This window comes from Saimiri boliviensis, chromosome 4, assembly GCF_048565385.1.
Source record: "Saimiri boliviensis isolate mSaiBol1 chromosome 4, mSaiBol1.pri, whole genome shotgun sequence".
Classification (NCBI taxonomy): domain Eukaryota; kingdom Metazoa; phylum Chordata; class Mammalia; order Primates; family Cebidae; genus Saimiri; species Saimiri boliviensis.
Genome location: NC_133452.1, coordinates 142,386,935 through 142,675,292, shown reverse-complemented (window position 1 = coordinate 142,675,292; position 288,358 = coordinate 142,386,935). Strand labels below are relative to the sequence as shown.

Below are 288,358 nucleotides of genomic sequence, written 5' to 3'. Positions count from 1 at the left end.
CCACACTTTAAGATGCAATGACACAGATACGTTTAAGGTTTACTAAACAGGAACAGGGACTGGTGGCAAACTTTTCAATAAGCCATGCCAGTTATACAAAGTTACTCTTCCCGTCTCCTCTGATCAATCCTTTAATAAATACTCGTGGAACTTCCATCTAACTGTACACATGCAATGTGCAACATGCTGAGATATTAAAGAAAATAAATAATATTGGAGACCTCTCCTCCAGGAGCTCAAAATCTAAATGTGGAAATTATCTTACAACCAAAGATGGTGATGGTTGTGGGATCACTCAGCTACTGGGGTGAGCTATTTATCTGCACAAGTCCTCCTGGGGGGAAACAATGACTTAGAGCACTAGTATTCACTCTCAAACAAGGGTCCACAAGTGATGTTCTTAACTTGGGGAAGTATCCTAAGAAAAAACTACCCACTTGCCTTTAAGTGATATCAAGCTTCATAAGCTTCACTGTGACACAAAGTCTTGTGTTAATCTCCCAAAGCTGCTATTGCTCTCCTGGCAATATTCCAATGGTCCACCAAGCAAGCCGGGACTTTGGACACTGAATCAGTTAAGCCTCACTTTTTAAGCCCTATGTACCATGTAAGGCCTAAGCACTTTAGCAAGTCAGAAGGCTAAAGTTTAGAAATCAAAATTCAATTAACTATGCATTAAATAGTCAATTGGCATGGACCTCAAATAGATCTAAATCTCTGACACTCAAATTCCAAGTCCTGATTTTTATATATTGTATACATTTATTATATTAAAATCAGTTAACCCTTCAACTGCCTTTTCTGCACTCCCATTCCAACAGTAACTACTATGTTTGGTTTACCATACACAAGGCTTTTATTTAATTTATTTATTACCATTTATTATCATACTGTTGATGTTACCAAAACTCCAGGGGTTAGGTCTAGGTCGGGCTGCTCACTGCACAGAAAGCCAATCACTGAGATGGCCAGTATTGCGAAAGAAGAATGCTTTAATCAGGTGCTGCCACTGAGGAGATGGGAGCTCAGTCTCAAATCCATCTCCTGGACTGACCAAAACTAGGGGTTTATAGAGCTTGGAGGAAATTTAACAATGTGTAAGAAAACAGGAACTAGGGAGGGGCAAGGAGGCCTCTAGTACAGATCTGGTGAATTTCAGTTCTTTGATACTTCCTGAAGGTCCCTTCCTGAGGAAGGAACTCATAAAATAAATACAAGTTTCCACTGGGTATGGTGGCCCACACCTGTAATCCCAGCACTTTGGGAGGCTGAGGTGGGCAGATCAGGAGGTCAGGAGTTCAAGACCAGATTGACCATCATGGTGAAATACAGAAATTAGTCGGGCGTGGTGACACAAACCTGTAATCCCAGCTACTCAGGAGGCTGAGGCAGGAGAATCACTTGAACCCGAGGCAGGGGCTGCAGTGAGCTGAGATCGCCCCACTGCACTCCAGCCTGGGGGACAGAGCAAGCCTCTGTCTCAAAACAAAACAAAACAAATACAAGTTTCTAGCTTTAACAGCAAAAGGGTTAGTTTCCATGTTTATCCCAAAACAACTGTCTATGGGACTATTGGGCCCATTTCATTGAGGAGATATTGCCATGGTGATACTGAAACACATTTGTACAAAATTTGGCTACAATAAACTTATAGGTTCTCAAGCATGCATTCTAGGGCCAATTCATCCATTTCTGAGATTCAGTAAGTCAGAAGAGTGGTTGGGTGTTTATCTCCTGCATCTGTGTGTTTTATAGGTGAAGCAAAGCTAAATCTACTGGATTTGAGAACTTAGCAATACACAGTTTAGGGCAAGAACTTTTTGAAGATTTTTGTTGTTGCCATGAACCTATTTGCCCAACATATTCATGAAGGCTTCCCATAGCCGTGAGATTGGCACGGAGGAACAGTTCTGGGGCCATCCTTAGGTGGTGCTATCCAAATGTCCTCAATTCAACTGGGAGAAAACCTGTCTCAAAGGAATCAGCTATAGGCAGGGGCTGCACAAATGAAAGAATGTATTGACTACTGTGCAGAAACTGTTCCCGCCAAAAGTTCTTGCCACCTGACTCTTAAAACAGTTCCACTTATTAATTTGGAAGGAAAGTCTGGCCCTCACCAGATAACCCGTTAGTAGTAACTTGGGCAAAAAAGAGCAAGTTAATAATGACAAATAGCGGAACTCTCATTTGGCCAGTCATACTTATTGTAAGCCTACTATATGCCAGGCAATGGGTAGGTACGGAGGCCACAGAATTGTCACTTTGGGCTGGTAAGAAAGAAGAAAACAGAAAGTCAAGAACTGTACAGCAAGAACATTCTTAAGACTGCAGAGGCAAAGCAAAATCAGAACCCAGGGTAAAAGGAAGATTTTTTTAAAAGGGCTTAGGGAAGCTGGGGCTCCCTGGAGAGTGGTGCTATGGGTAACCCTGAGTGTGTCCATGTACACGATCTGGGGAAATGGGAGACAAGTGGGTAATTCTAACTCAGTGTGGCCAGTGCTATTTATAGAGGCAGGAACAGGGTGGTATGCAAGCACAAAGAAGTTTCTCCTTCATCCTTAGGGAGAAGATAGCAAGAAAATCTTGCGTTTTGCATTTAACAGTGATGGCCCCTGATGCCCATGTGAAACCCCAGAATGCAGATGAGACTTGCTCAAAAAGTTGCACAGATATTACGTGTGGCAACATGGTAACTGTCAATGGCCTGCAGAGGTCCTCAGGTGAATGCAAACCTACTGCTTCAAACCCTTACAAAAATTGCTGTTGGACATGGCCTAAAAAGTATTTAACTCCCAGGTCTCTGCCACCACCTTTCAATTATCTGAAAAAGAATCCCTTACTCTTTAATTATAGCGCTTTGGAGTCCACAGGGCTTTTCAAAATAGTCTCTGCATGTAGTTGGAATCAGGACCCTTCCTTGGGATAAAAGTGTAATTTAAAACACCAGGAACAGGAAAGGGAGCTAGGAATGCCACAGGGCCCCCAGCTCTGCACCCTCAGGCACTCGTTGCTATGCCTGCCACAGAAGAGTTCAAGGAGGAGATCCCAGAGCTCCCCACAGAGGAAACTCAAAGGGACAACTCTGGCCAGTTTGCTGTTTAGATTTAAATGACACATAATATTGTAGCCAAGATCCTTCCTGGAAAAATGTAAACGAAAATCATTTTTTTTAAAGTCTATAACTGGCCAGGCACAGTGGCTCATGACTGTAGTCACAGCACTTTGGGAGGCAGAGGTGGGAGGATCACTTGAGCCCAGAAGTTCGAGACCAGCCTAGGCAGTATAGTGAAACCTCATCTCTATAAAAAATTTTAAAATTAGCAAGGTGTGGTAGCATGTGCCTGTAGTCTCGGCTACTTGGGAGGCTGAGGTAGGAGGATCACTTGAGCTTAGGAGGTTGAGGCTGTAGTGAGGTGAAGATAGTACCACTGCACTTGAGCCTGGGTGACAGAGAGAAAGAGAAAGAAAGAGAGAGAGAGAGACCCTGTCTCAAAAATAAAAATTTTTAAAAAGTCTTTAAAAAACTTTGGGAAAGCAGAGTACATGAATGGATTCTCCAGCAATGTGCAAAAATAAATAAGCAGAGAAAAAGGAAGGAAGGGAGGGAGGGAGGATGAAACTGAAGCTAACTTTGCACACATATATAAAATAAGCAATACCCATATGTCTATGTCAAAAACAATGTTTATTGCAGATAAACAACAACATAGCCACCTATAAAAAACAGGTCAGAGAAAAGCTTAAGACTGACTCTGTCAGATTTACTGCTCGATTTGGAGTCATAGCTTATTCCATACTCTCTGTAGCCTAACTAAGCCACACTCAGGGCAGGGAAAGATCACATCGTAGAGTTCAGAAAGAAACAACTGAAAGCAAAAATTGGACAGAATCAGAGTTCTTAAAAAATAAGCTCTTTCCAATATGCTCAAAACTTGACCAAATGATGTATTAGGTGGTTCTTCTTGACCTTTAATTTTTCTGGCCTTCACCGTATCAGTCCCTCCCTGATATTAATACCACCTTCTGGAATTGTATGGTCACTTTTTTAAAAATATTTTTTACCACTATGGTAGTAATGTACATTTCTCTCAGACAGAAGGAAATACAAAATACTAAGGTAAGAAATCTATGTGAAGGCTATTTTCCAGGTTTTGCTTCAGTGGGACTTTAGAATTTTTAACTATAATTTTTGAGGTAGGGTCTGTAGGATCCAGACATTACATTTAATAATTATTATAGGAGTATTTTTTAAATACCATAAGCAATCAAAGTATTAGTTGACAATGATTACACTTACAACTGTAATAAGAATTATATTCTAATCATGACATGATTACAAGAATTATACAGAAAGTTCTGAAATAAATTTTTAAACCCTCCAAAGAAACTAGAGATAATTATCTAAGTGACCTCCAAGTGTTTATCTCCCACACTGTTCCCCAGTGCTCTGATATGAAGAATGGCTCATCAGAAAGTTCTAGGCCACACTGCTTCAGTGAGGTAGGAGTGGAAGGTGAATGAGAGAAAAGTAGAAAAATACATGTAATTAACCAAGTAGATTGTGAAATCAATGCACAGTTACTTGTTTGTTACAGTAGAAGTGCAACTTTTTCTTCAAGTTGCAATAAACCCAAGAAGGACCCTAAGGGGACCCATGTAAATAACAACCAATCATCTGCATTCTTTTCCGTCTCCAGTTTTATTTCTTTTTTTCATGATGGACCTGATTATGCGAAAGTTAAGCAAGGAGCTAAAGACCACAGCATGAAGGAAAATTCACATTATCTCAAGTGAAGCAGGTCTAAAGTCACAGGAGAAAAATGATGCTGCACTGACTGTGAGGGTAAAGAACCAGGTGACACAAGTCTGGGGGCAGGAGAATCAAAACGAGGGCAGAACGCTAAGGCTAAGATGTGACAGCACACAGCAGAAGACAAAGTTCAGGATCACTGGAGGGTTTTGGCAGTCTGTTCTTATGTCAACCTGCTATGTGACACACACAGGGGTGAGTCCAATTACTTTGAAAAGTGGAATGCCTCAGGCCAGGCATAGTGACTCATGCCTGTAATCCCAGCACTTTGAGAGACTGAAGTGGGAGGACTGTTTAAGCTGAGAAGTTTGAGACCAGCCTGGACAAAAGAGTGAGACCCCACCTCTACAAAAATTTTTTTTTAACTTTAAAATTACTCGGGCGTGGTAGCATGCACCAGTAGTCCCAGCTACCTGAGAGGCTGAGACAGGAGGATTGCTTAAGCCTGGGAGTTTGAGGTTGCAGTGAGCTACATGACTGCACCACTGCATTCTACCTGGGTGACATTTAAAAACAAAAAACAAACAAACAAAAAAAAAAGCTGGCCGGGTGCGGTGGCTCAAGCCTGTATCTCTACTAAAAATACAAAAAATTAGCTGGGCATGGTGGCGCATGCCTGTAATCCCAGCTACTCAGAAGGCTGAGGCAGGAGAATTGCCTGAACCCAGGAGGTGGAGGTTGCGGTGAGCCGAGATCGCGCCATTGCACTCCAGCCTGGGTAACAAGAGCGAAACTCCATCTCAAAAAAAAAAAAAAAAAAAAAAAAGCTGAGTGCCTCTAGAACAAGGGAACAGAATAGAGATTATTTGGGAGGTATAAGGAAATGAGACAGGGAGGAAGTAGCCTGTAAAGGGTGAAACAGCTGAGCGAGCTACAACAATGGGCTATGAAACTATTTCCCATGGGAAAACTCTGGGAAAGGTCTAAACTTTGTCTCAGAATTATCCTACCTGAGGAGGCAGGAGCTGTGATTTCATGAGGCAACTCTCTTTTGGCTTCTGTTGTGAGCTGCTCCCACAGGATGCTGAATCCCAGCACTTTTAGCCTCTGTGGTTCTGTAAAAGTCGTCGGCACAGAGATAAAATAATGGCAGTTGGAAGTCATCAGGACCATGGTGATAAGGTAGACTGCATGTATGTTACATTTGGTGTATGACAGTGGTAACCCTACAAACAAGTGAGAAAAACAATGGACTCTTCAATAAATGATGTTCAGACAAATGACTACCCATATGGCAAAAAATAAAATTATTTCCCTATCTCATCCCATACGCAAAAATAAAATACAGATGGATTAAAGAGCTAGATATAAAAAAAAAAAGAAAAGAAAAATATGCAAAAAAAAAACTATGGGCAAATATCTTTGTGACCTCCAGATATGAAAGGATTTCTTAAAGGATGAAGATCACAAACAATAAAGAAAAAATACATATTAATTTGCTTTTCTTAAAAATTAAAATGTCTAGAAAATGTTCTAGAGATCCATTTCATAGTGCTTTGACTCTACTCTACTGAACTGTAAACTAAAAGATGATTAAATGGGTACCAAAAAAAAGTTTGACAGAATGAATAATACCTAGTATTTTATAGCACAGCAGGATGATTATAGTCAAAATAATTTAACTGTACATTTTAAAATACATAAAAGAGTATAATTGAATGGTTTGTAATGCAAAGGTTAAATGCTTGAGGTGATGGATACCCCATTTTCCATGATGTGATATTTACGCATTGCATGCCTGTATCAAAACATCTCATGTACCCCAGAAATATAGATACCTACTTTGGACCCACAAATATTAAAAGTTTTAATTAGTAAGATGATAAATTTAATGTTATGTGTTTTTACCGTAATAAATACATATAATAAAGGAATCAGAAACAGCCTGAAAAAAAAAAAAAAAACAGCCTACAGATTTAATGAATTTTGGCAGCCAATAAATACAATTAAAGATTAATGTCTAGAACATACACTAATCCTTTTAGTTGATAAAAAGACGGCAATGATCCAGGTAGTAAATGAGCAAATGATGTAAACAAGATTCATGCAGAAAATCCGTGTCTTATATATTTTAAATGTTCCATTTCAATAAAACTCAGAGAAATTAAAATTAAAATGACAATAAAATAACATGACACGCCTATCAGATGGGCAGAAATTAATGTCTGATGACATAAAGTATTAGCAAGAATATGGAGAAGTAAAAATTTCCATATATGGCTGGTGGGAGAGTGAGAAAGCAATTTCATAGTAGCCAGTGTGGTGAAGATGAACAGTGAAGTTAAGATGCTCTGTAACTGAGCAATTACACTTCTAAAGAAACGTTCTAGGGAAACTCTCACACACATAGTTAAGGAGACATTCAAGAGGATGTCCATTGCTGTGTGCAATAGAAAAGGAAAGAAAAGGATGAAGACAGAGAGGCAGAAAGTAGAGAGGAAGAAAGGATCTAAATGTCAGTGAGTAGGAGGAATACATACATAAACCCCCCAAAAATTTATTCAGACTTATGGAGAAATAAATAAACCACATTGAATTATATGAGAAATACTGTTCAGCAATTAAAATGACTGAGGTAGTTATATGTATATGAACATGATTAAGTCTCAAATGCATATTGTTGAGTGAAAAATATATAATTTGCAAAGTATATTTAGATTATATATCATTATACCATCTATTTAAATTTTTTAAACAAATCAAACAAATGGTGTAATTGTTTATGGACATAAAAAGCCAAAACAATGTTCACAAATGTTTTAAAGCTTCTTAAAAGGATCTAAAAAATCTGGCAAAACATATATATTTAACATCAGTGGTGGACATACGGGGGCTTCAGAAAGTTCATGGAAAAAAGTAAAATTAAAAGATTAAAAAAAATTTTTAAACCCCCACTTATTTCTCAGTATAAACTCCATCAAGGTCAAGACACTTTTGTTAAGTGATGATATCAGCCATTTAATCCCTCCCTAAAGAACCAAGGGTCCTGGAAATTTAATTATGTCAATGCAGTCTTTCTTACATTATTAATTGAAAAAAAAATAGGTGCCTTTTAACACTTTAAGATTAAGAAACAAAAAGAAATTAGAAGGAGCCAAATAAGGACTGTAGGGAAGATGCCTAATGACTGACTTCCTATTAAAACTCTCACAAAATTGCTCATTTGAGGAAAGGAATGAGCAGGAGCATTGTCTGGTGGAGAAGGACTCTCTGGTGAAGCTTTCCTGGGCATTTTTTTTGCTAAAACTTTGGCTAACTTTCTCAAAAAATTCTCACAATAAGTAGCTGTTATCATTTTTTTGCCCTCTAGAAAATAAACAAGCAAAATGCCTTGAGTGTCCAAAAAACCTTTTGCCATGGCCTTTGCTCTTGACTGGTCTGCTTTTGCTTTGACTGGAGCACATGGCCCTCTTGGTAACCACTGCTTTGATTGTGCTTTGTCTTCAGGGTTGAAATGAAAGCTGTGTTTCATTCATTTCCTGTCATAATTCTTTGAAGAAATGCTTCAGGATCTTGATCCCACTAGTTTAAAATTTCTATTGAAAGCTCTTCTCTTGTTTGCAACTGGTCTGCATGCAATGGTTTTGGTATACATTGAGTGGAAAGTTTGCTCAACTTTAATTTTTCAGTCATAATTGTGTAAACTGAACCAACTAAGATGTCTATGGCATTGGCTATTGTTTCTGCCATTAAATCCTCTTCAAAGCTTGATGTAGATGGTCTGCTGCTGTAAGCTTCATCTTCAACATTCTCATCCCTTTTTGAAATGAGTTATCTGTTTGTAAACTGCTGATTTCTTTGCAGCATTATCTTCATTATGATTGTCTTAAATCATCAGTGATTTCACTATTTTTCCACTCAAGCTTCACCATAAAGTTCATGTTTGGTCCTGCACCAATTTTAGCAGAATTCATATTGCTCTGATAGGTGCTATTTTCAAACTGATGTCTTATTCTTTTCAGTGTCTCAAACCAGATGCTCTTCAGACATGTAAGAAGTTAGTGTGAGTTTATTTTGGTGCAAAACAATTTTGAAATCCATGCATAGTTTTTTCATAATACTCACTTTTCACGAACCTTCTGAAGACCCTTCATAAAAGTGTCTATTATTTTTGTGCTTTGGGAGATGTCTGGAATATTTCATAGTTTAAAATGTAAAAGATAAACTATTAGTAAGTCATAAAAGCAGCTGTGAAGTCTAGAGCAGTCTGCCATAGTGGTCTACAGTGTTAATTACCCACAAAAATGTCACCATTATTGTCAATTATAAAGGTCCCTGTTACACATGTCTCAAACCTTGTCAAAGATTATTCTTTATCTCCAAAAGCAGATCGATGTAAATCAGGTTGATTTGCTAAGCTTGGAAGAAGCCAATCTTGTGATTTATAAAATTATTTTATTAATAAGTAGCCAAATGATAACAGCTAACATTGACTCTTCTTAGCAATTATTATACATATAATTATATATCACAGACTTTTCTCAGTATCCATGGGCTATTGGTTCTACGACCCTTGTGGATACTAAAATACATAAATACTCAAGTTCCTGATATAAAATGGCATATTTGCATAAAACCTTACATACAACCTATGCAATCCTCCTACATACTTCAAATCATCTCTTAGATTAGTTTTAAGATCTAATAGAATGTAAATGCTCTGTAAATAGTTGTTCTACTCTATTGTTTAGGAGATAGATAAAAAGTTACAAGAAGAAAAAGTCTGTACCTCTTCAGTACAAACTATAGACTCAACCATCCTTTTTTTTTTTTCTTTTTTGAGACCAGGTCTCACTTTGTCACCCAGGCTAGAATGCAGTGGTACAATCTCAGCTCACTGCCTACTTACTGGCTCAAGCAGTTCATCCATCTCAGCCTCCAGAGTAGCTGGGACTACAGACGTGCACCACAAGGCCTGGTTATTTTTGTATTTTTAGTAGAGACAGGGTTTTGTCATGTTGCCCAGGCTGGTCTCAAACTTCTGGACTCAATCAATCCACCTGCCTCAGCCTCTTAAAGTGCTGAGATTACAGGTGTGAGCCACCATGCCTGGCCTTAAAGATCTATTTTTTAAAAAATAATACTTTCAATCCACATTGAATTTTTTTTGAACAAAGTGTCTTTTTGTGACATACAAATACAACAGATACAAAAAGAGATCACTTTTTCCCTTTGATTCCAGTGATAACAAGCTGCTAAAGAAAAAATATATATATCAAGGAGTTTATCTTCCAAGTTTCTTCTAAAAAAAAAAAACCAGAAAAAATTAAAAAGAACCATTCACGTCTCATACACATGTGACGCCAACAAAAATAACCTGAAATAAGGTGGATACAACTAAAATTTTTTAAATCTTCCAAAATATTTTAACAGGCTTCAAATAAAAAACAACAAAAAGTTTGGTACAAAAGGCCTGCTGTGTTTCTCAAAACCAAGACCTGGGGGAAGTGAAGAAAGGCTGATGTTTTAGAAATTAATGGACTCAACACCAACGAGAGTGATTGCAGGTCTCAGACAGTGCTCTCTCCCACTCCAGCCCCAACCTCCTGAAAAGCCCTTTGGGCTATGAACTGCCAAGACTTCAGTGAGCAGGGAATGGCACCAAGCCCCTACTAACCAGTTGGTGCCAGGAGTCCAGTGACTGGAGAATTCGTACACTGGGGGGTTTCTTTTGGTCTCCTTAAGAGAAAGGTATCAGAAATCTATGATCTAAGAAAATAAATATTGCATTCTGTGTCCTTTGAGAGCCAAAGACCAGAGGAAAATCTCTTCCTAAACATGCATCTGGTTTCAGGAGTGTTAGGAGTCCACCAAAAAGCTCTCAGCAATGTTAACTCTCCCTTGGGTGACAACTCCAGGAGTCAGCAGGGTGAGGCAAAGGCAGACTTATTCGAGTGTAAAGCCACAAGGCCCTCTCCCAAAGAGTGCCCAGTCCACCACTACCAGGAACAAGAGCAGCACAGAGCGTTCAGCAGGGGGACCAGGCTGTGCAAGGGAGGTCCTGTGTACACAGGCATCTGCACAATTAGGAATCCAGGTGAGAAGCAAGACCCACTCTGGGGAGATCTACCAGAACATACTGCCTGAGTTGAGGAGCGGATGGAGCAGATGCTAAGGTCAGAGAGACCAACAGACCTCCAGCAAAGCAACTTCACAAAGGCTAGAACCTTTATGATACCCCTCAAAGCAGAGCTCAGGGATCCAAGGGGAGATGCTGAGTGATTTTTCCTTGATAAGGATTTTTCTTACCTGAAAGAGGACAAGGCCTAGAGATCAAGATGAGTATTAGTTCTGAGGCTGCATCCTCTTTACCTATAAGAGAAGAGGAAGGCCTTCTCCCCCTGCTCCAGCCTGTTGCCACAGGGTGACCTCAGAAAGAAAAGCAGCTGTTTTGGCCACTGGGAGGCATTCCTGCTGCAGCCAGAACTATGGCCTAGCTGGCTCATGGCAGTGGCACTAGTGCCTCACTAAGGCAGTGAGGGGCAAGGCTGGAGAGTGAGGGCAGGGGGCCTGCTGCTGTCTGGGGGCTCTCTGAAGAGCGAGGGTGGTGGTGGGGAGGCATGCCGTTACCCTCAGAGAGCTATCAACACCAACAGATGAGAGGAAAAGGCGTTAACTAACCCATGAATGAGGCGTCCCTCTAGGGGAAGATGAGGGGCCCCCTAACGTTATTCTCCCCTGGAGACTAAGAACAGAGGTGTCTGGGGTACAAGAAGCAGAGGAGAAAGAATGGTGAGGACTGGCAGAGAGAAGCAAGCAGAACCTCGGTTTTCTTCTATGAATAAAAGCTCAAGTCACTGCCATGAGACCAAGAGGCGAATGCAGCAACAACCAAGAGCCTAGAGTAGCAGTCATCCCCATGGCGGGTCCCATACAACACATCCTCCTTTCAGCCTCTCTCAACACTCACAGCGATGGAGAGAGAGCCAGCCTTCCTCCCAGAGGCTGCTGGTCCCAGGCTGCATCCACTCCATGGATCCATAAAAACAGCAGGAAAGAGCTTTCCTCACTTCCCTGCATCCTGGCACAAACGATCTTCCCACAGTATCCATCAGAGCATTCCACCTGCAAGAGCCTTAGTCTCTCTGAAGCCTCTCTATGCCCAGATCTTACATCCAATGTGTTCCTCTTTGGGTTTCCAAACCACAGACCCAGGACTCCTGGACTTTCATAATGGTGGACATAAACATTCCATTTTCCCAAGTGTGTATGTGGGAGAGGGGAGGTTGCCAGAAATCTAGGAGCTACAGAGAAGTGGGGCAACCTCCACCCCAGGAGCCAGGTGAGAAGGCACCCACTGTGTGAGAATGAGCTTCACAGCCAAGCCTCCACCCACTCTTCCCTCTCCTCATTTCCCTCCTGGCATTATTGTCTTCCAGGAGAGAGGAAGAAGAGAAAAGCAGCTCATACCATTTCTCTCAGGGTTCTGTGTTCTCGGGGTGCAGCCCGGCAGGTGCAGGGCTGAAGAGATCACACATCGGATGACAACCGGCAAATGGTGAGACCAGGGGAGAGGACACGCCTTAGAAGAGAACACTGTTACTTGCAAGTGGCTGTGGGAGACGAGTGGCAGCAGCCACTACAGTGCCCACCTGTGTGGGCATGCTGGCTGTCCCCAACCTTGGTCCTTCAGCTCAGGATCTTATAGAAGCAGTCCTCCCCACAGCAAGCGGACATGCTGGGGGAAGAGTCATCAATTCAAACTGCAGCCCTTCTCTGAAGAACTGGTAGGCGCCGCGATTGTGCCTGAACACCATTATCATAACCTCCTTCATCTGTGTGGTCCTGGCCGTGAGCTGCAGGCTCTATAGGAGAAAATTCCCCGGGGCCTTCCGCCTTGCTTCCCACCTGCCTTTCACAGCAAAGCAGGACTCCATTCCGCTCCCCCACTCACGCCCCATCAAACCGGAAGTGAGAAAAGGCAACAGGAGGGAGCTGTTTTCCCAAATGACGAGGTATCGGGCTGGGTCATTATCGTTTCTCCCGTTTCTCTCGGTCCTTCCAGCCCCACTCCCTCTGCTCATACATGGTCTGCCTATCGGTTTTGGTCAGGTCGAAGGCCCAATCCAGGGTGGCTGACTCCCGTCCAGACCCTCGCCTACACTCAATAGAGACATTCAACCCATTTCGATCAGATTTCCTGTGCACCAGGAAAGCCCCCAGAGGGCCTGCAAACCTGTCCGCGGCATCCCCTTTGGCACAAACTGCATCCATGGCCGCTCGCGCCTCCAACCACTTCTGTTTCCTCTCCTCGGCTTTGCTCCACTTTCTTCCCACAGCGCCGGCTCCCCTCAGCTCCTCAAACACTTGCTGGCAGGCACTCCGCGATCCGCGGGCAAAATGGCGGGGTCCCGCACTGCGCATGTGCTGCGTGTCCCTCCCTCACCCTTCCCACCACTCCCTGGTGCCCACTCACATCCCCGCCCCAGCCACACTGGTTCAATTCATGAATGCTGGACACAGAGGGCCTGTGGATGCAGAGGGCTGACTGGATATAAAAGTTTATTATATAATTTTGTTTGTAAATTATGATTTAATTCTATTTATAACTTATTTTTTTGTTGTTGTTTTACACGCCTATAGAATTACATATAATTATTGTAGTTTATCCTTATTTCTATTTCACGGAGAGGTAAATGATGACCAGGGAGTTACAGGGCTTCCTGAGGTTCTTGTTCTTGTACTTGGTACTACCAAGTAGCAGAGCCAGGATCTAAACCCAAGTCTGCCTTTGTCTGAACCCGGAGTCCTCTTGTTTACACCAAGCTGCTCTACAGAAAGAGCATTCTCAGGCCAGGCGCGGTGGGTCACGCCTGTAATCCCAACATTTTGGGAGGCCAACGCAGGTGGATCACCTGAAGTCAGGAGTTCGAGACCAGCCTGTTCAATATGGTGAAACCCGATCTCTACTAAAAATAGAAAAATTAGCCGGGCATCATAGCGTGTGCCTGCAATCCCAGCTACTCAGGAGGCGGAGGTAGGAGAATCGCTTGAACCCGGGAGGTGGAGGTTGCCCTGAGCCAGGATCGCCCCACTGCACTCCAGCCTGAGCGACCGAGCCAGACTCCTCTAAAAAAAAAAAAAAAAAAAAAAAAAAAAAAGTAAAATAAAAAATATGGAAAGGGCATTCTCAGAGAAGCTCAGTTCCAAACTTCGACCTCAATTTTTTTTATCACTTTTATGTTTTTTATTTAGGGAATGTGTATTGAAGAAAAAGTAACGGAGTCTGGCTAAAGAGATGAAGAGCTCATAAGGCCTTGTCTCAATTTAATCAAGACTAGCATTGCAACTGTTGTTCTTATCAGCAGCTGGCAAGGCAGAATTGGCGCTGCACTGCTCATGACTACCTCTACTCCCCACTAGGGTAGGGGCTCGAGTCACCCAAGCCCTCAGGATAAGAAAAGCCCAATTTGGAACCTGATGATAGGGAATGTTTAAACTGTCAGTTCCTGCCTTAATCTTATCCCTTATTCCCCCTTATTACACCATTTTTGTTACCCTAACAACTGAGGGCTTTTCCAAGCTCTGAGACAATTCTCACCTCGAGCAGAATTTTGAAAGCTTCTTTCCAACACCATGGTACTCAACAAGCCCCCTTTGCTGCCACCACGGCCCAGCACATGTTCCCAAAGCCTGAAAGCTCTCTTGTTTGTGGTTGAGCCCCTGCCAGGCACCCTGGGGCCTGATAGCTTTTATCTGGGGTACCTCATCAGCTCATAGGTCCTACTGGGTGCTGCTCATGAGCCAGATTTGGGCAAGAACATTTTCAGTTTTATTCTGGGTTTCTATTCCTACTTACAAGCTGTCAAAGAACAAGGCAGCATCCAGCCTCCTACAACATGGAAGGGAGCTCCACTTAGCGGAGCAGAGAAGGCAGGCTTCATAGGCAGAAAAGGCTGAAGAAAGCAGAAACAAGGAACATGAGGGGGACTTGTCATTTCAAAGTTACTTTCCTTACAGAGCGTCTTGTTGGCTTAGTGAGATTTAGCTATCATATCTCTCCTGATTTCTGAAAAAAATCAGACTTTACAAGTAAACAGCTTAGCATTTGGTTTGGTGATGTGGAACCATAGCATGAGTAACTCTATTTTGGGTAGGTCTGTTGGGGCCTAGTGCAGGAATTCAGTCGAAATCAATGGCCTCCCAAAAACTTTATTTAACAGAGCTCTATGATGCTGAGAAAGTTACTTCGCTTCTCTGGACCACAGCTTCCTCATTTGGGAATGGAGATTGTGATGCTAGCTACCTCCTAGGCTTATTGTGAGGAGTAAATACATAGGGATGGAAAGCGCGTACAATGCCTGTCACTGAAGGGCTCATTAAGTGTTAGCTGTTAGACTGTAGCTATTGTGAATATCAGGCTTCCCCTCTGTGTTTACTAGGACTTCTGAATGTCACCTTCTCCTGAGTTTCCCATTGTCCTGTTTGTCCCCTGCAAGGCCCTTCTACCACACTGTGTGAGAACCCCCAGAATACATGCTTCTCCATGCTCTTCAATTGCTGTTTTATTTCTACAGCTGGACCTGCAGGTACTGAAGTCCTCTCAGCAGCTGCAGTATCCCAGAGGGCAAAGACAGGGCCAAATATGGGATTCTGCATTCTCTTCAGCGTTGTCCCCCTGCAAGCATAAAGGTATCCAGGCTGGGCCTTGTCCTAAGATATGATGGAATTGAACTCTCCCGGCAAGCATATGAGCTTAGAAGAGAACACCAGGCTCCACACAAGAATGCATACTGGCCAACACCCTGGGCAAAGATCCAGAGAAACTGTGTTCAGACTCCTGACTTATGAAACTAGTGAATTTATAAATGTGTATTGTTTTAAGATGCTAAATTTGTGGTGATTTGTTACATGGCAATAGAAAACTAATAGGAATAAAACGTGACATTTGAAGTGCATCACATCATGAAATTAGTAGATGAAAATCTCTCAAGAAACAAGTAAAATTTTGAGTTAAAATGAAGAGACTGAACATATAAATTCCTTGTCCTTCCAAAATCCCAGGAAATGAGTAGTAAAATATATATAGTATTTATTTGTAATGTTACAAGATAAGAACAACAAGCAGAGTTGCTTGAAATAGGAGCTGACTCTTCCTCACTCCCTTTTTTATGTAACTGAAGGTTCTCACACTTGAGGAGAAGTATATTTCCCTGCTCCTTGACCTTCAACTAAGTCATGTGGCTTGCTTTGGCCAATGAGTTATAGGTAGATATGATGTGACCGGAGGCTTAATTCCTAACTTAGATCTTGAAACCACCTTTGCAAAATTATGACTGAGACAGTGAAAGAGATCTAACTTAACTGACTCCCCCTTCTTCTAATCTCCAAGCTGTGCTTGTTCATTCTGGGTGTAGGCTGAACTAACTTTGGGAGAAACTTAGTTTACAGTTTAAAACAAAGATGATAAAACCACCCTTTCCCAAAGCAGACCTCCTTCTTGCCTGGGGACTAGACTGCCTTTGTAGGACTGACAGTAGCCACAAAATTAGAAATTATGGTTTAAGAATCATGCAGCTGGAGGCTACAAGATGCCGACCCTCCCTAAATTTCTCCTAAGATCAATGGTTGAAATCTTTTGTAGACCCTGTACTTGATGGCACCACCCAAATCAATAAACTGGTTCATCTGAGCTTGTGTCCCCCTACCCAGGAACTGACTCATCACAAGACAGCTTCAACTCCCTATGATTTCATCTCTGACCAATCAGCACTCCTGGCTCACTGGCTTCCCCCACACCCACCAAGTTGTTCTTAAAACCTCTTCTCGCCGGGCGCGGTGGCTCAAGCCTGTAATCCCAGCACTTTGGGAGGCCGAGGTGGGTGGATCACGAGGTCGAGAGATCGAGACCATCCTGGTCAACATGGTGAAACCCCGTCTCTACTAAAAATACAAAAAAATTAGCTGGGCATGGTGGCACGTGCCTGTAATCCCAGCTACTCAGGAGGCTGAGGCAGGAGAATTGCCTGAGCCCAGGAGGCGGAGGTTGCGGTGAGCCGAGATCGCGCCATTGCACTCCAGCCTGGGTAACAAAAGTGAAACTCCGTCTCAAAAAAAAAAAAAAAAAAAAAAAAAAAAACTCTTCTCCCCTAATGCTCAGGGAGATTGATTTGAGTAATAATAAAACTCCTCCCACACAGCCAGCTCTGTGTGAATAACCCTTTTCCCTATTGCAATATCCCTGTCTTGATAAATTGCTTCGGTCTAGGGAGGAGGAAAGGTGAATCCACTGGATGGTTACAATCTTGCCTTTTATGCATATACCATCACCATGTGAAGAGCTGTACTGGTTAGCATTCTGGTCCAAGTGGAATGGGAAATACATTGAGTAGATCTGGACAATCTGCTGCTTAGAATACATCCCAGCTAAGCTCAACATGAATTAAATGACCCCAAGCCAATGTGCAACCATCTGAGAGAAAATAAGTGATTGTTTTCTTAAGCCAACAAAATTTGCAGTTGTTATTCAGTAACATCGTGAAAATAGGTGACTACAGGAGAAGAAAGAACAGTAAAAAAAAAAAAAAATTCGGACATGTAAAAGCAGATGGTCATGTCCACTTTCATTTCTGATAGTATACCATATCAAAACGAATGCAAGTTCTAGAACTGAGAAATAAAACATCTAAAATTAAAAATGTAATAGGTGGTTTTGAAAGCCAAGAAGAAGATTATTGAATTGGAAGATAGGTTAATAGAAAAAGAAAATATCCAAACAGAAGCAGAGAAAGAAAAAAAAATAAAAATATAGGGAGAAGTATATGTGAAACACAAGCAGTCTAAAATTAATGTAAAGAGAGTTCCAAAAGAAAAGGGAAAAATGGAAGAAATAAGATTTGAAAAGAAATTTTCAAAACTGACAAAAAACATCAAAACTCAGATTTAAGAGACTCAGGAACCCCAAGCAGGACAAAGTCAACAAAATTTGCAGATAAACCCATCGAGATAAAACAGCTAACAACCAAAGACAAAGAGAAAAATCTAAACAACTGCTGAGGGTGGGGGTAGAGGATGCTGGGAAGCACACCACCTTCACACCCCCAAAAATAAGGCTGAAAGCTTACTTCTCAACAGAAATGCAGGAAGAAGGAAAATATATCTGGAAGAGTTTTTCCAAAATATTTGAAATAGTTTCTCTAAAATATTCCAAAGGAATATCTTTAAAGTATTTTGAAAGAAAATATTTGCCAAGTTACAATTCCAAACTCAACAAAAAATGAAGCAAAATAAACAATCACCTGCTGGCCTGTACTGAAAAAAACACTGAAGGGAATTCTTCAGGAAAATGTTATCCCACAGAAATGAAAAAATGCAGGTGGAAATGAAGAGCACTGAAAAGGGCATATGTATTTAAAATACAAATGAATATTGACCCTACAAAACAAGAATAATTATGTCTTTTGACGTTTCAAATACGGTTTGAGTATTTCTTCTTTGATATGCTTGGGACCAGAAGTGTTTTGGTCCAAATTTGGGATTTTTAAAAATATTCACACATTCATAATGAGGTAGCTATTTTCCCACAGTTCTGGAGGCTGGAAGTCCAAGATCAAGGGGTCAGCAGGGTTGGCTTCTTCTGAGCCCTCTCTGCCTGGCTTTCAAAGGACTGTCATCTCCCTGAGCTCTCACATGTTCTTTTCTCTGCATGTGCACATTTCCTTTGTTTTCTTTCTTTTCCTGAAAGTAATTGGCTCGTGTCTTTATTTAGCTTTCTTTGTGCTCAGTGCTCATTCTTTGCACACATCTCATAGCCTCACAGTGTAATTTTCCTCGAGCTGATTTTCATCAGGGAATACATCAATCCCATTTTTCTTCCCTGAGGGCCCTTCCTTGGAAGCTTCCATTCTCCTCCCTGTACTGCTTGCTCCCTGGGATTCCCAGCCAGGTGTTATCCTGGGATTTCTGTTTGCTGTAATCCTTGGAATTCCCCTTATCTCTGTCCTGTGCTGTATTTCTGTTTTTCTGGATCTCATGCCTTTCTTTCTTGCTGTACAGTTAATGCTGTTGTGAACATTAATGTTTATGTCTTTTGGTGTACGTGTGTGCCTTTCTCTTGAGTGGATATATAGAAAGGGGATTTCTGGGTCTTAGGGGATGGGTTTTTCCAGTTGTAGCTGATACTGCCAGTTTTCTAAAGTAACTGCACGAATTTATGCTCCTACTGGCAGTTTCACTGACCCCACATCCTCACCAATACTTGATATTGTTCATTTTAAAATGTGAGCCATTCTAACTGGGTGCATGGTATTTCATTGCAGTTTTAATTTGTATCTTTTGATGACTTATGATGATAAATGTTTCTGGTCATTTGTATGTCTTATTCAGAGAGTGCCTATTTAAGTTTCTATTTTTCTATTGGCTTACCTGCCATTTTCTTACCAATAAATAATAGTTTGTTTTTTCTAGATAAAAATTTGTTTTTTAATCAGATAAAACATTTTAAATATTTTTCTGACTTTTGATGACATGCTTTTTCACAATGTACACAAATTCTTCACTTTTCCAATTCATTAATCTTTTCCTTTAGGGATGATTTTTAAAAAATCTTTAATAAGTCTTTGTCTATTCAAGGGTTATGAATGTATCTCCCTATTTTATTTCTAAGAAGATTTATTTGTGTCACCTCTCAGATTTAGATTTACCTAGAGTTTTAAAAATTCTCCCTGGGCATTATTTTGTGTATGGTGTGAGGCAGTGGCCCAGGTTAATTTTTTTCCCTAAATATATGTAATATTGAAGAATTTATATATTATTGGCATTACTTCTTCCTAATTATCTGGAATACTTCACCAATGAATTTTAGGGAGTTTTCATTTCATTGTATTCTGCCATTGTTGGACATAGTGTTCTGTATTAATATACAGCTGTGAAGATTATTTGTATATGTATATTAATATTCTGAATATTGTCTCCAACAATTTGGAATGACCATGTTGGGAGGATAGGGAAGGGATTCAGAGATGGAGATATTGTAAGAAAGCTAAATCTTCATTTGCTACAATAGGAAGTCAGTAGGTAATGTCTAAATTTTGGAAATAGTTAGATGTGTAAGGGCTAGAAGAGACAGATAAAAAAAAAAAAAAATTGAAAGTGCTTGTCCTTACAGTGGAAATGTGGAGGGAGTGGAGAAGGTAGAGATGGAACCATTGCATTTTACAAAAGCCTGTTAGAATTATTTGAGTGTTTGCAATTCTGTGCTCCTATTACTTTGATAAAATAAAAATCAAGTAACTAAACAATGAAAGAGTGAAATGAGAAAAAAAGTCTAAAACAACATAACCCAAAATAGTAAGTGTCTCTAAGTAATGCAATTTTAAGTTATTCATTTTTCTTTTTTCTCCTCTGATTTTTCTACAATGAACATTTTTAAAGTTAAAGATCCAGTCAGTTCTTAAGCAGAGTATTTTATTTATCTAAGGTCATAATCGTCTTACTTTTGTGAACTCCTGAGAGAACTGTTCGAGATTGCTCAGCAATGAAATCAGAGGCTCAGGAAGCTCCAAGCTGAGGCCTGGCAGAAGTGACGCTGCTGGGCCAGAACAGAGCAACCAAGTGGTCTAAGCAGTATCCTTAAGGGCAGGCCAGGCTCTTATTCCCAAAGTGGTCAGTGAACAAGTCTGATGGGGAGGCATGTGCATAGGGTGTGGGTGAGCACATGTGGAAGCTGGGCAGAGTTTGGGCGCCTAGAAGCCCAGCAGCAATCACAATTCACATATATAAGAGGCTTTACCTTTTAGACTGTAGACACTCAAGCAAGATCTGGTTTGAGGGAGCATCCCTTAAGCTGGGGACAGGTGAGGCTTCAGTCTTACCAGGAGAAACTAGATGGTTGGGCAAGCAACCAGTCTGCCCTCAATGAGTTCAGAAAAAGCCAATATGGGAAACTGGGGGATCTCTCTGGGGTCCAAACTCTAGAATTCCTGGCAGTGAGAGACTTGAGGGTAACTCAGAGAGCCCAGCCATTGCAACTGAGCCCTTGGGCACTGTGCACAGAGGAGTCAATTCGTTACACCCTGTGTTCGTTTCCTAGAGCTGCTGTAACAAAGTACCACAAACAGAGCATGTAAACAACAGCAATCTATTGCCTCATGGTTCTGGAGGCTAGAAGTTCAATATCAAGGTGTCAGAAGAGCCATGCCCCACTGAAGGTCCACAGAAAGATCTGTTGCAATCATGTCTCCTAGCTCTGGTAGTTCCTTGGCTTGTGGCAGCATAACTGCAATCTTCACGTGATTGCTCGCTCACTCTCTTTCTCTCTGTCTCTCTCTCTCTCTCTCTCTCTCTCTCTCTCTGTGTGTGTGTGTATGTGTGTGTGTGTGTGTGTGCATGTGTGTGTGTGTGTGCACGTGTGTGTGTGTGTATCTGTCTTCATGTCTAAATTTCACCTTCTCATAAGGACACCTGTCATATTTGGATTAATGGCCCACGCTATTTCAGTATGACCTCATTTCAACTTTATTAATTACGTTAATGCAGTAACCCTGTATTTACAGTAACTCTGTACTCAGACAAGGTCACATTCTGAGGTCATGGGTGTTAGGACTTCAATATATAAATTTGGGGATGTGGGGCCACAGTACAACCCATAATACAGCCCCAGAGTGATATAGGTGTTAGAGTTTGGATTCAGCCTCAACCAGAAAGTGGGGCATACCAGTGGATCTAATTTCAAGGAGCTGAGGGAAATTGAGGCAGGATAAAAGATCAAAGCCATACCACCCTTCGGTGCATATATGAGAATGAATGAAGCGACAGCATTACCCATTTGACTTCAGGTGTGACATGGAAGTATGGCACAGTGGATGACACAAAGGAGTTGTCATTAGCATCACTGCTGTGGTCATGGTCAAAATCACAGCCAGCAAGTCCTGAGCACCTACCTAAATGAACTGTTTTACATAACTTGACACCACTAATCCTCAACTCAGACCAATGGAATGGGTATGACTATTATCCTGTGAACAAAAGTTCTCTGAAAAGGAATTTAGAGAAAAGAGACTTAATCCAGTTACAGCTGGCAAACTGAAAAGACACAGCCTTCATTAAAAATTGAAGGTACATTTCAGAGACCCAAGGGAAATTTCTTCTTTTATAATGAAAGATCCCCTCCAGATTTCCATTCAGGTCCACTTAGTTAAATAAACTTGCTTAGTTCTGACCGGCTGATGTTTGGTGAGTGCCGATTGGTCAACACTTGCAGAATTCTGATTGGTTGACATCGGTCACAGCCTACTGGTTGGCTCAGGCAGCATAAATATGAACAGGCAGCTATGAAAGCTCCCTATGTTGAGCAAACATGCAGGTTTTCCAGGAACTCTAGGTAGCAAATAGCCACTTGGCTCTTTTGAATTTAGGCTGTTAGCCACTCAGGATTCATCTGAGGGATTGGCTCTTTCAAGATTCACATTCTGTCCCTCCTTTTTAACAAAAGCTGTCAGTAGACAGCCGTGATGATGGTTTAGGTTGGTTGCATCTCATCATCGTGCTGGAGTGGCGGGCAACCTGTTCCAGGTTCTTCTAGTCCTGTGCAGAGATCTTTTGACAAGGCAGTGACCAACTAAGCAACTAGACCCATTTACTTAGGAGAGGCACTCAGGCATCTGTTCAATTTGAATTAACATCTCTTGGCTTAAGTTGGCTTCAGTTTCCAGCTGGAATGAGTCTAAAGTCTCGAGGTGTTGGGCCAGCATGATCCTGGTGAGAGTCTCTTGCAGGCTTCTGTTAAAACAGGCTGGAGTGATTTTAAAGAGGAGCCAAATAGTCCAAGGAGGTTCATTAAGATTTGTAGGGCAGAACACAGAAAGAATCTTGGAAGAAGCTGGCTGAAAATATCTGGAAATTGGAATTCTAATCCAGCAAGTCCAGCCAGGAGGCTTTCTGGTGTCCTTTTCAGACAGCCAGCTGCAGGATTTGGCCAACTTAGGATCTCAGATGTTTCTAATTCAATCTGACGGGAAGTATTTACCCAGGTACAACAGGAAGTGTTAGTGACAGCATAAACAACACCATGTGCAATGAGATAGTCTAATGCAACGTGGTTGTCCAAGACCACATGGGCAAGGGAATCTACAAATCTCTGTTGTGCCCTGATGGTACAGGCAGTGGAACAGGCAATTCTGCTAACAGTGCAGGAAAGGTTTCTGATCCTATATTCATTCCAAGCAGGGCCTAGCCCAAACCAAGACCCCAGAATCCTTTCCAATTTAGATCCTTCACTAGGGTTAAGCCCACCAGGGAAGTCACATCCTTGGGAGTATCCACAGCTATCATCTTCATCATCTGAGGGGTTATCACCAGCATAGTCATCAACTATTGGTAGAGCTCTTTTGGCCCTGGGATGTAGATTCAATATTCCCTGAGTTAGAGATTGAATAATGGTGACAGGAGCAACAACTTGACCCAGAAAGCAAATGCCTGTGTTTTTTCAGGACCTGAAGCAGGGGTAGAAAAAAGTAGTTTTGGCTGACATAACTGCAGCCAAAAACACAGCTTGAAAGGGGCACATAATTAGAGGTCATAAAAATTCAAGGAGCTGTCAGATGGGTAGATTGCAAAATTTTTTTCCCATTCTCCAGAATCTACAAAGAACTAAAGCAGATTTACAAGGAAAAAAACAAACAAACAAACCCATTCAAAAGTGGGTGAAAGATATGAACAGAAACTTTTCAAGGGAAGACATTTATGAAGCCAACGAACATATGAAAAAATGTTTATCATCACTGGTCATTAGAGAAATGCAAATCAAAACCACATTGAGATACCATCTCACCCCAGTTAGAACGGTGATCATTAAAAAATCTGGAGAAAACAGATGCTGGAGAGGATGTGGAGAAACAGGAACACTTTTACACTGTTGTGGGGAGTGTAAATCAGTTCAAGCATTGTGGAAGACAGTGTGGCAATTCCTCAAGGATCTAGAAATAGAAATTCCATTTGACCCAGCAATCCCATTACTGGGTATATACCCAAAGGATTATAAATCGTTCTATTATAAAGACACATGCACACATATGTTCATTGAGGCACTGTTTACCATAGCAAAGACCTGGAAGCAACCCAAATGCCCATCAATGATAGACTGGACAAAGAAAATGTGGCACATATACACCACGGAATGCTATGCAGCCATAAAGAAAGGATGAGTTCGTGTCCTTTGTAGGGACATGGATGAATCTGGAAACCATCATTCTCAGCAAACTGACACAAGAACAAAAAACCAAACACCTCATGTTCTTGCTCATAGGTGGGTGTTGAACAATAAAAACATGTGGACACAGGGAGGGGAACATCACACACTGGGGTCTGTTGGAGGTGGGGGCTAGGGGGAGGGACAGCAGGGCATAGGGAGTTTGGGGAGGGATAACATTGGGAGAAATGCCTGATGTAGGTGATGGGGGGATGGAGACAGCAAATCACTATGGCATGTGTGTACTATGCAACAATCCTACAAGATCTGCACATGTACCCCAGAACTTAAAGTACAATAATTTTTTTTTTTAATTCAAGGAGCTGTTTATAGGCAAGAGAGGGTATGTGGTCAAACTGAGTATCCGTATTAGGTAATGACAGAATGGTATGATCCAACTGGCAGATTTGGGGAACCAAGGAGGAGACTCTTGGGCTTTCTTTGGTACATGCTGCAGAGAGGAGTCTTACTAAGTGGTCTGTTTCTATGGGATTTTTGCAAGTTATGAAGTAGAGGGGGTGGGGAGTATTCAGAATTAGGGGAGGAAATGCAAGGTAGGGTAATAGGAAGATATTTATGGTATATAAAAAACAGTGAAGAAAAAACAAAGTTGAACCTCAGGAGCATGGCTGTGCACCCAATAGGCAACAGCCTGTGGATCAAACAGGGATACCAAGCAACTGTGCACATTAGGGAAGCTGCTCACCGGGATGATTTTAGGATTCTTGTTTCCTCCAATAGATTTGTCAGGGAGAAAGGTGATGTATCCAACACTCAGGTTGCCTGTAGAGACAAGGGATTGGGATTGTTGTATGTAGGCGTTACCTTCCCATGAGTAGGAAGAACTGGCACGGAGAGTTGAAAAAGAAAGGAGGCCGGGTGAGGTGACTCATGCCTGTAATCCAGCACTTTGGGAGGCTGAGGAGGGTGGATCACAAGATCAGGAGTTTGAGACCAGCCTAGCCAAGATAATGAAACCCCGTCTCTACTAAAAATACAAAAAATTTAGCCATGGGCGCAGTGGCAGGTGTCTGTAATCCCAGCTACTCAAGAGGCTGAGGCAGGAGAATGCTTGAACCCTGGAGGCGGAGGTTGCAATGAGCCGAGATCATGCCACTGCACTGTGGCCCGGGTGACAGAGCGAGATTCCATCTCGAAAAAAAAAAAAAAAGAGAGAGAGAAAGGAAAATGAAGAAGTACAGCATGTTGTAAAAAGAGGGGACTATAAAGAGTCTGGTAAGGCAATATGAATCCCACGGTGTGTCTAAATAGTAGAATACATGGAACTACCCCAGAGTGGCATAAGATGCCCAGGATGCGTAAGATTCTCAAAGCTCTGATAACTAAAATAATTACCAAGTAGACAGAAGGACTAGGCATGTTAGCTCAAGACAAGAGGTTATACAGGCCTGCTCTGGTGTCTTGGGAGAAAGTGTCTACCTCAGATGTTGTCCTTCCTCTTGTCCCAGGTGGTTGTAGTTTGATTAACTTGAGCTTGTTATCAGTGACCAGTTGGGAGATTCACTTGGTACAAGGATCAAAAGCCTTCTTTTTAAATGAGAACTATGGATCCGTGACTCAGTGTCCTATAATTTAGCAGCACATAGGTTGGTTAAAATTACCTGATACGGTCCCCTCCCAGTGAGTCTGGAGGGAAGTCTTAAGTTGGTGTCTTTTCCATGAATTTCCTTGAAGCAGCAGTTAATTTTGGACTATAACTGATCATAAACAGCTTTTTTAGAACAATCAAAGTAAAACCATAATTGTCAGTAGATTGCACAAAACTTAGAATGGCCATAGTTAAAGATGCAATTGAGAAAGAAACTTGATTATTTCTGTGACATACAAGTTAATATAATAACCAAAATCATGACTGATAGTACATATTATAACAGATCAGAACCTTTGGAATCTCATATAATTTTGGAACAGGTGTTAATAATGTATTACACAAATATAACTTAAAAGAAATTAAACACTATTTCTTGTTTGCCAATGTTTCCCATATGACTTGCCCAATAAGCTTAATGATTTACTATCTCTACAAGATGAAAAATACATTCTTTGATGCTCTCCAGGGACCCTACTGGGAAATCCTAAGTTAATTTTAGGTCAAAAATACTTAATTTAGAATCTTGTTCCTGGGGAAAATCCACCAAAGATGTAAAAAGATTCAAAATAGTTGATCAAAACAGAATCACAAGTCACTACTAAATAGTAACTATTCATTTAACCAGGCACACACCACCATACCCAGCTAATTTTTGTGTTTTTAGTAGAGATGGGGTTTTGCCATTTTGGCCAGTCTGGTCTCGAACTCCTGACCTCAGGTGATCAGAGATGGGATTTCGCCATGTTGGCCAGTCTGATCTTGAGCTCCTGACCTCAGGTGATCAGCCCACCTTGGCCTCCCAAAGTGCTGGGATTACAGGCATGAGCCACTATGCCCAGCCAGTTTTTCTTTTCTTTTTTTTTTCTTTTTTTTTTTTTTTTTTTTTTTTCGAGATGGAGTTTCGCTCTTGTTGCCCAGGCTGGAGTGCAATGGTGTGATCTCAGCTCACTGCAACCGCCACCTCCTGAGTTCAAGCAATTCTCCTGCCTCAGCCTCCTGAGTAGCTGGGATTACAGGCACGTGCCACCACTCCCGGGTAATTTTTTTGGATTTATTTTTTAGCAGAGATGGGGTTTTTCCATGTTGGTCAGGATGGTCTCAAACTCCCAACCTCAGGTGATCTGCCCACCTCAGCCTTCCAAAGTGCTGGGATTACAAGCGTGAACCACCACACCTGGCCAGTTTTCCTTTTTTTTTCAGAGACAGGGTCTCGCTCTGTCACCCAGGCTGGAGTTCAGTGGTGTGTTCACTGCAGCCTCAAACTCCTAGGTTCAAGTGATCCTTCTGCCTCAGCCTCCCAAGCAGTGATTTGTTTTCCTAAGTAACCAAAAATTCAATAAAGATAACATGAAACACAGGAAATTATCTTGGTAAACACAGAATCTTTGTTTTCTAGGTCAGTTACCTCAAGGGTAAAGAAAAAAACTCCTATAGGTTTTTTAGATAAACTGAAAGTTAATGTGGTACTTGAATTTAATCAGACACAGGAAGAGTGTGTCCAGGGTTATGAATGTACTCATATTATAGATGGATGTAAACAAGAAAATTAGTACCTTGAAGAGAGAAATTCATGGCTCTTAGTAACAGCATGGGAAGTTTCCTGGTTACATGGAACAACTCGGAAGCATCACAAAAACTCAAGAATACAGAATCAAGTTACATTGGAGGAAATATTGTTTCTCTTGACCTTCAAATATTGTTTCTCTAGGTTCACTGCAAGCTCCACCTCCCAGATTCAAGCGATTCTCCTGCCTCAGCCTCCTGGTAGCTGGGATCACAGACACGTGGCACCACACCCAGCTAATTTTTGTATTTTTTGTAGAGATGGAGTTTCACTATGTTGTCCAGACTGGTCTCAAACTCCTGACCTCTGGTGATCCACCCGCCTCAACCTCCCAAAGTGTTAGGATTACAGGCATGAGCCACCATGCCCAGCCCTCTTCTCTCTTTCTTAAATAACCAGACATTTTACTCCAGGACAAAAATTTGCCACACACAATTCTCTGTCACATAAAATTATTATTTTTTCTTTACCTTTCTAACCAAAAATATACCCCACCTTCCTTGTACACTTTACATACAGAATTGTTTCTCTTCTATCTAGTAGTTTTAATTACATATATTAATTACAATGCTAACTCTTAGTAACCCTAATTTTCAGTGAAAACCTAGGAAATAAGGAATTTTAACTGTTAGTCACATACTAATCATTTATGGATACACATTTAATAATTTTTAGAGACATAGGTTTTCTAATAGAGTAATTTGCAGTGTAGAACAGGGCATATTTACTACTGATCTAAATAACTTTTGTTTCTATGAAATAAGAACCCAAAAGTATATGAGCTGAAACTCATTTTTAGTAATTAATGTCTTAGCATTATATCTTATTTGGGAATGATCTAGATATTCAATGAATATTCATCATTTAATTTAGCTTAGCAAAACTCTAAGGGTAGAGTTACCAAAAGATTTGAGAAAACCTTTTAAAGTAAATGTGTTATAAAACATAGCTAATATCAAAAGTTTATTTAGAAACTTTTATCCCATTTACCTGTATTTAATGTATTCATTCTTTTTTTTTTTTTTTTTTTTTTTTTTTTTTTTTTTTTGAGACGGAGTTTCGCTCTTGTTACCCAGGCTGGAGTGCAATGGCGCGATCTCGGCTCACCGCAACCTCCGCCTCCTGGGTTCAAGCAATTCTCCTGCCTCAGCCTCCTGAGTAGCTGGGATTACAGGCAAGCGCCACCATGCCCAGCTAATGTTTTGTATTTTTAGTAGAGACGGGGTTTCACCATGTTGACCAGGATGGTCTTGATCTCTCGACCTCGTGATCCACCCGCCTCGGCCTCCCAAAGTGCTGGGATTACAGGCTTGAGCCACCGCGCCCGGCTAATGTATTCATTCTTAACAATTATGTTTGGAAATTTCCATGAGACATTAGACAATTCTAGCCATCATCTCAACTTAAATTTTCTAGTAACCATTCTTATATGACCTGTCTGTTAGGCACATATAGTGAAAGCAAGAATAATTAAAGTTAAATACATGCATATTTTGCTGGTAACTCAGAAGATCTGGTTACTTTTTTTTTTTGAGACAGAGTCTTGCTCTGTCACCAGGAGCCAGGCTGGAAAGCAGTGGTGTGATCTCAGCTCTCTGCAACCTCTGCCTCCCGGGTTCAAGCAATTCTCCTGCCTCAGCCTCCCGAGTAGCTGGGACTACAGGCACGTGCCACCACGCCCAGCTAATTTTTGTATTTTTTAGTACAGACCGGGTTTCACCATGTTGGCCAGGATGGTTTCAATCTCTTGACCTCGTGATCCACCCACCTCGGCCTCCCAAAGTCCTGGGATCACAGGCTTGAGCCACCACACCTGGCCAATCTGGTTACTTTTATTAAACAAACAATATTAAACTAGTGTTACTTGCCAAAAGTTTACTAAAAAGTCACATGAACTTGAAAAACATTTGGGCTTATTTCTTAATTTATGAATACTCACATTTATCTAAAAGTCAATTTGGGGCCAGGCACAGTGGCTCATGCCTGTAATCCCAGCACTTTGAGAGACTGAGGTGGGTGGATCACTTGTGCCCAGGAGTTCAAGACCTGCCTGACCAACATGGTGAAATCCTGTCTCTACTAAAAATACAAAAATAAGTCAGACGTGGTCATGGGTGCCCGTAATCCAAGCTACTCGAGAGGCTGAGGCAGGAGAATCGCTTGAACCTGGGGAGGAGGAGGTTGCAGTGAGCGGAGATCTTGCCACTGCACTCCGGCCTGGGTTACAGAGCAAGACTGTGTCTCAAAAAACAAAAACAAACAAACAAGTCAACTTTGTATTATGTAGACAATAAAACAGGGCAGCAATTTACATCTGAAAGAACTGACGGAATCTAAGCTTTTTCAAGGAGGAGTTTGGGTGTGTTAGAGGAGGATTACAATGGGTGCCAAGGTAACATGAAATTATAGGAATTTATCACAGAATTTTATGAGGAAAAATAAAGATGAGCCTAGAGAAAATTTAGAAATCTCTTCAAAATAGCCAGCTGAAAGCCAAAGAGTCATATCCTGGAGACCAATTTTGTTATGTGATTTCTTAGTCTCCATTTTCTAATGGTACTGCTGAGCTCAGGGCTATCAATTCAAGCATTATTCCCCCGCTTCAAGAGAAGGAAACATGGGCTTGAAAGGCTTCTGAGGAGTTCCTTTCCAGGAGGTGTATTGTATGGTAGCTGATGGGACACACAGAAACCAGTGATTGTCAGTGAGGAACCCCCAGTTGGAGGGGATAGAGATTTAGGAATCATCACAGGTTGGTTGGTTGGCTCCTGCAATCATCCAGATGACTTCAGAACTCTGGGCAGGGACACTCCAGAGTATTCAGGGCTAAGGACAGAGTGGCTCAATGTCAACTAGAGCTCTAGTCCCAGAATGTCCCTGGAGCATCAGCATCCCTTGTCCTGCTTGAGGGAAGAGGCCTAGGGACTTTATCAAGATTTAATTGCAGCCATCATTTGTATTTGGGGCAATCCTTTTAAAAATGTCTGGAACATCTTCTGAAAACACACTTTGTTTTTCACATTTTGGTTTTGAGGAGTGGGCATGTTTGTTGTAACCAAAGGACCATTAACTTAGCAGTCTTCTCTTGACAGTCTAATGCTCAAGTAGCCCTAGATTCTTTATTCTTTTCCAAAGTTTTGGATAATGCATTGGCCAAAGAGGCTATTTCATAAGGTTACTTTGCAGCCTAATTAAAGTCATAGTGTTTTATCAGGGTACTGAGGGTTCAGAAAGCCCAGCCACAAAAAAAAAAAAAAAAAAAAAAAAAAATGAAATTAAACACCTCGAGTGTTTCATCATTTAAATATTTGATCTCCAAATTTTGTTGGAAAGTCTGTTCGAATCTATCAAAATAATCAAGGACAGTCTCATCCTTTTTTTGTATATAACACGGTGTGGCTTTCTAGTTTATCTGATGGGGAAAAAATAGGGGAATGGCTTTTAGTAATTTGGTATCCCATTTCTGTGCCTTGTCAAATCCTTGGGTTCCAGTCCACTTAAAGTCCTCAAAGGGTCTTTTCCAGTCAGCAGCTAACAGCTGATAAAGATTGCAGAACCCAGGCTGATGAGCCCTGATGATTAGGCTGCAACATTACTCAAATTCAAGGGAGTTTGTCTTCAAGGAATTAGAGAAATGTTTTACTAGGGCCAAAAGTACTGACGTGGACGAAGGAGCATACAGAATTTGCCAACCTCTACTCCCCATTGTTTGGGCCTTAAAGGGGGTTATTAAGAAGGGCTGGAAGAGTCTAGAGGCAGTGGAAATGGCAGGAGAAGAGAAAAAGGGGCGTTCAGAAGGAGTGAAAGAGGAAGGAGGGAGTAAAGGATAAAGCAGATGCCTTGTAAAAGGTGCAGAAGAAGGCAAGGTGGCAGGAAAGGTGAGCTAGCAGAAGTGTCTTAGAGAGGTTTATCTGTAGCTTCCGTTTCAGTCTCCCAAAGGCTAATCTCTTTTTAATTCATTAAGATATTTGCCTAATTTGGAATTGTTTTCTTTAAGGGAAGCATAGTAGCTCTTGATTTTATTTGAAACTTTAAAAGTAACAATTGCAAAAGGCTTTTCACTGTCTCTAGGCAGTCAACTATTTTCTTTGTTCTAATGGTGAGCACAGATAGGCAAGTTTTGGAATTTCAAAGGAACCCCATCTTGGCCTGGAAAGTTTTTAGATCATTCCAGGTAATTTCATTCCAGAGATGTAGCCAATTACATCTCTCTGGGCCATAATTTTTCTCATAAAGCCAGCTGGAGTGCCAGAGGGAGGCTGATCAGCAGGGAAAGACGGAGGTTACCCACTGCACTAACCTGATGAAAGCATTCCTCTAGTGCACCTTAGAGTGTCCTCACAAAACCTGATGGAACAGCTGGGTCTGCAACCTTATGAAGAGGCCACCTCTGCAAACCAGATGGAGAGGACCCCTTTCTGGGGAGGTCTCTTTCCGGATCCAGATGGAGAGGACTGGCAGAGGAGATGAAATAAAGGCTCTGAGACTTCAATCAAAAGTGTATGAGGAGCCGGGCACAGTGGTTCACACCTGTAATCCCAGCACTTTGGGAGGCTGACGTGAGTGGATCACCTGAGGTCAGGAGTTCGAGACCAGCCTGATCAACATGGTAAAACCCTGTCTCTACTAAAAATACAAAAATTAGCCAGGCATGGTAGTGCATGCCTGTAATTTCAGCTATCTGTGAAGCTGAGGCACAAGAATCACTTGAACTTGGGAGGCAGAGGTTGCAGTGAGCTGAGATTGTGCCCCTTCACTCCAGCCTGGGTGACAAGAGTAAAATTCCATCTCAAAAAACAAACAAAAAAAAGCGTGGGAGGTATGAATTCAGGAGGGCTTACCTGAGGCTTCCTGGTGTCTCTGAGAAGACAACTGAACTCAAGGGACCCTTGCAGGTACCCATGTGTTGGTTCAGAACAGTGTCAGGAGAAGAATTTGGTGTTGCTTTGAATTCCATTTCTGATGCCAAAGAATGTGAACAAAAGTTCTCTGAAAAGGTATTTAGAGGAAAGAGACTTTATTTCAGTAACAGTTTTCATACCAAAGAGACACAGCTTTCATGTAAAATGAAGGTGCAGTCCAGAGAACAATGGGAAATTTAACTTTTATAGAGGAAGTTCCGACCCAGGTTCCCTCTCAAGTCCACATATCCACATGGAGCATTTAAATTTACTGAGCTGCCGGGCGCGGTGGCTCAAGCCTGTAATCCCAGCACTTTGGGAGGCCAAGACGGGTGGATCATGAGGTCAAGAGATCGAGAACACCTGGTCGACACGGTGAAACCCCGTCTCTGCTAAAAATACAAAAAATTAGCTGGGCGTGGTGGCGTGTGCCTGTAATCCCAGCTACTGAGGAAGCTGAGGCAGGAGAATTGCCTGAACCCAGGAGACAGAGGTTGCGGTGAGCCGAGATCGTGCCATGGCACTCCAGCCTGGGTAACAAGAGCGAAACTCAGTCTCAAAAAACAAACAAACAAACAAAAAATAAATAAATAAATAAATAAATAATTTACTGAGCTCTGATTGGTTGATGTAGGTCACAGCTGATTGGCTGGTTCAGGCAACATAAATAGGAACAGGCAGCTATGAAAGTCCCAGAGTTACGCAGACATGCAGGCTTTCGTGGAACTCAGAGCACATACGTTACCTCTAGTCAACAAAGGGTCACTTGGATCTTACTGAATTTAAGCCCAGTCAGCCACTCCGGCTTCATCTTGAAGGACTGGCTCTTTCAAGGTTTACAATCCCCCATTTCATAAATGAGGAAACTGAGACTCAGAAAGATGGAGTAGTTTTGTCTACTCCCCCAGTAGTTAATGACATAACGCAGGATTTCACTCTGTCTGTCTGACTCTACAGCCTGTACTCACCACAGCCACTCTGCTTGTGTGGACTCCCATTGAGGTGTATGGCTGCCTGCATCTCTGAAGGAAGAAGCGACACTGAATGGAGGCCATGCTGGGATTGATTGTGGATGTCTGCCATGGACAGGAATGTGGGAACTGGGGGGGGGGGAGGGTGTGCTGTGTTTATGCCACGCGGTGGAAAGAGCTCTAGACAAGGACTCCAGACAGCTTGATTCTAGATCTGACTCTCAGTTTATGGGCTACAGGTTCCACTTATCTGTGTATCAATGACCTCAGTAAACAAACAAAAAAAAAACATGATTTCAAAATTTCCTTTTTTGCCCTAAAATTCTATGGCTTTTATATGTTCATTTATTTTATTTATTTGTTTATTTATTTATTGAGACGGTGTCTTACTCTGTCGACCAGGCTCTAACGAAGTGGCACGATCTGGGCTCACTGCAACCTCTACCCCCCGGGCATGAGCAGTCCTCCTGCCTCAGCCTCCTAATTGCTGTGAGTACAAGCACACACCACCCACAAAGCCAATTATGTAAGGTTTTTGGAGAGACAACATCTCACTATATTGCCCAGGTTGGTATTGTACTCCTGGGCTCAGGCCATCCTACTGCCTCAGCTTCTCAGAGTGCTGGGATTACAGGCCTGAGCCACCCGGCCACGCCTGTGGCTTTTATAACGAAAATAATTGAACTACTCCTCCTTTCTACTGAGAAACAATTTATAAATATGTTAAATTTAGATATAGGTGCATAGCTGTACATAAAAGAAAAAGAGGTTTTTATAGAGAAGAAAACAAATATTTCTATCTGAACAGGATTAACTAGAAAAGTTGCAGGATGTCTTTCTAAAAAAAAGTTTAAGTTTGTAAGAGAAATACCTGTCTGCCAGTTAACAAAAGCCTTCTGGACGACCAGCATTCAGAATCACGTGGATGGCAGGTGTTCTTGGGTAAGAGCTCTGAAGTGCTCATCAATACCCCATGGGCACTTAAGAATGAATTCCACTATCATTCATTGTTCAGTTTGGGGATGAGTGAGCCTAGGTGGGAGGCCATTTGCATGCATCCAAACCCTACTGTATTCTTCATTTCACAGGGGTGCTGGAAGGATTAATAACTGTCAGGAAATGTAACATTTGTAAAGTATTTTGTAATCCTTGAAGAAAAGACATCAGATACATGTGAGTTCATTGGCAGCCTGAAATAACAACGTTGTCTTTCCCTCTCTCTTCCAGAACCTGCCAATAAACTTTTTATATAAATGCTGTCATCCTGCTGTGAAGAAATTTCAAAGAAAAGCCATGGGAACTTCTCCCAACCTTTCTCCCTGTGATTGATTCACCATTGTTCTCTAAACAACTGTTTTTATGTCTGAAACGTTCAGAGCTTGAGAACTCAAGGCAGAATTTGACCGTTATCTTTCCACTTGGAAGTTGGCACACACACTATTCAACACGCCCTGGTCCAAAACTCCCCGTAATAAAAGGGCAGGCTGCTTCTCTCTTGCCCATCCTACATGCTCTGCTCTGCCCTAAGGGGTGCTTCTCCAGACCCCACCTGGGGACAGGCAAATCCAGGCAGCATGAGTTGAGTGGGTACAAGCTGGAAATGGGGTTGGGAGACACTCTGCTCACTCAGGCTCAGCCCCTTATTCAGAGTGGTTAAGAGCACATCACGAGACACTTAGCCCTAATAAACATTAAAACATATTGCAACTCCCCAGTCATTAAAACGATATGCTATTGGCATGGATCAAAGTATTGTGATGTAGAACAGTCGAAACAATTTTGTCAAGGAAGAGCAAATTAGAGGACTCACTCCACATAATTTCAAGACTTATTATAAATATACAATAATCAAAACATTGTAGTTTTTTTAACTGCATTTTAGGTTTTGGGGTACATGTGAAGAGCATGCAAGATTGTTGCATAGGTACACACATGGCAGTGTGATTTGCTGCCTTCCTCCCCTTCACCTATATCTGGCATTTCTCCCCATGCTATCTCTCCCTGACTCCCCACACCCCGCTGTCCCTCCCCTATTTCCCCCCAACAGACCCCAGTGTGTAGTGCTCCCCTCCCTGTGTCCATGTGTTCTCATTGTTCAACACCCACCTATGAGTGAGAACATGCGGTGTTTGATTTTCTGCTCTTGTGCCAGTTTGCTGAGAATGATGGTTTCCAGGTTCATTCATGTCCCTACAAAGGACACACACTCATTGCTTTTGATGGCTGCATAGTATTCCATGGTGTATATGTGCCACATTTTCCCTGTCCAGTCTATCATCGATGGGCATTTGGGTTGGCTCCTGGTCTTTGCTATTGTAAACAGTGCTGCAATGAACATTCGTGTGCACGTGTCCTTATAGCAGAATGATTTATAATCCTTTGGATATATACCCAGTAATGGGATTGCTGGGTCCGATGGGATTTCTATTTCTAGGTGACATTGTAGTTTTAATATAAAGACAAACTCATTTCTAAAACAGAAGATTTCAGAAATAGATTAAAATAAACAGGGTTAATTGAGTTTTGACAATAGTACCAAGGAAATTCAATGGGAAAAGAATAGTCTTTTTAACAAATGGTGCTAGAACAATTAGATAGTCATATGCAAAAGAATCAACCTTGACCTTTAGCTGATACCATACGCAACAATTACCTGAAAATGGAGCATGGACCCATTTGTACACCTAAATGTCAGAGTTAAAACTGTAACATTTCTAGAAGAAAACAAAAGAGAAAATCTTACTGATCTTGGTTTGGGCAACAGTTTCTTAAATACGAAACAAAAAGCACAAAGTATGAAACAGAAAAAAAGTTTGACTTCATTAAAGTTAAAATGTTTGCCCTTCTAAAGGATGTGAATATAAAAGTAAAATGGTAAGACACTGTGAGAAACTATTTACAAAACATATGCAACTTTTATCTAGATTACATAAAGAACACTTTCAAATCCATTATAAGAATTCAAGGAGCGGGGCACGGTGGCTCAAGCCTGTAATCCCAGCACTTTAGGAGGCTGAGGCGGATGGATCATGAGGTCAAGAGATTGAGACAGTCCTGGTCAACATGGTGAAACCCCATCTCTACTAAAAATACAAAAAATTAGCTGGGCATGGTGGTGCGAGCCTGTAATCCCAGCTACTCAGGAGGCTGAGGCAGGAGAATTGCCTGAACCCAGGAGGCAGAGGTTGCGGTGAGCCGAGATGGCGCCATTGCACTCCAGCCTGGCTAACAGGAGCAAAACTCCGTCTCAAAAAAAAAAAAAAAAAAAAAAAGAATTCAAGTAAATCAATGAGAAAAAAATACCCAAAAGATTTGAACATGCACTTCAACAAAGTAGACTGACTGATGGCAAATACACACATTAAAAAAATGCTCATTATCTGAAGTCATTAGGTAAGTGTATATTAAAACTACAATAAGATGCCTCTCTACTCTGACTAGAATGGATAAAAGGCTAACCATACTAAGTGCTGCCAAAGACATGGGCAATTAAAGTTCTTATACACTGTTGGTGAGAATGTAAAATGGTACAACCACTTTGGAAGACATTTTTTTTTTCTTAAAAAATCAAACACACGCATACCATATAGCACAGCCATTCAACCAATACACAAGTAGACATGAATGTTCATAGCAACTTTTTTTGTAATAACAGCCAAAACTGAAAACAACCCAAATGTTCATCAACAGATGGATGGATAAATACACAGCATTATAGCATCCATAAATGAGTATTACTCAACAATAAAAAGAAATAAATTATTGATACATGTAAAAATATGGCAGAATCTTAAAATCGTAATGCTGAGTGAAAGAAGTCAGACAAAAAAGGCTACATGCTGTATTATTTCACTTATAAAATTTTAGAGGCTGGGCATGGTGGCTCATGCCTGTAATCCCAGCACTTTCAAAGGCTGAGACTGGAGGGTCACTTAAGGCCAGTAGTTCGAGACCAGCCTAGCCAACATGGTAAAACCCTATCTCTACTAAAAACACAAAAATTAGGTGGGCATAGTGGAAAACACCTGTAGTTCCAGCTATTCAGGTGGCTGAGGCACAAGAATCGCTTGGACCTGGAAGGTGGAGGCTGCAGTGAGCAAAGATTGTGCCATTGCACTCCAGCCTGGGCGACACAGTGAGATTCTGTCTCAAAAAAAAAAAAAAATGTAGAAAATGCAAACACATCTAAAGTGATAGAAAGCTGACTGGTGGTTGCTTGGGGAGGGAAGTTTCCCAGGAGGAATGAAGAAACCTTTGCGGGTGATGGTGTGTTCATTATCTTGGTTGTGGTGATGGCTTCACAGGTGTTTACAGATATATCACTGAATTGTATAATTTAAACATGTAGTTTATTGTATGTCAATGTTAGTCTTTTAAAAATGCTGTCTTGATCCAGCTTTGAGACCCAAGCTAGAGGCCTGTCATTTCCCTTTCTTGAGCAGCTAATTTAATTCCACACCCCAACCAACTTCCTTAATGGGCCCTCACACTTCAAGCCACTATTTCTCTTCCCTAATCAACCCAAGGCTGAGTACCAGACAACCAAGGACAGCCCATATGCCACAGAGCCCTGAAATTATTCCAGTTGGTCAATCCTAAGCCTGCCAGCCCTGCGTCGCCTGTTCCTTCCTGCAGAAACCACAATAAAGATGCTTGCCCCCTCCCTCTGCCTTCTGACCAACCCAAGTGCTTCCCGCAAGCGGCCTTCCTGTGCACAAACAAACCTGTAACACTTTCTGCTTCCTTTCCGATGATCTGTGTCAGGCCTCATACTTCATCCAAGGTCGTTTAGGTTAAAACGGTCCATTGTACCTTCATGAAGCTAATTAAAAACTTCTTCCTATCCTTGGGTTGTGTACCCATGGGTTGGGCACCCGCAGGTTCCACGAAACTCGGATCAAAGATATTCAAATAATAAAAATAATACAACACTAAAAAATGATGCAGGCCGAACACAGTGGCTCACGCCTGTAATCCCAACACTTTGGGAGGCTGCAGCAGGAGGATCACCTGAGGTCAGGAGTTCGAGACCAGCCTGGCCAAAATGACAAAACCCCATCATTAGCGAAAAGACAAAAATTAGCCAGGTGTGGTGGTGAGTGCCTGCAGTCCTGGCTTCTCAGGAAGCTGAAGCAGGAGAATCACTTGAACCTGGGAAGCAGAGGTTGCAGTGAGCCGACGTCGCGCCATTGCACTCCAGCCTGGGCAACAAAAAGAGACTCTGATTCAAAAAAAAAAAAAAAAAGGCAAATAGAAAACAATACTTCATAACATTTACGTTGTATTAAGGTATTATAGGTAATCTAGAGATGGATGCAAAAGAAGAAAGCATGCACACAGATTATCCGCACATGCAATATCATTTTATATCAGGGACTTGAGCATTAGCTGATACTGCTATCCTGAAGGTCCCGGACCCAATCCCCTCTGGATATGCAGGGATGACTATAAAACAAAAACAGGCGTGTAAAGATGACACGAATCTACTGCCATCATTTTACAAAGGAGAAAGACGAGGAATGGAGAAAGCCACCTTCCTGCCTGTTTACCAACTCATCAGCTGTACAAGCGGGAGAATCTTTTAACTGGAAGTGTCTGATTTTATCGGATGAGGGGAGAAATGAGTGGGGGAGATGTAGGCCTTTGGGAATAGAAAACGTCTCTTTGCAAAGAAAATGACAGCGACAAACCCCAGAACAAATAGAATAGAACTGGTCGGCCGGGCGCGGTGGCTCAAGCCTGTAATCCCAGCACTTTGGGAGGCCGAGGCGGGTGGATCACAAGGTCGAGAGATCGAGACCATCCTGGTCAACATGGTGAAACCCCGTCTCTACTAAAAATACAAAAAGTTAGCTGGGAATGGTGGCGCGTGCCTGTAATCCCAGCTACTCAGGAGACTGAGGCAGGAGAATTGCCTGAACCCAGGAGGCGGAGGTTGCGGTGAGCCGAGATCGCGCCATTGCACTCCAGCCTGGGTAACAAGAGCGAAACTCCGTCTCAAAAAAAAAAAAAAAAAAAAAAAGAATAGAACTGGTATGTGAAGAGGCCATCCGGTGGCAAACGTCCGCGTATGAATAAGTGAAGGGAGGAGAGGTGGAGCCCCGGAATCAATACCGAGCGAGGCCGCTAGAGGGAGCCCACACAGACAGCGGTCGGGGAGCCCAGACAAGCCTGGCAGGGCCCCACCGGCCAGAGGAGCCTCTTCCCTTAGGGGAGACTCGGGCAGCCTCATTGTCTCTGATAATGATGGTCTTGGCAAGCAAAGGGCAGCAAATGCGTGGATGTTGAGCAGGACCACAGGTGACCCACCACACACCCACCGCAGCCGCGGAGACACAGAGTGCTCTGTCTGAACTCTCCCGCTCCCAGTGGCCATTCAAACTGTCCCCTTTCTTCTTGTCCCCAACACCCTCACAATGTCGTTTCCCAGAGGCCGCCTTCTCACCTGCAGATTTTGCCCCCTGACTTGTGTAGCAGCCCAGCCCTGCCTCGGGGTGGAGGATTGCAGGGCAGAGAGGCCTCGGGACAATTCTGCCCACCTGCCACACGGCGCTTTTCAACGCCGGCTCACAGAGCCTGAGCACGGCTGCTCTGTCCATCTACCCTTTCTACCCAACTGCCTTCACGGGCTGTGAGACGGGCCCTGGAGGGTTCCTGCTCATTCTTCCGAAAATCGATGCTGCAAAAACCAATTTACCAAATGACCACATTCACCAAAGGACTGATTCACTAAAAACCGATTTGCTGAGTTGTTGACTGGGACTCACAATTACTGATTGGGACTCAGCAGGCCAAGGCCAGGGGCTCCGCACAGGGTTGGAGCCAAAGCCGCAAAGAAACAGGGATTTGGCCTTGGGCATCCACTCATTCATTCATTCTCCCTGGACAACTCTGTTGGTGGCCTGTGGATTGCATCGACTCCTGGTTCAAGTAGCTGGGGACCCTGGGTCCCCACTGTTGCTTTCTCAGCCTCTTGCCCAGGACCAGTGGTCTCCTGAATGGCTCTGATGTCATTTGTAGCAGCCCCACCAGTTTCTGGGTTAGAGGTCCAGGCTGCTGATAACCAAGGGTGAGCAGGCACAAAGCCTCCATTTGTACTCTAGCCTGTGCAGATACAGGCAGGCACCTGCTCTTCTTGACAGATAAACCCCAGGAAACACAGGGTTATCTGCTGCAACCAAGGCAGCTTCCCCAGCTGCCTCTGGCCTTTATACTCCTGCACCCTCTACACACCAGTCTCAATATTGCAAGACAAAAGCCTGTCTATAATTTAAATGATAATATTGAAGTATGCCCTTATCTGTACTGGAAATACATTCTATTGATTTTCTTGTGGCCTGCTTGGAACACTGTCCCTTTCCCCTGGAAATTAGAAGGGATTTTGTCACTTGGAGCCATTATGTCTAGATTTCACCAGTATCAAACTAGCTGGCTTCCTACAGCCAGAGCTGCATGGAGGCCGATTCTCTTTCAACCCAATTCAAGCTGCAGACCCTTGGTGAGGACGAGCTCACACTGTCTGTGCCACCTCCTTTAAGGCTTTTGTGGAGACTTTTAGAATCTGTTTTACTGACTTTTCATGGTGATCATTCATCATGCAGCATTTCAGCATTATTCAACTTTTTATAACCTATTCTAGCGCCAATGTTTCATTCATTCCAGGATTGATTCCCAGGCTGTTTCGGCTGCCTCTGTTTCCCTCCAGCTGCCGTCTTCCAGCCTTGCCGCTGCTCAGTGTTGCTGAGGGCCATCACCCAAGAGGAGACCTCCCTGCTTTCCTGTAGCAGGCCCCAGGTTTCCGGGTTGGAGGTCAAGGCTGCTGGCAACCGAGAGGTGAATGAGCACAAAGCCTGCATTTGCACTCTAGCCTGAGAAGAGTCCAGCCTGGGCTCCTCCCACCTCAGAAAAGGGAGAGCTGACTCTATATTTAAAAGGTGTGTCATCAAAAATAGCTCGTCTCTGATCTCTCATCCAAATTTCTTACAGGAAAAGAATGAACTTGGTCGCGTACTGGAATCAGTAAGAGTGCCCGCCACTTAAAAGTGTTGAGGAAAATCAAGGGCAAGTTGCTGGGTCAGAATCTCTGTTACTCCTCATTCTATCCATTAAGGTGCTTTTCCAGAAAACCTTTCCGAGCAGTGAGAAAGCTTTTTATGTTTTCCTATGAGAGACTGAAAAGGAACAGGGGCATCCATGGCCGCATGCTTCCTGCTGGGTGAATGTGGCCACTGAAAACCTGTCACCTCGGCACTTCGAGATGAGTGTCTTGAAGACCTACTGTTTCCCTGATCCTGGCAGTGTTCCTGAGAGGACAAAGTTGAAGTGAGAGGGCAAAGTTCAAGGACAACCAGCATGGATATCGGTATTGAAATTAGACTGGGTATTATTCCCACCATCAGGACTGGGACCAATGCCTTTGTTGATCTTTGTCACTAACCAGGACTCGGGGCTGAGCTCTAGCTTTGGGAGTAGGAGCTCTTTCTGGGATGCCTGGGGAAAAACATCAAAACATAGACTAATCTAAGTCTCATTTTTCCCAGGCCATGCCCATGTTGGGACAATCAAGGACTTGGATGACAATCCCACTAGGGTTTGTCCCCAGCAGCCACCTAGACTGCCCCATCCCCTACCTTCTACTTGCCCTCAGATGGGAAACTGAAATGTCTCTCCTTTCAGCTGTTTTCACATTGCACTTTTCAAAAATTTTATTATCATTCCTTCTGCCCAGGGCCTGGTGGGCCTCTGCTGTTCCCAAAAGTCAAGAAAAATGCCTTTAAATCCTAAAAATCAAGAAGGATTCCTTTAAATCATGACAGGCCTTCCAGCAATGAGTGCCATCTGGCTGGCCTTTGAGTAACTCCTGTGCTCGATTGAGCCCTCTTGTGGCTCAGGGGGCCCTTTGAGTTTTCAGCTTGGACACAAAAAGGCAAAGCACACGTCACAGAGAAAGTCATACACAGCTGGCCTTCTGAATCCGTGGGTTCCACATCCACAGATTCAACCAACCACAGTTAGAAAATATGCTGAAAAGAACGTTTTCACAAAGTTTCCAAAAAGCGAAACTTGTATTTGCTGCATGCCAAGTACTCCATTGCCTCCGCTTGAATGAAGTAATGTGTAGGGGTTGTATTCCGTATTATAAACATGCTTGAGAGGATTTAAAACACATGGGAGGATTGCATAGGTTATATGCAAATACTATGCCATTTGTTTATAGGAGACTTGAGCATCTGCAGATTTGGACATCAATGCTCCTGGATCCAATACCCGACAGACCCCAAGGGATGACTGAACTAGAAAATGTAAGCAGGTCATTAACGGCTACACCAGAGAAATAGGTCGACACTAAGAAGTAGCAGGTAGCTCTAATCTGAGGGTGGTGATGTCCTAATCCAAGGCCACGGGCAGGCTGCGATCAGAGGTGACAGGGCTCAAGAAATGGGAAGGGCAGAGAAGGAGGTTCCTAGTGGGTGGCCTGAAGGAAAGGCACAGGTGTCGGACTCAGAATCTGACAGCCCGTCCTCTGATGATCTAGCCTGCATGGTTACTGCCTCCAAAACTCTTAATATTCTCAATATGCTCTCACAGTTCAGATTTCTAAATCTATCTGCTGAGAACCCTCAAGCATTGTTCCTAGAACAATCCCTCTGTAATGTAGCCGAGTTTCTAAGCAAGAGAGCTTGTCCTTTGGCTCTTACTGACTCATGGCAAGTGACGCCCCAGAGATGAGGACACTACATTTATTTAAATGTTTTTTGGTTACAGATGACAGAAGCCCCACAAAGAATAGCTTAGGCCATTTCTTAGGAACTTAGTTATTTACTATAAATTCTTTATCAGATAATTAAGAATTTGCCGGGCGTGGTGGTTCACACGAGACTGAAGCAGGTGGATTGCTTGAGGCCAGGGGTTTGAGACCAGCCTGGCCAACATGGTGAAACCCCATCTCTACTAAAATTATAAAAACTAGACAGGAGTTGTGGTGCACACCTGTAATCCCAACTACTCGGGAGGTAGAGACACAAGAAACACTTGAACCCAGCAGGTGGAGGTTGCAATGAGCCGAGATCGCTCCACTGTACTCCAGCCTGGGCAACAGAGTGAGACTCTCTCTCAACAAAGAAAAAAAAATACTGGAAGGTATTAGAATGCATTGTGGGATCCAGGAAAGGGTGGCCCAGCAAGCTGTGAGAACAGGGATGCATTTGGGTCTCAGGGATAACCAGAGTCATGGTCTAGATGCCCTCAGGACTCCTCGTCTCCATCTGTGCCTCCCTTCAGAAGCCTGCGTTCTCCCTCTCTGCAGGACAGCCTTCTCCAAAGGCAAGAAACATGAAGGCCAACTCGTGAATCTCACATGTTATTGCCATTACTGCCAGAAAGAAACTGTTTCACTAACAATCCAAAGTATTCTGGGGAAAGATTCTATAGGCTCAGTGTGGCAGTGTGCCCACCTGAACGCTGACTTTTAGCCGCTTAGCCCACTCATAATACCAGTTTAGCCGTGGGGGCAGGGGAGAGCGTGCCATGAACGCAGCAGCTCCCAGGAGTGCCTTGGAGTAGAAGCACAACCCGTGTTCCCAGGAGAAGCAGAGGAACTAGGTGTCTTGTAACATGGATGTCCAGAAGGTTTAAAAAATGCTTCTTCACCTGGGTAATGCCCATTTCCCCCAAGGCTCATCTCAGGTAACACCTCTAGAAAACGTTCTCTGACCCCAGTGGATCAGTTGTCTTACCTACATGCCCCGAGCACACAGCACATGCACCCATTACTAGCCTATATTTTTGGTCCCCTCCTTACCTGTGCCGTCCTTGAGAAAGCAGCAGTGGCTGTGCATCTTGGCATTTCTACTACCTAATCCAGTGTCTGCCCCATGGCGTGCTTTCAATTAGCATTTCTTAAAACATGCATCAAAGAAATGTTGAAAAATAGGAAATAACATCATAGTGACAGAAACAGGCTATAGACAAAAAACAACAACAAAATAACAAAAAAAAAAAAAAAAAGAAGAAGAAGAAGAAGAAAGAAAGGCTATAGAACCACTGTATGAGGCGGTTCTCACACTGCTATACAGACAGACCTGAGCCTGGGTGATTTATGAAGGAAAGAAGCTTAATTGGCTCATGGTTCCACAGACTGTACAGGAATCCTGGCTAGGGAGACTTCTGGGAACTTTCTTTTTTTTTTTTTTTTTTCCAGCAGAGTCTTGCTCTGTTGCCCAGGCTGGAATGGCACAATCTCAGCTCACTGCAACCTCTGCTTCCGAGGTTCAAGTGATTCTCCTGCCTCAGCCTCCTGAGTAGCTGGGATTACAGGCATGCGCCACTACGCCCAGCTAATTTTGTATTCTTGCTAGTGACAGGGTTTCACCTTGTTGGTCAAGCTGGTCTCGAACTCCTGACCTCATGATCCACCTGCCTCAACCTCCCAAAGTGCTAGAATTACAGGTGTGAGCCACCGCACCCGGCCAAAAACTTTCAATCATGGTGGAAGGCGAAGGGAAAGGAGGCCAGGTCTTACATGGTGGAAGCAGGAGGAAAAGCGTGAAGGCAGAGATGCTGTACACTTTTAAACAACCAGATCTTGTGAGAACTCACTACCAAGAGCACAACAAGGGGGAACTCTGCTCCCATAATCCAATCGCCTCCCACCAGGCCCCTCCTCCAACATTAGGAATTACAATTCTATATGAGATTTGGGAGGGGACACAAATCTAAACCATGTCACCCACCAAGTTTACGTAATGTGGCTTGCGGGCTACTGGGTACAGAAGCTGAGGCATGTGAGGAAGTCCTGGGCAGCATCGCACACCAGCCCAGAGCAACTGAGGCCACTCACGGAGGCACCAAAAAAGGCTGAGTTTGTTCAGTTTATGTTGTTTAAAGAAGAGAATGTATATGTATATTTTCAAGATTTTTCATTAAAATTGTTTTAAAATTTTTTATTCAATCTCTGGAAATATCAATTTCCTTCTGTGATTTCTGTGAAGCTGCACTCTCTGGATTCTTTTTTGTTTATTTTGAATGAGGGAATGCAGCAAGCATTTATCACATGCCAATTATGAGGCAGGAACTGTGCTGGATGCCGGCACTATCAAGACGTTCACGGCGCTCAGACACCAGCGATCAAATCGGAATCACGCTGTCAGTGCTTTGCTAGAAGCACCCAAAGGGCCTTTGAGAGCAGAGGAGGGAGAATTCTCAGCTGGGCTGGGAATCTGGGATCTTCCAGAAGCTGCACTGTGGTGAGTGGGAGGTGTGTTGATTTGAGTTTTTGGATTGCAGTGCAGAATCTGACTCTGGCCAACTCAAGCAAGATGAAACCATATTAGAAAGAATCTATAGGGCCGGGCGCAGTGGCTCAAGCCTGTAATCCCAGCACTTTGGGAGGCCGAGGCGGGTGGATCATGAGGTCAAGAGATCGAGACCATCCGGGTCAACATGGTGAAACCCCGTCTCTACTAAAAATACAAGAAATTAGCTGGGCATGGTGGCACGTGCCTGTAATCCCAGCTACTCAGGAGGCTGAGGCAGGAGAATTGCCTGAACCCAGGAGGCGGAGGTTGCGGTGAGCCGAGATCGCGCCATTGCACTCCAGCCTGGGTAACAAGAGCGAAACTCCGTCTCAAAAAAAAAAAAAAAGAAAGAAAGAATCTATGAAGACAGATTCAGCAAAGGCAGGAGTCACAGCAAGTCTAGGAATCTGGCCAGCAAGGACTCACAGGTAACCCAGATGGAGCTGCAGAGCCGGCTGAATGAGCTCCTCGCAATTCTTGTCTTTCCTTATGTCCCTTCCGTCACATTTCCAAATCCTGAGGATCCAGAGGCCGAGCTGAATGACACCCCTTCCCCTTGGCCAGGAGAGGACAGAGGGTGTCATTGACACCCCCCACACTGTTGCACAGGATGGTGAAGAGAAATGTCCCCTGAAGAATAAGGAAAAAGAGACGCTGATAGTAAAACAAGAAATGATCAGTAAAGCAAAAATTAGTTAAGTGAGGAGGTAGGGAAGAGCCTTGCAATTTTACAGAAATACAATTGCTTATATGATTGGAGCCAGAGCCTAGTAACAGAGAGCCACAGGAGTTAGCGAGATGAGTTGGCAGGGGTTGAACTCAAAGTACTTCCTGAACCAGGCCACAGTCTGTGCCCTCTCCCGACAGACTGGAGAACCACTGCCAGGTTTGAGGAAGGAAAGACACATTTGCATTCATTCATTCATTCATTTGACGGAGTCTCACTCTGTTGCCAAACTGGAATGCAGTGGTGTAATCTCAGCTCACTGCCACCTCTGCCTCCAAGTTCAAGCGATTCTCTCGCGTCAGCCTCCAGAGTAGCTGGGATTACAGGTGTGCGCCACCACACCCAGCTAATTTTTGTATTTTTAGTAGAGACGGGGTTTCACCATGTTGACCAGGATGGTCTCGATCTTTTGACCTCGTGATCTGCCTGCCTTGGCCTTCCAAAGTGCTGGGATTACAGGCGTGAGCCACCGTTGCATTTTTAAAAGATCTCTGGCAGAGATGGAACTGGTTGGGAGGAGGCAGAACTACCAGAAGCTGCTTCGGGATCCAGGTGGTGAGTGAGGCATTCAGGCGGGAGGTGGGAGCAGGAAAAGGCCAAGAACTACGGAAGGGGAGAATCCTAGGACTGGTCGGCTGAACATGGAAAATGGGTGGAGGGCAGCCAAAGGATAAGGGATTTCTGGCTTGATGATAAGTGTGTATTGGAGGGGAGGGATACAAGGTGAGCTCAGTTGAGTCTGAGATTCTTATGAGGCTTCCCAGACTCTTAATACCCCAAATCCTTCCAACTTCCAAGGATAAATAACAGCAAAAAATAATAAACAATATTGTTCCTTCATTCATTTATTCATCAAGCATTTGGCGATCACCCATAATGTGCAGGCGTTGGGAATATACCATGTAACACTGTCTCTCTGTAAGGATTCTCCATCCAGTGCAGATGAGTGAGCATACGAATACAGTACAGTGTAACATTCTGCTCTGTATCATAAGAGACTGAAGTAATTTTTTTCTTTTGCTATGAGACTTAGGTGGAAAGAAAGAATAGTGATCATTTTAAATATGAAGGTAGTCCTGAAGTCATTCTCTTACAATCCCCAAACTGTACATATTCAAGTCTCCAAATGGCTTTAATGTTTACATTATGAAAATATAAAATTATCCAAAAATTCTTCCTCCACAATTCCTTTTAGTTTGTTTCTATTAAATAAGTATATTTATGTTTACACATGAAGATATACTACACTGTTGAACACCAAGTAAGTGAAGAGAGATTCAAAGAGCTGGAGTAGGCCGGGTGCGGTAGATCAAGCCTCTCAGCACTTTGGGAGGCCGAGGCAGGTGGATCACGAGGTCAAGAGATCGAGACCATCCTGGTCAACATGGTGAAACCCCGTCTCTACTAAAAATACAAAAAATTACCTGGGCATGGTGGCACGTGCCTGTAATTCCAGCTACTCAGGAGGCTGAGGCAGGAGAATTGCCTGAACCCAGGAGGCGGAGGTTGCGGTGAGCCGAGATCGCGCCATTGCACTCCAGCCTGGGTAACAAGAGCGAAACTCCGTCTCAAAAAAAAAAAAAAAAGAAGCTGGGCTGCAAGAGCACAACAGTGTGGGCCGGGAAACCACGTGCTCAGGCCTTATGTGAGCCTTTCTGCCCCCAACGTCCACCTCAACCCAACTAAGAAAACTGGGGCTTCCTTTTTTTTTTTTTCTTAATATTTTTTTTTCTATTTCTACTCTATTCAGTAACTGGATTTTATTTCCTTACTTTTATTTTTATTTTTTTTTCTGTTTCTGGGGCTTCCAGTTGTGCTGCATTTAATTTGAAGGAGTGGCAGAGCGAGACCATACAGGGAAGCTCCAATTGAACCCTGGTCATCAATGCAGCCCCTATAAGGGGTCAAGGCATGCCAGCCCCTTGCCCCTCTGCATTCATCAGTGCTGGTTGAATACCTGCTGTGACTGTCCGGGGTTGGTACAGCGGACACAGAGATTAATAAGACACAGCTACTGCACCCTGGGAGCCAAAATTTCATGTCCCTTTTCTTGTATTCTTCCACAAAACTGGAAACATCATCCAGACATTAGAATTTCAAGATTTTTTTGTATTTTCAATCCTTTCAGAAACCACTTAAAGGGAAAACTACTGATTGAGAGCTGACTTGTGACCGTCCCTAGCCTCCAGGTGACTATTCCTAGGGGAATAACAGAATTCAAGTGCTAAGGAACCACAGGCATTTTAAAGATAAATTTAGTAGCATTTTTAGGGACTGCTGTTAAGCCTGTCTTTGTTGTAGTCCCTGAATTGGGGGCATAGCTTTTAGGTTCTTGAAAGTGAGGCTACATCCATTACAGGGCAGATTCTTAAAAAGGGATATGCATAAAAGTGTATAGAGTTTTTTAAAAAATATATTTTAAAACTGCAGTCAAAATAGCATACTCAGAGGGAATTGCAGGCTTCCCTCCGAAGAGGTAAATGCGGTTCAAAACTTTCCCCGGAGGCTGTGTAGTTGTATTCACATTGTCGTCACTAGGTGGCAGCAGAGGGACTTCCGTGACTTGCAACCACTTGTTTTGGAAGGGATGGAGGAGGGGAGACTTCATTTTGTTGTAGGTGAGTGTGGGGCTTTTCCTCTGGGCATCAAACCACCATAGTATCTGTTAATGTCCAAATAAGTACCCCACAGTGTAGAATTGATTGTTAATACATCATGCAATTTGCCAGATCTCAGATGCGCTTCGTTCCACTTGTGTGGCATTTCCTTGGTGTTCCTGAATAGCAGAGATAATATAGTTTTAAAGCTGGTCCTTTTGTGAACGTGAACTTTCATAGCTCCACGTCTCAGGCACCCCTAGAGTATTCACTTAGAATACTAAGTGAATAATACGTAATATCTCCAGGTGTATTCACGTCTCTCTTCTCAGGCTGCCTTGATGCAGACAAAGATACTGTCCCCAACTTCCTGCCTTGTGCCCCAAGAAGTCTTACTAAAAGAGTGCATATGGAAGCAGCAGAATTTGACTCTATTCTCTGTCTGGAAATGAATGGATCAACCCCCAGTTAGGGATCCTGTAGGGATGTTTCCTGGGTTGAGAAAGATGAATATTGAATTAGAAGGTAACCAAAGTTCCTTCTAATGCTAGGATTCCATTACTTATAAACACATGGCAATTACAATAAACCAGCACTCCACAGTACCTCCTAACCAGCACACTCTGGGGATACCCTCCTTAAGGCATGCTCAGATCATGCAGTAGCTACAGTTTATACCACTCAGCCTTGGGCTGGAAGAGCTGCTCCACCAGCCCCCTGCCTCTGTTTCCTGCCCCTGCATGGCCCCTTCCTCCATGGCCTCTATCACTGCCTGATCTTACATTTACTTGGGTGTTTGCTGCATCAATGTCTGCCTCCTATCCTTCACTGAAAGCTGCAAAGGACAGAGACTCGGTCTGTCTGTGCTCACCACTGTATCCCCAAGACTTTGCACACAGTAGAAGCACAATCGTTGGATGAATGACTGCATGCCAGTCCCCCTCGGGCCCATCACTTTTGGGGATGGAAACCACCTGCAGACCTCGGCATCTTCGTGTCCGTTTCTCAGTTCAGTGAGCTGGTCCTGGCTTTTTGCAGCTCTACTTGGTGTTCACAGGAGAGCTTGGGAACTCTAGAGAAGCAGGTGACTGGCCCTCTGAGTAAGTTTCCAGATTTCCAGCAAAGTTGACATGGTTAGAACTGCCAGAACAAAGACTTGACTTGGACTGTTCCAACATATTATAATTCCAGTATCTTCGGCTGTGCCCCTATTCAGAAGAGAGTTCTTTCTGTCTGCAATAGACCCTATACCTCTCTACCTTTAATCAAAACCATCAGAACACTGCTACTTTTGTTCTGCTTCCAAAATTCCCAAAATGGGTGATTTTGTCCCCAAAAGACTCACATATCAGTGTAGCCCTAGTGGGAAGCAGGACAGAGGGCATTTCCCAAGCATATCTGACAGGACAGAGGAAAAGGATGCCAACACAAAGTTAGGATGTGACTTGATGTGACCCAATATGACCCTTGATGGGTTCTGACTTCATGTGCTGGCTTTAGCGTCTTCTTCTGTAAAAACAGAAGGTTTGGTCAGATAGAAAAAATAATGTTATTAGGATTATAGCATTAATAATTAATAAATAATTTTATGTGACAGAGAATTGTGTGTGGTAAATTTTTGTCCAGGAGTAAAATGTCTGGTTATTTAAGAAAGAGGAAAGAAGCCCGGGCATGGTGGCTCATGCCTGTAATTCTAACACTTTGGGAGGTTGAGGCAGTTGGATCACCTGAGGTCAGGAGTTCAAGACCAGCCTGACCACCGTGGAGAAACCCCATCTCTATTTATTAAAGATTTATCATTCATTTCCATAGTTGACAGGACCCATTATCATTAAAGTGGCCACTTTATCACATACAAGTATTTTGCCTTAAATTCAACCTTGACTGCCATTAATATCAAGGTGTCTACTTGGACTTCAAGTGCTAAGGAATGACTGATTGACCACATAGAATAATATCTAACTTCTCAAGGAATCTCATTAAAATTAAAAATAAAAAAATTGGGCCGGGCGCGGTGGCTCAAGCCTGTAATCCCAGCACTTTGGGAGGCCGAGGCGGGTGGATCACGAGGTCAAGAGATCGAGACCATCCTGGTCAACATGGTGAAACCCCGTCTCTACTAAAAATACTAAAAATTAGCTGGGCATGGTGGCTCATGCCTGTAATCCCAGCTACTCAGGAGGCTGAGGCAGGAGAATTGCCTGAACCCAGGAGGCGGAGGTTGCGGTGAGCCGAGAACGCGCCATTGCACTCCAGCTTGGGCAACAAGAGCAAAACTCCGTCTCAAAAAAAAAATAATAATAAATAAATAAATAAAAATAAGAAAATTTTAAAATGCATAAATAAATGAGAAAGTTAGAAAGGAAACACTAGTGGACTATTGATTTCTACAAATTTCTTGAAAGAAGGAAAGCAGATAGAGGAAAAGTAAATGATATGGCTGGAAGTTGAAAGCTGTGAAATAAAACTGTAAGTAAGACCCCAAGCTCTCCAGATTAGGTGGATTCCCTGTTGCTGATAGAGGTGCCCAAAATTTAGATAACAGCTCCAAGCAGCTGTGAGAGAAGAGCAGTCAGGTGCCTCTGGTTTTTGGAAGAAGCAACTCTTGACAAACATCTTGCTTTACCCACTTCAGCCAGAACAGTTTCCTGGAACAGAGCCAAGAAAAACTGCAGCCAGACGTGACCCTCCTCCTCACCAATGAGTGGCATTTGGAAGAAACATCTGACAGAGACACTTCTGGTTTGGAGCCTGGGAAGCCACCCAATCAGAATATCAACTGTGTTGGCCAGGCACAGTGACTCACGTCTATAATCCCAGCACTTTGGGAGGCCGAGGCGGGTGGATCACAAGGTAAAGAGATCGAGACCATCCTGGTCAACAAGGTAAAACCCCTTCTCTACTAAAAAGAAAAATACAAAAATTAGCTGGGCATGGTGGCGCGTGCCTGTAATCCCAGCTACCCTGGAGGCTGAGGCAGGAGAATTGATTGAACCCGGGAGGCAGAGGTTGCTGTCAGCCGAGATCGCGCCATTGCACTCCAGCCTGGGTAACAAGAGCGAAACTCCGTCTCAAAAAAAAAAAAAAAAAAAAAGAACTAGAGAAGCAAGAGTAAACAAATTTGAAAGCTAGCAATAAACTAGAAAATCTAGAAGAAATGGATAAATTCCTAGACACATACACCCCCCTCCAACAGTAAACCAGGAAGAAGTTGAATCCTTGAACACAGCAATAAGTTCTAAAATGGAGGCAGTAAATAATAACCTACCAACCAAAAAAAAAAAAAAAAAAAAAAAAGCCCAGGATCAGACCAATTCACAGCCGAATTCTACCAGAGGTACAAAGAGGAGCTGGTACCATTCCTTCTGAAACTATTCCAAATAACAGAAAAAGGCGAGATTCTCCCTAACTCATTTTATGAAGCCAGCATCATCCTGACCCCCAAAACTGGCAGAGACACAACAAAAAAAGAAAATTTCAGGCCAATATCTATGATGAACATCAATGCAAAAATCTTCAATAAAATACTGACAAAATCCAGCAGCACATCAGGAAGCTTATCCACCACAGTCAAGTTGGTTTCACCTCTGGGATTCAAGGCTGGTTCAACATATGCTAATCGATAAACGTAATCCACCACATAAACAAAATCAAAGACAAAAACCACATCATTATCTCAATCGATGCAGAAAAGACCTTCAATACAACTTAACACCCCTTCATGCTAAAAACACTCAATAAACCAGGTATTGATGGAACATATCTCAAAATAATAAGAGTTATTTATGACAAACCCACAGCCGATATCACACTGAATGGGCAAAAACTGGAAGCATTCCTTTTGAAAACCGGCACAACACAAGGATGTCCTCTCTCACCACTCCTATTCAACATAGTATTGGAAGTTCTGGCCAGGGCAATCAGGCAAGAGAAAGAAATAACTGGTATTCGAACAGGAAGAGAAGAAGTCAAATTGTCTCTGTTTGCTGATGACATGATCATATATTTAGAAAACCCCATTGTCTCAGCCCAAAAACTCCTTAAGCTAATAAGCAACTTCAGCAAAGTCTCAGGATACAAAATCAATGTGCAAAGCTCACAAGCATTCCTATACACCAATAATAGACAAACAAAGAGCCAAATCCTGAGTTAATTCCCATTCACAGTTGCTACAAATAGAATAAAATACCTAGATATACAACATACAAGGGATATGAAGGGCCTCTTCAAGGAGAACTACTAACCACTGCTCAAGGAAATGAGAGAGAACATAAACAAATAGGAAAACCTTCCATGGTCATGGATAGGAAGAATCAATATTGTCAAAATGGCCACAATGCCCAAAGTAATTTATGGGTTCAAAACTACTGCCATCAAGCCACCATTGACTTTCTTCACAGAATTAGAAAAAATTACTTTAAACTCCATGTGAACTAAAAAAGAGCCCGTATAGCCAAGACAATCCCAAGCAAAAAGAACAAACTGGGAGGCATCACCCTACTTGACCTCAAACTATACTACAAGGCTACAGTAACCAAAACAGCATGGTAGTGGTACCAAAACAGATACATAGACCAGTGGAACAGAACAGAGGCCTCAGAAATAACGCCACAGATCTACAACCATCTGATCTTTGACAAACCTGACAAAAACAAGAAATGGGGAAAGGATTCTTTATTTAATAAATGGTGCTGTAATCACGCCTGTAATCCCAGCACTTTGGGAGGCCGAGGCGGGTAGATCACCTGAGGTCAGGAGTTTGAGACCAGCCTGACCAACATGGAGTCCTGGAGAAATGGAGATATGTGACCTTTCAGACAGAGAATTTAAAGTAGCTGTGTGAGGAAACTCAAAGAAATTCAAGATAACACAGAGAAGGAATTCACAATTCTGTCAGATAAATTTAACAAAGAGACTGAAATAATCAAGAATCAAGCAGAAATTCTGGATTTGGAAAATGGAATCAGCACACTGAAGAATGCATCAGAATCTCTTAATAGCAGAATTGATAGAGAAGAAGAAGAATTAGTAAGCTTGAAGACAGGCTATTTGAAAATACACATTCAGAGGAAGCAAAAGAAAAAAAGAATAAAAAGCAATGAAGCATGCCTACGGGTTATAGAAAATGGCCTCAAAATGACAAATCTAAAACTTACTGGCCTTAAAAAAGAAGAGAGAAAAAGACAGGGCTACATTGTTTATTCAAAGGAATGATAACAGAGAACTGCCCAAGACTAGAGTGAGATACCAATATCCAAGTACAAAAAGGTTATAGACACAAGAAACAGGTAAGAGTTGCATTTATAGTAGGGAAAAGAAAGAATATGTCATTGTTTGTAGGCAGTTTTTCTAGTGATCTAAAAGCATATTCTATGGTTTACAGAGAACCCTTCTTTCTCTTCATCTCCCCTCCCCCCACCTTGATTCAAGTTCATCTTTTATCTGAACATTTATCACTTTTTTTTTTTTTTTTTTTTTTTTTTTTTTGAGATGGAGTTTCTCTCTTGTTACCCAGGCTGGAGTGCAATGGCGCAATCTCGGCTCAACGCAACCTCCGCCTCCTGGGTTCAGGCAATTCTCCTGCCTCAGCCTCCTGAGTAGCTGGGATTACAGGCACGTGCCACCATGCCCAGCTAATTTTTTGTATTTTTAGTAGAGACGGGGTTTCACCATGTTGACCAGGATGGTCTCGATCTCTTGACCTCGTGATCCACCCGCCTTGGCCTCCCAGAGTGCTGGGATTACAGGCTTGAAGCCACCGCACCCGGCCCATTTATCACTTTTAATTACTCTTTGTTGCCTTAACCCATTTTTAAATATTGCAGCCAGTTTGAACTTGTAAAGACTTCTTTCTACAGACAGTTATCTAGGTAACTTTGAATCAACCCAGTTCTTCTATCTTTCTCATTTGTAGTTTTCAAGAATAAGTATAAAGTGTGCTGGGGGGCTGGGTGCAGTAGCTCACACCTGTAATCCCAGCACTTTGGGAGGTCAAGGCTGGCGGATGACCTGAGGTCAGGAGTTCAAGACCAGCCTGACCAACATGGAGAAACCCAGTCTCTAGTAAAAATATAAAATTAGCAGGGCGTGGTGGTGCACACCAGTAATTGCAGCTACTCAGAAGGCTGAGGCAGGGGAATTGCTCGAACCTGGGAAACAGAGATTATGGTGAGCCAAGATTGCACCATTGTACTCCAGCCCATACTGAAATGCAATGTCCTGAGTTAAGAAGAAGCTGGCCACAACAGCCTGGGCTCTATTCCAGTTCCTCTCCAGAAACAGGATGTCCTTCAGTGCTTTGGCCCAGCAACGCTCAGAACCCCAGAGTGTAAAACACAGAGTGGGATGCTTTCTGGGGTCCTTCACCTGCATTGCAAGTGGATGTACAGGCAAGACTCCATCTGCCGAGGGCAGATTTCCTGTGCCTTGAGGGACCAGCTTACAGTGGACCTTAGGCTTCAGTTGCTCCTGGCTACCTTTCTGTGAGTAATAAACCCACTTCAGGTAACCTGATGTGTAGGTGGGTGATAACGTTGATAACCAGTGTATAGTGAACCTGCTTATACTTTCCACTTTAAATTCACAGTAACTTCTCTTTGTTCTCAGAATAAAATCCAAACTCTGTTTGTTTGGTGTGTTTACACCCCAGAAGGTTTTAAATAAGCTGATCATTTTCTACATAATATTTAATACCTGAAATTATTTTATGCACTTGTCCACCTATTATTTTTGCTTATATTCACTGGTATGTGAACTCCATAAAAGCAAGGCATTTATGTGTCTGATTCACCCCCATCTCCCGAGTACCTAGGACAGGCCTGGTACATAGTAACCACTCAACAAACACCTCTTGGATACATAAAAGAATGAATTCCAGGGCACACGCGGTGGCCTACGCCTGTAATCCCAGCACTTTGGGAGGCCAAGTCAGGCAAATCATGAGGTCAGGAGATCGAGACCATCCTGGCCAACATGGTGAAACCCTGACTCTACTAAAAATGTAAAAATTAGCTGGATGTGGTGGCACATGCTTATAGTCCCCGCTACTCAGGAGGCTGAGTCAGGAGAATCACTTGAACCCAGGAGGCAGAGGCTGCAGTGAGCTGAGATCGTGCCATTGCACTCCAGCCTGGGTGACAAAGCAAAACTCTTTCTCAAAAAAGAGAAAGAAAAAAAAAGAATGAATTTCAATTCTGAGCATCTGTAATTTATGAAATAAAGTTTTTTCTCTAGAAAGTTTCATAGGGAAAGGTTTCATCACAGCACTCAATAGGCAAACATTTCAACTTTAAATTAAAGAAAAATAATGAAATTACCCAGAAGACAATGGAATATTTTTAAATGGGTTTGAGATCGGCAATTCGTACTTAACATGAGTTTTTCAAAGTATGACAGCTACAGAAAAGTTGATCTTAGCTTATCAAGGTTAATAAAGCTAAACACAAAGTTTAAGAAATTACTGCCTAGAACTTCACAATTAATCAAATTAACTCCAGCTCCGTTAAATAGATTTGTGGCCTTAGACATATCCACCATTACTTTATTTAAGTTAGGAAGGAATTTATTGCTTTTCAGTACGCCAGGTCAGTGAAAGAAAAGGCTGAAACATCCATGGATCATCTCATGTTTTTAACCATCTATTTCTTTTGAATGAACAAGTAGATGTTGTCGATTTGCCACTCGTATAGTTTGGATACGGTTTGTATGTCCCCTCTGAGTCTCATGTTGAAATGTGATCCCCAGTGTTGACGGCGGGGCCTAATGAGAGGTATATGGACCATGGGGGCAGACCCTCCATGACGAGATGGAGGATGGGGGTGGTAGGTATCAGTGAGTTCTTACTCTATTAGCTCCCAAGATAACTGGTTGTTAAAAAGAGCCTGGCACCTCCCACCTCTCTCTCTTGATTTCCCTCTTGGATGTCATCTCTGCATATGCCAGTTCCCCTTTTCCTTCCACCAGGAATGGAAGTAGCCTGAGCTGTTCACCAGAAGCAGATGCTGGTGCCATGCTTCTTGTATAGCCTGCAGAACCAAGAGCCAAAGAAACCTCTTTTCTTTATAAACTACCAGCTTCATGCATTCTTTTATAGCAACAAAAACAGACTGCAACACCAGCCTTGCTAAATGCTGCCAATACCTTAATGAAGTAGGTGATTACAGCAGATAAGTGGCAGATCATTTTACAAAATCATGTTAATATATTATTTGTCTTACTCTCACATGATTAATAGCAGCACGAATATATTAATTCCATCTGGCCTGGGTACCTGTGGAGTCACTTATGTGACATGTAATTAGATTTATAAGGGCTGTCCGCAATCATAATTTGGCTTAAAACATTTGGAGGTATGAAATGTCCACTACATTTGTGCTCCATGAAATTCTACTTCAGATGCTTCAGAATGCAAACAGTTATTCAAGAGAATAATCACATTGTATTATTGTAATAAAGTGTTACATTGGCTGGATTGAACCTGCGATTTTTCTGCCATTTTTCTATCAATGAATGCATTTAATTCAGCGTGCCCAGCATGATCAAAGACATTGTTGGGGAAGAGGAAATAGCAACGATACTAGCCTAGCTGGGGACTCAAGACATGACTTTGACATGATAGTGTCAATTGCAGGCCACAGCAGTGAGGGTGGGGAAGTCCAATGGACAAGTGAAGTCCCAAAGCAGGTGCACTGGAGCCACAAAGAATCCAAGGGGTCAAGTGCAAGAGACCAAATGCATAGGAGTCAATAATTTCAAGCAGTCATTATGCCTTTTTTCTATGAGGTGAATGTAAGCACTTCCAAATTGAAAAGAGACATGAGTAGTAAGCAGCGACAAAGAAACTATAAAAAAAGAGCCAAAGAGAAATTTAAGAATTGAAAAGTAGAATAGCTGAAATTTAAAAATACACTGAGTGGGCTCAATAGCAGAATTGAGATGAGAGAGAATAATGTCAGTGAATTTAAAGATAAATCAGTAAAAATTACCTACCTGTAAAACAAAGAGAAAAAGGATTAAAAGTAGGTAAATAGCCATGGGAATCTGTGGGACAATCTCAGTATCATTGGAGTCCCTGAAGCAGAGATGAAAGATATCAGGACAGACAAAATATTTGACAAAATAATAAACAAAAACTCCTCAAATATGGCAAAAGACATAAATTCATAGATTCAAGAAGTCTAGAAAACCCAAACAAAATAAACTCAAAAGAAAACTATGCTATCACACATCAAAATTAAACTGCCGAAAACCAAAGATAAAGAAAAATATCTAGAAAGCAGCCATAGCAAAATGATATATTTTATATAGGAGAGCAACGACTCAAATACTACAAGTACTAGTGAATACTAATGATTCCTCATCAGGAACTATAAAGGCAGTGGAACAAAATCTTTGAAGTGCTGAAAGAAAAAAAATGTCAACTCAGAATTCTCTATTCAGTGAAAGTATCCTTCAGGAATGAATGCAAAATAAAGATATTCTCAAATGAAGGAAAACAAAGAGAATTCATTGCCAATATTTCTAAGAAAAATTGCTAAAGAAGCTAATGTGGAAGAAAGATGTTCCCAGAATAAAACTTGAAACTTCAGGAATGAATAAAAAACAGTAGAAATGATAAATATTTACTTAAATAATACTTCTCTTTTTTAACTTATTGAAACTGTGTGTGAAGTTTGAAAGCAAAAACTGTGACATTGTTTGAGAGGGTGTCAATGTATCCAAATGTAATACAGATAACAACTAAAGCAAAAAGAGGGAAGATAAAGAAATCTATACGGTTGCTAATCTTCAACATTTGACTTGAAGTTGTTAAATATTAAATCCAGGTAAATTAAGAGAATATATATACACACGTATTTATAATATTATATACATATATTCCCTAGAACAACCACTAGAAAAAAATACAAGGAGATTGATGCGGTTTGGCTCCATGTCCCCACCCAAATCTCATGTTGAACTGTAATTCCCATGTGTTGAAGAAGGGGCCTAGTGGGAAGTGATTGGATCATGGGGGTAGACATTTCCCTTGCTGTTCTTGTGATGGTAAATTAGTTCTCATGAGATCTCGTTGTTTAAAGGTGTGTAGTGCTTCCCTTTTCATTCTCTCTCTCCTGCTCTGCCATGTGAAGATGTACCAGCTTCTCCTTCACTTTCTGCCATAATTGTAAGTTTCCTGAGGCCTCCCCAGCCATGTTTCCTCTAAAACCTGCAGAACCATTAAACCTCTTTTATTTATAAATTCCCCAGTCCCAGGTAGGTTGTTGGCTTGGGTTTCTTTTTGTTGTTGTTGTTGCTGTTTCTGTTTTGTTTTGTTTCGGAGTCTTGCCTGTCTCCCAGGCTGGAATGCAGTGCCACAATCTGAGCTTGACTCAAGTTGACTTTGCCTCCTGGGCCTAAGCAATCCTCTGCCTTAGTCTTCTTAGTAGCTGGGAGTACAGACATGTGCCACCATATCTGGCTAATTTTCTTGTATTTTTTGTAGGGATGGGGTTTCACCATATTACCCAGGCTGGTCTTGAACTCCTGAGCTCAAGCAATCCACTCAGCCTCCCAGAGTGCTGGGATTTACAGGTCAGGTAGTTCTTTACAGCAGTGTGAGAATGGACTAATACAGACATAGGCAAAAAAAAGAAAGAAAGAAAGGGAAAAAAAACCTAATGAATAAATTAAAATGGAATACTAAAAATAATTCAAAGAAGGTAAGGAAGGAGAAGAGCAAAAACAAACAAAAATAACAAAATAGGAGTTCTAAATCCAATTATATCAGTAATCACATTAAATGTAAATGGTCTGAATATATCATTTAAAAAACAAAGATTGTCAGATTGGATTTTTAAAAAAACTGTATGTTGTCTACAAGAAATTTACTTTAAATATAATGATATACATATGTTAAAAGTGAAAAAATGAAAACAAACCATGCCAACACTAATCAAAAGAAATCTATGTTGTCTACAGTAACAAAAAAGTAGACTTCATATAAAGGAAAATTACCAAGGATAAAAAGGGACAGTACAAAATGATAAAGGTCAATTTACCCAGAAGACATACGGTTATCAGTTTGTATCTACCCAACAACAGAGTTCCAAAAGGCATGAAGCAAAAACTGATTGAACTCATAGAGAAATAGACACATTTACAACTATATATGGCGACATCAACATTCCTCCCAGCTACTTGGGAGGCTGAGGCAAGAGAATTGCTTTAACCTAGGAGGTGGAGGCTGCGGTGAGCTGAGATCATGCCACTGCACTCCAGCCTGGGTGAGAGAGCAAGACTCCATCTCAAAGAAAAAATAAATACAAATAAATAAAATAAAATTTACAAATAAATTTCAGCAAGTAGGCAAATTCTCAAATATACAAACTGCAAAAAATGAGGATTGACTATGTTTTTCTAATCACATTTAAAGTCAAGCTGGTGATTTATTAATGGAATTTCAAATTTACTTATTTCTTTTACAGAACGGAGAAGGCAAGGTCACCTCTGCTGAGTCAACAAGGGTACCATCTGCTTCTACCAAACATGGATGCCATTCTCGAACATTCTTCTCGGCCCTTAAACGTGTGTAAATTATATAACATTGTGCTGAGTACATATAATTGTCTTTATGGCTCTCTGTGGTTGACTAAATTGTAGGTATTGTTCTTGTTCTTATGTATACATAAGGACAGGTAAATTAAGCTAAGCTGTGCTGTAAACAAGAAAAAGTAGAATGACTCCAGAAAAAAACAGCCATTTCTTACACAGTGTATCTATCACTTCCAATCATTTTCAGGGGGGATTCCTCCAAAAATGATTTTTTTTTTGCTACAGAAGGATAGTTGAAAAGTAATCCTCAAGTACAAAGTCAGCTCAATGCTTGTGCAACATACAGAAAGAGTGGATAAAAGTAGCTTGGATGAGGCCGGGCTTGGTGGCTCACACCTCTAATCCCAGCACTTTGGGAGGCCAAGGCGGGTGGATCACGAGGTCAAGAGATTGAGACCATCCTGGTCAACATGGTGAAACCCCGTCTCTACTAAAAATACAAAAAATTAGCTGGGCATGGTGGCACATGCCTGTAATCCCAGCTACTCAGGAGGCTGAAGCAGGAGAATTGCCTGAACCCAGGAGGCGGAGGTTGCGGTGAGCCGAGATCGCGCCATTGCACTCCAGCCTGGGTAACAAGAGCGAAACTCCGTCTCTAAAAAAAAAGTAGCTTGGATGAATGAACAAATGATGCAGGTGTAAAGCACTTAGGCAGAGGTGATAAATGAGTCAAATGTTTACTTTTGAAATGACTTTCTTCTCTAAATTATAACAATGGGAAATAAAAAAAAACCCCAAAGCAGGTAATATTCCAGCATATTATTTTTAATATCTCTGACATACAACACTGTGTAGGAAGGTGATACAAAGCCTAGCTAGGAAGTGAAAAGAAGAATTAATTTTGCAAAGAAAGCATAATAATGGCACAGGTTTAATTTAGCTCAAGCAATGTCATTCAACCAAAGCAGGAAACAATTATGATACAGAACATTGAATGTGGAGTAATCATTTGAATGACTAACGGAAAAAGCTATAATAGATTCTTTACCCAGAAATTTATAGAGTTAAATAACACCACCATTTCCTTCGTACCACTTTTCCCAGTTCATTTCAGCACAGGAACTTAGCAGTAGTCAAATTCCTTTGCCTTTAGCTACCACTCACTGAAAAAGCAACATTTCAAACCACAAAAACATTCATGTTAACACCTTCTTACAACTTAATACAAACGTAGCAATTGACTCACAACTTTTTATCAAATGTGGAAAACCAAGCTCTAGAAGGAACTTCCAACAGCTCATCCATCATCCAGCAAAACTTCAGAGAGTACAGTATTTTGTGTCAAGCAGTATGTCCGGAAATGAGAAATGGAGTTGAATATAGGATAGAATTCTTCCCAGGATGTGCCCTTTGTAATGAAATAGATTACTAATCAGACGTAAAACACAGTAACATAGGGGCCAGAAGGAAGAGAAGCCCAGAAGACTGTAGGAGCTCAGAAGGATAGAGCTCACCAGTGAGTGGGTCACAGGAGATTCCTGGATATGACAGTCCCTGGAATGAGAGAATCTGGAAAGTCAGAGAAACTGAGTATCCCAAGTTCACCTGAAATAGGAAGTTAACTTGTGGGGCTGTAAAAAGGTGCCTGGGAAGGTAGGCAAGGGCAAATCTTGTGGGCCTTATTTGCCAGTGCTAAGCAGCTTGGGTTTGCTTAGCGGGCAAAGGGGACTCACTAAGAGATTTTCAGTCATGGGGAAAGATTGGGGAGAATTGTGCGTAGTGTAAGATTTAAAATTAAAAGAAATCAGCCAGGAAGCAGGGAGAGAATGGACTGCAGAGGTAGTACTAAATTAGCAAAACTGGGAAGTGGCTTCTGCAGGTATCCATGTAACAGTCATCTCAAAATCAATGAGGATGAATTAAGACCATGTAGATGGGTATGAGACAAGGGGGAAAAATAAAAAATATTTAGAAGACAGAATCGCTAGTTGTAAGGGTTATTGCCGAGTTTAAAATGAGGAAACTGAGGCCAGCATAAGAAAATTAAACGCCAATTTATTCAGCTCTTGGGTGAGGTTCTATGGTCCCAGGGAAAGGGGGCCAGAGAAGTCACACTGACTTCCTGGGGCATGGGGTTTTTATGGTTTTTATGGCTATGAAGAAGCCAACATCTGGGTGCCCTGATTGGCTCCAGGGGAGCCGGATTGGGACAGGGCAGGCTGCTATTGGTTGGTGGGTTGTTGGGCGGGTTTTCTGGTGCCAGAGCTGGCCAGGGTTGCATCAGCCAGAGCCTTCCAGGGGAGCCATGCAGCAGAGCTAGTTGCTGAGTGCAGAGTCAGGTGCTGAGTGCAGAGGTGAGTGTGTCCAACCTCCCAGCGAGGCAACCGGCCTTACACTACTATTTGGTGAATGATAGATGTGAGGTGTCAGTGAGGTAAAGGAAGTCAAGACTCTTCCAGATTTCTAGCTTGTACTCTTAATTGGACAGTGTATCAGAATTGTTCCTCAAGACTGAATGTGATAGACTTTTTATATGTTGTAATAACAGTATCTGATGTAAATATTGGATACCGATGTAATATCAGTATGCTATTACGATGTAAATGTCAGAAATGAAAATTATGACTGAGAGAGTCATCATGTTACATTCTACTCTGATATAATCTACTCTGTGATCTGAAAAAAGAAACATTCACCCTACCACTGAGCACAACACTGTGAAGTTGATACCCTGACAACAAAGATTCATTATAGTCAGAGAAAACATCTCCTGGGCACCTGGTAGGAGAGTCTGAGATTCTCTGAACCCAAAGCACATCAACTGCCTTCCTAGGCAGCAACAATCCCCTGCAATCAATTAGACAGGATCTAGCTGGACTGGAGGACCCCCTCCCAAGATCTTCAGAAGCTCTAAGGGAAGCTGATTATGTAACAGGTTGAAGATTAGAGCTTTAGAGAGGTCTTGACTGAGCTTCTGCCTTTCCTACTCTTACCCCGAAGCATTATACCCTGAAGATATACCTGGGGTCCAGGATTTCACTGAGAACCGGATAGCTAGGCATGTCAATTATATCTTCAGTGGCTCTCCACTTGCTCTCAGCACAGAATCCAAACTCCTTAGCACAGATACAATAATCTTTAAACTAGGTGGAGCATCTACCCAAATCACAATGGTTCCCTGTTGCTGTAACTAGCCCTCCCACCCACAGGGCTATGGCAGCCATGTTTACAAGGCATGATCTGGACTCCTCTTAACAGTTTAGTAAACCAAACATGGACCCAAGATGACCCTCTGCCAGGGATATCTGTCTCTGCAACCATTTCCTTTCTCTCAAATGCTAGATATAATGAGGCTTCAATAAATAACAGCTGGTAGAGATGCAAATAATTCACCCAACTGGAAAAACATTCCTCCAGAGGTTATGGTTCTATTGCTCTATAGGGTATTAACCAGTTTTATTTCTAACTTTGCAATCTATTCCAGCATTCTTTTCTTACACTGAGTATATTAACTAGTCTTTTAACATCTTCTTTAGTGCCCTACTGGTTCCCTAATTAATAAGCTAAGTAGATGTTTGACACACGCTCTTTCTATATATTTTAAATTACATTTTGAAAAAGGCAAGCTAATTTCCCACACCCCACTCTTTTCTGTGGTAGGTATAAGCCTGAGAGTAGTTCATTTGTATTGCAAAAGGTTTCACCATCAAAATATGCTTACCAGTAAGAGATTTAAAAAATATTTCCATGAGAGCTGTTTCATCTTCTGGAGATGAATGAGTCTTGTATTATCTGCAATTTCTGATTATTCCATTTCCATCACCTGTGAGGGTCACCTAACAGCCTTGGAGAGGATCAAGGTCTTTGAGACATGGCTCAGCCTACCAACTACCACTTTGTAATATCTGAAGAGGGCGGTGTGGTGACTCTCGCCTGTAATCCCAGCACTTTGGAAGGCCAAGGTGGGTGGATCACCTGAGGTCAGGAGTTCAAGACCAGACTGACCAACATGGTGAAACCACATCTCTGCTACATAAAAAAAAATTAGCCAGGCCTAGTGGTGCATGCCTGTAATCCCAACTATTCCGGAAGCTGAGGCAGAAGAATCACTTGAACCCATGAGGCGGAGGTTGCAGTGAGCTGAGATTGTGCCACTGAACTCTACCCTAGGCAACAAGAGAGAAACTCCATCTAAAAAAAAAAAAAAAATCTGGAGAAAGGTTTTCAGATAAGCCCAACTTGTTCTACTTGACTTTCAGTGTTGCTGCACCTACACTGTTACCCAGATGTACCTGATGAAACTTAAGCAATGATAAAGTTACTTAAGACTTGGACTCTGCTGAGCTTGCCCATCTTCTGTTAGAAAGCGGGGGAGGGGAGATAAAATAACACAAAGTTGAATTCAGCAGTCAGGTGGCTACCGGCCCAACCACAGTGGGGCCCAAGGGCTGAGAAAATAACTCCCCTCTCTGTAACTGGTGCCTATGTTATCTATCAGCCTTGAAAATGTTGCAAAATAATGTTTTTCCTGGAGCCCAAGGACCTGCTCTGAGACACATAGTCCACGTTTGTACAATCTAGACCCAACCCTTAGAAATACCTCTGTCACTGAGTGGCTTACTGTCTTTAACTTCTGTAATTCTTCTTCTTTTCCCTTCCACATGTAAATTAGCAAATCAATGAAAGCCAACGACTGTAAGGTCAGATGTCCAGCCAATGGGCAATGACACAGTTTTACCTTTGCTCCTCCTTGGGTTTTATGTCTTTAAACAGAGGGAAAACCCTGCTTCTCGGGGAGTTCTGTTTCTGGACTCGAGTCCACCAATGCTCCACAGCTAGCTGAATAAAGTCTCTTCCTTCCTCACTGCCGTGTCTGAGGGGCTCTGTCAGCGGCTCAACCTGCAACATGCCCACCTGCAAGTGTCATGTCTTTGGGCAAGTCACCGGATTAATCTTTTTGGGTCTCAGTTTCCACATCAGTTCAACAGGGCAATATCATTTTCCTTACAGTGTTGTTGAAAGAATTACAATTAGCCTGGCTCACTATAGGTAGTCCACAAGTGTCAGCTGCATAAATCTAAAACGCCTAGGCATGCTTGAATAGGACACCTGGGGCACTGGATTTAGAAGGGTGGTTTTGTTTTGTTGTTTGGTTCTCTGGGAACTGGACAAGGTGGCACAGCCAAGGCCCTTCCAACTCTTAAGAATTCTTCCCCAAAGAAAATACTTTGCAAATGCCTCAGCAGAACTCAAAACTATCCACTAACTCTGACACTAAAAAAGTTGGATATCTCAGAAATTACTTCGGATCCTCCGGCGTCCTACCAGGTCTGCAAGCCTTCGATTTGGGGGTGCATGACACAGCCGCTTTTAAGCACACGCCCTCAATTGTTATCCCACCTCCCGGCTCACGGCTGGCCCTCAGGACGCAGAGACCCCTCCTCGCCAGGTTCCCCAGGGCCCCGGGCAGGGGGCTCCGAGCTCTGGCAGCCGCAGAGTTCGCAGAGCTGAGGTCCGCCCGAGGGAGCAGCCGGGCCTCCAGCTCGCAGATCCTCGGAGGCAGGCCGGGAAGCATTTGTGCCCTGCCCCACGCGGCGCTCAGGTCCTTCCCGGGTCACTGTCCCGGTGCCCGCGCCCTTCTTCCACTCGCGGGCGACACCCGACGCCGCTCCGGCCCCGCCCCCGCATCTCAGCCCCGCCCCCGCATCTCAGCCCCGCCTCCTAACCGCCTAGAGCCCCGGCCCCGCCCACGCCCCGCCTCAGGTTCCGGCTTCGATTTCAGCCTGGCCCCGCCCTCAACCCTGGCCGTTCTCCGCCCGACCCCACCCCCGAGCCCCGGCAGTCCCAGACTCCCGGCCCCGCCCCCGAACCCCGTCCCCGCCCCCGAGTCCCGCCGCCTTGGAGCCCCGGACGCCCAAGGTCGGGGCTAGACATGGCGAACGCGGCCTGGAGACTGGCGCAGCGTTCGTGTCCGAGGTAAGCTTGGAGCCCCGGCCGCCGGCCCAAGGTCGCCCACAGGAGACGGCTGTCCAGGCGAAGGTCGCCGCCGGTGGGAGCCCCCGCTCCCTGTTATCTTGTCTGGGTGGCAACAGAATTTTGTTTTGCCGGTTTTCCAGCGAGAGTTCGCTGGAGTGACCACCTAACGCGCGCGCCCTCCTGCACCGCTGGGCCCAGAGTGGTCAGGAGGGACGCGTCGTGAGGTCAGGGCTGCGGCTGCCTGTCCCCAGTCCCCAAAGTCTCCGCCGGCGTCCGCGCAGCGCTCCCATCCTCTTGGGGCCGGACTGCGGGCCCTTGAGCCGCCCCCGCTGGGCACAGTGCTTCCTCCGGCGCCCGGGCCTGCACTTCCCAGCCGGATGCTTCTGGGGTGCAAAGCGTTACTTGCTGAAAGTGAGGTAAACGTAAGCAGTTATCACCCGTGTGGACTCACGCTCTTTGCTTTTTGGAGAACACGTATGCAATGAAGCGAAGTGGCCGTGTGCGCAGTGACTGCTGAGAAGCGCGCTCCACCTCCCTGGGATGCCGGGAACCCAGCAGGAATCTGTGTATAGGGAACAAAACCGGAACACGATGGTGGCCTTGAAGTGGTGGAATTATAAGTGATTTTCCAGACTTTAGGTATTTTCTTATATGGTCGTGTTTTTGCAATTTGTTTTTAAAACTCACGCATTGTTTAAAAATAAATTTGTGGCTGGGCGCGGTGGCTCACGCCTTTAGTCCCAGCACTTTGGGAGGCCAAGGCGGGTGGATCACGAGGTCAAGAGATCGAGACCGTCCTGGTCAACATGGTGAAACCCCGTCTCTACTAAAAATATAAAATATTAGCGGGGCATGGTGGCACGTGCCTGTAATCCCAGCTACTCAGGAGGCTGAGGCAGGAGAATTGCCTGAACCCAGAAGGCGGAGGTTGCGGTGAGCGAGATCGCGCCATTGCACTCCAGCCTGGGTAACAAGAGCGAAACTCCGTCTCAAAATAAGTAAATAAGTAAATAAATAAATAAATAAATAAATAAATAAATAAATTTGTTCCACATTTTGTGGAAACTTGCACATTTCGGCTTTCTGTGGACACTTTAAATTTTACTTTCGTTTTCTACTTGGAATTTGTCATGTAGGTTGCAGTTTTTCCCTTTACAGAAAGGCAGTTTAATATAAAACTTACTGTAGGCTGGGCGTGGTGGCTCACGCCTGTAATCCAAGCACTTGGGAGGCCAAGGCGGGCGGATCACCTGAGGCCGGGAGTTCAAGACCAGCCTGACCAACATGGTGAAACCCCGTCTTTAAAAAATGTAGAAAAAAAAACTTACTGTAGACTGATCTTACTGAATCAATTATTAACTCCAAGGTTTGAACCTAGAGTTCATTGTACCATTTTCGAGTTACGTAATTGTGTTTGGGGAGTGATACATGTTAGGTTTGGGCTTTGTAACCTGTATTATTTTAATCATCTTTGATGCCATTAACTCCATTATTCAGGGTCATCGTCGTGAACATCCATGTTTTGCTTGTGGCCTGAGTCCTTTGAAGTTTGCCACCCCACCCCCGCTCACTGTGTGTGCTTAAAAACGTGCTGATCACCCCGCGGTGCTTGCTGTTTCTGCTCTGCTCCTGGCTGGCTGGTTGAACATACCCACAGAACGGGACAAGCCTGCTGAGCCCGCTTCACTGACTCCCTTGCGCTGCGGGTAGATTCCCTCCCACCTGCTGAGAAGGCTGCGGCTCTGTCTGGAATGCCAGCATCTGTACATATGTCCTTTTGAACATTTCTTGTATGTTCAGCCATTCTCCCCGCCTTCCACCTGTGTCCATGTTGGAACACCGGTTTTGCCAGCAAAGAGGGAAAAATTGACCTGATATTAGTTTATGGCTTGTTTAGCAGTGAGTGCAGAAGCTGTTTTAGGACTTTGGGACACTGTGCTGATTTCTGTGCGCTTAGCTGTTCACTATCTTGCATGCTCTTCATTTACTTCTGTCTATGGCAAAATGTACATAGTCATTCCTGTTCTGGCTGCTTTTATCTTTAATTGCTTACAAATACCTCACTGGATGGTTATTTACTTTTCCCTTTATTTATTTATTTTATTTACCGTTAGCTTCTGTATTGATTTCTTGTCTTGAAATCCTTACAGCCAATTATTTGCAGCCAGTTTGCTGGGGCAGGTATAAAGAAAACATTTACGGACAAACATGGAATTTTGCTATGTATGGGCTGGGAACAATTAGAAATCAGGCTGCAGAAATGTGAGGGTTGGGAACAAGTAGAAATCAGTGTGCCTCATTGTAGTCATCTGCAGGTCATTAGTTTCCCAGTAGTTCAGCTGCACATGAATAGAACAGCAATGAGAGCCAGTCAGAAGGACTTTGAAAATGCAATGAATCAGGTGAAACTCTTGAAGAAGGATCCAGGAAACGAAGTGAAGCTAAAACTCTACGCACTATATAAGCAGGTAAATAAATGCCTCCTGTCTGACATTATTTAAAGAATGTTGGGCAAATGACTCCTTAAATAGATACACTGTGTGTTTACTAAAATGTCGCCTTAATATTTTGGGTTTGTCTTGCTCCCTCTTCTCTGAAGAGTATATATATATGTCATTTTTTTAATATTATCTTGAAATACTATTCATAAAGTAACTCCTCTGTGTCATGCCAGAGTAAAAGAGACTTATGAAATACAATATTCGCATTTGTAGACCTTACTTGGCTCTTGATTAGAATAAATCAATTGCAAAAGGTATTTTTAAGACAATTGGGGAAGTTTTGAATAAGGACAGAGTATGAGAAGATGCCTAGAAATCATTGTTAATGGTGTCAAGGTTACATAAATGTTGATATTTTCAAGAAATGGGTACTAAGGATATAGAGGTGAAATAGCATGGATGGTTGAAGTTCTCTAAGTACAAAAAGAAAGAAAAGGACAGATGAGGCCAGGCATGGTGGCTCACACCTAATTCCAGCACTTTGGGAGGCTGAGGTGGGTTGATCCCTTGAGGTCAGGAGTTTGAGACCAGCCTGGCCAACATGGTGAAGCTCTGTCTGTACTAAAAATACAAAATTTAGCTGGGCATGGTGGCACAGGCCTGTAATCCCAACTACTTGGGAAGCTGAGGTGGAAGAATTGCTTGAACCTCGGAGGTGGAGGTTGCAGTGAGTAATTGTACCACTGCACTCCATCCTGGGTGACAGAGTGAGACTCCGTCTCAAAAAGAAAAAAAAAAAAAGAAAAGGATAGATGAAGTAAGCAAGGCAATTTGATAATTGTTGAACTCGGGGGATGAGTATTGGGAATTCATTATAATAGTCTATTTTGCAATGTTTGGAAATTTTTGTAACAAAATTTAGAAATGGAAGCTTTTAAGTTCCAATGCCAAAGCCTTCCCTGTCACGTCTGCCTCTCTGGGCTCCTATTTTTCTGTTTTATGTTATGTATTTTGCTGTTTTATGATGGGTATGAGTTTCTCTTTCATATGGGTATGTATAGTAAAAAATTTAACCTTGCCCCAAAAGAGGTGTGGGTTTTCCCTCAGCTTCTGGGAAGTTAATCTCTAAAACCTGATAGGAGTGTCTTTGTTTGCCTGGATTGTCTTCACGATGTTTAGGGTGGGGGCTTCAGGTTACACAATCATACACAGGTAATGGAGCCCCACTAAAAACTCTGGACACTGAGACTGGATGAACTGAGTGTCTCTGGTTGGCAGGACTCCCTGGGTATTGTCACATCAATTCTGGGAGAGGGGTCCTGTCCTGACTCCATGGGGAGAGGACAAGGAAACTCCACATTTGCTACTGCCCCAGACTCCATCCTGTGTGTGTCCTCCAATGACTGATTTTAATATCTATCCTTTCCCTTAATAAACTATTATCTGTGCATTTAACAGCTTGCAATGAGTTCTGGGTGTCTTTCTAGCAAATTATTGCACCTGAGGGTGGTCCTGGGGCCCCTCCAGCCTTGCAGTTGGTGTGAGCATTGAGGACAAGCCCTTATCCTGTGGGCTGTGTCCCCTCTAACTTTTAGGCTGGCTGACTCTTGCCAGGTGACACTATCTCTGTCTATAGAAATTCATAGCCCCCTTTTCAGCCCTTTTTTTTTCTTCTTTTTTAAGACAACATTTCACTTTGTGGCCCAGGCTGGAGAGCAGTGGCACCATCTCAGCTCACTGCAACCTCTGCCTCCCAGGTTCAAGCAATCCTTCTGCCTCAGCCTCACAAGTAGCTGGGATTACAGGCGTCCACCACTATACTCGGCTAATTTTTGTATTTTTAGTAGAGACAGGGTTTCATCATATTGGTCAGGCTGGTCTCGAACTCCTGACCTCCGGTGATCCACTAGTCCTGGCCTCCCAAAGTGCTAGGATTACAGGTGTGAGCCATTGCACCCAGCCTGTTTTTCAAAGACTTTCTTCTTTCCTCTTTTAGCCAACTGTATTATAAAATTTTAAACATTTTAAGTGGAATTTTAAATTGCCTTTTCTAAGAAGTGGTGAGTGGGATATTTTTCCATATCAAAACACCCACTCCACCTGGCCTCAAAAATAAAATTTAATTGCTTTTTGCTTTTACTTACGTGTTCTTCAGTCAGGTTTCCTAAGACCAGTGGCTCTGACAGCCCCCACCCTTGCTGAGGCGTCAGCTACCGTTTTGTTGCCTAGGTACCAAAAGTGCACACTGAATTCGTGGTGTTTTTTTGTACTTTCAGATGGGCTTTTGGAATATGCTGTGCCTTTCCAAATATTTGTTGGCTACTTCCCTTTAAAGATTGTTTGCTTGAATATTTTGATTGATTGTGGAAAATATAAAACTAATGAACCGTTAGATTTTTTTAGAAAGTACTTTCCCAAAACCTTTATCCAGCATTATTTTCATAGACAGTTATAATTTATTTCCAGTCTTTTTTCTGTTGTTTGTGCATTTTCACCAACAACATCAAAGAGACTGGAGGGGAAAATACAGATCAATTTAAGTACTGAGAAAGGAAAGGATTTGGGGAAAACATTCATGTGCCTGTGGATTTTATGGATCTTGAATATTTAGGGCTTCAGTTTACATGGATATTTGACCATTAATTGCCCCTCTCCTTTTCACAGGCCACTGAAGGACCTTGTAATATGCCCAAACCAGGTGTATTTGACTTGATCAACAAGGCCAAATGGGATGCGTGGAATACCCTTGGCAGCCTGCCAAAGGTGAATTTACTAGTTACTCTGCTTTTATTTGCTGTATTTCTAAAGAAGTTTGGTGCTTCTCATTAAGCCGTTATAAATGGAGCCTTCGAGGTCTTGATGTGCGTCTATTCTTCATTGCAAGGTGCTATTTATTAGTATAGTAACTTTCTCAAAGCGCTTATTCGTTGACCATGGGCTAAGGCTGTTTGTCATCTTCCTGTCAGGAAACTGCTCGGCAGAACTATGTGGATTTGGTGTCCAGTTTGAGTTCGTCATTGGAATCCTCTAGTCAGGTGGAGCCTGGAACAGACAGGAAATCAACTGGATATGAAACTCTGATGGTGACCTCCGAAGATGGCATCACAAAGATCACATTAAATCGGCCTGCAAAGAAAAATGCCATAAACGTTGAGGTAATATTACCTGCCCTTGGAGTTTGTCTTGTTTTTCTTTTCTTCTTCTATGTGTTTCATACAAAAGCTGTAGAGTTTCAGCATCATTCCTATTTTATCGTATCACTTGTTTGATTTCTGCAGGAAGGTTGGTAATTGTGGCTACTTCATACAACAGAGTTGAGTATTCATTGTTTATAGTTTACGAACTTCAGGTAGGTTCTGATATACCCAAAAGGCACTGTGACTTTCCTAATAATGGAAGCACAAATAAATTAATATAAATGAAACATGTTGCTATGAGAGAATTTGCATAGAAGCCCTCTAAGGTTGGTGTAGACTGCTCCCAGAAGTATCTTCATGTCACTTAGACTAGAAAGTAGGTCTTTCTGCTTGCCTGGGGGCTTCATGTTTTATTAGTAGAGGGAGAAAGGGAAGAAGGACTTCCCCTTAAACAAATCATAACCCAACTCTGCTTTAAAGTAGCTGCTTCACTCGGCAACTTTAGAATTTAAATCCCTCATTGAATTAGAATGACAATAACCACTTTAGCCCCTTCTCCTTGAAAAAAAAGTATAGAGAATTGGATGCTTGGTGCTCAACTGGCACTAAAATTTTGAAAGGACAGTGACCACTGGGTTAATAATCGCCCCTGTGATGCCGGGTGTGGTGGCTCACACCTGTAATCCCAGCACTTTGGGAGGCCGAAGCAGGCAGATCACCTGAGTTCGGGAGTTTGAGACCAGCCTGACCAACATGGAGAAACCCTATCTCTACTAAAAATACAGAATTACCTGGGCATAGTGACACATGCCTATAGTCCCAGCTACTGAGGAGGCTGATGCAGGAGAATCGCTTGAACCCAGGAGGTGGAGGTTGCAGTGAGTTGAGATCGTACATTGCACTCCAGCCTGGGCAACAGGAGGGAAACTCGGTCTCAAGTAACAATCATCATCATCATCGCCATTGTAGCAGAAAGAGCATACTCACTTTAAAATCATCTTCAGAATTTCATGAAGTGGGATATGTCATTCAACTAATAAAGCATTTAATTCTCAAACTTCGTTTCCACTTTCCCCTGACTCATTTCTCTACAAACATGGTAATAATAGCTATTCTGTACAGAGTGCCTAATGAGTGCCAGCACTCTCCACACAGAGGTTTATTTAATTCTCATAAGGAGCCTATTGTTGTCATTACTCAACAATAAAATAGTTTAAGAAGTAACTTGTTCAACTTTACATAACAAATAAACAGCAAAACCTAAATTGAAACCCTGATAGTCGGGCATGGTGGCTCACACCTGCAATTCCAGCAATTTGGAGGCCAAGGTGGGCAGATCACTTGAGGTTGGAGTTCAAGACCAGCCTGGCCAATATGGTGAAACCCTGTCTATACTAAAAACACAAAAAAATTAGCTAGGCGTGGTGGTACACGGATGTAGTCACAGCTACTCAGGAGGCTGGGGCAGGAGGTGGAGGTTGAGCCAAGATCACGCCATTCCACTCTAGCCTGGATCCTGCAGCAAGACTCCATCTCAAAAAAAAAAAAAAAAAAAAGTAAAGAAACCCTGATAATCTGTCTCCTAATCCTGGTCTCACCAGTCGCCCTGCTGTGTTGTGTTATCACAACTATAATAATGGTGGAATGAGTTTCTTGTCACTTCCATCAAGAGAAATGCTTAGATGCTTATTTATACACAGTCATCCCTCTGTACCCAATGGGAATTGGTTCCAGGACCTCCTTATGGACACCAAAATCCTCAGAACCTGAAGTCCTTCATAAAAAGGCATAATATTTGCATATAACCTTTCTATAAACTCCCATATACTTTAAATTATCTCTAGAGTACTTATAATACTGAACATAATGTAAATGCTATGTTAAATAGTTGTTTTAGTGTATTGTTTAGGGACTAATGATAAGAAAAAAAGTACATGTTCAGTGTAAATAGAGAATTCTTTTCCAGATTTTTTTGATCTGTGATTGGTAGAATCCATGGATATAGAACCTGTGGATACAGAGGGCCAGCTGTTTTATGTAAAGTCCATGTTTGTTTTCCAGTATATTTGTATCTATAAGTATCAGCCCTCTTCATCATTCTTCCCTCATTGAAATCTCATCTAAGATTTCAATCAAAATTGCACCTGTTTTAAATGCATTAAAAGCTATATAGCTGCATATCCAAGATTTTCAGAAGTGTTGCTGATTTAAAATTTTGAGTCACCTTCCTTGAATACCATTGCAGTGTCTTGAAAAGTCCAGCCTTTTGGTAGTCACTTAACGGTCCCCAGACTGCCAGGGACTTCCTTGAGGTCACAACAGAGATGTTGTTTTATGGAAAGTTCTCTCTGACCACCTCCCACTCGGCCCACCCTAGATAAGCCTCAGCACCTCCTCTTGAGTTCCCTGCTGCTTCGAACGTTCCATCCCCCACCTCATTTGAACATTGTTGTCCTCTGTTAATTCCAAAAGCTCAAGGACTATGTCTTTCTTGTTCCCTTTTGGAAAAAAAGTGGTTTATAGCCGCCAGCTCCTACCATAGCACCAGGTACATAGTATGCACCAAGTAATCGTAAAAGGAATGAAAATTATTTTTGGTGTATTGGTCCACTGTTTTGGTTATAAAATACAACCAAAATAAATGTTAGGCACTTTGCTGAGAGCAGGCTTTCAGCCTAACATTTAGTGAGTCCACTGGTTAATGATTCCTGTGTTCAGAGTTCTTTTCTTTGACTTCCCATTACACAGATGTATCATGAAATTATGCGTGCACTTAAAGCTGCAAGCAAGGATGACTCATCCATCACTGTTTTAACAGGTAAGACATTTTCTCAGACGTCCTAATTATATTTCTATTTTGAGGAGGTCTCTTAATAGATAGGAAATTGAGTTTAAAAGCTCCAAGATTGGGAGGCCATGGCAGGCAGATCACGAGGTCAGGAGTTCCAGACCAGCCTAACCAACATGGTGAAACCTCATTTCTACTAAAAATACAAAAATTAGCTGGGTTTGGTGACACATGCCTGCAATCAGAGCTACTCAGGAGGCTGAGGCAGGAGAATGGCTTGAACCTAGGAGGTGGAGGTTGCAGTGAGCTGAGATTGTGCCACTCTACTCTACCCTGGGTGACAGAGTGAGACTTCTTCTCAAAAAAAAATTTTTTTTGTCCAGTACTGTTATACTCCAATTTATAAATATACAAAACATGTAAGAAACACAGATATCCACTCCTTCGCAATTACCCAACATAAATTAAAATACATATATCCACAAAAAGACTTTCATAGGAGCAGTCATGGTAACCTGATTTATAATTGCCAAAACCAGAAAACAACTCAAATGTTCAAAAACAAATGGATTCCAAAAGTAACTGCGGTTAAAAAAAGTAAAAAAAATAAAATTCAAAAACACATGTCTGAATAAATTAATTGTTGACTATACAGCGGAATACTCAGCAATACAGTGGAATAAATGATACAAGAATATGGATGCATCTTTAAAACACAGTTCAGGCCGGGCGCGGTGGCTCAAGCCTGTAATCCCAGCACTTTGGGAGGCCGAGGCGGGTGGATCACGAGGTCGAGAGATCGAGACCATCCTGGTCAACATAGTGAAACTCCGTCTCTACTAAAAATACAAAAAACTAGCTGGGTGTGGTGGCGTGTGCCTGTAATCCCAGCTACTCAGGAGGCTGAGGCAGGAGAATTGCCTGAGCCCAGGAGGCGGAGGTTGTGGTGAGCCGAGATCGCGCCATTGCACTCCAGCCTGGGTAATAAGAGCGAAACTCCGTCTCAAAAAAAAAAAAAAGAAAACACAGTTCAGCTGCCAGGCGCAGTGGCTCAAGCCTGTAATCCCAGCACTTTGGGAGGCTGAGGCAAGTGGATCACGAGGTCAAGAGATCGAGACCATCCTGGTCAACATGGTGAAACCCTGTCTCTACTAAAAATACAAAAAATCAGCTGGGCATGGTGGCACGTGCCTGTAATCCCAGCTACTCAGGAGGCTGAGGCAGGAGAATTGCCTGAACCCAGGAGGCGGAGGTTGCAGTGAGCCGAGATCGTGCCATTGCACTCCAGCCTGAGTAACAAGAGCGAAACTCCGTCTCAAAAAAAAAAAAAAAAAAAAACACACAGTTCAGCAAAATAATGACAGGAGTGTACATATTGTATAAGTCTATTCATAGGAAGTTCTACAGTAGGCAAAAGTTCTTATCTGTGGAAATTGAAGTCAGGTGATTGCCTTGGGGCAGGTGGGATAGTATGGCTAGAAAGGAGCCTACAGGAAACCTCTAGAGTGATGGAGATGTTCTGTGTCTTGTTTTGGATGGTGATCTTGTGGACATTTAAAATTATCAAAATTCCTCTAAATGAACATTTAAAAGCTGGTTGTTTTATTGTATATAAATTATTCTTTAATTAAACACACACACACATTCAGATACACACTTTCAGTGGCTCTGAGAATAAAGAAAAAACTTCCTCATGGGATCTACAAAGCCCCATCAGGTCTAATCTGCTGGTCCTTATCCTGCACCAACTTCCCCCTGGCTTTCTCTGAGTCATGCACAATGGCTCTTATTTCATGTATACTGGGGATAACCTCTCCAAAGAGCCTTTGCACAGGCTGTTCCTTGGTGTGAACTGTTCTTCCTAGCCCTCTTTTTTCTAGCCAACCTGGTCTCTCCTTCAGATCTCAATTCAGTTGCCCCTTCCTTGGGAAAATCCCCTCCTGAACTCCCTGATTAGACCAACCCCCACCTCCAGTACCTACCCTCATTTGATGATGCACCTCTCCTCTATTTCAGCAGTTGCATTAGCTACATTTATCTGTGTGTTTTTATAGATCAGCGTCCAGCATACTCACTAGTTTGTAAGTTAGGGCAAGAACCATCGCTGGTTCTCCAATGTATTTCCCATGCCTAATCATAGAGCTTGACATGCAGTAGATACTCAAGAACTATAGAATGAATGAATGAGGGATCTGTTGATTTTATTATTTATAGGAAATGGGGACTATTACAGTAGTGGGAACGATCTGACTAACTTCACTGATATTCCCCCTGGTGGAGTAGAGGAGAAAGCTAAAAATAGTGCCATTTTACTGAGGTAAGAGTAATTGACATTTGTCTGGTCTCAGAGGGCCCATTCTTAGTCATCAAAGTGGAATTTAGTTGAGCAGACGTGAAATATCTATTTCTCTGTGTCGATCCAATTAATTGTGACTTTGAACAAGCATATTTCTCCAAACTGCCTGTATCCATAGGTGGGCATTCATTCTCTCTCTTTGACCTCTGTTACCTTTTCATCCTGCTGGTCTCATGAGATTTGACTGGAAAACATAAAAGTTAGCTATAGTTGTAAACACAATTATCTTGCTTTAAGACAGAGGAATTTAGCAAACTCTCATCAGCCAGAGGAATGGACGATTGCCATGAATGCTGAAAGTAGGAGACTTGGAGGAACCTTATAAAACACGGGAGGAGGTCATGAAGGCTTTATTCCTGCCACATCTATAATTCTCACTTGCTGTAATATTCCAGTGTGTGCTCAGTCACCCACCCTAATCTCTAAGACTGTGGCTGGTTTCCGGCCCAAACTCACAGCCCAGAATACAAGATTTGACCCAGGGTTGACCCGTAGGTCTCCCTGTTTGGTTTTTCATCCACCGCCATTCAAATGGATGTCCTGGATGAATCTGGTGTGGAAGACCAGAGAAGTGGCAGGACAGGGAGGCACTGTCCATGGTGGCTGTGGAAATACCCAGCCGGCCAGAAACCTTTGTTATCTCAGAGCCAGACTGCCTTGCCCATGCTTCAGTCATGCTGCTTTGGCACATTTAATGATTTTGTGTTTCCATTTCTATAGGGAATTTGTGGGCTGTTTTATAGATTTTCCTAAGCCTCTGATTGCAGTGGTCAATGGTCCAGCTGTCGGCATCTCTGTCACCATCCTCGGGCTATTTGATGCTGTGTATGCATCTGACAGGGTAAGTCAGCTCCCAGAAAGCAAGAGGTCAGGCAAGCAGAGCGAGCCGAGAGACTTTGAATCCTCCTTCAGCGTTGCCAGTCATAAGCAGATTACATGTGGTTTGCAGTAAAATTAACTGAATTTAGATTTTCTCAAAGCATTAGTCTAATTTGACTGATTTTATTTTTCCTTCATTATTAACTTGCATTTTGTTGTGAACACTGTTCCAACTCCAATTATTCCAGTTTCTAATCAAATTCCACAATAGGTATTCAGTTTTCATATCACTCTGAAATACTCAGGAGACACTTGAAAATGTGTTATGGGAGGGAGGAATGGCATATTTGCAGGTTGTGCAAGTGGAGATTATTTGATCCTTTTTTCTAAGTAAATGGATTAGAATTTTAGAATAAGAAGGAACTGTGAGCATTATCTACTCTCACTCCCTCCTTTGCCGATAAGGAAACTGAAGCTCTGAGAAGTTCCTTGCCCAGAACACAATTCAGCCTTGTGTTCACCATTGCATTATATAGATTTTAGTTTTGATTTTTACTATAATATTAATATCTATGTCATAGTGCAAGATAAAATTTTGAAAGATAGGAAAAAGTACCAAGAAAAGCTGCAAGATAAAAATCACTCCTTACCACCTAGAGGTAACCAGTCCTAACATTTGTGTTATTAACTTATCTTGTTTAACCAGTTCCTGACTGCTGGACCCTAGGCTGTTTCCAATTTTTATCATTTCAAGCACCTAATAACCACCTTTAGGGTTATCAGATTGTTCAAGTGACTTATGCTTATGTGATGGTAAAATGTACTGATTACAGCCTTCTAGGAAACATAGGGTTTTTACCACTGAAGAGATTTCTAGTTTTGTTTAGAGATACTTTCCCCACCAATAGATAGGACCGTATTTTAGCGTCCTTAATTCTTTGAATTTTCTTTTGCTGGATTCCACTGAACCAGATTGGATGCACTGACAGACCTAATTCTTATGAATAATTTTCCCATAAAAATAGCAAATGAGATTCTAGGTGCCAGGCTGCCCAACCTTTGTAGATGGAGGTTTATGTTCAAAGGCAGATATTAGTGTCTTCATTCACATTCTGTGTGTTAGATGACTGATTAGGCATTGACCTGCTTTTAACAGGGTCTGGGTCAATGGTTCCTGACCTAAAATTGGATGTATATTGCATATATACATACATATATATGTATATAAAATGCTAAAAAATTTGGCCCAAAGTAAAATTTATTTGTCAAATAGCATCTACTGATAAAAGTTTACCCAACCAAATAAACCAAGCATCAATTTAAAATAAAGTAAATTGAGGTGGGCAGATCACCTGAGGTCAGGAGTTCAAGACCAGCTTGGCCAACATGGTGAAACATTGTCACTACTAAAAATACAAAAATTAGCTGGGCTTGGTGGCAGCCACCTGTAATCCCAGTGACATTGGAGGCTGAGGCAGGAGAATCACTTAAACCAGGAGGTAGAGGTTGCCGTAAGCAGAGATCGCACCACTGCACTCCAGCCTGGGCAATTGAGCAAGACTCCATCTCAAAAAATAAATAAATAAATAAAATAAAGGAAATAAGCTAAAAGAAAAGGCTGTAGAAAAAAATTGTTTTTATAGGATTTATCATTATTGGCTTCATGAATAAATAGCATATTAAATGGTGGGTTAATATGTAACCCATATAACCAAAATATTAATCAGTACATTTTATCTATTTTTTAATGTGGGCAATGGTTAATAATGCCTATTAGCTCTGTCAGCAAATGATACATTTCTTGTATGAGTTAAGAAAAAGGTATAAATCATAATAACAAATCTTTGAGTGCTTACTGTTGAGACACTCTGTTAATATGTATTATAGATATTATAAATATATGCACACACACATATTCACATAATGTACACAGCAGTCCTACATGAGGACTCAGCGGGGCATGGTGGTTCACTCCTGTAATCCTGGCACTTTGAGTGGCTGAGGCAGGTGGATCACCTGATGTTGGACGTTCAAGACCAGCCTGGCCAACGTGGTGAAACCCTGTCTTTACTAGAAATACAAAAATGAGCTGGATGTGGTAGCATGCTCCTGTAATCACAGCTACTAGGGAGGCTGAGGCAGGAGAATCACTTGAACCCGGGAGGCAGAGGTTGCAATGAGCTGAGATCGTGCCACTGCACTCAAGGCTGGGCAACAAGAGGGATACTCCATCTCAATTAAAAAAAAAAAAAAAAGAAAGAAAGACTGGTTCCCATTTTACAAATGAGAAAACCATGACACAGAGAAGATAAGAAAGTTTCCCAAAGTCACTAAGTATTCTGATCCCAGAGCCTAAGCCCTTAACTCCATCTACTGTTTTCTTTCTGAAAATAAGCATTTTAAATGCCTCTTATTGGCAACTTTGCATGTACCTGTTTGTGTCCCTTTAGCTGCTGTTGGCAGTTTTCTCAGTTTCCTGCTTATATTCCTTCGGCTGTGTCTTCTGGGTACATTTTTTTGAATAAGTTTTCTTTTGGATAAAAAAATGATATATGACATTAACAAAAACTTTTTTTACTATTTTGATTAAAATTTTTATTTCTATGCTGCATATATTATACATCTTCTAACAGTTATGCATTAAAAATAACACCGTGTCTAATTATAGGAAATGAAATCTAAATATTCTTTTACATATTGTAAATTTTAAATTAACATGCTTTCATAATTTATTCATCAAGAAACAGAAAAATGGCCAGGCGCGGTGGCTCACGCCTGTAATCCCAGCACTTTGGGAGGCTGAGGCGGGTGGATCACGAGGTCAAGAGATCGAGACCATCCTGGTCAACATGGTGAAACCCCGTCTCTACTAAAAATACAAAAAATTAGCTGGGAATGGTGGCGTGTGCCTGTAATCCCAGCTACTCAGGAGGCTGAGGCAGGAGAATTGCCTGAACCCAGGAGGCAGATGTTGCGGTGAGCCGAGATCGCGCCATTGCACTCCAGCCTGGGAAAAGAAAAAAAGAAAAAGAAAAGAAACAGAAAAATATGTCTTAAATGTAACAACAACAGAAAACTAAAAATGACAATATACTAAATAACCAATACTGAATTAATTCCAGTAGTTAAAGCCAATCAAAAAACCACTGGGGCAAAATCAAGACAAATGACAGATTGAGGAAACAATTTTTCAACTCATGTAGCAAAGGCTGATCTCTCTACAGTATGTTTTGAAGTTTGTCTATAAAGCGATAGAGCAACAAGCTAATATAAAAATGGGCAATGGTGAGGAATGGATAGGCCACCAAAAAAATGAAATGTAAAGGGCTACTAAAATCATATGAGAGAAACCATTGAGGAAATGAAAAGATAAGCCACAGACCAGGAGAAAAGATTGGCCTCACACTCATCTAATAAAAGACTTGCAACCTGAATGTGTATCTTACAACTAGATAATAAGAAGGTAAACACCCTAACTTAAAAAATAATGGACAAAATATCTTAACAGTTGCTTCACCAAAGAAGATATAAATATGTCTAATAAGTACATGATACGAGACTCAATATTATTAATTGTTAGGGACATGTAAATTAAAACCACAGTGAGACCCCACTACACACCTACTAGCAGGGTTAAAATGAAAAAAACTTTTAATAGCTAGGTTTAGTGAGGATGTGGAGCAATCGAAACTTTCATACATTGCTGGTGGCAATGTCAAATGGTACAACCACTCTAGAAAAGAGTTGAGCAGCTTCTAAGTTAAATATACCTTTACCACACAATCCAGCTATTCAACCACTTAGGTATTTACCTGTGATAACTGAAAACATGTTCACCCAGAGACCTGCACACAAATGTTCCTAATTACCTTTTTGTTAAAATTATCTGAATAGTTTTATTTTTAATTTTTTTTTCAGTTTCATTGTGGTATAATTGACAAATAAGAATTGTAAAGTCGGGTGCTACATAACATTTTAGTCAATGACAGACTGCATGTACAATGGTGGTCCCCTAAGATATACCATATTTTACTATATCTTTTCTATTCTTTTTTTTTTTTTTAATTGAGATGAAGTATCACTCTGTCACCCAGGCTGGAGTGCAGTGGCACGATCTTGGCTCACTGCAACCTCCTCTTCCAGGTTCAGGTAATTCTTGTGCCTCAGCCTCCCGAGTAGCTGGGACTACAGGTGGATACCACCATGCCAGGCCAATTTTTGTATTTCTACTAGAGACAGGGTTTCACCATGTTGGCCAGGCTGGTCTCGAACTCCTGACCTCAGGTGATCTGCCCACCTCAGCCTCCCAAAGTGCTGGGATTACAGACATGAGCCACCACACCCAGCCTACCTTTTCTATGTTTAATATGTTTAGATACACAAATGCCACTTGTTACAACTGCCTAGAGTATTAAGTATAGAAACATGCTGTGCAAGTTGGTAACCTGGAAGCAGTAGGTTCTACCACATAGCAAGATGTGCAGTAGGCTGTACCATCCAAGTATACTCCATGATATTTGCACAATGACAAAATTGCCTAATTATGTATTTCTCAGAACATACCTCCATTGTTAAGCAACACACGACTATATATATTTAAGGTGTTCAACTTGTTTTTCATAGCAGCCTTCTTCATAACAAACTGCTAATATATACAACAGCATGGTGACTTTCAGAAGTCAGACTCAAAAGGCTACAGAATGTAGGATTCCACTTATACAACATTCTATAAAAGTCAAAACTGTAGGGACAGAAAACAGATTAGCAGCTGCGTTGGGTGGGAGGGAGGGACTGGCTACTGAAGGGCCTAGGGAACCTTTTGGGGTTGTGGAAATGTTCTGCATCTCAGTATCAGTGGTAGCTATATAACTGTATTTGTTAAAACTCATCCAATTAGGCACTTTTAAATGGTGAATTGTGTGTGCATATTAACCACATAATCTTAAAATAAATTTTATTAAGCATTGTGAAGTTATAAACAAATCATGATTTTTTAAAATCACACATGATGCTGGGAAGCAAATCATGATTTTTTAAGATCACACATGATGCTGGGTGCAGTGGCTCATGCCTGTAATCCTAGCACTTTGGGAGGCTGAGGCAGGTGGATCACTAGAGGTCAGTTTGAGACCAGCCTGGCCAACACGGCGAAACCCCATCTCTACTAAAAATACAAAAATTAGCTAGGTGTAGCGGCACATGCCTGTAATCCCAGGTACTTGGGAGGCCGAGGTAGGAGAATCACTTGAACCCAGCAGGTTGCAGTGAGCCGAGATTGTACCACTTCACTGCTGCCTGGGCAAAAGAGCGAAACTCCATCTCAAAAAAAAAAAAAAAAGTCACACATTAAAAAGATGGTTTTCTTTTCTCTCCTACCCCCACAGGCAACATTTCATACACCGTTTAGTCACCTAGGCCAAAGTCCAGAAGGATGCTCCTCTTACACTTTTCTGAAGATAATGGGCCCAGCCAAGGTAACTTTCGCAACGTTTAAAAATAGAACATTTTTATGAGTCATCTCAAGAACGAAGGAAGGGTAATCTCATATATTCTCCCTTCTTTCCCTAATATGGACAAAAGATAAGCAAATTATTTGCTCTTCAACTCTAAGAGTTTTACCTGTGGAGGAATCAGGCTATGGGAAGTATCTGCTCTGCAGGAAAATTAGAATTTATCTCTGCACCTCCCAGAACTGGGATCCTTCTCCCAGCTGATTGCTTAGTGCTAGCTGCATGCAAGCAGCACAACACCTCAGCCTTGCAGCTGTGTGGCATTAGTCACTTGAAGGATCAGGGCTGTGCTAACCTCCCTTGGTCTCCTGAGTTTGGAGGCCACTCGGTTGCTTTATGGATGACCAGTATCCCCTAAGGAGAGATATGATATGATGGCACCTTCACTTTCAGAGTTATAGTGAGTATCAGCAGACGAGAGGTTTCATGGGGGCTCACCACTGCCAGAGCCAGTCCCAATCGCAGCAGCCCTTCCATCAGCCTGCCTCACTGGTGTATTAGCTCCCAGGCTGGTTAAGTGGCTGCTTGGGTCTTTCACTGTGTTTCCTAGTTGCCCATGCCCTGTGGCATGACTCAAAGGGGATCATGACAAGACTAGAAGCTGAGAGTGGCTTAGCAAATATTCTTCAAGATCTCAAAGTAGGGCAATGGGATTTGAGCCTGTTTTCATTGCCTACTAGGATTTTGTTAAAAACGTGTATATGTATGTATTTAACCTCATTAGGCTATCACATACCCTGAATTGAACTTGGGAAAAGGGCAGAACTGATTCTAAAAGTCTTAGAGCATTTGGCTATTAGAGCATTCCTTGGCTGGGCACAATGGCCCATGCATGTAATCCTAGCACTTTGGGAGGCCGAGGCCAGTGAATCACTTTAGATCAGGAATTCAAGACCAGCCTGACCAACATGGTGAAACCCCATTTCTACTAAAAATACAAAAAATTAGCCGAGCGTGGTGATGTGTGCCTGTAATCCCAGCTACCCAGGAAGCTGAGGCAGAAGAACTTGAACCCAGGAGGGAGAGGTTTCAGTGAGCTGAGATCATGCCATTGTACTCCAGCCTGGGTGAAAGAGTGAGACTCTGTCTCAAAAAAAAAAACCAAAAAACAAAAATTAGCCAGGTGTGGTGACAGGCACTTGTAATCCCAGTTACTCAAGAGGCTAAGGCAGGAGAATCATTTGAACCCAGGAGGTGGAGGTTGCAGTGAGATTGTGCCACTGCACTCCAGCCTGGGCACCAGAGCAAGACTCTTTGTCGCAAAAAAATAAATAAATAAAAGTGTTTCTTTTCTGGAAGAGAAATTGCAAATGTAGAGAGGATATCCACTTAGTGTCCTCAGTTTTTCTGGAAGCTAACTATACGTCTTTGCTTTCCTTCAGTCAAATAGAACTAATTTGAGTACCAATGCAGGTAAAGAAAACTCTCAGAGCCAGATCACTGGGTAGAGTTTCTAGGGAATGGAATTTCAAAAGTTTCTAAAGATTAACTCAATGACTGTGATTTTTCTTTCCTTTTTTCCTCTTTAAAATAGGAGTTTATAGTGTAGAAAATGGAAAAATCATAGCTGCTCTGGATTATAGAATCAAGCATCTGCTTCAGGTCATTTCTCCCGTGGGCCCCCTAGTCTTGCCTCTCCAGCAACGACACACACGGAAGCAGCAGCCCTTAACAGACCTTCCAGGGAGCCTGCCAATAGTCTCAGCACACAGTTTGCAAACCATTGCCTGTTGAGGCTGTCAGCTTTTCCCTTTCTGGGAATAACAGCAACCTCAAAAGACCTTTAATAAATCTCTCTATGCCTCCTGAAAGCAGTTAACTGAAGCCTTGTTTTATTAAGTTAATATCTTAACCTTGCTTCCTGCTTTTCATTTCAGGCAACAGAGATGCTTGTTTTTGGAAAGAAGTTAACAGCAGGAGAAGCATGTGCTCAAGGACTTGTTACTGAAGTTTTTCCTGACAGCACTTTTCAGAAAGAAGTCTGGACCAGGCTGAAGGCATTTGCAAAGCTTCCTCCAAATGTTAGTATTCATCTTTTACTTTTAAGAACCTTGAAAATAATTTCCTAAGGGAAAAATTTATTTGCCTTCAGAGAATAAGTTATAAAAACACAAGACAGGCCAGGTGCAGCAGCTCATGCCTGTAATCCCAGCACTTTGGGAGACTGAGGCAAGCAGATTACCTGAGGTCAGGAGTTCGAGAGCAGCCTGACCAACATGGTGAAACCCTGTCTCAAAAAAGAAAACACACACACAAGACACATCTTTAGTTAGCTTTAAGCACATCTAAATTTGGGCTTAAAAAATAACTGTAGTAGTGTTATAAATGTAGTAATGTATTTTTTTTGTAAAAATACAGTACTGATTTTTACAAAACTTACCAAATATACCTTCCATTTCTGTGTAGGGACAGAGGGGCACTTCTCTATGGGGGTTGCTTGAGCAGGATGCTAGGCAGTATTTGCTGAGCACTTTCACTTTGGAATCCAGGTGAGAAGCCAGGCAGGTTAGCTACTTTACGAAAGTCTTACCGTATAACATTTTTGTTTTTATATGTGGTAGTAAGTGACTGATTGCTTTTATATTCTTGATATTCAAAATGTAGTCCTAGAACCAGAAGCTTGAGCAGCTACCTGGGGCTTTTTGGAAATGTATTATCACAGGCCTGCCCCACACTTACTGAAGTGATTTATATGCACACCAAAGTTTAAGAAGCACTGTCTTATATTACACACGTGGCTTAAGATTTAACAGGATTAGGGCCCGGCACCGTGGCTCATGCCTGTAATTCGAACACTTTGGGAGGCCAAGGCGGGTAGATCACCTGAGGTCAGGAGTTCAAGACCAGCCTGGCCAACATCACAAAACCCCTTCTCTACTAAAAAAATACAAAAATTAGCTGGTGGTGGGTGCCTGTATTCCCAGCTACTCAGGAGGCTGAGACAGGGAGAATTGCTTGAACCAGGGAGGCAGAGGCTGCAGTGAGCCAAAATCGCACCACTGCACCTGGGCAACAGAGTAAGACTGTATCTTAGACAAATAAAAAAGAGTTAACAGGAGTAGTTAAATGAACGTGGGAGAAACAAGAACCAGAATCATAGAATAATCCCACTCCTATTAGATTAACTTTTTTTTTGAGACAGAGTCTTGCTCTTGTCACCCAGGCTGGAGTGTAATGGCATGATCTCAGCTCACTGCAACCTCTGCCTCCCGCGTTCAAGCAATTCTCCTGACTCAGCCTCCTGAGTAGCTGGGATCACAGGCATGTGCCGCCACAACTGGCCAATTTTTTTGTTTTTAGTAGAGATGGGGTTTCACCATGTTGGCCAGGCTGGTCTCAAACTCCTGACCTCAGCCTCCCAAAGTGCTGGTATTACAGGCATGAGCCACCACACCCAGCCTAGATTAACTCTTAACCTTATCGTTGGTTTTATTTTTCCAGGCCATGAGAATTTCAAAAGAGGTAATCAGGAATAGAGAGAAAGAAAAACTACACGCTGTTAACGCTGAAGAATGCAGTGTCCTTCAGGAAAGATGGCTGTCGGATGAATGCATGAATGCAGTGGTGAACTTCTTATCCAGAAAATCAAAACTGTGATGACTACTATAACAGAGTGAAGCAAGTCCAAGGAAGGATGTGCTGTTTCTTCTGATTTCCAGTACTTGAACTAAATAAGCTTCATTGTGCCTTTTGCAGTGCTAAAATGTCAATTACAGTGATGATATTTCACAACAGCCCTAATGAATAAAAAATTTTGTAAAGCAAGCTTAAGAATTCACATAGGTGGGAGTGTAAATTAGTTCAACCATTGTGGAAGACAGTGTGGTGATTCCTCAAGGACCTAGAAATAGAAATTCATTTTGACCCAGCAATCCCATTACTGGGTATATATCCAAAGGATTATAAATCGTTCTACTATAAGGACACATGCACACAAATGTTCATTGCAGCACAGTTTACAATAGCAAAGACCTGGAACCAACCCAAATGCCCATCGATGATAGACTGGACAGGGAAAATGTGGCACATATATACCATGGAATGTTATACAGCCATCAAAAATGATGAGTTCGTGTCCTTTGTAGGGACATGGATGAACCTGGAAACCATGATTCTCAGCAAACTGACACAAGAGCAGAGAATCAAACACTGCATGTTCTCACTCAGGCAGGTGTTGAACAGTGAGAACACATGGACACAGGGAGGGGAGCACTACACACTGGGGTCTGTTGGGGGGGAATGGGGGAGGGACAGTGGGGGGTGGGGAGTCAGGGAGAGATAGCATGGGGAGAAATGCCAGATATAGGTGAAGGGGAGGAAGGCAGCAAATCACACTGCCACATATGTACCTATGCAAAAATCTTGCATGTTCTTCACATGTACCCCAAAACCTAAAATGCAATTAAAAAATAATAATTTTAAAAGAAGAATTCACATAGGTTTTTGGTAAGAGTCTTACATCTTTTGACATGAATCGTTGTTGCCAGGAACACTGGAACATGTTGCCTGGGATCCTACTTTGAAAAGCACTCACAGCATTACAGGCTGAAGTCATGTCTTTGAATGCCACTATAGCACTTTGACGTCCACAAACAGTTACTGACTGAATTGGGCCGAATGCTGACAGCCTGCAGATCACTGACTTGAGGTCTTCAGCGGGCTGCATGTTCTTTTTCAGCCATCTAGCAAGGGAGCAAAATGGAAGGAATTGTATTACTAGAAAACAAATCATCTTAGTTGTTTCTTTTCTTTTCTTTTTTTTTTTTTGTACAGTTTTACACTGTACAAAACAGGGTCATTTCATTGGAAAGCAATGTTCTGTATCGGTAATTGTTTTCTTATTTGTTAGAGAGTCCCATTCTTGTTTAATGTGATACTTAATGGACATCATACCTGCAAGCTGCCTTGATTGTCCTTGCAGCATCCTGTTTTGGTTAATGTCATAGCTATCACTTAACAAGGACTGAGGGTGTAATTCCAAGGGCTACAGAAAAGGATGGGATATTTTTCTTTTCCAAATACTGGTCTTCCTTTTGACCTTTCCTTCAAGGTCAAAGTTAGCAAACTCACCAAATCTCTAACTTTTTAGTTCTAAATTTTTTTTTATTTATTTATTTTTGAGAGGGAGTCTCACTCTGTCACCCAGGCTGGAGTGCAGTGGTGCAATCTTGGCTTACTGCGATCTCTGCCTCCCAGGTTCAAACAATTTTCCTGCCTCAGCCTCCTGAGTAGCTGGGACTACAGGCACGTGACATCATACCTGGCTAATTTTTTTATTTTTAGTAGAGACAGGGTTTCAACATGTTGGCCAGGGCTGGTCTCGAACTCCTGACCTAAGGTGATCCACCCGCCTCAGCCTCCCAAAGTGCTGGGATTACAGGTGTGAGCCACCGCTCCCAGCTAGTTCTAAATTTTTTATTCCAGTAATTGTAATCCAAAATGTTCAGTTTTATAGAAAATATAGGAATAGAAATAAGCATTAGTTTTGATTGAGCAGTTACTAGTGCTTAATGCCCACGATCATATTTTATTCACCAAAAACTGCCAAAAATTAAAAATGAGGTAGGTCTGTTGCTACTAACCGTTTTCAACTAGGCGTCCCAAGGCATGGAGATTAAAGTAGCCTATCCAGAGTGAAACTCGCAGTAAATGTCAAAATGAAGATAAAAATGCAGGCAGAGTTCTCCTTCCACGACGACAGCACAAGCCAACTACTGCCCACTCCTCCCACTAATTACAGCTAAAATCTCTAGATGAAATATGAAAAAGAACTACTTGAGCATCCTGAAATTAATCAAAAGCTGGTGGATTATGGAAGGGTGTCAAAAAACACAGAAGCAACTGCACAAGGATAAGTTTCCCAGATTACGAGAAATAAACACAATTGCTGGAATCTATCTCCTGAGCGTGGTATTAGAAGTAATGGCAAAAACTGTGATTGCTTTTGCATCAGACTAATATTTTGGCCTCAAAGGCACACCCTTATTGTGGAGCAGTGCTTTGATGACCATGGAGTGGCCAGCCAAACAGGAGTTGAGGAAAACAACACCTTGAAAATAAAAAAGGCCCTCGGGGCTAAAGAGTGAAAGCAAGAAGACAATTCCAGAGCAGAGAAGAAAACATTCCAATTCTGCATATGAACCCATGCAAGTCTGATTCCTAAGTGAGACAGACTCAAACCAGCAGAGCAAAGGCTTTGCGAAGGATACTGGGATTTTAAACACCACCCACAGAAGATCAAGACAGCTTACAGTCTGAACCTAACCAGATTTATTACTTGCTAAAACAAAAACAGCATTTTCTAGATGATCATAACATGATCCACAAAAACATAACTTCCATCCAATGCCACAATATAGTAAATATTATACTGTGTGGATCCTGGGATCCCTGTCCAGTTGTTTCTGTGTCTATTATGTCATATGGATCATAATATTTACAACATTGTGTGACATACAAAAAAAAAAAAAAAAAAACATGGAAATCTGAATGCTTGGGTGAAACAGACAATCAGCACATGTCAATCCTCTGATGACCTGGACTTCGGAATTGTCACACACAGTCTTTAGTTCTTATAACCACATTCCATGAGGTAAAGAAAAATACAATAGAAATGATTTTAAAATATATGAATTTATTTGCTTCTTGGCCTTTTGGCTAAGATCAAGTGTAAAATATATGAATTTTCAACAGAGAAACAACTATTGAAAAGAGAACTAAACAGAAAATTTAGAACTAAAACTGTAAAAAATAAAAATTCGCTGAATAGACTCACTAGATGCAAACTAAATGAAAAAGGAAGGAGTCAATGAACCTTGAAGATGTATCAGTAGGATCTGCCGCCAGGCGGGGCTGGTGAAGAAATCCAAGGCTGTGCTGGATTACCACGATGACAACTTCGCCATCGTCTTTGCAGCCATTGGGGTGAACATGGAGACAGCCAGGTTCTTCAAGTCTGACTTTGAGCAGAATGGAACCATGGGGAAAGCCTGCCTCTTCCTGAACTTGGCCAATGACTCCACGATTGAGCGGATCATCACCCCGCGCCTGGCACTCACCACTGCTGAATTCCTCGCCTACCAGTGTGAGAAGCATGTGCTGGTCATGCTGACGGACATGAGTTCTTATACAGAGGCCTTGCGGGAGGTCTCTGGTGCTGGAGAGCAGGTGCCTGGGCGCCGATGCTTTCCTGGATATATGTACACAGACCTGGCCACCATCTACGAGAGGGCGGGCCGCGTGGAGGGTCGGGGCGGATCCATCACGCAAATCCCCATCCTCACCATGCCCAACAACGGTATCACCCACCCCATCCCAGACTTGACGGGCTTCATCACAGAGGGACAGATCTACGTGGACAGACAGCTTCATAAAAGACAGGTCTACCCTCCCATCAACGTGCTCCCTTCACTGTCTCGGCTGATGAAGTCAGCCATTGGGGAGGGCATGACAAGAAAGGACCATGGAGAGGTCTCCAACCAGCTGTTCGCCTGCTATGCCATCGGGAAGGGCGTGCAGGCCATGAAGGCAGTGGTTGGGGAGGAGGCGCTCACCTCCGAGGACCTGCTCTACCTGGAATTCCTGCAGAAGTTTGAGAAGAACTTCATCAACCAGGGCCCCGACGAGAACCGCTCGGTGTTCGAGTCGCTGGACCTGGGCTGGAAGCTGCTGCGCATCTTCCCCAAGGAGATGATGAAGCGCATCCCGCAGGCGGTGATTGATGAGTTCTGCTCTCGGGAGGGGGCGCCGCAGGACCCCGCGCCGGACACTGCGCTCTAGCCCGGCTCGCTGACACCCGCCGGGACCCTGCTTTCGGCGCCCGGGTCTCCCCTCCATCGCCACCCCAACCAGCAGCTTCTGCGCCGCCCTCCGCCCTCGGCCGGCTCCGACGTGCGGGGGCCGCGCGCTTTATCCCTTTCCTTCTCTCGGTTCCTTTCCCAAGCGCCCCAACCTCCCCCTCCACTCCCGGCGCTGCTGAAGATCCGAAGGTTGTTATGTCTTGCTCTGAGGGGAGAATCTGTATTTTTATGTTAAAAGCCCACTAAATAAAAATAATAAGTAAGTGAAAAAAAAAAGATATTCCATGCCAATAGTAATAGAGCAGAAATGTCTATACTAATTGACAAAATAGACTTTAAGTCAAAAACTGTTAAAAGAGACAAAGACATAATATGATGATAAAAGGCTCAATTTACCAAGAAGATGTGACAATTACAAACATATGCACTAAATAGTGAAATATATGAAGCAAACACTGACAGGATTGAAGAAAAAATAGCTCTGCAATAATAGAAGAAAACTTCAATATCTCCACTTTCTTCAGTGGATAGAAAACCAGGGAAAAGATCACAGGGGAATATAGGACTTGAAAAACACTGCAGACCAACTGGACCCAGCAGGCACATAAGGTACACTCCACCCAACAAAAACAGAATATGAATTTTTCAAGTTCACATGGAGCATTTTCCAAGAAAAACCGTATGTTAAGCCATAGGACATCTTAACAGATTTAAAAATTGAAATACAAAATATCATTTCTGATCACAATGAAATGAAACTAGAAGTGAACAGCAAAAACCTGGACAATTCACAAGCATGTAGAAATTAAACAACACGCTTTTAAGTAACCAGTGGATCAGGAAAGAAATCACAAGGAAAAAATTTAAAAATATTCGGACACAAATAAAAACACAACAAACCAAAACTTATGAGAGGATGTGAAGGAAGTGTTAAAATAGAAATTTGCAGCTGCAAGCACATTAAGAAAATAGATTTCAAATAAACAGCCTAGCTTTACACCACAAGAAACTAAAAAAAGAACAAACTAAACCCAAAACTAGCAGAAAGAAGGAAAAAATAAAGATTAAAGATAAATAAATACTAGCAATGAGCATTCCAAAAAGGAAATTGAGAAAAACCATTCAATTTATAATAACATCAAAAATCACCAAATTGAGGAATAATTTTAGCCAAGAAGGCAAAGGATTTAGTAAAAACTACAGAACATTACTGAAATAAATTACAGAAGACATTAAAAAATGGGAAGACTATATGTTCACAGATTAAAAGATAGTATTATTGAGATATTGATACTATCCAAAGTGATTTGCAGATTTAATGTAATTATATCAATATCCCAACAATGTGTTTGCAGATATATAAAATGTATTACATATAAAATCTTAAGGGATCCCAAATAGGCATAATTACCATAGGATTCCACAATTCCACTTCTGGATATGTCTTAGTCCATTTTTGTTGCTATGTTAGAACACCAAAAACTGAATAATTTATAAAGAAAATATATGTATTTGGTTCATGGTTCTGGAGGCTTGGAATCCAAGATTGAGGGGCCACATCTGATAAGGGTCTTCTTGCTGCATCATAACATTGTCAAAGGCATAGCATGTCAAGGAAGCACCCATGTGAAACAGACAGGAAAAGGCAGTTGACCCTCTGACATCCTAACCCACTCCCACAGCATTATTCCATTCATGAGGGCAAAACTCCCATAACCTAATTGCATCCTAAAGGACTCACCTTTGAATACGTAACAGGGCAATTAAATTTCACCATGAGTTTTGCAGAATACATTTAAACCATAGCAGAGCATATACCCAAAATAACTGACTAGCAGAGATTTGAACAGGTATTTGCATATGAAGCATTATTCACAACATAGCAAAGTAAAAGCAACCCAAATGTCCATCAACAGATGAGTGGGTAAACGAAACGTGGTCTATACGTAGAATGAAATATTATCAGCCTTAAAAAGAATAAACTTCTGATACATGCTACAACACAGATGAACCTTAAAGACATTATGCCAAGTGAAAGATGCCAGGCCACACACCAAAGGACAAATATTGTATGATGTGATTTAGTTGAGGTACCAAGGATAGGCAAATTCGTAGAGTAAGAAAACAGAATCATGGCTGGGCGTGGTGGCTGACACCTGTAATCCCAGCACTTTGGGAGGCCGAGCCGGGCGGATCCCCTGAGGTCAGGAGTTCGAGACCAACCTGGCCAATATGGCAGAACCCCATCTCTACTAAAATTACAAAAATTAGCCAGCCATGGTGGCAGGTGCCTGTAATCCCAGCTACTTAGGAGGCAGAGGCAGGAGAATTGCTTGGACCTGGTAGGCAGAGGTTGCAGTGAGCTGAGATTGCAGTACTACATTCCAGCCTGGGTGACAAGAGCAAGAGGAAAAAAAGACAGAGAGAGAGAAAGAGAAAAGGAAGGAAAGAAAGAAGGAAGGGAGGGAGGGTGGGGGGAGAGAAAGAAGGAAGGAAGGAAGGAAAGAAAAAGAAAAAGAAAGAGAAAGAAGGAAAGAAAGAAAGAAAAGAAAGAGAAAGAAGAAAGGAAGAAAGAAAGGAGGGAGGGAGGGAGGAAGGGAGGAAGGCAGGCAGGCAGGGCAGACAGGAAGAAAGGAAGAAAAGAAGGAAGGAAAAGGGAAGGGGAGGGGAGGGAACAGAAAGGAGAGAAGGAAGGAAGGAAGGAAAGAAAGAAAGAGAAGGAAAGAAAGAAAGAAAGGAAAGGCAGGAAGGAAGAAAAGAAAAAAGGAAGGAAAGAAAGAAGGGAGGGAGGGAAGGAAGGAAGGAAGTAGGGAAGGAAATAGAATAATGGTTACCAGGTGCTGGGAAGTAGGAAATTATTGTTTAAAGGAGAAAGAGTCTCATTATGGAATGATGAGAATGTTCGGAGGATAGTGACGATGGTCACGTAACAATGTGAATGTACTTAATGCCACTAACTTAATTACACTTAAGCAGTTAAAATGGTAAATCTTCTTATGCACATTTTACTATAAGATATATTTTTAGAAGCAATACAATTCACCATATTAATAGAATTAAAACGTGATTAATTCGATAGATTCAAAGAAAACATTTGACAAAATTCTACATTCATGTGTGATACAAACAAGCTAGATACGGTAGGGAATTTTCTCACTTATAAAGGGAATCTGCAGAAATCTAGAGTAAACAAAACACTGAATCGTTTTTTCTCTAAGATTGAGAAAAAAGAAAGAAAGATGCCTGCTTTTACCACATCTGTTCAACATTGTGTTGAAAATCTTCATCATTGCAATAAGGCAAAGCAAGGAAATAAAAGAATAAAGAGTGGAAAGGAAGATGTAAGAATGTTTCTCTATTTGCAGATAATATGACTATTTACATAGAAAAATCCCAGGGAATTATATTATCCAGCAATCCTACTTCTGGGTGTTTAGCCAAAAGAATTGAAATCAAAATCTTTAAGAGACGTTAACACCTCTATATTCATTGCGGCTCCATTCACAAGAGCCAAAGTATGGGAAAAATGTAAATGTCCTTTGACAGAGAAGTGGATAAAGAAAATGTGGTCTATACATACAGTGAAATACTATTCAGCCTTGGCCAGGCATGGTGGCTTAGCCTGTAATCCCAGTTACTTGGCAGGCTGAGGCAGGAGAATTACCGGAACCCAGGAGGCGGAGGTTGCAGTGAGCCAAGATCCTACCGTTTTGCTCCAGCCTGGGTGACGGGGCGAGACTTGGTCTCAGACAAAAAAAAAAAAAGAAAAAAAGCAGTACTATGCAGGCTTTTTTTTTTTTTTTTTTTTTTTTTTTTTTTTTTTTTTTTGGTGAGACAGAGTTTCACTCTTGTTACCCAGGCTGGAGTGCAATGGCACAATCTCGGCTCACCACAACCTCCGCCCCCTGGGTTCAGGCAATTCTCCTGCCTCAGCCTCCTGAGCAGCTGGGATTACAGGCATGCACCACCATGCCCAGCTAATTTTTTGTATTTTTAGTAGAGACAGGGTTTCACCATGTTGACCAGGATGGTCTCGATCTCTTGACCTTGTGATCCTCCTGCCTCAACCTCCCAAAGTGCTGGGATTACAGGCTTGAGCCACTGCGCCCGGCTATGCAGGCTTTTAAAAGACAGAAGTTCTATAATATGTGACAACATAGGTGAACCTTGAGGACATTATGCTAAGTGAAATAAGCCAGTCTCAGAAATAGTGCATGTTTCCATTTATATGAGACATCTAAAGCAGCTGAATTCATAGAATCAAAGAATGGAATGATGATTACCAGGGCCTTGTGGGAGAGGGAAATGGGAGTTAATAATCAATAGGCTTAAAGTTTCAGGCAATCAAGATGAATAAGCTCTAAATATCTGCCTACAGCACTGTCCACAATAATGTATTACATGCTTAAAAATTGTTGAGAGGTTTGTGAAGACTTCATATAAAATGCTCTTATCACAGTTAAAGAATTACAGGGAATCTAAAAAACAGCCACTAGAATTGATAAATTAATGTCCAAGTTTGCATTACACCACAACAATAAACAAAAATCAATTGTATCCTTATATTTAATATTTTTCATTTACAGTGGTGCTATAAACTATAAAATACCTAACGGTGAGACTCAGAAAATGATACTCTAGAGTAAGGCACTTTGGCATGCTGAATGCTTTGAATTAAATGGAAGGCCTCGGACTCTGCCTCCAAATCGAGGTCTCTCTGACATTCCCTTGTTTCTTCCCACAAGTGCAGGGACAGGCTCTCTCTGAAGTTCCCGTATCTAACTGAGGGAAGTTATTCTCAAAGAAAAACAATATTGCCTTTAATATTCTGTCTGGGCCAGGAGCGGTGGCTCACGCCTGTAATCCCAGCACTTTGGGAGGCCAAGGTGGATGGATCATGAGGTCAAGAGATCGAGACCATCCTGGTCAACATGGTGAAACCCCATCTCTACTAAAAATACAAAAAATTAGCTGGGCATGGTGGCACATGCCTGTAATCCCAGCTACTCAGGAGGCTGAGGCAGGAGAATTGCCTGAACCCAGGAGGCGGAGGTTGCAGTGAGCCGAGATCGCGCCATGGCACTCCAGCCTGGACAACAAAGTCGAAACTCCATCTCAAAAAAAAAAAAAAATATATATATATATATATATATATTCTGTCTGAACTCTCATGAACCAGGAAAGATTAATCACCAAAGAAAAACTAAAAGTTGTCACCATGTACTCTTCTGTGGGCGATTCCGAGAGATTTTATCTGTATAAGGCAAACTGCTCATGGTGCAGTTCCACACCTCACCTTCCCATAACTTGTTGCCACCTCTCCCAGAGCTCAGAGGGACTTTGTCCCAGGCTATTGTCTGGTTTTTGGGTCCAGTCATTTCTCCTAAATATAATTGACTTTTCCTCCCAAATTCCTTACATTAAATGTTCCCTTCCTCTACCCTATGAAGGTGGCATTTAGTCTTCAACCACCTGCCCTTCTTTGAATTTTCATACCTTGTATGATTCTCATGTACGTGTACCTTAATAAATCTGTATGCCTTTTCTCCTGTTAATCTGTCTGTTGTCAAGTTTAGCAGACTCCTTTCATCAACCTTCAGAGGAAAAAAGGAGAGCTCCTTTTACCCCTGGGCTAGTAATAAATATAACAAAAGATATCCAAGACTTCTTCACTGAAAACTACAAAACATTGGTAGGAGACATTAAAGATGGCCTAACCAGAAGGGCAAATATATCCGTGTTGAAAGTCTCAATATTATTAAGATGGAAGTTCTTCCCTATTGATCTATAGATTCAATTCAATCCCCAAAAATTATAGTAGTCTTTTTGTAGAAACTAACAAATTGGTTCTAAATTTTCATGGCAGTGCAAATAACCTAAAATAATCAAAGGAATTTTTAAAGCAGAAGATCAAAGTCAGGTGCCTAACACTACCTTATTTCAGGACCTCCTATATGGCCACAATAAGAAAGTCTTGTTTGGGCAAAGACATAGAGATAAATGGAGCAAAATAGGGTCCAGAAATACACTCAAATATATGTGGAAATTCATTTTTTGTGAATGTGCCAAAACAGGCCGGGTGCAGTGGCTCATGCCTGTAATCCCAGCATTTTGAGATGCTAAGGTAGGTGGATCACTTGAGGTCAAGAGTTCGAGACCAGCCTGGCCAACATGGTGAAACCCCTTCTCTACTAAAAATACAAAAATTAGTTGGGTATGGCGGTGGGCACCTGTAATCTCAGCTACTCTGGAGGCTGAGGCAGGAGAATTGCTTGAAGCTGGAAGGTAGAGGTTGCAGTGAGTCAAGATTGCACCACTGCACTCCAGCCTGGGTGGCAGAGCAAGACTCCTACTCAAAAGAAAAAAAAAAAATTGCCAAAACAATTCAATTGAGAAAGGAATATCTTTTGAACACATGCCAATGGATCAACTAGATAGACAAATTTAAAAAAGAAATTAACATCAAACCAATGAATATCCAACCCTATATTATAAAAAACTAAAATGACCTGCCAACCTAAATTTAAAGCTTAAAACTACAAAACTTCAGTATGGAAATATAGGAGCAAATCTTTGCAACTTTGGGCTAGTCAAAGGATTCTTAGAATGTAAAATGCAAAAACTGTAAAGGAAAAAAATTGATGAATTGGAAATGTAAGACCTTTGTTCTTCTGCATCATGATGAAATAATGAAAGGCAAGCCACCATCTGGGAGAAAATATTTGCAATGCTTAAATCAAAGAATTTTTTATTGAAAACATGACAAGAACTCTCACAACTTAAAAAGATAAAGAAAATTTAAAGTAAGCAGAAGAGGTGAACCAGTCACGTCACAGAAAATGTTTGAGACATCTTTTTTAGTAGGAACATGGAGTGATGCCCTCCAAGATCAGAACATACAGACATCCCTTTCATTCATATCAGCAGGGATATGTGAAAGTCAACAGGTGTACAAAGTGTCAGTAAGCATTTGCCAAGACCTGCCTCTAAATTCCAGAGGAATAACACACGCCCTGACCAGCCCAATCACATCCATTCATACATAAAATCCAGTGCCAAGTCCCCAGAAGGAGCCTGGAAATCACTTGCCAGGTCTTTTTTTCGAAACATGTCTCAGTTCCCTTGCATGCAGGCACTCAAGCCTTGTTTTCCTGTCTTTCCACATAGATTGGCTTGTGGCTACTGCTTCGGGATTTCTGGCCCCACTTCTAAGGGAGGTCTTTCAGACACTTTATCGAGGTCTAGTCTTTCAAAATCCTTTTCCCCTCTTCTGTACTTTTTTTCCTCAAAAACTTCTGATGCTAAATTTGACTTCCCAGGACATCAGGACTCTAGGGTTTTTTTTTTTTTTCCTGGATCATTCTTCCCATTTTGTGGGACCCCTTTATTCTCATTAGTGGCCTCAAGGACAGAAAAGTATTTATCAGGCTTACTTTTCCCTGCCAGCAGTCAGGCCCGCTGTGATTGTTAGTGAAATGCTGAAAATGGCAGATCTACACATCGCAGGAAAATGATTTCCTCCTGACTTGGAAGGGGTCCATGGTTCTCACTGCTGGCTGTGCATTATCATCTCACCTGGGGAGCACTCTAAAAACAGCGAGGCCTGGCCCCCCAACCCTGAGATGATGATTCCGTTGGTCTGGATGGGCCAGCGGTATGCGTGACGCTCATATGCAGCCAGAGTTCAGAGCCACTAGAGGATTGGCAATGAATGACTTCCTCTGACAAAGAGTCTTTGCTTGGGCAAAATCTAGTCAGTTTCAGAACCTTCTCCTTGGCCCATGTACCCATCTTGTTAAATCCAGTATTAGCAACCTGCCAAGACAGTCTAGCAAGAATCCCCCACCCTTGATACCCAATCACCCTCAATATTTGATCAAAATTCTTCACTTCCCATCTTTGGTGTCTGATTACCCTGGCCTGCCTTCAGCAGGAATTCTGTGAGGCTGATTCAGCCAGAATATCTCCTAGACTTGATATCGCCTCTTAGCAATTTTTCATCCACCAATCTCCTGCTCCTTGGCTACAAATTTCCCCAAATCCCTGGTGTATTTGAAATGGAGCAAAGTTTTATACCTGATATCTCTCTTCCCCTGTTGCAATAGTTTTTTTGTGTTTTTTGTTTTTTTTTTGAGACGGAGTTTCGATCTTGTTACCCAGGCTGGAGTGCAACGGCGCGACCTCGGCTCACCGCAACCTCCGCCTCCTGGGCTCAGGCAATTCTCCTGCCTCAGCCTCCTGAGTAGCTGGGATTACAGGCACGCACCACCATGCCCAGCTAACTTTTTGTATTTTTAGTAGAGACGGGGTTTCACCTTGTTGACCAGGATGGTCTCGATCTCTCGACCTCGTGATCCACCCGCCTCGGCCTCCCAAAGTGCTGGGATTACAGGCTTGAGCCACCGCGCCCGGCCCTGCAATAGTTTTTAATCAAGTTGTCTTCACAACTTTAACTTCTATCCAGCTCTGGTTTCCTTTGACGCCTTCTAGATCTTTCTGCACACTTCCCAAGTCAGGCCTGAGATATCTCTTTACAAAACCTTTCTCCAGAGGGTTCTAGTTAGTTACTCTTCATCTCAGCACTGTGCCCAGGAGACTGCTGCTGCCTCCAGGTAGACAACGGGTCATGGAGGAGAGAGGTGTCACAAGAGTCCTTTCCTTCTTCCTTCACAAATGCACACTCCTCAATCATCAGTCTTCCCCAGACAATTTTGTCTATGTGATTAATTTCCATAATGAGCTCATTCTTCTTATTTTTTTTTTTTTGAGACAGAGTTTCGCTGTTGTTACCCAGGCTGGAGTGCAATGGCACAATCTTGGCTCACCGCAACCTCCGCCTCCTGGGTTCAAACAATTCTCTTTCCTCAGCCTCCCGAGTAGCTGGAATTACAGGCGTGCACCACCATGCCCGGCTAATTTTTGTATTTTTAGTAGAGACGGGGTTTCACCTTGCTGACCAAGATGGTCTCGATCTCTTGACCTCGTGATCCACCTGCCTCGGCCTCCCAAAGTGCTGGGATTACAGGCGTGAGCCACTGCGCCCGGCTCATTCTTCTTAAACTATGCAAAAAACTTTACTGAAGCCCCTTTGGAATTCCACAAATGCTGAATGTATGGAATGTGTAAGGCTTCTCCAGAGAGACAAAACCAGTAGAATATGTTTATCTATCTATATCTATGTGGAGAGAGAAAAAGAGAGGGAGAAAAAGAAAGACTGTAAGGAATCAACTGATGCAATTGGGACCGACAAGTCTTGACATTTGTAGGGCTGGCAAACAGGCTGGAAATTGCAGCAAGGAGTCAGTGTTGCAGTCCTGTGTCCAAAGGCCCTTGGGAGGCAGAATTCCTTCCCCTTCAGGGGACCTCAGCCTTTTTTCTTACAGCCCTTAATTGATAGAATGAGGCCTATCCACATTATGGAAAGTAATCTGCTTTTTTCAAAGTTAGCTGACTTAAATGTTTATCTTGTGAAAAACACCATTACGGCAACATCTTTACTAGTGTTTGACCAAACTGGATACAGTGGCCTAGCCAAGCCGACACATAAATTAAACCATCACGTGGAACGTCCACCAGCGCAAGCCTGGCCTGCAGATAAACCCAAGGGCCCTGAGGGACATATCAGTGTTGGTGAGTCAGAGTAGACGAGGAACTCAACACGCTCAAGGGTGGGTCTAGTCCTTGCTCTGCCACTCTTCGATGTGTGCCCCTGAGAAGGCATCTGGTTCTCTTGGACTCAGTCTCCTTTTCATTTCACAAGGACCAGATGGCTGTGCCAAGAGCTTTTACAGCTCCCAGGGCATATGTGTCCTGTCTAGGTTGAAGGAGCAAGTAGCAAAAGAGAGGGAAAAAGACGTGAGCGCCTTTCATTTGGCTACATATAGTCAGTTATATTTTTTACTTATGTTATGGTACTAGTTTGCTGTAGAAAACATTTAATGTGTTGGGTGCAGTGCCTCATGCTTGTAATCCCAGCACTTTGGGAGGCCGAGGTGGGCGGATCACATGAGGTCAGGAGTTTGAAACCAGCCTGGCCGACTTGGTGAAACCCTGTCTCTACTGAAAATACAAAAATTACCCAGGCATGGTGGTGCATACCTGTAATTCCAGCTATTTGGGGGGCTGAGGCAGGAAAATAGCTTGAACCTGGGAGGCACAGGTTGCAGTGAGCTGAGATCACACCACAGTACTCCAGCCTGGGTGACAGAGCAAGACTCCATCTCAAAAACACCACCATCACCACCAACAACAACAATAGAACAGCCAGTCATGGTGGCTCATACCTATAATCCTAGCACTTTGGGAGGTCAAGGTGAAAGAGTCGTCTGAGGTCAGGAGTTTGAAACCAGTCTGGCTAACATGGTAAAACCCCATCTCTACTAAAAATACAAATATTAGCTAGATATGGTGGTGCAAACCTGTAAGCTCAACTACTCAGGAGGCTGGGGCAGGAGAATCGCTTGAACCTGAGAGGCAGAGGTTGCAGTGGGCCAAGATCACGTCATTGCACTCCAGCCTGGGCCAAGAGTGAAACTTCATCTCAGAAACAAAAAAAGAAGAAACATTAAACCTTTTTCTTGAATGCTTACCCAGCATACAAGTGGAGTAGCAAATCAACACCCAGACACTATAGTATGGTGTACAATAGAAGATGAATTTTGGTATAGAGGAGGGGTGGGCCCAAGTCAGGATAAATTGCAAATGTCTATGGCAGAGAGGTGGGCAAAATAAAACCCACTGACCACTAGCCCCTGTCTTCAGTTGCTACCGCGTTGATGCGACAAAAACATTATGGAATCTAAACTAAAGTTCTCATATGGAACAAACAGCCCTTTTCTATTCAAGTACTGTTTTTGTCACACTTATCAAGAGAAAAAAAAATGAATCCCCAGAGTCCATATGAAAATGGCATATTGAGCCAATAAATACAGTTTATAAGTAATTATAATTTACATGCAGTATCCAGTAGGGATTTACAGTGTTACAGAACTGGGGATTGGAATCCTGCCAGGCTCTCCAACAGGGATAAGACACCACCATCTGCAGCTCTAGACTCAGAAAATCTGTTTAGCAGCATGGTCCTGGGACTCCTGGCTTTTGTGCCTGCTGATTTATTTACATAGCATAGCATTGAAGGAACTTTGTCAAAGCCAACAGGCCTCATGTATGGTTTGCCTGTTCTGTGACCCTAAAACTGCTGTTGTCTGGCCGGGCACGGTGGCTCAAGCCTGTAATCCCAGCACTTTGGGAGGACGAGGAGGGTGGATCACGAGGTCAAGAGATCGAGACCATCTTGGTCAACATCGTGAAACCCCGTCTCCACTAAAAATACAAAAAATTAGCTGGGCATGGTGGCGCGTGCCTGTAATCCCAGCTACTCAGGAGGCTGAGGCAGGAGAATTGCCTGAACCCAGGAGGCGGAGGTTGCGGTGAGCCGAGATCGCACCATTGCACTCCAGCCTGGGCAACAAGAGCGAAACTCCGTCTCAAAAAAAAAAAAAAAAAACTGCTATTGTCATGTGAGAGAAAGACGTCATCCTCTCTGTGCTAGTGGGAACACACAGCATAAACTGAGCAAATGTTTGCCAAGGCAAGTTTAAGATTAGGGCCTACAGTTGACTCAATCTAACATGTGAACATACTGTACAATGCATTCAAGTAATACTTTGTATTTGTCAAAACTCAATTTCACAGTCATTTTGCTATCAGTGTCACAACTCTATGTGATACAGTATGAGATGTTAGCAGCACTGCTTTGCAGGTGGTCAAGGGCATGAATCAGTAGTGTTATCAGTAGATCTCAGACAAAAACAAAGCTATTTGTCTATTCAATTGACATGATAATTGCACATATTTATGGGATACAGTGTGATGCTTTAATACATGTTTACAATGTGTAATGCTCAAATCAAGATAATTAGCATATCATCACCTCAAACAATTTTCATTTCTTTGTGTTGGGAATATTCAAGATGCCCTCTTCTAGCTATTTGAAAATAAACAATAAATTATTGTTGGCTACAATCACCCTACAGTGTTACAGAACACCAGAACTTACTCCTCCTGTCTAGGTGTACTTTTGTATCTGATAACTAACCTCTGGCTATCCACCCCTCCCTGTGACCCCTTCCCAATCTCTGGCAACCCTTGTTAAACTCTCTACTTCTGTGAGATTAGCTTTTTTTTTTTTTTTTTTTTTGAGATGGAGTCTTGTTCTGTTGCCCAGGCTGGAGTGCAACGGTACGATCTCAGCTCACAGCAGCCTCTGCCTCCTGGGTTCAAGCGATTCTCCTGCCTCAGCCTCCAGAGTTGCTGGGATTACAGGCACCCGCCACCACAACCGGTTAATTTTTGTATTTTTAGTAGAGATGGGGTTTCACCAGGTTGGCCAGGCTGGTCTCGAACCCCTGACCTCATGATCCGTCTGCCTCAGCCTCCCAAAATGCTGGGATTACAGGCGTGAGCAACTGCGCCAGGCCGAGATCAGGTTTTCTTAGCTTCCACATATGAACGAGAACATGCAGTATTCTTTCTTTCTTCCTCCTACCCCCAACTCCCCTTCCCAGCCTCTGGAAACCATCCTTCTACTCTGTACCTCCATGAGTACAATTGTTTTAATTTTTTTTTTTCTTTTTTTGAAAACTTTTATTTTAGGTTCAGGGAAACGTGCCGGTTTGTTACATAGGTATATTCGATTCACAGTCTCTTTTTAATTCTACCTGGGGCAACATTAGGATAATCATGAAATCCCTTCTGGGGGCTCTGGTGTGTGAGGGAGGGGCTGCAGAGTCTCCTGCTCAGAGCACGCTTTCTGAAGGCTGTGTACTTCACAGGATGGTCAGAGAGGTGGACAATGAGCTGCTCAATGACCTGTAATAGGGCTGTGACAGGTCAGACACTACTTTGGTGTTCAGCAGTGAGCTCCCAGCCCATCCAGCCTCAGCCTGATTGAACTTGCTCAGGGTTGAAGGTATTTCTCTCTGATCCCCCACTGAAGTGCCCAGAGCATGAGAATCTCTTAATGTTGTACAGATTATTACATCACCCTGGTATTAAGCCCAGTACCCAACAGTTACCTTTTCTGCTCTTCTCCCTCCTCCCACTCTCCATTCTCAAATAGGCCCCAGCGTCTGTCGTTTCCTTCTTTGAAACACCCGTTTCTAACAAACTCATCCCATGACAACAGCATTAATTCATTCACTAAGGCAGAGCCCTGATGGCTTCATCACCTCTTAAAGCTCTCACCTCTTAAAACTGTTATAATGGGCCGGGCGCGGTGACTCAAGCCTGTAATCCCAGCACTTTGGGAGGCCGAGGTGGGTGGATCACGAGGTCGAGAGATCGAGACCATCCTGGTCAACATGGTGAAACCCCGTCTCTACTAAAAATACAAAAAAATTAGCTGGGCATGGTGGCACGTGCCTGTAATCCCAGCTACTCAGGAGGCTGAGGCAGGAGAATTGCCTGAACCCAGGAGGCGGAGGTTGCGGTGAGCCGAGATCGCACCATTGCACTCCAGCCTGGGTAATAAGAGCGAAACTCCGTCTCAAAAAAAAAAAAAAAAAAAACTGTTATAATGACAATTAAACTTCAACATGAATTTTGGAGAAGACAAAGCTTCAAACCACAGTACCAGGTAAACATAAATGTTATAATTTCATGTACTTATAAGTATTACTAACAAAACCTGAATAAGACCAGAGATATTTCTGATAATGAGGACATCTCTAAGGAGGCATCCTCTTCCATTTAGCAATTTCTGCTTGAAATTTAATGGTGTATAATTTGGCACCTAGAGGATTATGACAATTAGCTTTGTGATATTATCATGGAATCCCCCAGTGTCTTCCCATTCTGTCCACGTGGGTCTCTACACTGTCCCTCTCTGTTCACCTTCCTGACTGCTTTGCTGGGAAGCCCCCATTTATGTAGCACATAGTAATTTTGACCCCAGTTGCATTTATCTTATTTGCAAATCTTGTGAAGGCAGATGTATTTGCTATTACTTTCATCCTCTTATGCCTCATTTTATATTTCTGCCAGTGGTTATTTCTATTTTCCACATTTTGATAAACGGTCTATAGTTTCTTTGCTTTTTTTTTTTTTTTTGGTCCTAGTAATATGGAAGGCACACAGTCTCTCTCTCTCTCTCTCTCTCTCTCTCTCTCTCTCTCTCTCTCTCTCTCTCTCCCTCTCCCACCCCCCGCCCTTTTGAGTCAGAGTCTTGTTCTGTTGTGCAGGCTGGAGCACAGTGGCACAATCTCAGCTCCCTGCCACCTCTGCCTCCCAGGCTCAAATGGTTCTCCTGCCTCAGCCTCCTGAGTAGCTGGCATTACGGAAGTGCGCCACCACACCTAGCTAATTTTTGTATTTTTAGTAGAGACAGCGTTTCGCCACGTTGGCCAGGCTGGTCTTGAACTCCTGACCTCTAGTGATCCACCTGTCTCAGCCACCTAATGTGCTGGGAATTACAGGCATGAACCATCGCACCCAGCCACACAGTCTCTTTTTTTAGTTCTATGTGGGGTAACATTAGGACAATCATGAAATCCCTTCTGGGGGCTCTGGTGTGTGAGGGAGGGGCTGCAGAGTGTCCTGCTCAGAGCACACTTTCTGGAGGCTATGCACTTCACAGGATGGTCAGAGAGGTGGAAAACGAGCCACTCAATGACCTGTAACAGGACTGCCGACAGGTCAGATGGTGACCCCGAGCCTGGGAACACACTACTTTGGTGTTCAGCAGTGAGCTCCCAACCCATCCAGCCCTAGCCTGACTGAGCAGCACAGGGTTAAAGGTGTTTCTCTGTGATCCCTCGCTGGAGTGTCCAGAGCATGAGAATCTCTTAATGGAGGCTGCCATGGCTAAGCCTCCCTGGTGAGGGATGCTCTGGACTAAGGAGACAGCTATATCCATGGGTGCCACCTGGAAACCTTACCACCACCCCTGCTGGTGCACTCACAACGCCAGACCATGGACTCCAGGTGGTGAGGACCGTTCCATGTGCTTTCCTGTAACCCAGCATGCCCTCACCCTACCTAACGTGCAGCACAGGCAGGGAGGATCCTGGGAAACAGACACTACCTCCTCACTTCTCTCTTCAGTGCAAACCAGGATATTCCCAGGAGCACAGACTGTATGTGACTGTGCCGCCATCGCCAAGCACACTGGCCAGTGGCAGGAGGACTTGCTGCCAAATAAAGGTTTGGAGTTCCGAGGGTCGTGATCTGGGCCATGGTGGGAGGTGAAGAGGGTGGATCATCTCTGGGAGGTGTAAGCTGAGGCGCCAGGCAGGAGGGAGATGGTGCACTGGGGGCTTCCTGGGGGAGGTGGGGATGGGCAGTGGGGCTGGAAGAGTAGGAGGTGCTAGATCTGACCTGGGAGATACACTTTTGAGAACCCAGATTGGACACAGCATCTGTGATGAGGGGACCATTGTATCCAAGAGGAAAAATGTTGGAATGAATGAAGGCTGTGGAAATGGGGAAGGAGAAGGGGCATGTTTTAGAAATCCAAAAGTAAGGAACATGAAAGGATCAGGAAACCGATTGAAAGCCAGGCTGAGGGAGGAAATGCCAGGGAACATGGGGGCTGGTGGTGCCATTTGCTGTGGAAGGGGGCATGGGGTGGGACATCGAGAGAGAGGAATCTGGAGCCAGGGTGGCCTCATGGGAAGGATCTCGACCGGGCAGGTGGGAACCGTAGGCCTTGCCACCACCATGCCTGCCTCACTGAGTTCTGGGGCTGTCCCGTGAGTGGTTCCCTGGGTGTGGTGTGAGAACCAGGGAGGGCAAGAGCCCCAGAGCTGCCACGGCCCGTCCTCCTGGAAAGTGGCTGTGCCAGCAGCTGCCAAGGCCAGAACTGCTTCCAGGAGACACTGCTGATAAAGACGAACAAAAAGAATGAATGAGTGAAAGAAAAGGAAGAGCAGCAGGAGTGAATGGAGGAAAGAAGGAAGGAGGAAGGGGGAGAGACTGTGGCTGCTTCCTATGGGCTGGGGTGCTGTTTATGCGATATGCCCCACACATTCTTATTTACTCCTTGGGGTAATCTGATGTTTTTGTCCTCATTTTAAAGATGAGGAAACAGAAGCTTCATGGGGATAAGCAATGGCCAGGCCAGAATCAAACTCTGGCAATGAGACTTGTGTCTCTTAGCTCCATTGTCTCTAAGCGGAGACAATGAATGAAACGTGGGGGTTAGGACAGACAACATATTCACTTACTGACTGAACGTGTAATAACAAGGTGATTGTGCTCTGAGTGGTCTCTCCTGGATTGATCTGTGCTGTTAGAAGTCAGGACAGGGGCTACTCCTGAAAGATGTGGGGGACAGGCACACAGAGGGCTTCTGTGGTGCAAGTCACTCGTGTCTCAGGCTGGGTGCTAGGGGCCGGGCCTGGGCGGGGTGGGAGGGAGAAGCCTTTATAATGTAAATCTGGAGTCCTATAGTCACAGCATCTTTGGGTAATTGAGACAAGGGCTGATGCAATCAGTAGAATAATAGAATGTGTCACTAAGTTAATGGACACAGTGTGCCTGGAATGCACATTGCCCTAAACTCGGGGATAGATCCACTGCCATGGGTGTGGAATTCGTTAGAACTCTCCAAGCTCATGGGCCTCGAGACTCCAGTGCCAATGTGGGATGGGTTTGTGGCTTCAGCTTGCTGAGATGCAGCTGCCAGCCTCCCCTCATCCAGCTGGCTTCTTGCTGGTTGAGATTGGAGGCTCATCCATGAAAAAGAGGCTTCTGGACACAGATGCTTTGGCTCCAGTCTTTGGTTCAATCAAAAGGCATTTTCATAAGCCTCTGTCTTCTTGCCCTGCTTTAAGTAAGTTCAGTTCAAATTCTGAGTTGCTTTTGGCTCTGGCCAAATTCTGCTGTTCTTGGAGGTTTGCTTTGTTTCTTTCTGATGCTCTACAAGTCAATAATTGTAACATACACCAAGGAGAGAACACGTGGCGAAGACAATGAAAAACAGATCCTTGCCTGCCAAAGAAAGGTGGAAAGACAGAACCTGTCAGTTCTGTACGTCGAGCAGCTCAGGGCGCACCACTCCAGAGCTAACATGCTGGCCTGTGGGTGAAATTCCTCCTGAGTGAGCCCTGCTTTTTAAATCTGGGTTCAATAAAGTTAATTCTCTTCATCCCAGTGTAATCTTCAGGTGTTCCATGGCTTTTTTCTTCAAGATCTTTCACCTACTTCACATATATATATATCCACATCACCTATATCTGGCATTTCTCTTCATATTATCCCTCCCCAACTCCCCACCCCCCCATCCCTCCCCTATTTCCCCCCAACAGACTCCAGTGTGTGATGCTCCCCTCCCTGTGTCCATGTGTTCTCATTGTTCAACACCTGCCTATGAGTGAGAACATGCAGTATTTGATTTCATGTTCTTGTATCAGTTTGCTGAGAACGATGGTTTCCAGGTTCATCCATGTCCCTATAAAGGACACAAACTCATCATTTTTTACGGCTGCATAGTATTCCATGGTGTATATGTGCCACATTTTCCCTGTCCAGTCTATCATCCATGGGCATTTGGGTTGGTTCCAGGTCTTTGCTATTGTAAGCAGTGCTGCAATGAACATATGTGTGCATGTGTCTTTATAATGGAATGATTTATAATCCTTTAGATATATACCTAGTAATGGGATTGCTGGGTCAAATGGAATTTCTATTTCTAGGTCCTTGAGGAATTGCTACACTGTCTTCCACAGTAGTTGAATTAATTTACACTCCCAACAGTGTAAAAGGGTTCCTATTTCTCCACATCCTCTCCAGGGTCTATTGCCTCCAGATTTTTTAATAATCGCCATTCTAACTGGCGTGAGATGGTATCTCAACGTGGTTTTGATTTGCATTTCTCTAATGACCAGTGATGATGAGCATTTTTTCATATGTTTTGTTGGCCTCATATACGTCTTCTTTTGAAAATGCCTGTTCATATCCTTCACCTACTTTTGAATGGATTTGTTTGTTTTTTTCTTGTATATCTGTTTTAGTTCTTTGTAGATTCTGCATATTAGCCCTTTGTCAGATGAGTAGATTACAAAAAATTTTTCCCATTCTGTTGGTTGCTGGTACACTCTAATGGTTGTTTCTTTTGCTGTATAGAAGCTCTGGAGTTTAATTAGATCCCATTTGTTTATTTTGGCTTTTGTTGCCAATGCTTTTGGTGTTTTAGTCATGAAGTCCTTGCTTATGCCTATGTGCTGAATGATTTTGATTAGATTTTCTTCTAGAGTTTTTATGGTGTTAGGTCTTACATTTAAGTCTTTAATCCATCTGGAATTAATTTTAGTGTAATGTGTCAGGAAGGGGTCCAGTTTCTGCTTTCTGCACATGGCTAGCCAGTTTTCCCAACAGCATTTATTAAACAGGGAATCCTTTCCCCACTGCTTGTTTTTGTCAGGTTTGTCAAAGATCAGATGGCTGTAGATGTGTGGTGTTGCCTCTGAGGCCTCTGTTCTGTTCCATTGGTCTATATCTCTGTTTTGGTACCAGTACCATGCTGTTTTGATTACTGTAGCCTTGTAGTATAGTTTGAAGTCAGAAAGTGTGATACCTCCAGCTTTGTTCTTTTTGCTTAGAATTGACTTGGCTATGCAGGCTCTCTTTTGGTTCCATATGAAGTTTAAGGTGTTTTTTTTTCCAATTCTGTGAAGAGGATCATAGGTAGCTTGATGGGTATAGCATTGAATCTACGAATTATTTTGGGCAGTATGGCCATTTTCACAGTACTGATTCTTTCTAACCATTAGCGTGGAATGTTTTTCCATCTGTTTGTGTACTCTCTTATTTCCTTGAGCAGTGGTTTGTAGTTCTCCTTGAAGAGGTCCTTTACATCCTTTGTTAGTTGTATTCGTAGGTATTTTATTCTCTTTGTAGCAATTGTGAATGGCAGTTCGTTCTTGATTTGGCTCTCTTTAAGTCTGTTATTGGTGTATGCGAATGCTTGTGATTTCTGCACATTGATTTTGTATCCTGAGACTTTGCTGAAGCTGCTTATCAATTTAAGAAGACTTTGGGCTGAGACAATGGGGTCTTCTAAATATACAATGTTGTCTGCAAATAGAGACAACTTTATTTCCTCCTTTCCTAATTGAATACCCTTTATTTCTTTTTCTTGCGTGATTGCTCTGGCTAGAACTTCTGTAGGAGTGGTGAGAGAGGACATCCTTGTCTAGTGCCAGATTTCACAGGGAATGCTTCCAGTTTTTGCCCATTCAGCATGATATTGGCTGCAGGTTTGTCATAAATAGCTTTTATTATTTTGAGGTACATTCCATCAATACCTAGTTTATTGAGAGTTTTTAGCATAAAGGGCTGTTGAATTTTGCTGAAGGCCTTCTCTGCATCTGTTGAGATAATCATGTAGTTTTTGCCTTTGGTTCTGTTTATGTGGTGAATTACGTTTATAGACTTGTGTATGTTGAACCAGCCTTGCATCCCCAGGATGAAGCCTACTTGATGGTGATGGATAAGCTTTTTGATGTGCTGTTGCGATCAGTTTGCCAGTATTTTATTGAAGATTTTTGCATCTATGTTCATCACGGATATTGGCCTGAAATTTTCTTTTCTTGTTGAGTCTCCGTGGGTTTTGGCATCAGGGTGATGTTGGTCTCATTAAATGATTTGGGAAGGATTCCCTCTTTTTGGATTGTTTGGAATAGTTTCAGAAGGAGTAGTACCAGTTCCTCTTTGTATATCTTGCAGAGTTCAGCTGTGAACCCATCTGGACCTGGGCTTTTTTTTATTAGTAGGCTATTAATTGCTGATTCAACTTCAGCCCTTGTTATTGGTCTATTCAGGGTTTTGACTTCTTCCTGGTTTAGGCTTGGGAGGGTGCAAGCGTCCAGGAATTTATCATTTCTTCCAGGTTTATTGGTTTACGTGCATAGGGTTGTTTGTAGTAATCTCTGATGGTAGTTTGTATTTCTGTGGAATCTGTGGTGATATCCCCTTATCGTTTTTTATTGCATCTATTTGATTCTTCTCTCTTTTCTTTTTTATTAGTCTGGCTGGTGGTCTGTCAATTTTGTTGATCTTTTCAAAAAAACCCGCTCCTGCATTTATGAATTTTTTGAAGAGTTTTTTTTGTGTCTCTGTCTCCTTCAGTTCTGCTCTGATCTTAGTTATTTCTTGTCTTCTGCTAGCTTCTCAGTTTTTTTTTTATCTTGCTCCTCTGGCTCTTTCAATTTTGATGATAGGGTGTCGATTTTAGATCTTTCCTTGCTTCTCATGTGGGCATTTATTGCTATAAATGTGCCTCAGAGATTCTAGTATGTTGTGTCTTCATTCTCGTTGTTTTCTAAGAACATCTTTATTTCTGCCTTCATTTTATTGTTTATCCAGTCAACATTCAAAAGCCAGTTGTTCAGTTTCCAGGAAGTTGTGTGGTTCTGAGTTAGTTTCTTAATCCTGAGTTCTAATTTGATTGCACTGTGTTCTGACAGACTGTTTGTTATGATTTCTGTTCTTTTGCATTTGCTGAGGAGTGATTTACTTCCAATTATGTGGTTAATTTTAGACTAGGTGTGGTGTGATACTGAGAAGAACATATATTCTGTGGATTTAGGGTGGAGAGTTCTGTAAATGTCTATCATATATTCTGTGGATTTAGGATGGAGAGTTCTGTAAATGTCTATCAGGTTTGCTCTCCTTTATGAGGTGTCTCTTTGGATATATGGGGGTTGGGGAGCTGCTTGAGGAGACAATCTGTCCCTTATAGGAGCTCAAGTGCTGAGCTGTGAGCTCTGTTGTTCCATTCAGAGCTGCTGGGCAAGTATGTTTAAGTCTGCTGCAGTGGAACTCATAACCGCTTTTTTCCCCCAGAGGGTCTGTCCTGGGAAGGTGGGGCTTTATTTATAAATTTCTGACATGCTGCTGCTTTTTTTTAGAGATGCCCTGCCCAGCGAAGAGGTAGCCAAGTAACAGGCTGCCAGCAGAGGCATTGCTAAGCTGCTGTGGACTCTGCCCAGCTGCTGTGTGAACTTTCTTGCAGTTTTGTTTATAGAGATATAGTTAGAACTGCCTCAGTAATGGCAGTCTGCCTCAGTAATGGAGGACTGTCTCTGTAATGGCGGATTGCCTCAGTAATGGCAGACAGCCTCGGTAGAGGTGGACTGCCTTGGTAGAGGTGGACTGCCTTGGTAATGGCAGACACATTTCCCCCCCACAGAGCTGGACCATCCTGGATCCAGCTGTCCTTGCTGTGAAACTCTCAATCCAGAGCATTTCAGATTGCTGGTCTTTGTGGGGGTGGGATCCGCCGAGCCAGATCACCTGGCTCCCTGTTTCAGCTTCCTTTTTTTCAGTTGAATGGGCAACTCTGTCTCCCAGGCATTCTGGGTGCCAGTTGAAATGGTGCCCAGATTTGTGTGTGTTTTTGTGCGGAGACCCACTCTCCGCCTGGGAATCTCCTGGTCTGCGTGCAGTAAAAGTCCATTTGGAAATGCAGTGATCACTCACCCTCTGCATTCTCACTGGGAACTGCACTCCAGAGCTGTTTCTATTCAGCCGTCTTGGATTGTCTCCAATTGTTTTAATTTTTAGGGCCCACAAATGAGTGAGAACCACGTGAAGTTAGTCTTTCTGTGCCTGGTTTATTTCACTTAATATAATGTCCTCTAGGCTCATCCATGTTTCCTCAAATGACAGAATTTTGTTCTTTTTGATGCTAAAAAGTATTCTTTTGTGTATATGCATCACATTTTTTAATTCATTCATCTGTCGATGGAAACCTAGGTTGATGTCCTATCTTGGCTGTTGTGAATAGTGTTGCAATGCACATGGGAGGGCACAGAGCTCTTTGACATACTGTTTTACTTCTTTTTTTTTTTTTTCTTTTCTTGAAAAACAAAGAAATTCCATCTATCTGATATAAGCAGGGAAAGAAGTGCACCAAAAAAGATAATTTGCCAAGGAACCAAAGCTTGTGACTTTGGGCACCAGAATCCAGCCAATTCCACATCCTCACCACTACCACCTGGGCCACCACCCCTTACCTGCAGAGCTGTAAAAGCTCCCAACAGCTCTCCTCCACCCATGCATTCCTTGGGAGGCCAGAGAGGATTTGAGTCAGATCGCATCACTCACTTTCTTAACGCTGTCCAATGGTGTTCCAGTTCTCTCCATGTAAAATCTGGCAGACCAGGTATAAAGCCGAAGCTCTGCCATGTCCTACTATGGTATCCTAGCCCCTGGGCATGCCAGTGGTGGACCTGCTGCTTCTCGACTTATGCAGCCAAAAAGCCCCACAGCTCAGTGATTGGATTTGTCTCCAAGAATTCCACTCTGGCCTTAATAGATTTCCGCTCACTATTCTAGACCACAATGGCCCATGGGCGACCCACACCTCTGCTCCTATCTCCATGAGTTTGTTCCCAATGAGAATTCTTCCAGCAGCTTGCAGATGGGTAAAAATGGGGCCCACGTGCTTTTATATAGAGCAGTGCTCATTTTCTGTGGAGAAGCTCAACATTCTCAAATGTTCCTGACTACTTCTTACTGCAGGTTCCCAGAAGTACGAGGTCATAGGTTGAAACACACTTTTGATAAGAGGTTCTGGATGAACTTAGCAATTACAGACTTGGCCAGAACTCGAGACTGCTGAGTACCCTATAGAAGTGTTGATGTTCTGAGAAGACACATTTGCTTTCCATTAAAACTCCTCTGCTAAGGAACATTGCCTGAACCTTTGTCCTTAATAGTTTATAATCAGATTAATTATGAATTAGGCTCTTCTTGTATCCTCAATAAACATGCTGTGGAACAAATAGTTGAGGTCAGTCCTCGGTGGGACTGTCCACTACTTCACTGTTTCTCTCTGTCTTGTTTTTCTTTACCCAGGGACTGTGGGCTATGATAGTTGGTGCCCAAACAGGGACCCTCCCTCCGTGGCCCTCCCGCAGATATCCTCTCCAAGCCTGGCACAGGAAATCAGACGTCCATTTCGCCAGGTACCATAGCTTTGAAAGCCTGTGGCAGAGGTATCCTTTGTTTTTTCAAGGGCATGGGTCATTCTTTCTCAGCTTTGCAAACCGCTCACAAGCGACACCTTGCTCTTTTGCTACACAAAACAGGATGTTGGGTTTCTGATGTTGAATTATCTTCCCTTTTAAAAATAATTTACAATCGGTGCCCATGGTACCCTGAGGAAGGGTCCACGGACTCTTGGGACTGGGAGTGAATAGAAAGATGGCTGCAAAAAGATACACAGGTTGTAACTGTAGCATAGTTGCATACTTGGCATCTTTGTGGAGTGGCAGTAGGATCCTTAGTGGAAAGAGAAACACCCTGGGCAGATTTAATACCAAAAATGTCTCCCATAGAAAAGAAGCAGTCCAGGCTGTACAGTGAAACTGCTCCAGGTGAGGAAGGGCAAGAACCACGCTGGGTTATTGAAAATCTCATAAAGGAAGTACAAAAGGAAGAAGGTATCGTAGCATTTTCAGTTATAAGAGCCACTAACCAACCCCCACCCCCAGCATGAGCAACTGCCTTTTATGGTTTTTAAGGAGTTGAAAAGGAGTATTAGAGAAAACGGAGTTTCTAGTTCCTTTATGAAAGGCATAATAGACGGTATAGGAGGAAGGTGTGAGATGACCCCTTGGGACTGGAAAACATTGATAAAGATGGTGTTACCGGTCCAATATTCTGTTTGGTTGCATGAGTATTATAACCAATGTGCTATGTTTGCCGTGGAAAATTTAAATCATAATATCCCTATTTCGGTTGATATGCTTAAGGGGGAAGGTAATTACCTGAGCCCTGCACGACAAGCTGCTTTAGATCGGTGGGCTTTTTCTCAAATTGCCCAAGCTGTTCTACACACCTGGAATAAAATCCCTGAAGTGGGTGCCCCACAGGGGTCCTTCTCCACAATTCATCAGGGAGCCATAGAGCCTTACACGCGTTTTACAGAAAGATTACAAGGAGCCTTAGAGAAGCAAGCTAATAATTTTGATGCATGCAATATGTTGCTAATGCAATCGGCCTATAGAAATGCTAATGAAAGGCCGGGCGCGGTGGCTCAAGCCTGTAATCCCAGCACTTTGGGAGGCTGAGGCGGGTGGATCATGAGGTCAAGAGATCGAGACCATCCTGGTCAACATGGTGAAACCCCGTCTCTACTAAAAATACAAAAAATTAGCTGGGCGTGGTGGCGCGTGCCTGTAATCCCAGCTACTCAGGAGGCTGAGGCAGGAGAATTGCTTGAACCCAGGAGGCGGAGGCTGCGGTGAGCCGAGATCGCGCCATTGCACTCCAGCCTGGGTAACAAGAGCGAAACTCCGTCTCAAAAAAAAAAAAAAAAAAAAAAAAAAATGCTAATGAAAATTGCAAAAATGCCTTGTTATCAGTTAAAAATACCCCCAGGAGTGAGTCTTGCTGAATGTATATGGGCTTGTCAGAACATAGACACAAAAATCCAGAAGGCCCGCTTGCTGGCTGTGGCCCTCTGCCCTTCTGCTCAGTGCTTTCAATGCGGTAGTGACATAGGCAAAAGGAATGCAGATCAGAGATTAAACGCCCAACCCATAAACGTCCTGAATGTCAAAAGGGTTATCATTGGGCTAATCAATGTCGGTCCAAAGAAAGCCAGGACCAGGAAAACTTGAGGAGGGGCTTGTCCCTGGCCCAGAACACCAAACAGGGACCCTCAGCTATGGCCCATACTTGGCCAGTCCTGGAGCCCCAAGGAATCTCCAAAGTAACAGAAACCTCGTCTCCTGGCAATCCATTTCACAGTTAACTGCAGCAACAGTTGGTAGTGCAGGTCTAGACCTAATTCTAGCTAAAGAATGTGTAATTGAGGTACCAGGAGAAGCACAGGTAATTTCTACTCTTACCGAAGGTCTGCTGCCCTCTGGGTATTGTGGCCTGTTATGAGGGAAATCCCACATGGTAAAAATGACACGGTTGGGCCGGGCGCGGTGGCTCAAGCCTGTAATCCCAGCACTTTGGGAGGCCGAGGCGGGTGGATCACAAGGTCGAGAGATCGAGACCATCCTGGTCAACATGGTGAAACCCCGTCTCTACTAAAAATACAAAAAAATTAGCTGGGCATGGTGGCACGTGCCTGTAATCCCAGCTACTCAGGAGGCTGAGGCAGGAGAATTGCCTGAGCCCAGGAGGCGGAGATTGCGGTGAGCCGAGATCGCGCCATTACACTCCAGCCTGGGTAACAAGAGCGAAACTCCGTCTCAAAAAAAAAAAAAAAAAAAATGACACGGTTGTCCCAGGATTAATTAACTCTGATTATACCAGAATAATAAAAGTTCAGGCATGGGCTCATCATGATCTAAAATTAGAAAAGGGAATGTCCATTGCACAGCTAGTTTTAATATCTTACCGGGTTCCCAAAGCAATGGAGGCTTTAGACAAACGGTTTGGTTCTACAACTGTCAACTGGATTGTAAACCTGGGGGAAATCAACTAATAATGTTGAGAAACATTAAGTTTACCCTGTCCCCATGGCTCCTTTGTGGAGAACACCTTTTAGTTTGTAATTAGTGGTAGGCGGGTAACAGCTGCCTACTTGGTATATTCTTGCATTATGAGTAAACATGGAACACCTGTGTATTAATAAGACTACCTGTCTAAGAGCAAATAAATACACGGATGAGAATCTGCTCAGGGCCTTCAGCCTGCTACACTGTTAGCCTCTCAGCTCTCAGGCTGTTGGTCCCGCAGATAGATCCACTCTGTTGTTCTATTTGGTTGTCTGCCTCTCAATACCATCAGCGCCAGCTGGGTGGGAGTCTCCCGACTGAGCTGGTACTAATGTACAATAGTGACATTATCTGTAAATAATGTACAATTTCCTGGACTCATAGACACAGGGGTGGATGTAACTATAATCACCCTATCTCATTGGCCTCCGGCGTGGCCCTTATACCTGGTACGTAATAGACTGCTGAGGATTGGAGGTACCCAGCAGGCCTATCGGAGCGGCAAATCCCTATGCTTTGTTGATAAAGATAATAATAAAGGATAGGTAATGCTTTTTGTTATGGATACTCCTCTAAGCATTCGGGGAGGGGATTTGCTAGCTCAATTTAATATATCTGTTCAAACAAATTCATCCTAAGGGCCACTGCTCCTATTAAACCCATTAAGCTTAGTTGGAAAGAAGGCCCTCCTGTATGAGTGGAGCAGTGGCCCCTTCCTTGGCACAAAATTTAAATTATCCAACAGTTGGTACAAAAACGATTGAGGCAGGTCACACAGAAATATCCAACAGCCCTTGGAATTCCCTTAGCTTTACTATCCCTCAAAAATCTGGTAAGTGGCAGTGGTTGCATAATTTGAGAGCTATAAATGCACAATTAAATCCTATGGTCCCCCTACAATTAGGTGTCCCGAATCCAAGTTTAATTCCCCGCACCTATTCTTTAGTTGTTATTAAAGAACTTTTTTTTTTTTTTTAACATTCTCCTATATCCAGAAGATGGACCACACTTTGCCTTTTCTGTTCCTGGATACAGTAACTCTCAGCCTACTCAACGCTATCATTGAATCGTGTTCCTCAAGGTATAATGAATTCTCCCAGTCTTTGTCAATATTACAATAGTGTGGCTTTAAAACCTTTTCAACAGTTATATCCTCACCTTCTATTATGTCATTACTGTAAGGCCGGTTGCCTCGCTGGGAGCAGGATGTACAACACCCACCCCTCTCCATGTCTGATAACAGCGTTATCATTCCGGACGCCTTACTCAGCATCTGGCTTCTCCATGCGGGCTCCCCTCACCCATTTCTGCATTCTGCTTCCAGATCTATATCCAGCACTGGACTATGCACTCTCAGCACTAAACTATGCATTTGAACCCGCCAAAATTTTAAAAGAATCCCGCCATGCCTTACCCAATGGCAGCTTGCTTCATACATCCTTAGCCAGCCCACCCCCAAAAAGTCCCACCTCCCTACCTATAGTGGCTCAACTGTCTGGGCCCTGTCTGCCTACAACTAATGAAATTGCCTATGCTTTGTTTCCCCAATATCCAATCAATCGCCTCTAACCCCTATAAAACCCCCTGCCCTGAGAAGTGCAACTTCTCTGGCCCCATCCCAGACCACAGAACCTTGCCCGGAAGCTGAATAAATTGAATTTTCATTTTCGTATACTGGCCTCAGTTTCCTGTTTCCACTCGGCAATATACCTTACAAGTTTAATTGAATCTAATTAAGACCTCCCAATGCAAGAATTACAACAGGTCCTTATAAGGGCAGGGCTGCATATAGCCCCGGGAAAGGTTCAATACAAAGAACCTTATTCTTATTTGGGGTTTCAATTCATGGGCATCACAGTTCACCCAACCTTGCCATCTCTGGGTATTCCATCTCCATTAACATCATCTCAGCTCCAGCACGTATTGGGACATACCAATTGGTTACGGCCCTCTTTGGGTATTCCTACCTATTTGTTAAAACATTTATTTCTATTGCTGGCAGGAGCCTCCTCCCCTGCCTCCATACACGTCCTTAATGAACAACATCAGAAATTATTGCAACTGGCTAAGGAAAAGTTCTTTTTAGCATTTTTGGATCATTCCTTACACCTCTTTATTTTGTTAACACCTTTAAGCCCTGTAGCACTATTGGGTCAAATAACCAACAAGAACCAACTGTTGATCATTAAATGGTGCCACTTGCTATCACAGCCTAAACACCGTATTCCCACTCCATGTGCCTCCATTATTTCCCTAATTTCTCTTGGCTGTCATTACGTTTTGTATTTACAGGGCTGTGATGTCATAAAAATCCATTTACCTTTTCCAATGGAACAAATGACACCAGTTTATACTCATAATTTATCCTTTCGAATAGCAGCATCTAATTACATAAAACACTTTCCTTCCCATTTTCCTTCAGACTTTTATCTCCAAGCCTCAAAACCCTTACCCTGAAAGCAACAAACTATAATTGTAGCAGGAGCGGCTGCAGGAAACGGATCTCTTGGACACCGAATATTGGAGGAAGGAGTTTATTCTGCCAGGAGCCAGGTGGCATATTTGCCTAAGAGCCAAGCTCCCCTAGCAAAGGAAGGTTCCTTTTTTATATAGGCTTATACTTTAGATGTTACCCGTGGAAGAATCTTAGGTTTATAGCTTAACATATGAAAAGGGTCTCAGTTTATGGTCTTAGGAATTACATATGAAAAGGGTTTCAGTTTACAGTCTTAGGAATTACATATGAAAAGGGTTTCAGTTTACAGTCTTAGGAATTACATATGAAAAGGGTTTCAGTTTACAGTCTTAGGAATGAAAAGGGGGAGTTGATCTGAGATGCCTGGGTCTCCCTCTTCATAATCAGCTTGCATCCTATTCCAAATGCTCTCAGTTTTTACTAATAGTAAGTAAGCCACATCAGGAAGTCATGGTTTGGTGTGCAAATAACCAATGGAATAAACGCTTTTTTCCCATAAACATCCTCAACTCAAAAAGCAGAAGTCGGAGCTCTAATATTGGCTCTTCAAAAATTCCCCCATCGTGTGCTTAATATTATCCCTAATTCCTCATACATTGCCAATCTTGTTCCCCTATTGCCTCAGGCCACTATAAAGGACAATATTTCAACTCATCTGCTGCCCTTATTTCTAACTGTTCAAATATTGCCGTCCCGCCGCACTAAAACCATCTTCCTAACACATATTCACAGCTACTGCCATCTTCCAGGGCCCTTGGCAACTGCGAACAAAATTGCAAATACCAGTCTGCAGCCGATTAATTCTTTATTTACCAATCCTTTTTCTTCTCATCAATTTTTCCATCAAAATGCCCATTCACTAATAAAATATTTTTCTATTTCTAAGCAACAAGCTCAGCAAATTGTCCATTCTTGCCCTACTTGTCAGGCATTAACATTTTCTAGCGCTGCCACGGGCACTCATCCCAGAGGCCCCGCTCCAGATGAGCTACGGCAAATGGATGTTACTCGGATCCCCAATCTTAAACCTCTCCCGGATGTTCGTGTTTCTATTAATACTTTTCCAACGCTACCTGGGCTTCTCCTCAAAAAGGTGAGTGTGTTAATCACGTTCGTAATCATCTTTTTCAGGCTTTTGCTGCTTTGAGTTATCCTCGTCTGCTTAAGACGAACAATGAACCTGCCTATGCTTCTCAAACGTTTGCTGCTTTTTGCACTCGCTGGGATGTCAAGCAGACGTTCGGCATTCCCTGTAATCCTACTGGACCAGCCAGTGTAGAACAAGCTCATCACCTGTTAAAGCTAGTTCTGAAAGAACAAAAGGGGAAGTTGCCTCCCTTGACAAAGCCACGAGTTAGGATTAATATAGCTTTGTTGCCTATTAACCATTCACTTTTTAGAATGCCGGCAGTAATCTCACATGCGGTCGCTTATTTTTCTAACCCACAGGAATCAGATAAACTATTAATATTGTATCAACAGCCACCGGATCCCATGTGGGAGGGGCCAGTGCCCCTTATCACATGCACAGGAGGCTACGCTGCTGTGCTCTCTCCTACAGGTCCTCTGTGAGTTCCTGCTCGATGCGTTAAACCATACCATGAGTTGGCATCAAGGATTGAAAAACCTGATCCCAATCTGATTGATTGGGATCCCATTAATCCCATCTGATTGATGACGACCGAGGAGCCAGAGAAAAAGTCACCTACTGTTCCCCAGAGAATGGGAAGGAGATCACGTTGCCTACTTGGGAGGACATGAAAATACTCTGGTCATACTGAAATTGCTGTTCACAATGCAGGACAGAAACTTACACCAGAAAATTTATCATTGGCTATGATGGCAACACTCAAAGCTTCTTCAATCAAAGTAGGGGTCTTAATGGCAATATTGTTACGTTTGGTCTCTGCTAACACCTATGTCCAATGGACCCAGACCACAGTGCAGGTTGCTAACCAAGCCACCTGCTGGGTGTGTGCCTGGTTTGCTGTTTCTAGTGGTGCAGGGTGTCCATGGAGTATGCACCCTGCAGCTCTGTCCCAGTGGGAACATCTAGAATGGTGGCAGAATAGAAAAAAACGTATCCTATAATGAGATTTGGCGGCAGTTTAAAAGATAATTTATAGAAAAGGACTGGGGACATTTTTTACGGTGGAAAAAACGTCATAACATTTCTGGTTCCTTATGTTCTTTATATTTAAAGCAGCGTCACAACAAACTGCCCCCTCAACCTTCCCTGGGGTATTCTGTGTGGGATGGAGCTCCCGTATACCACAGAAAAAGTGGTGTTGCCCCAAAGGATTCTGCATTGCATTTCTCAAAAAGAAATTCCAGTAGGTAGTTTACCTAAGGAATTATGTCAGACAATAAGTGTACCAAATTCAAGCACTAAATGGGGATCTGAGATTCTCACCGGTGGACAAAACAATTCTTATGGAGTATATGCTGTCCCTCCTGGTAATTTATGGTTCTGTGAAAGTCATGGCTGGTTATGCCTCCCATTAAATTGGTCCAATATCTGCTGCTGGGGAAAGCCACACATTCCGGCCCAAATCCTTGAACATCTTGCTCAATTACCAAATCACTGGGAAATGGTAGAACATAAATATCTGTCTAGACGCCGCCATGCCTCCTGGTGGCACTATTTAACAACTGTATTTTCCCCACAAGCCGGGGTAATCTCAACTGAACAACCTGTAGAGGCCCTCGCCAAGCACACAGCTGCTGCCTTTAATGCAACTCAAGCAGGAATTACGTTGCTGAATAAAGAAGTAAGCCAGGTTCAAAGAATTGTGCTACAAAATAAAATGGCTCTAGACATGCTCCCAGCAGCCCAAAGCGGGAGTATGGGCTATCATGAAAACCAAGTGCTGCACCTTATCCCTGTTTAGGTGTGTCTGTGCCTGTGGCTTTAAAAACCATCCAAAAAGAAGTTTCTAGGATCCAAACAATTCAGGTGGACCCCATCCAACAATGGTTTCGTACTTTGGGGTGAAATTTTTCTAAATGGGTCAATATCATTATAATTTGTATACTTGGCTTCTGTTAATCTTACCTTGCTGTTTTCTGTTTTCCTGTTGCCATCGATAGGAGGAAGAAGACAATCCTCCTTATTCAAAACAAAAGAGGAGGCCGGGCGCAGTGGGTCACACCTGTAATCCCAGCACTTTGGGAGGCTGAGCCAGGGAGACCACGAGGTCAAGAGATAGAGACCATCCTGGCCAACATGGTGAAACCCCGTCTCTACTAAAAATACAAAAATTAGCTGGGCGTGGTGGCACGAGCCTGTAATCCCAGCTACTTAAGAGGCTGAGGCAGGAGAATCGGTTGAACCCAGGAGGCAGAGGTTGCAGTGAGCCAAGACAGCCCCATTGCACTCTAGCCTAGCAACAGAGTGAGACTCCATCTCAAAAAAAAGGGTGGGGGTGGGGAGGGAATTGTGAAGAAGTTCAGCATCCTCAAATGTTCCTGATTACTCCTTACTGCAAGTTCCCAGAAGTACGAGAGCATACACTGAGACTTACTCTCCCTATTGATAAGAGGTTGTGGATGAACTTAGCAATTATGCACTTGGCCAGACAGAACTTGAGAATGCTGACTACCCTATGAAAGTGCTGATGTTCCACACCGGGCGCGGTGGCTCAAGCCTGTAATCCCAGCACTTTGGGAGGCCGAGGCGGGTGGATCACGAGGTCGAGAGATCGAGACCATCCTGGTCAACATGGTGAAACCCCGTCTCTACTAAAAATACAAAAAATTAGCTGGGCATGGTGGTGTGTGCTTATAATCCCAGCTACTCAGGAGGCTGAGGCAGGAGAATTGCCTGAACCCAGGAGGCGGAGGTTGCAGTGAGCCGAGATCGCGCCATTGCACTCCAGCCTGGGTAACAAGAGCAAAACTCCTTCTCAAAAAAAAAAAAAAAAATTAGCTGGGCATGGTGGCTCGTGCCTGTAATCCCAGCTACTCAGAAGGCTGAGGCAGGAGAATTGCTTGAACCCAGGAAGCGGAGGTTGCGGTGAGCCGAGATCGCGCCATTGCACTCCAGCCTGGGTAACGAGAGCGAAACTCCATCTCAAAAAAAAAAAAAGAAAGTGCTGATGTTCCAAGAAGATACATTTGCTTTCCAATAAACCTCCTCTGCTAGGCCTGATACAGGTGGCTCACGCCTGTATTCCCAGCACTTTGGGAGGCCAAGGCGGGCAGATCACAGGGTCAGGAGTTTGAGACCATCCTGGCCAACATGGTGAAACCTTGTCTCTTCTAAAAATACAAAACAATAGCTGGGTGTGGTGGCGCTCACCTGTAATCCCAGCTACTTCGGAGGCTGAGGCAGAAGAATCGCTTGAATCCAGGAGGTGGAGGTTGTGGTGAGCCAAGATCGCCTCACTGCACTCCAGCCTGGGCAACAGAGTGAGACTCCATCTCAAAAAAAAAACCCAAAAAACAACAAAAAAACACCTCCTCTGTTCAAGAACATCTCCTGAACCTTTGTCCTTAATAGTTTATAGTCAGATTAGTTATGAATTAGGCTCTTCCTTGTATCCTCAATAAACATGCTGTGGAACAAACAGGTGGGGTCAGTCCTCGGCTGGACTGTCCACTGCTTTGCTGATTCTCTATGTCTTGTTTTTCTTTACCCAGGGACTGTGGGCTGCAACAATTTCTATGCTCTCTGCATATCTTAAAACCACATTAAATCGTTTTTTAGCTAAGGCATATAGAGAATTTGTGATCACCCTGTGTATCTCTAGGTATATCCACATAGGGCAGAAATTAGAGTCTACCTGACAACTATGGTCGACATGGGAGGCTCTTTCGTGTTTCTCTTCAACAAGTGACATTTCTTCCACGAATCAGTTACATTGTTGATGATTTTTCTTTTCCACGGGGGCATTCTGTTCGGCTTTGGGGTCACATTAATCTCTTTTGGCAACTGGTGTCTTGCTAAGATTCTTTCTAAGCCAGAGAGTTCAGGATTCTCACCTAGTAATAGAATAAGCATAAGCATTAATACATTCAATGTTGCTCTCCATCTGTGCATAGCAAGAGTAACACGGCACTGATTTGAGAAAAAATACATATGCAGCTTAATAATTCCTGTTTAGCTTTGTCATTCCTTTATTCCAACAAAATTACTGAGCACCATTTAGATCTTAGCCTGGTCCTAGACATTTAGCAGATAACATTGTAAATAAATAAAAGAATGAATGAGAAAGCAGACATGCTGGAACTGCACAGAGTTGGTCATGTGTGCCTGATTCTAACAGCGAGTTACCACACAATTATTATTGTGATCTCACTTTCCCTTTAACTGCATACTTAATTGGAGATGCACATTTGGAAGCTTCCCAGAAGAAACAGGGTGAAATTATTGTCAGGCTCCAAAACGTGGGGCTCCCTTTTATTGGCGATTTTGCCTGAGCAAAGGTTACTACATAGGACTGAACTTAAAACAGCAGCATGCTGTCAGTTAGAACGTGGAGTGTGACTTACTGTTCTTTTTGACTCCACAAAATTCATTTCTGGCCATAAATGGACTGTTTATTTCTCGTTTTGTTATAAGCATGTCTATTTTCAGCTATGCCAGTGGGAAATGCCTTCCTTCTTTTGGGTGCTCCAGTAACTGAGACTTGGGGGTTGGAGCGCTGCAGGCTACTGTAGAAACTCTCCGGATGGCCAGTGGTACAGTTACAACAGCAAGGTGGAGCCGCTTTGAGAAGATAAAGCCAATAACAGAGGGGCTTAGGTCCTTTATCAGAAATGGAATAGCATCCCTCCCTGGTCAGCCAGCAGCTCCATCAGAGCTCCAGAATACAGTGTAGTGGTTTAATTATAGCTCGCTGCAGGCTCAACCTCCTGGGCTCAAGCGATCCTCTGATCTTAGCCTCCTCAGGGGCTGGACTACAGGCATGCATCACCACACCCAGCTTATTTTTGGTATTTTTTGTAGAGATGGGGGTCTCACTTTGTTGCCTAGGCTGATCTCAAATTCCTAGCCTCAAGCGATCTTCCTGCCTCAGCCTCCCAAAGTTAACTTTATCTTTAAAATATAAAAGAAAAACCTGGATTTAAAAAAAAATTATGGATGTTTAGTTATTTTTCTTTCATTCTTCTTGTAATCATTTCTGGGTAACCAGTACAGGCAAAGCATCCTGCAAGTGAAGAGTGGGTTGACAGGAAAGGGAACAAAACCTATCTTTAAGGTCAAAAGAAATTTCTTCTAGAGGACGGCTTTAGACCCAGCAGCAGTGAGACATCAGTATCCATTATTAAAGTCTTGGTCTGATGAATGAAAGTCAGATAAATAGTGTCATGTCTTCAGGATGCATTTGCAAGGCAATCACTGTATGTTTGGAAATGGCATCTTGGCAATGAAGCAAACTTTTAGTGATGAATTCATGACCTCGAAGTCCAATGTGCTCCCAATGACTGGACTCAGCCTGAGGCCAGGTCCCTGAAGGCACAAACTCAGGACTCTGAAGCAACATTTCTTCCCCCTTAATGCCGTTCACCTCACCTGCGTGAACCTCCCTAAACAGGCTTCCAACCATAGCAAATAATCACTGCACCCACACACCTCTGAAACAAAAGACCTCACTGCTGCTTGGCAGTTATACATGGCAGGAACTACCAGCTACTAAACATCTATCAGTGTATTGACATATATCGGTGTTTACATTGGGAGGCTACAGAGACAAAATCTAAATCAACATAGAATGGGGAATTCTCTAGAAAATCAAAACCCATTTCTCCAACTTCATGTACTTACCGCATTTTCAATTTTTTTTTTTTTTTTTTTTTTTTTTTTTTTTTTTTTGAGGCGGAATCTAGCTTTGTCACCCAGGCTGGCATGCAATGGTGCAATCTTGGCTCACTGCAACCTCCACCTCCCGGGTTCAAACAATTCTCCTGCCTCAGCCTCCCGAGTAGCTGGGGTTACAGGTGCCTGCCACCACACCCAGACAATTTTTGTATTTTCAGTAGACACGGGATTTCACTGTGTTGGCCAGGCTGGTCTCAAACTCCTGACCTCATGATTTGCCTGCCTTGGCCTCCCAAAGTGCTGGCATTACAAGTGTGAGCCACTGCCCCCTGCCTGCATTTTCAATGTTAATGTTGCATTTTAATTGCAAAAGTAAAATGTTGCCACTGGAATAATTAAAATGAAAAAACTCAGTGAAGTCTACATAGTAAAAAGGGAAAGCTTTCCTTTATTTTCCCTCTCCAAGCTCTATCCTTCAGAGGTAGTCACTATCCTGAATTTCCTGAGTCTCCTTCAAAACTCCTTTTTTTTTTTTTTTTTTTTTTTGAGACAGAGTCTCACGCTGCTCATTGCAACCTCCGCCTCCCAGGTATTCTCCTGCCTCAGCTTCCCAAGTAGCTGGAATTACAGGCATGCACCGCTATACTTAGCCAATTTAGTGTATTTTTAGTAGAGATGGGGTTTTGCCACGTTGGCCAGGCTGGTCTCGAACTCCTGACCTCAAGTGATTCACCTACCTTGGCCTCCCAAAGTGCAGGATTAAAGGCATGAACCACCACACTCAGCTTCAAAATTCTTTTCTATGCATTTATATACACATACATATATACAAATGCACAGTTTTCTTTTGGCATACTGGATCCATATTGTGTATCTTACTATGCAGCTTATTAAAATTCTACAATATGTATTGTAGATATTTTAATATCAACCTTCTTTTTAATAGTATTCCTCGGCCGGGCGCGGTGGCTCAAGCCTGTAATCCCAGCACTTTGGGAGGCCGAGGCGGGTGGATCACGAGGTCAAGAGACCGAGACCATCCCGGTCAACATGGTGAAACCCCGTCTCTACTAAAAATACAAAAAAAAAAAAAAAAAAAAATTAGCTGGGCATGATGGCGCGTGCCTGTAATCCCAGCTACTCGGGAGGCTGAGGCAGGAGAATTGCCTGAACCCAGGAGGCGGAGTTTGCGGTGAGCCGAGATCGCGCCATTGCACTCCAGCCTGGATAACAAGAGTGAAACTCCATCTCAAAAAAAAAAAGAAAAAAAAAATAGTATTCCTCTATATGGATATATGCCTTCATTTAATTATTCTGCTACTGGATGTCATTAGGTCATTTAATTTTTTTTTTTTTTTTTTTTTTTTTTTTTTTTTTTTGAGACGGAGTTTCGCTCTTGTTACCCAGGCTGGAGTGCAATGGCGCGATCTCGGCTCACCGCAAACTCCTCCTCCTGGGTTCAGGCAATTCTCCTGCCTCAGCCTCCTGAGTAGCTGGGATTACAGGCACGCGCCACCATGCCCAGCTAATTTTTTGTATTTTTAGTAGAGACGGGGTTTCACCATGTTGACCAGGATGGTCTCGATCTCTTGACCTCGTGATCCACCTGCCTCGGCCTCCCAAAGTGCTGGGATTACAGGTGTGAGCCACCGTGCCCGGCTTAAATTTTTGACTATTATAAACAATGCATCAGTGCATGGCCATGTTCATGCATCTTTGTGTTCAGCTATAAGTTATTTCTCTAGGATAATAACTGGAAGTGGAATTGCTAAGTGGAAGGACATGTCTGTGTTACAAGACATGAAAATATAAATTTTTCCATCGTCTGTTTTATCCAAGACCCCAAAGTCTGAGAAAAGTTGAGTAGGTGCCAGACGTGCATGCATGCACATCATACCTATCAATCTATGAAAAAACTGAGCATTCTTTCAGGATTCGTGAAGGCACTTGAGGATTTCTTTAGACACAGAGTTGGGGTAGTGCTGTCTACTATATCATTTCCCTCCCCACCCTTGGCTTTAAGGGGACTTTAGAGAACGACCTGGGGAATTGGACTATGTCTTCTAACACTGGTGCATCAGTTTCCTAGGGCTGTCGTAACAGCGTCACAAACTCTGAATTAAAACAACAAATTTATTGTCTCACAGTTCAGGAGGCTGAAAGTCAGAGACAAAAGTGTCAGCAAGGCCATGCTGAAATCTTTTTTTTTTTTTTTTTTTTTTTTGAGACGGAGTTTCGCCCTTGTTACCCAGGCTGGAGTGCAATGGCGCGATCTCGGCTCACCGCAACCTCCGCCTCCTGGGCTCAGGCAATTCTCCTGCCTCAGCCTCCTGAGTAGCTGGGATTACAGGCACGCGCCACCATGCCCAGCTAATTTTTTGCACTTTTAGTAGAGACGGGGTTTCACCATGTTGACCAGGATGGTCTCGATCTCTCGACCTCGTGATCCACCCGCCTCGGCCTCCCAAAGTGCTGGGATTACAGGCTTGAGCCACCGCGCCCGGCGCCATGCTGAAATCTTGAGGGGAGAATCTTTGTCTCTCCCTAGTTTCCGGTGTTTGCCTGCAATCGTTGGTATCCTTGACTGTGGATGTATCGCTCCCATCTCTGTCTCTACTGTCACAAGGCCACCGTCTCCCGCTTGTCTCTGTCTTCTGATAAGGACACCAGTCCTACTGGATGAAGAACCACTCCATACCCATTATGACCTCATCTAAGTTTAATTAATTACATCTGCACTCTGTAACTACCCTATTTCCAAATCTAGTCACATTCTGGGATACTGGGGATTAGGACTTCAGTATATCTTAAGGGACTATGTATCTTGTTGAGGGACTTCCATGTATCTTGTTGAGGGACTTCCATGTATCTTGTTGAGCCCATAACACCTGGAAACATAATGGTGAGTGGCTGGGATCGTAGCTGCCGTGGCCACAGAGAAAAGAGGCAGTGTTGAAACCAACTGTGCTTTCACCAACTGGGTGAAGGTATGGGGGACTAGGGCACAGATTTCCTATGAGCTTGATGTAAACCCCAGCTGGGCGTGGTGGCTCACACCTGTAACCCAGCACTTTGGGAAGCTGAGGCAGCAGGTCACCTGATGTCGGGAGTTTGAGATCAGCCTGGCCAACGTGGCGAAACCCTGTCTCTACTAAAATACAAAAGTTAGCTGGGTGTGGTGGCACGTGCTTGTAATCCCAGCTACTCGGGAGGCTGAGGTAGGAGAATCGCTTGAACACAGGAAGTGGAAGTCACGGTGAGCTGAGAACACACCACTGCACTCCAGCCTGGGCGACAGAGTGAAACTCCATCTCAAAATAAATAAATCATAAAATTTAAAAATTTTATAAAATGTAAATCCCTTGAAAAATACAGTTGATCATTGAATAACATGGAGGTTAGGGGCACTGACCCCTGCACAGTTGAAAATAAGTATGTAAGTTTCTTTTGTTAAAGAGTCTTGCTATGTTGCCCATGCTGGTCTCAAACTTCTGGGCTCAAGTGATCCTCCTGCCACAGCCTTTTGAGTAGCTGAACGTGGTAGTATAGCACCGTACCACGCCACCACACCCAGCTACTTTTTGAACTTTTGACTCACCCAAAACTTTTACTAATAGCCTACTGTTCACCAAAAGCCTTACTGTTAACATAAACAGTTGATTGACACATATTTTATGTTACATGTATTATATATTGCACTTTTACAATAAAGTAAGCAAGAAAATGTTATTAAGAAAATCAGGGCCGGGCGCGGTGGCTCAAACCTGTAATCCCAGCACTTTGGGAGGCCGAGGCGGGTGGATCACAAGGTCAAGAGATCGAGACCATCCTGGTCAACATGGTGAAACCCCGTCTCTACTAAAAATACAAAAAATTAGCTGGGCATGGTGGTGTGTGCCTGTAATCCCAGCTACTCAGGAGGCTGAGGCAGGAGAATTGCTTGAACCCAGGAGGCGGAGGTTGTGGTGAGCCAAGATCGTGCCATTGCACTCCAGCCTGGGTAACAAGAGTGAAACTCCGTCTCAAAAAAAAAAAAAAAAGAAAAAAAAAGAAAAAAAAAAAAGAAAATCAGGCTGGATGCAGTGGTTCGGGCCTGTAATCCCAGACCTTTGGGATGCTGAGGCCAGTGCATTGCTTGAGGTCAGGAGTTCAAGACTAGCCTACCAACACAGTGAAACCCTGTCTCTACTAAAAATACAAAAATTAGTCAGGCGTGATAGCAGGTGCCTGTAATCCCAGCTACTCGGGAGGCTGAGATGGAGAATCGCTTAAACCTGGGAGGCAGAGGTTGCAGTGTGCCGAGATCATGCCATTGCACTCCAACCTGAAAGAGCAAGACTCCGTCTCAAAAAAAAAAAAAAAAAAAAGAAAAGAAAAGAAAAAAGAAAGAGAAATGCGTTGACAGTACTGTATTTATCGATACCATAAGTTGACATCATTTGTTTACAAGATAAATTGTCTATCTGAAGTAACAACATCATGAGTTTTCTCTGCTTCTTGGAAGTACTTCCAGCATCACTAGTGGTCCTTTTGTGAGTCCCATGATGTTAGCCAAATTTCATGGTATTGCACTAAACACAAAAAATACGCTAGAACTGTGAAATCACTTTACTGCGATCTGCAGTTTACTGGAGAGATGAACTGTTCGCACAGAAGTGATTAGCATCACATGGCATTTTAAGTGGATACTCAAACCATTTGAGCTCACTGCAAGAGCAACAGGAGGTGGTATATTACTACAGCACTACGGTATTACTACAGTTAATTTTATGTAGTTATGATTTAATACTGTATCTTTTTTTTCTTTGAGGTGGAGTGTTGCTCTTGTTGCCTAGGATGGAGTGCAATGGCATGGACTCAGCTCACTGCAACCTCCGCCTTCCGGGTACAAGCGATTCTCCTGCCTCAGCCTCCTAAGTAGCTGGGATTACAGGAATGCACCACCATGCCCAGCTAATTTTTATATTTTTAGTAGAGTTGTGGTTTCTTCATGCTGGCCAGGCTGGTCTTGAACTCCTGACCTCAGATGATCCACCACCTGGGACTCCCAAAGTGCTGAGATTGAGCCACTGATCCCAGCCTAATACTGCATCTTTACTCTGGTATACATTTATCTTGACTGTGAACGGCACCAAGTACAGTCTGTGTGTGTGTAAGTTTTTATAAATTTTAACTTTTCCTAATAGGCGTGTATACATCTTATAGTAATAAATGATAAAACACACTAATATCTACATATATTCTATGCATTCATGATATCTCTTTCTCTTTTTTCTTTTTTGAGTCTCACTCTGCCGCCCAGGCTGGAGTGCAGTGGCACAATCTCAGCTCACTGCAACCTCCACCTCCCAGGTTCAAGCAATTCTCCTAACTCAGCCTCCCAAGCAGCTGGGATTCACAGGCACGTGCCACCACACCCAGCTAATTTTTGTATTTTTAGTAGAGAAGGGATTTCACCATGTTGCTCAGGCTGGTCTCAAACTCCTTACTTCAAATGATCCACCTAAAATTCCAGCCTCCCAAAATGCTGGAATTACAGGCAGGAGCCACCACATCCAGCTCCGTAACTTTTTCTTAATTTTTTGTGATTTCTAGGCTATATAATTGGTCTGCAAATTTTTTCAAATTTTGGCAAACGTTCAAAAAAATTTCCAATATATTTACTGAAAAAAAATCCACCTGTAAGTGGACCTGCACAGTTCAAATGAGTTGTTCAAGTGTTAGCTATAGTAGTTCGGGGCCTGTGTGAATAGGAGGATCTCAAGAGGGTGTCCATCAAAGGATGATGCAAACTCATTTGAAACAGGATGGAAGTGGCCAGGCGCGGTGGCTCAAGCCTGTAATCCCAGCACTTTGGGAGGCCGAGGCGGGTGGATCACAAGGTCGAGAGATCGAGACCATCCTGGTCAACATGGTGAAACCCCGTCTCTACTAAAAATACAAAAAATTAGCTGGGCGGCACGTGCCTGTAATCCCAGCTACTCAGGAGGCCGAGGCAGGAGGCAGAGGTTGCGGTGAGCCGAGATCACGCCATTGCACTCCAGCCTGGGTAACAAGAGTGAAACTCCGTCTCAAAAAAAAACAGGATGGAAGTAAACCATACAAAAGCTGGGGAAGGGGGTGCTATGGTCTGAATCTTTGCGCCCCTCAAAATTCATATGTTAAATTCTAACCCCCAAGGTGATGGTATTACATAGTGGGCAGGTCTTTGGGATCAGGTCATGGGGGCGGTGTCTTATAAACTAGGGCTGAGGGAGGCCCCGGCCCTTCCTCCATGTGAGGATGCAGCAGAAGGTGCCCTCTATGAGCCGGAAAGTTTTCTCCAGACATGGTATCTGCCTTGATGTTAGACTTCCGAGCCTCCAGAACTATTAGAAATAAGTTTTTCTGTCTATAAGATACCCAGTCTACAGTATGTATTGTTGTTATTGTTGTTGCTGTTGTTTTGAGATGGAATCTCGCTCTTGTTGCCCAGGCTGGAGTGCAATGGCACGATCTTGGCTCACTGCAGCCTCCATCTCCAAGGTTCAAGCGATTCTCCCGCCTCAGCCTCCCGAGTATCGGGGATTACAGGTACCTGCCACCACACCGGCTAATTTTTGTATTTTTACTAGAGACGGGCTCCCACCATGTTGGCCAGGCTGGTCTCGAACTCCTGATCTCAGGTGATCTGCCCGCCTCTGCCTCCCAAAGTGCTGGAATTATAGGCGTGAGCCACTGCCCCCGGCTCCAGTCTACGTATTTTGTTATAGAGGCCCAAATAGACTAAGGCACATAAATGTCAGCAGGAGGCTGTGAAAACTGTCAGCCTGGGAAATTGCCAAAGAACCCACACAAACGCCCCCAGGAGACAGTCTGCTTTTGATAGCTGCCACTCCCTGAGGGCACAAATGCCAGATCACAACCTGAGATTTTACCACCTGAAAAAACTCCACAGCTGCTCACCCCAACCCCCGCCACCCCTACCCCGACTCCGATCAATCTAACAGAAGCTGGTGAGGGAGGGGTTGGAGCAAGGTCAGAGAAAAGAAACTCACCTGGTTTCTGAGTCTAAATAAGGCCAGAGCAGCAGGGAGCAGAGAGATTTTAAAGTAGATGAGAGTTTAAAGTTTGGATTAGGGTGGACTTTTTATTTTCTGAATATGACCAGGAAAGCTATGAGATCTACCTGTAATTTCACCCAAGGTGAGGAAAGGGTCAACAGAATGGGTCAGAAGGGGGAGCTGTGAGAAAAAAAGAAAATTATCTTCTGTTTACTCTCTACCAAGTTCAGCCTCAATAAGCCCTTAAAATATGTTTGAAATTTTGACAAAGACTTCCAAGTTTTCCTTCAAAAAGCCTGTATCAGGCCAGGTGTGATGACTCACTCCTGTAATCCCAGCACTATGGGAGGCCCAGGCGGGAGGATTGCCTGAGGTGGCGAGTTTGAGACTAGCCTGACCAATATGGAGAAACCCCGTCTCTACTAAAAATACAAAATTAGCTGGGCATGGTGGCAGGTGCCTGTAATCCCAGCTACTCTGGAGGCTGAGGCAGAAGAATCGCTTGAACCTGGGAGTCAGTGAGCAGTGGTTGCAGTGAGCCGAGAACACACCATTGCACTCCAGCCTGGGGACAGAGTTAAGACTCCGTCCCCCTCAAAAAAAGCCTGAATCCATCAGGATGCCTTTAATAATGTGAGAAAGTGCTAACTTTTCTACATGTTCACATTCATATCAAATCATTCTAAATTTGACTGATACCATGGTCTAAAAATATCTCCTTTTTATTGTTTTTTTGAGACAAAGTCTTACCCTGTCGCCCAGGTTGGAGTGCAATGGTGCGATCTTAGCATGATCCCAGGTCAAGCAATTCTCCTGCCTCAGCCACCTGAGTAGCCGGGATTATAAATGTGTGCCACCACACCCAGCTACTTTTTTAGTATCTTTAGTAGAGATGGGGTTTCACCATGTAGGCCAAGCTGGCCTCAGGATCTGCCCGCCTCGGCCTCTCGGGATTATAGGCATGAGCCACAGCACCCGGCCTAAAAATATCTCCTTGTTGCTTCTTTTACTTCCTTGATGACCAGAGTGTTTGAACATCTTTTATGCTTATTGATGATCTATAGCTAAATCTTGTGAATTGCCTGTCCATATATTTATTCTATAAGGTTACTTATATTTTTCTTGATGATTTATGAGTGTACTTTATGTAATGTGTAATGTAATCTGGATATTAGGATTGATTCACAATACTCTGGATTCAGGGGGTATGGATTCCTCAGAATACAAATGGCCAAATTTGCCATCATGGTTTAAAATCATTACACCAATACCTATCTTTTATCCCGAAACTGTCTTTTTTTTTTTTGAGAAGGAGTCTTGCTCTGTCACTAGGCTGTAGTGCAGTGGCGCGATATCGGCTCACTGCAACTTCTGCCTCTTGGGTTCAAGCGATTCTCCCACCTCAACCTCCAGAGTAGCCGGGATTTCAGGCACCTGCCATCATGCTCTGCTAATTTTTGTATTTTTGTGGAGATGGGGTTTCACCAGCTTGGCCAGGCTGGTCTTGAACTCCTGACCTCAGGTGATCTGCCCGCCTTAGCCTCCCAAAGTGCTGGATTACAAGTAGGAGCCACCTTGCCCAGCCTCGGAATTGCAACTTAATCTCTATGGCAGCTGCTATTTTGTTTCTGAAGTTAATGAGCACAGGTGGCTGCCGCTACCTTTGTCCTCCACTGAAGCAGGAACAATTCAGGAAGCAGACTCCACCCAATTCTGCAAATCACCCCCCTTATCAATGACCCTGACAGAATTTCAGGAGTGGCAGGCCACTCCAAACTGCAAAAAGTACAGTTTGCTTATAATCCCCAGGAGGAAAGAAGATATCCAGCTTCTTCCTGGTGCAATCATGGCCACAGGAGGAAGGAATAGCAGGAAACAGAGCAAAGGATGGAAGTTCAAAACCCGACTTTCCACTTGAAAGTTCTCTCCCTAATCTTAAAATCAAATCTAAAGCTTAAATTATAAATGTAGCAGCCTTTCCCTCTCGGTAACCTCTCCATTGTCCCACAGGTAAGCTTTGTCTAAAGAGGAGGATTAGGCATAACTTGGCTCACAAAAGACTATTTCTGCAAAAGGAACCTGAAGAAGCAATGGTTAATCAGCACATGAGTAAATTCCAGAATACAGAAGTCCGTGGAGGGGGACATGTGCCTGGAGGGCAAATCACACCTGTAACTTAAAGTACAAGTTCTGGCTGGGTGCAAGGGCTCCCACCTCGAATCCAAGCACTTTGGGGGCAAAGGCACGTGGACCACTTGAGCTTGGCAGTTTGAGACCAGCCTGGGCACCATGGAGGTGGCGGGGGGGTGCGTCCTTACAAAAAATTAAAAAATTAGACACTGCAGTGGCAATTCGCCTATAGTCCCAGCTACTGGGGAGGTCGAGGTGGGAGGATCACATGAGCCCAGGAGTTTAAAGCTGCGGTGAGCCACGATTATTGTAAAGCAGGAGCGGCCACGAACAAACCTGCGAAGGAAGGGGCTTTTTATTTGGCTGGGAGTCTCAGCAGACTCTAGTCTCAAGAACTGAGATACGCCGGGCGCGGTGGCTCAAGCCTGTAATCCCAGCACTTTGGGAGGCCGAGGCGGGTGGATTACGAGGTCGAGAGATCAAGACCATCCTGGTCAACATGGTGAAACCCCGTCTCTACTAAAAATACAAAAAATTAGCTGGGCATGGTGGTGCGTGCCTGTAATCCCAGCTACTCAGGAGGCTGAGGCAGGAGAATTACCTGAACCCAGGAGGCGGAGGTTGCAGTGAGCCGAGATCGCGCCATTGCACTCCAGCCTGGGTAACAAGAGCAAAACTCTGTCTCAAAAAAAAAAAAAAAAAAAAACTGAGATTCCCGACTAGAAAATCCTGGCCTCTTTTAAAGGCTCACAGTCTTAGAGTGTACATGTGAGAAGGTCGTGATCGGTGAGGTAAGCGAGGGGTGTGCGACTTAGGTGGGGGTCTAAGCCTGATTAAGCAAGAACAATGCCTTCAGGGGAAGATTCCTCCACACCATGCCTGTGATCTGGGTGGGGGGAGGTGAGGGGGTGTTGATCTTTAACCTCCAGTCCAGCTAGTGGCACCGGTTTTATCCCCTCCAAGGACCTTGTGCCTTCTATTTTCAACGTTTACTTCTTTTGAAATGCAAGGCTAAGGGGAAGTGGTCTTAGAAGCTTAAGAGGAAGGAGTCTCCTTCCTCAATTGCAACCCTGCACTCCAGCCTGGGGAATAAAGTGAGACTCCCTCGCCCCACCCCCCCACCGCCCCCGTGTCAAAAAAATAATAAACTAAATAAAATAAAGAGTAAGTTCTTAATTGCGGCTAAAAGTAGAGGCAGTTTGTATGAAGATAAAGTGTATGCTTACTGAAAAGAACTCACGCCCACCCTCTACCCACATACATTTTTTCTTGTCCTCTTCACTCTTATAAGAATAAAGCTTCTCCATCAGGTGATTAGGAAGCAGCTTGTGGAGGTTAGACAGTACCTCAAAGGTGTGACACAAAACTTCTGGCTGGGCATAGTTTTTTGGTTTCTCACACTTGTCAAGGAGTGAAAATTTTACCTCGCGGGAGCTGCTGCTGGCTGTTCTCATGATGGCCGGTGGCGTCACGGAGAAGAACAAACGGAGAACATGAGGAGAGGAGGGGCTTGCGATTGTTCTCCCGGCAAGCTTTCCTCTGTCTCCAAGACAAGGTGGAGCGGACTTTCTGACCTCTTATTGCCCGGCATTCTGAGAGTCACAATGGCCCAGGTACTGGTCTGGAACCCAGCGTGCTCATCCTGCATTCAAAGCAGAGGAAATCAGCCCATTGAAAATATCCTGCCACGTCATTCGGGGACTTTTGGCAGAAATTCCACTCTTGTGTCTGGACGTGGACAATTTCTGGGGGAAACTGAGAGCTTTGTTAAAAGGAAGAGGGGAAAGTGGGGGCACACATATCCAGTGATATTTTCCCATCTGGTACTTTGTAGAAGCCTTCCTCCCTGTATGTACCTAATTAAGGCTCCACAGACCTACGAGGTCCCAAGAGAGAGTAGTTACATCAGCACAGTCCTCAGCAGAACCGAGGAAAGAGCTTCATCGTCCACAATTGAGGAAATGCCCAGATTAACACAGGTAAGAAGCCAAACTGCTTCGTTTACTCATCCACAGAAAACAAAGTAAACAAATGCTCAACCAGAGCTTTCCCGGTAAGAAGCCATTCTCCATTGTAGACCAAAAAGCAGAGAACAATAGAAGTATTAAATAATCTTAAATCACCACACTTTTTTTTTTTTTTTTTCCAGATGGAGTCTTGCTCTGTTTCCCAGGCTAGAGTGCAATGGCGTGATCTTGGCTCACGGCAACCTCCACCTCCTGGGCTCAAGCAATTCTCCTGCCTCCACCTCCCGAGTAGCTGGGATTACAGGCATCTGCCACTGTGCCTGGCTAATATTTGTATTTTTAGTAGAGACGGGGTTTCACCATCTTGGCAGGCTTGTCTCGAACTCCTGACCTCATGATCCACTCACCTCAGCCTTCCACAGTGCTGGGATTACAGGCATGAGTCACCACACCTGGCCTAAAATAACCACACTTGATAGCACAGCCCAGAACAAGCTAAAAGCTGCCAAGAACTAGTATCAGATTTGGAACACAAATGCAAATAACAGGGTTTGTTACAACTACTTTTAGATTTCAGCATGCTCCGCCAGGAGCCAGGCTCCCCATAATTGCTCTACTCTTCATGAACCAGCTGGAGAACCACACTGCAGGCTGGTGAGCAGCAGAGAAGGCGTGTGAGCCTAGCACACCATGTCATGCTATGGCAAACTCCGGAGTGTGGGCCAGCTTTTTATCAACCTTAAAAACCTTTGGCCAAGACTATTAAAGCATCATGATTATATCATATGATACTTTAGTGGCCAGAGCAGCAGATATAAAATTCCATTCATATATATAAATATATATATATATATGAATGGATAAGGTCTTGCTATGTTGCCCAGGCGGTCTCCTGACCTCAAGCAATCCTCTTGCGTCAGCCTCCCAGGGTGCTGTGATTATAGGCGAAAGCCACTGTGTCTGGCCCATCCCATTTCTTACCTTTCAACCTGCAAACTCAAAAAGTAAAGCTTTAAAAAATGAAAATAAAATACTTTAAATGCAAGTACATATTTAAAATGTGTTATATAACCAACAAGAACCATTTGAATTCAATGTGATTCTCATAATGTTACAGGTGTTTTGGTGGGGAGAAGGGGAGTAGAATATTCTGGCAGCTAGAAGACATATCCTCAGCTTCTTTCTTTCAAGCAAAGTTGAGTGCATTCCTCTAAACCCTCATTTATATAAATAGCAAAGAACAAACCATGTTTTAAGCCATTCAACATGCCAAGGAAATGATCTCCTAAAACGTAATTCTTTACACTCCATGTAAATTGACTCATATATTCGTAGTCATTGCTTTCAATAGCAACTGATGGAATGTTTATAGTTATCTGACCCATGCTGACCTTGGCTGAAATCTGAAGTAGGTCACAATTATTAATTTTTTTTTTTTTTTTTTTGAGATGGAGTCTAGTTCTGCCGCCCAGGCTGGATGGAGTGCAGTGGCATGATCTTGGCTCACTGGAACATCTGCCGCCTGGTTTAAGTGATTTTCCTGCCTCAGCCTCCTGAGCAGCTAGGATTATAGGTGCCTGCCACCACGCCCAGCTAATTTTGTGTTTTTTGTAGAGATGGGGTTTCACTGTGTTGGCCAGGCTGGTCTCAAACTCCTGACCTTGTGATCCGCCTGCCTCAGCTTCCCAAAGTGCTGGGATTACAAGTGTGAGCCACCACACCTGGCCTAAATTTTGTTTTTAAATAAACTATCAGATGAAAATATATACATATATGTATATTTTTTACAATGAATGACACTTCTTCTAGGAATCAATCTCATTCATTTTCTCTAATTACAGTATGGTTAAAGAACACTGTTTAAGATGGGAGACATCCGTCACGAATGACACTTGGCAAATATTCTGCTGCTAACCAGCTGTGTGATCTTGATCTGAGTCAACCAGGTCTCAGCCCATGGTGCTAATATTCTTTGATGGAACAAATGCTTTCATTTTGTATTTTGTTTTGTATTCCTCTTATTTCCAATTCTTTTATTCACTGGCTAACAGATTTACCTTTTCAAAACTGGGCTTCTAATATGTTATTATTTTCTCCCGAGTCTTTTCTTGTGATAAGAGCCGCATGCTGGGCCAGCAGCCCGCGTAGGTGCTAGCAGTGTATTATTAACTAAATTGATCCCGCAGCGCAGCAGCTGCAAGACTCTGGGTTGTTTTTCTAGTTAGGCTGATCTTTTATTCATGACTTTTAGGTGAATGCAATTCCTTTTTCTGTTCCTAAGAGGGTTTGTGTCTCCAGAATACCTTCCCCTTCCCCACTGCCATGGTGGATATGACAAGATCAGCTGGCTTCCAGAAGGCAAGGTGTTCAGTAATGTTTGAACAAAGAAGATTATCTCCAAGTTTTTAAAGGAAGGCATTCTAAAGAAAGTATTCCATTCACAACAAATGAGGTGGGGGGGTCTGAGGATCAGAAAGGGGATCCAGGGCCGGGCGCAGTGGCTCAAGCCTGTAATCCCAGCACTTTGGGAGGCCGAGGCGGGTGGATCACAAGGTCAAGAGATTGAGACCGTCCTGGTCAACATGGTGAAACCCCGTCTCCACTAAAAATACAAAAAATTAGCTGGGCATGGTGGTGCGTGCCTGTAATCCCAGCTACTCAGGAGGCTGAGGCAGGAGAATTGCCTGAACCTAGGAGGCGGAGGTTGCAGTGAGCCGAGATGGCGCCATTGCACTCCAGCCTGGGTAACAAGAGTGAAACTCCGTCTCAAAAAAAAAAAAAAAAGAAAGGGGATCCAAGCTATACCTTTCCTGGCACCAAAAAGTAAGTTCCGACACTGAAACTTTAACCAAAATTTAATGTGAATTTGTGACATAACGCTAGGAAAATATAGTTACAGAGTATAGGCAGAAATCAAGTCTTTTTTTTTTTTTTTTTTTTTTTTTTTTGACGGAGTTTCGCTCGTTACCCAGGCTGGAGTGCAATGGCGCAATCTCGGCTCACCACAACCTCCGCCTCCTGGGTTCAAGCAATTCTCCTGCCTCAGCCTCCCGAGTAGCTGGGATTACAGGCACGCGTCACCATGCCCAGCTAATTTTTGTATTTTTAGTAGAGACGGGGTTTCACTATGTTGGCCAGGATGGTCTCGATCTCTTGACCTCGTGATCCACCCACCTCGGCCTTCCAAAGTGCTGGGATTACAGGCGTGAGCCACCGCACCCAGCCTAGAAATCAAGTCTTAAAGGAGAAATTATATGATTGAGAATTTATTCAAAAGCACTAGTTGCAGCATATGCAGATGTGGGATTCACTGATTGATGTGTTTATTTTGCTTCCTTTTGGAAATATGTTCATATCCATCACTATCACATTGGTTTCAGGAATCAATAGTTTTTAAACAATATTTCCCATATTTTTCCAACAAAATGATGGCCTTTCAAATAAGACATTGCTATGGGAACAGAGTGTTAAAGGTTAATTTTTAAAACTTCAAATTGTAAATGTTTAAATATATATATATATATATATATATATATATTTTTTTTTTTTTTTTTTTTTTTTTTTGAGACGGGGTTTTGCTCTTGTTACCCAGGCTGGAGTGCAATGGCGCGATCTCGGCAACCTCCGCCTCCTGGGTTCAAGCAATTCTCCTGCCTCAGCCTCCCTAGTAGGTGGGACTACAGGCGTGCGCCACCATGCCCAGCTAATTTTTGTATTTTTAGTAGAGACGGGGTTTCACCGTGTTGACCAGGATGGTCTCGATCTCTTGACCTCGTGATCCACCCGCCTCGGTCTCCCAAAGTGCTGGGATTACAGGCGTGAGCCACCGCGCCCGGCCTTAAATATATATTTCTTAAAAAGGAATTATACAAAAACAAGAAAAGATATTTAGGATGAATGCTCGTAGAATAGAGTTGTAAATCAGGATAAATTTGCCACTGCTGAAAGACAAAGCAGTTGCTCAAAAAAGAAAAACAAAAGACTAGATCGCTAAACCGTATGCTAAATACAAATTGCCCATAATTGAATTGAAATATTTCCCACCGACTTAGCATCTTATTTGAGAATAAAAATGTGTATTATTTATTAGAAAATATTGTCCTGACTTTCAGAGAATGTCGCTTAATTATATTGAACAAAATTCTGCTGTAGGGTGGGTGTGGTGGCTCAAGTCTGTAATCCTAGGACTTTGAGAGGCTGAGGAGAGTGGATCACGTGAGGTCAGGAGTTCAAGACCAGCCTGACCAATATGGTGAAATCCCATCTCTACTAAACATACAAAAAAAAAATAAGCCGGGTGTGTGGTCTGTGCCTGTAGTCCCAGCAACTTGGGAGGCTGAGACAGGAGAATTACTTGAACCTGGGAGGCAGAGACTGCAGTGAACCGAAATGACACCACTGCACTCCAGCCTGGGCAAAAGAGTGGGATTAGCCATGACCTTGGCAATTCTAAAAAGAAAAACAAAGGGAGATGAGGGCAATTGCTGGGTAATATCAAAACGTGAAAGATATTGAAGGAGGTAGAGTGAAGAAGAAGACTTTTCCCTCTAGAATAATTAGAAACTAAGTAATGTTGCTACTGACACGTCTTTGCATAACCCAGGACAATGAAAAGGAATGTATGTCAAGGTGCTTTCCAAAGTAGTTATGTAGTAGTCAATGTCATGGCCTTTGTTATAGGAGGAGAAACTGAGGTGGACAGCAAGCCGTACTTACTGGACTACTTACTAACTGACTGGCCCAACCAAGGCTTGCCTTTGTCTCCTTAGCCTGCCTCCGTTGTTATTAACTTAAGAGCTTGTTAAATGCCTGAGATGGAGAGCATCTGCCTCATCCTACTGTGTTTATGAAAGAATGGTTTCGCTCGGGATCAGCTAATGAGGTGCAGGTTTAAAGTAAGCCAAGCTGAGAATACTGCTAAAAACGGAATCCTGAGCATGGCCATGAGATCGCTGGAGGTGTAGGGGCTGAGGGCTTGGCTCTCTGAAGTTTGCTAAAAAATCAACTTGCAAAAGGCAGAGTAACTGGGGAAAAGGCATACAAATATATCTGGCATGTGTGTACACATGAGAGTGTACAGAATGAAAACTCAGAAAAGGCCGGGCGCGGTGGCTCAAGCCTGTAATCCCAGCACTTTGGGAGGCCGAGGCGGGTGGATCACGAGGTCGAGAGATCGAGACCATCCTGGTCAACATGGTGAAACCCCGTCTCTACTAAAAGTGCAAAAAATTAGCTGGGCATGGTGGCACGTGCCTGTAATCCCAGCTACTCAGGAGGCTGAGGCAGGAGAATTGCCTGAGCCCAGGAGGCGGAGGTTGCGGTGAGCCGAGATCACGCCATTGCACTCCAGCCTGGGTAACAAGGGCGAAACTCCGTCTCAAAAAAAAAAAAAAAAAAAAAAAAGAAAACTCAGAAATATAGGGGAAAGTCTCCATGTTTATGCTTAGGTTCAACAAAGTATAGACAACTGTGTAGAAAGACGACTGGACAAAAAGGCTCTGATCTGGTGCTAATAGCCTGAGTGGGGAAACCCAGCAAGGCCTGTCTATCTGAATTCTTGGCCTCTCTGAGCAGCATTCCTGCCTTCTGGATATGGAGCAGGGCCCTCTCTGAAATGGGGGTCTTATGACCTACAGTCAAACAAGGTAGGTCAAGTAATTTCTTTATGGCCAGTTTTTACACAGAAAGGCCAAGGGAAAATTGAAGTCATATTTTTAGGTTTTATGGCTGGCTTTGGGGGAAAACCATTCTGATTTCTGTAACCTGCATTGGAGAAAAGGGATTTTAGTTTCTCTGGCTAGCCTTGGAAGGAGACTGGGACTGAGAGACAGGAGGGCAGAAGATCAGAAAAAAACTTTTGCTTCTGAGGCTATTTCCAAAGTTGGGGTAGTGTTTACCAAGCCCCAACAGAAGGAAAGTGCATTCTCTTTGGCCTTGGGATTGATGTTAAGCTGGATCTGAGCTGCTGTAGAAAATGACCCACTGTCCAACATCCTACGCTGGGCCAGAGCCAGATCAGACCCACAGGTTTGGAGAGGGCACCATTTCCAAGTTGTTGCTTTTATATTTCACACCACCAGAGTCGAGCACATTTGCAGTGAGGGCAGGGCCAGCCACAATTTTGATGCTGATGTCAAAGCATTCAAAAGTCTCCAGAGAAAGGAAGACCAGTTGAGTGGGGGTGATAATATGAAAGGAACATTTTTAAGAATAAGTTTTGTTAAGAAAAAAAAAAAGAACTTAGAGGATGTATTTATGGATGACAAATCTCAGAAGGACTCTAAGGGATCAGGAATCAGTCTGAGTTCTGAAACAAAAGAAAAAGGCATGAATAGAAACATAAAACAAGGAAGATAGGAAATGTGTAAGCCAGATATGTGGAATTCACACACAGGCACACATAATTTCTGTTTCAAGAATGTTTGTAAAAAACCATTAGCTGGGAATACATGGACCCCAATATTTACTCCCATTCACAATTTTTCTACTAATTTTAAGTTGAGAAAGGTTACCGAATACATCTAAGGCTCAGGTTACTCAATTATAAAATAGTAATAACTAGGCTGGGCACAGTATTCCCAGCACTTTGGGAGGTCAAGGTGGGCAAATCACCTAAGGTCAGGAGTTTGATACCAGCCTGGCCAGCATGGTGAAACCCATCTCTACTAAAAATACAAAAAAATAGGCGTGGTGGTGGGTGCCTGTAATCCCACCTACTAGGGAGGCTGAGGCAGAAGAATTGCTTGAACCGGAGAAGGGGAGGTTGCAGTGAGCCAAGATCGCACCATGACACTCCAGCCTGGGTAGCAGAGAGAGATTCTGTCTCAAAATAAATAAATAAACAAATAAATAAATAAATAATAGGAATAACTAGTGGTACCTGCTTCATTGGATTATTAGGCATATACCTCAGTTAATCCATATGAAATGTTCCACACCATGCCTGGCCTCTAGTCACCACACCATACATTCCAGAAAATCCTATTTTTGCAATACTTAAATCAATTCAAACATTTATTGAGTGCCGCACCTACTACAGTACATGCCAGGCACTCTGTTAGATAGAATATGGGCTGATAGTCACCTTCAAGGTGTTGAAAGAGAATGAGATATTGTAAATGAATAATTATTATAACGAAGCAAGGGTCCTGGAGGAGATAGCAATTGACTCATGTTTTCTTTTTGTATTTTTTTCTAGCAATTTACTCTTCCTGAGTAGTCAAGAAAAATGACTTGTGAGTTAGAACTATATAACTAGAACTTGACAGGTTTAAAAATAAAAAGGAGGGGCCGTGCGCCGTAATCCCAGCACTTTGGGAGGCCGAGGCGGGTGGATCACGAGGTCAAGAGATCGAGACCATCTTGGTCAACATGGTGAAACCCCGTCTCTACTAAAAATACAAAAAATTAGCTGGGCATGGTGGCACATGCCTGTAATCCCAGCTACTCAGGAGTCTGAGGCAGGACAATTGGCTGAACCCAGAGGGCGGAGGTTGCAGTGAGCCGAGATCGCACCATTGCACTCCAGCCTGGCTAACAAGAGCGAAACTCCATCTCAAAAAAAAAAAAAAAAACAAAAAAAAAAAAAATTAAAAAATAAATAAATAAAAATAAAAAGGAGATAAAAAGGAGGTACTATTATAGGAAGAGTAACTGATTTATGCCCTGGAGGAGAGTGCTTAGGAAAATTGTACAGCATCCGATGTGCTTGATATGTTGTGGGCACTGGAAGAATGATGAGCAGGTACCTGAAGGATGGCTGCGGAATTTGGGTTTCCTTCTTGAGGCATTAGGAGGCAGTTGAGCAGGTCTGTATTTTAGAGCAGCAGTATAGTGAACAGCTGAAGGAGGAGAGGGCCTTGAAGGGAAACCTCCAGAGAGCCTGCAAGGAATGAGGTTCATTTACTTACATGGATCATCCTTCTACTGTGTGCCCAGCACAGTTTTAAAGGGTTGGAGGTATAGAAATGAACTAGATAAGCAAGGCACCTGCTTCCATGGAGTTTTATATTCTACTGGGGAGAGACAGACAATACAAAAACAAACAAGTAAACAGAATTAGCAGGACTATGAGGATTACAAAGAAGTAAATAAAACAGTGTCATGAAATAGAATAAGGTAGGTGGTAGGTGGGAAGGGCTTCTTTAAAGGGAAGGTCTTTCTGAGGAGAAAGTGGAAATGCAGAGGAAAGAGACAGGAGTCAGGGATCAAAGACCTGAGAAACCCTTGAAATTGTGTTCAACATCTGGTAAATAAATGTATTTTTACAGGGAGACTCTCAAAGGGGCATGGCCATGATTTCATCCCCCCAAAATGATGTATAGTATTCATTTGCTGTACTTACATATGTAATTGTGTTTAAAATTTATCTCTATATCAATCTGTTGTAGTTGTACTTATATATATAATTAATTTTGTTTTAAATTTTTCTATCAAACTGTTGGAGGTGGGGGAGATAGCTATCTAGATATATCTGACTAGATACAGAGATACTCTTCCCCCACCCTCCACTGATTTCATGGAGCTGTAATAAGAGATATGCATTTAGGGGTACGAAATTGGTCTCTGTGTTTTAAATGTATCCTCCACATTAGAAAAAACATCATCTTTTGTTCTTCCTATTGAAAGGCTGATGACAGACAGACCTGAAACTGACCAGTAGTGGGCTTGGTGTCAACAAACATGCCTCTTCTTCTGTGTTAATTATGTAATATATTGTACAGGCATAGATATAACTTTACATATATCAACGCGTACATATTTTAGCTTAGTCTGGAGAAACACGGGGCAGTGCTCCTGGCTGGATGACAGCAGGCGGTGGGGGCCGAGGCGGGTGGGCTAGGCCTGGGTGCCAGAGGCCTACTGGCCGCCTCGCGGAGCGCTCAGGCTGGAGAGGCCCAGGGAAGGGCCGGGAGGCCTCGGAAAAGGCCCCGGGAGAGTCAAGGAGCCCAACAAGGCCCAGAAAGGCACCAGAAGGTCCAGGACGCCTGGAAAGTCCGAGAAGGCTCCGGAAGGCCCGGGGCGGCTCAGGCTTCGGCGCGAGGCCCCTGGGCGGCGCCTCCAGGCCAGGATGGCTGAGTGGGCTGCACAGCAGCCCCGGAGGGGGCCGGGCGGGGCGCAGGGACGGGGCCTGAGGCTCGGTGCCCTGCCCCGGCTACCCCGCGGCCCGCGAATACCGGTGGACCTGGTGGAACGCGGGGCCTGCCCGGGTGCCCTCGCTCGCTGGTCGTTGCCAGGCGACCCTGACGGTGGGGAAGCCCGCGGAGCCGCAGCCCCGGCCCCAGCAGGCTTCTCTGGGCCCGGCCTGGGCCCCGGGAGCGACTCCCACCCCTGCGCCGGCCCGCCGGCTTCGCAGGCCCTGCACGGCCGCCCAGGCTGGGTTTGAGGCCGCCCGCCGCCCTCTGTCGCTCCGCTGCAGGAAGGCCGAGGCCGAGGGGGCGCCCGGGCCTGGGGGGCCGCACTAGGAGAGGACGCCGGGGAGAACACGTGGGCCTGCGGCGCGGTGGCGTAAGAGCCCGGCCCCGGGGAGCCCGTAGACCCCTCCTGCTACCCCTGGAACTTCGCTCCCCATCCAGCCTGGCTGCGGCTCGGGAGGAAAAGGGGATTCCTCTTCTCGAGGGCCTCCCAGCTCCCTTGAAATACGCGCCTTCCCGCACTCCTGCCCCTGAAGCTCCCGTCCCCAGACTCTTAGTCCCCAAGGAAGGTGTCCTTTGTCCCCAGGGCCGTCCTCCAGGTGCGGCGGCCTTTTCCAGGTACTGGATGCCCTCCTCCGTGGTACACACCCGGGGCCCCAGGCAGTGCCACCCACTCAGCAGCCGCCTTCCTCCTGCATTCAGACCCAGTGTCTGACATGCACACAGCCTGTGGACCAGTACCGGTGCTGGCTGAAAACCTCGCGGAACTAAATCTCCCATTTCTTCATATACCTTTCCGTAGGAGACAATCAATTGTAAACGATCAGCGGATAGGCCGATTACTCCTTTACACGAATTACTTATTTGTGTTTCATTCCAGATAGCCATACCTTAATCCAGTGACTGTTTTGCTTGTTACCTTATCATTCTCTAATTCTTTTATTATTATTATTATCGACATGGAGTTTTGATCTCGTTGCCCAGGTTGGAGTGCAATGGCACAATCTCGGCTCACTGCAGTCTCCACCTCCCAGGTTCAAGTGATTCTCCTGCCTCAGCCTCCCGAGTAGCTGGGATTACAGGCATGCGCCACCACACCAGGCTAATTTTGTATTTTTAGTGGAGACAGGGTTTCTCCATGTTGGTCAGTCTGGCTCGAACTCCTGACCTCAGATGATTTGCCCACCTTGGCCTCCCAAAGTGCTGGGTTTACAGGCGTGAGCCCCTGCACCCAGCCTAGTTCTCTAAATCTTTTACCTTGAACGGTAGTGGGTGTTTTAAATACCTTGATCAATCGGTTTGGAAAATATTGTTTGGTCCTGAGAGCGGTTTGGTGCCTCTGAAACATGCATGGATGATTGCCTGACCTAGTTGTAAGGGTTTAACCCTGCTTTCAAATGGAGCCGTTGTTTTGAATGATGAAAACGAGATTCTGTGTCCCTGTTTGTTGCTATTTGTATTTTATCTTCTCATCTGCTACTTGCTTTCTCACTTTTACCTCAATTTCCCAATCTTCTGTTCTGAGATCTGCCAGCTTTCTCTGCCTGTGCTCGTTTTGGGTCAGGCTTGCCCCTTGTTTCTGGTAGGTTTCACACTGTCACCCGCACCCTGCAGTCCTAGCCGCCCCCTCCCCCTTCTTTCTGAGCATTCTCTTGCCTCCTTAAATGGGAAATCAAAACTCACCCTTTCTTTCTTTTTTGTAAATGTTGACCCTTACCCATAAATGTACCTGTCCCACAATCTGTATAGGATTTTAAGGAAACAGAGGAGGAGCTACAGCAACATGGGGAGAAGAAATGAGAACTGTGGCGGCAGCCTGCGTGTGTCGAACGTCTCTCAGGAGGTATGGCAGGCGCTGAACTCGAGTGTTTGGACAGCGGCTCCTGTTGCTAAGACATGACTCCCATGGAGTTTTCTTGCAGTGATGCCCTCGCTGCTTTGCATCGCCAGGTTTATCCTGTTTTCCTCTTGGCACATTTGGACCAGCAAATGGAAATTTTGTATTTCTTTTAACAAAGAGAAAATTAGCCAGCTCTTCTCCAAATGTCAGACATTTCTGATTGCAACTTGGCTTTGTTAAAGGTGCTACCTTATTATCAACCAGGCAGCTGCTCACTTTTGTTTTCAAACACCTACTTTGTGAAAAATATTACAAGGCAGGTGTGATATCAAAAAGTATAATCAAGTCTCAACTCTTAAGAAATTTACAGACTCTCAGACTTTATAGTTAATAAGCCTTCTTTACCAGTTGATCAATTTGGTGATGTTAATTTTTTTTTTTTTTTGAGACGGAGTCTTGCTCTGACACCCAGGCCGGAGTGCTGTGGTGTGTGATCTTGGCTCACTGCATCCTCCACCTCCCAGGTTCAAGCGATTCTCCTGCCTCAAACTCCTGAATAGCTGGGACTACAGACGTGTGCCACCACATCTGGCTAACTTTTGTATTTTTAGTAGAGATGGGGTTTCACCATGATGGCCAGGCTGGTCTCGAACTCCTGACCTCAAGTGATCTGCCGGCCTCAGTCTCCCAAAGTGCTGGGATTACAGGTGTGAGCCACTGTGGCCAACCTGGTTATGTTAATTTTATTGTATGATTGCAACAGCACAATTTCATGAACTGAGGATATTTCTCTCACATGTGCATTTCATACAAGGATACCAGGATTATATAGCGGAAGAAAGCTTAAAAATCCACCAGATATCATGAAAAAGTTTGAAGGGGCACATCTCACACATGAACATGAAAACCCAGGCATCATGCTATCTATGAACTACAAAGCGGTCCTTAAAATACACAGCTGGGCCTCACCTTCCTTCCTGTTTTTTTTTTGTTTGTTTGTTTGTTTGTTTGTTTGTTTGTTTTTTTTTTTTTTTTTTGAGACGGAGTTTCGCTCTTGTTACCCAGGCTGGAGTGCAATGGCGCGATCTCGGCTCACCGCAACCTCCGCCTCCTGGGTTCAGGCAATTCTCCTGCCTCAGCCTCCTAAGTAGCTGGGATTACAGGCACGCGCCACCATGCCCAGCTAATTTTTTGTATTTTTAGTAGAGACGGGGTTTCACCATGTTGACCAGGTTGGTCTCGATCTCTCGACCTCGTGATCCACCCGCCTCGGCCTCCCAAAGTGCTGGGATTACAGGCTTGAGCCACCGCGCCCGGCTTGTTTGTTTGTTTTTTGAGATGGAGTCTTGCTCTGACTCCCAGGCTGGAATACTGTGGTCCAATCTCAACTCACTGCACCCTCCACCTCCCAGGTTCAAGTGATTCTCCTGCCTCAGCCTCCCAAGTAGCTGGGATTACAGGTGCCCACCACCACGCCCAGCTCATTTTTATATTTTTAGTAGAGATGGGGTTTGATCATGTTGGCCAAGCTGGTCTCGAACTCCTGACCTGAGGTGATCTGCCTACCTCGGCCTCTCAAAATGCTGGTATACAGGTGTGAGCCACAACACCTTTTCCTCACCCTCATTCTTTAAAATCAGAATTTGTGGGTTTTTTTTTTTTTTGCTACTATTATTTTTAAAAAGTTCCCCAGATGATTCTCATGTAGAGAGCAGCCCTTGTACGTATCATGCCAGAGAGCAGAGAATTAATTTTATTAATTATATTTTTCATAAATCTAGAGAGAAAAATATACAGAGAAAAATAATCTGCAACCTCTCTTCCAATGTTCACCTACCCTTCTTATCAGGAGATATCTCTTTGTGGATAAATTAAATCCTCATGCTGTGTTGAAGCTTATTTCTACCTGGCACGGTGGCTCACGCCTGTAATCCCAGCACTTTGGGAGGCCGAGGCGGGTGGATCACGAGGTCAAGAGATCGAGACCATCCTGGTCAACATGGTGAAACCCCGTCTCTACTAAAGATACAAAAAATTAGCTGGGCATGGTGGCGCGTGCCTGTAATCCCAGCTACTCAGGAGGCTGAGGCAGGAGAATTGCCTGAACCCAGGAGGTGGGGGTTGTGGTGAGCCGAGATCGCGCCATTGCACTCCAGCCTGGGTAACAAGAGCGAAACTCCGTCTCAAAAAAAAAAAAAGAGAAGAAAAGAAAAGAAAGAAGCTTATTTCTTCCTATTCCTCCTTAGTGAAGAGCTTGTATCTAATAATACCTAATATTTCATTTGCTTAGAGTTTAATTGACAAAGCTTTTCTTATTTGAGACAGAAAACAACTGGGTTCATTCTAAAAAGTTACTTTTTTTTTTTTTTTTTTTTTTTTTTTGAGATGGAGTCTCGCTCTGTTGCCTAGGCTTGAGTGCAGTGGCATGATCGCAGCTCAGTGCAACCTCCACTTCCTGGGTTCAGGTGATTCTCCTGCCTCAGCCTCCTGAGTAGCTGGGATTACAGGCATGTGCCACCACTGGCTGATTTTTGTATTTTTATTGGAGACAGGGTTTCACCATGTTAGCTAGGCTGGTCTTGAACTCTGACCTCAGGTGATTCTGAACTGTCTCGGCCTCCTAAAATGCTGGGATTACAGGCATGAGCCACTGCACCCAACCTTTTTTTTTTTTTTTTTTTTGAGAAGGAGTTTCGCTCTTGTTACCCAGGCTGGAGTGCAATGGCGCGATCTCGGCTCACCGCAACCTCCACCTCCTGGGTTCAGGCAATTCTCCTGTCTCGGCCTCCTGAGTAGCTGGGATTACAGGCACGCGCCACCGTGCCCAGCTAATTTTTTGTCTTTTTAGTAGAGACGGGGTTTCACCATGTTGACCGGGATGGTCTCGATCTCTCGACCTCGTGATCCACCCGCCTCGGCCTCCCAGAGTTCTGGGATTACAGGCTTGAGCCACCGCGCCCGGCCAGCACCCAACCTTTTATAGGCTTTTATATCTGGTACTCAGATACAGAAAGTTTGATGAATGTACCATTGTGTTCCAGAGACACACTGAACAGGACATTTTTATTACATTTTAAAAATCAATTTTGAAAGCCTGTGTGTCATTATTTTTAACAAAATGTGAATGAAACCACAAATTATCATAAGAGCCTTTCTGCCCTCCTTCCTTTCCTCCTCCCCTCCCATAAATGAATGAATGAATGAATGAATGATATTAAAACCTTTCTAATTCCTGAACAATAGGTATTATCAAGCTGATAAGGGTTTGAAAGGAAGAGATAAGAGAAAATTGCATTCTCCTAAAAATTGCTGATAAGTTCTTTTTTTTTTTTTTTTTTTTGAGACGGAGTTTCGCCCTTGTTACCCAGGCTGGAGTGCAATGGCGCTATCTCGGCTCACCGCAACCTCCGCCTCCTGGGTTCAGGCAATTCTCCTGCCTCAGCCTCTTGAGTAGCTGGGATTACAGGCACACGCCACCATGCCCAGCTAATTTTTTTTTTTTTTTTTTTTTTTTTTTTTTTTTTTTTTTTTTTGAGACGGAGTTTCGCTCTTGTTACCCAGGCTGGAGTGCAATGGCGTGATCTCGGCTCACCGCAACCTCCGCCTCCTGGGCTCAGGCAATTCTCCTGCCTCAGCCTCCTGAGTAGCTGGGATTACAGGCACGTGCCACCATGCCCAGCTAATTTTTTGTATTTTTAGTAGAGACGGGGTTTCACCATGTTGACCAGGATGGTCTCGATCTCTTGACCTCGTGATCCACCCGCCTCGGCCTCCCAAAGTGCTGGGATTACAGGCTTGAGCCACCGCGCCCGGCCGATAAGTTCTTTATAATGAGGTAGGAAGAGTCATGAAGCTTTATGAGTTTTCTCATACTTTACCCAAAGAACATGTAAAATTATGAGCTTTTTATGTTTCTTAATGTTAAGTTTATCCTAAAACATTGTTTTAGGACTTATCCCACTGGAATTTGGATTCAGAAGTACCTGTTCCTGAAAATAAAAACCTCCCAGCTGGAAGGATAGTGCAGCAGGTGGTAAGAAAGCCTAGATGTGTATACTTATACTGAAATAATCACTCATTAAAGGGGGTTTGTTTTGAATATAACCAGTTTTATGTAACTATTAATTGTCATTTTTATACACATTCTTTCAGGCAAAATTAACAAGTTAAGGATAAATGTTTGGTGTTAAAGTATTCATAAGCATATTATTTAAATTATAAGTATGTTCTTTAAAAAAAATTTTCTTCCTAAAAGTTAAACTTTAAATTTCATTTCTATAGAGTTCTTCATGCAAGTCAAAGCCTTTATTATTTTACAGAGTTTCAAATTGCTTATTAAATTGATATTTCGGTATATTAAGTATTTTTCAGTATAGCAATACTATAAATGAAAATTGAGTATAGTCTTTTTTAGTCTTTGCCAAAAGGGAAGTAGTCCCATCCTTTAAGATGTCTTGAAGCAAGTTGGGCGCAGTGGCTCACGCCTGTACTCCCAACACTTTGGAGGCTGAGGCAAGTGGATCACTTGAGGTCAGGAATTCGAGATCAGACTCGACAATATGGTGAAACCCCATCTCTACCAAAAATACAAAAAAGTTAGCTGGGCATGGTGGCACATGCCTGTAGTCCCAGCTACTCAAGAGGCTGAGCTCAGCAGAAGAATTGCTTGAGCCCAGGAAACAGAGGTTGCAGCGAGCCGAGATCGCACCCCTGTACTCCAGCCTGGGTGACAGAGCGAGACTTTCTCAGCAACAACAACACAATCTTCAAGTAGTTGAAATAACCAATATCTTGTCCTGAAGTAGTGGAAAATTAATCTTTTTATACTTTTTGATCAAAATGTAAAACATTTAACTGCAAAATAAAGACAATCTTAATGGTATTCAAGGCTTATTAGTTAACAGTTTAGTTGGTATTTATAATAAATAGGTTATGCTAATTTCTGCTGAAATCAGTAAAAATAAATGATTTCTTTATATATAAATGAAGTATCAATTTTACTACATATTCCTTGATTAGAACAAGAGCTATACATTCTTAGAACAAGAATAGCAAACAAATAAATTGATGTATAAAAATCTGCTGCTGCCTTATAGAACTATTTGGAAATTCCAGTAGACCAACTGATGCTAGAACCTAATTTGTCGGTGCATACTCAAAAAAGCATACAGGTGGGATTTCATTCATCAGACCCTTAAAATATTATATTTTAAATATATATGCAGCTACTAAACTATTACCCATGATTTTTCTATCATTAGAATAGTAAGCAAGGGATATTTCAATTCTGGAACTGTCCTCTTGATGAAGAAAGTACCATAGAGAACAGGTAAGTGAATAGTTATTTTGTAACACCCTACCGAAATACATTTAAATACAGATGAGACAACTATTTGAAATACAAAAAATGTATTCTGTGGGAATGATGGGCAATTATAGAAATCCACCCTAAAACAGGAGGTGGCTGCAGATACCACGAGACAATTAGAATAGGTAAGAGTTGGCTGGGCGCGGTGGCTCACACCTGTAATCCTTGCACTTTGGGAGGCTGAGGTGGGTAGATCACCTGAGGTCAGGAGTTCGAGATAAGCCTGACCAACATGGAGAAACCCTGTCTCTACTAAAAATACAAAATTAGCCAGATGTGGTGGCGCATGCCTGTAATTCCAGCTACTGGGGAGGCTGAGGCAGGAGAATTACTTGAACCCAGGAGGTGGAGGTTGTGGTGAGACAAGATTGTGCTATTGCACTCCAGCCTGGGATACAAGAGTGAAACTCTGCCTCAGGAAAAAAAAAAAAAAGAATAGGTAAGAGTCAAGAGTTTACCATGCTCTGACAATGAAGGTTTTAGATGGATAAAGTATGGACTTCCCGTTGAAAGGAAAAGGAACTGTAATAGAAAAGTAGTATTGCATTCTAGGGACGATGTTAATTTTTTTTTTTTTGCGACGGAGTTTTGCTCTTGTTACCCAGGCTGGAGTGCAATGGCGCGATCTCGGCTCACCGCAACCTCTGCCTCCCGGGTTCAGGCAATTCTCCTGCCTCAGCCTCCTGAGTAGCTGGGATTATAGGCACGCGCCACCATGCCCAGCTAATTTTTTGTATTTTTAGTAGAGACGGGGTTTCACCATGTTGACCGGGATGGTCTCGACCTCTCGACCTCGTGATCCACCCGCCTCAGCCTCCCAAAGTGCTGGGATTACAGGCTTGAGCCACCGCACCCGGCTAATTCTTTTTTTTTTTTTTTTTTTTTTGAGACGGAGTTTTGCTCTTTTTGCCCAGGCTGGAGTGCAATGGTGCGATCTCGGTTCACCGCAACCTCCGCCTCCTGGGTTCAGGCAATTCTCCTGCCTCAGCCTCCTGAGTAGCTGGGGTTACAGGCACGTGCCACCATGCCCAGCTAATTTTTTGTATTTTTAGTAGAGATGGGGTTTCACCATGTTGAGCAGGATGGTCTCGATCTCTTGACCTCGTGATCCACCCGCCTCGGCCTCCCAAAGTGCTGGGATTACAGGCTTGAGCCACCGCGCCCCGCCGGTGTTAATTCTTTATATGTAGTAATTCATTTAACTCACAACCGACCATATAAGGAAGGTCGTTATCATGATCTCTGTTTTACAGATGAGGACATTGAGGTATGGTGACAAGTTAAGTAACTTGCTCAAAGCTGCACAATATTAATGAATGGTAGAACCAGGATATGAAAGTAGCCTGGTTCAGGCTCATAGAGAGGACGGTATATCGCTTCTCAGATCTTACCTTTTTTTTTTTTTTTTTTAATACTTTAAGTTCTGGGATACATGTGCACAATGTGCAGGTCTGTTACATAGGTGCACATGTGTCATGGTGGTTTGCTGCACCTAACCTTACCTGAGTTTTAATTCTTATTTTTTGGTTCTTTTTTTTTTTTTTTTTTTTGAGACGGAGTTTCGCTCTTGTTACCCAGGCTGGAGTGCAATGGCGCGATCTCGGCTCACCGCAACCTCCGCCTCCTGGGTTCAGGCAATTCTCCTGCCTCAGCCTCCTGAGTAGCTGGGATTACAGGCATGCGCCACCATGCCCAGCTAATTTTTTGTATTTTTAGTAGAGACGGGGTTTCACCATGTTGACCAGGTTGGTCTCGATCTCTCGACCTCGTGATCCACCCGCCTCGGCCTCCCAAAGTGCTAGGATTACAGGCTTGAGCCACCGCGCCCGGCTATTTTTTGGTTCTTAAACTTTATCGGGCATTAGGACTAGCTAGAAGGCTTCTTCTGGGACGATTTTTGATAGACATTGTTTGCTGCCTTTTTTTTTTTGTTACAGGAATTTTGAAAAACCACAGTGGCTAACATAGAAGGCTTTTTAAAGTAACCTAATTGCATTTTTCAGTTTCATTTCATCTAATTCTGGATCAATAAACATCTCGATTTAATTTCAGTTTGAATTAGATATCCTCATTTTCAAACATCATAATTGCAGTTTCACTATAGGCAAACATAGAGTTAGCCACATTAACCTATTGGCTATTCACAGCCACAGTTAGCCATTTTCAGTATCATAAGCTTTGTGCTTGCACAAAGGGATGCCAACTTAATATTTTAATCTCAATTTTTAAAAATTTATATAATTGTATGTAGAGCATTTTTGGAAACTAACATGTCTGTTACAGGTAGCTAGATACTCATATGCCATTGGGAACTAAACATTAACCAATCTTTGATAAAGGGTACTTAACCATATCATTTTAATAGCATTTTAATTCTAGTCAATAAACCATTCATTGGTTAAATTATTTTTTAAAGGGAATTCAAAAAATCTTCTGTGGAAACTGGCTTTAATGTAACCAATAATCCTGTAAGGGTCTTCACTCCGAACCATTCATTAACAAGTGCTTCAGATGATGAGCAAGTTGGTCCTTACCCTGGACTGCCAGGGCCATTAGGTGCTTGCTGGGCCTATGCTGATGGAGACTTTTTTAAGAACAGAAATGAGATTCATATTAGTTCATGTTCAACTATAGGAAACAACGAAGGTGAAACTTTACCTGCTTCTAACAGGAATTTGAAACATGGAAACAGCAGTGTGGAAGAAAATTTAACAGATGAAAGTGATTTATCAGAAAATGAGAAAGCAAATGATACTTTACTCAGCTATTTTAAAAAGATGGACCTGAACTTGAAGCCAGAAGCAATAGAAAATGTTGAAGAATCTTTCACCGAGGAGCCAAATGAAGTATTTCCATATCCCGATTTTCTCCCTCCTCCTTTCAGTACTCTAGACTTGCACAGTTTAGCCCTCTCAAAATCTGAAAATTGGAAAGCGACAGTGGAGCCTGCAGAAAGCTCTCTTGAACACTTGATAACTCGTTTACTGGAACTGGAAAGATTACAACATATGACTATTCAAAAAGAGAGGCCCAGACTACAAACTACTCTCTGTACTCCAGCAATAACCGAACGACCCTTTTCCTCCAAAGTTACACCAAAAGTGAGACAGCCAAAACCCTATGACTCTTTGAGTCTTCAGATACCTTGTGTAGATAAAAGTCAAGAAAAAAGAAAAAACAGTTCTGGTTCTTGCAAGCTTGAGCAGAATTCCTTAAAATGGAATTGGAGCAATGCTGGCAAACATAGATGGAATTCTAGACCGTCATCTCTAAAAAGTTCTTCTACCACAAACCAATTGATTGCAACTTATGATGGTAGGAATCCCAAAAGTTCTATTTTAAATCCATGCCAAGAACTCTCATCCAAGCCTGTTGCTGGCCAGACAAGTCAATCACTGGTTAAAATAGTCTCCCCGAGAAGTCTGCCATCGAGGTCTCCAATGCCAGTTTCGCCTATACTTCTGTCTTTTCCCGAAAATCAGAAGGAAATTAAGGCACCAAAGAGAAACTTTGGAACCAAAAAGAAACTTTACCGACAAACTATAGTGTTGAATAGACCATTCTATATTCAGAAGCTAAACTGTTTGTCACCTTCCTTTATTGCTAAGGATAGGTGTTCACCCACTGACCAACAATAACTTTTCTTTCATACATCTCAATGTGAATAGATCTATTCTAAGAAGCCCAACTAAGATATGGTTAATTATTCCAAGACACAGGTTTTATTAAAAAAAAACAACAACAACAGTTGCTTGATATGATATGGAGTGTAACTTGTGAAAAGCACTGCTGGGATGTCTATATATAAACTCAAAGGCTTCTATACTGATACATTTGACAATCTCTTGCAATTTGTGTTTCAAAGAAATGGTTCATTTAGTAGACTATTCTATTCAAAAGGCTATTGTTTTCTTCAGTGATCGTTTTCCAGTATAATTCCATCAATAAATGGTATAATTGACTTCTTGCAGCTGTAGTTCTTTTATTATATTGTTATTTAGTCATAAGAGTTGATTTTTTAAAAGTCTATCCCACTCTGGTATCTTTTCTCCTCCGCCCTCATCTCCACAGATCTATCACTTTGACCTATCCTTTGAGCATTTATTTGGCCCTTAAAAGCTAAAGTTGTTTTATCAATGTACAAGATCCTCTAGTTCCTCCCAAATCCTTAGAAATTTTCTATGTTCCAGGCCTTTCTTTGTCATATACATGAAAGATACTTCTCTTTGGGGCCCAAACTAAAGGTTTGGGCATGAAGTAACCCTCTTCCACTCAGACCCAATATTTTTTAAATGTTGAAGGAGGGCCGGGCGCGGTGGCTCAAGCCTGTAATCCCAGCACTTTGGGAGGCCGAGGCGGGTGGATCACGAGGTCGAGAGATCGAGACCATCCTGGTCAACATGGTGAAACCCCGTCTCTACTAAAAATACAAAAAAACTAGCTGGGCGTGGTGGCGCGTGACTGTAATCCCAGCTACTTAGGAGGCTGAGGCAGGAGAATTGCCTGAGCCCAGGAGGCGGAGGTTGCGGTGAGCCGAGATCGCGCCATTGCACTCCAGCCTGGGTAACAAGAGCGAAACTCCGTCTCAAAAAAAAAAAAAAAAAAAAAAAAAAAGTTGAAGGAAAGATGGGATAAGAGCACTGTCCACAGAGCAGCCAAAATGTAGCTGGGATTACAGGCACGCGCCACCATGCCCAGCTAATTTTTTGTATTTTCAGTAGAGACGGGGTTTCACCATGTTGACCAGGATGGTCTCGATCTCTTGACCTCGTGATCCACCCGCCTCGCCTCCCAAAGTGCTGGGATTATAGGCGTGAGCCACCACATTCGGCCACTGCTGGAAGTCTTAAGGCGGATTAGTTGAAATTCATTCAGCCAACACCGAGCTCATTAACTAGTGAAAAAGGGAAACTACATGACTGACAAACTTTGCTGCTCCTCAGAATCAAGGAAAAAATATAGAGTCCTAGCTTCTATTGCAGGCCCTCTGAAACACAATCTTTGGAAGTGGGACTCATGGACACACATTATAAACAAACATTCCAGGTGATTTTAATAATTTTAATGGAGGTGGTTCTTGGATCACACTTTAAAAGATGTAAGGGAAAGGACTGATGTAACATACCTACATCAGAGGTTGAGATATTTTGGGGTATATTTTGGTTTTAAGTGGGTGGTGAATTCAAATTAATTTTTTTAGAACATTAAAAAAATACACCATTAAGGCCCGGCGCGGTGGCTCACGCCTATAATCCCAGCACCTTGGGAGGCCAAGACGGGTGGATCATGAGGTCAAGAGATCCAGACCATTCTGGTCAACATGGTGAAACTCCGTCTCTACTAAAAATACAAAAGTTAGCTGGGCATGGTGGTGCGTGCCTGTAGTCCCAGCTACTCGGGAGGCTGAGGCAGGAGAATTGCTTGAACCCAGGAGACGGAGGTTGCAGCGAGCCGAGATCGTGCCATTGCACTCCAGCCTGGGTAACAAGAGCGAAACTCTGTCTCAGACAAAACAAAACAAAACAAAACAAACAAACAAACCATTAAAAGAACTTCAACTATTGCCCAAAAGTACCAGATGAAAAGTAAAAGGTGGCTGGGCACTATGCCTCACACCTGTAATTCTAGCACTTTGGGAGGCTGAGGCAGGTGGTTCACAAGGTCAGGAGTTCAAGACCAGCCTAACATGGTGAAACCCAGTCTCTACTAAAAATACAAAAATTAGCCAGGTGTGGCGGTGGGTGCCTGTTATCCCAGCTACTTGGGACCCTGAGGCAGATAATTGCTTGAACCAGGGAGGTGGAGGTTGCAGTGAGCCAAGATTGTGCCATCCAGCCTGGACAACAGAGCAAGACTCCATCTCAAAAAAAAAAAAAAAAAAAAAAGTAAAAGGCCTCCCCACCTCCTAACCCCCCCACCCTCACCCCCGCCCCCCAACAAAAGACAGCCACTGAGTTTTTGGATATCATCCCTCCAAATGAGATGGAATATTTGTTAGGGATGAGTGATTAATGGATAATTCAAATAAACGCTGAAGAGAACAACTGTAGCTTTTCTTTTCCAGCTTTAGTAGCTTAAGGCTCAAATAGTTTTCTTAGAGGCAGGGAACACAGGCAGCATCTGTTTTTAGTTTAATTTCGAAGAATTTTCTAGAATCATAGAGCATAGCAATAGAAAACAAACATAATTGGTTAGCCTCCCTTAGCATAAAATTTTACCTGTATCCCATATAATTAGTCTCATTAATCCAAAGTGGTATAAATGGACTTTCATTTTCACTAAATTCCAGCTCTCAATGACCTGTTTCCCACCAACCATCCTTAATTCTTAGAATTACTTCTAACTTGTGTACTGAACCTTTTTGACAAGCTGTCTGAATCCATTCTCTTTTCTCCCTTCTTTAGCTACCTAGATTCTTCCCCTCACCTCCAGGGTCATGGTGTAATTTTGTATTTATAAAACCTTCAAAAAGGACATGTCTGTTTTTCTCACCACTGTGTCCTGGCAGGATTGACTGACCAGTTATCATGCATGGCATAGTGGTTACAAGCACTAGCTCTGGTGCCAGGCTGTCTTAAATTCAAACCCAGACTCTTGCCACTGAACAGCTCTAACACCTTCAGCAGTTTCCTTAACCTCTCTTTCTTCACTTTTCTGATGCGTGAAGTGGGTAAACTGTCTTTACCTCACATAATCACAAGGATTAAGTGACTAGGAGCAAAAGTGCCAGGCGTATAGCAAACACAAAATACATTAGGGAAGTAAGAATGACACAGGAGGGCAGGCCACCTCGAGAATGAACCTCCTTAGCACTAGTTAGGTGCAGGAACAATGGATTCCTAACAAACAAACGTCCCATTTCTTGCAAGGCATGTGCCAAGGCACAAGGAAGTGGTATGGTGCAACAAAGACACACTCTTTCAGTGAGACTAGGCTTGGGAATGGGCACAGGAGATGGGACCGGAAGCAGCAAGTTTTGTAGGGATTAGAGATGTATCATCTCATGTTTCTTCTGTAGACTGATGGGGGGAAAAGACCTGGTTCAAACAGGTAAAGCGGGACCCCCTTGTCCACGTATGTAGTGGACAAAACTCGAGACATGAAAAAATACAACATATCTGGCTATTTTTCATACTTGATGGAAGTCAACATCCACCATTATCTTTAAAGAAAGGCAGTTTATAACAAAAACTCTTTTCAGGAAAATTAACTTGGTTTGCTCCCAAGTTCCCATGTTTAGCTCTCCAGTCACTGATAGTTCTCAGCTCACTGGATCTTCATGAGATTGAATCTTTCTAAACAGAGAAAGTGTGTGGCTGGATGTAGTGGCTCGCACCTGTAGATCCCAGCACTTTGGGAGGCTGAGAGTAGATCACCTGAGGTCAGGAGTTCAAGACCAGCCTTGCCAACATGGCAAAACCCTGTCTCTACTAAAAATAAAAAAATTAGCCAGGTGTGGTGGCAGGTACCTGTAATCCCAGCTATTTGGGAGGCTGATGGAGGAGAATCACTTGAACCCAAGAGGCAGAGGTTGCAGTGAGCCAAATTAGACCACTGCACTCCAGCCTAGCGACGGAGCGAGACTCGTCTCAAAAAAAAAAAAAAGGATGTATGAAAGGTCCTCAACCAATATACCCTGTGTACTATTTTCCCTAAAATGTACTGAATACAATGACCTCACAGCCACTTTAGATGGTTATGCAGTCCAAGGAAATTATAACTGGGGCCTTTACATGAGGACTAAATAGAGCCAGTGGCATTTGACCATTTCTTAGAAAGCCAGGACTCCACTAGATGAGCTTCTACCTGTCACTCTGCAGTAGTTAGCTCCAACTGGGTGGCTGGGTGGGTGGATACGTTCTAGAAAGCCAATCTGACTGCCTTTCTCCAATCCTGCTTTGCATGCACTACAATTCTTAAACTACACTGTCTTAATTATTTTACTCACTGTTTTGAAAAGCCAAAAACAGTTCCTTAAGAAAATAAAGAGTGGGCAGATTGAGGATAAGAGCCCAAGATTTGTCAAGCTATCATGTGGGCAATGAACCAACTTATTATTATTTTTTTTTTTGAGACGGAGTTTCACTCTTGTTACCCAGGCTGGAGTGCAATGGCGCGATCTCGGCTTACTGCAACCTCCGCCGCCTCCTGGGTTCAGGCAATTCTCCTGCCTCAGCCTCCTGAGTAGCTGGGATTACAGGCACGTGCCACCATGCCCAGCTAATTTTTTGTATTTTTAGTAGAGACGGGGTTTCACCACGTTGACCAGGATGGTCTCGATCTCTCGACCTCGTGATCCAACCGCCTCGGCCTCCCAAAGTGCTGGGATTACAGGCTTGAGCCACCGCGCCCGGCCAGAACCAACTTATTTTTATCATTATAAAAAAGGGAGTTGGCTCATTACTTATCTATGTTTCCATTACTAGGAAAACCAAAGCAGAAATGTATGTAACAGAAAACATGAATATAATAAATCCTTTGGTGTTCCGCACTTAATGCTTTAAAAATGTTTTCATATTTGTGAGGAAAATCTGAACTCAAGCAAAGTAAAAAAGCAGGAGACAGTATGATAATAGGAAGCATTTTTATTCAGTTTCCCAATAAGTCAATTAGAAACATGCACTGCTAAATGCAAGTTACAATTCAAACGGTACCACAAATAATTAGAATATACACTGCGCATTTTCAGAAATCAGCTTCCATATCTTGGTCACTAAATGGAAAGGTTCTTCAGAACAGTCCCTTACCCTATATACAGAAGGAGAAGAAAAATTAAGGATGCCATAATGACATCTATCACAATAACTGGAAAACATTTTAAAGTTAATTTAGCATACATTTTTTGACATGTAAAAAATATAAATGAATTTGTTGTGGACATTTCTATAAGGAGGACATTCCAATAGGAGGAGAATAAAATCCATGTTGAAAATATACTGGAACTAGGATACGATTAAGAAAGAAACACATTTATAAGCCCAATTGGTAAAGATGTCATTATAACTAAAGGAGGAAAATTACATATTTGAATATATGGCTTTTTCCCTATCTTAAACATTCAAAAGGGCCATTTCTTAACTGCTTGGCCTATTCCTTTGTTTCATCTCAGAGATTTTACTTTTACCCATATAGCTAGAATTTTGCTTACAAATGGTAAAATACAGGTAAAGCATAAGAGGAATGCAAATATGGAACAAAACTGAGAACATTAAAATTCAATTCTTCTACCACATACCATAAAACATTATATAAATATTTCATATTGAAAAAAAATGTCCTGAGTACTTATTTTTGTTAGAAATAAAGTGGTACTTAACAATGGCAAAAAAATTTCTATTTTAAAACAAAATTTTGAGAAAGTAGAGTGAAATGAGATAGCTATTGGGGAATGAAGAAAAGGGATGCATTAATAACGATTTAAGGGTGAATATAAAATGCTCCTCCTGCTCAAAACCGGAAAATTCCAACCTCATTTCTGATGACCTTCAAGAATAGTCTATCCAGAGTATAAAAAAAAGTCTGTAATTTCTGGATCTCAATTCTTTTCCCAATCTTAGAAAGAACTATGACATCTTTGAGAGCTATACCTAAGATTTTTATGAGCCCTCAAGTCTGATAATCACTTGATATCATTTTTGCCATGAAGTATAATAAAAGCAAAAACTTCATGACAGATAACATTTGAAAACTATACAGCTACTCTAAAAGATGAATGCAAATTTATTATGGAGCATTCACTAAATAAATTCAATCTAGTAGGTCTTGCAGAGTTTCAAACTGCCCCTCAGCAGTAGTATAGATTGTAGGAAAATCACGTATACGTACATAAGATAGTTTATAGGGTTCCTTTCAAATAGGTAGTTTAGATATGCTAAATTGGGGAGTATAAAAAGAAATCCACAGTATCATCTTTTTCATTTCCCTTAAGAAAAGCTAACAGTGGCTCTGAATATTTTCTCTACTTTAAGGCTAGAACACTATTTAATAACGAGGTTACTAAAGGGTAAGCTGGGGAATAGATACTAAAGGAGTTGAACGGTATTCTTAATATTCCAGTTTCTATTCTTTTGCATCTGCCTAAAAGCTGAAGACTAACTTTTAGATATATGCTATTCTGGTGGCTGCTGTTTTTCTGATAATCCTTAAGATCCAATTTTGACAACCATGTGTTATGTGGAATCTCATCACCCAACAGCCTTTTCTATCACTAAAGCTGACTACTGTTCTTATTTCAGGAGAGGAGAAACCGGGGGAGGGGGAGAGGCAGGAAGTATGATAAAACAAGCACTTGACAGATGAACAACCACAATAGCACTACGATTCTAAATAGCAAACACTAGTAAAACCCAAATCACAGTGCTGAAAACTAAAAAATCAGACAAAAACTAAATGAAGGGTTCTTTTTAAATGAATCTTTTATAGGACAGAAACCTTAGCTCATGTCTTCTGGTTGTCATCATCTTCCACTGAGCTGCACCTAAAACACAAAGAACAAGTAACAAGCAACTTTGTTTTTTAAAGAACAGGTAATAGCTTTGAAGGTATAAGATGAACTGTTTCTAGTGGAACTTACTTAAAAAATTATATAAAATGAAGCCATAAACATCACCAGAAGCATCAAATTGTCAACTACTTTGAGTGAAAATAACTACAAAGGACTTGAATATGCAGCATATTATCACCAAAATAAATAATGGTGGGAAAATCACTACCCATTTCATTAAGATAGAATAGCTGCACCTGTGATGCCTTATTTAAAAGGCTTCACTCTACCTGAAGATGAAAATCACCTTGTATTTATTTTAGTAAGTCTAAACCATGAAGAGACGGGTGTAGGTTCAGAGGTGGCTTATTATATCATCTATCACCTTCCTGGCTGTAGTTCATTTCATGTCTTTAAATGGAGCAAAACCCACCAGAAGAATGCTGCTATTCTGATTTTCCATTCTTGAATGCACCAAAATGTGCATGCTTGTTGTAATTAGGTGCCTGGGTGAATAAAAAAATCCCATTTACAATTTAAAAATATTATTTAAACCCCTAAAATCTGATTATTTTCCATATTCTTTAGGGAGACAAGCATTAATTTAACCCCCCAAACAGAAAAGATTACATACACTTAGGAAAATTCTCTTCTACCATGTTAATAATACAAATTCCTCTGTGTTGCAAAACCAAGCTGATTTACATGATTTTGTCTTAAATTGTTGCTAAATGTTTATCTACACATGCTGTCAGAAATAACCTTGTTAAGAAGGTGAAGCTGGTGTCTCAGCAAATCAGACCCCTTGGAGAAGGCGGTGAATGGCCTGTGCCCCGTTTTCCTTTTTCTCTTTCCGCACCATCAAAAGGAAAAGTGAGAAAATAGCAGAAACATTAGTTAAATCCTGAATTATACCCCATAACCTACAGGAATAATCTCACTACACTGAAAGCTGACAGTAATTTGCAGGACTTTTTTCAAATAATTAGGATCCTAATTAATAATAAACTGTTAATTTTGGCTAGGTTTGCATCTTTAACTAATAATCCTTTCAATTAAAAACTTTCAGGAAAAAAAACAAAAGGTTGCTTTTAACTACTGATGGTTTACCTGACTTACCAGCACTGAAGACAAAAACTTTTAAAAATGGCTACAAATGCCTTGTTCACAGAAGACTTTATTATCTAGTGATGCATACTGAGAACATACAGAAATCTGCATGGTCCACTTCACATGCAGTAGAACAATCTTCACTTTACAGTAAGTGAGTGTCAACTGTTTTATGCAATAGACAACACTTTAAAGTCACATTCTTAAAGGAAAGATTCATTTACAAAAGAAAGAAAAGGTAAAGAAGCAATTACCGCTTTTAAAAAGCAGCTGCTTTGTTCAAGAGTGGAAGGTTTATGCCTGTATTGAAAGACAACATGATCACAAATAATGAAAACAATGAACAAATGAAAAACACTTTTACCATAAAGCAGTACACTTTCAAAATGACATACAAATAGTTAAAAATTTCATTACGTTGTCTATCTAGCCTTTAAATATGAGGACTTTCAGAATGAGGCCTCAACATTTGTAATTAGTAAATGATAACTAAGCATCATTTCTATGTCACTAGGAACTGTATTTAACAAAATGTATATAAAGTCTATAGCAAGTTGATTTTAAAAAAGTAACGTTAATAAGAAACAGTACACTGAAGGCGCTCTATCCATCAAGCGCGTTCTCTTCCAATTTTAAATGCGATGAACAAACAGAAATTGTAACTATGCCACAGTTGCAATGCCAAAAAAATAAAACAAGATCAGTTATCACACATGCAGGGAATTCTGCCACAAAGCTAACATCCCTCATTTGTCAGTTGTTCCAATAAAATAACATCTTAAAACACCAGAGATGTTGATGGTTTAGCTTACCTTCAGTGTACTGAATGCTGCACACAACCTGCTTTAAAAGGAGACCATCCCTGCAGGCAGGCTCAAGAAGGAACAGACCCCTTTCGGCACTGACTACACCAAGGGCATGCTGCTGTGGCCTGCACACACACACCTAGGGAAACGTGAATATAAACAGCATTTATGCTGGCCATTTTATCTGAAGACCAAAATGAAGCCAAGTCTGCTAAAAACAAATCAACCACCCAATATTACTACTCATTTTATCACAGATGCTTCTGTCTTTATGTGAACTGCAACCATATACATTAGCACGGTAATTCTGTGCAGTCTTGGCAATTTAAAACAGTTCTACAGTGAAATTTCACGTTAAGACACAAAACAGATTAACTAACATTTCTAAAAGAAGTATCACCCTTGGTGTTAATTCAAATATATCATGCTTCCTCAAATTTGCTGGAGAAATATTTATAAGTTTATATACATTAATAAACTGCTGTGAAATTTCTTCAGTCTTTGTATTTACTCAAACCCTTGGGAGTTTCTTCATCTTGTTTAAATTTTTTCCTGGATGAAGGCATGCTGTAGGGCCTGGTTGATGCTAATTCGTTTAGCCGGATCCAACATCAGAATCTGGTCCAACAAGTCCTTTAGCTGGTGTACTTTTTTACGTTGGTCTTCAGGAAGTCTCTGGCACCCAATCAAGTCAGCCAATAGGTCCTTAGTTGGATTAATGGTGCTCATAACAGTAACTTTCTCCTAAAAATAATTTTTAAAATGCATATCTCTAAGTAGGTTACTAAGCATATGTAACTTAAATCAGGTTGTTTGGTGGTCAATCAAAAATATTAAAAATATACATACATAAAAATGTATATACACACTGCATAACTTACCACTTGTAAAAGTGCCTACAGTATTCACAGTCCACCAACGTACAGTTCAGGCCTAGAAGCAAAAGGCCATACTATGCACCCTAGGTGTGTGTGAGCGTATACTGTGGTTATGCGATGAATCTGTGTATCGCATCTACTCATCTAAAACTTTCATGTGGTTTCCTCTACGCTCTGTATCTTTTTAAAAGGCAATCAAAAAACTTAAATGAAAAAGGTCAATTCTGGGCCCGGCACGTGCTCATGCCTGTAATCCCAGCACTTTGGAAGCCCAAGGCAGGTGGATCACTTCAACCCAGGAGTTTGAGACCAGCCTGAGCAACACTGCAAAACCTGTCTCTACTAAAAATACAAAAATTAGCTGGGTGTGGTGGCACACACCTATAATCCCAGCTACTCAGGGGGCTGAAACATGAGAATTGCTTGAACCCAGGAGGCAGAGGTTGCAGTGAGCCAAGATTGCACCACTGTACTCCAGCCTGGGTGACAGAGCGAGACCCTGTCTCAAAAAAAAAAATAAATAAAGGTCAGGTTAGCAATGAAAACTAACAATCAGCACTTGCTGTTTTCATTGTACTTTCCCTACCCTGAAGTGGTAAGTGACAGACATGTAAATAAGCTGATATCATGGAAGTGTTACTAAGTGCTCTGACAGAGGCATGATATAATGGGACAAAAATAAGAAAGTCATTACTTCAATCTGGGAGTTTTAGAATGGCTCATACAGAACGTGTATTTCAGCTGAGGCTTGAAGTTGCTACATTTTTTAGGGGGTTGGGGGTGAGGCAGCACAGGAAAACACTAAGCTCAGGGAGGTCTATCAGCAAAGGCCCGGAAGTCTGTTAGCAGAAGTACAAAGGTCTGAACCAGCATGCCTTCTGGCCAAATGTGGAACGGTGGGCGTTTTGAGTGTGCTGAAGGAAGGAAAAACTGAAGAAGGCAGTTAGATTTGTCATTCTGAGGAACTTAAATATTATTTCAGAGCCAACAAAGGTTTTTAAGCAGGGACAGGAACGTAATCAGATTTGTTTTCAGAAACATCACTCCAGCAACAGTAAGAAAGCTGGATGGGAAGCCAGACCAGGAAAGTAATCCAAGGAAGATGCGATGAGGGCCTAAATATGACCTATAATAAAAACAAACTCATTCTGCTAGAAAAACTTTTTCTTTTTTGAGATGGAGTTTTGCTCTTGTTGCCCAGGCTGGAATGCAACGGCACAATCTCGGCTCACCACAATCTCCGCCTCCTGGGTTCAAGCAATTCTCCTGCCTCAGCCTCCCAAGTAGCTGGGATTACAATCATGTGCCACCATGCCCAGCTAATTTTGTATTTTTAGTAGAGACAGGTCTCTCCATGTTGGTCAGGCTGGTCGAACTCCTGATCTCAGGTGATCCACCTGCCTCAGCCTCCCAAAGTGCCAGGCTTACAGGTGTGAGCTAGAAAAACATTTTAAAATCCCTTCACCTACCATGGCCTGATGTGCTTTAGTTAGGAATTGGTCAACAGCAAAAAGGAAATATTTACTTTTGCGTTTTTTAATTCACAGCTCCTAGTATGAGTCAGCATTCAATTAATTAACAATAAAATAACGATTCAATGCTGCATTTAAAACACTTACCCTCTCTGTTACTTTATCAACTTCTATGTACATGAAGTTGAGATTTTGATCAAAATGCTGATCTTTGAAGACACCTTTTCGAATCATCTACAAAACAAAACAAGAACGTGGGTTTTGAACTATTATGAAACAGTCTGGCCTACTAACAATTTAATATACAACAAGTCAAACAAGTATGTTATTTAGTCTCTGCAGGTTTGTTTGATGTCAGATTCCCTTGCTCCCAGGAATTGATTAACATCTTTGGAAAGCAAATACAAACACTGTACCTAACACTACTTAATAACATGAAATTTTATCTGTCCAGGCAATGACTTAAAACAACTTTAACATCAAATTGTGCTTTCACTATTTAAAACTGGAGATTCAACAAGGACTTTAAATTATTTGTTCCTAAAAATATTACACAACTCAGGTGTTTTTTCTCCTTGGCAGTTAGGAAACCTAATTAATACCACTTTACAAATTACGTTCCAATAGCCCCAATATGATACAGGTCAGACTTCATTAAAACAAACACCAACATAGCTCATTTTTATGTAACTTATTCTAAAACAATTACAGTCCAACATAAAAGAGTTTGGGCAATATGTAAAAATCAGCCTGATCAACACTGCAATTCCACCTCTACAAAAACATTAATTAGCTAGGTGCGGTGGCACATGCCTGTAGTCCCAGCTACACTAAGGCAGGAGAATTGCTTGAGTTCGAGACTGCAGTGATAATTGTACTCCAGCCTGGGACACAGAGCCAGATCCAGTCTCAAAAACAAAAACAAAAAACCACCAAAAACTAAAAACCAGACAGGCTTTGGACCTTTACAAAAAATGTGTACATTTTTTTCAGAAATTCAGCAAATAGGCTAACATCTTAAAAAGCTAAGTTATGGGCCAGGTGCGGTGGCTCAGACCTGTAATCCCAGCACTTTGGGAAGCCTAGGCGAGTGGATTACGAGGTCAAGAGATCGAGACCATCCTGGCCAACATAGTGAAACACTGTCTCTATTAAAAAATACAAAAAAAATTAGCTGGGCGTGGTGTGCGCCTGTAGTCCCAGCTACTCGGGAGGCTCAGGCAGAAGAATTGCTTGAACCCAGGAGGCGGAGACTGCAGTGAACTGAGATTGTGTCACTGAACTCCAGCCTGGTGCCTAGTGACAGAACAAGACTCTGTCTCAAAAAAAAGAAAAAAAGCTAAGTTATGGCCCTCAGACACTTTAATAAATGCCTAAAATTTTCTTGCTTCGTGTTAAACAGAAACTAGCATTACAGTTGAAGTATCAAGGGTGAGTTAGAAAGATATTAAATAAACTTTCTTGGTACCTTCCTTTCCCAAGTAACCTCCAACCTTTAACAAATTAGTTAACATCAAGTTCTCCTCTTACAATATCTAATGTTCACCTATTCATTCTCTGACCACTAAGCATTGTCTTATATTTTACCTAACCCATCTACATCTTCTTCCATTCTGTCTTCCAAACATTTTGAAACTTTTACCAATAAGAATGTATCCCCAAACTCTGTCCATCACTAAAAAAGTAATATTATTAGCTCTTGGCTGATTAGAGCCACTAATTTAAACACCAGAAAAAGGAAAGAACCTGAGCAGTCATGATAGCCACCTACCTGCCTTTCTCAAAGTTTTGTTTTATAGTTAGTACGTGGTGAGCAAGTGTCAGCAGTCTGTCAGTTTATAAGAAACTAAGACCTTAATGAAGTAAGCTCATGCTAATGTCTTACCTTATTTGGCATCTTTCCTTTGAGATCCATCGCAAGCTTCAGCATATGGTTATTGGTTTTGCCAGGAAATAAAATTTTTCCAGTATAGAGTTCATATAAGGTGCAACCTACAGACCACATATCTATACCATAGTCATAGCTTTTACCTATAACTGAAAACAAAACAAAGTTTCAATATACGAAGATAAAGAAAATTGACTACTATTAAGTTTTATTTCCGCTAATGAGGGGCTACCTTAGCTTGGACTATAACCACAATCTTAATGCCTTAGTCTGACAATTAGTTTTGTGTTCGTTCCCGCTAATTCTTAATAGAGACTCAAACTTAAAAACCTTAAGAAGTGGAGGTTTGGGGAGGAACTTAAAGGGCAAAAGAAAATATGTATTTCTTCTCTTTTCTCATTTTGCCTTTGGTGGAGGTGCTAGTCAGCCTCAACCAAGGCAACAGGAAAAAACAAAGGTCCCATACAATCCATAAATGTGATAATCAGACCTTGAATAATCAAGAGCAGTCTTCTAAAGTCGAGGATTTTCCACAACTGTTTTGCTACTCTTGCCCGACATGATCAAGACTCCTGTCACAACTACCTTCATTCCACCTGAGGAGGATGAACTTGCTATGGTTCCCTTCCTCATGAATGAACTCGTGCAGCTGCTGAAGTGTGATGGAAAACAGTGCTTAGATATTAAGTAAGCGGTTTCCACCACATATGATGGCCCAGGTCAAAGAACATGAAGAAACTTACTGATTTCAGGAGCACGATAAAATCTACTGACAAGATAAGGTGTTATGTCATTATCCGCAACATGTGAGGCCGACCCAAAATCGCAAAGCTTTAAAATAGTTTTTGATTCATTAACCTGCAAAACATTTTTTCAAAGGAATTTAATTCAAGCCAGGAATAATTAATACAAATAAATGAAAATTACTGCTTTATTTTGAGAACAAAGACATTCATTTAAAAATTCATTTTCTATTTATTTTTAGTTCAATTTCCTAACTATGAAAAGTTAAGATATAACAAATATTCATTACAATGAGCGAAAACTGTTTTCAGTGAGGAAACATGAGACACCATCCATAAAGTATATTTAATTTTAACAACTGCACTTTTAAAAGGGTGGGGTACTGAGAGAAAAATCTCATTGTATGAAGCAAAGCATCTTCTAAAAAGACCCTAAATACCTGAATAAAAGTCAAGTTTTATTACTAAGGAATCAGACTTAACTTTCAGTTGCAAGAGAATTACGATGGCAATGGAAGCAGAAGGGTGATTCAGATTAAACTTGAACAAAAACAAAACATTTTTCATCCGAAGCTTGCTATATCATCCTAAACTTAGCAATCGCTTCCTGTCTAAAAAATATTAAATCCCTTAAATACAAAGGTATTAGTCAAGAAAATGTTAAATATATCTGGCAAAACTGATAAACATGAACTCTATATTAGTCATTTGTTTCTTTTTTCCTTTGTAAATACTTCAACATACACAGTAATAGTGACATCTGCTGAGAAAGGCTGGAGTTGCTCCCATGACTGCTGCCACTCATGAGTCAGAAGCATGTTCAGGATTAACAAGTGAAGATAATTCATATTCCAGAGTCCCTTCCCCCCTTCAAAAGAGACACACACAAATACCGAGTTGGAACTTGAACTTGGCCTACTGCTCCCACCCCAAAGCAACATAACATTTTAAATAGCCTTAGGCAGTCTCTAAGGGGAGACTGGACTACTATAAATGATATCCAGAATTAAGCTATTAATAGTAACAGAAATGATTATATTTAACTTCCACACTGATTATCATTCTCTTCATTTTGGAAATCAGAAACGTAATTATCTTAAAATAGAAAAGTTCTTTAAAACTTTTTTTTTTTTTTTGAGCTGGAGTCACACTCTGTCACCCAGGCTGGAGTGCAATGGCACGATCTTGGTTCACTGCAACCTCCATCTCCCAGGTTCAAATGATTCTCCTGCCTCAGCCTCCTGAGTAGCTGGGATTACAGGCATATGCCACTGTGCCCAGCTAATTTTTGTATTTTTAGTAGAGACGGGGTTTCACCATCTTGGCCAGGCTGGCCTCAAACTCCTGACCTCGTGATCCACCCGCCTCCACCTCCCAAAGTGCTGGGATTACAGGTGTGAGCCACTGTGCCCAGCGTAAAACTTAATTCAGCTACTTAAGCAGTTTCAATACTCAGAAAACCTCAGAACCATTTTAAAATTAGAATCTATCAGTGGAACTCCTGGGCTGGCTATACTGCCTTAAATAAGAGCAGGGTATCCATCTCATATGCACTTCAGTTTGCTACACAACTTCTGCTCCTGTCATGAGGAATGTGGTACTTAAGCCACACTGATGCCGGGAATCACGAGCTAAAGGCTTTGGAGTTTCATTAACAAAAATCAGCTCCATGTAACTGAGGTCTATTTTTTCCTTCCCCAGGAAGAGGAGAAAACACATCTGAAATGTATGTAAAAACCTACACTAGTTTAGCAGTATGCTTTAAAACCAAGAGCTGCTTCTATGACACTGGCAAATGTGTTATTCTTTAACCTCCACAATGGTTACAAAGGTGCTAACTGTAAATGACCTTTTAAATTGAACGTGTTTTACATATTCTTTGACGTGAACCATGTATCTCACAATTAGAAAACAAAAAATTGAGGTAAAAGTAAACCATGAAATGGCCACACAAATTCACAATTCATTTTTAATGTACCTACCATTTCAATGTAATTACTCAACTCCAAGTTACATTAGATATACAATAATAATTCAGACCAAACATAAAAATGGAATGTACCTTATTACTAATGTGGTTGTCTGGAAGGAACTATTTTAATATATTAACAAAAAATAAAAAGAGAAATATGAATTAAAGGGCTTAGTTATTGATAAGAAGTCCTTAAACTAAAAAGTCCTTTAATTCAATCACCATTGTTTTTTTTTTTTTTTTTTTTTTTTTTTTTTTTTTTTTTTGAGACGGAGTTTTGCTCTTGTTACCCAGGCTGGAGTGCAATGGCGTGATCTCGGCTCACCGCAACCTCCGCCTCCTGGGTTCAAGCAATTCTCCTGCCTCAGCCTCCTGAGTAGCTGGGATTACAGGCACGTGCCACCATGCCCAGCTAATTTTTTTGTATCTTTAGTAGAGACGGGGTTTCACCATGTTGACCAGGATGGTCTCGATCTCTTGACATCGTGATCCACCTGCCTCAGCCTCCCAAAGTGCTGGGATTACAGGCTTGAGCCACTGCGCCCGGCCACTATTGTTTTAAGAATATATTTTGGCCAAGCACGGGAGCTCACATCTATAATCCCAGCACTTTGGGAGGGTACAGGAAGACTGCCTGAGCCCAGGAGTTTGAGACCAGACAGGACAATATAGCAAGACCTCATCTCTAGAAAAATTTAAAAATTAAATGTCACAGTGGCATGTTCCTGTAGGTAGTTCCAGCTACTGGGGAGGCTGAGGCAGGAGAACTGCTTGGGCCTAGGAGTTCAAGGCTACCGTGAGCCACACGGCACCATTGCACTCTAGCCTAGGTGACAGAAGAAGACCTTGACTCAAAAAAAAAAAAAAAAGAAAAAAGTATTTACTTTGTTATAGCTCAAACAGTTTCCAATAAAGGACACCTTACATGCTTAGCTTTTAGTCTTAAGGATCTCTCCTTGGTATCAACTGTAGGAGTGTTGATAAAGGAAACCCATTAAAAAAAAAAATGAAATGCAGGCTGTTACCAGCAGATAAGCTAGAATTCTTCAAGTTGTGAACATGCCCCAAACTGAAGGGCACAGAACAGGGTGAAGAAATGGGTCCAGGGAAGAGTGTGTGTGTGCATTAATCACATCACTATGATAATATGTATGTTTTTCAAAATTTCAAAAACACATACAACATAGTGAAATCTGCATGTTAACCACCAGAAGTTATTAGTTGAAGAGGATTAAAACTTTAAAAGGTGAAAACACATGGACACAGAGGGGAACAATACACACTGGGGTTCATCAGAGGCTTGAGGGTGAGAGAAGAGAGAGGATCTGGAAAAATAACTGATGGGTACTAGGCTTAATACCTGATGATGAAAATAATCTATACAACAAACCCTCCATGACAAAAGTTTACGTATGTAACAAGCCTGCACATGTACCCATGAACTTGAGTTAAAAAAAAAAAAAAAAAAAAAAAAAGAATAAAAAAACTTCAAAAGCGATGTCTTTCAATACAATACCTAACCACAACTGAGCTTTACTATGTTTGGGGCCCCAGGAGCCACAGCTTCTAAAGCAATAAAGAACAAAGAAGGAAAGAGTTACTACTAGGCACATTTTAGGCTCAACTCTGTACATCAGCTTAAGAGCAGGTAATTCTCTTAAATTTTCCTAACTCCATTAGGAGTTAGGGAGCTATAAAATTAGCAAACAAAAAAGTACAAACACCCCTTATTTCAAAACAGCAACCTGTGCAGCTTTTTAAGGTAACAGAAGAAACCCACTATAACTACATTAAAGCATTCCAGGTTTTATGCATATTTTAAATCCATCAATCAAAAGAGGGGGAAAAAAGGGGACAATGGCACATTTTCTTTTTCTTCATACTTGTCAATAAAATTTCACTGTCCAATTTCCAACAAAGGTAAAAATTATTAGTCATTTGAAATAGGTTATTAATATACTGACCTATGTTTCTAAGATGTCATTTCTCATAGTAATAATCAGATTGCTAGTAAGAAGTGATATAAAGTACAAGATGTGCAGGGCAGCCTGGCTGTTTGACTTACCAGGATATTGTCTGGCTTGATATCTGCATGTAGAATATTGCATCTTTTAAGGAGTTTCAATGCCAGGAACAACTGCTGACTATAGGATCTTACAGCTTTAATATGAAGACCAACGTCTTTACCATATTTTTTTAACACTTCTCGTAAGTTCATACTTTTAGGAGAAAAAACAAAAACGAAAAAACAAAACCGGAGTTAAAATGCAAAATGGAAATAAAAAAAGCAAAAATATTTGCAAGCATAAAGTAAAATCAAGTGCAAAACACAAACAAAAATATTTAAGAACCCACCCCCACAACTGACAAATTATTTTATACTGGAATGAGAGCATATCAAATTGTATGTATATAACACAATTTGCCAATAAATTCAATTTTCTAAATAAGTGGGAAGAAAGATACGCAAGGTAAAACTCCCATTTAGATTTTAGAATAGACTCACATTTGAAAACACAACAAAGCCATGTTGTTAAAGATAAAAATCCCTTCCTTGAAGTATTTAATTTTAAAAAACTCTCTCTGTTGACCTATGGGCTACATGAGAGTACTGCCTGGTATACGGTATAGTCAACTAACGTTTGTAGATTCATGAGTCAAGAGACTGTGAGCACAGTGGCTCACACCTGAAACCCCAACACTCTGGGAGGCCAAGGTGGGCAGATAAATTGAGGTTAGGCATTTGAGATCAGTCTGGCCAAGACGATAAAACCCTGTCTCTACAAAAACTACAAACATTAGCCAGGTGTAGTGGTGTACACCTGCAATCCCAGCTACTTGGGTGGCTGAGGCACGAGAATCACTTGAACCCAGGAAGCAGGGGTTGCAGTGAGCCAAGATTGTGCCACTGTACTCCAGGCTGAGCAAGAGAGTAAGACCCTGTCACAAAAAAAAGACCATCTGTTAACCAAAGGTTAAAGAACAAAAATCAGAGCTGTGGGGAAAAAACAAATCAAAGACCCAAAAATCTGTCACAGCATTTATCCAAAATGAGGTGGTAAAGATGAAGTTAAATTTTCAGTTTAATGCATAGGTTTTGAAATTGTACCTGAGAGGCTCGAATACGAGACAAAGATGCTGTTTGTGATAGAAATGCCTGAAGAGTCGCAGACAATGAAATTTGTCATCGGGATCAGCATCATTAAGTTTTTTCAAGAACTCTAGCTCTTTTAAACCAGTCTTTTGCCTAAAATGAAATATAAAATTGAATAAATACAGAATTGAGGAGATATATACTTGCTAGCCCCAGTGTGATGATCAGGTGATGTGTGGGAGGAGTCTGTATATTTTTAAGTACTAATAAATCTCCTGAGAAATAATGTCTCTATGTATCATTCACATACTTTATATTTAGTCAATTATCATTATCAAAAATTTCCAAAATAATCAATGCACAAAACAGAAACACTGAGGAACAAATCCACCTTTATTTTGATTTTTAAAAAATTTTGGGCCGGGCGCGGTGGCTCAAGCTTGTAATCCCAGCACTTTGGGAGGCCGAGGCGGGTGGATCACGAGGTCGAGAGATCGAGACCATCCTGGTCAACATGGCGAAACCCCGTCTCTACTAAAAATACAAAAAATTAGCTGGGCATGGTGGCACGTGCCTGTAATCCCAGCTACTCAGGAGGCTGAGGCAGGAGAATTGCCTGAACCCGGGAGGGGGAGGTTGCGGTGAGCCAAGATCGTGCCATTGCACTCCAGCCTGGGTAACAAGAGCGAAACTCCGTCTCAAAAAAAAAAAAAAAAAAAAAAAAAAAAAAAAAAAAAAAAATTTTTGATTTTGCATGAAGGAAAATCAATCTTGTACATTCTATTCCAAAACAGGCTGGGTGCTGGGTGCAGTGGCTCATGCCTGTTAATTCCAGCACTTTGGGAGGCTGAGGAGGGTGGATCACTTGAGGTCAGGAGTTCAAGACCAGCCTGGCCAACATGGTGAAACCTCATCTCTACTAAAAATACAAAAGTTGCCGGGCGCGGTGGCTCAAGCCTGTAATCCCAGCACTTTGGGAGGCCGAGGTGGGTGGATCACGAGGTCGAGAGATCGAGACCATCCTGGTCAACATGGTGAAACCCCGTCTCTACTAAAAATACAAAAAAATTAGCTGGGCATGGTGGCACGTGCCTGTAATCCCAGCTACTCAGGAGGCTGAGGCAGGAGAATTGCCTGAACCCAGGAGGCGGCGGAGGTTGCGGTGAGCCGAGATCGCGCCATTGCACTCCAGCCTGGGTAACAACAGCGAAACTCCGTCTCAAAAAAAAAAAAAAAATACAAAAGTTAGCCAGGCATGGTGGCAGGCACCTGTAATCCCAGCTACTCAGGAGGCTGAAGCAGGAGAATAGCTTGAACCCAGGAGGCAGAGGTTGCAGTGAGCCAAGATCATACCACTGCACTCCAGGTTGGGTGACAGAGCAAAACAGCGTCAAAAAAAAATTGTAGTAATGGATGCCTTATCAAATTTTAACACTTGGTTATCTGAGGAAATTCTGGTTATAATTTGTCAAAAGCTGTATTTTATAGTGAGCAGCTAATAAATATGGAAGTTGGGGCTTCCCATCAAAACAAGGCGCTGTCTAAGCCTAAGGCAATCTAAACTTAACACTTATTTCACTTCAAAAACATTAAGTTGATTTTAATACCAGCTCAGTGTGTGGTATTAAAAGAGTAAGGTAATTATTTCATTGGAGGAAAACAGCAATAAATAGTAATTTAAAAAAAGACAGATTCTAGCCAGGTACAGTCATGAGCATCTGTAATCCCAGTCACTCAGGAGGCTAAGGCAGGAGAATCACTTGAACCCGGGAAACGGAAGTTGCAACGAGCCCAGATCAGCCCACTGCACTTCAGCCTGGGTGACAGAGCAAGACTCCATCTCTAGAAAAATAAAATAAAATAAATAAAAAGACAGATTCTTGTCACTCTGAGAAATTTTCACTTTTTTGCAGATCACCATAGTGACAGCTAATCGATATGATTTTTTCATTTCTCAACTCGTCTTAAGATAAAGCAAAGGATGGTAGAAGACAGGCAATAGAAGGAAGGAGTTTAAGTTGTTATCAGTGCACATACTAGGTACTAAAATGCACTGAAATGAATTAAAAATAATCAGCCTATTGTTCTAGTACATACATATAACATATGGCGATAATTTCAAAATCCAGTCAAAAACTGTTTCTGTTACTTTATAATTGCAATACTTGTTTTACACATTGTATCACGTATCACACTTTAAAAAAATAGTTTATGAGCCACCAGGTATGGTGGCTCATAACCTGTAATCCCAGCACTTTGGGAGGCCGAGAGTTTGAGACCAGCCTGACCAATACAGTGAAACCCCACCTCCACTAAAAGTACAAAAATTAGCCGGCCATGGTGGCATGCGCTTATGGCCCCAGCTACTCTGGAGGCTGAAGCAGGAGTCACAAACCCAGGAGGCCTGGGCGACAGAGTGAGACTCCATCTCAAAAAAAAAAAAAAAAAAAAAAAAAAAAAAAGTTTATCTCTAAATATCTGTATTGTTGAAGGTTTCATCACACATCTTCAGAACTTACATGAGCTCATTGTTTCTGATGATCTTTACAGCCACTTCTTGGTTGGCTCTTGCATTATCTCTGGCTCGTACAACATTACTGAATACACCTTGCCCAGTGTAGCCATACACATTGTAACGTTTATCTAGGACTTCACCTATGTTCACACCTAAAAAAGCAAATTAAAAAATTAGAATTCAGACTATAATAAACAGAATCAGAAAGTAGGAACTACAGTGCAGTCACATAAAAATTGTGTTAAATCTCTACTATCTGGTTTCCTAGACACAACGGAGAATCAAAGTCATGTCTCCGCTGACTCACTCTATCAGAGTGTGGTTGGAAGCTGCAGGCCCACTGCCGGTCACTAGAAGAGTTCCTGTTGTCCTAACAACTGCCTACAGTTTTAACATTGAGCAGGGAAGAAACGTGCTCACTGGAGTTTTCCCAGTTGTAGTCCTGCATGACAAATGCTGCATGACTGGCATCCAAAGTTCCCTGTTTGTCGTTTTTCTTGGTTTCAGATCAAGATGAGTAAGTGACATATCCCTTCCTTTTGGAGGATTATCTCATGGCTGAAAATAACTGAACAGATTTAGGTTGTACTTCAAGACTTTACCTCACCTCAATTCGTGATGCTTCTGGGCTGCTTATAGAATACACGACTTCATGCAGCTGTTGGGTGTGCCACACTTTTTAAGCAATGGCACTGTGATGTGAGTTTTCAGAGTTCTCCAATAATGTGTGATTGCATCAAGCAGCATGCTTTTGCAAGGTGTTACAATGAACTCTAAAGTTAATATAAAATGTGAACTTACGATAATAGCCTTCTGCATCAGTCCAGTTATCTCTGAGGTTGGGATTCTCTTTGAAATCTTTTCCAATACCAGCGGCCCGAAGACGAGCACTCTGAAATTAAAGAGGCAACATGAACAGTTTACCCACTTGTCAGACATTTAAAGCCCCTCCTTTAAAACACAAAGGTAGGCCAGGAGCAGTGGCTCACACCTGTAATCCCAGCACTTTTGGAGGTGGAGGTGGGTGGATCATGAGGTCAGGAGTTTGAGACCAGCCTGGCCAAAATAATGAAACCTCATAAAATACAAAAATTAGCTGGGCGTGGTGACGGACACCTATAATCTTAGCTACTCAGGCGGCTGAGGCAGGAGAACTGCTTGAACCTGGGAGGCAGAGGCTTGCAAAGGGTAACCCCAGATAAAACTTAATAAAAGCATTTTATTCCAAATTAAGTAAACTCTTACTATCACTTTGGTAATTCCAACCTAGCTGAGACACAAAACCTAAGTCTCTTGATTCAAAATGACACTCAAGAAAAAACAAAACAAAAAAACTGCCTGGCTGGGTAACACGATAACACCTCTTCTCTACTTAAAAGGAAAAGAAAAGCCAGGTGTAGTGGCTCGTGTCTGTAGTCCCAGCTACTTGGTAGGCTGAAGCAGGAAGATCGACTACACCCGGAGTTCAAGTCTGCACGCAGTGAGCCATGATCTCGCTACTGCACTCCACACTTTAGTCTGGGACAGAGAGAGACCCTATCTCAAAACAAAAGAGAAAAAAGGGAAAATAATTCTAAACCAGATACAATTTTCTATAGCTGTTATATCATTTGTGTTTTTCCCATGTGGCTGCACTAGTTGAAACTATGTGGATAACTGAAAAATAAGAATATGTGGTACTTCTGAAGATTCTTTATTGGACCTTACTCTCCGTGATCCCCAGAAGATCCTTCAATATCAACCAAGCAAATGACCACTGACACCGTAATTGGCTCAATACTCATTTCATCCTCTCCTAATTCATCCATATGTTGGTGTTCCTGTTTCTGTGATTATTTTCTATTTTCCTTTATGTTTATTTTCCCTACTTCTTTTATGAAGGCCTCATATTTCTCATGTCCTTTGAAATTTATATTGAAAATGTCCCTACATTTGACTGTGTTTATAGTTTAAGACTTTTCCAACATAAGGCATAGATAAAAACTCATGAAATAAAATGGATAAATCAGCAAAAATTCTTAATCTACTCCTTTTAACATTTCCAATTCTTCAATAGGTTCTATTAAACTCCAAATCTTTCAGTTCTCAATAACCTTTTAATACAATACAGAGGCACCAAAGCAGAGTCTATTCTAATAAAGACCTAAAAAATATTGGTATCTCCTTATCTCACCTAACTACCACATGTATGTGTATGTATTTAAATATACAATACTGTACAAACAACTACATATTTAAGTCATTTGGTGTTTGACTTTTATAAAGCTCTCAAACAGTTCTCCCATATTTGTCTTAAAATTTTGATATTAATTTCAGAAGATACAAAACTAGTAGAGTTTTCAGATACCTTTCACCTACACTGTCCAAAATATTTATTACATTTGCTTTATCCTTCTTTCTCTATGTGTATATACACACACCCATATATATATTTTTCCTGTTTAACAGGAAAAATTATTTAAAATTAAGTAATTTAAAATTACTTACATCAAAATATGCAGCAAACATATCATCAGATTCTGTAAACATATCAGGTGCCAACAACTTCTTTTGAGATGAACCTTAAAGGAAATTAGCATTAATGTTTGAAAAGTAAAGAGACAATTTAAAACACAAAATAAGGAATGGAAACTCACTCACAGTAATTCAAACTTTTTTGCCCTCTTGCACAACAGTTTCCCAATAGCATTCGATTTAGAATCACTTTATTAACATTTAAGATACATAAAGATATTCACTTTTAGTAACAGAATGCATTTCAAAAAATTGAAAGACTGGGTGGGCGTGGTGGCTCACACCTGTAATCCCAGCACTTTGGGAGGCTGAGGCGGGGTGGAATACCTGAGGTCAGGAGTTTGAGACCAGCCTGGCCAACAAGGCAAAACCCTCTCTCTACTAAGAATACAAAAATTAGTCAGGCATGGTGGCAGGTGCCTGTAATCCCAGCTACTTGGGAGGCTAAGACAGGAGACTTGCTGGAACCCAAAGCAGAGGCTGCAGTGAGCCAAGATCACACCACTCCACTCCATCCTGGGTGACAGAGAGAGACTCCAGCTCAAAAAAAAAAAAAAAAAGTTGAAGGACCTAATGTTAACTTTTACTATTCTTAGTTTAAATGAATAAGCTAAGAGCTAACGATGACTTTATGTTAAAATAAAAGTTCATCTTTAAAAAATGTTATTTGCACCTTAAAAATCTCAAAAGGTTAATATTTCCGCTATAGATATAGATCTCTAGGTATCTTTCCCTTAAAAAGTTCAATCCCATAAAAAACTAAAAAAGACAAAAGGAGTTTCTAGAAAAAAAAATCCAGTAGCTTTACCCATATGAACGAATGCTCATTATCACTTACATTAAGGAAATGCAAATTAAAACTATAATGAGGTATCAATTTCTGATCTCTGATACTAGCTAAAAATCCAAAAGTACAATAACATTCTGTTAACAAGACTCTGGATAAACAAGCACTCAGAAAGATGGCAAAATGGTATAACCCTTATAAAAGAGAGAAATTTGGCAATACATAGCAAAATCATATATTCACTCTCTTTTCTGACCCAGCAATCGTACTTCTAAGGAACTATCCTAAAATGCAGAGGCCAAGAATTAAAGAATGACTTAATGCACAATGCCATTATAATCAGTACCCAATGAACAGCCAAAAACTGGACACAATTCAAATATCATCAGAAGTCTGACTGAATAAACTATGGCACAGCCTATAAAAAGGAGTGAGGAAAAGCATATTGATCTAAGTATGCATAGTTTGGTTTTGTGTGTGTAGACAGGATACAACATATACACACATACATGCGTACATGAAAGACAAATGCATTAAGGAAAAAAGATGATTCCTAAAAATCAAAAGCAAATGAACATAAACCTAAACCTATCAAATTTGTGACATACCACACGGAGAATTATTTCAAATGATCTTAGAGAATTGTGCCTATACACCTTAAAATGTATCCTAACAACAAAAAGAACCACTGAAATTTTAAGCCACATTTAGTACATTTAGTAACAATAATCATACTGATGTCTTATGTGTACAAAAGTTTCAAAATAATCTACCGGTAATCATGTTATTAAGAGCTAAATTTTTCACTGTAATAGAAGAGGTAAAAATATAAAATCTTAAATTAATAAACCCCTGTAATCTCAATGTTGAATTAGTAATATCTGTGTAAACTCCTCCTTTCCAGAAGAGTACCTGCTTCCCAGCTTTGTCCAGTGAAAAGGACCAGAAATAATAGACACTAGTAAGTGTCCTGTGCTGTCTAAATGGCATTTCCTATTAAATGAAACCAGGGATCCTTGGAGAAATAGCTGATTCTGCTATGCACAGGACATGAACAAGATAAATCTACGGCATCTTGCTAGAACAGGAATCGGCAAACTGTATACAGACTGTGGGCCAAAACTAGTTGGCTGCTTCTATCTGTATGGCCTATTTTTATATTTAAGTGTTCATGGGAAAAAAAAATAGAATACTTTGTGGCAAGTGAAAATTTGATGAAATTCAAATTTCAGTGTCTAAGTTTTTTTTTTTTGGAACTTAGCCATGTTCATTCATACTGTCTGTAGCAGGTTCTGCTCTCCAACCTACATGGAACTATAGAGGGAAAAGGCCAATAAAATTACTAAAGGCTCAACTATTTACTACCTAATCTCTTAGACAAAAAGTTTGCTGCCTCCTGTTCTACAAAGTAAGAAAGCTATATTCAATACCAAAGGACTGCGCCAAAAGGACATGATGAATCAACTAAAGGGGCTCCTTTCTCCAGCACAGTTAGACCAATCTGAGCTTCAGAAAGAAAAATAACAGCACTGGATAGAAACACATCAAGTATATGTGACACGAAATAATGAACACCTAACAAAACAGTCAAATTCTCATTAGTTATCTCTGGAGGTTGCTAGGGCACCAATTCTATTCTAGTTTAAAAATTGGTAAATAAAGGAAATAAAAAACCTGTTTACCCTGCCTTTCCTGTACAAACTATCTTTTGGGGTAACCAAAAAGCGGAAACCTCTTCTTTAATGTTTTTAAACATTAATGTTTTTATCTGATAGAGATACAAACAAGTATTTACAGGTGAAATAAAATCATAATTGGATTTGCTTTAAAACAGTAAGCAAAACAAAAGGTAATGAATTATGTGGGAATTCAGTATACTATTCAGGATATGTGAATAAAAACACATTTATAGCGAATATCCATAAAAGCATATTTAATATATTACTGCAATATTTAGCAGAAGCAACATGTTTATCCCTTTTTCTTTTCTCCAATCCCATCCCAAATAAGGTCTCTTATTATAAAGTTATAGAGCTATAATTTCAGAGAACAGTGTCGCCAGGACAAAAATATATCTCACTCACCATTATTCTGTTCAACTGTCATTAGATTATGCTTGGCTTTCACTGAGGCTTCAAATGTATCAACATTTTCCCGTTCATACTCTTTAACATCAGCAGCTACTCGCTCCAGAATGTCATCTGGAGAAGGTGATCGTGTTCTTGTACTGCTCTGGGGGCTGCTTGGTTCAGATGGCACAGACATATTGCTATCTTCAGCAAGATATTTATATTTCTGCAATAACAATACAGAAAAGAATGCTTTCATAAAGTCTGATGCTATCCAAATACACTAATTTGCTAAGAGTTGCTACAACGAAAAGTTAAGAGAAAGTATCGAATAATGTAAAAAAAAAAAAAAAAAAAGGTATTTATACTTTGGTTCAGTCAGATCCATAATCCCATAAGTTAACTTCTAAATTCACAAAAATCTACAAAAAGTTTTTCTTTTTTTCTTTAAGACGGCGTGTTTCACCATGTTGGTCAGGCTGGTCTTGAACTCCCGACCTCAAGTGATCCGCCCACCTCGGCCTCCCAGAGTGCTGGGATTACAGGCGTGAGCCACCACACCCGGCCAAAAGTTTTTCTTTGTTTGGTGTTTATTCATCGGGTGGCAACATTTGACCTGATCAGATGAGATGCCATTTATTGTCTTCTTTTCTCCCCAGTGTAACCATTAAAGTATGCCTCATTGCAGACATGTCAATGTGTCTGATGATGGAGTCTGAGGCAGACCCCACTGATGGCACAAAATTATCTAATAGATGTACCACATCACCTTTCTAAAACTCAAAAATGTCTGAGTTCCGAAGCACATCTGGCCCCCAAGGATTAGAGGTAAGGGACTGTGGACGTAGGCAAGAACAAAAAAAGATTCATCCACATCTTCAGGGATATCAGTTTGTTTGTTTATTTATTTTGAGACAGAGTTTTGCTCTTGTTGCCCAGGCTAGAGTGCAACGGTGTGATCTTGGCTCACCACAAACTCCACCTCTCCGGTTCAAGTGATTCTCTTGCCTCACTCTACTGAGTAGCTGGGATTATAGGCATGTGTCACCATGCCCGGCTAATTTTGTATTTCTAGTAGAGAAAAGGTTTCTCCATGTCGGTCAGACTGGTCTTGAATTCCCGGCCTCAGGTAATCCACCCACCTCAGCCTCCCAAAGTGCTGGGATTACAGGTGTGAGCTACTGTGCCCCGCCTGGTGTCAGTTTATTAACAGCAATTTTACCAGTGTCCCAGAAAAACAAGCTTCCCCCCCGGAATTAGTTTTGCCCTACTTCCTTTCTGGTGATGCAAGTTCTGTCCTTCAAGTCAATGTGGCATACTGTTACCTGATTTATGGTTTGCTATGTGTGTTTAGGTAAGTTGCCACAGCTGTTTTCTCCTTGTCTTCTGACTAAGGAAGAGCTGACAACTTTCCAAGTCACCAAGCCTTATAATTAAATAACTCTAGCAAGACCTTTATACAATATTCTTTCCCCACCCAATCTTCTTCATCATCTGGCTCTAGTCTTAAAATTATTTTTCAAATGTTTCATTTAAATTACCATATTCACATTACAAAACTTGCCATTAAGATACTATTTTATTTACATAGTTAACATTTATAATTTTTTGCTAAATGAAATTCCTCCAGTTTATTCTATACTCATATGTGTTCAGTAACTTAAAAAGAAAGCAAACTTCAAATTCTCATGTCTTACAGAAGAGGTTTATATCAGATATGTTATTAACAACCAGAATTCTGTGTATAACCAACAAAGAGCAACCATCTCAGTTTTAGCAACTAAAAAAATGATCATTTTTTCAAATCTCATGAATATTATATATACTCTCCTTTTCTAAGGACTCGATCAACTGTTTTTAACGTCACTTTTTTGCTAAAGCAAAAAAATATTTTACTACAATGATGATTATTTTTCACTAAAATCACATACCTGAACAATTGCTTGCCTTTGGATTCTTCTCTGTTCTATTAGGGCTTCTTCATCTTCTTCCTCCACATCAAAGTCTTCAAGGCTTAAAGAAAAATTCAAGCATTCTTAGAGATTCTAAAACCATATCCCTTACACATTTTAAAGTGAAAGACATGAAAATGTAGATATCAGTAAGCTAGAGCAAAAGTCTTAAGTCATATTACTCTCATTTCCAAACCATCTCAGTTAACTGCCTGGTTTGGAATGCAGGGAAGTAATCTAACCTTTGTTTGTCTTCTTCTCATCTATTTCATGGCACCAAAAATGGGAATAAAAGAAATAACTCCAGGTTTGCAAAAGTTACCACTAGTTTTTCCATCACCTTAGCAAAGTCAATTTACCTCCTAGCCTCAGTTTTCTCACCTATAAAACAATGGCAAGAGTAAATAAATTGCTACTTCTTCTGGATGTCAGAACTACCTGAAAGCTCAAGAAAGCTACACCCATTATCTCCCTATCAAAAATGTACACGAAAATATTTGCATCTAATCTGAAGGGGAATGTGGCTCTACTCTGATACACTGCCCCTAACCCTACGCACTCATCCCTCAAAGACCATCTCCACAATCTTTATGATCCTTCCCAGTGCAACTTTCTCTACGATACTATCGGATGCACAGGAATATTCTTGCATATTAATATGCAGTGAAGAACATACAGACATTTGTAAGAACTCTGCATATCTGAAGAATATGTAGATATTCTTCACTGCAGAAGAATAAGCAAACTGCACTCTGATTATATCAGAATCTACGTAGAATGCCCTTCCCCCACCCAGCTTTCTTAATCACCTGGTTTTAACTAAGGTTTTTCATACTTAGCAAGATTTGTTTTTTGATATGAATAGTTATTTGTATGTGTGTGTGTGGGGGGCGGGGGGTATCCTGAGCATTGTAGAATGCATTATCTCTGGCCTCTAGCCAACAGGTGATAAGAAATGTCCTCTGACATGTCCCCAGGGAGGCAAATAACCTCCTGTTGAGAATGGCTCTAGATTTGTCCCATTTATTTTTGAGATATTCTACTTAGACAACCAAGTTTGCATTTTATTAATTTATGAGACAGGGTCTCACTCTTTTGGCTCAGGCTGGAGTACAGTGGTGTGATCACAGCTCACTGAAATCTCCTCCTCCCAGGCTCAAGCAATCCTTCCACCTCACGCCTCCTGACTACAGGCGTGTGCCACCAGGCCCAGCTAATTTTTGTATTTTTTGTAGAAACAGGGAAAAATGTCCCCACTATTTTATTAGACACTTCAAATGTTTCTACATTTTCATGTTGTAACAAGGACACCCACCACAAAATAGCAATTGCAAAGTATGTATCATCTGACACAAACTCAAAGGTCTAAACTTTTACAGGATATTCCTCCCAAAATTTGTTAACTTGAGCTGGCAGGACTAATGTATGTGTTGTTCAGAATAAAAACAAAGGGTAGGACCACAATAAAATGAAGGCCCAATATTCACTCCAGCCAAAGCTGAAACCCTAAATTCAGAAAACCACTAATTCTGTGATACAATCTACACAATATGCACAAAAGATTAACTTTTAAATTTAGAGCGAAATTAATGCAACCATTTATGATATTTAGGTGGAAATTATTTAACGATTTCCAAGTCAAATAAGACTTCTCTAAACTGGAAAAATGAAGTTATGGGAAAGTTCTAGTCTTACTTATCATCAGACGAAGATTCCTGCTCAACTTTCATTCCTTCAGAAAGACTTCCTTTAAATTTATCTTCCTTTACTTTGCTTCTGCTTCTTCGTCTACGACCACCCCGTGATCGAGACCGCCTTCGCAAGCGTGATCTGCTCCTCCGACCTCTGTCCCTATTTAAAGGAGAAAAAAGACAGGTATGTATTTTTTTAAATGTCACTTAAAGTGGGAAAAGGTATGCATGTGTGGGTGCAGGGGATATACAGAAATCCTACTTTCTGCTCAATTTTGCTGTAAACCTAAAATTCTTCTCAAATATAGTCTATTCCCCACCCCCGGTGCTGTTAAATAGTCTATTTTTTAAAAAAAAAAGTCATTTGAAAATTTTAAGTAAAAGAAAAGAACATCAGAAAGACTGAGATAATCAGCTTAGTTGAAGATAACTAAAACATAGCTACTCTTCTTATCAAATTTTTAACTAAGAAATAATTCCCATGGATATGAACTTGAGTGTAAGCTCTATGCGGATAAATACCTACAATGTTTCTTTCACCAAGGTTGTGTACATGGACACTGGCATGAAGGGAGAAACTGACTACAAAGGGGCAAAAGGGAACTTGAAGTGATGGAAACGTTCTCTAACTTGCATGTGACTTATGTGTCTGTTGAAATTCACACAACTCTACACCAAAAAAGCATTTTACTTTATGTAAGTTATATGTATGTTTCAATGAGCTCAACCTAAAGAAACCTCACTAAAATGATAGACGAATACTTAAAAAAAAAACTGGGGCCAGATGCAGTGGTGCACACATATAATCTCAGCACTTTGGGAAGACAAGGCAGGCCAGCCTGGGCAACGTGGTGAAATTCCGTCTCCACAAAACATACAAAAATTAGCTGGGTATGGTGACACGTGCCTGTAGTCCCAGTTACTTGGGGGAGGATCCCTTGAGCCCAGAAGGTTGAGGCTGCGGTGAGCCGTGACTGCACCACTGCACTCCAGCCTGGGCAACAGAGCAAGATTCTGTCTCAAGAAAGAAAGAAAAAAGAAATAAAGAAGGAAGGAGAGGGGAGGGGAACCCTCAGGCAAAGAGAATGTCAAGAGACATAATACAGAGAACAAAATCCTGGAATATGCAAATTGGAGTGAACAATAGTAACAGATCAAACTGAGATGAATACTGGTCCAATATGAACACACAAGGTAAATCAGAAACAGTCAGTACATGTCATAACGCACAACGCCCCCAGATGCCTCAGAAATTGGAGACATCCTATCCTCTGCAAGATGGTATGAGTAACAGTTGAAGACAGAATTGGTTGAAAGCCTTTATAAACAGCCAGACTCAGTACAGTCCCCTCCCCAAGCAGTGAAAAATGTCAACCACTCCCTTCGCATTCCAGGAGAACACTTAAGATTTACTTTCTTGAGAAGTGTTGGCCATTATAAAAACTGGCACTTGGCTGGGTGAGGTGGCTCACAACTGTAATCCCAACACTTTGGAAGGCTGGAGGAGGAGGATCACCTGAGGTCAGTTCAAGACCAGCCTGGCCAACATGGCAAAACCCTGTCTCTACTAAAAATACAAAAGTTAGCCGGGCATGGTGGCAGGTGCCTGTAATACCAGCTACTTAGGAGGCTGAGGCAGGTGAATCACTTGAACCTGGGAGGCAGAGGTTGCAGTAAGCCGAGATCATGCCATTGCACTCCAGCCTGGGCAACAAGAGCGAAACTCTGTCTCAAAAAAACCCAAAACAACAACAACAACAACAGAAAAACTGGCACCAGATGCTGAGGCACATACCAAAAATAGAAGAATTACAAAGAAGTTTACATTATGAAGGAAGAGAACTCTACTGGTAGCCAGGTCTACTTCCCAGGGGGAGATGAGAGGATTCTGGAAAACTTATAGCTTAGGAAAATATATCTACAGTCACTGATATCCAAAAATATCTAATTACCCTGAAGTAACAACCACTAGTTGACAAGTTCTACGCCGTCACAATGGAATAAAAATTCCATTCGGCTCTCTCAGTACCTAACTATTAAGTCAGAATAGGCAGCAATGAAAGATCCAGCTGTGTGAGCAAAGTCTTCAAATGAAAAGGTAAACAGGCAGCAAAAGGAATCTGGGAAGAAACAAAACATAGGAAAGAAAACTACAAAGAACAAAAATCTCGCAAAATAACCTTGCTATTGTCTGAGAGAGAAGAAATACTATTTCCAGAAAACAAGAATAAAATGTTAATTAGGAGGAACAATACAGAAAGCCCAACTGGAAAAAACAGAAAGAAAGATCTCTTAGTAGCAATAATGGAAAGTAGAAATCAGTGGAATAACTATTTCAAAATTCTCAAGGAAAAATGATCTCAACCTGGAATTCTATTCTTTGCCTAATCAGCAATGAGAGTAAAAGGTTTAAGTTTTTCTTGAGACAGGGTCTTGCTCTGTTGGAGGGCAGTGGCACAATCATGGCTCACCGAAGCCTCAACATTCCTGGCTTAAGCAATCCTCACACACCTTAGCCTCCCGCGTAGTTGGGACTAGAAATGCCTACCACAATACCTGGCTAATTTTTTATTTTGTGTAGAGATGGAGTCCCACTATCTCAGGCTGGTCCCCAACTCCTGGGCTCCAACAGTTCTCCTGCCTTGGCTTCCCAAAGTGCTGAGATTATAGGCACGAGACACTGCACCTGGCCAAAAGCATTTTTTAGAGATATAAGGTCCTTGAAAAGTTCCTTCCATGTGATTTCCTCAGATAACTACTGGAAATGCATTTCCACAACAAGAGGTAAAGCATGAAAAGACACTGGACACAGAAAACAAGAGAAACAAGGGAATAATATTAAGAGGATGACCATGGGAAAGCAACCCCACAAGGATTATCATATAAGCAGCCCCTAGAGATCACCTTGGAACCAGAAGACTAGCAGTGTCAGAAGGAAGATCCTCCCTTCCTCCTCTCCTATTTGCTCAGCAATGAACACATACATGATCACAATGATTATACTGACTCTAGAAGAATAAAAAGTGTGATGAAAGTAGGCAAAAGAGAGAGAGAGGAAAAAAAAGAGAAACATGGGTGAGGGGTAATATCAAAAACCCTCACTATGGTTGGGTGCAGTGGCTCACAGTTGTAATCCCAGCACTCTGGGAGGCCAAGACGGTGGATCACTTGTAGTCAGGAGTTTGAGACCAGCCTGACCAACATAGTGAAATTCCATCTCTATTTAAACACACACACACACACACACACACACACACACACGCACACACAAACACAAATTAGCTGAGCATGATAGCATGCCCACCTCTATTGTCCCAGCTACTTGAGAGGCTGAGGCAGGAGAATTGCTTGAACCTGGGAGGTGGAGGTTGCAGTGAGATTGTGTCACTGCACTCCAGCCTGGGCAACAGAGTGAGACTTTGTCTAAAATAAATAAATAAATAAAACCCCTCATATTCCAGAGTATTCAGACCATGCATTTCCACTTCTAGGAATATAGCATACAAAAATTCTGAGAAACATGTGAAGATGGCTACAACATAAGCCTTTTTTTAAAAAAAATTATATTCATGTATCACTTCAATTAAAAAATGTTAAAAGATTGGCAAATAGTCATTTGTTTTATATTAAAATATTTCATGTATGTTTGAATTTTAAAAAATGATTCCCTGCTTTATAAACACCTTTTGATTATCCTACTATTGGCTACGTATGCTTCAAATAAAATGGTTTCAATAGTGAATTAAATAGGCCATTGCCAAAGTCTACAGTAACTATCAATATGCAAAATTAATATAAAATGTTAAGAAACTGGGTTACATATTAATTACTATATGATCCACTTTGCCAGTTTAAAAAAAACCCCAGGCTGGGTGCAGCGGCTCATGCCTGTAATCCCAGCACTCTTGAGAGGCCAAGGTGTGTGGATCACCTGAGGTTTGGAGTTCAAGGCCAGCCTGACCAACATGGAGAAACCCCATCTCCACTAAAAATACAAAATTAGCCAAGGAGGGTGGTGCATGCCTATAATCCCAGCTACTCGTGAGGTTGAGACAGGAGAATCGTTTGAACCCAGGAGGCAGAGGTTGCAGTGAGTCGAGATCACGCCATTGCACTCCAGCCTGGGCAACAAGAGTGAAACTCCATCTCAAAAATAAATAAATCCGTAAGCCTGGCTCATTTAGTACTTACCTCTTATAAAAGAGAGAAAAAGTCCTACATTTAAAAGATTAATTTTACTGCATCTTACATGAGCAATGTTTTTTCAATTCAAAGGAAACTATATAAAAGAAAACCCGTGTGCAGAGATTGCTGGTAAAAGGAAACTACAGGACCACAGCTATAATTTTTCAGAGAAACATGGTCTAAAAGAAACCCTACCACCTAAGCTGATTGGTGCTACAAAAACATTCAGAGTTTAATGAATCAAAAGGCCGATGTGTCTTTACCTTCTGCGAGGAGACCTGCTTCTTCTTCTTGGAGACCTGCTACGTCTGAGTGGGGAACGAGACCTCCTTCTAATGGGAGATCTACTTCTTCTTCGAGTTGGAGACCACCTATTGATGGGGCTGGCATCTTTTGATCTTTCACGTCTACTGAGGATATCATCTCGAGGTCGTGTTCTTAAGGGGATCAAATACAAGTTAACCGAAAAATAAACGGAAGTAAATGATTTCTTTTTCTATATGCCAGGAACATCTGTAAGAAAAGGCACACTAACCTAACGAGAGTGAACTCTGACTAATGTGTTTCGTAACAAACCTTATTCAGATGACCACAATGACATTTTGGTGTCATTGTAGACAAACAATGAAAGGCCTTATTTCCTCTGGTTCCACAATTTGAAGAATTACTAAAGGTTATTCATACTGATGAAGTCACAGGTTCTTATTTGAAATAAACAACTCAAATAAAACCTGCCCAAGTAAGAATAATATTACATTTACTCAAAAATTCCATTTCCATTGATGACTTTTTCTTTCTACATCTTGACATCTCTCCAATTGAGGCTTTTTTTTTTGGTGGGGGGGGGGCGATACAGGATCTTACTCTGTCACCTAGGCTGGAATGCAGTGGTATGATCATGGCTCACTGCGGCCTTGACCTCCCAGGCTAAAGGAATCCTTTCACTTCAGCCCCCCTGAATAGCTGGGACCATAAAAGCATGCCACCACACCTAATTTTTTTGTTTTGTAGAGATGGGGGGTCTCACTATGTTGCCTAGGTTGGTCTCAAACTCCTGGCCTCAACTGATTCTTCCTTGGCCTCCCAAAGTGCTGAGGTTACAGGTATGAGCCACCATGCTTGACCAAAAGTCTTATTTTTAATGTCAAGTATAATAGGCCAGGCACAGTGGTTCACACTTGGAATCCCAGCACTTTCAGAGGCTGAGGGAGGATCGCCTGAGCCCACCAGGTTGAGGCTTCAGTGAGCTGTGTTTGTGCCTTTGCAGTCTGGGTGACAGAGTAAGACCATGACTCAAAAAAACCAAAAACAATAGCTAGGTGTGGTGGCTCACACTTGTAATCCCAGTACTTTGGGAAGCTGAGGCAGACGGATCACTTAAGCTCAGGAGTTTGAGACCAGCCTGGGTAACATGGTGAAACCCTATCTCTACAAAAAATATAAAAATTAGCCAAGAGTGGTGGCATGTGCCTACAGTCCCAGCTACTAGGGAGGCTAAAGTGGGAAGATCGTGTGAGCCTGGGAGGCAGAGGTTGCAGTGAGCAGAGATCATGCCACTGCACTTCAGCCTGGATGGTGACCCTGCCCACCTCCCCCCAAAAAAACCCACAAAAATCCAACTTTTCAACACTTACCTCACAAGTACGTTTCAATGAATTTTGCTCTGGTTTAATGTGCTACTTGTATTACAACAAGCCTTTCTACAACTGAATTTTTTTAAAACAGGTTTTGAACATTTCTCAATGTTGGTCCAGTTTTGGACAAAACTATTCAATCTGGTCAGATTATAAAGAGATTTGTCTCCATAATCAAATAATAACATTACAGTATTTTCCTCATTTATCATTATTTTTTGCAATGGAGTTTTACTCTTGTTGCCCAGGCTGGTGTGCAGCGGCACAATCTTGGCTCACCCCAACCCCCTCTCCCAAGTTCAAAGCAATTATCCTGCCTCAACCTCCCAAGTAGCTGGGGTTACAGGAATGTAACACCATGCCCAGCTAATATTTTGTATTTTTAGTGGAGATGGGGTTTCTCCATGTTGGTGAGGCCAGTCTTGAACTCCTGACCTCAGGTGATCCACCCGCCTCAGCCTCCCAAAGGGGTTACAGGCATGAGCCACCGCACCTGACTTTCCTCATTTAATAAAAACCTAAAAACACAACCTGCCTTGCATGTTTCAGTACAGTATACAGAACCCAAGAATCTTTCTCTGATCCAGCCAAAATGAGCAAGATAGACTTTGATTCAGATCTGAGGTGCTTACTCCTTGATAGGGCCATCTGTGGAAACTATTTAATCTGCTCATACACACACACAGTCTCAAAGACTAGTTAAAAAATATAAATGTGCTGGGTACATTGGCTTACACCTGTAATCCCAGTAGTTTAGGAGGCTGAAGTGGGCGAATCACCTGAAGTCAAGAGTTCAAGATCAGTCTGGCCAACATGGTGAAACCTTGTGTCTACTAAAAGTACAAAAAAAATTAGCTGGGTGTGGTGGGGCATGCCTGTAGTCCCAGCTCTTCAGGGAGGCTGAAGCAGGAGAATCGCTTGAAGCCAGGAGGCGGAGGTTGCCGTGAGTCAAGATCACGCCATTGCACTCCAGCCTGGGTGACAGAGGGAGACTCCATATCAAAAAAAAAAAAAATATATATATATATATATATATACACACACACACACACACACACATATATATATATATGAATGGGAGAAAGTAAACTAATATAGAAGGAACAGAGTGTTGTCTGCTAAAATGCCACAAAAATAAAAATGTTCATCATCTCTAGCGATCTAAGAAATTTAGATTAAAACAATTTTGGGGTTTTATTTTTAAGAGTGACAAAATACTATATGGTATCCTGGTAATAAAGGTTTAGGAAAAAGGGCAGTTTACATCGTCATAGAAATAGAAATTTATCTAACTTTCCTGGACGGAAATTTGGTAATAACTTTCTAAAATGTAAATGTACATACCCTGAGACTTTGCAAGTCCACTTCTACAAATCTATAAAGAAACCTCATGCATAACTAATGGACATCTTTGCATATAATAGTTAAAAAATGGAGTCAATCTAAATTTTTCATCAGTTTCAACAGGAGAATGATACTATAATACATCTACACTGAAATACCAGTTGCTGTAAGGAAGAATGAAAAAGAATCTATATATATGTTTTGTCACAGAAATGTTTTCTGAAAAAAGCAAGTCACATGTGAATATATGACTCCAGTTTTGTAAAACAACAACAAAAAAAACCCTCTTATATCCATATTATCATCTGTGCAAAGAAAGAGAGCTAAGGAAACACAAATTTCTAAGGAGTGGTAGTGGAGAGATGAAAAAGGAGCTAATTTACAGGCTTATTTGGATTTCTCTTTAATAAATATGTGGCACTTCCGTAATTTAAAAAAAAAAAATGTGTTTCAAACACTCAGCTCTAGTCCTTAACAAAATCCTCAAAATTTGCTCTTCAAACTGAAAGCAAACTGAAAGACCACCAGGATAATTAAGAAGCACTTGAGATAACTGAATCAGTAAAACCAATTAACTGCCTCAATCCAGGAAGCCAAAAGAAAAAGGGGCTATTTCATTACAGTGCCACTCAGAAGTCAAGAACCAAGAATCTCTTAAGACATAGCACTTAGAAATAAAATTTGAAATTTCTCTGAAAATATGATGACTTCATTTTCAAGGTCAGTTTATATTTATATCGATTCACAGAAAATATTAATATGAACACAGTAAATGGCTAAAAATTAATAACATCCTTATACAACATAAGCCAACTTCTTTTAATAAGCAAAACTTGGCTGACAATTTCATAATAAATATTAAAAAAAAGATACTAAGAAATCAGTTTCTAAAGTAGTTTAAGTGGTATAAACACTCCTCCCCACAAATACTTTCACTCTATGATCCTAGGTAAACTATATAAATTCTCTGATTCTATTTCCTAATTTATAAATTAGGTATGAGTTAAGATAATCACATGAGGATTTATAAGAACTAAGACAGAATATGTTAATCAAATAGTTAAAAAAAAGTACAAAATAATGTCTTATACTATTCTTAAGCTTTAGAGATACTACTTTTCAACAAAGAGATTATATGTCATAACATAAAATTTTCCATTTTAATTATACTTAGGGGACCAAAAAAAATCTGTTATGTTTTTATTTACATCGTTAAAATATAAAACTCATACAAATACAAGAGAATAAACAGAACACATATGTTAAACTGATTACCCTTCCCCCTTTTCAAAGTTAGGAATTTCAGCCTACACTGTTCAATGAAGCAATAATCCTCTCTGTGCACACCCCCAATGAAGATTTATCAGCCAAATTACATAGATCGAAAGAAGTGCCTTAGCAAACTAGGTATTAAATCAATAATGTGGAAAAAACCCAATTCCATCATCAAGCTCAGTATTTGTTAAACACCTATAATTGAAATGCTCAGTCACAAAAGTGCAAATGTTAACATGGTTAATGGACTGGATTACTTAAAATTATGAAACTCATTACTACTACATTTATTTTTACTTACTACTTCATTTTTAATTGTTCACAAGTTCTAGTTTTCCCTTTAAAATCTCGAAAATTTGTAAAAAGCTTTAACATTTTTAGTTACCTTGGAGAAGAAAGTCGTCTCCTCTCTGGTTCTCTTCGTTTTCTTTCTAATGATCGGCTTTTGGCTCTTCTACCAGGAGACAGTGTTCGAGAGGGAGATTTGCTCTGCTTAGATCTTCTATCATTTAAAAGTGGAGACCTACTTCTTCTTGATTTATCACGTGGTTTTGGAGACAAACTTCTTCTTTTAGGACTACGACCAGGTCTTCTACTGGGTGACCTATTTTCTTTCCCAGACGAAGCATCTTTAGACGGAGATTTAATTGGTTTCTTTTCTTTGTCAGTTTCAGACCGTTTTGATTTTCTCTCTTTGGACCGTGACCTTCTGTCTTTGGATTTACCTCTTAAATCAACTGGGGATCTGGATCTTTTACCTCGATCGCGACTTCTGCTTTCATTTATAATCGGGGATTTTTTCCTATCTTTTGATTTACTTTTGTCTTCAATTTTAACCTTATCTTCAGTAGGAGACCTGGCCTTACCAACTTTCTCTTGAGATCGCCGCCTAAGGGCAGGGGATTTTGATTTTCTTGCTTGATCTTGAGACTTACTTCTTTTGGATGGGCTTTTAGATTTTTTCCTCTCCTTTGACTTGCTCCTCGTTGTTTTCTCTTTAACAATTTCAACCCCCCCCTTGCTTTTCTTTTTATCAGACCTATGTCTAGTCCGTTCTTTGGATCTGCTTTTACTTCGTTTTTTTGTAGTATTTTTGTTGTCCATAAGTTCAAGTTTCCCCTTTGCACCTGAAGATCTAGTACTAGACCTATTTCCATTTCTTGCCTTTTCATGAATCTCCCCCTCCTCTTCAGAGCCGGATTCATAACCTTGTAAAATAAGCCCCATGCCAGATTGGACCTTTCCTTCCATTAACTCATTATCAAGTTCAGCCTTTATCAAGGCTCTCTGTTTTTCCAGGTCTTCTAGCAAAGCTAAATCATCAAGTTTAGTTCTTTTTGCTGGAGACATACCCTCTTTATCAGAAGCATCAATAACCTCTTTTCTTTTGTGTTTCTTATGTTTATGCTTATGTTTATGTTTTTTATCCTTGTCTTCTTCTGAGGAATGTTTATGTTTCTTATGTTTACTTCTGTGTTTATGCTTCTTTTTTTTGTGACGACTGTGCTTATTTTGAGATTGGTCTTCTGATATTTCTCCATTTTCTTCATTTATACTCTTTTCAGAATTAGCGTCTTCCATCCTATAAATGTACAAAAGACATTTTAAAATCATACCACTTATCAAGTAGAGTCAAAACAAAATAACAATAATGAGGCCACTCAGTAACTTAATTTTTAAACCAACTTTTCTCATACATTAACAACCAAAGGGGCCCATTTTCTTTTTTAATAAGACCTATTAACTATTAACATACACACTGGAAGAGTCATCTTCTCCACTTGAAATTTATAAAACTTGGTGTCTTTACAATAAACCAAGCAGGTCACTTGTTTTGAGCAGATTTCATTTTATATCCTTAAAAAGGCAAACACTCTAGAGCCAATACTGAGCTATACGCAAAATAAGCAATCAATGTGCTCTGGTAGCTAATACTGACGATGGTGACAGTATAAACACATCCCCCAGAGTTAACTCTTCAAAGAGAACTAAACCAGAAGTTAGGACTCCAGGCTTGTAGTTGCCACTAAGCAGTCATATGACATTAGGTTGAACCACTTGGAAGGACCTTTTTTAAGTCGACAAGTTTAATATCGGTAATTTAATACAGTTCAACCCAATATTCCTTCAGCAAGTGATTTAATCTCTCTGAATTTCAAATGAGAAGTCAGTTTCCCAAAATACATTCATGCAAACACATTTAAGCCATGCAAAAAATAAACAATTAATTAAAGTGGAGTGATTCTGTGCTTAAATGCTTGACTTATGCTGAGTTAAAGAGTTTATGATTCTAAATTATTTTATCAAGTCCTTGGTGTTTAATAATCCCAGGTTAAATACTTGTACAAAAGCATTATTTAACTTTCCCTTTAAAAGTCACTCCATAATAAACCATCACATCCTAAAATATGAGACCAAAAGTGGCCTTAAATTATCTAGATTCAAGCCATCGTACTATTTTTTGAGGAAGTTATGGATTATTTTGTCAGGTCTTCATATTATATACCCCTAAGCTTTTTTAGTAAGTTTATACTTGCAAACTAAGAATCCATCAGTCTACTAACAACCTCTTTAACTAAAAAAAAAAACCTCACCAACCACAGGTGAGCATCAAGCCAAGTGGCAGGAAAACAGATGTACAAGCTGGGCAGTGACTCATGCCTGTAATCCCAGTACTTTGTGAGGCTGAGGTGAGTGGATCACCTGAGGTCAGGAGGTCGAGACCAGCCTAACATGGTGAAACCGTCTCTACTAAAAATACAAAAATTAGCCAGGTGTAGCAGCAGGCACCTGTAATATCAGCTACTCCAAAGGCTGAGGTGGCAAAGAGCCAAAATTGCGCCCTTGCACTCTAGTCTGGGTGATGGAGTGAGACTTGATCTCAAAAAAAAAAAAAAGAAAAAGAAAAAACAGATGTACAAAACCAGTATTTGCCTCCCTCAAAGATATTAAAGTCCAGTGGAAAACAAAGTCACATGACATGACCACAAACAAAATACTGGAGAAGCGCAGTGATGAAGACTTCAATAGGGGCATTATGGAACACTGAAGGATCACCTAAACTCATTTTGAGAATGGTCAGGGATGGTGATTTGTAGATCACAGAAGGAATTCGTTAAGCAGGGACTTAAAAAGAAGAGAAAAAATGTTTACTGAGAAGGGACAGGGATTAAAAAATAAAGGTTAGTCCACGCACAATGGCTCACACCTATAATCCCAGCACTATAAAAGGCCAAGGCGATAGGATCACTTGAACCCAGGAGTTCAAATTGAGACAAGCCTGGGCAACACAGTGAGACCTCATCTCTACTAAAAATCCAAAAAATTAGCTAGGTGTGGCAGTGCAAACTGTAGTCCCAGGTACTCAGGAGGCTGAGGTGAGAGGATTACTTGAGCCTGGGAGGTCAAGGCTGCAGTGAACCATGATCATGCCACAGCACTCCAGTCTAAGAGAGCAAGACTCTGTCTTTAAAAAAAAAAAAAAAAAAGTTGGATAATACTACCCTAGAGAATGAGTAAGGAATTAAGAAGAAGGAAAAAGGGGCATTTCAGATAGAGAATGAAAGTGACAAAAGGCAGTTACATACAGCAAAATTCAAGTACATCAGTGTTGTGAAAGACACTGAAGTTAAGATTCCAAGTCGGGGGGTGGGGTGGGGGGGGTGGGTAAGATTCTAAGTGGAGCCAGGCATCGTGGTGCACACCTGCAGTCCAGCTACTCAAGAGGCTGAGGCCGAAGATCACTTGAGCCCAAGAGTTTGCAGCTGCAATGACCTATGATCACATCACTGCACTCCAGCCTAGGGAACAGAAAGAACTCTCCATCTCTTATTTAAATTAAAAAAAAAAAAAAACAAAAAACATTCCAAGAAGATACCATTTCCAGAAGATGACAAAATAGTACATGATTCTAAGAGTGGGTGGTTGAGCGAGAATTAAAGGTTCACTGAAGTCCCAGAGGCTCAGGAACTGCAAAAGTAGGCTGTCTATCCAGGTCTCACAGTCTTGAATAAACTTGCTGGGAGAAAGAGTTGGGGAGAGAATGGTGGTATAATTGAGAAGTTATTAGTTGAAGACGATGAGGGGACGTGAAAAACACACAGCCACTACAGGGTAGCTCACTCAAAGAACTTTGATTTTTGGCTGTCAGACTGCCAACGTCCATTTCTGGCTGGAAAAGGTATTTAAGAGATGTGCAAGAGAAGCTATGTCCTCTAGTGACAAGTGTTAGAGGAAATACCTAATGGAGTGAGCTTGCAAATTACAAGTTAGAGAAAAAGGGAAAAACAAACCAGGCACAGTAAAATCTCATTATTATTGATTTAGTTAAAACAATGGGGAAAGTCAGGTTTTAATTTGGGTTAACTTCTCTCTAATCGAGTATGAGAAGACCCAGGACAAGTACAGTACTGTTTTCTGGACATTAATTTTTCTCAAAGACTTAGAAAAAGCACAGTATCTTGGTATTTAAAAAATACCATCAGGCCATGTGCAGTAGTTCACACTTGTAACTCCAACACTTTGCGAGGCCAAGGTGGGAGGATTCCTTGAGCCTAGGGGTTCAAGACAAGCTGGGCACCACAGTGAGACCCTACCTCTACAAAAAAATTTAAATTAGCTGGGTGTGATAGCATGTTCTTACAGTCTCAGCTATTCAAAAGGCTAAGTAAGGTAGGATCACTTGAGCCCAGGAGTTAAAGGCTGCAGTGAGTCATGAGCATGCCACTGCACTCCAGCCTGGGCAACAAAGGAAGACCTATCTCAAAAATACAAACAAATAAAAACAACAACAATAAAAACAAAACACCATCATTGCTTTATTATGGAAAGGAAAGAAGTCATATAGATTTAAGTAAAAGATTCCAAGACATTTCAACTTTATTCTTTATATAGGGTATAATCTCATCCCCTTTCCCCAGAAATCTCCCATCTCATAATCCAGAAAGTCTTTTTTTCCTGAACCTTGACTTACAGGGGAAAATGTCTAAGAAAAAATTAAGTTTATTGAAGTTATGAAGTTAGGAGAATCTTTAAAGATTGAGAATGATCTTCAGGCATATAAAATCTAAGTGCCCAAAATACAACATTCTAGTCACTAAGCTCAAATTCAAAACTCCCTGAACTTTTGAGTTTTAATTCAAGACTGTCCTCAAGACAAAGGATAGTTGAGTGGTTAAGCAGTCTCTGGAGCCAAACTGCCTGGGTTCAAATCCTGGTTCCATTACTTACTAGTTGTGTGGCCTTGGCAAGTGATCCTCAGGCATCTCATCCACAAAATGGAGAAAATAGTACCTACCTGAAGAGGTATTGTGAAGTTTACATGGGTGACTAGATGTTAAATGCTTATGACAGTGCCTACCACAGACCAATTCCCCCCATAAATAAGCTATTATTATTGTATAGATGCTGGATAGTTATATTTATTCACAAAAATTCAGTGGAGCAGAGAGGGCTGCTAATAAAAATGTTATTTTAAGGAATATCATCAAAGAGCATAGATTCCGGAGTCAAACTACCTGGTTTAAATGCTGCCTCCTTACATGACAAAGCTATTGTAATCTTATGCAAGTTTTTCTTCTTTTCCTCAGTTTCCCCAACTAAAAAATGGGGAAATAGTACAAACCATAGACTTAATGACAATTAAACGAGTTCATAGTATAAAAGGCTGTCACACTAAGTATTCAAGTCTCTCCACACTTAAGTATTCAAGTCTCTCCATTTGAGTTGAGACTGAGGTTCAAGGAGGTTTAAGGGTCTTGCCTAAGGTCACATATACAACAAGCCAGTGAGAAGGCTGGCATTCTAAGTTATTCAAAAGATCTTCCATTTGCTTAAGATGCTTTAAAAAGTCAGATTATGTCACTACTCTTTGTGAAACTATTGCTTTCTACCTTACTCAGGGCAAAAGGTCCTATACCCACCAGCCCAACATCCCTAACACTCTAAACTTAATACTCTTCTTTCACCATCACCCTGTTCCAGCCACACTATGTTCATTGAACAGGCAAACTCACATCTCAGGTATGTGGTACCTGTTTCTCCTGCCAGGAATGCTTTCCCCCAATACATGCATTCCTCGCCACCTTTGACTACCTTAGGTCTCTGCTTATTCATCACTTTCTCAAACAAGTTTTCCTGATCAATCCTTTTTTTTTTTTTTTTTTTGAGACGGAGTTTCGCTCTTGTTACCCAGGCTGGAGTGCAATGGTGCGATCTCGGCTCACCGCAACCTCCGCATCCTGGGTTCAGGCAATTCTCCTGCCTCAGCCTCCTGAGTAGCTGGGATTACAGGCACGCGCCACCATGCCCAGCCAATTTTTTGTATTTTTAGTAGAGACAGGGTTTCACCATGTTGACCAGGATGGTCTCGATCTCTTGACCTCGTGATCCACCCGCCTCGGCCTCCCAAAGTGCTGGGATTACAAGCTTGAGCCACCGCGCCCGACCAATTTTTTGTATTTTTAGTAGAGACGGGGTTTCACCATGTTGACCAGGATGGTCTCGATCTCTTGACCTCGTAATCCACCCACCTCAGCCTCCCAAAGTGCTGGGATTACAGGCTCGAGCCACCGCTCCCGGCAATCAATCCATTTTTAAATGTAAACCCACACCACTGCACACATGTTCTCCTTCTGTCCTGAACATTTTTCTCCAAAGCAATTGTTACCACTAATAAAATTCTTGTTTGTCTCTCCCTACCATAATGTAAGCACTATAGGAGCAGAATTTTCATTTTAGTTCACTGCTCTATCTCTAAGGGCCTAGATTAATCTGTATCAGGTGCTCAGTAAGTATTGTTTGTGTCAATGATATATACAGAACAATATAAGGCTGGGATTGGTGGCTCACACCTGTAATCCCAGCACTTTGGGAGGCCAAAGCGGGTGATCACTTGAAGTCAGGAGTTCAAGACCAGCCTGGCCAACATGGTGAAACCCCATCTCTAGAAAAATACAAAAAACTAGGCCGGGCGCGGTGGCTCAAGCCTGCAATCCCAGCACTTTGGGAGGCCGAGGCGGATGGATCACGAGGTCAAGAGATCGAGACCATCCCAGTCAACATGGTGAAACCTCGTCTCTACTAAAAATACAAAAAATCAGCTGGGCATGGTGGCGCGTGCCTGTAATCCCAGCTCCTCAGGAGGCTGAGGCAGGAGAATTGCCTGAGCCCGGGAGTTGGAGATTGCGAGGTTGCGGTGAGCCGAGATCGCGCCATTGCACTCCAGCCTGGGTAACAAGAGCAAAACTCCGTCTCAAAAAAAAAAAAAAAAAAAAAAAAAAAAAAAAAATCATGGAACAACTTTAAAATAATATAGTCACAGTCGGATGTAGTGGCTCACTACTGTAATCCCAGCACTTTGGGAGGCCAAGACAGGCAGATCACCTGAGGTTAGGAGTTCAAGACCAGGCTGAACAACAAGGCGAAATCCTGTCTACTAAAAATACAAAAATTAGCAGAGTGTGGTGATGCATGCCTGTAGCTACTTGGGAGACAGAGACAGGAGAATCGCTTGAACCCAGGAGGCAGAGGTTGCGGTGAGCTGAGATTGTGCCACTGCACTCCAGCCTGGGTGACTCTCCGTCTCAAATAAAATAAATAAAATAAGTCTTCAATCACCAACCACTAGTGTTATTGTAACTTCTTTTACATTTTTTTCCAAAGAATAGTCTTAGTGAATTTATTTGGTAGGCATTCAAAATAAGCAGAGACAGAGAACGGATTTAAATCTGTGTATGAATAAAACCATTTTTAAGCTAGACAATTCTTTAAAAAAATTTTTTTAGTGGTGAGCAAAGTGGACACCACTGCTACTTCACCAGAAAAGTAATAGTTTAGGCCTATTTCTCTGACAAGTTAATTTTTTTTTTTTTTTTTAAGAAACTGAGTCTTGCTATGTTGCTTGGGCTGGATTTGAACTCCTAGGCTCAAATGATCCTCCGCCTTGACTCCCTACTATCTGTAGCACTTTGGGAGGCTGAGGCAGGAGGATCACTTGAGCTCAGTAGTTCAAGAACAGCCTGGGCAACATGGGAAGACTCTGCCTCTACAAAAATATTTAAAAATTAGTTGGGCATGGTGGAGCATGCCTGTGGTCCCAGATACTCTGGAGGCTGGGGCAGGAGGATCACTTGAGGTCAAGGTTATAATGAGCCATGATAGTGCCATCTGTTGACCTGGGTGACAAGAGCTTGAGTTTCAAAATTAAATAAAATGAATAAAAAGAATTAATGTAGATACAAAAAATCAGAATGGGTTCAAAAGACCAACTAGTCCTAAAACGAACCTTCCCTCTGGTGCCCTCTTTGCCAAAGCAGGTTTGAGAAATTAGGTTTCAATAAATTAGACATGTCACATCAAAAAATGGATCTTTCTGGGACAGTGGAAAAAAATAAAAATTATTTCAAACTCGAAAAGCAATTTAAAAAGAAGTAGCATTGTATAGTGTGGGAGGCCAGACGGTACAACAGTTAGCAGCAGGGCTTTAGAACCAGACTGCCAGAGTTCAAATGGGTGTGCCACTTATCGTGACCTTGAGCAAGTTACTTAATTTCTCTGTGCTTCAGTTTTATCCTCTCTAAAATAAGGAAAATAAAACTATCCACCTCAACAGGGTTGTTAATAGAACTAAAGCCTTCAGGGAGCTTAAAGGCTACTTTTTATATTTATTCTTTCTAAATCTTCCTATTTTGAATAGATTCCATGTAACTGTAAACTACTCCATGTCCTCTAAAGAACTGTTGTAGACACTATATTCAGGGTCTCACTATAAGCATCAGGCATAGTGCTTGCTTTAGTATCAAACTGTTATCTTCTTTGTTAAACACTTTCAAACTACTGAAAGTGAGACATATACAGACCAAATAATCCATTTACACCAAGTATTGTGTGGGGAAGGGAAACTAAAAATTATGTCAGTGTCATTTATACAGGAGAGGCCTAAATATGTATTTTTTTAAATTATTAACTCTAATATTTGAATACAGTATGTGAATAAAATAGGGCTGACTCACTCCTCAAAATGAAGGTGAAACATCCCTAAAATCAAATAAATGGACATAATACTATAAAACTTTTCAGATTAGTAGAAAACGTAGCTGCATAGCATGAGATCTGCACCGTATTGGCTTAAACACTGTAGCTGTGCCACACAATGAACTGGTGAGAAACAGTAACAGGCTAAAGCTAGTTTAAAACTTAAGAATCTCTGCTAAGTCAAACTGTAAAAATAATACAGCAGTTTTCAAAAGGCCTTAAAAAAAATTCCATTTCTCTGCGTAGCTGAATAAAGCAGATGACTGAGGAGCACAAAACTGGATGCACAGCAATGAAGTGTCAGGTGGCAAAGATTTCTCCTGTCGCTCAGTTACAAGTTGCTGGGAGACTATACCTCTTTCTAAGATGGCTGGAAACAGATCAGACAGTGAAGATGCAAAAAAACAAACAAACAAAAACAGTGGCTATGCAAATATTGCTGTAAAATCCATTCTCTTTTAGGGTTCTTGAGTTTTCCTACCGACACGAAAATTAAAATAGTAGCTTTTAGTTAAGCAAGGGTTGTTGGCCTTTGCAGCATACACAAGTTTTATTTTTGTTTTTTTTTTTTCATTTGGCCCATGGATTCTTATATTAGCTTAATTACAGACATAAAGTGGTTTGGCAGTAGCTAGTAATTCCCACTACTCCTTCCACTCGTCCTTCTAAAGAAGGGTTATAAACCCAGGCGAAAAAAAAAAAAAAGCCAAGCCTCAAAACCAAAGACTCTACCTTACTTTGCCTCAAGTTTGCAAGTTGGTAAAAAAGCTGCCGGTAGGCATTCAAAAACAAAACAAAACACCAAAACAATACCCGGTGACTGCTGGACTAAAGAATACAAGGTGATGAGACCGAGTATCCCGCTGACTACAGACCAGCTTCAGGATGATCAGAGTGTGACCCTAGCCCCTCCTCTCTCTGCTTTCAGGTCCTAAAGTGACACCAGCATAAGGACGACTAGGGGTACCGCGTGAGGAAGAAAAGACTTCGCGCTTGCCCCGCCTGCCGCCACTGACCCTCGTGTCCCCAACACCGATGCCGCTAAGTGCTGCGGCCAGGGAGATCTGCTGGGTCCCCAAGGGAAGAAGAGTAAGGCGCGACCTCACTGCCGCGGCAGCCGCCACGCGCACCGGACCTGTAGAGGCCGCTCGCGCCGACGCCTCCCGGGGCAACGACGCGCGGCAGGCCGCGGCCGCCTTCGCCCCAACAGCGGCGGCCTCGGGGAAAATGAAGCTCGAAGGCCGCCAGCTCCCCATGCCTCCCACCCCACAACGAATCGCGCCGGAAAAGGCAAAGTTTGACTCTTGCCGTTAGGCCCGAACTTTCCCGCCCGCCCGCTGCAGCTCTCCGTCGTCTCCCACTCGGCAGTCTCCGGGCTCCAGCCTCTGGCCCGCTCACGGAGGTTACTTACTCTGGCTGTTCCCGCAGCGACTGGGTCTCCGCGGCGGCCATCTTGAACTTCCTGACTCCGCGGCGGCGGTGGCGGCGGCGGCGGCTCCCGGACGGTGGAAGGTAGTGTAAGTGGAGGAAGAAGGAAAAGAGCTGCCGCGCATGTGCCGACGGCTGGGAAGAGCGGAGCTCTGAGTCCGCGCTAAGAATCCGGATATAAAACCCGACGTCCCGGCGGGGCGGAGGGCGTCGTGGCGCAGCTTCCGGGAGCATGGTGGGCGGTGCTGCTAAGGATTGAGGGCGTGTGTCCAGGTTGAGGTCTTTGGTCAATGCTGGAAATGGACGTTTAGTTACGGAAGCCCGCCGACGGGGGGAGCAGAGAGAGAGGGATGTCGGCTTCGGGTGTGCGGTTCCGAGAACTGATTGGCTATGGGGACTAGAAGTTGAGTGAAAATTCTCTTAAACTCTGTCAAATTGATTTTTGTCCTGATCAGTGTTAGAGACACAGTAAATGCTTAACCACCTCTCTAGATAGCTCAACTGAATTAGCATTAACTTCCCGAGAAAGTGCATAGAAAGGCATTTTAAAACACTGTAAATTAGGTCTGTACCTCGAACGTAAATATCTTTAAATGTGGAACTGTTATTGCATTTGACATTGAACATCTTTTCAACTTTACGTAGTTCAAGGGTGACATGGTTCAGGAGTCGTTCAGTTCGTTGTTTCCGTACCTGGAACATGTCATTTTTGGGGGGTCCAAGTTGCTTTATGTGATTTTGTTTTTTTCTGTAATGACTCTACAGTAATGGGATTATTTTAGGGAAGTATTTTAGGAAAATTAGGGAAAATTATTTTAGGAAATTTAGGGAAAACATTTGCTGGCTCTTGGAGAGCTCTTAGTACCAATTAGGCTAATTAGGTTATTTAATTACTCTTTAAAAAAAAAAATATTTCTCGGCCGGGCGCGGTGGCTCATGCCTGTCATCCCAACACCGTGGGAGGCTGAGGCGGGCGTATCACCTGAGGTCAACAGTTCGAGACTAGCCTGGCCAACATGGTGAAACCCCATCTCTATTAAAAATACACAAAATTTAAAATGCAAAAAAAATTATCCGGGCGTGGTGGCGCGCGCCTGTAATTCCAGGTACTCAGGAGGCTGAGGCAGGAGAATCGTTTGAACCCAGTTGGCGGAGGTTGCACTGAGATCGCGCCACTGCACTCCAGCCTAGGCGACAGAGCTTTTTCTTAGCGTCTAAGAAAAAAAAAAAATTCTCCATACTTGGGAACCTAAAAGCAGCGTGACGATCACTTTCATTCTTGTAATCATATGAGTTTGCGTTTGTTCTAGAAAACTGGGTTCGGAATCTCCACACTCCATATGTATCTCTTGATTTTCAGGGAAGAAGGGTTTCAAATGTTCGTAATTACAAAATGTCTCTGGTTGGCTGAATTCCAAACGTTTTGAAATCGTAAGGCCGGGCGCATTGGCTCACACCTGCAATCCTAGCACTTCAGGTGACCGAGGCCGGCGGATTGCCGGAGCTCAAGAGTTCGAGTCCAGCCTGCCCAACATAGCCAAACCCCGTCTCTATTAGCTGCAGTGGTGGCACCTGTAGTCTCAGCTACTCAGGAGACTGAGGCAGAAGAATCACTTGAATCCAGGAAGCGGAGGTTGCAGTAAGCTGAGATCGTGCCACTGCACTCCAGCCTGGAGTGCGATTCTATCTCCAAGAAAAATAAAATAAAAATAAAATATTAGTTTTCATGGACTCTATTAATAAAGGGAAAGAGTAAATTCATCCTTAGGTAATTATTGCTCTTTGTGGATACCCCCCGACCCACCCACTGTAGCATTTCTTTACATGGTTCTTAAAGATACTGTCTTCTTTGTGAAGAATTTCTCTTCTTATCAGATTCTGACTAAGTTTTGTTTATGTTATGCTATGAAAAAAGTTTTCAGAAACATGTCAATAATGGATTTTATTTTCAACCATATGTTTATGCACTAATGGCCTGTAATTTGGGATCTGAGTTCCAATTTTTCCTAACTCAAGGTTCTCATCCATAAATATTTGTTCAAACATATTAATTACAAATTTAGCCTTGTATTTACAATTAGTTATATCCTCTGCTGCCTCTCCTACACATGAAGGCAAGGCTATGTGTCATTGTGCCAAGAATAGCTCAAATGTGTTGTTAAATATAAACTTAGTAAACTATTTTTAAATAAAATAATGTTAAAATTAATAGTGTATGTAGTAGAAATGTGAGAGATCTCATCTTGGAAATAGAGTGATATACTTCAAGGGAAAAGATTGGATCAGGTACTATTAACACGTTTTACATGTGAACAAACTGACACTAAGAGATAATATGGTAACTTGCTGATGATGATTGCATTCCCAAGTACCAAGCTTTTTTTCAAAGTAAAATCAGACTCGAAAATCTGCTTTTTTCTTATCAGGTTGCTTCCTACAAAAATATAACTTTGCTCAGCATCTGCTTATTGACCATCTACCCTCACAGCTCCTTGGCATTCAAATGTTTGTTGAGTAGAGATAATGGAGCACTCGTTCGAATCCAAAAATGCCTTACTTTTCCTTGTTCGCAGAAGCCTATTAGAAACAAATGCCTCGCTGTGTCTCTTTTTCTTGTTGTCGAGAGCTCAGGCTGGTCTCAATTTCTACAACCGTAGTATTATCTCCCAGGTTCCCTTCTGCCCTATATATTTTGCAGTTATGCTTTATGTGGAGATGAAGCATCCTAAGTGTGGGGAAGGATAGATGGAGCTCGAATAATAGCGCCGAAGACAGGTTGTGATTAATGTTGATATTCAAACAAACCAAGTTTTTTTGTTTTTGTTTTTTAGAGCATGGTAAAAAAAAAAAAAGACGTTTCAAAAAGCCGATGCTGGCAAAAATTTCCTTTAAAAAATTCTCACCAAATTCACTTGCACGGTACTACCTGGGGAATGAAATAGATTTGTGAGGGACACACCCAAAACTATGTTTCTGTTGTAGTTTTGAAAGGCTGGGACCCAGCAAACATCCGCGTATCAGTTTATTCATTCAGCAAACGTTTATGAAGCAATAAACTTATGCCCAATATTTCGATCTTGCTGGTCTTCCTCCCCGAATTCAGGAACCTTTCCAACGGAAAGCGACCCAGGACAGGCGCCCTTTTAGCGAAGTAGCAAAAGCCGCCACTCCCCGGCGGAACCCGCCTCCCCGGAAATCCTTGGAGGGGGCGGTGCCCTGGGCCGCGCGCTCTTCCCAGCAGCGGCTGCGGAGGCGCATGCGTACTTGCGTTAGTGTGGGGTCGGGGGTGTGGAGGTGGGCGTGGAAGCATCTGAGGCCCGGAGTGGGCCTTGGTCCCTTCTGTCCCCGCCCCTAAGCCTCCTGCTCAAACTCAGGGCCGCCGGCCTCTTTCGTTGGTGCTGGCGCTCCCTGCTTCCCAGCCAGGGCGTCTCATCCCCGGGCCCGGAGCCGCAGGCTCGCTCTCTTCAGCCCCTGTCGGCGGCGGCGCTCTTGCCGCCATTCCTGTGAGGCAGTGATCCGGGGCCGGGGACTGTCCGAGGAGTAAGTAGGCGCGAGAGTCCTGGCCCAGGCGTCCGTCTCGGATCCCGCGTTGGTCGCGTCGGATAAAGCGGAGGTCGGCTCTGCTTGCTGGCAGAGACCCTCAAAACACAGCGCTCTAAGACCTGCCGCCGCGACACCACGTGGAAGTGTGCGGGCCCCGAGGCCAGGCTTCCGGCGCGAGCTGGCGTTTGTGACTTTCTCTTACCCTCTTTGCTTGCTTCCTTTTAAGTACTACTTCCAGATAAGACACGCCTCTCGAAATACTTTGAAAACGGTTTTGAATTGTGTTCCTCCCATGGAAACCAGATTAAATTTGGACCTTTCAGGCTACACTGTGCAATTATCAATCTCAATAAGCTCTTAATAGGCTCGTTCTTCCGTAGGTTATGAACAAAATAAAGACGTTCCTAACATCCTGCGGAGGAAGCTGTGGGTCCACGTAGAGTCGCCAGATGTCAAGAGTAGATCGCCTTTCAGAGAATACTTACGGCTCTAGTTTAGACCTGGAGTTGGAACTTTGAGGTGTTTGGAACACTGTTCTGAATTTTCCTTTGTTGCAAAGCAGACTTGATGAGAATGTAGTTTTTTGTTGTTGTTGATGTTAGTATTGAAGCAATTTTGGTGCAAAACAAAGGATAACAAAGCAAAACAACGAAAGGATAACAAAACAAAGCAATGAAAATCACCCAGCGCTCCATTACCCACACTGAACCAACTTGAACATATTGGTTTATTTTGGCTTTTTAAAATATGAAATATTAAATTTTCTTGTACTCAGGTATAGAATGTGATAGTTTGCTCTTTCATGTAACATGTCCCCCAATTTTTACATAATTCTACTCTCAGTAAACCTTTTTATAACTAATCTTTTTCCTTTGTTATTGTATGCCTAGATTATTTCAACTTTGCACTATTGTATATAACTACTATATGATGTGGCAATAGCTAGATTAGTATTTAGAATGTGAGCATTCAAGTCAGATAGACCTGGGCTTCACAGCTTGCTGTGCAATTTCAAACAGTTTACCGTTTTTGAGCCTCATTTTACACAGTAACATGGAAATAATGGTTCTGATTGCATAGAATTATTATGAGAGTAAAATGAAATAATGAGTGAAAGTGCCTGCAGCATGTGCTATTAGTAAATGCTAGGTATTACCATGAGCAAATTTTCTTTCTTTTGTTGTGATTTTTTTTGTGACATATATGATTTATTAACAGATTTTATTACCCCAGTGGGGGTATGGGGTTTAATACACAACTTTTCATATATTTTATTACATAACTAACACGTGAATTAGAAGTAATTTTTCACAATAGGAAAAAATTAAAGTTTATAATCCTGCTAACTATAGGTGAATATTCACATTTTGGGCTATCCTTTTTTATGCATATATATGTGGTGTTTTTTCAAAATAGGATTATATTACGAATGGGGGTTAGTAACTTGCTGAAAATGGCGGAGGCCAGTGAATGGGGTGATTAAGAGAGTAGGAAGTAATGCAGGAAAGGAAATTTGTAGGATTTGGATCTCATTAAAAGTGTACTGGACAGGTTGGGTGTGGTGGCTCAGTCCTGTAATCCTAGCACTTTGGGAGGCTGAGGTCAAAAGATCCCTTGAGCACAGGAATTCAAGACCAGCGTGGGCAACACAGAGAGACACCATCTCTATAAAAGACAAAAGATTATTTAAAAAAAAAATAAATAAATAAAAGTTGATTGGACAGAGTAAGTTCAGGATTGAGGAGTGACCTGATTTGTGTTAGAATATTTATTTGGCTGCTGTATGGAGATAAACTGCATGGGACCAGGGGAGGAAGATGGAATCTAATTAGGAGGGTATTTAAGTAATCTCTGTGAGAGATGGTGGTGGGTTAAATAGGGGTGTAAGTAGGGAAAAACGATTGGGTTCTAGATACATTTTGAAGGGAGAGGTGGTAGGATTCACTGATTGATTAGATGTGGGATTCAAGAGAAAGTGACTTAAAGAATTTTGGTTTGGGCAATTAAACAGATACAGTTTGCTACTTACCAAGATAGAGACTGATGGAAGAGCAGATTTTAGGTGGGGGAAACTAAATAGAGTTCTGTTTCAGTCATGTTACCTGTTGTGGAGTCTTAACTAATTGAAAGAGCAGTATTAAAGACTTCCTCTTCTGCCCTTGAGTTATCAATTTGTCCCCTCATTTCTATCAGTTTTTGCTACACATAGTCTCTGTTATTAGGTGCATGTATCCTTGTAAATGTTACATCTTCGTTGTGGGTTTATCCTTTTATCATTAGAAAGTGTTCTTTTTCTCTAGTAACATTGTTTTAAACTCTATTTGGTCCGATACTAATGTAGCTATTTCAGTTCTCACGTGATTGCTATTTACTTGCTTTGTAGCATTGAATCTAAAATGTATCTCCTGTAGGCATTATGTAGTTGAATTTTTTTGGTCTGGTAATTTGTCTTTGATCCAATTGTTTAATCATTTACATTTAATGTTGCTGATATAGTTGGATTTATGTATACAATCTTATTTTTGTTTTCTGTATGTCTTACGTCTTTTTCTTTTCCTCTATCCTTCCTTTACTGCTTTGTTTTGCATCAAGTGAATATCTTCTAATGTAACATTTTAATTTCTTGAGTGATTTTTTTCACTGTTTTAAGTTTTTTTTAGAAACCTCTGTGATGCTCTAGAGCTTACCATACAATTACAGCTTAACTTATTAGAATCAGCTTCGGATTTATACTAACTTATTGTAGTGAGATACAGAAACCTTACTCCAATATAGTTTTATTCCACGTCCCTGTATTTTTGTTGTTGTACATGTTATAGATGTTACACACTCAACAGTACATTATTATAATAACAAAGGAAAGCCAATATATATTTGTAGCTTTTGTTATAGTAAACTTATTTAGCATTTCAGGTTCTGTTAATTTCTTTTTCTTGTGAATTCTATCATCCTGAGTAATTTTTCTTTCTTTCATTCTTTCTTTCTTTCTTTCTTTTTTGCAGCAGGTCTTGCTCTGTTGCTGAGGCTGCTGGAGTGCCAGTGTCATGATTATATCTCACTGTAGCCTCAAACTCCTGGACTCAAAGTGATCCTTCCACCTCAGCCTCCTGAGTAGCTAGGACATGCACATGCCACCAGGCCCAGTTAATTTTTGTATTTTCTGCATCTCAGCCTCCTGAGTAACTAGGACTACAGGCACACATCACCACACCCTGCTAATTTTTAGATTTTTTATAGAGACAGAGTCTCACTATGTTGCTCAGGCTGGTCTCTAACTCCTAGCCTCAAGTGATCCTCCAGCTCTGGCCCCTCAAAGTGCTGGGATTACAGGTGTGAGTTCTTTGTATGAGTTCTTTTTGTATTTTGAATATTAACTGCTTATCAGATATATGGTTTTTTAGTATTTTCTCCCATTCTGTGGACTGTCTTTTCATTTTGTTGTTTTCTTTGCTGTGCAGAAGCATTTTTGTTTGATTTAATTCCATTTGCCTCTTTTTGCTTTTGTTGCCTGTGCTTTTGGTGTCATTTACAAAAAAAAAAAAAAAAAAAAACATTGCCAAGACTAATGTCATGAAGCTTTTCCACTGTTTTCTTCTAGTTTTGGAGTTTCATGTCTTACATTTAAGTCTTTTAACCTTTATTTTTTTATTTTTTATTTTTATTTTTATTTATTTATTTTTTGAGATGGAGTTTTGCTCCTGTTACCCAGACTGGAGTGCAATGGTGCAATCTCGGCTCACCGCAACCTCTGTCTCCTGGGTTCAGGCAATTCTCCTGCCTCAGCCTCCTGAGTAGCTGGGATTACAGGCACGTGCCACCATGCCCAGCTAATTTTTTGTATTTTGAGTAGAGACGGGGTTTCACCATGTTGACCAGGATGGTCTCGATCTCTTGACCTCGTGATCCACCCGCCTCGGCCTCCCAAAGTGCTGTGATTACAGGCGTGAGCCACCGCGCCCAGCCACCTTTATTTTTTAATTTTAAAATTTGAAGGCCGGGCGCGGTGGCTCAAGCCTGTAATCCCAGCACTTTGGGAGGCCGAGGCGGGTGGATCACGAGGTCGAGAGATCGAGACCAACCTGGTCAACAGGGTGAAACCCCGTCTCTACTAAAAATACCAAAAATTAGCTGGGCATGGTGGCACGTGCCTGTAATCCCAGCTATTCAGGAGGCTGAGGCAGGAGAATTGCCTGAACCCAGGAGGCGGAGGTTGCGGTGAGCCGAGATCGCGCCATTGCACTCCAGCCTGGGTAACAAGAGCGAAACTCCGTCTCAAAAAAAAAAAAAAAAATTGAGACAGTCTTGTTCTGTTGCCCAGGCTAGAGTGTAGTGGCATGATCTTGGGTTACTGCAACTTCCACCTCGTGGGTTCAAACAATTGTCCTGCCTTAGCCTCCTGAGTAGTTGGGATGAAAGGCACGTGCCACCTCACCCAGCTAATTTTTGTCTCTTTAGTAAAGGTGGGGTTTCACCATGTGGCCAGGCTAGTCTTGAACTCTTGACCTCAAGTGATCCACCTGCCTCAGCCTCCCAAAGTGCTAGCTAAGATTACAGGCATGAGTCACTTTACCCGAACTCTTCACATTTTTTAATATCTTTCTCCCACCTCTCCGGTTCCCTGCCCTGCAACTTTCAGTTGCTTCAGACTCTCAGAAGACTAGCCTCTAAATACCTCAGTTTATCTGGACTACTGTGAGCTACTTGAAATTATCTTCTCTCTTCTGCAGTTTGTAATGGCATTCAGGCCAAAAGCTGTAGTCGTTTAGGGCTCTCTTCATTTGATTCTCTATTCCTAGGGATCATAGTTCTGTGCCATCTGTTGTCCAGCATTGGAAAACAGTTGGTTTTATATTTTGTTTAGTTTTCTAGTTATTGAGCACGTCAAGTCTGCTTCCTGTTATTCCATATAGCAGGAAGCAAAGATTCTGTAATGAATTTTTAACATAGTTAATAACATAAGCATGGATTCTAAAAATTCATTACATAGATCCTGGAAACCTATTCATCATGTTTCATACATTCTGTGAAAGTTGGAGAACATATATTTGTTTTACTTGGTGTATCAAAAATAAAATACCAAATTCATGTACCAGAGAATTGAATTCAGTATCAAAGGGTCATTTCTTAACTTTATTATCACCATCCATCCTGTAAGTCCTTTGAGCTTTCTTCTTTTGTATGGATTGAACATTTATCAATAATTCCTAAGTATGTTAGTTAGTCCAGTGTTTCTCAAAGTTCACCACATGTAAAACTTCTAGGGAATCTTGCTAAAATGTAGACTCTGATTTAGTAGGCCTGGGGTGAGGTCTTCCCTTCTGTAATTCCAGCAAGTTCCATGGGATGCTGGTGTTGCTGGTCAATGGACGTCGATGGAGTAGCAAGGAGCTTGTTTGCCCAGTGTTTACAATGAGCACATGTTTTGGGTATCATCAAAACAAGAAAATCTAAAAATGTATGGCATGGGTGGAAGGTTGTGTTATTTGATATTTCAAAAAGATAATTGAAGTCAGAAAATCTCAGAGATATATTGGATTTCTTCACAAATAACCTAATGTTGTTTTATTTTGAATATACAGTAAGAGAGATACCACAAATCCTTAGCTATTAATATTTAGGGATGCTAATGTCCTTAATCCATATTGTCTCAAATGTGACTCATTCCCTTTATAGATATACTAACTTAGTCATTCATCACTACAAAACCATCTTCCTAACTTTCTTTCCTGTTTTTAGTCTCTTCCTGAACCAGTGACAATGGTTCTCAAACATTTTGGTCTGAGGACACATTTATGTCCTTAAAAATGATTGAAGAGCAGGCCGGGTGCGGTGGCTCAAGCCTGTAATCCCAACACTTTGGGAGGCCGAGGCGGGTGGATCACGAGATCAAGAGATCAAGACCATCCTGGTCAACATGGTGAAACCCCGTCTCTACTAAAAATACAAAAAAGTGGCTGGGCATGGTGGTGCATGCCTGTAATCCCAGCTACTCAGGAGGCTGAGGCAGGAGAATTGCTTGAACCCAGGAGGCGGAGGTTGTGGTGAACCGAGATCACGCCGTTGCACTCCAGCCTGGGTAACAAGAGCGAAACTCTGTCTCAAAAAAAAAAAAAAAAAAAAAAAAAATGATTGAAGAGCTTTTAATTATGAAGGTTATATTTACTAATACTTGTTGTAATCGATTAACGTTGAGAAATATAAAAAATTTTATTGATTAATTCATTTAAAATATCAATAATAAACCCATTGTTTGCTAATATAAATTGTACTTTTTTAATGAAAAGTAACTTTAGTTTCTACTGTATGCTTCTGCATTTAAAAAATATGTCTAGGATACAATATGTATATAGGAGACACTTTCTTTTTTTTTTTTTTTTTTTTGAGACGGAGTTTCGCTCTAGTTACCCAGGCTGGAGTGCAATGCCGCGATCTCGGCTCACCGCAACCTCCGCCTCCTGGGTTCAAGCAATTCTCCTGCCTCAGCCTCCTGAGTAGCTGGGATTACAGGCACGTGCCACCATGCCCAGCTAATTTTTTGTATTTTGAGTAGAGACGGGGTTTCACCATGTTGACCAGGATGGTCTCGATCTCTTGACCTCGTGATCCACCCGCCTCGGCCTCCCAAAGTGCTGGGATTACAGGCTTGAGCCACCGCGCCCGGCCTTATAGGAGACACTTTCTAGCTAAATGCATATCCACTTTTAAAAAAGGGACAAATGTAGTATAGACATTTTTTGCTAATAATACCCATATAGTTGCAAATTTCACTCTTAGAATTTGCTTTCAAAAACAGGTTGTTTATTCTTTTTTAAGTTATCCCTTAATTAGTAAATCATATATTATAAAACTTCTTTGATGAAATTGGTCTTTGGTTAGCCATTGACACAGGAAGGATTAGAAAGAGTTCAGGGCTCCTTGGTACTGGCTGTGACTGGATAAAGAGGTCGTGCTTAGTTTGTGTTTGGGTGTTAATAACTGGGCTAGGTTTGGGACCTGGAAAGTGCTAGGCTTACCGTAGGAGAGGAAGTGGTATTGCTGGGTGTGGCCTCAGGTCAGGAAGTGGGAAGAATGCAGTATTGAAGCACAGAGCGGGGTCCTTGTCACTGTAGGAAAGGTGAGTTTCCAGTAAAGGATTCAGAATTTGAGCAGGGTGGGGCATGCCTATAGTCCCAGCTACTTGAGAGGCTGAGGTGGAAGGATCATTTGAGTCCAGGAGTTCAAGGCCGCAGTGAGCTGTGGTTGCACCATTGCACTCCAGCCTGGGTGACAGAGTGAGACCTGGCTCAAAAATAAGTATATAAAAATAAAATTAAAGGATTCAGAATTCTAGATTATATATTATCTTTATATAATGCAGATCTGTTCTTAGGATTACATTTTCCAAATGAATAAAATGATTTCCTATACTTTTTGGGAAATTATATATTGGTACTGTATTACTTGGAATAAAAATCAAACTTCTTAATAGGGCCTGTAAAGCCTTGATGATTTAAGTCTCACTTGGTTTTGAGTGTAATCTTTCACCACACTGGCCCTCATGTTAATCATAAAACATGCCATGCTTTTTCCTGCATACAAGCTTAGGGGGTTTTGATATTTCTGCTGCCTGGATTTCTCTGTTCAGTCTTCCCCTTGATCACCATGACTTATTTTTCAAGTGTTGGCTTAAATGTCAATTCCACAGACAGCCCTCATCTAAATAACAGCTTTCCCCCTGGTCCCTATATAAATGAGGACCTATTTTTTTTCTATAACTTTCTTAAAGTACCCTATTATTTTCCTTGATAAAACCTTGTTGGACTGTTTATCAGTATATTTATTTGCCTGTTTGTTGGGTCTATGTTTCTCTTTTTTTTTTTCCTGTGTGTTTTTGTTTGTTTTCTTATTAGACTATAAGCTATAAGAGATTAGACTATGTCTTTCTTTTTTTTCTTTTCCGAGACAGAGTCTCACTAAGCTTCCCAGGCTGGAGTGCAATGGCACATTCTCAGTTCACTACAATCTCTGCCTCTCAGGCCTAAGTGATTCTCCTGCTTCAGCCTCCCTAGTAACTGGGATTACAGGCACACATCTGGCTAATTTTTTTTTTTTTTTTGTATTTTTAGTGGAGGTGGGGTTTCACCATGTTGGACAGGCTGGTCTCAAACTCCTGCCTCGGCCTCCCAAAGTGCTGGGATTACAGGTATGAGCTACCTCGCCCGGCTACCATGTCTCTTTTGTTTATCACTCTGACCTAACTGCTAACACAATGCTTACATATAATAGTAGTTGTTCAAGAAATACAGTGTTTGATGAATGAATGTAAAATTATAAGAGCATGAACTTAGTGTAATGTCATCAAAAATAGAGAGGATGACATGAATTAGCAAGTCTTTGAAGAATTAGCATGTTCTGTGATAAAGCTACTGGGGTATCTAGGCAATATTTTTTGATACTTAAAAAAATTGTTACAGCTACCCAATATTTAGGAATGTTATACACCACACATCTCAGTGATGTATGTAGCCTTTCGCAGTACTGGTGAGGAGAGCCAGGTGAGGTCCACTCCATTCTAGTAGAGAGCTTGGAGAAGTCCTCTTTTATAAGATCATCTGTGTAAGACCATCCATGAATTAATGAAATAATTATTATTGCTGTTTAGCTGCAAAAGTCACTCACTGTTTTGACTTCATAAGAATATCAGTTTTAGTGTTTGATCATTTACAGCCTTGTCAAAACTTAAATGGCTAGGGAGAGAACTATTTACCTACGTTAAAACTTTAAGCAATGCTCTTCATAGATTTTGTTTGGAGTTGTTTAGGCCTACCTCAGAGTTCAAGACACTTAGTTTCTCCTAAGAGAAATTATGGTCACAACAAACAGAGATGAAATAAAGAGCAAGTAATTAGAAGAAACTCAAACCGTTCACTTAGACTATTTGTTAGATATTGGCTTTAAAAAGAGACAAAAGTTCTTGAAACAAGTGATTAAACTGGCATTTTTAGATTATGATTTTATTAATTCATACCTTTATTGTGAATAAATTGGCTACATGATAACATTTCACAATTTTAAATAAATGTGATACATACAAATCTATACCACAACAATTAAATTGGAGGGTGATTAGTCATTTAAATAATTTATCATAGGATTTTAATAAAATCAAGCTCTTAGTGCATATCAAAGAGTCAGTAGATAAAGCTTTCATTTCGGTTCTACACATTCATTGAGTACCTCTTATGTACCAGTTGCATTGTTCTAGAAACTTATCTATCATGTAAAGCTAGATATCCCTGAAACAGTTTAGTTATGGTGGCAAAGTTAGACTGCAGTTATTGGCTGGAAATTTTTTGTACATCTATGTACAAAGAGGGCAGCCTTCCATAAGAGGGCAGCAAAGGACTAGCATGATTTTTTTCCTTATGAAGTCTTATAGCAGAGATTGCCTCATATTGCAAACGTAATAGAAATCTTTTAAGAGTAAGGGCAAACAGAAAGCATGGTTACGATTTTACTTAGTGTCTAGCCTGCGTTTTATATGCTCTGATATGGTTTTTGTAGTGCATAGAGTATCTCACATGGACTGTGGTATCAATGACAGTCTAGTGATTAAATGTCGGCCGTGGGATCATTGTCAGGCTTTAAATCCTGGGACCATAACTTAACTAGCTTTGTGATCTAGAAAGACTACTCAGTTTTCTGAGCCTCAGTTTCCTCTGTTTTTGAAAAAAAATGAGGGCAAGGGATAATAGGCCCACTTCACATGGTTTTAATAAACAAAATAGAATTTGTGTCCTGAGGAGGCTAAGAATAGTTAAAGGGTGGAGCTAGAAAAACCACCCTATACCAGTCTCAGGTGGACGCTATTTATTTAAAGAAAACTCTTACTAGAGTCTCATAAAGGAAAATAAAGGTCACTACTTTCTGTAGCTACTTATATTTTTAGTAAATTAACATATATATCTCGGTTCTGACCAACTGTTTGTTCATACAATTTATCAAACCAATTAAATATACACTGTGTTACAATCTTGTTTTTGTTTTTGTTTTTGAGTCTCACTGTGTTGTCCAGGCTGGAGTGCAGTGGCATGATCTTGACTCACTGGAACCTCTGCCTCCTGGGTTCAAGCGATTCTCCTGCCTCAGCCTCCTGAGTAGTTGGGATTACAGGAGTGCATCACCACGCCCAGCTAATTTTTTGTATTTTTAGTAGAGACGGGGGTCTTACCAGGTTGGCCAGCCTGGTCTGAAACTCCTGACTTCTGGTAATCCACGCGCCTTAACCTCCCAGAATGGTGGGATTACAGGCGTGATCCACTGCGCCCGTATGGAGATTTTTTTTTTCCTTTTTGAGACGGGAGAGTCTTGCTCTGTTGCCCAGGCTGGAGTGCAATGGCGTGATCTTGGCTCTCTGCAACCTCCACCTCTCCGGTTCAAGCAGTTCCCCTGCTTCAGCCTCCTGAGTAGCTGAGATTACAGGCGCACACCACCATGTCCAGCTAAATCTTTTTGTATTTTTAGTAGAGCCAGGGTTTCACCATGTTGGCCAGACTTGTCTGGAACCTCTGATCTCAGACAATCCGCCCACCTCCCAAAGTGCTGGGATTGCTGGCGAGAGCCACCATACCCGGCCTAAAATCTTTTACTATCTAAAGTGGCATATCGTAATTTGGTCAACTCTAATTTTTAATTTTCTAAATGAATAAATAAAATATTTGAAGCACTGAGTTTGCTTCACCCTCTTATTTCTTACAAACTTATGTTAATCGATATGTTTCTTCTTATTTCTTTTCTTTTTCTCTTTTTTTTTTTTTTTTTTTTTTGAGACGGAGTTTCGCTCGTTACCCAGGCTGGAGTGCAATGGCGCGATCTCGGCTCACCGCAACCTCCGCCTCCTGGGCTCAGGCAATTCTCCTGCCTCAGCCTCCTGAGTAGCTGGGATTACAGGCACGCGCCACCATGCCCAGCTAGTTTTTCGTATTTTTAGTAGAGACGGGGTTTCACCATGTTGACCAGGATGGTCTCGATCTCTTGACCTCGTGATCCACCTGCCTCGGCCTCCCAAAGTGCTGGGATTACAGGCTTGAGCCACCGCGCCCGGCCTCTTTTTTTTTTTTTTTTTTTTTTTGAGACAGAGTCTTGCTCCGTCACCAGGCCTCAGGCTGGAGTGCAGTGTTGCAATCTCGGCACAGTGCAACCTCTACCTCCCGGGTTCAAGCAATCCTCCTGCCTCAGCCTTCCGAGTAGCTGGGACTACAGGCGCCCGCTACCACATCCAGCTAATTTTTTTGCATTTTTAGTAGAGACGGGGTTTCACCATGTTGGCCAGGATGGTCTCGATCTCTTGACCTTGGGATCTGCCCATCTCGGCCTCCCAAAGTGCTGGAATTACAGGTGTGAGCCACCGTGCCCGGCCATGTTTCTTCTTATTTCTAATGTTAGATGTTTTTCATTTGTTAAGCATTCTTATTTCTTTTTTTCCCCTTTGCCTCTAAGGCATTATGATTCTGGTTTTTTTAAATCTCTTATGTTTAAATTTTTTTTACTAGCCATATTTAAAATATACCTATCAATACTGAGAATTAATCAGTATCTCACCTCCCCCCACTCTCAAAGAAGACATTTAGCCTGATTTTTTTTTATTTCTCCCTTGTGATATGCCTATATTTAAAAAAAAAAAATCTAAATTTTTAGTCTGAGATTATTGGGGATTTTCTGTTTGTTTTATTTGTACCTTTTTGAAATGGATTACAAATAGTACACAGAAATAGATTGGTCGTAATCTTTGCATCTTGACACATTCTCACCAAAGGGCCAGTGCAAAGCCTTCAGTTAATTTTTTACTTACTTTTAATACTGATTAAGCATTCATGAAGCGTCCAATTCAACAGAGAGGCTCTTGCTATTAACCCACATACATGTGGTGTAGTTCCCTCTCATTCCATGCCTGCCCATATTTGGGGCATCCATCATTTCTTTAGTGTTTGCTGTTATTCTTTTGATATATGTGATTTTATTTTATCTGTGTTTCCTAAAAATATTATGTAAAACACTTGTTTTTAATTCTGTTTAAAAAAAAAAAAGAATTATGCTGTATGTAATTGTCTAAGATTATGTGGAATCTTATGATGTCATTTTATTGTGTGACCATACCAGAATTTATTTACCCTTCTTTTTTTGATAAACGTTTAACTTGTTTAAAGGTTTTTCCTACTTTCTGTCGTACTTAGCAATAATTTCGTTTGTTATTGAACCAAGGAGTAGAATTACTATAAATGTTCAACTCTGTAAGGTCTGTAGGTAATACTAAATATTTTCCAAAGCAATTGTACAAATGTTAAATTTTATGGAATGGGAAGAGATTCTGTGAGCAACATCTTCTCTAACACTTGATCTTCTCAGACTTGATATTCTCAGATTGAATAAGGGTAGAAGTTATCTTATTGTAGTCTTGATTAACATTCCTTTTCTCATTAATAAAGTTAAGCATTTCACCATATGTTTATTAGCCATATGTGTTTTCTCATTTTGAAATGCTCTGTTCATGTCTTTGCCCATTTTTCTATTTTCTTTTTTTGGAAAGGAGTCTTGCTCTGTCCCTGGGCTGGAGTGCAGTGGCACAATCTAGGCTCACTGCAACCTCCACCTCCTGGGTTCAAGCCATTCCCCTGCTTCAGCCCCCTGAGTGCTGAGACTACAGGCGCACACCACCATGCCTGGCTAATTTTTTGTATTTTAGTAGAGACAGGGTTTCACCATGTTGGCCAGGATGGTCTTGATCTCCTGACCTCATGATCTGCCTGCCTTGGCCTCCCAAAGTGCTAGGATTACAGGCATGAGCCACTGTGCCTGGCCGTTTTCCTATGGGTTTCATACTTTTTTTTTTTTCTTTCTTTCTTTCCCCTGAGACAGAGGCTGGCTGTGTTGCCCAGGCTACAGTGGCACGATCTTGGCTCACTGCAACCTCTGCCTTCCAGTTTCAGGCTATTCTCCTGCCTCAGTCTCCAGAGTAGCTGAGATTGCAGGCATCTGTCACCACACCTGGCTAATTTTTATATTTTTAGTAGCCTCCTGAGTAGCTGAGATTACAGGCACATGTCACCACATCTGGCTAATTTTATATTTTTAGTAGAGATGGGGGTTTTGCCATGTTGGCCAGGCGGGTCTTGAACTCGTGACCTCAAGTGATCCAGCCACTTTGGCCTTCCAAAGTGTTGGGATTACAGGCATGAGCCACCACGCCTGGCCTGAAAATGGGATTACAGGCATGAGCCACCATGCCTGGCCTGAAAATACATTTTGATGAACAAAAAATTTTTAATTATTATTGTTATTTTTTTTGAGCAAGAGTCTTGCTCTGTCACCCAAGCTGGAGTGCAATGGCGCCATCTCAGCTCACTGCAACCTCTGCCTCCTGGGTTCAAGCAATTCTTCTGCCTTAGCCTCCCAAGTAGCTGGGATTACAGGCATGCACCACCATACCCAGCTAATTTTTTTGCATTTTTAGTAGAGACAGGGCTTCACCATGTTGGCCAGGCTGTTTTCAGTGTATATCATTTGTATTTATAGTTAGTGCTTTTCTTGTATTGTTTAAATTTTTAAAATTCTTCCACTAGTCTAAAACATTTTCATGTATGCTTTCTACTAAGAGAATTTAAGGTTTTTTTTTTCCATCTTTTGAGAATTTAAGTTTTGTTTTTGACATTATAGTTTTTAATACATTCGGACTTGGATCTTATATCTTGTATGATACAGAACTTTATCACCTTTTACTACATGTATAATCATTTTTTCCACCTCCACTTATTAAATAGTTCCAATTTTTCCACCAATATCATGTGTTTCTTCTGATATAGCCAAAGTCCCATAGATGTACGAGTCTGCTATAGTTTCCTATTTAATTCAGTTAATTTGTCCAATTTGTTTCATGATGCCTTAACTACAGTAGCTTCATAGTAAGTCTTGATATCTGACAGGGCAACTTCCTCTAGTGTCTTCAGAAATTTCCTGTCTTTTAAAAAATCCTTACTGTTCATGCTTTTTTAAAAGAATTAGCTTTACATGATGCATGAAAAAGATCTGTTGGAATTTTGATTATAATTATGTTAAATCTATAGGTCAACTAATTACAATATCGAATCTTCTTATGCACATATATGGTATATTTCTCTAATTATTCAGGTCTTTATTTAATGTCTCCTAATGTCTTTTTGTAGTTTCTTAGAGATCTTGCATATTTGTTATTATATTTACTCCTAGATACTTGGTATTATCTAATATTATTGAAAATGCTGTCTTTTTTTAAACTACATCTTCAGGTATTTGTCACTGGTATAAAGAAATGCATTTGACAATAATCTTATATTCAACTTAAATTATTTCTAATAAATTGTACTTTTTGGTTTTCTACAAAAATGATCATATTGTCTGCAAATAAAGTTAGTTTTGTTTATTCTTCTGCATCATTTTGAATTCAGTTTATTATTTCATGTGCCATTAGGACCTTCAATTTAGTATTGCTGTTTTCTTTTTTTTGAGACAGAGTTTTGCTCTTGTTGCCCAGGCTGGAGTGCAATGGTGCATTCTCAGCTCACCGCAACCTCTGCCTCCTGGCTTCAAGTGATTCTCTTGTCTCAGCCTCCCAAGTAGCTGGTATTAAAGGCATGTGCCACCACATGCGGCTAACTTTTTATATTTTTAGTACAGACAGGATTTCACCATGTTGGCCAGGATGGTCTTGATCTCTTGACCTTGTGATCCACCCACCTTGGCCTCCCAAAGTGCTGGGATTACAGGTGTGAGCCACCACACCTGGCCTAGTATTACTTATTTTTTGATTTGTTTTTATTATCTTTTCATTTAGGATAATGTTTGCTGTAGGTCATTTAGACACACTCTTTATGGAAATTCCTTTTATCCTTTGTTATAAGGCCTTTTTTGTTTGTTTTCGAGACAGAGTCTTGCACTGCCACCCAGGCTGGAGTGCAATTCTCAGCTCACTGCAACCTCTACCTCCTAGGTTCAAGTGATTCTCCTGCCTCAGCCTCCTGAGTAGCTGGGATTGCAGACACGCGCCACCACCCCACCGGGCAATTTTTGTATTCTCAGTAGAGAAGGAGCTTCACCATGTTGGCCAGGCTGGTCTCGAACTCTTGAGCTTGTGATCTGCCCGCCTCAGCCTCCCAAAGTGCTTGGATTACAGGTGTGAGCCACCGCGCCCGGCTAGTCTAAGACTTTTTATTATGAATTTAATGTTGAATTTTATCAGATGCTTTCTCTGCATTTATTGGAATAATTATGATTTTTCTCTTTCATTCTGTTATTATAATGGGTCAAATTTATAGATTTTTCTGATGCTAAGCCTATTCTTGTATTCCTTGGATAAATCTAACTTGGTAATGTTTATTTTTTTTATAGCTTTTAGCTTTTAAGTAGATATCAAATTTTCTTTCAAGATCAAGTTTGATAGTTAAAAAACTATTGATACTAAGTCAGAAAATATGCTTAATTTGATAAAAAGACTATGACTGTAAAAAGTAAAACCTAGAATTTTAATTACTACCTTTACTTTTTATTCAGTGGATTTTAGCATATTCACAGAGTTGGCAACAGTTACCATAATCAATTTTAGCATATTTTTATTATTTCAAAAAGCAACTCTGGACTCATGAGCAGTCATTCACTCCCATCTGCTCCCACTCTGTTCCCATCCCCCTACCCAGCCCTAGGCAGCCACTAATCTACTTTCTGTCACTATAAATTTGCCTGTTCTGGACCTTTCATATAAATGGAATCATGCAAAAGAAAGGAGATTTCTGTGTTCAGTGTTGCCAAGTACCTCTACTTCCAATTTTGCAGCTTCCTGGAAAGCTCATTTTGTTCAGCTTGTCTGCCTGCCTCTATCTAGCCTACCCTTCATGGATGGCAGAGATTTAATCTCTTTTGTTTGCACAGCCTTGAAAAGTGCTTGATACAAAGATGCTTGGTAAATACTTGCAGAATGAATAAATTATAAAAGTAACACATACTCACAAAAATTTTAAAGTAAAGATATAAATAATAATAAACACTTGGTGCTTTATTACATATCAGCCAGTGGGATAAATGCTTATAAGCATAGACAGCCTTCTGTTTCCCTGGGTTCCACATTTGTGGATTCAACCAACTGTGGCTTTAAAATATCTGGGGGGGCAATGGTATTTGTACTGAATATGTACATTTTTTTTCTGGTCATTCCTTAAACAATACAGTATAACTATTCACATAGTATTTATACTGCATTTGGTATTATAAGTAATATAGAGATTATTTAAAATATATAGAGGGATGTGCATAGGTTATATGCAAATATTATGCCATTTTATATCAGAGACTTGAGCATCCAGGGATTTTGGTATCTGCAGATTTTGGTATTCTTGGAAGGTCCTGGAACCAATCTCTCACAAATACCAAAGGATGACTGTATTCTCATTTCTTTTTACCAACTGAGATAGTACTATTATCTGCACGTAACAGATTAAGAAAGAGGTATAATAAGTAACTTGTTTAAATTCTGTGGTTGATTGTGTTACTTTTCAACTGTATTCTGTGCCCTTCCCTACAGAAGAATTATTCATTCCTGTTTACTTGAATTCAGGCAACACCATGTAACTTGATTTAAGAAACCAATATATGAGTGGAAGTCCTATGTGGCATAAGTTTTATGAGACAGCACATGCTCACCGTGTTAACCTGTTCCTTCTGCCATGAGACTGGCAGACGGACATTCTCTATCAACCAGGATATCTGAATGAAGAAATGTGGCACATAGACCAAAGCACCAGTGAGAAATAAACCTTTGCTGTTTTAGGGAAAGTGTGTTACCAAAGCATCACATAACCTATCCCAAGTGAATACAAGTTTATGGAGTTAATATATATACCTGGAAATTGAAACTCAGATTGTCTACACCTAACTATGCCTGCATCTTTTCCTAAGATATAAAGTAAAGCAGGAGAAAGCTCCCCATGATCCCACTCTTCCAGTGTTAACTACAGTTAAAATTTAGTGTAAAAGTGGCTGGGTACGGTGGCTCACGCCTGTCATTCCAGCACTTTGGGAGTCTGAGGCAGGCGGATCACTAAGTCAAGAGATGGAGACCATCCTGACCAACATGGTGAAACCCCATTTCTGCTAATAATACAAAAATTAGTGGAGCATGGTGGTGCGCACCTGTACTCCCAGCTACTCAGGAGGCTGAGGCAGGAGAATCAATTGAACCCAGGAGGTGGAGGTTGCAGTGAGCCGAGATTGCACCATTGCACTCCAACAGCCTGGTGAGAGTGAGACTCCATCTCAAACAAACAAAAAAATTTAGGGTAAAATTATCTAAAAATTTTTCCTATGTGTATGTGTATGTCAATGTTCTTTTTTTCTTTCTTCTTCTTCTTCTTTTTTTTTTTTTTAATAGAGATGGGGTTTCACTGTATTGGCCAGGATGGTCTCAATCTCCTGACCTCGTGATCCGCCCACCTCCGCCTCCCAAAGTGCTGGGATTACAAGTATAAGCCACCGCGCCTGGCTAATGTTTACTTTTTAAAAACTGGGACCACATTATATGACACATTGCTATTTTAGAGCTTCTATTTCCTACTTAATATAAGATGGACCACTGTTACAGGTTAGGTTTTCCATAAACAGACACTGAGTTTAGAATATGATTGTTTTTAGGGATCAGCACCTTTAAAGGAGAGGTTAAGGACTGGGGAGAGCAAGAAGTAGAGCTGTGATGCAGGCCCACAAATGCCTCTCTGGAGTTCATATTGCTTGTCAGAGTTGTCCCATATCTTGCTGAAGTGGCCTTGTTTTTTTTTTGTTGTTGTTTGTTTTTGAGATGGAGTCTTGCTCTGTTACCCAGGCTGGAGTACAGTGGTGGAATCTCGGCTCACTACAACCTCCTCCTGGGTTCAAGTGATTCTCCTGCCTCAGCCTTCTGCTTAGCTGGGATTACAGGCAGGTGCCACCATGCCCGGCTAATTTGTTTGTATTTTTAGTAGAGATGGGGTTTTACCATATTGGCCAGGCTGGTCTCGAACTCCTGACCTAGTGATCTGACCACCTCAGCCTTGAGAAGTGCTGAGATTAGAGGTATGAGCCACTGCATCTGGCCATGGCCATGCTTTTAAACCCCCTCCTTGCTCAGTTGCCTGATGTGGGCTGCCCTGAGCAAGGTAGCTTTCTGCAGCTGAAGCAGACACTGAATTTGCTGGCAGCTAACTGCATCCCTCCAGATGGGCAGAAATTTTTTCTTGAAGTGGGATCTGGACTTTTCTGTTTGTCTACCACAGTCCATTCTTTGCCTCACTTGGAAACCCCTCTCCATTTTCATTCCTTTTGTTCTTAATGTGTGTTCTCAAGCCTCTTATCTAAAATCACTAGAGAAGTTTGCTGTTTAAACCATCACAGCTGTAAACTGTCTTAACTATAAAGTCAAATGCAAATTTTAAAAGAATTTGCTGATTAATAACTCTTGTTGTAACTTTTGTTCAATGATATTTGACAAATACTTTTATTTATTTATTTTTTAAATTTGAGGCAGAGTCTTGCTCTGTTGCCCAGGCTGGAGTGCAGTGGCATGATCTCAGCTTACTGCAACCTCCACCTCCTGGGTTCGAGCAATTCTCCTGTCTCAGTCTCCCGAGTAGCTGGGACTACAGGCACTCACCAACGTGCCCGGCTAACTTTTGTATTTTTAGTAGAGATGGAGTTTCACCATATTGACCAGGCTGGTCTCAAACTCCCGACCTTGTGATCCACCCACCAAGTGCTGGGATTTCAGGTGTGAGCCACCACGCCCGGCCACTAGATTACTTTCAATGCTGGAATCCATACTTAAAAATGAAAGAAGAAACTGGATTTAGTAAATCTTTCTTTGTCACTTGAGGCTTTTCAAAGGAGAAAAATTGATGGATAAGTCATTAGCTCTTAAAAATGCATTGTCTCTTCAGTTGTGATGGTTATGATAAAATATCTGTTTACTTTATGTTTGTAAGTTAGTAAAATTAGTTGATTCAAGCAGCTCTATCATAAATTGGAAGTAATAAAATGATAATAATGAAAGCAGATTATTTTCCTCTGGTCATTTTTGTGTTCTTTGCAGCTCATAAAATAGATTTGTTGCTGTCATCTGTGTCTGCCAGGTATGCTAGGCAGGAAAGAAGGAAAGAAAGACACATGGGTGTGTAGGGAAAGCAGGAGAGATGGAGGGAAGGAGGAGGAAAGAGAAGGAAGGAAATAAAATTAATTCTCCATTTTCTGCACTTTCCCTGAGTAACTTCTTTTTTATTTGTGTGAACAATGAATTTTTATGTTTCTCCCTGTCACGCCACTTCCGAAACCCTTTCGCTAATAATAGAAAGCTCTGAAAAAATTTTGAAACTTATGTCCAAATGCAGTGGCTATAAATAAAGTTACTGATTTCTCCTGGCTTTTCAAAAACATGAGTGAGTGTTAGATATTAGAAGCCTATCTTACTTTTATTGGAAAGAGAAGGTCTATGTGGTATCAATTTCTTCACAGGAAAAAAAAGTGGATTAGTAACAGTGTTTACTATGTGCTAGGCACTATTTAAAGTGCTTTACATTTATTTACTTAGTTCTCAAAACAATCCTATTATGTAGGTATTATTATCCCATTTAACAGTTGAGAAATCTCAGTCACAGAGTTAAGTGACTCCCCAAAGGTCACAAGCCTAGTAAATTACGGAGCTCTGGATTTCATGCTCTGAACCAATGTGCTATTAAAAGCCACCTACTTCCCCGGACACAGTGGCTCACGCCTGTAATCTCAGCACTTTGGGAGACCGAGGTGGATGGATCACCTGAGGTGCAGAGTTCCAGACCAACATGGAGAAACCCCTCTCTACTAAAAATACAAAATTAGCCGGGCGTGGTGGCGCATGTCTGTAGTCCCAGCTACTCTGGAGGATGAGGCAGGACAATCGCTTGAACCTGGGAGGCAGAGTTTGCAGTGAGCCGAGATCACACCATTGCACTCTAAGCCCCGGCAACAAGAGCAAAACTCTTGCCTCCAAAAAAAAAAAAAAAAAAGCCACCTACTAAGGTTAATACACAAAATACGTGTCATAAGGTAGGCTTCAAATTGTTTTAGAGCTTCTCAGCAGTAAAACAAAACAAAACAAAAAAAAAGGAAGCATGGTTAGTTGCAAGACTTAGGATACCTATGATAAAAGCAAAGCAATTACTTGGGGGAAATGTACCTTTCTCAGAAATTGAGCCTGGAAAAATATCTTCGTATGTTTATAAAATTGATGCCATATGATGTTGTAAACACTTTCTTTCAAAATGGCCCCCCAAAAATAGTATGAAGCTTTTTTTTTACATGACAAATATATGAGAAACCATTATTATTAGTAGTAATATTTTGAGATCGCATCTTGCTGTCAGCCAGGCTGGAGTGCAGTGGCTCACTGTATCCTGAAATTCTTGGGCTCAAGGGATCCTCCTGCCTCAGCCTCCTGAGTAGCTGGGGCTACAGGCACGGACCACCGTGCCTGGCTAATTTTTTTATTTTTATTTTTATTTTTATTTTCGAGATAGAGTCTTGCTCTGTCACACAGTCTACAGTGCAGTGGCACAATCTCGGCTCACGGCATCCTCCACCGCCCAGGTTCAACCAATTGCCCTGCCTCAGTCTCCTGAGTAGCTGGGACTATAGGTGCACACCACTACGCCCGGTTAATTTTTTTGTATTTTATTAGAGATGGAGTTTCACCATGTTGGCCAGAATGGTTTCAATCTCCTGACCTCGTGATCTGCCCGCCTTGACCTCTCAAAGTGCTGGGATTACAGGCAACAGGCCCAGCCTATTTTTTTTTTGTAGAGACAGAATCTCACCATGTTGCCCAGGTTGGTCTCAAACTCCTGGCCTTAAGCGATTGATCCTCCTGCCTTGGTCTCCCAAAGTGTTGAGATTACAGATAAGTGCTACCACACCGGCTGAAGCCATTACCTTATGATTTCTGATGTGTGACTCTTCAGTTGTATGGCATGATCCAATGGTAGAGTATACATCGATTCAGTGAATGGATAGATTCTATGTCTTCTGAGCAATCCTCCATGAATATGTGTTTTGAGACTAGACTTCTGATAAGGATAGACTAGCAAATAATTTGATTTATTATTTCTGTCAGGAATCTAGAGTAGAAATATTGTGTGTTGTCAGTTAAACGCAGATCTTTGTGTTTTAATAAACCCAGCATAGGGCAGGATTAATATCCTTCCAAGTATGTCTGAACAGAAGCCTGCCTCACCACAGCACAGAAGATGTGACCTTCTAAGAGTCTTTCTTGGTGTAAAATGCCCTGATTCTACAGAGGTGAAATAGAGCTTTCAGATTTATTTAGATCCTAATATCTTAATGAGTTGACATAAGAGTACAGTGCTGTATTCTATGAGAGTACTGTTATTGGAAATAAAAAAAAAATAGGGAGAAAAGTTAAAGATTGCTGCTTTCTTTGGAGAAGAGCTTCTTTCCTGGGAAATACTCCCCTTTTCACATTTTTGTACGAATCATTATAATTTCCAAAATAGTATAATACTATATTAGAAGCATAACATTTTAACTTGTGTTTATTTATATTGTCAGAAGTTTAGGAAATATAATTTAAAAAAATAAAATCTTCCACAATCCTACTGAAGGCTGTGAATCTTCTCAGTCCTACCTGTTCCTGCACACATGCCAACAAACTTAAAGGATCAGCATACGTACCCTTATGTAATCTACCTCATTCAAGTAATAATGTATCATGGATGACTCAACATAGTGCCTGCTGAGTATTATGTGGACATGCTCAGGACTGATGCTCTGCGAGTATCTTCCACGCTGCTGGAATAGCCATGTTGGTTGCTAAAATATGGAAAGACTTCCATACTGGTTAGTAAATGGTGCTGCCTAAGCCCTCTGGATGCCTTCCCATTGTACCTCCCCACTGTCATACTTCCCAGCAACTGAAGGGTTAACGCCTGGCCCAGTTGGGGCCTCCAGGATCCTGCTCTAGTACTATGGCTAGTCCGCTTTCTGATTGATCCTGCCCATATCAATGGTTAACATTTTTGATAACATTCTTAAATGTATCATACCACATTGTTGATAATATTTCATATGCTTATTAGAAAGTATTTTTCTGTTAAATGTATATGTGTATATTTTTAAGTCTTCTGACAGATTTCTTTAAAATGGTGGGGGTTTTTTGTGTTTTTTTGAGACGGAGTCTCGCTCTGTCACCCAGGCTGGAGTGCAGTAGTGCAATCTCAGCTCACCGCAACCTCCGCCTCCTGGGTTCAAGCGATTCTTCTGCCTCAGCGTCCCAAGTTGCTGAAACTACAGGCATGCACCACCATGCCTGGCTAATTTTTGTAATTTTAGTAGAGAGAGAGTTTTACCATTTTTTGTCAATCTGATCTCGAACTCCTGACCTCGTGATCTGCCCCACTCAGCCTCCCAAAGTGCTGGGATTACAGGCATGAGCCACCGTGCCTAGCCTGAAATGTTATGTCTTCAGGAAGCCATAGGTTTTCCTGGGAAGTCAGTCTCTGGAATTATCACTGTAATAATGTAATAATATATATATTTACTGGAACAGTGGTTTGATATATGAAAATCTAATTTATACACCAAGCATACTTGAATATAGACTTTTCCTTCTCTATAGACTAGAAACCACAGCATTTAGTTGGAATTAATTGTTCGATGTAACTTTAAATTGAGATATTCAATGCATTTCTCATTTAAATATGAAAAACTTTTTCCTGTAGGACAATAGTGTATTAGAATTCACCATCCTCCCATACTGTTCTCTTATATTTCTTCATGTTCTTTCTTCACTAATCCATTTCTAACACACTCATAATTTTTCAGATGTCTTTTTCGTATTTCCATTTTCAATATTCCACATTATATGGTTAATTTTTTATAATCTGGCTTGCAACATTTCACCTCATACTAGTAACCAGATTTTATCTGTTTTAAATAAATGGCTTTGTGGCAAGGTTTGTTAAAATAACAACAAAAATTTTTTTTAAACTGAGTTGGGGTCTCTCTGTGCCACCCAAGCTAGAGTGCAGTGGTGTGATCTTGGTTCACTGTAACCTCTGCCTTCTGGGTTCAAGCAATTCTTCTGCCTCAGCCTTCCAAGTAGCTGAGATTACAAGCATTTGCCACCAAGCCCAGCTAAGTTTTCTTTTTTTAATAGAGATGGGGTTTCACCATGTTGGGCAGGCTGGTCTCGAACTCCTGAGCACAAGCAATCTACCCACCTTGGCCTCCCAAAGTGCTAGCATTACAGGCGCGCACCACCACGCCCAGCTAATTTTTGTATTTTTAGTAAAGATGAGTTTTCAACATGTTAGCCAGGCTAGTCTTGAACTCCTGAGCTCAAGTGATTTGTCTGCCTTGGCCTCCCAAAATGCTGGGATTGCAGGCAAGAGTCACCACATCCAGCCAAAAAGGCAAATAATTCTTGCAATTGTTTAAATCAAAACTTTAGAATGTGTTCTTTTTTTGTTTTGTTCGATTTTTTTTTTTTTTGAGCATTTATGAAATGGCTGTGAACTTCTTCTAACTTTCCAAGTTGTCTCTTTTTGGCCCTAGGAGTAGAATTTTTCTTTAGTTCTCAGCTAGTGAGATCTGTTGCCACCACAGTTTAAAATAGCTATTAAGCACTGAGGTGACCCGTGGCTGTCCTACAATGTTGTTATTTTCCTAGACTAATTAATTTACACTGAAGGAAGGTGAGTGCTTGCCTGTTCTAAAGCCTCCTTATTATCATTTCCACTCCATTCTCTGCTTCTAGTCCTTTCCTCCCAAAACAGTATTTCAATGTTGTCAGTTCATATTCTGGCCTCTTTGGCAAAAGAGATGGTTGTCCTTTTGTGAATTTGTCTGAACTTTAGTTGTTTCTAGTTAAGTTTAGACCAAGAGAGATCCATGTCCCCTACAAGAATACCCCCATTTCAACCAGTGGATGAGGCATATCCAGCTTTAATTTGTAAGAGCAGAAACCCATTAATGTTTTCTCATTATTTATATTTTAAAAATCCAACTCCTTCCTGTGGCCTATAAAGCTCTCCAAGATTGGTCCTCATTAATTTATCTCTTTTACTCTTGAAGTTTCAGGCACACCTCTTTTTCTTTTATTGAAATTCTCAAAAGCCGGGTGTAGTGGCTCATGCTTGTAATCCCAGTACTTTGGGAGGCTGAGGTGGGCAGATCAAGAGATAAAGACCATCCTGGCCAACATAGTGAAACCCTGTCTCTACTAAAAATACAAAAATAAGCTGGGCATAGTGGTGCATGCCTGTAATCCCACCTACTCGGGAGGCTGAGGCAGGAGAATTGCTTGAACCCAGGGGGCAGAGGGTGCAGTGAGCCAAGATCACTCCACTGCACTCCAGTCTGGATGACAGAGCACGACTCTGTCTCAAAAAAAAAAAAAAAAGAAAAGAAAAAGACATTTTCAAATCCAGGTGTAGTGGCTCATGCCTATAATCCCAACACTTTGGGAGGCTGAAGTGGGAGGATGGACTGACCCCAGGAGTTCCAGATCAGCCTGGGCAACATACCAAAACCTCATCTCTACAAAAAAAATAAAAAATAAGCTGGGCATGGTGACATGTGTCTGTGGTCCCGGCTACTCAGGAGGCTGAGGTGGGAAGATTGCTAAATCCCTAGAATTCAAGACTGCAGTGAACCATGATTGTGCATCATTGCACTCCAGCTAAGGCTACAGAGTGAGACCCCATGCCAAAAAGAAGCTTATTCCTGTTTCAAAACCATTGCATTTGCTATTCCTCTACCTAGCAACCTCTTCTCCACATCTATGCAAGCTTCACTCTTCCTAGCATACAAGCCTTAGCTCAAAGATCACATCTTTGAGAATTTCCAATCTCCAGTAACCTCCCACCCCTAATTCATAAATTATCCTCATCTTATTGTCTTGTTTGATTTCCTTCTCACTACTTGAGACTGTATACAATTGTCCCTTATACTTTGTGCAATAATTAATCATCAAATTGGATATAAGTCTGTCAATCTGAAATAATCAGAAGGCTCAGAATCCCATTGAAGAGCTTATTCAAGGCTAATCTGTAATTAGGGAAATAAAGGTTACAGCTGCCCAGGTTGTAGCTGCCTGTTAGTGACTCAGGTTGTGTAATCACACTCCTTTAGGCTCAAAAAAAGTCCCAATAGCTTTGATTTTCAATTACTTATTTCCACAAGTTCTATAAAATTACAGAGTTCTCATCCATTTTTGTTGGCAGCTTTTTACCTAGCACTTGAAAGTGCTTGGATTGTGATAGGATATGACAAATATTTGTTTAATTTATTTCAATATTGTCAGTCCATATTCCAGCTTCTTTGGCAAAAGAGATGGTTGTTTTTATATTAATTTATCCAAATTTTAGTTGTTTCCAGCTAAGTTTAGACCAAAAGCCCCCACAGAATTACCTCCATGTCAACTAGTAGAGGAAGAGCATTAATTTAGGATTTAAATGCCACACCACATTTATCTAAAGTGACTGAATTGAGCTACAGAATAACAGTCCTTCTAAAGAAAATTTTAGGCACACATTTCATTCTGTCGCTGCTGACAAGTGTTTTATTTTACAGAACAAAGGGCATCTTGCCTGGGATAAAATTTCAAAAGGCTGTGTTTTTGTAGCACTTTCTTTCTGTTTCGGAAAGGATCTCTTTTTAGCTACTCTCTGTCATGGTGATGTTGAGTTTTCTGTTGTAAGCTAGAGTTCTTGGGTTTTTTTTTTTTGGATGTTTCTAGGCTTCTGGGTTTTGTTTAAGATTTGTGTTTTTGGAAGGAGCATTTCCATGGTTACGCCCATTCCTTCTACCATCCTTGAAAACATAAGGGCAAGTAGAGTAATCTGATTCCTGGCTTACTACGACACAGATGTCTTTTGTATCTGCCTGCACATGAAACTGTTGGGTAAGTTCCATTTCCATGCATTTACTTCCTTCAGTGCTTTTTAAAAATGAAGCACTTTTAAGACTAGGAATAAAAGACTTGGATTCGCAAATTAAGCAGGGATTATGTTATGTTAATGGTCTAAACTCAATGTAGGATGAATTTAGAGGTACAGTGTATGACGGGAGAGACTTCTGGGAACAAAACTAAATTGAAGCTTTGAGCAGCATTTGCACACACGTGAATAATTAATACTATATTCAGAAAGACTGCTGTACTGAAAAATAGTTTTCAGTTTTTTAAATATAAAGCTTCAGGTTGGAATACTAAAATAAACATATGAACTTTTACTGACATGGAGCAGTAAAATTCACTTTTCCTTGGAACAGCTTGCATGCTTATTGCTCTCCACACAAACCTAGGATAGAGATGCCCATGATCTAGCCCTTTTCTTCTCTGAGCATTGCAGAGCATTTGCACAGACATGCTTGCATTTACACTCATGAGTCAATTGCAAGTATGATGAGAGAGTGAGAGGAGAACCTCCTTCTCAGGATTAATGGAAAGCCTAAATTATGAAAAAGTAGTGCAGCTTTTTTCTTAAGTTAAAGTAATGATTAATTTATCCCACATTTCTCAACGAATACAGTATAGAAAAGTTTAAGTTGCATATTAACTGTTGCTGTGCAGATGGCTTGTCAAGTGGTGATTTTGACAGCCTGGTGTCTGTCTCCATTCTGCTGGAACATCAGATGCCATTTCTCTTCCTCCTGAGAAACCACCTCTCATACTATGTTATCCCTCTAACATATTTCAGTTGTAAATTTTACAAATATATAATTACTATTCATTTATAGAAACTTCTAGTTTAAACATAAAAATATACTAAAAGTGAAAAAAAACATAATCTTAACCTCCAGACATAGATTACTTATCTATGAACACATTAACATATATGTCATAGTTACTATTGTTTTTTACATACATACAACTTTTTTTGCATATATTTTGAATCTCCATAATAGTATTTGTAGACATACTTTATTTTTTATAGTTTTGTGTTTTTCTGTAGCCATCCTTTGCAAATACTATATATTTTGCTTCCTTAAATAAGTATTTCATTAGGAAAAATTCTTGGAAATTAAACTGTGAGAACAAACAAATGTGAACATTTACATTTTAATAATTACCAGCAAATTACCTTAAAAAGTATACCAATGTATACTCTTGAGAAAATGTAACAGAGTGATTCACTACATTCCTATTAGTTCAGCCATTATCAGTTTTTTTAACTTTAAATTATAGCCAGTCTAAGAAATACAGTCATATATCTTGTTCTTTTATTTTACATTTTTATTTGAGAAGTTATGCACTTTTTTTTTGGTTTGTTTTTGTGACAGAGTCTTGCTCTGTTGCCCAGGCTGGAGTGCAGTGCTGCAACCTCAGCTCACTGCAACCTCCGCCTCCTAGGTTCAGGCAATTCTCATGCCTCAGCCTCTTGAGTAGCTAGGATTACAGGCTCCTGCCACCATGCCTAAATTTTGTATTTTCAGTAGAGACAGGGTTTCACCATGTTGGACCAGCTGGTTTCAAACTCCTGATCTCAGGTGATCTGCCCACTAGGCCTCCCAAAGTGCTGGGATTACAGATGTCAGCCATAGTGCCCAGCCACTTACGTACTTTTTAATGTGATTATTAATCACTATTATTTCTACTTATTCAAGCTGGTTGGTCACATGTTTTATCCTTTTAAAAAACACATTTTAAATTAATTTATAAGAAATGTTTTTGTTAAATATTGCAGATCTCTTCCCCTGCATTTATTGGATGCTTACTACATGCTAGGCTCTGCGCTGAATACTTTACATACATTATTCCATTTCATCCTCACATTAATTTTGGGGAATGTGAGTGTTATTTTCATTTTCACACAAAGAAAATGGGTTCAGAGAGGTTAAGGAATTTGCCCAAAATCACAGTTAGTTTTATTTTTTCCTTTTATTTTTTATTTTGAGACAGGGTATCTCTCTATCACCCAGGCTGGAGTGCAGGGACGTGATCCTGGCTCAGTGCAGCCTCCGCCTCCTGGGTTCAAGCCATTCTTGTTCCTCCTTCCACCACATCCAGCTAATTTTTTGTATTTTTTGTAGAGGCAGGGTTTCACTATGTTGCTCAGGCTGGTCTTGAATTCCTGAACTCAGGTGATCTGTCCGCCTCAGCCTCCCAAAGTGCTGCTGTCACAAGAATGGGCCACCACGCCTGTTCCACAGTTTTAGAAGTGGCATTCAAACAGATCTCCATCACAACAAAAGGCACACCACAAACTATGGTAATGCCCCCCATTCCGGGTTGTCTTTTATCTCTTAGCTTTACGGAGGGTTTTTGCTTTGATTTTGTTTGTTATGTTATAATAAAGTTTTAAATTATTAAGTAGTCAAATTCCATATGGTGTCTAGGTTTTCCGCCACGATTATAGCCCTTCCCCAGTCCCACATGATAGAAATATTCATTTATTTTCTTGTAATACTTTTATATTTCATTTCTTTTTAAGTCTTTGGCATATCTGAAAACAATTTATGTATGATTCAGATGCGTATGTTTTTTTCCTCAAAGGTCCCAATACCTTTACTGAATAATCTTTTCCCCGTAATTTGAGAAGACATCTTTATTATATACTCCTATGCTCTGTATATTTGAGTCTATATCTGGACTCCCTTCTGGTATAGAGAAGTGCACTGACTTTTCTATAAATACCTTATACCTGTCCACTTTGTTAAACCCTCTTACTATTTCTAATATCATGTCTACAGATTCTGATTTTCTGTTAAAATGGGTAATAATTCTCTCTCTCTCTCTCTTTTTTTTTTTTTTTTTGAGATGGAGTTTCACTCTTGTTGCCCAGGCTGGAGTGCAATGGTGCAGTCTCAGATCACTACAACCTCTGTCTCCTGGGTTCAAATGATTCTCCTGCCTCAACCTCCAAGTAGCTGGGATTACAGGTGCCCACCACTATGCCCGGCTAATTTTTGTATTTTTACTAGAGATGGGGTTTCACCATGTTGGTCAGGCTGGTCTCGAACTACTGACCTCAGGTTATCCGGCTGCCTTAGCCTCCCAAAGTGCTGGGATTACAGGCATGAGCCACTGTGCCTGGTCCCTAAAAAGGTTAATAATCCTCTGATAAAGATTATCCTAGTCTTTTTCAATCCTTTCTCATCCTTCTGATTCAATTTATTTTTTTATGTGCTATTAAAGTCCTTCAAGTCTATATTGCTTATTTTTTTTTTATTTCTAAAAACAAAACCAAGAATACCAGAGAACCCTAAGGCTGAAGTAACTGAAAACCAAACTCAAAAATTGATCTGTAGGGTTGTTGAGTTGCTCTATCAGTTAGTCACCAGGTCATGTAAGTGCAAGTCCTAACTTAGAATCAGGAAAAACCCAGACTTTGTGAATTAGGATGGGGACACTGGAGAGGATTCAGAGACCTCCATGACTCCATAGAGTACTATTTTTTTTTTAAAATTTAAACCTACAATCATCGTATCCATACAGTACTCTTAACTCAATGCCTTGAGCCTCCCCTGCTTGTTAAAGAAGCCTCTTCTTCCTCCTAATCCTCCTGAGGTATTTTCCTCCTGACACCAAATGTGTGATGTTCGTTCTAACACCAGTCACTTCTCCAGTTCTCTAGACAGCAACTGGATGCCCAACAATTCAATTAAATTCTGATACTATCTGCCTGCAGTTAGCATCCAGCCAGCCCTACAAGTTAAAGGCTCAGTTCCAAAATACTTCCCTACTTCAGACGCCAGCTGCTATTAGGGTGCTCAGGTGATCCACATTTCTGCCCAGGTGACTAAAAATTTGGGGGTTCTTGTGGCCCCTTCCCCTCAGTTTCCATAATTTGCTAGAATGTCTCACAGAACTCAGGAAAGCACTAAAGCACTGATTATTACCATTTTATTATGAAAGATAACAGTTCAGGTGTGGCACAGTGACTCACACCTGTAGTCTCAGTAACTTGGGAGGTTGAGGTGGGAGTACTGGAGCAGGTGGTTAGTCAGACAATGAGCAAGGCAGAAGAGGGCCTCTCCACCACCAGGAACGTCAGGCAACCATCAGGTGGTGGTCAGGTGGTTGTTCGCTGTCTCTTCAAAATAATAACTGGTTGCAGCCAGTGCTCCTGTGGTTAACAGCTTCCTGATATGATCTCAGGAGCTGGATGAGTGAGCTCAAGCATGTGGACTAAGAGGCAAAATGGCAGAGTTTAACGGGCATATGACCTTCCTCTAGGAACACTCAACTGGTAAGGGAAGAACACCTCAAGTGGGCATTTGTACAACTTCTGTCAACTGTGCATGTGGTCCCTCCCAAGTGCTGGCAGGCCACTGCACATGCAGAATGTCAGCATATAAAACCCCAAGTCAAAGGTCAACCTGGGCACTTGAACTCCTCAAGACTTCTGCTTGGCTATCTTCCAAGTGTACTTAACTTTCTTTCATTCCTGCTCTAAAACTTTTTAATAAACGTTCACTCCTCCTCTAAAGCTTGCCTCCATCTCTCTATCTCTGCCTTATGCTCTTCAGTAGAATTCTTTCTTCTGAGGAGGCAAGAATTGAGGTTGCTGCAGACTGATATGGATTTGCCACTGCTAACAGGAGGATTGCTTGAGCCCAGGAGTTTGAGGCTGCAGTGAACTATGATGGTATCACGGCACTCCAGCCTGGGCAACAGAGTAGGACTGTGCCTCAAAAACAAAAACAAAAACAAAAACAAAAAAAACTGCTAAGGAACTGCCAAATGGAAGAAATGCAGAAGGGAAGGTATAGGGAGAGGGGCAGAGAGATTTTACACCCTCTGTGTGTGCACCAGCCCTCAGTACCTCTGAGTTTTCAACCAGAAGCTCTCCAAACCCTGTTCTTTTGGGGTTTTTATGGAGGATTTATTATGTAGACTTGATTGATTAAGTCATTGGACATTTGTAATTAACTCAACCTTCAGCCCTTTCTCCCCTCCCCAGAGATTGGGAGTGGGGCTGGAAGTTCCAACCTCTAAAGATGCCTAGGTCTTTTATCAATCCACCCTCATCCTGAAGCCATCCAGGCACCCCCAGCCCCCGGTCAGCTCATTATTATACAGAAGATAATCTTATCACACAGGAGATTCCAAGGGTTTCAGGAGCTGTATATCTGGAACTGGCACAAAGACCAAATATGTTTTCTTGTGCTTTACCTTTCTTTTGAAAACATGTTGTAACTCCTTGTTGTGGGTTGAATTGTGTCTCTTTCTTCACCAAATTCGTATGTTGGAGTCTTCACCCCCGGCACCTCAGAATTGTTGATGAAAAGAGTCCAACTCTGTAAAATATTTGAAAAGATTTATTCTGAGCCAGATATGAGTGACCCATGGCCGTGACGCAGCCCTCAGGAGATTCTGAGAACATGTGCCCAGGGTGGTTGGGGAACAGCCTGGTTTTATACATTTTAGGGAGACATAAGACATCAATGAAATACATGTAAGATATACATTGATTTGATCTGGAAAGGTGGCATAACTCAAAGGTGGAGAATGGGAGGTGGTTCCAGGTCATAGTTAGATTTTAAAATTTTCTTTTCTTTTTTTTTTTTTTTTTGAGACGGAGTTTCGCTCTTGTTACCCAGGCTGGAGTGCAATGGCGCGATCTCGGCTCACTGCAACCTCTGCCTCCTGGGTTCAGGCAATTCTCCTGCCTCAGCCTCCTGAGTAGCTGGCATTACAGGCACACGCCACCATGCCCAACTGATTTTCTGTATTTTTAGTAGAGACGGGGTTTCACCATGTTGACCAGGATGGTCTCGATCTCTTGACCTCGTGATCCACCCACCTCGGCCTCCCAAAGTGCTGGGATTACAGGCTTGAGCCACCGTGCCCGGCCTAAAATTTTCTGATAGGCAATTGGTTGAAAGAGTTATCAATAGAATGTCTCAGTTATGATAAGGGGTTGTGGACACTAACTTTTTAATTTAATTTAATTTTAAATTTCACTGGATCCCAATTCAAGGACACCAACTTTTAAATTATGCAAATGAAGCCTCCAGCTAGCATGCTTCAGACAAAATAGATTATAAATGTTTCTTTTTTTTTTTTTTCCCACAAATAACTTTTTATTTGCCACTACTGTAAGTCTGAACTTTAAACAGATTCTTGGACTGGTGGTTCATATCCATCAGCTCGTTCAACTTTAGCACCTGTCTCATCTCCAGCAGCTTTTCCAGAACTACTGCCTTCACCATGAAGCTCCATGAGTTTTCCCAATTCAAACTTGGGCTTCTTCAGCATTTTTACTTTTCTAACGAAGACATCATGGAGAGGATAAATAGACTGGCAATTCTTTTCTATGTCTTTTCCAATGCTGTCTGGAATCAATTTATCGACCACTTCTTTCAGGTCATTTGTCTGCACCTCTCGGGTCATGATTTCCATCATCTTCTTCCGGATTTGGCCGACCTGTTGGTGCTGAGCATAAAAGGTCTTCTGTATCTGATTGTTGCGTTTTTTAGTAAAACCAACACAGAACAGACGAAGCAAGTAACCATCAGTAGTCTTGACATCAACATGAGCTTCAATCATTGTCTGCCATTTTTTGACCATGGAACACATTTTGTCACGGGTAAGATCCATGCCATGGAAGTTAGTCAGGCAGTTTTTGCCCTGAACATCTTCAGTCATGAGCTTGAATTTCCTAAATGCAATTTCATCATTCTGCAAATCAGCAAGCCTAACTTCAAACACTCGGCCCTTGAGGCCATCGGATGCAATTTTGATTCCTTGGGTCCTGGTGACTAGTGTCTTTCCAATATTTCTTATATTGAACATAGCGGGTGCTTTCACATCATACCAATCTTTCTTAGAAAATGGATCAACCACTTTGTTCTTGGCTCCCTTTTTGCCGCCTTTCGTATGGCGCATGTTCTTGCCAACCGCCATGGTGCTGCTCAGAGAGCCAAAAGGGGCTATAAATGTTTCTTATTAGACGTAAGATCTGTACTGATGTTAAATGCTGATTGGCTTTTCCTGAATTCCAAAAGGGAGGAGGGTATAACACACCATGTCTGACACTCCCCCATTCCCCCCCATCCCCCTCATGGCCTGAACCAATTTTTCAGGTTAACTTTGGAATGTTCTGGCAGAGAGGAGAGGTCCATTCAGATGGTTGAAGGACCTTAGAATTTTATTTTTGGTTTGCAGACTATAACCTTATTTACGTATTTTTCGGAATTTTCATATGAGATTATGTTTATTTCCTAGTTTCAACATAAATGGTTTTCTTCTTTACTTTTGGTGCATTTCCGTGCATTCTGGGGAAAGGAGATAGATGAATGTGCGCTTTTTCAGCTACCTTTCTGGACAATATTAAAGAGGTAGTCAAATTAAAATGAGTTAATTATGTAGCCGAGTACTCCCATTTTTCAAAGAGTTGCCTGCAGGGCAAGGTGCGCTCTAAGATGGATCTCTCCTTGAGAGTTGACAGTTGCTTCGCAGATCAAAGCATGCCTGCCTCAGAACCTTCACCTTCCAGGAGGGGCTGCCTCGGAACTCCCACTCACGAAGAGGGCATGTCAAAAGCATGCCCACTTGGCCACTTTGACAACTTCTGCCCGGGAAGGCACCAACTCAGTAGTTAAGGCGCCCAGGTGCCATGCTACCCAGTAGTTAAGGCACCGGGCCAGCAGGGGGACCCCCCGCCCTTGCTCACTCCTTCCCGGGCCTTGGATAAGGGCCCAAGCAGAAGCGGCACACGTAAAGGCAGCAGGAACGCTCAGGACCCCTCCCCACTCTGGCTTCGCTTTCTGCTAGACCTCGCTCTTGTTAATTACACTCCTCAGGCAGCAAGCAACTAACCCTCTGTTCGGTTACTGTTATGGATGGGCCCTAATCCAGTGTGACTGCTGTGCTTGTAGAAAGGAGAAACTTGAACACGGAGATGTGCGTAAATGTGCAGGGACACAGCGAGAAAACGGCTCTCAACAAGCCGAGGAGAGAGGCCTGGAACAGATCCTTGCCTCACAGCCCCCAGAAAAAGCCCACCCTACCCCAACACCTTGATTCCCAGCTCCAGAATTGGAAAACAATACATTTCTGCTGTTTAAGCCGCTTTGTTATGTTAAACTGCTGTTTAAGCAGTTTCATATTTCTTAATATATAATAAGAAATTAATATACTTTTTTAGATGAGGGTGTTACATTGCAAGAAGTAAATATTCCTCCGTACACCCCCAGCCACTTCCATTGCATATTGACCAATAGCTAGAGTTAAACCCCAGTATGCCCCGAGGGACAATTACAGATTTAACACAGAAGACTTACACATCAAAAGACTCCGAAGGCTTTGCTAACTGATGTCTTCTCTTCGCTGAGAAAATTCTTCCAAAGCTTAGCATTCACTGGCTTTTGTTTATCATGCTCACGTCCACTGCCATTTTTTGATGTACTTAATTCATAGGTCCCTCGTGGGCTCTTTTGTCCTCATTATTCATTTGAAAGCTTCTGGACTATGATAAGGGTATCTATGAGATGTTGGTATAGCGCCCTGAACATCTCTCTTGGCTTACTTAGAACACTTGTATAACTTTCACTTGTATTTTCCCCACTAGGCTCTGTTTTGTGTGAGGATTCCTGGTGTCTAGCACAATGCCTGGAACATAGCACGTGTTTAATACCTAGTTCTTAAAGAAAGAAGGGAAAGAGGAAGAGGAAGGAAATTCCATCAAGAAGTGCTATCTGGGAGCAACGTGGACTTATCTTTCTCTTTAGTTACTTAGGAGCTACATGAGTACCCTTAGAACTTGTGCCGGAGAGATTAGTGCTGGCAGTTTATTATTTCTTTTTTTTTTTCTTTCAGATGGAGTTTTGCTCTGTCACCCAGGCTGGAGTGCAGTGGCATGATCTCAGCTCACTGCAACCTCTGCCTCCCAAGTTCAAATGATTCTCCTGGCCCAGCCTCCTGAGTAGCTGGGATCACAGGTGGAGGCCACCACACCCAGCTAATTTTTTGTATCTTTAGTAGTGATGGAGTTTCACCATATTGGCCAGGGTGGTCTTGAACTCATGACCTCATGATCCACCCTCCTTGGCTTCCCAAAGTTCTGAGATTACAGGCATGAGCCACTGCACCCAGCCAGTTAATTATTTCTTTACCCTTCGAAACTGCATAGGTAATCACAGACTGTAAGATAGTCTCATATGCTGTCTGCAAATACTCTGTCCCTAAAACTGGAGCATATCCTCTTAAACACTGGCCTTGTTCCTCACCACCATGCCCAGAACCAGGCCCAATAATCCTAGGGAGTGTTCCTGATTAGAACTCTGGGTCAGAAAGGATAAAGATGACTTAGTCTGGCAAGGCTTTCTGCTCTGTTCTGATACTCTTGGTGTATACATGTTCCTCTGCTGGGTGTTTCCATTTCTTTGAGGGCCTTCAATCTTCTGTTCAAGTCTGCATGGCGCTTCTAAGCCTTCTCACTTAGTTTTGCAGTCAGCATTCTACTCGGAATGGATAAATGCCAACTTGCGTTCTTTTGCTTAGCACAAATTCCGTTATAGTTTGCAGGTATTTTTCCGGATCATCGGTAAGAGATTATGTTCATTTCCTGGTTTCAACGTAGATGGTTTTCTTCTTTACTTTTGGTTCATTTCTGTGCATTTGGGGAAAGGAGATAGATGAATGTGCACTTTCTCAGCTACCTTTCTGGACAATATTAGCATTTTCCCCTTTACTTGTGAATACCCTTGGACTCTCCTATATTGGATAAAGAGGGTGATTTGTGACTATTTTAATGGAAAACCAAAATAAATACATAGACAAGTTGTTAGATATAGTAAGAGTTTAACAAAGTGAATACTGTAACAGCTATACCTTCACCTGACTGCCCTTGCTAGGTTCTAACTCTCTCTCTCTCTTTCTCTTGTTTTTTTTTTTTTTTTTTTTTTTTTTCTTCCCCATCAGTGAGTTCTTTATGGCAGTCTCCACCATTTCCTCATAACCATTTTCCATTTGACTCCTGTATTCTGACACCCAGACCCCACCATACTACCGTAGCTGATCTCTCAAAACAAATTCATGGATTTTTTTGATAATTGGAGTTACCTTTCCCGCTTTACTTTCCTTGTTCAAGGGACTATATTTGATGCTGTTAATTAACTCTTCTTTAAAATTTTGTTTTTTATTTACTTCTGTTTCTTTACTGACCCTGTACAGTAATCAGAAAAATCAGAAAGAGACCTGATTTTCTCTAAATCAGGTCTTTTTCCCTCAAGGATCTTTGTGGCCATTGGCCCCTGGTTTTCCTCTAGGAGATAACTATCTCAGTTTTAGCTGTTGCTTCTATGCTGAAGGCAAGAAGATTTATGTCTGCATCTCCCTTTTAACCCAAATTCCACTCCACTGTTTTTTTTATTTTGTTTTGTTTTGTTTTTTTGAGGCGGAGTTTCGCTCTTGTTACCCAGGCTAGAGTGCAATGGCGCGATCTCAGCTCACCGCAACCTCCGCCTCCTGGGTTCGGGCAATTCTCCTGCCTCAGCCTCCTGAGTAGCTGGGATTACAGGCACACGCCACCATGCCCAGCTAATTTTTTGTATTTTTAGTAGAGACGGGGTTTCACCATGTTGACCAGGATGGTCTCGATCTCTTGACCTCGTGATCCACCTGCCTCGGCCTCCCAAAGTGCTGGGATTACAGGCTTGAGCCACCGCGCCTGACCTCACTCCACTGTTTTAATAGTGGATGCTACTGTGAATGACTTAAAAGACAGAAGGACTTGGTGACAAACGTGAGGGCTTTGGGACTGTCTGCATGTCTGGCTTGAGCAACAGTAGGGACAGCAGTGCCGTTTCTCACATACAAGGAACATGAGGGAGAAAAGGGCTCGAGAGGGTCATTTTGGTTACAACAAACAGGAAAATGGAACCCACCTGACACCAGTCCCAAACCTCCAGTGACATTAGTCCAACCACTGCAAGAGATTCTGAACCAGGGAGAAAGGCAAAGCGATAGAGGATCCTGGGATAGGGTAACTAACTACTGAGAAGTCGGCAAGAGAAAAAGTAACTTGACAACACAGTTTTCAAACCAGTGAGGCTACCAGGAAAGATCCCCTTTCCTGCTCTGGGAGGCGGTTCCGTCTTCAACATCAGGACTTTAGCATGGAAGGCCTAAGCAGAGGAGAATGTCGCCACAGAAGCCAAAGAGGGAAAATCTTAGTGAAGAGTCAAGAAAGAAAAGGCTTGAAGAAATACTTTTCGGGATGGCAGTGAGGAGCGCGGTGGCCTTCTTGAGCGCACTCTCACTGCCTTGGTGTTGATAGGGGCCATTTTGCAGAGCATTGACTGCAGAGAAGGCAACCTAAAGAAGGCGTTCATGAAATGCAGCCTGCTTCATTCTTTAAAATTTATTTTTTAAGTGTTTTTCAGACAGAGTGCTGTTGCCCAGGATGCAGTGCAGTGGCACCATCTTGGCTGACTGCAGCTCCTACCCTTAGGTTCAAGGGATTCTCATGCCTCAGTCTCCCAAGTAGCTGGGACTATAGGCATGCACCACCAAGCATGGCTAATTTAAAAAAAAATTTTTTTTGAGATGGAGCGTCGCTTTGTCACCCAGGCTGGAGTGCAGTGGCACAATCTCGGTTCACTGCAACCTCTGCCCCCTGGGTTCAAGTGATTCTCCTGTCTCAGCTTCCTTAGTAGCTGGGATTATAGGTGCCTGCCACTATGCCCGGCTAATCTTTGTATTTTTAGTAAAGACAGGGTTTCACCATGTTAGTCATGCGGGGCTCAAACTCTTGACCTCAGGTGATCTGCTCGCCCCAGCCTCCCGAACTGCTGAGATTACAGGCGTGAGCTACCGCACCTGGCCTGAAAGGCAGGAGAAGGCATGGCAGCTGGAGGAAAGCCAGGATGCAGGGGGGCTTTCCCTAGCACAGTCGAGTGGACTTACACGCACGGTTTGAAAATGACCCTTGTAGAAACCTGAGCCAGGGCCCAACCCAGAGTGCTTTGGAGAGACTTAGATAGTGGGTAGGGCCAGTCCTTCTCTGTCATAGAAGGCAGGGTTGGGTAAAGATATAAATGGAGTTTCTCTGGTTACCTGGTGGTTGAGGAAGTTTCCTTCCTGTGGCTTCTATTCTCATCTACTGAAATGTGAGAATGGGCAGTGGGAATGGAAAAACCACCGTGGGAGTGAGAGGAGAAGCTGAAGATAAGTGAGGGCATTTCTGCAAGCAGTGTGGAAGGCTGAGCCAAGGCGGGAGCCATACATTCGGGGTGACGTCAGATCTTCAGCGGAGTGCCTTTCCCCCCCCAGCTTCACTTAATAATGTGGATAAAGATGATTTTGGTATAAGAATTTGCAGGATGGCTGATCATGGAAAACAAAGGAAATAGGGTAATAGAGCATGCCGTTTCAGAGAGTGATCAAAGTGACTCACAGTGAGGGCTAGAACAGAGAGGGCAGAAATGAAAGGACCAAACAGGGGAAGATGGTCTCAGTGGAGATAAAAGGTAGAAGGACGAAGAAATCTAGAGAGCTAGAGGGTTGTGATTGAAGATCAGGATGATGGCGTTTAAGAGCCGGAGATGAAGCTTAAAAACAGGTATTATGAGCCGGCCATGTTGGCACGCGCCTGTAGTCCCAGCTGCTATGGAGGCTAACATAATGAAAGCCCATCTTTACTAAAAATACAAAATTAGCCAGGCATGGTGGCGTGCGCTTGTAGTCCCAGTTACTCTGGAGGCTGAGGCAGGAGAATCGCTTGAACCCGGGAGGCGGAAGTTGTTGTGAGCTGAAATCAGGCCACTGCACTCCAGCCTGGGGCAACAGAGCGAGATCCTGAAAACAAACACACACACATAGCTTAGAAGAAATTAGGCTGAGTGAAAAAAAGCCAATCTTGAAAAAATGCATGCTGCATGATTTCATCTGTGCAACGTTTATGAAACAACATAATTTTAGAAAGGAGGAGCAGATTAGTGGTTTCCAGGAATTAGGGTTGGGGAAGAGGGAATAGATGTATCCATAAAGTGGTAGCATGCAGGACTCCTGTGGCTACAGTATAGTTGTGTATCTTGATTGTGGTGGTGGCTATCCAAGGCAACACAAGTGATAAAATTGCAAAAAGCTATGCCAGACACACACACAAACACACGTGCATTGTAACTTGTGAAATCTGAATGAGCTCTATAGATTGTACCAATTTCAGTTTTTCCGTTGTGATATTGTGCTATAGTTGTTCAGGATGTTAGCATCGAGGGAGTCTCGGGGGAAGGGTGCATGAGGCATCCCAGTACAGCTTTGCATTTTGAAATAATACTTCCTGCGAATCTATTATTATTTCAAAATAAAATGCTTTAAAAATCTTCAAATAAACAAACAGATGCTTTAGAAGATAAAGTCAAGAAAACGTCACAGAAAGAGCAAAAAAGACAAGTGTGAAGGACAGAAGGAGGGAAGGGAAGGGAAAAGATAAGAAAATTAGAGAATCAACTCAGAGGCGCATTAATATTGGAAGTTCCAGAGAGAACAGAGTAAACAAAGGCGAAGAAACTGAAATAATAAAATAAAATTCTACACGATCTTGAGAATATGTGCTTTTGTACAGAAAGGTCTTCCACTGCAGTGATGCAGAAAGGCCCCACCCATGGAAAGAATCTTTCAGAACACTGAGAGGCAGGGAGAGCATCTGTGCCGGATTGTCTCTTGTCAACCTGATGACACCACCATTCTTCCGAGGTTGGGAACCATGCTTCCCAGAATTCTGTTCCCAAGGGGGCCTGGTTGGAGCTGTGCTCAGGCTTGGTGAAACTCTGATTTGGGTATAGCTCCTGCAGGGTGCCTGGCCTGCTAACAACAGAGAGCAACACTGAGCCCCTGATGTGGCCCTGTTATTTGGGGAAACCAACAGTTTAAGCTACATGGACCATTTCCATCCTGCCAAGAGCCCTGCCTTGTTCTCACTGGATATGGATTGTCTTCCCTGTCTACAATGGTTCCGCCAAAATGGTCATCTCTGAACTTACAGAGTTCGCCTTATGTATGAAGTGGCACGCTTCTTAGCTTTGCTTCTGACGAGGAACTCATTTCACAGCAAATGAAGGGCAGCCATGTGCTCATGAAAGCGTGATGCTGTTAAAGCCTTTATAAGGGATACGCTGGTTTGACCATGTTCATCATCATCCTGAAGCTTGGATTGATAGAGCGGCAGAATGGGCTTTTGGAGATTTGGTCATGGTGCCAGTTGATAAGATCACTCTGTGGAGCTGATTTAGTGCCTGATGAGGTACAGAACGTATTCTGAATTGGTGACCAATTTATAATGTAGTTTTCCCTTAGCAAAGACAGGAAATTTTAAAAATTGAGGAATGCAAATGGGAGCAGCGCCTTTCACTGTACGTCTAATGATCTACCGAAGTTTTGGCTTTCTCCCCACAACATTAAGCTCTGCTAGTTTAGAGGTCTGAGTTTCCAGGGCAGGAATACTTCCACCAGGAGACACAACAGTGGGTCCACTGAACCAGAATCTGAGACTGTCATCTGGTCACTTTGTCAGACAAATAAAATGGTTTCTGTGCTAGACGGGGCTCCTGATCTTGATCGTCGAGGGTAAATGGGTTGGCTACCACACAGCGGAGGCAAGGAGGAGTACCTGGGCTCCAGGAGATCCTCCTGGTCATTTCCTGGTACTCCCATGCTCTGTAGTAAAAGTTAGAGAAAACTATAGCAACCAGAGCAAGTGGAACAACTGGCACGGAAACTTCAAGAGTAAAGATTTAGTTCACCATGCTAGACCAAAAAACAAATAAAAAAAACTGACTGGGCTGGGTACGGTGGCTCACACCTGTAATCCTAGCTCTTTGGGAGGCCAAGGTGGGCAGATCACTTGAGGTCAGGGGTTCCAGATCAGCATGGCCAACATGGTGAAACCCTGCTAAAAATACAAAAAAATTAGCCAGGCATGGTGGTGGGCACTTGTAATCCCAGCTACTTCAGAGGCTGAGGCAGGAGAATCACTTGAACCCGGGACACCGAGGTTGCAGTGAACCGAGATCATACCACTGCACCCCAGCCTGGGTGACAGAGCGAGACTCTGTCTCATTAAAAAAAAAAAAAAAAAAAAAAAACCGGCTGAGGTGCTTGCTGGGGACCAATGTGACAGGGAATGAGTGGTGGGAGAAGGGAATTATAAATACCAAGCATGGCCATGCGACCAGTTCCAGAAACAAGTACTGTAGTCATTAGAGATATTTTCTGTCTTCCTTAGATGTGGACACTTGTATATATACAAACTGATACTTTTGTTTTTTTTTTCTGTCCCATTCCAATACCCTTTAATAGTATCAGTGTATGAATCCTGGTTACTCCTCTGGTTCAGTTTTAGGCTATAGGATAGCAAGATAAGATTGTGAATCAGAAGATAAACATTTATTCACAGATGAATAAAGTGGAACTCTGGGTTTCTTCTTTTAGGCTTGGTTGAATGAAGAATAATTGAATCATATAATGTAAAAGCATAATGTTGCCAATATCTTTTTTTGGAAGTTAAAGATTTAAAATAGGGTGTATGGATGCTGAGCTGAGGAAGGAGTAGGCTGAGCTGAGGAAGGAGTAGACTGTGCTGGATTATCTGGTGTTAACTCAGCACAATTCTCACTCATTTTAAAGGCTGAGAGCTACATTTTCCAGAATGGTTTCCTTTTCTTTGTGGTTTTTGGTTAGAGTATGCTTGTGAGAGAAACTTGCATGAGATTTGGAAGATGACGTGAATCAGTTGCAGCTAAATGTGCAGGTAGGCAACAGAGTCACAGCGGCTTCCTGGCAAACTCTTGAGAAGATGATTGGTGGAAGATTCTCAGAGATTTCTGAGAATTTCACTAAGCCTTTGAGAACCACTTCTCAGTGATTCAGACTGAGATGTTTAGCACAGATTTCTCTGATTTTTTGGTGACAGATCCAGTGACCTCTACTCCTTCAGCTCTTCCAATAGTATGAAAGACCCTAATTCTATATTAAATTTCTTATCCACAGAATAAGCAGGCAGAGCATAGTGGTGCATGCCTATAGTCCCAGCTACTTAGGAGGCTGAGGCAGGAGGATCGTGTGAGTCCAAAAGTTCAAGACCAGCTTGGGCAACATAGTGAGATCCTATCTCTTAAAAGAAAGAAGATGACAGAATACATAAAATGACTTCTTTTTATTTTATAGTACATAACTGATACAAGCTTCTGAAAGCTTCCAGAGAGAATAAAAGATTGCATACAGAGAATGAGAAATCAGCATGGCATTGAATATATCAACAATAATATAAGCTAGATGAAAATGAAGCAAAGCCTTTGTAATTCTGAGGGAAATTGATTTCTAAGCCAGAATTCTGTATCCAGCTTAATCATAGTGAGGGTAAAATAAAGACATTTGCAGACATGGAAGGTTTCCAGATCTTACATCTACTTCCCTCATGAAGCAGTTGAATGAGCCTAAGAACCCAAGGAAACGAAGGGATTTGGAAAACAAGGAAACTGACACAGGAGAGAAGGGAATTCACAGGATGCTGACTGAGTCAATCTCCAGCATGGAAATTGTGCATTGGGCCTGAAGGACAGGCAAGACTGGGCAGTAGGATAGAAAGCTGCTGGGGAGGCCGGGCGAGGTGGCTCATGCCTGTAATCCCAGCACTTTGGGAGGCCAAGGCAGGCAGATCACCTGAGGTCAGGAGTTCGAGACCAGCCTGGACAACGTGGTAAAACCCTGTCTCTACTAAAAATACAAAAATTAGTTGGGTGTGGTGACATGCACCTATAATCCCAGCTACTTGGGAAGCTGAGGCAGGAGAATCACTTGAACCCAGGAGGTGGAGGTTGCAGTGAGCTGAGATTGCACCGCTGCATTCCAGCCTGGGCGACAGAGTAACATGACTCCTTCTCAACAAAAAAAGAACGAACGAAAGAAAGAAAACTGTTGGGAGAGATGGGGAGATGTGGCCAAGAGAAACACATGTGGGATCAATGGATTACCTGATGAGTTTTACCACATTGAGAGGAGTTCTTCAGCTGTACCAGACAGTTTAGGAAAATGAGTAATAGTACCTAGAAAATGAAGCAAATAAAAAAATGAGGTTTTTTTTTTTTTTTTTTTTTTTAAGATGGAGTCTTGCTCTGTCACCAGTCTGGAGTGCAATGAACCAATCTCGGCTCACAGCAACCTCTACCTCCTGAGTTCAATTGATTCTCCTTCTTCAGCCTCCCAAGTAGCTGGGACTACAAGCAAGCACCACCATGCCCAGATAATTTTTTTACTTTTAGTAGAGACGGAGTTTGACCATGTTGTCCAGGATGGTCTCAATCTCCTGACCTCGTGATCTGCCCGCCTCGGCCTCCCAAAGTGCTGGGATTACTGGCGTGAGCCACCAAGCCTGGCCAAAATGGAATAATTTTTAACTCCAGGAAAAAACAAATGTACAACACAGGGAACTACAACTGTACTATATTATGTAGCTCATAAGTGAATGGTATTGTCAACAAAAAGAGTCAAACTCTGTACAATATTTGAAGAGATTTATTCTGAGCCAAATATGAGTGAACATGGCCTGTGACACAGTCCCAGGAGGGCCTGAGAACATGTGCCCAAGGCGGTCGGGCCCAGTGTGGTTTTATACATTTTAAGGAGGCTTGAGACATCAATTAAATACATTCAAGAAAGACATTGGTTTGGTTCAGAAAGGTGGGACAACTCAAAGCTGGAGAGGGGGCTTTCAGGCTACAGGTAAATTTAAACATTTTCTGGTTGATAATTGGCCGAGTTTGTCTAAAGACCTGAGATCCGTAGAAAGAAAACTTCCAGGTTAAGATAAGACTGTGGACAGTAAGTTTCTTTTGAAGTCTTATAGTGGCTGCCTTTAGAGACAATAGTTGACAAATGTTTCCTGTCCAGATCTTTAAAAGGTGCTAGATTTTTAGTTAATTGCTTTAGGACTGGGAGGGGCTGGAAGAAAAAGATCCAGCTATGTTAATAGAATTCCTTTATTTTTTTGGACGCAGTTTTGCTGTTGTTGCCCAGGCTGGAGTTCAATGGTGCGATTTGAGCTCACTGCAACCCCCGCCAAGGTTGCAGAGGAAGTTCAAGCAATTCTCCCGTCTCAGTCTCCGGAGTGGCTGGGATTACAGGCTCCCACCACCATGCCTAACTTTTTGTGTTTTTAGTAGAGAGGGCTTTCACCATGTTGGCCAGGCTGGTCTCAAACTTCTGACCTCAGGTGATCCACCCACCTTGGCCTCCCACGGTGCTCGGATTACAGGCGTGAGCCACTATCTCTGAGATTCTTTTTTTTTTTTTTGAGACGGAGTTTCGCTCTTGTTACCCAGGCTGGAGTGCAATGGAGCGATCTCGGCTCACCGCAACCTCCGCCTCCTGGGTTCAAGCAATTCTCCTGCCTCAGCCTCCTGAGTAGCTGGGATTACAGGCACGCACCACCATGCCCAGCTAATTTTTTGTATTTTTAGTAGAGACGGGGTTTCACCATGTTGACCAGGTTGGTCTCGATCTCTCCACCTCGTGATCCACCCGCCTCGGCCTCCCAAAGTGCTGGGATTACAGGCTTGAGCCACCACGCCCGGCCGAGATTCTTTATAGATGCAAATTTTTCCTCAGGAAGGACAGTTTTGAAGGACCATTTCAAGATATGGCAAAGAAACATGTTTTGGGGTAAAATATTTTGCTTTTCTTCCTTGTCTCCTAATGTTATGCCAGGGTCAGGTTGGAAAGTAAGTCATGATATATATAGGGTTAAATAAAACCCATCTGTTGAGAGTTTATGGTTTGCAGGGCATGACTCCCTAGATCGCTTAGATAGGAATTTGGTAGAGATAAAAAGATAGAAAAAGATAAAAAACGTCAAAGCGTAGTTCTCAGTATTCGTATAGTTATAACAATGTAAGTATTAGATATCAATTTAATAATGAATTTGGATACAACTGTACCTGGTGAAGGTGTGTGTAATGTTTTATAAGAGGCTAAATTCTTATGCTTCATCAGAAATCAGCATTTAATATTTAAAACAAGCAAGAAATAGAAATTAAAGAATATTTTTTAGAAATATGGAGTTAAATATCAGAAGAAACAGCTAAAGATGGCTGGACACAGTGGCTCATGTCTGTAATCTCAGCACTTTGGGATTGGTGGGTGGATCACCTGAGGTCAGGAGTTTGAGACCAGCCTGGCCAATGTGGTGAAAACCCCACCTCTACTAATGTTGCAGGATGAGCCACTGACAGAAACCCTCAGACACTGGAATGAGGAAGGAAGATACTTGTATTTAGCTAGCTGTGGAGCATCGGTTGGCTCATGTCCAAAAAAGCCGAGCTCCCCAAAAAGCAGGTTCTTTCCCTTTTTAAAGACATACAACCCAAGGGGGAGCAGAGGTAAAACTGTGTCATTGCCCATTTACTGGACATCTGACTTTATAGTCTTCGGCTTTTATTGATTTGCTAATTTACACGTGGCACTGGAGGAGAAGAGTTACAGAAGTTGAGCAAAGGTATTGAATCACTTAGAGACAGACAGAGGCATCTCTAAACTGCAGGATCTCGTTGGTGCAGATGGGGAGTACGTGACTCAGGGAAGGTCGTTGGGCAGTAAGAAAAACATTTGCAACATTTTCAAGGCTGGCAGATAACACCAGTTACAGAAATGGAGGCTGTTTCTCAGTCCTCCGACCCTGCTGTGGTCGGGCCGGTGGGTCAGCATCTCACCTGACTACTGACTTTAACTTTGGGTTATTTTATTAACCCTCCCCACTTTCCTAACAGAGGACAGGCAAGGGAAAGAGATGGTCTCCTCTCTCACTAAAAAATACAAAAATATAGGAATGGTGGCAGAAGCCCATAATCCCAGCTACTCTGGAGACTGAGGTAGGAGTCTTTTGAAATCAGAAGTTGCAGTGAGCCAAGATACACTCCAGCCTGGGTGACAAAGCAAGACTTTGTATCCAAAAAAAAAAAAAAAAAAAAAAAAAAAATGAAAAAAGAAAAAAAAGAAAAGGAACAGCTAACAATGCTAAAAAGGTTGCCTGTAGGAAGTAAAAATGGAGTTAGGAAAGAAAGAGCAAAACAGGGACTGGTTTTTCTTACAGTCATTAGACTGTTGGACTTTTAAAATTAGATATGCTTTCTTTCTTTCTTTCTTTTTTTTTTTGAGACGGAGTTTCGCTCTTGTTACCCAGGCTGGAGTGCAATGGCGCGATCTCGGCTCACCGCAACTTCCGCCTCCTGGGTTCAGGCAATTCTCCTGCCTCAGCCTCCTGAGAACCTGGGATTACAGGCACGCGCCACTATGCCCAGCTAATTTTTTTATTTTTAGTAGAGATGGGGTTTCACCATGTTGACCAGGATGGTCTCGATCTTTCGACCTCGTGATCCACCCGCCTCGGCCTCCCAAAGTGCTGGGATTACAGGCTTGAGCCACCGCGCCTGGCTAGATATACTTTCTACTGTGATAAAAAATGAAACAGCAGATAAAAGTACAGGAAAAATTGACACCCACATGGGAAAGGACATTAACAGGTAATTCACAAAATACAAAGGACCAACTGACATAAAAATTTATTTTCCTAAAAAATCAGATAAGTGAAAACATGCACAGCAATCAAATATGTTTTTCCACTGAATTATTAAAAAGTCTGACTTCTCTGCTTATTGTTTTTCCTGTTCAGTAGATTGGAAATGTCATAACACTTGCCTTGATTAATTTATTTCAAGAATGCAATGAGATAACGCACAAGAACTCTAAACTCTTGTACGAATAAAAAGCAATGGAAAACAAGAAAGCTGCCTCAGGAGACAGTCCTCAAATCTGGCTAAAAAGGTAGTGCCAGCTTTCACATTTGACAAGATAATTCCAATTATAAAAGTATCCCTCCACTCCACCAGGAGACTTGACAAGACTACTAAGTGGAAGGAAATTTTCATGTTTTCTGACTTGGCCTTGTGCAAAATGTTTGCTCTTCATTAATCTATCTAATTACACTAGTGGAAAGAGCATAGGGAAAAATGAGCATGTAAAATACACATTAGATTGTTCTTATCAGGTGTTTCAAAGGTGCTTGGTCATGTTTAGGGGGACTATACATCCCGGTTTGTCTGACACAGTCCTAGTTTATGGCTGTATTCTAAGAGTGATTAGCAATTGCACCTACTTTTATTCCCAAACTGTTCCCATTTGGATGATAAATTATATGGCTACCCTAAGTCCACAGGTATTAATTTATGCTAATTAAAAGACAAAATGCTTTAGGTACCATGTGGGAAGGGGTAAATTTGTCATATTGAACCTATTTTAAGACATTGGATTATATTCTCTCTCTCTTTTTTTTTTTTTTTTTGAGACGGAGTTTAGCTCTTGTTACCCAGGCTGGAGTGCAATGGTGCGATTTTGGCTCACCGCAACCTCCGCCTCCTGGGTTCAGGCAATTCTCCTGCCTCAGCCTCTCAGAGTAGCTGGGATTACAGGCATGTGCCACCATGCCCAGCTAATTTTTTGTATTTTTAGTAGAGACGGGGTTTCACCATGTTGACCAGGATGGTCTCGATCTCTCGACCTCGTGATCCACCCGCCTCGGCCTCCCAAAGTGCTGGGATTACAGGCTTGAGCCACCACGCCCGGCTGGATTATATTCTTGATGACACAATATAATATGTGCTTGGCAAATGCAATTAGAATGAGGTTTGTTTTGTTTTCTCTCTCTCAAAAGAGAACTGGAATCTGCTTAAGCAGTTGGACAAATTCTTTGTTGTCATCACACGTGCTTCAACAGCTTATGATGGGGTTTGTTCCAATCAATCCACCAGAAGTTGAACTATGGTAAGCCAAAACTGCAATTAAGAGAATTTTTTTAAAAAGTTAAAAACAAACAAACAAAACTGCCCCGCATTTGATACCCTGATACACCCATCATAAAGTGAAAAAATCATAAGTCAAACTAAGTTGGTGACTATTTATATTCTGTAGCAATTGACAGGGAATAGATAGATTTATCCTGGAAACACGAAAACCAAATGATGCAAAGAAACCTTGTCTATTAACAACAAAGGCCAGTACAGCTCCTGTGAAACTTTTGTTTTTCCAACTTTTATTTTAAGTTCGGGGGTACATGTGCAGGATGTGCAGGTATGTTATATAGGCCAACGTGTGCGATGGTGGTTTGCTGCACAGATTGTCCCCTTACCTAGGTATTAAGCCCAGTGTTCATTAGCTATTCTTCTTGATGTTCTCCCTCCTCCCACTTCCAACCCTCCGACAGACCCCGGTGTGTCCAGTTTCCCCAATGTGTCCATGTGTTCTCATCATTAAGCTCCCACTTATAAGTGAGAACACACCGCATTTGGTTCTCTGGAACTTGTTATTTTTAACAGAACTTTGTAATGGCACTACCTGATGTTAGAAATAAGGCTTGGAGTCACAAGGAAAAACGAGTACTCAGACAAAGGATTTCTCAGTAAAGCACATTCACTTCTGCACAGAAGGGTGCCTCCCGTATGGCTGGTTGCCGCGAGAGCACCTCGAACAAAGGAGGGTAGAAGCTTTTACTCCTAAAGCGATTCTTGTCTCTGTGTCCTTTTCCCATTGGCTGGAGTCGGACCATGCAGTCTAAACTAGACCTGACTGGCTAAACATGTAAACGTTCTTCGATAAGGTGGGCGTGTGATGGGAGGGAGTGGAGAGGAGGAAGGGGTCATCTGCCAAGAGCTAGACAGCTAGTCTTTTCCCAAATGAAGGAAGGAATGTGAGCTGGTGCTGATACCGCCACCAGTGTTGTGGCATGCCTGGGCATGTGGTGAAGTCAGAAAGAAGAAAAGGAGAAGAAAGGGGAGCAGGGAATTAGAGAATAAAAGGTTGAGCAGCCTGTTCGAATTAAAGTATAAAAGGTTGAGCAGGCTGTTTGAAGAGAAACCTTGCCATATCCCACACCTGATTTACTGCAGAGTGCATCTGTCTCTATAATTGATATTCTGAGTGGTGATCCCAAGGATCTACAACAGGCGTCTCCAAACTACGGCCCGCGGGCCACAAGCGGCCCCCTGAGGCCATTTATCCAGCCCGTCACCGCACTTCAGGAAGGGGCACCTCTTTCATTGGTGGTCAGTGAGAGGAGCACAGTATGTGGCGGCCCTCCAACAGTCTGAGGGACCGTGAACTGGCCCCCTGTGTAAAAAGTCTGGGGACGCCTGATCTACAACATTCGAAACTGTTTTCTACATCAGTAAGGGAATTTACAAATCATGATATCTACCTTCCTGATCACCCAAAATGTCTTGGAAGGGCTGAAGAAAAAAAAGTTACACACTAATAACCTATCAGTGCACTGGAAATTGAGAAAGAGTGCTATCAGTTTGCTAGAAACTAAGAAATTCCTAAAAGAGGGAAAGCAAACAGGCTCACATTTGTAATGGGTCTAGAGGGAACTTTATCCAAAACAGGTGGGCAGAGACCTTCTGTGAAAGTGGGGAGCATGTCCCAGGGGAATAAAAGGTGTGAGAAGAGGTCTCAGGGGCAATCACTGCGGTGATGGATTCCTTAGGGAACTGCACTTAAGAGTAGGTTAGCCAGTTGCTGTTTTGGTTGAGCAACTAACAATGATGGCCTTGCTCTCAACATAAAGCCCACATTGTGAGTTCTAGAGATGGAGAGGCAGGGAAATGCCTCAGTAGCTAATGAACCTCTTAAGTATAATCTATCAAAATGTTACAGTAGTAGCTAGTCAGACATGAGCAGGGCAGGAGAAGCCCCCCACCACCAGGAATGTCAGAAGGACCATCATGTGATGGTCAGGGGTTGTTACACTGTTTCTCTAAAATAATAATTGCTTGCCACCAGCGCCAGGGAAAGGATGCCTCCCAATAGATAGAAAATATCTGAAACTGGTGATGAGCAGTTCCTGATAAGATCTCAGGAGTTGGGCGAGTGGGCTCACACATGCACGCTAAAAGGCAAAATGGTGACGTTTAACTGGTGCATGACCTTCCTCTAGGAACACTTGACTGGTGAAGGAAGAACACCCCAAGTGAGCATGCGCACAACTTCAGTGACCACACTGTGCATGTGGCCCCTCAAGGGCTAGGAGACCACCGTACATGTGGACAGCCCACCCCAAGGAAAGGACCGGGGAGAAGTAATGCAACCCTCGAAGTATGCCAATGTAGAAGACCCTAAGTCAAAGGTCAGACTGCACGCTGGATCCTTCAAGTCGCCCACCAGGCCCTTTTCCAAGTGTACTTTAATTCCTTTCATTCCTGCTCTAAAGCAGGAATTTTTTTTTTTTTTTCCAAACATTGACAGACTTTATTGTGGGGGGATTCCCACTTGGGACCCCACCTCTTAAATAAAAAAGTGCATAGAAAAGAAGGGATTTAGAAATCTTTGCACAGTATCTACATCCTGGGCCCCCCGGGCAGAAAGGGGGCGATTGCTGGGTGGGCTGGAGGGGTGGAGGCGGGGCCGTTGCCGCCTGCATGCCCACATCCACCCTGAACATGAGGGTGAGGGTGAGATGCTCTAGGAGGGGCTAGGGAGCCCCCAGGCTAGGGGCAAGATGGCAGCGACGGCAGCAGGAGGTGTGAGGGGTCATGGTGAGCGGCCACGGCCTCAGTTAAGGAACCGACGGCAGCGCTTGCCGCCATAGTTGCAGGGCAGTTTGTTGCTGGCATCCTCGATGGGAAACTTGTAGTCGTAGGTGAGCTCCTCACCACGCAGGATTCGACGCAGGGCAAAGATGACAATGTGTTTCTGGCCCTCCACGTGGATGACTCGAGAGAAGCAGTTGGGCTCACAGGAGTGGTTGATGAAGCGGGCGGCCTGGCCATGCATTGTGGCGTCCAGGACGTCAAAGTCATCCATGCGGAACATGTAGCACCGGATGCCCTTCCCATCATAGAACTTCTCCCGCTTGTCAGTCAGCACCGAGCGGATGACGATGCCTGAGTAATCAATGATCATCTCTCCCGCGTCGATGTCGCCCTTACAGAACAGGGCTCGCCTGTGAATGGTTGATCTGTAGACACCCACAGACTCTTTGGACGTCTTCTTAAGGTGACGAAATTGCATGGCCATGGGCAGCTCCAGGCTGGTGGCACGTCTGGTTGACCTGAGCTGCACCTGAGCAGAAGGCAAGCTCTTGCCAGACGAAACCCCTCCAGGTAGGGTTGGGGAAACTTGACATTAACACCCGACAGTTTGAAAAGGGAGAGTCAATTCCCAGTGTCACTGCGCAGCTTGTGTTGTCTGCTACGCATTGACTTGGATCTCCAGGAGTCCCCTGCACATACCTACTCCATCGTGTCAGCTGTGTTTCTCTTGATTCTGTGACACAACTGGTTTATTAGTTCAAATTCAAATTTATAATCCTACCCAGAGTGGGGGGGGGAGGGTCAGGTGCCAGACCTGGCCTGAACTGCACCACAGAAATCCCCAGCAGGTTCTCCTGTGACACGGGGCCTGTGCAACCCAGAACCTCAGCCACTGTGCCCCACGGGGCGGGCTGTGCCAGCCGGAGTCAGGCCGCAGGAATCCCAGGCCGGCCTGTCCTTGAGGGGCAGTGGCCGATGGCTACCAGTTCCTGCTGATGCACAGGTGGGATGGGACCCTTCGTTAATATCTGACTTTAATAAGTTGGCAAGGATATATTTTTTTGTCTACATTCTGTTTCAACTTATGTAGATTATAAATTGATGTAAACCATGTGAAAGGAAAATGTTAACAAGAAAATGCAAAGCCCCAACATTTGCACACACACACAAAAAAAAAATAAAATAAATTATTTTATGTTTTTTTTGAGATGGAGTTTCACTCTTGTTGCTTAGGCTGGAATGCAGTGGCACGATCTCGGCTCACTGCAACCTCCACCTCCCAGGTTCAAGCGATTCTTGCTCTCAGCCTCTCAAGTAGCTAGGACTACAGGCATGCGTCACCACACCTGGCTAATTTTTGTATTTTTAGTAGAGATGAGGTTTCACCATGCTGGACAGGATGGTCTTGAACTCCTGACCTCAGATGATCCACCCGTCTTGGCATCCCAAAGTGCTGGGATTACAGGTGCAAGCCACCGCACCTGGCCTGTTCTAAAGCTTTTAAATAAACTTTCACTCCTGCCCTAAAACTTGCCTCGATCTCTCACTTTGCCTTATGCCCCTCAGCCAAATTCTTTCTTCTGAGGAGGCAAGAATTAAGGTTGCTGCAGACCCGAAAGGTTTTGCCATCACTAAGAAATGCTTTTTGGCCAGGTGCAGTGTCTCACACCTGTAATATCAGCACTTTGGGAGGCCAAAGCGGGTGGATCATGAAGTCAGAAGTTTGAGACCAGCCTGGCCAACATGGTGAAACCCCATCTCTATTAAAAACACAAATATTGCCGGGCGTGGTGGCTCACACCTATAATCCCAGCACTTTGGGAGGCCGAGGTGGGTGGATCACGAGGTCAAGGGATCGAGACCATCCTGGTCAACGTAGTGAAACCCCGTCTCTACTAAAAACACAAAAAAATAGCTGGGCATGGTGGTACGTGCCTGTAATCCCAGCTACTCAGGAGGCTGAGGCAGGAGAATTGCCTGAACCCAGGAGGCGGAAGTTGCGGTGAGCCGAGATCGTGCCATTGCACTCCAGCCTGGGTAACAAGAGCCAAACTCTGTCTCAAAAAAAAAAAAAAAAAAAAAAACCAAACAAAAAAAACCACACAAATATTAGCTGGGCAGGGTATCATGCGCCTGTATTCCCAGCTACTTGGGAAGCTGAGGCAGAAGAATCGCTTGAACTAGGGAGGTGGAGGTTGCAGTGAGCTGAGATCATGCTACTGCACTGCAGCCTGGGTGACAGCAAGACTTTAAAAAAAAAATGCTTTTCAAATAACGTTAGAATAATATTGTTTTCTCCCCCAGGGTCATTGTTAGCAAGCTGCATCTACGAACAAACTGCATCCAGGCAAATTATTCCAAAAATATGGGATTAGTGAGGAGGGAGAGATGACTAGGTGGAGCACAGACGAGTTTAGGGCAGTGATAATAATCTGAATGATGCTGTAATGGTGGATACATGTCGTTATGTATTTGTCCAAATGCATTTTAAAAGTGAATCCTAAGGTAAGCAATGGACTGTAGGTGATGATGATATGCCAATGTAGGTTCACCAAGTTTAACAAATGTACCACTCCTGTGGGGGTTGGTGATCATGGGGGAGGCTGTAGGTGTGTCAGGAAAGGGGGTATATGGGAAATTCCTCTACCTTCCTCTCCGTTTTGCTGTGAAGCTAAAACTGCTCTAAAAAAATAGTCTTGGCTGGGCACGGTGGCTCACAACTGCGATCCCAGCACTTTGGGAGGCCGAGGTGGGCGGATCACGAGGTCAGGAGATCGAGACCATCCCAGCTAACACAGTGAAAACCCATCTCTACTAAAAATACAAAAAATATTAGCTGGGCATGGTGGCATGCACCTGTTGTAGTCCCAGCTACTCAGGAGGCTTAGGCAGAAGAATTGCTTGAACTCAGGAGGCAGATGTTGCGGTGAGCCAACCGGACTGCAGTGGTGTGACTCTGTCTCCAGAAAAGAAACAGTCTTTAAAGAAACCACAGACAGAACAGAGAATCATCATATATTTGAGGAAACACAACATGTAAGAAGAAATAAATGCAATGAAAAGAATGAACACCTAAGGAAACAGTTAATAGACTGTAAACAAAAATGTATCTGAAACAGGTTTTAATAAATTTAGTTTATCTTGCCAAGATGAAGGATATTCCTGGAAAGAGCTCTGTGTTTTCTCCAAGGATGATTTTGAGGGCTTCTGTATTTAAAGGGGAAAAGTAGGCTGAAGGGGAACGAAGGAGGGCGTGGTCACATTACTGAATTACTACGTGTTTCGAGAGAAAAGAAGCAGGTGGGGGAACAGTCAATTATGTATTTGTCTCGCACTCAGTAAATTGGCACTTTTACACAAGATAAGGTGAACACAGAGTAGCTACCTGTGGAAATATTTCACCTTTTATCTGTAGCTATCTGCATAGGAGCAAAAGGAAAGGTAGCTTCTTCCATGACCCAGCTTTCAACTTAATTTTTTTCTTTTGGCAGAGTGAATTGGGGTCCCAAATTTTTATTTTCCTTTCATAAAAGCAATCAAGAAAAGACTTAAAGGCAAGTGTAATAATGTTCAAAGAACTTCAGCCAAATTAAATTTACCGGTTTAACTGAGCAAAGAACGATATATGAATTGTGCAGTCTCCTGAGAAAGAGTAGGTTCTGAGACTCCCGTGCAGCCACGTGGTGGAAGAAGATTTAGGGACAGAAAAAGGAAAGTGGCATATAGAAAATGGAAATGAGGTACAGAAACAGGCACATTGGTTATAGCTCGGCTTTTGCCTTATTTGAACATGGTTTAAACAGTTGGCCATCTTTGATTGGCCAGCACTCAGTGATCGGTGCAAGAGAAGGTTACAGTTTGTTTACACTTCCTTTTAGGTCGTAGTTCGTGATGTACAGAGAAACCTTTAGGCTTAACTTAAAATATGTAAGAGGACAGCTTTAGGAAACTTGACTTAACAATTCCCCCTTTTTGGTCACCCTCTCAAAATGTGGTCAAAATGGAGAAGATGACCAAAACTTTAGTCATCGATGGCACCATCACCGTCGTAAACGTACTTATTTGCTCTTGAAACCCACCCGGAAATAGTTTAACAGTGGATTTTGCAAAATGGGAAAGATGACTTCAGGTCACTTTTTTTTTTTTTTTTTTTTTTTGTAAGGGTTAGAGTCGAGGGTACCTCCCTGTGCTGCAATGCCTTGTTTACAGAGGGGAAAAAATCTGGTCTATTCTAGGATTTATGTGTTTCCTTAAGGTCCTAGTTTGATTATGTTGCATTTAGCACAGTCGACCCTATTTTCGTTTGGTCAGGGTGCTGGGGCCTAGTGCATGAGCTTAGTCCAAAACAATGGCCTCCCATAACTTTGTTTAAAAATTCCCCTTTTTGGGTCAGGTTCTCACTTAGGTGAGAATGACCAAAACTTAGAGCCTCAGTGCCTCTCAGTTACCCTCATTTTGGATTTCTGGCTTCAGCACATCATTCATAGGATAGGGTTCCCGCAGGGTCACACATTTCTTTCAGCTCTTGTTACTCCAACTGGAGAGAGACTATCTGACATTCTAGAGATGGCCCTATGCAAACATTTACAACTTTTGAGGGAATTCAGCACACCAGGAAGACTACTATTATGGCTATCCAGAGGATAATACCAAGAGTTTGGCATATGCTCCTTGACTAAGATCCCCATAAACCAAACCACCTAAAATCAAACAGATCAAAGAATGAACTAGATAGTCTTCTCACTTTAACTAAGCAGTCTCTTCGCTAATCCCCTGCAACTGAATCACTATACTACCTGATGTGATGTATTTCTTCATGGGCAACAAGAAATGCCAGCCGTTTTATAGATAACTGCTTTGTTTAGTCCGTAAGTAATCTAGGGCAATTCTATTATCTAGCATAACTTTCACAAGAGAATTTCAAGTCTGTTGTGTAACCATAGCCTTTATAGTAGAATCTGCTAAAGAGCCTGTCATGAGGGATCAATTTCTAATTAACTCCAAACCATGAACATTTACTCTAAACCATAAAAAAGGGCCTAATATGATGCCTTCTAGAAGTGTTTACATCATTTGGCAATGTTCTCATTATTATTATTATTTTTAATTTATGTGTTATTTTTGAGACAGAGTCTCACTGTGCCACCCAGCCTGGAGTGCAATAGTATGATCTCGGCTCACTGCAACCTCTGCCTCCCGTGTTCAAGCTATTCTCCTGCCTCAGTCTGCTGAGAAGCTGGTTTTACAGGTGCCTGCCACCACACCCAGCTAATTTTTTTCCTATTATTTTTAATTGCATTTAGTCACATCATTTATATGGGCATATGCTTATAAAAGATGGTTAAGACTGGTTAGTAATTTATTTTGGGGGTTTGTTTTAAAGTGAGAAAAGGGGAAGTGGTTATGACCTCACAAATAATATTTCAGGATGATATATGTTGATTATAAACTCGAAAGGTACACTGATACCAATCCTATAAACAGGAACTATAAATGTAACTGATTTAAGCCTATTGGTTCATTTTTTTAAAGCACTCTTGTTTCTTTAAAGTTAAGTACTATAAATGATTCTTGAAAATCTACTGTGGACATGATATATTCAGGCAAGCTTGCTAGGGGTTGGGGAATGATTTCATGACCATCTCTAAATCAGAGTCTGATTGAGAGTTAAACAGCATTGCAAAAAAGTTACAGCCACGGTACATAATCAATTCCTTGGACCATACAGCTTCCACAGCTCTTATCATCCTGGTTACCCTTCTTTCTGCTTTCACTTACACATTTCTTTCTTTTAAACCAACAAAAAATATCAACGTTCACCAAAATTCTGAAAGTCACAGTTCATCTAGCACTGAATGATAGTAGCTTTGGCGTTTGATATTACAAAGTTACTTTTTCACCACAAGTATTTTCTTCATTCTGGGTCAAGACTAGGTAAAACAGGAAGACTAAGGTTCCCAAATGCAGAGTCTTGAGTTACGAAGTATCCAGATGAATGTGCATGAGCCTGCTAAGCTCCTGTTGGGCTGCAAGATGCTGCTGCTCAGTGTGACCCCGGAAGTCCTTATTTAGAGAGGCCCCGGAAGTCCTCAATTAGAGAGGGTCTCAAGAGTGCAATGCTAGCCCCAGGATGATTTGTTGAAGACTGGTTCTGCATAAGTAGTTTTCGTTTTTCTTTGTCCAGTTGTGCCAACACTGCAACTCTATTTTTGTTTTTGAAAAACTTGTCCCATGGCCGGGAGTGGTGGCTCACGCCTGTAATCCCAGCACTTTGGGAGGCAAAGGTGGACAGATCACCTGAGGTCAGGAGTTCGAGACCATCCTTGCGAACATGGTGAAACCTTGTCTCTACTAAAAATAAAAAAAATTAGCCGGGTGTGGTGGCATGCACCTGTAGCCCCAGCTACTTGGAAGGCTGAGGCAGTAGAATCGCTTGAACCCGGGAGGTGGAGGTTGCAGTGAGCCGAGGTCATGCCACCGCACTCCAGCCTGAGAGACAGAATAAGACTCCTTCTCCCTCCCTGCAAAAAAAGAAAAAGTTGTAGGCCGGGCGCGGTGGCTCAAGCCTGTAATCCCAGCACTTTGGGAGGCCGAGGCGGGTGGATCACGAGGTCAAGAGATCGAGACCATCCTGGTCAACATGGTGAAACCCCGTCTCTACTAAAAATACAAAAAATTAGCTGGGCATGGTGGCTCGTGCCTGTAATCCCAGCTACTCAGGAGGCTGAGGCAGGAGAATTGCCTGAACCCAGGAGGCGGAGGTTGCGGTGAGCCGAGATCGTGCCATTGCACTCCAGCCTGGGTAACAAGAGCAAAACTCTGTCTCAAAAAAGAAAAAAAGAAAAACTTGTGCTGAAGAGTTTGCTACCATTTTCCTATTTTGTTTCAATTACGTTCAGTGGCAATTGGTCAGCACTTCACAATCACCTGGGACGCAAGGATTCTGGGCTAATTTTTATATTTTTAGTAGAGATGGAGTTTTACCATGTTGGCCAGGCTGGCCTCGAATTCCTGACCGCAGGTGATCCGCCCGCCCCGGCCTCCCACAGTGCTGGGATTACAGGAATGAGCCACTGTGTCTGGCCTACAATGTTCTATTAAACTCATGATGTAGGTTAAGAGGAGTGGACCTATGTTCTTTTTCTGACTGATTATGAGGCAACAAATGTACCATTCAAATTTCTTACCTGCATTGGCCTCCATCTTCCATCTATCAAGGCATAAGGTTATCCATGCATAAGGCTGGCTACAGAATCCCTCACAAATTAAAGTATATCCATGAGTGCACACAGCACACTCCCTTTTCACTTCTATTGTTCAGACATAAGCAAGGGAAAAAAGCTGAAACATCATGAAAGATGGTAAGTGTCATGACAGTAGAGGTCTTATCCATGATCTTGGGAAAAAGCTGTCCACATCAAAGACGCTGCCTTCTGAGGAGAAACGTCCCTGATTAGCTTTACCTTAAGGTTTCCAATGGGTACACAGTTCTACAAGTATGGAGGAACCCTTCCGAGTTGGGAGATTGTCCAAAGTCCCAAAGTTTTGCTGCAGTGTGGATGACAAGGTGAGTCTCTGATGTTCTCAGAAGATTCCGTCTTTAGGTTCTAGCTTAGGAAGGGGTTGATTGTCCTCAGTCAGTGGACCATGAAATGCTTTCTTTACCTGGTGAAAATACACTGTGGCCCAATAACCTACCGTTATAACATCAACCCTTTCGCATGGAAAAGCTTTTATACAACCATGCACTGAAAACATGCATTGAAAATGACAATTGAATAAAATCCCTCTGCAAATGGCCCATCAGGTAGCAGAATGTACCTGAAGTGTTGCTTGTCTTCACAAGAATATGGGTTTGACAAAACAAAAGTTGGTCATAATCTATTTTAGCAATTTAGAGGTCACCACACCAATATACACATTTAATGTGGATCATTTTATCTTTTCCATGACTCATCATGGAATGCAGAACTTTTTTTATTTTTTTTTCCTCCCCCTTCCGGAATGCAGAACTTTTAATAACAAAAGCTTTAAGGACTCAGGAAGGACAAGGTGGCCCTCCTGGTTCCTCCTGGTTCTCCAAGAGTTCGTGCTTAACACTGGATTTATGTCCTCTTGAATAGCAATTGTTCCTCCAATTTAGGTGCATAGCACTGATAACTGATGGATTATCATAAGAAATTTGACTTCAACCGTGGAGTTCATTCAAATTATATATCTAATTGGCTGATTTAGCATGAAAATCATACAAGGCATCTTCTTGGTACTCCATTAATTTTTGTTTTGCTTGAGTCAGCAGTTTTACAAACCACTCAGTCTTTTCATTAAGTTCCAGAAATTCTTATGATATGATATGATTCTAAAGTTATCGGAAACCTGTATTCAAGAGTGCTTCTCTGGGGTCCTTTTCATCTGTACAGGAATCTTCTTCGAGACACTGTATGCTAGGATTTTGGATGCTTATGAAGTTTTCAGAAACTGCATCAGAATTAAGCAATTAACTGTGGAAATTACTATTTATTTATTTATTTATTTACTGAGATGGAATTTTGCTCTTGTCGCCCAGGCTGGAGTGCAGTGGCATGAACTCGGCTCACTGCAACGTCCGCCTTCCAGGTTCAAGTGATTCTCCTGCTTCATTCTCCTGAGGAGCTGGGATTACAGGTGCTCGCCACCATCCCCAGCTAATTTTTGTATTCTTGGTAGAGACAGAATTTCACCACGTTGGCCAGGCTGGTCTTGAGCTCCTGACCTCAGGTAATTCACTCGCCTCGGCCTCCCAAAGTGCTATGTGAACCATCGCGCCCAGCCAGATATAACTTTAAATAGTCATAGTTAAAGACGCAGTTGACAAGAAAATTTGGTTATTTCTGTGGTCGATAACTTAATAACCATAATTATGATTGACAGCACGTACTCTACTTACTAGAATTTTAGAAGTCCTACACAGTTTTGGAACATATATTATTAACATTTATTAAAAGATAATCTGAAGAAGGTTAACTGTTATTTCTTTTCTATTTTATTTATTTATTTATTTATTTAAACATTATTTTTTATTTGGCAATGATTCCCTGTAACTTAACATGTCAAATAATCTTCTTTAGCTCTGTTTCCGACGCCTCAGGGCCCGTCTGCAGCATCCCAAAGTTAGAGGTCAAAAAATAACTTAATTTTGAAGCTGAAATTTGATTTTGGGAAGCCTGCCAAGTATGTCAGAGGTTTAAATACTTCACCAAAATCGGATCACAGGTCACTGTAAAATAATAGTCATTTAATCAGTGATAATTAAAAGATTTTTACAAACAAAAGCCTGCACTCTTTGATAAAGAAGACTTCGTTTTTCAATCAGAAGACCTAGGACAGCATGAAACAGAATCTGTCTCTTCATTTTTCCTTTTACCTTTTTTTTTCTTTTTGTAGTTTACTCAAAAGGTGAACAAAAATATTTTGTTGACTTAATGCTACAAAAAATTTTTGTTCAAAAGAGAAAACCAAATTTTACTTTTATATTACTATATTATCAGTACTAAAACTAATTGAAATAAAACCTCAAAATAAATTTATAAAATCTGTCATTTTTTAATTACAAGATTTCTATAAACCTTTTGTTTTACATTTTTTCCAACTTTCTATATTTTATCTAGTTTTTACTCCTTCAGTCTGAAATCTTTAAGTAACTTTAAACCACAAAAAAAATGTTTTCTTTTTCTTTTGTTTTCTTTACTTTTTTTTTTTTTTTAGATGGAGTCTTGCTCTGTTGCCCAGGTGGGAGTGCAGTGGCATAATCTCAGCTTATTGCATGCAACCTCTGCCTCCGGGGTTCAGGCAATTTTCCTGCCTCAGCCTCCCCAGTAGCTGGGATTACAGGTGCCCACCACCACGCCTGGCTAATTTTTGTATTTTTAGTAGAGATGGGGTTTCACCATATTGGTCAGGCTGATCCCAAACTCCCGACCTCAGGTAATCCACCTGCATCATCCTCTCAAACTGCTGGGATTCCAGGCATAAGCCACCATGCCCAGCCCCAGACAAAATTTTTAACACACATTTTTATGCCTTTATAACTTTCCTCTTCATATGCATATTTTGCTTTTGTGTATACACCATGTATACAGACTTGTTTATTTCATATGCAGTAATTTTTAACTCTTAGTAATTCTAACATCTAGTGAAAACACTAGAAAGGAATTTTGACCTGTTTTGTATTTGTATATAAAAACTATTTTATAATTTTTAAGAAAAATAGTTGTTCAAATTATTATTATTATTTTATTTTTTATTTGAGGTGGAGTCTCACTCTGTCACCCAGGATGGAGACCAGCCAGGCTAACATGGCGAAACCCCATCTCTACTATAAATACAAACATTAGCCTGGCATGGTGGCATGTACCTGTAACCCCAGTTACCCAGGAGGCTAAGGCAGGAGGGTCACTGGAACCAGGAGGTGGAGGCTGCAGTGAGCCGAGATTATGCCACTGCACTCCAGCCTGTGCAACAGAGACAGCGCATCTCAAAATAAAAGAAAGAAAGAGAGATAGAGAGAGAGAGAAAGAAAGAAGGAAGGGAAAAAAGAAAAAAGAAAGAGAGAAAGAAGAAGGAAGGAAGGAAGAAGGGAAGGAGGAAAAGAAGGAAGGAGGGAAGGAAGGAAGGAAAGTGAAACAAAGAAGATAGGACACAAAAATCCCTGAGAATTTCCAAAAGCCGAAGTCTACAACATGCTGCAGTTTTGCCACTTACTACCTACTGGATTCTTTCTGACCCGTCAGAGGTAAGAGGTCCCTATCTGGATCCAAGCCAGTCAATTATTGGATCCAATCCTATCCTGGATCTAATCCAGTTTCTGCCACAATTTCCAAACCCAGTTTGGATCAGAAATTTGCTCAAAACGTTTGGAGAGATCAAAACGCAAATCCATGGAGCTTCAGAATTCAAGAGAGAACCTGCCGCAATCTCCAGTTACTTTGAGAGAGCAAGGGACCACATGGCCCCGGGGGGACCTTGCTTGGTCACTCAGAGTTCCTGGGAGTCACGGGAAGCTCTACTTCAGATCCCACTTCTTATGCCATCTGTTAAAACAAAAATTTCAGCCAAATTAAATTTGAAAGAGTTTAATCAAGTGAAGAATAATTCACAAATCAGATAGCCTCCTGAGCCACAGTAGGCTCAGAGACTCCAGCACAGCCATGGGGTAGAAGATTTGTGGACAGAAAAAGAAAAGTGACATATAGAAAATGGAAGTGAGGCACATAAACAGGTGGGTGGGTTATAGCTCGGTGTTTCTGTGAACATGCTTTGAACAGTTCGCCAAATTTGATTGGCCAAAACTCAGTGATTGGCACAAGAGTAGACCTTAGTCTGTTTACACTTCCATTTAGGTTATAGTTCACCATGTACAGAGAAACCTTTAGGCTGAACTTAAAATATGTAAGGAGGCAGCTTTAGGCTAAACTTGCTTTAATGATAATATCCTCAAATGTAGTCGAAAAGCTGTTTGTCCATAAGTAAGAAATAACAAAAGACCTTGGAAATAAAAAGCAATTCATTGTCCTCCACCACAAACACCTCTCTGTTGCTTCCCTGGTGCTACCTGGGTACTCGTTCGTTGCATAGAATCTACTACTTGCAATGGAGCAGCTGAAGAGATGCTGGTATACAGACTGTCTAACAAACCCTAGGCATTAAAAAGCAGATCGAACTTGTCAAAGTGACATCTGATTGCATTAACAGTCTTGTATAAAATATTTTATGGGCCAGGCGCGGTGGCTCACACTTGTAATCCCAGCACTTTGGGAGGCCAAGGTGGGTGGATCGCAAAGTCAAGAGATCGAGACGATTGTGGCCAACATAGTGAAACTCTGTATCTACTAAAAATTTAAAAACTAGCTGGGCGTCGCAGTGCATACCTATAATCCCAGCTACTCAGGAGGCTGAGGCAGGAGAATTGCTTGAACCAGGGAGGCAGAGGTTGCAATGTGCTGAGATGGTGCCATTGCACTCCAGCCCGGTGACAGAGTGAGACTTCATCTCAAAAAAAAAAAAAAAAAAGACTTCCTGATATTCTTGTAAATCAAAAATAAAATTGTAAGCTCCTCAACTGAGTGAATGGAGCTTTCTCTTGGCCAAGTGGATGCAACTAAACCTGAAAAACAAGTTCTTGCCACTTCCGGAAGAGGGTAGTATGGAGGGTGATGGTCAAGCATCCAACTCTCCTCCCTTTGGAGTTCAGATTTTAAAATACTAGATAAAAAAGCAAAACATGGGCAACCTTGTCTAGAAGGGAACTTTGCTTATTGTATGTCAGATTTGCCACTGTGCAGCCACAGCACTTAACAAGTAATTGCAACCATTTACCCTTTATCTCTACTCCCTCTTTGCAGAGTCAGTACTGGGAGCTGTCCAGGAAGCTTTTCAGTAACTTGTCCCTAGGGCCTGCCCCAGTCTCTCTGCTTCCTGAAGTGTCAGAGTACTGCAGGGCTGGGGAATGGTCTATGTTGTGAGGATAAGGCTCACTGTGTTTATTGTGTCACCTACAACTGGGCCTTTGTTCATTCTGAGTAGCCTTCTCCATTTTCTTCTTGGTCAGTAATAATTTGCACTTTCTTGGAACAACTGCCATGAGTAATGGCCATGACTAACTGCTGGACGTTCCTGGAAATGCACTGGTAAAGTGTGAGTGCTTTCTCCTGCTGCAGCTCCTGGGAGAGATCCTGCAATTACTCACAGTTGTGTTTGCTTTCCTGTGTTTGGGATCTATATAATTGACTGATTCTTTTAATGAGAAGAGCTGACAGAATTTATTTAGATACCCAGCAATAACTCCAAGTCATGCTTACCCAGCATTTCCTTGGAATCAACATACACGTATTGTCAGTAACGTGTTACACAGATTACCACAACTCCTCTGCTCTTCCTAGAAGCTGTATTAGGAGCATGTCTAGGGAGTTATACGCATGCCCATCTGAGGCTTTCTTCCTTTTTCCAGTGGCACGAACTCGGAACATCATACTTTGACATTTTTGTGTCTTAATGTGAATTCCCAGGAAATTGCTTCTCCCTGGGGTCTGCATTCAATTAACATTTTGATGTTAACAGGTGTGAACCATCAGGAAATGACCTCTCCTGGTGCTGCCAAATTATTGTTTTTAAAGAGGCAAGGAACTGACTGTCAAACCATCTCTCGGCATTCCTAATGGGTGGCTGAGGAGAGCCCTCTCCTTTCCCGCTCATGCCTATCTATCTAGTCATAGTAACAGTGGACACCCTTCTAGCTGTGTCTTCGCATGGTGGAAGGGCAAATGAGCGTCTTTGGGTCTATTTTATAAGAGCATTAATCCCATTGATGAAGGCTCTGCCTTCATGATCTAATCACCTCTCAAAAGAAGGGGATTGGCTGGGTGTGGTGGCTCACGTTTGTAATCTTAGCACTTCGGGAGGCAGAGGCATGTGGATTGCCTGAGGTCAGGAGTTCGAGACCACCCTGGGCAACATGGTGAAACCCTGTCTCTACTAATAACTACAAAAATTAGCCAGGTGTTGTGACGGGCACCTGTAGTCCTAGCTACTTGGGAGGCTGAGGCAGGAGAATTGCTTGAACCTGGGAGGCAGAGGTTGCAGTGGGCCGAGATTGTGCCACTGCACTCCAGCCTGGGTAACAGAGTGAGACTCCATCTCCAAAAAAAAAAAAAGAGAAAAGAAAGAAAGAAAAAGAAGGGGATTATCCTCTGTATATCATCATCTTAGGAGTTAGGATTTCAACATTAGAATTGTGGGGGAGTGCAGACATTCAGACCATAGCAAACACCAAACACCAACAAGGCAAAAAGAACAGACCTCCAGTGGCTTCAGAGTCACACTGACATGCAGAAGCCCATCCACATGTGAAATTCTGAACTCCTCTACCCCTGGGATGGGCTGAGGGATCATCTGCAATGATCCAGAGAAATGAATCTGACCTTCTGGGTTTATTTATAGACCCCTTGTGTTGCAGAGTCATACTCCCTTCTGTCTGTGGCCGCACACCAACCTGACCAGTATCTCAGAACAGCTTGAGAAATGTTGTGTGTTCTCCAGGATGACTCCTGTCTTGGAAATGGTCCCTAATACCACCATAACCTACCAGCCAGGTAAAGCTGAATATATTGACAGTGTCAGTTCGGAACAAATGGTAGTTTAGCTTTTCCTACCTGAGCGTACAGGCACTAAGTCTGGCTTTGCCGTTCAAGTTAATTGTTCTCTCCTTTATTGGTCTGATATGGCCCTAATCTATAGTGATACATTACATTTGCTCAAAGGTAATTTTTATGCATTAAAAATAGCTGGAGAATGTTCTTTTCTTTGAGATAATCAGCACTCCTCTGTGACTACTTTACTAGTCAATTTTACATGTTCACTATTTGAAGAGTGCCTCAATCACTGTCAGACCTCTTTTCCCCTCAATTAACTCAAAACGTCCAAGATTGAATTCATCACCACTGCTTTGAGAAGGCAGCACCCCCACCCCTGCTGCAAACCCCATTTCTTCTTACTTTCCGTGTTCACCAAGAAGTACCATTTTGTTTTTCAATTCCCTCTAGCATTTTTCCAATCCTGTTCATTTTTGTGGTTACCCCGTAATAACCTCCCCTGGGCCAGCATTACTAACTCCATCTTAGCTGTAAACTCCAACCTAGCTTCCCCATCTCTACCACAGGCCCTTTGGGTGCTTAACTGGGCCACACTGACTTTGTGCTTATGTCACGCTGACTCTGTGCTTATCCTACCATATAACCAATGTAACTACATCTGGTTTGGCAAGCACACCTGCTGTTGTGTATAATTCCCTTTGAACCCCCCTTGGTGATTGTTTGGAAATACCCTTAGCAACCAACAATCCTTGGATCCTCCTCCCCCCTGGTTACTAGCTAACTTGCCTGTTCTGCTTCTGTAAAATTCTGCTTCAGCTAGGCTCCCCCTCCCCTACCTAACTCGAGGTATAAAGGGAAATGAAGCCTCTTCCTCGGGGCCAAGACAAATTTGAGCGTTAGCTGTCTCTCGGTTGCCGGGTAATAAAAGGACCTCAGTGCGTGGCCCATTCCTTCTAACTCACTTGGTTATTACAACCTCCAGTGCAGGTCTTCATCCCTCCACACATGTATCCATTGTTATTGTATTGTACCTCCTCATTATTTCCACAAGCTTAACAGTTGTCTTCTCATTCAGCAAATACTCATTATCACAGTGTGCTAAGCCTTTCCTCTCCAAATCCATCCTACACGCTATTCCCAGACTAATTTTCTTAACACGTGTACTTATCACTGTGCCAGGATGGTCAGTTGTTCCTAGTCTGCTTTCTTTCCTTCAGACATAGAAAGAGAATTTCTAGTTGGGCAGTCAGTTAAAAATTTCCTCCCATCGATTTTTCTCACATGCACCTCTTCTGGGACTCTGTGATTGGAGGTTGACCTCTGTATTAGGCAATTCACTTTCTTATCCTTCATCTCCTATTTTCTATCTCTTTATCTTTTGGCTCTACTTTCTGGGAAATTCCCTCACGATTATCTTGTAACTCCAATACTGAGACTTTCTTCTCCTTACACTGTCTTTGTTTCCTGTGTGTGTGCCTTTCGTATTGGCTGCCCATGCATCTGATGCTCCTGGCTATCTTCCTCTGTAAGAGTGGAACCTGTGAAGCTGATTGACAATTCTGTGCTTATGGGAAGTTTGTAAACTGTGGTCTTCACTGCAGGGTGGCCTAACAGAACTATTTCATTGGAGAACTTCCAAAGTCAGCATTTGTAGGTCTTTTGCCTTGAGCTGATCATCTTGGGGACAAGGAAGAATCTTCCAGACTTCTACCTGGAGAAAATAGGCCTGGCTCTCAGTTCTCTGGGAAGTTGTTGAAGGTCTAGACATTAGTTAGAGAAACTTCCCATCATTCCTCTTGTTTTCCATCCAGTATCTTCAAACTCAACTGTGTTTGTGCAACACTGTTTTATTATCTCCATACTTCTGCCAAAGCAGGAGAGACCATCTAGGCAGGGTCAACAGACTTAGCAAATCAAAATGCAGGCACCCACTTAAATTTAAATTTCAGATAACATGTCATTGTTTAATATAAGTATGCTTCATGCAATATTTGGGACACATTTGTATTCAAAACATTATTCATTCCTTATCTGAAATTCAAATTTAAATGGGTAGCCTATGTTATCCAGCAACCCTACATCTAGGGGTCTAACTGCTTCTCAAATAGACTGAGCCAATCTTCCTGGTTTGGGTCCCATCTTTCTCCCTACAAGCGATGCCTGGATCTGCCAGATGGATCCTATAGGCAATGAGAATCAAGCTGTTTTCCAGCTTATCTTGGAGCTGACTTGAGACTAGCTTTCTTGGATCTACTAACTCAGTTACCATTTGCCCATCTGCCTTCCAGCTTCCAAAATTGTGTGGCTATTGGTTTTCCTCCTATAAATCCATAAACCTTTATAGGCTTAAGTCTTTTTGTTTGTTTGTTTTGCTTTAGTATTTATTTTGGTTTCTTTTGCTCATAGCAATGTTTTTTGGTTTTTAAGCATCTTAGTTGATACATTTTAAGCCATACAATTTGTGCTATTTGGCAAATGTACATGGTGGGGTAGCCACCACCATAATCAACACATAGAATATTTCCATCACCTCAGAAAGTTTCCTTCGGATGCCGGGCGCGGTGGCTCAAGCCTGTAATCCCAGCACTTTGGGAGGCCGAGGCGGGCGGATCACGAGGTCGACAGATCGAGACCATCCTGGTCAACATGGTGAAACCCCGTCTCTACTAAAAATACTAAAAATTAGCTGGGCATGGTGGCGTGTGCCTGTAATCCCAGTTACTCAGGAGGCTGAGGCAGGAGAATTGCCTGAACCCAGGAGGCGGAGGTTGCGGTGAGCCGAGATCGTGCCATTGCACTCCAGCCTGGGCAACAAGAGCAAAACTCAGTCTCAATTAAAAAAAAAAAAAAAAAAAAAAAAAAAAGAAAGTTTCCTTCGGCTGCTTTGCCCTCATTCTCTTCCCCTACTCCCTCTGCTCTGGCAATCACTGATCTATTTATGTCATTTTTGTTTTGATTTTTGCCCAGTTTTATAAAATGAGATCATGGCATATGTAATCTTTTGTGTCTGGCTGCCATCACTTAGCATGATGCTTCTGAGATTCATCGTGCCTCACACATTGCTGCGTATATCGGTGGTTTTCGCCTTTACTGCTGAGTAGTATTCCATTGTACGAATATACACAATTTGTTCATCCACTTGCCAGTTGAAGAACACTCATTTCCAAATTTTGGCTATTTGAATAAAGCTGCCATGAATGTTGATGTGCAAGTCATTGTGTGGTTATGTGTGTTCATTTCTCTCAGGTAAGTTCCTAAAAGTGTTTGAGTCACATAATAGGTGTATGTTTAGTTTTGTAGGAAATTACAAACTGTTTTGCAGCATGGCTGCATCATTTACCATTTTAAATTCCCACCAGCATGTGTGAGGCTTCCGGGGGTTCCATGGCCTTAGAAATACTTGGTGGTGTCAGTCCAATTAACTTTAGCCACTTTACTGAGTATGTAGTCCTATCTTATTGTGGTTTTCATTTGCATTTCCTTATTGATTTTGAGTATCTTATTTGCCATTAATACGTTATCTTTGGTAACGTGTCTGTTCAAATCTTTTGCTAAATTTAAAAAATGGGTTATTTATCTTCTTATTGATTCTGTAAGAGTTCTTTCAATGCTCTGGATACATTCCTTTTCAGATAAACAATTTGCAAATATAGTTGACCCTCGTTATTCATGGATTCCTTATTTTTGAAATCACCTATTCACTAAAAACTTTTTGCAACCCTGTGTAGGATACTATAAGAGACATATTGTGCCTATCAGGTCAGTAATAGCCATAGGCCCACTCAGACATCTCGCGGGGCTGACATATGTGTCGCATAGCAATGTGATGCAGCCTGGCCCAGGCGTTTCCAGTCCTGGCCCTGGATTTCCAGGGGACGAGATCACCTCAGCACAGATGCAACGCTCATAAATCTTACAACAAATCTGACACTTACAGGAATAGCTTAAACTATATGAAAGAAATACCTGGTGACTGACCCAGACTGAATGCAGGTATGAGAAAGGAGGAAGAATCCTCCAAACTCTGAGAATGGTCTCCAGATGGGGACCCTCCTGGTCAGGTGGTCATCCACCCCCTGACTGTCTGGCTCATACTGCCAGCCTGTCCTACTATCCCTCTTGGAAGAGTGTTGTGAGGATAACTGAGCATCTGATGGTGCTGAAGACTCATGTTTAACGTGAATCAGATGGAAAGGGAAAAGTCCCCCGTGGGGAAGCTGGTTAACTAGACCCACCCAAGGGCTTCCAAAACAACACCCCAAATCACTACTTGCAGCGCTTTTGTGGTCATTTGCAGACATGTACAGAGAGGTGACACATTTGAATTACTCCATGTGCAAAATCTCGGCTGAGGCTGCATAGGACAATGCTCTACCTTCTTGATCCAGCTCTCATGCCGTAAACAAATGTCCATTTTGCACTCTATATAGTGCCGTCCTTTTGCATTTTTGTGCTTCTGTTGGTGATTTTGCTGTGTAAAACACACCCAGGCACGGTGCTGAAGTACTGTTTACTGTCTCTGAGTGCAGGAGGCTGTGATGTGCCTGTGGAGACAGTACCTGTGCTGGACGAGCTGCCTTCAGCGTGAGTGGCAGTGCCGTTGGCAGTAAGTTCAGTGTTAATGAATCAACAGCCAGGTACATCGAGGCAATGGAAGAGGAAATTCACCTCTGTACAAGAGGTCCCGCCAGAAAGTGCTAAAGTAGTGTCTATAGTAGGTGACGAAACTATGGAAAAAATGGAAAAGCAGCTAAATTTGTAGATTCGTGAGACAATGTCTGATTAAAACAAAAAAGTCTTATGAGTCTGAAAGCCAATGAAGCTTACAGTCAGGAAAATGTTAAGCCCTTCTCAGCTAGTGTTGACTGGCTTGCATGTTCCAGAAGGTAATACCACATGAAAAAGTTTAAACCTGCTGTCGAGGCAGGGTCTGCAGACCAGGGGGCTGCGGAATACCTGTAAAAACACCCTCTGAGAACCATGCAGGGAAAGGGTTATGTGGAAGGGCAGGTTCGCAATGCTGATGAGACCTGCGTGTTCTACTAGGATGTTGATAAGCCAACCTGTGTAACACAGGTGGTGTTTCAGCTGATGCAAATGTGACCAGCGGCTCATAGAACCTACCCTGCGCTTTCTCTGGGAGAAATAGCTCAGTGTTCGCTAGTTCAGGGTTTAAGGCATGTTCCTAGAACATAACTACCTTGAATAACAAGAATCAGCCGTGCTTCCCATTACCCCACCCTGGGGGCTCCAGTTCCACTGAACTCTCTTTAGTTACCTGGAGATGCTTTTCCTGGGGTGTCCTCTCCTTCCCATCTAGTCACCCAGATTTATCCTTTAAGCTTCAGCCCCAGTGATGCCCAGGAAGTCTCTCTGGACCCTCCCCTAGGACAGCTGAGATTCTCCTCTTCAGCACCGGGGGACACGTCCTGCACACACCACTGGCTCGGCGTGCATCACAGCAGCGACATCGCTCACACACTCATCTGCCTCCCCAATCAGCCTCAGAGCTGCTTCAGGGCAGGCCCTTTCTTTTCTTTCTATCTACACACACGTATATGTGTATATGTATATTTGTATATGTCTGTACATATAGACATGTATTTTGGGAGCTAGCAAAAACCAACACTATAAGATACATCCTATGTTACACTTTTATTATTTAAATTAATGTACAGTATCATTCCTATTTAATCAATTCCATGTTTTTATGTTCTGGTGCTTATCACAGAGCCTAGCCCATCGAAAGGATAAGTAAATATGTGTTGAAAAAGGATCTAAAAGTTAACAATATTTATTCATGCTACTTAATTGGAGCTTTCTGAGTGATAAGATTTAATAAGTAGATAAAACAGTTTGGAATTGCCCAGGCATGGTGGCTCACACCTGTAATCCCAGCACTTTGGGAGGCCGAGGCAGGCAGATCACCTGACATCAGGAGTTTGAGACCAGCCTGATTAACATGGAGAAACCCCATCTCTACTAAAAATACAAAAATTAGCTGGGCATGGTGGTGCATGCCTGTAGTCCCGGCTACTCAGGAGGCTGAGGCAGGAGAATCACTTAAACCTGGGAGGCGAAGGTTGCGATGAGCTGAGATAGTGCCATTACACTCCAGCTTGGGCAACAAAACCAAAACTTCTCAAAAAAAAAAGTTTGAAATTAACATATAAAATTAACACCATATTCCCTTAAATATTTTAAACAATTCCTCTGCCCCCTCTTTTTTTAATCTATAATAAAATTTTGCTGAGCAAAATTAAGCTTCGGCTTAACTAGAAATGTAGATAAAGCAGTCTGAATTAATGAGTTTTTACCAGGCTCAGTCTAATTATAGAATACTAGAGCCAGAGAGATCTTAATGTACGCAGGTGTTAAGAAGGGTCTTCCAGGTTGGCTAAGGAGGTAGGAAGCTGTATTAATCCGTTTCACACTGCTGATAAAGACATACCCAAGACTGGGTGATTTATAAAGAACAAGAGGTTTAATGGACTCACAGTTCCACATGGCTGTGGAGGCCTCACAATTACGGTGGAAGGTGACAGGCACTTCTTACACAATGACAGCAAGAGAATATCAGAGACAAGGAAAAGCGGTTTCCCCTTGTAAAACCATCAGATCTCGTGAGACTTATTTACCATGAGAACACTATGGGGGAAACTGCCCCCATGATTCATTTATCTCCCACCGGGCCCCTCCATTTTAGTCTTGAATTAAGGGAGCTCCAATTCAAGAGGAGATTTGGATGGGGACACAGCCAAACCATTTCAGAGGGGAAAGAGCAGAAATAGCCGCATTAGGCTATGTGGGGCCTAAAAGGAAGGTCGTTTACAGACAGCGCTGGGCCCAGCTTTCTGAGAGCAGCTCTGTAAATCACTAACTAGCTGTCCCTGTGTCAGCAGGCGTTTGCCACTCCTGGAGCTGAGGCTGCTGCCATGGAAACCCACAAGTGCAGCCTTTTTCCAGGGCTTGTCCTGACTCATTGCTTCTACCACTACTGTCTTCCTTGCCTTACACTTCTGCCCATGCTAACAAGTGCCAACAGGTCTCCGTAGGGGAAAAACTTCTTCCTGTACCCTCTTAGGGCCAGTGCTTGGGACTCTACAAATTAAAGTGATGAAAGGTTAACAGGAGAAAAGGCACCAATTATATGTGATGTTAGTATTCTAATTTTTATATGTGCACAGGATGGTCTCACACAAAAGGAAGTAAAAACCCAAAAAAGTGGTTAGGGCTGAAGGTTCATATGCCATGTTAACAAAGGACAATACATTTGTGGAGAAGTGAAAAAAACAAAAGTGCTTGGGCTTCTAGGAGCAGAAAACTGGGAAGGTAAATATATGGGGGAAATTATGGCATGTAAGTATGATTTTAATAAGGGTTGCTTGTGCAGATTCAGAGTAATGGCTGGTAAGCATCATCTCTTCCTGACGTGGGAGAGGGAAACAGGAATATCTTCACAAAGGGAATGTATGTTCTGCTTTTAGGCAGAAAAGGGGCAGGTAGAGAGCTTATCGTGTGTCTGCTATTTCTCCATTTCCTTCAGCAAAACAATCTTTATGCCAAAGCAGCATCTTTTGGCGTGGCAAACTCTCATCCCCTTCATCTCAAATTCAAATTCCCACAAAGAAAGCATCCCATTGCTTCAAACAGTCACTCTCCTTCCTTCTGGGTTGCGATCTCACATCAGTTCCTCTTCTGAGACGAGGACCACCCTCTGAATGAGCTGCCTTGGACCCAGCACCTCCTCTTTGAGCCTGGACAGTGAGATAACACAGTCTACTTTCTCAGAAGGCCTGTCTGAGTCACACCATTGGGAACTCTTCTCTGAATCAACAGAGGCAGAAACTGATGCCTGAAAAGGTGGGGTGGCGGGGTGTTTCCTAGAAGGGTGCTCTTCAACCCCGTGATCTAGGTCTCTGAAATATATCATTTCCTTGGTGTTGAGAAGTCTTGTCTAGTTGGCTTGTTTCTTTGACCTGCTCTAAATGTGTGGGTTAACCTGCAAAGCCTGGATTAATAGACACATTTGGCTAATGGAATGTTTGCACATATTATCAGAGTAATTTATGGTTGGAATTTCAGGTTGTTTGACATCACTGGACACTGACTGGGCATTATTATAGTTTCAAGGGTCAATGAAAGTTAGCTATTTTTTTCTTAAGTGAAAACTACTGAAGAGTCATCTCTTATCTACATTGGAAATATCAACATTATAGGTGATGCTTGGTCATTCAGAGAGGATCTCACCTACTCTTGTACAGCAAAGGAAAAAATGCAATAGATTTCTCTTGATTCCAAAAAGCCTCTGTTCTCGGGTCACCTGTACAAGGTAATTACTGCCCCAGTTACTCTCTTGATGTCACTGTATGTCCCAAATGTTATTTTCAGTATTTGATTTTAATATTTTATGATGCTCATAGACTTTTCCAGTCCTGTAGGTTAAAAGGTCTTTACAGGCCAGCATGGTGGCTCATGCCTATAATCCTACACTTTGAGAGGCCAAGGTGGGAGATCCCTTCAGCCCAGGAGTTTGAGACCAGTTTGGGCGACATAGGAAGACCTTGTTTCTACACAAAATAGAAAAATTCGCCAAGTGTGGTGGTGCATGCCTGCTGTCCCAGCTACTCAGGAGGCTGAGGAGGAAGGATCACTTGAGTTCAGGAGGTTGAAGCTGCAGTTAGCCAAGATTGTGCTACTGCACTCCAACTTGGGCGACAGAGTGAGACTCTGTCTTAAAGAAAAAAAAATGTTTTACAGATGATGTTTGATAGTGCGTGGGCTTGATGTGTTCTTGCACTGTTTGTACAAGTAGCCTTTAGGGTGAGTCTAGAAGGATGGGTAGGACTTTTACAGGAGAAGAAGGGAGGAGGAAGCAGTGTGAGCAGAGGGTGGAGCTGGCCTGTAGGATGCGTTGGGGGAAGTGTTCCTCTGTTTACCTATCTTTCCCTCTTGTCATAATTGATCATGGCCTCTGCGCCTTGTAGGAGACAAAGTTAGGACTGTGTGGGGGTGAGGAGATGAAAGTGTTCAGACAGGGACAGGGACATTTGTACTAAGCTTTGTTGAAGCTCCTTCATCCCCATTTGGTAGGTTTCTTCTGTGTTTAGCTCATATCCTAGAATTATTTTGCTTTCATATAGAAATCTATCATATGATTATTTAACTTTCGAAAGGTTTTGTTGTCTCTAAACCCAAATCTGGTTAAATGTGGGATTCTCCAGCTACCACTCCCTCCCTTTTCCTGGAATCCTTAGTCAAGATGAACTCGATGCCTGTGCAGCTCCTTTCACACGAGTGTTATGACACAAACTAAATGGAGGATAATCACAATTTATGGTGCAGAGGAAAATAAATATTATTTTCAATGAACTCTTGGTGTTTGAGCCTTCTGGATTTCAGTACCTCCCATATGTGAGGGTAAAATATCAGAGAAATGGGCCAGGCTTCATGGCTTACGCCTGTAATCCCAGCACTTTGGGAGGCTGAGGCGGGTGGATCACGAGGTCAGGAGTTTGAGACCAGCCTGATCAACATAATGAAATCCCACCTCTACTAAAAACACAAAGAAATTAGCCAGGTGTGGTGGCCAGTGCCTATAATCCCCGCTACTCAGGAGGCTGAGAGGCAGGAGAATCACTTGAACCTGGGAGGCGGAGACTGCAGTGAGCCAAGACATCGCCACTGCACATCAGCCCGGGTGACAGTGCCAGACTCAAAATAATAAAATAAAATAGAATAAAAAATCAGAGAAACGGCCGGGCACGGTGGCTCATGCCTATAATCCTAGCACTTTGAGGGAGTGCTAGGTGGGAGGATCACTTGAGATCAGGAGTTTGAGATCATCCTGGCCCAACACGGCCACCGGTCTTTACTGAAAATACAAAATTTAGCCCTGGGTCCTAGAGCGCGCCTGTGATCCCAGCTACTAGGGTGGCTGAGGCAGGAGAACTGCTTGAACCCAGGAGGCGGAGGCTGCAGTGAGCCCAGATCGCACCACTGCCCTCCAGCTTGGACAACAGAGTGAGACTTGTCTCAAAAAAATAGCAATACAAATCAATCAATCAGAGAAACCCATTCGTTTTAAAAGTATCATTTTAAGGGGAGGAAAATACAGAGTTCTGTACACATGAGTGAGTGAAAATTCATACATCCACTTCTGCCTTGCGATTTGGGTGTGTAATGATGTCTTTATTTTGGGCAGTTCGTTACCTCGTAGAATAAGTACAGTGTATTAACAAGGCAGTACTACTTTCTCCTCCCTTTCCCCAGAATGAGCTAATGGCTTCTCACTGTCCTTTTCTTCTCCTTGCAGATGACGTCACACAGTTCTGCTGACGACCTCCGTGAAAGTCATGGCTGTGCGGAGCTCACTCCAGCGCCCCCATCCTCAGCTGCTGCTCGCGTCTCCCTGCCCGGGGTTCGCCGCGGTGACAGACACCCTCAGGTGCAGTGCGCTCCAGACGTCCGTCCTCTCAGGCAGTCCCCAGACGGAGGAAATGAGATCTTATTTCGAGTGGGACTCTGGGGCTTTTTCCAGAGCCAGATTGCTTGGTGGGGGCCACTGGAGCATTCTGGAAGGGTCCTGGATTGAACATTTTGTGGCAGGGTTATTTTTCCTGCCTGTCCTCTAGCCTGTGTGCAACCCTTCAGGCATTGAGTTTCTTCTTGAATATGACTAGCACAGGGCCTGACACATAATCGTGATCAATATCTTTCCTCTATGAGGGAGATACCGAAAAAAGAGAACAGGGGAATTTTAGAAAAGAGAGACAACTGCCTATGGCTGAGGTGAGAATCAGAAGGGTTTTGTGGATGAGGCTGATTAGAGGCAAGAATTGAAGGGTAGGTTCAATCACTCATTCACCAGATGCTATCATCAACTAGCATGTTTTAGTTTTGCTCTGGAGAGAGAAATAATGACTGGAAACAAACACAAGGCTTTACAATCTGGTGAAGCAGATGAATGTTCATCAATTAATTGCGTAAATAAAGTCACATGGGAAGCAGCCTAAATGTCCAATAGGAAAATGGTGAAATAAATTGTGATAGGTTATTTTGCTTTAATATTATGTAGCCACTGAAATTGTTTCACGACTGGGCACCGTGGCTCATTCCTGTAGTAACAGCACATTGGGAGGCCGAGGTGGGAGGATTACTTGGGCCCAAGAATTCGAGACCAGCCTGGGCAACATAATGAAACACTGTCTCTACAAATAATACAAAAATTAGCCAGGTGTGGTGGCACCTGCCTGTAGTCTCAGCTACTTGAGGCTGGGGCAGGAGGATCGCTTGAGCCTGGGAGATGGAGGTTGCAGTGAGCCACGATAGTGCCACTGCACTCCTGCCTGGGTGACAGAACGAGCAGTGAGACCCTGTCTCAAAAAAAGAAGAAGAAAAGGGAAAGCCCAAAATTGTTTCAAAGATTCATAAGGTGAGTACAATAACATTGGGTATTTAAAAAGCCGGGCGTGGTGGCTCACGCCTGTAATCCCGGCACTTTGGGAGCCTGAGGAGGGTGGATTATGAGGTCAGGAGTTCGAGACCAGCCTGGTTAACATACTGAAACCCCGTCCCTACTAAAATACAAAAATTAGCGGACTGTGGTGGCATGCGCCTGTAGTCCCAGCTACTTGGGAGGCTGAGGCAGGAGAATCACTTTAACACAGGAGGTGGAGGTTGCAGTGAGCAGAGACCATGTCATGTCACTGCACTCCAGCCTGGGTGACAGAGTGAGACTCCATCTCAAAAAAAAAGTGAGATAAAAAAATACAAAGTTAAATCTCTGTTTTATAAAAACAAACGTGTGTTTGCCTATGATAGGAAAGTTGGTTATAGACCGAAATGAACAGTGGTTTTCCCTGGGATGGATTAGAAAACTTCTCATTAATGATGAATGATTTGCCAGAAGGAAAATGGATTTGCTTAATAATAGAGTTTAAATTTACAATTAGATGCTTCACATGCTTTAAATGAGGAATTAAAGCTTTAGCATGTATTCTTTCTCTCTGAGTTGTTCGTTTTGGTTTTGATGGGCAGGAGTAAGGTGAAAGGCACCAAGTACTTGTTGGGTGGGTAGTGTGTTACTGGGAGAAGCCCCGGCAGCAGCGTTTTGAGAGATGTGACCTCTGGGCACTCCTTCCCTTTCACTGCCTCCCTAAGCAGGGTTCATCTTTTCTGTCTGCTCTTTGTCTTGTTTTGGGTTTTGTCTGCTATTTCTGAAGGCAAAAACTTGTGTGCAATGAGGAAGTTCTAAGAAATACTTCAGGGATGATGATGAGAGTTTGATTTTCAAGTAAGTGTTCCTAAGCATCTGATTAAACTCCTATGTCAGCATAAAAATGTACATTGTTCTGGATTAGTTCCATCATTTCATATTGATAGCTCCCATCTTCTACAATTCCCACCAAAAAGGACTATTTTGTTTGAAATCCTTTTCCTTGGGAGCCACTGGTGTATTATCACATTTATCAGCTTTTTAAAAATTCTGCTTGTTTTTTCTTTAAAGTAGATAGGCATTTTTGAGCTGAAAATAAAAAATACTGATGGTATACCCATGAAGACAGAATAAGGCATATAATTTATTAGTTAAACAATGTGAAAATTCTAGAAGTTTTCTCCTCTGATCTGTAAAATTTTTCCTTTCAAGATAGTTTTTCTTTCTGTGTTCTATACATTTTTATTTTGAAGACCTGCTGGGTCATTTAAAGTGAGAAAGCCCAGCTGGATCAAGGATGATGCTAGATAAACTAGTATTTTTTTTTTGTTAAGACGGGGTTTCACCATGTTGGTCAGGCTGGTCTTGAACTCTTAACCTCAGGTGATTCGCCCGCCTTGGTCTCCAAAGTGCTTGGATTACAGGCATGAGCCACCACGTTTGGCCCATAAACTAGTCTTTTATGATGTCTTGGACTTACCCTTCTTTGAGAAATGGAGATAGAGTTGGCCTTATGAAGCTGGGGGCTAGTTTTGCATTATGATTCAAGAGACGATGAAGAAACCTCCTACTGCTTTCCTTATACCCCAAATTACATAATTAGTGACTTAGGCTTTTAAGTCTTGAAGGCTTTTCATCATGAGTTTCTGTTAAAATATAAATGTCCGCCTTCCATCCAGAATCTTACCAGGATTCCTGCCACCAACTGAGAGGACACAGTAGAATGACCTGGTGGGAAAACTCATCCATCCCTGCTGGGCCTGAGGGATGAGCTGGAAGGAAGCTGGCTTCGCCAAGGGCTTTTCACAGCTGTCCCTGGTTCTGCAGTTCAAGATCCTAGTGTACAGATTGCATAATTACTCAGAGCAAGGGTAATGCATATACATTTCGCCTGCTTGAATCTGGTTGGGAATTTGCTTCTGGTATTTAGTTTATTCTCTTTGCTGATTAATTTATAACCTATTCCATCTTTCTCCTCCCTTTCCTGTCAATTGGGGCCCCTTTTAGGGATTGTTGTGGGCAAGAGACTATGATTTTCTACCAAAAGGTTTGTTACAATTCAATTCCATCCTGCTAATCTGGGAAAATGTGGATCCTCCCGCCTCTCAACCATCATCCCCTCCCTTTCTCAGTTTTTGTTCTGCTTCTGCAATTTTTTTTTTTTTTTAACATGTGGGCAATATAATTGTTGAGCAATTTTGGTGAAATAAATTTCCATTTACCAACGTGTGAAGAGTATGCATTCAGGGACCTCAAACATAGGTATACGATTCACTGTGGACAGTGTTCGAGGAAACCTGGCTGTTTACCACCACAATCTGATGAAGTGAATGATGGACTCAAGCCTTTCCAGGCTTGGCTGGCAGCCCCCAAGTCTCAGTCCCCTTCTAGGAAGAAGTGCACTAAGGTCACCCTGTACAGGGAGGGAGAGTCGCATGGCTGTCCACCAAGAACAGATCCCCTCCCTCCCCTGTCTCACCCCTGCCTCTTGAGAGCACCATGTTGAGAGACCTGCTGCAGGAAGGAGTTTGTTAGGAAGCTCTGGCAAACACAGCTGGTTCTTTTAACCTCC

The 288,358-nt window shown here is 42.1% G+C and overlaps 5 protein-coding genes and 5 pseudogenes across 26 annotated transcripts; 3 read left to right on the top strand and 7 right to left on the bottom strand.

The window, feature by feature from the left end:
* Positions 1 to 12,349: 12,349 nt before the first annotated feature.
* Positions 12,350 to 13,081, bottom strand: LOC101049151 (N-alpha-acetyltransferase 40 pseudogene; annotated as a pseudogene).
* Positions 13,082 to 66,063: 52,982 nt separating this feature from the next.
* ECI2 (enoyl-CoA delta isomerase 2) lies at positions 66,064 to 86,999 on the top strand. Of its 4 annotated transcripts, XM_039462648.2 has the most exons (11): positions 66,135 to 66,172; positions 66,642 to 66,811; positions 68,478 to 68,640; positions 71,278 to 71,376; positions 71,580 to 71,768; positions 74,499 to 74,568; positions 76,753 to 76,855; positions 77,615 to 77,735; positions 83,098 to 83,187; positions 85,101 to 85,244; positions 86,665 to 86,999. In XM_039462648.2, the coding sequence occupies exons 3-11, from the start codon at positions 68,518 to 68,520 to the stop codon at positions 86,818 to 86,820; spliced, it is 1,095 nt and encodes a 364-aa protein (XP_039318582.1). In that variant the 5' UTR covers positions 66,135 to 66,172; positions 66,642 to 66,811; positions 68,478 to 68,517; the 3' UTR covers positions 86,821 to 86,999. The 4 variants fall into 4 exon arrangements, with proteins under 4 accessions (XP_039318583.1, XP_039318580.1, XP_074254497.1 ...); XM_039462649.2 differs by lacking the exon at positions 66,642 to 66,811 and having other exon boundaries at positions 66,064 to 66,172; XM_039462646.2 differs by lacking the exon at positions 66,642 to 66,811 and having other exon boundaries at positions 66,106 to 66,588.
* Positions 71,378 to 146,035, bottom strand: LOC101042888 (testis expressed protein 56). 2 transcript variants are annotated; one of them, XR_012517412.1, is made up of 6 exons: positions 145,649 to 146,035; positions 136,159 to 136,539; positions 123,746 to 123,944; positions 80,146 to 80,243; positions 71,779 to 71,999; positions 71,378 to 71,655 (listed from the first exon to the last, which is right to left on the bottom strand). XR_012517412.1 is itself a non-coding variant. In XM_074398397.1 (4 exons), exons 1-4 carry the CDS (start codon positions 136,349 to 136,351, stop codon positions 80,160 to 80,162), a joined length of 699 nt encoding a protein of 232 aa, XP_074254498.1. In that variant the 3' UTR covers positions 80,135 to 80,159. The 2 variants fall into 2 exon arrangements, 1 of the variants encoding a protein (XP_074254498.1); XM_074398397.1 differs by lacking the exons at positions 71,378 to 71,655; positions 71,779 to 71,999; positions 145,649 to 146,035 and adding an exon at positions 87,683 to 87,905 and having other exon boundaries at positions 80,135 to 80,243; positions 136,159 to 136,351.
* On the top strand, positions 88,781 to 91,002 carry LOC104651287 (V-type proton ATPase subunit B, kidney isoform pseudogene; annotated as a pseudogene).
* Positions 146,036 to 147,781: 1,746 nt separating the features above from the next.
* On the top strand, positions 147,782 to 156,844 carry FAM217A (family with sequence similarity 217 member A). Its single transcript, XM_003927387.4, has 5 exons — positions 147,782 to 147,841; positions 151,788 to 151,868; positions 152,935 to 153,009; positions 153,100 to 153,167; positions 155,623 to 156,844. The coding sequence occupies exons 1-5, from the start codon at positions 147,782 to 147,784 to the stop codon at positions 156,842 to 156,844; spliced, it is 1,506 nt and encodes a 501-aa protein (XP_003927436.2).
* On the bottom strand, positions 148,671 to 148,781 carry LOC120361207 (small nucleolar RNA U13; annotated as a pseudogene).
* A 4,929-nt stretch (positions 156,845 to 161,773) lies between the features above and the next one.
* On the bottom strand, positions 161,774 to 206,252 carry PRP4K (pre-mRNA processing factor kinase PRP4K). Of its 18 annotated transcripts, XR_744784.3 has the most exons (21): positions 206,063 to 206,252; positions 196,004 to 197,200; positions 191,629 to 191,802; positions 187,185 to 187,340; positions 185,469 to 185,550; positions 183,553 to 183,763; positions 180,655 to 180,728; positions 178,969 to 179,059; positions 178,172 to 178,319; positions 175,668 to 175,805; positions 174,624 to 174,777; positions 170,587 to 170,701; positions 169,841 to 169,992; positions 168,103 to 168,189; positions 166,075 to 166,349; positions 165,612 to 165,744; positions 165,054 to 165,099; positions 164,452 to 164,538; positions 164,123 to 164,195; positions 163,638 to 163,683; positions 161,774 to 161,954 (listed from the first exon to the last, which is right to left on the bottom strand). XR_744784.3 is itself a non-coding variant. In XM_003927386.4 (15 exons), exons 1-15 carry the CDS (start codon positions 206,101 to 206,103, stop codon positions 166,146 to 166,148), a joined length of 3,024 nt encoding a protein of 1,007 aa, XP_003927435.3. In that variant the 5' UTR covers positions 206,104 to 206,252; the 3' UTR covers positions 161,774 to 166,145. The 18 variants fall into 18 exon arrangements, 1 of the variants encoding a protein (XP_003927435.3); XR_005577503.2 differs by lacking the exon at positions 164,123 to 164,195; XR_012517411.1 differs by lacking the exons at positions 164,123 to 164,195; positions 165,612 to 165,744.
* Positions 206,253 to 241,721: 35,469 nt separating this feature from the next.
* Positions 241,722 to 242,551, bottom strand: LOC120361146 (small ribosomal subunit protein eS1-like). The gene has a single exon (XM_039462667.2). It carries the CDS (start codon positions 242,549 to 242,551, stop codon positions 241,757 to 241,759), a length of 795 nt encoding a protein of 264 aa, XP_039318601.2. The 3' UTR covers positions 241,722 to 241,756.
* Positions 242,552 to 260,242: 17,691 nt separating this feature from the next.
* Positions 260,243 to 265,970, bottom strand: LOC101049466 (histone-lysine N-methyltransferase 2B pseudogene; annotated as a pseudogene).
* A 167-nt stretch (positions 265,971 to 266,137) lies between these two features.
* On the bottom strand, positions 266,138 to 267,094 carry LOC120361155 (SOSS complex subunit C-like; annotated as a pseudogene).
* Between the last annotated feature and the right edge of the window lie 21,264 nt (positions 267,095 to 288,358).

Excerpts from the sequence above, each read along its gene's own strand:
- ECI2 (XM_039462649.2), top strand. The coding sequence starts at position 66,129 with ATGGCGAACGCGGCCTGGAGACTGGCGCAGCGTTCGTGTCCGAG. Across the intron at positions 71,769-74,498 it reads AAAATGCCATAAACGTTGAG|ATGTATCATGAAATTATGCG; the intron begins GTAATATTACCT and ends CCCATTACACAG. Across the intron at positions 85,245-86,664 it reads TTGCAAAGCTTCCTCCAAAT|GCCATGAGAATTTCAAAAGA; the intron begins GTTAGTATTCAT and ends TTATTTTTCCAG.
- LOC101042888 (XM_074398397.1), bottom strand. The coding sequence starts at position 136,351 with ATGAGAACAGCCAGCAGCAGCTCCCGCGAGGTAAAATTTTCACTCCTT. Across the intron at positions 123,945-136,158 it reads TGAAGAGGACAAGAAAAAAT|GTGAGAATCCTGAACTCTCT; the intron begins GTATGTGGGTAG and ends TTCTATTACTAG. Across the intron at positions 87,906-123,745 it reads ATGTCGACCATAGTTGTCAG|ATGGCTGAAAAAGAACATGC; the intron begins GTAGACTCTAAT and ends CTCCCTTGCTAG.
- FAM217A (XM_003927387.4), top strand. The coding sequence starts at position 147,782 with ATGGGGAGAAGAAATGAGAACTGTGGCGGCAGCCTGCGTGTGTCGAAC. Across the intron at positions 147,842-151,787 it reads TGTCGAACGTCTCTCAGGAG|GACTTATCCCACTGGAATTT; the intron begins GTATGGCAGGCG and ends ACATTGTTTTAG. Across the intron at positions 153,010-153,099 it reads ATACTCAAAAAAGCATACAG|AATAGTAAGCAAGGGATATT; the intron begins GTGGGATTTCAT and ends TTCTATCATTAG.
- PRP4K (XM_003927386.4), bottom strand. The coding sequence starts at position 206,103 with ATGGCCGCCGCGGAGACCCAGTCGCTGCGGGAACAGCCAGA. Across the intron at positions 191,803-196,003 it reads AGACGACTTTCTTCTCCAAG|AACACGACCTCGAGATGATA; the intron begins GTAACTAAAAAT and ends GATCCCCTTAAG. Across the intron at positions 168,190-169,840 it reads AAGGAAAGATGCCAAATAAG|ATGATTCGAAAAGGTGTCTT; the intron begins GTAAGACATTAG and ends TTTGTTTTGTAG.
- LOC120361146 (XM_039462667.2), bottom strand. The coding sequence starts at position 242,551 with ATGGCGGTTGGCAAGAACATGCGCCATACGAAAGGCGGCAAAAAGGGA.